Here is a 221,125-nt window from a genome sequence, read left to right as displayed (position 1 = left end):
TATCTGGCTCCACAGGCCAACTGTGAGCTCCTTCAGGGCAGGACTCACACAGGATCTGTCTCTGGCAGTGAAACAATATGGTGGCCAAGAATCCACTTGCTGGAGCGAAATTGCGTGGGTCCAGATACTGGTTATTCTGCTTCCTAGTCACGTGACCATGGTAGGGACCAGGTTGCTGGGAGGACTGAAGTAGGAGAGCGGGACTAGTGAGCCTAGAGTGGTGTCTGAGGCATACACTGGGTGCTCAGTGAATGCCTGCATGCCTCACCCCTGGATGGACTCTGCTGTCAGTCTGCAGGACAAGCTGCATGCACGGTGACACTGGTCATTCCAAGCTGGGAAGATGCCTGTGGTGTGACTGAGTAACCCAGGTTCCTGATGTAGAAGGACGAAGTCGGAGTTCTTAGACAAATTTTTCTCCTTGGTAAGATTGTAGTTGAAATATTTGGACACAATAAAGGAAACTTTTACTTAACCAGGCTAAGGGGGAAGAGTGGAAAAGAGTTCTATTGTTTTTATCTAAACAGTAACAGGCCACTAGCCATTTTAGGTTTCCCTTTTCATTACTAATCTCTTCACATTGAAGATTCATTTTGGGTCTTTTTTTCTCTATATATACAGAACAAAGTAAGGCAAGCTTAAAAATTCTTTATTTGAATCTTAGACAAAGAACAAGTATTGCATTGTAAAGACTTGCTTAAAACCGTGTAAGTCTGTTGTGGTTTCTTTATGCATCGTAAACCAATGCCATACTGCAGGAGAGACTGGTACCTCATCACTCCTCATCTTTAACCTGCTCTTAATGTAGCGTGGATGCAACCTCAGAAGGAAAACCCTGGTCAAAGGCTTGGTGAACACTCTCTCCTCTGGCTCTGATGGCTCCATGGGTGAAGCACGATGGGTCTTGGCCCAACCACACCTGCCAACAGGATGAGAAACAGGGAATTGCTGTCTTAAGGCCAGCAGTACCTGGTAGTTTTCATCTAAAGTTCTCTTTCCCCCTCTTAACCGATGACTGACCTGGCAATTAGGGCTGAGTGTGAGTTGAATGGTCTGATAGACAATGACTGTGAAAGTCAACCTAGCGGTCTCTCTCTGGGGTTTACCCCCCCTCCCGGGGGGGGGGCTAGATGAAGCCTCCTGGTTTAACTAGTGGTCACCAACGGTGCTGGGTGCAAGCAGCAAAACCGTATGCTGTCTGCTGACCTTGGCAAATGATAAACTATGATGTATTTACTTCTCAGTTCCCCAAACTAATAGAATTCTCTTAATGTGCTATACCTCTAATGCTTAAGTCAGAAAACCATTATGTCGAGACCAGGGCCACTATTTGGCAGCCGCTAGCCATGACATGATTCATGCACAGGACCAAATTTCCTGATCAAGATGTTTTTGTCATTCTTTTCATAACCTGACAGATAACACAACCATTAGAACAATCTGCTCAAAGCTCTAGACTTATCTAAAACTCTGTTTTAAGCTTAGTCACTAAAAATATAAGTTAACAGGCTACACTCTGATTTCTATTTTCAGGTAGAAAACGGCTTTTACATGCATAGTTCCATGGGGGCTCGAGCAACATCTGTTTGGGTAGTCCAGTATTCTGTCTTCCTAGAAAATTAAAAATCAACCACAACCCCTAGGGGTGGGTGACACAGAAGTTGTCCCCTCCCAAATGTGACTAGGGGTAGGAATGAAAACTTCTCACATTTACTTTCTTTAGGCTTTATTCTTGTTTTTAAGGTATGAATATAATTAGTGCTCATATTAGCAGCAAAGATCCTAATTTCTCCAAATTAGAATGACTCAGGAGGGACATAAATAACATTCTGGTAAAAATGTGGGGTCCAGAGGTGGTGATAAGCATCTGTCAATTCTAGCATTAAGCAATCTTGGGAGGTTAATGCACATGAAACAGCCAATGGGATGAAAGGCTTCATTCAAACTTCAGTTCCTTGGACTCTGCTGCCCATGGGGGTGCAGTGGACCAGGCTTCGCTGGGTGGAAAAGCGTCCATGAGGTCAGGCTGCAGTGGACGTGGGGTCTGACTGGCTCGTCGGTAAAAAGGGGTGACTTCTCCTAGGTAGCTGAGAGTAGAAGTCGCTTGGGAACTTTTCAGTGTTTGAAAGTCAGATATGGGTTTTTCCTTGTGCTATTTTTCTGCCAAGTTTCACAACCCGAGCTGAGTGAGAGGGCAAGAGCCAGAAAGTAGTGCAAACGTTGCAAGGAGCTGGAGAGGGGTACGGTTTCCATCACCCCAAAGGCCACAGCCACGGCGTCTCATCAGGGTCACTGCTGATGGGGGCTCATGCCCGGGGTCAGAGAGTCAGGCCAGGAAGGCTGGTCGGGACAGTGTCTCTTTAAAAAGGACGGAAACATCAGTTTGAATCCCAAGTTGCTTGTCTGTTTCTAAGTAATGTTTATTCAGAACACTCAAGGATGACTCATAACATTCCTGCTTTCAAATACCTCTGTGTCTACTTCTTGCTCACAAGAAGAGGCAAAGACGTGTCAGCTTGGCGCTGGAGCCTATAGTCCTTTAGGAAAAAGTTCGACGATGCTCTGAGATTTCATAATTACAGTTTGTTTTTTCGTTTTTGTTTTTTCACTTGTGAAAAGATAAACCTCACCCAGTAATGTAATGGAAAGCTTCTAAATGACAAGCATGGCAAACTTTTGATTCAAGATGATCCCTTTACAAATCCCAACTTTGGAAAGAGACCGTTTACACTACCAGGCTGATGGAGCTGTGTGTTCTGCTGGGGGGCTAACCCTGTGCTGGGGGGGCCCGACGCCTGACTCAGTAGTTAATACGAGGAACCATCCGCTGCCATGAAGCCTCCGCACGTGGGGCTTGCAAGCAGGTGGGAGAACTGGTCCCGGCCAGGCCCGCCGCCACTTCCTGGGGGAGGAGGGGTGGGGGGACAAAGGGAAGAGAGTCCCCTACCCCATGGGTGGACTTGCCTCCTCTAGTTTATCTAATTATCCCACAAACTTGCAAAATCCCACTTAATATAAAGTTAATAAATTTAGATGCACAGCCCCCATCATTCCTGGCTGCAATCCCCAAAAGGCGATTTCAACCTAAAACTAAACCCAAACAGCAGCTTAATTTATTTATCAGGCATAGCCACTTTCTCTTGCCCAACACGCCTAACTCATGCGAGCACAGAGGTTACGTCAGAACCGCTGTGGGGCCCAGGAATTCATAAGAGCTTTGACAGTAATTACAAAAGGAGATCACTGCCTCGTGGTTGTCACTCCCTCCCTTCCTGAGACTTCACCCTGAGGAGTGAAACCAGGGGGAGCGTGGGCGCGGCCCCGGGCTGCCGTGGGCGGTCAGGACTCCTTGCTGTTGGCACCTGCATCCCCACCTGCAGGAGAGGCATCCAGGTGGGCTGACGCGACATGACTGCCACGGTTGGTCGGAGCGGTCAGGGAAGCTGGGGTGGAGGGTGAAGGCTGAGCACAGGGCGAGAAGCGGGCGGTTGGCCTGTGGGTGAGGGTCCACGCACGGGAGAGGAAGCACCGTCTGTAAGGCCGTGCCCGCGGCCGCGGTGACAGTGGTGACAGCTCGGGCAGACTAGCAGCTTGGGACGGCCATGTCCCCTTGCCCCCTGGCCAGGGCCACGGCTACGTGCTTGGCTGGTGTGCAAGATGGGAGGAGACACTCCCGAGAGAAGGCTGTCCTGCCACGTTCAGGTCTTGTCCACATGGGCTTGGCGCCCATCAGAGGTGGAGCGGCCCCGGGGAAGGTGGTTCCCGTGTGGACGTCGCCCCGGACAGCAGCCGCAGTGGGGGCTGTAGCAGGCTCATGTGGGGGGCAGAGCGAGGCTTGTTAATGCCGCCAAACCCCAGATTCCTGGGGACCCGGGCAGCAGAGCGCCCCGTCGGCCGCTCGAAGTTACCCGGATCTCCTCGGGGCGCATCCAGCGGAGCTTGGGCACAGAGGTGCCACTGTCCAGAGGTGGAAGCCTGAGTGATTGTTCAGAATTATTTAGAAGCCAGGCCGACCCTTGCGGGCAGGAGGGGGCCGGCCGCAGGACACCCCACGGGACTCACACCCACAGTCCTTCCTCCTCCAACTCAGAGCAGTGGGAGGCCGGAGCGGGGACTGGAAGGGAAGAACACCGACCCAGGCAAGTGGATTAGGGGAAGAAGCTGTGTCTGCAGAACGAGTTCTAGCGAGAAAGTGCGAAGTTGCATAGGAGAACAGGAAGACTCACTTTAGAAACCGAAGGCAGAACACCAGAGAGGAGAAGAAAGTAGTCAAAAGTACAGTAAGATATGAGGGAACACAGTAGGGCTATTTTTTCTTTCTTTCTTTTTTTTTTTCTTTTTTTTTACCATGGGAGGACAAAAAAGTCAATTCCTTCACTGTCTATTCACTGGAGAAACTGAAAATTATTGCTGGATTGTGGAATGCACTCCCTGAACAGGAATCCAAGCTGGCCTGTCTGCAGAGTCTTAAGGAATAAATACCTGCCAATTCTCATGAGAAAAAAAAACTCGTTTGCTTAACATCACCCTGCGTGTTCCTTAGCCGAATTCAGTATCGTCATACTAGTAGAAGGTGTGTCGTGGGTGGGGATTCGCAGTAAAGCTGAAGGATTTGTCCCAGGGTCCTTGCGGACCTGCACCAGACGAGTACAGAGAACATATAAGCACATATGCTAACACTCGGTGGCCTCAGAATAAAAGGTTGCTGTGGCTTCCATTTTAACTCCAGTCACATCAAAACCTGCAGTGTTTGAAACGTGTGTTTTTTTTTTTTTTTTTTTTTTTTTTAAGATTTTTTTTTTATTTATTTATTTGAGAGAGAGAGAATGAGAGACAGAGAGCTCGAGAGGGAAGAGGGCAGAGGGAGAAGCAGACTCCCTGCCGAGCAGGGAGCCCGATGCGGGACTCGATCCCGGGACTCCAGGATCATGACCTGAGCCGAAGGCAGTCGCTTAACCAACTGAGCCACCCAGGCACCCGAAACGTGTGTTAACAGCTGGTTCCTCCTCCCTTGGCCCACGTGGACCCTGCTCTTCCCTGACAGTCTCTCCACCCCACTGCCCTGCGCCGGTGTCCCACACAGTTACGCACGCGCCGGCTCAGGCGGGAGCCACAATTCCCGGGCGAGGACCAACTTTACCCAGTTGGGATTTCTCCCTTTTACCTAAAGCCCTCAACTGTCTTGACCCTTTTGGGGGACGTTTTTGGCTGTTCTGGTTTTGAAATCTGTTTCCAATAAGCACAATATCCAGAATGGATTTGCATTAAATTAATAAAAACTCTAATTACTGGAAACATCAGTGTGCTGTACAGCTATAAATAAAAATCTCTATCAATAAGTGAAATGGCAGAGAAGGGAAGAAGATCTTATTTTAAAGAGGACTATTTAAACACAAAAGAAATATAGGAGGAAAAGCAATTTAGGAAGGTACATAAAAAATTCGACACCAGGCAGCAAGGAGGATGCAGGCAACATTTGCCGTGGGAGAAAGGCCACTGCCCTTGTGTCTGAGCATCAGTGCTTTCCCAGTAGAAGGGCAGACGGTGAAAAACAACTTTTCTTGCTACCCCTGGAACCCTACTGCAAGGCAGCTCTCGGCCTGCCACCAAGAGGGCGGACAGGAACAGGTCTCTCCCCTGCTCTCCAGCGCGGTGGGGGCAGGGTCCCACCGTGTTTTCTGGCGCAGCCTCAGAGGCTATTGTAATGACTCCGGGATGGTGCGGACAACATGGGCTGCTTCCGGGGCTGCTGGCGGGGAGCCGAAGAAGGTGTTGCTTTGATTCCTCTGCTGATCTCGGAGATAAGGGGGAACTGACGAGCTCTTGATGTGGAGGATCCGGGTGTCCATCACCTGACAGTCAATCTGCATCATCACTTCATAATCCTGCCCATTGATCACGTTCTCTGTGGGGAGGGAGACACACAAGGAATAAATATTCACCAGCATGTGCGATTCTACCATAAGCTTCAATCCCAGAGAGACCTAAATAAGCTTTATGGGTGTGAACTGCCAACAGGCTTTCTAGGGAACAGAGGGGCTCCATCAGTCACTAAGCGGAGCCACAGCTGGGATAGGTGCCAGGATGGCCTGTCCTCCTTGATTCCAGCTTCCCAACAACCTTTATCAGCCCGGTAAGGTCTTGGAGCAGTGGCAGAGTTCACCCCAGAGTATCTGTCCACAGATGTCATGTGAAGATTTCCGCGGTGGGTAGAGGGGAGAATACTTAAGCGCCTCTCCCCTTCAACAACGGGAAGGAGTAATTGTCAGAAGAACCAACCTACGGCGTGCACGGTCCCAGGAGACCCTGGCTGAGACCACTTGCCTCCCATTCATCAGCAGTGTTTCTAATTTCAATGAGAGAGTCCCAGTTACGAATTTAAGCCTTGGCCTTAGCAGCATAAAGTACAGTGAAGACCGACAACAAGGTGCAGACGTGACAATGATGTTCTTGCCCAGAGGGAAGTGTGGGATTCCGGAGTTTTTGATTCCGGGTATAAGAGACAAGGACGTTTCTAATTTGGGACTAGAGGCAGTGCTACAGGACTTGCAGGTAAACTAGAGGCGAGTTGCAGAGGGAACGGGAAAACCACATAGGGTTGCACTCACTTACCTGGTCTGGAGGAACCCATCCCAAGTTTAACACACACATGCTCTTACTTCCTAAGAGGATGAACGTGCTTTATTTTAGGGAGAGGGCAAATTATTTCCTGATTTGTAATTCTGGGTAGTCATTTTCCAACTTGTAGTCAATGAAACTTGGGCATAAGACTAAAGAGAATTGTAGGTAGACAGTCCCTCCAAGCCCAGCCGGCCATTCACAGCAGCGCAGTTAGGAGGTGTATGAACGTGGAATAATGCCAGCATCTCTGTCTGCATGTCCTCCGCGAATGCGGAGCTGGCAGTGGGGACCGGGTGAAGGCCTAGTCTTACTGTTGTGTTTATGAAGATGATATACAGCCAACCAGTGACTTTTATAATTAAACATCGGGCTTCTCTAGGACCAAGAATTGAATTTAAAGTAGAATTCTATTTTTTTGTTTTTACTTCAACACTGTGCACGCCAAGTATGATACATCTAGAGGAAGAAAATCCAAAGTTTGACATTTGATCTTCAGATTCCATTGTTATGTTTGGGAAAATTAAGCCATGGAGTGTGTCACAGTTTAGGACTTAACAGAAATCCTCTAATCCAGTGGGTCTTAAATCAGAGTCTAATGCATAGACTTCAGGGAGTCTGTAAGTTCCCTGAAATTGCATGCAGAATTTTATTTGTGTGTTCATTTTTCTGGAGAGGAGCCCCATCGGATTCTCAAAGGTGTCTATGACTTCCCAAAAGCTGAAAACTATTGGATCTAATAAGCTATCAAGTTTAAGTTCCTCGAGCAGATGTTATAGTCTATGTCAAAACCGATGGAAGACATCATTCCTCTACTTCTACTCACTGGCTATCTGCTCTTATTTTTAAAATATTCTTGGTTGATGAGTAATTTCTCATTACAAGTCTTGTAAATCTCTTCTATTATACTTGAAGCTAATTTCCTTCTTTCCCAGCCTTACTAGAGAATGAAGAACAGCTGGTTGCCCCTGCGCAGTAACTAACCCTACTATTCTTTAAGACCATTGCTATGGACACTTCAATTTTATGAGTCCTACAGACATGCAATGAAAATTAAGTCATTTGCTTAGCTTTTTTAAAAAACCAAGGTATAACTGATATAAAATATTATTTGTTTCAGGTGTGCACCCTGATGATTCCACATATTTATATACATTGCAAAATGATTACCACAGTAGGTCTAGTTATCATGTCACCATACAAAGTTAATATTATTGACTGTATTCCCCATGTTGTACATTAAATCCACACGACTTATTTATAACTACAAGCTTGCACTTCTTGATCTCTTTACCATTTTGCTCCCTACTCCAACCCACTTACCCCTCTGGCAATGGGCAATCTGTTCTCTATGAATCTGGGTTTGGTTTGGTTTGATTTTTTAAGAATCCACATATAAGTGGAATCTTGTGGTATATGTCTTTGTATCTGCTTATTTAACTGAGCATAACATCCATTAGGTCCATCCATGTTGTTGCAAAAGGCAAGATTTCTTTCTTTTTTATGGCTGAATACTATTCCACTGTATACACACACGTGCGCGCCACATCTTTATCCATTCATCCATCAATGGACAAGAAGGTTGTTTCCGTATCTTGGCTACTGTAAATAATGCTGCAATGCACACAGGGGTGCATATATCTTTTCAAATTAGTGTTTTCAGTTTCTTTAGATAGATAACCAGTAGTGGAATTGCTGGATCAGAGGGCACTTCTATTTTTAGTTTTTCGAGGAACTTCTATACCCTGTTCCACAGTGGCTGCACCAATTTACATTCCCATATATGAGGGTTTCCCACATCCTCACCAACACCTGTTGTTTCTTGTCATTTTGATAACAGCCATTCTGACAGGTGTGAGGTGGTGTCTCATTGTGTTTTTTTCATTTCTCTCATGATCAGTGATGTTGAGTATCTTTTCAAGTGCCTGTTGGCCATCTGGATGTCTTTGGAAAAATGTCTATTTAGATCCTCTACCATTTTTTTTTTTACATGACTTGGTTATAACATCTTGAGTCAAATTTTAACATCTGAACTGCAGTTTCATTGCTACTAAGATAATGAATAAACGCTCTACTTGATGTTTGTTTTACTGCTCTGCCCATTTTTTAACTGGATTTTTCTGTTATTGAGTTTGAGTTCTTTATATATTTTGGATATGAATACAACTGGATATATGATTTGCAAGTATCTTCCTCCATTGGGTAGGTTGCCTTTTCATTTTGTTGATAGTTTACTGTGCAGAGCTTTTTAGTTTGATGTAGTCCAATTTGCTTATTTTTGCTTTTTCCCTGTTGTCTTTGGAGTCAAATGCAAGAAAACATCACTGAGATGGATGTCACGGAGTTTACCACCTATGTTTTCTTCTGGGAGTTTTATGGTTTCAGGTCTTCAAGTCTTTAATGCACTTTGAGTTAATTTTTCTATATGGTATAAAATAATGGTCCAGTTTCATTCTTCTGTGTGTAGCAGATCTAGGTTTCCCAACACCATTTACTGTCTCTTCTCCCTTGGGTATTCTTGCTTCATTTGTCAAAAATTAATGAACCATATTCGTGAAGGTTTATATCTGGGCTCTTGAATCTGTTCCACTGATCTTTGTGTTTTTGTGCTAGTGCAATACTGTTTTGATTACTATAGCTTTGTGTTCTAGTTTAAAATCAGGGAGCATGATACCTCTGGCTTTGGTCTTTCTCAACATTGCTTTGAGTATCCAGGGTCTTCTGTAGTTCCACATAAATTGTAAAATTACTTGTTCTAGTTCTGTGAAAAATGCTATTGGCATTTTGATAGGAATGGTAGTAAATCTGTAGGATGCTTTGGTTAGTATGGCTATTTAACAATATGAATTCTTCCAATCCATGAGATGACATATCTTTCTGCTTATCTACATCTTCTTCAATTTCTTTCATTAATGGCTTAGAGTTTTCAGTATACAGGTCTTTCACCTCCTTGGTTAAATTTATTCCAAGGTGTTTTATTCTTATTGATGTAACTAATTGGGATTATTTTCTTGATTTCTCTGACAGTTCATTATTCATGTATAGAAACAACAGATTTTTGTATATTGATCTTGTATCCTACAACTTCACTGAATTCATCAATACTAATTCTTTTTTTTTGTGTGGTCTTCAGTGTTTTCTATTTTGTAGTATTATGTCATCTGCAAATAGTGATAGTTCTACTTCTTTCTTTCCAATTTGTATGCCTTTTATTTCCTGCCTAACTGCTGTGGCTAGAACTTTCAATACTATGTTGAATAAAAGTGGTGAGAGTGGGCACCCTTGTCCTGTTCCTTGTCTTAGAGGAAAAGTTTTGGCTCTTTACCATTGAGTATGATGTTAGCTGTGAGTTTGTGATATATGGCCTTTATTATGTGGAGGTGTGCTCTCTTTTTTTTTTTTCCAAAAAATATTTTAGCTCGTGAGTGCAGGGGGAGGGGTCATGGGAGAGGGAGAGAGAGAGAATCCCAAGCAGACTCCATGCTGAGTGCAGAGCCTGACCAGGTGCTCCATCCCACAACCCCGAGATCATGACCCAAGCCAAAATCAAGAGTCAGACACTCAATTGACTGAGCCACCCAGGCGCCCCTTTCTTTTCAGATTTTTATTTAAATTCTAGTTAGTTAACGTATAGTGTAATACTGGTTTCATGAGAATTTAGTGATTCATCACTTACATGTAACACCCAGTGAGGTATGCTCTTTCTATATCTACTTTGTTTAGAGTTTTTGTAAGTGGATGTTTGATTCTGTCCAAGCTTTTACTGCATCTCTTGAGATGATCATATAATTTTTATCTTTCCTTTTTTAATGTGGTGTATCATGTTGATTAATTTGTGATTGTTGAACCATCCTTGCATCCCTGCAATGAATCCCACTTGATTGTAGTATATGATCATTTTAATGTATTGTTCAATTTGCTAATATTTTGTTGAGGATTTTTACATCTATGGTCATCAGGGATATTGTCTTACAATTTTCTTTTCTTGTGGTGTCTTTGTCTGGTTTTGGTATCTGGGTAATGCTGGCCATGTAAAATGAGTTTGAAAGCATTCCTTCCTCTTCAATTTTTTGGAAGAGTTTTGAGAAAGATGGATATTAAATCTTTAAATGTTTCGTAGAATTCACTAGTGAAGCCATCTGGCCCTAGACTTTTGTTTGTTTGGAGGTTTTTGATTACTGATTCAATTTTCATAATTGCTCTACTCAGATTTTCTGTTTCTTTGTAGTTCAGTCTTGGATAATTGTGTTTCTATATATTTATTCATTTCTTCTAGATTGTCCAATTTGTTTGCATATAATTGTTCATAGTATTTTCTTATGATCCTTTGTAATTTCTGTGTAATCAGTTTAACTTTCATTTCTGAAATTATTTATTTGAGCCCTCTCTTGGTAAGTCTAGCTAAAGGTTTGTCTATTTTGTTTATCTTTTCAAAGAACCAGCTCTTAGTTTCACTCATCTTTCCCATTATCTTTTTAGTCTCTATTTCATTTATTTCTACTCTGACCTTTCTTTCCTTCTACTAACTCTGTGCTTTGTTCTTTTTCTAGTTTCTTTAGGTATAAATTGTTTGAGATGTTTCTTGAAATAAGCCTGTACTGTTATGAACTTCCCTCTTTTGCCCATCTCACAGATTTTACGTTTGTTTTCATTTATTTCTAGGTATTTTTTAATTTCACCTTTGACTTCTTCTATGACCCAATAATGTGTTGTTTAATCTCCACATATTTGTAGTTTTTCTAGTATTCTTCTTGTAATTGATTCCTAATATCATACTACTGTGGTCAGAAAAGATGCCTGAAAGGATTTCAACCTTCTGAATTTACTGAGACCTGTTTTGTGGCCTAATATGTGATCTACCATGGAGAAGAATGTTCATTCTGCTGCTTTTGGATGTAATCTTCTGTATACATCTATTAAGTCCATCTGGTCTAGTGTGTCATTTAAGGCTGATGTTTCTTTATTGATTTTCTGTCTTGATGATCTATCCATCAATGTTAAGTATTGCTGTCAATTTCTCTCTTTCAGTTGGTTAACACTTTATGTATTTTGGTCCACCTACATTGGGTGCATATATACTTATAAATGTTATATCTCCTTGCTAGATTGACCCCTTTATCATTATGTATTTCCCTTCTTTGCCTTTTACTATTCTTTAGCCACTCTATGTCTTTTGACTGGAGAATTTATAGTCTGTTTACATTTAAAGTGACTATATTGAGAGGAATGTACTTATTGCCATTTTGTCAACAGTTTTCTTTCTTTCTTTTTTTAAGATTTTATTTATTTGACAGAGAACGAGCCACAGCAAGAGAGGGGACACAAGCAGGGGGAGTGGGAGAGGGAGAAGCAGGCTTCCCGCGGAGCGGGGAGCCCGATGTGGGGCTCGGTCCCAGGACCCTGGGATCATGACCTGAGCCGAAGGCAGACGCTTAACAACTGAGCCACCCAGGCGCCCCTGTCAACTGTTTTCTGGCTGTTTTTGTAGTTTCTCTGTTTCTTTCTTTTTCTTACTTCCCTGTGGTTTGATGACTTTCTTTAGTATTATATGCTTAGATTCCGTTCTCATTTTCTTTTGTGTATTTACTGTAAGTTTTTGTTTTGTGGTTACCATGAGGCTCACATACATTATCCTATGTATGTAACAGTCTACTTTAAGTTGATGGCAACTTAAATTTGAACACTTGCCACAATTCTACATTTTTAACCCCTCCTCCCCACATTCTGTCTCAGATGTCACATTTTACATCTTTTTACGTATTCCTTAACTATTGTAATTTTAGTTGATTTTATTACTTTTGTGTTTTAGCTTCATCCTAGCTTTGTAAGTGAATGAATCCACTATTTTTACTATAGATTTAGCTTTTCTGGTGAGATTTTTACTTTCATAGGTTTTCTTATTAATTACTGCCATTTCTTTTCAGTGTAAAGAAGTTCCTTTAACATTTCTTGAAAGGCTGGTTTAGTAGAGATGAGCTGCTTTAGCTCTTGAAGCTCTCCTTCAATTCTGAACAATAACCTTGCTGGGTAGAGTATTCTTGGTTGGAAGTTCTTTCCTTTCAGCACTTTGAATGTCATGCCACTCACTTCTGGTCTGCAAAGTTCCCACTGAAAAATCTGATAGCCTTATGGGGTTCCCCTTGTACATGACAATTTATTTTTCCCTTGCTGCTTTTAAGGGTCCATCTTTAACTTTTGACATTTTAATTTATAATGTGTCTTGGTGTGGATCTCTTTGGGTTCATCTTTTTTGGAATTCTCTGGGATTCCTGGATCTGGATGGCTGTTTCCCTCCACAGAGTTTTCTGCCCCTCTCTTTCTTCTTCTGGGAACCCTATAAAGTGAATGTAATTCTACTTGATGTCCTTTTGGTCCCTTAAAGTTACTTTCATTTTTAGAAATTCTTTTTTCTTTTGGCTGCTCTGTCTGGGTGAGTTCCCTTGTTTTGTCTTCCAGCTCATTGATCCTTTTAATGTTTTGCCCAGCCTGCTGTTGAACCCCTGTAGTGTATTTTTTAGTTATTTTGTTTTTCAGGTCTGTGGATTTCTGTTTGGTACTTTCTTACATTTTCTTTCTCTTTGTTGAAGTTCTGCGTTCATCCATTCTTCCTCTGAGTTTGGTAATCATCTTCATTGACCATTATTTTAAATTCTTTATCAATAGATTACTTATCTCTGAATCATTAAAGTCTTTTTTTCTGAGGTTTTGTCTTTTTCTTTCATTTGGAACATATTTCTTTGTTCCCTCATTTTACTTGATGCTCTGTGTTTCTATGTATTAGGCGAAGTAGCTACCTCTCTCAGTCTTGAAGGAGTGGCCTGTGTACGTGATAAACCGCCTCATTCAACCTTGCCCTAGCTCTTGATTTTCTCTTGAACCTTTGTGAAGGTCTAAACCACCTGATTAATTCTTGAGATGTACGTGTTGTTGGGAGTGTGCCAAGACCTGTCAGTGCTCTAGGGGGAGGAATCTCATTTAGCACCTGGTTTCAGGCAGTTGGAAGCAAAATCCCTCAGGCCAACAGCTTTTAAAATAGTCAAGTAGATACAGTCCTGTGGGGTTACAACTGTAATCCCTGATGGCCTCCAGACCAGGAGTCTAGAGGTATTGCTGGGGCAACAGCTGTAATAACTGGGGTCCAGATAAATGTATAAGCTCCTTTCTGGGAGGTCTTACAGAGCTGTAGTGAGGCCAAGGGGATGTACAAGGTGGTATCTCCCTGGCTTACATTCCCTAGGAGCACCTCATTAGCCTCGAGATGTGTGGGAAACCTGAAGCCTGTCCCTCAGGCTGAAGCTCCAGGATAGCAGGTCTTTTCCCCAGGAAGACTGAGGTTGTGTTTTCCCCAGGAAGACTGAGGTTGTGTGTTTCAGTCTGCTGTCTGTGCAGTGCTCTAGGGGTGGTGGCCTGCCAAGAACTGTATTCCCAACTGTCACTTCCCATGGAGCTCAGGAACACCAGCCCCCTTGGCCACTAGGGCCAGGCGATCAAGGGGGCATCCCCTGTGTAGACTGTGTGTACCTGCTGGCTTGAACTAGGCAGGGGGAGAGTGTAGGGGGCAGGGCATACTCGCCGGCTTCAGAAAGGCGGCAGGAAAGTGAGCATGCCTGTGGACTTAGGACTGTAGCAGGAGAGGGCCTTGCCTGTGGGAGCGCACCAGCTTGAGGCCGGGAGGAGGAGAATGCTGCAACCACGGCTGGCTTGGCGCTCACCTGCCCTGGCCAGGGAGAGGGGGAGTGCTGCAGCTGCCCGCACTCTCTGGCTTCAGCAAGGCAGGGGGACAGTGCTGAGTCCAAGCTCACCTACCTGTGTACTGGCGGGGGGGGGGGGGAGGGGAGAGGGGGTGCAAAACTGGTATCACCAGTGCCTCTCCTCCAAGGACAGTTTCAGCTGTCCCCTGCCCCTCCAGCTTTTTTTTTTTTTTTTTTAAGATTTATTTATTTGACAGAGACAGCAAGAGAAGGAACACAAACAAGCAGGGAGAGTGGGAGAGGGAGAAGCAGGCTCCCAGGGAGCCGTGTCCCAAAACCCTGGGATCATGATCTGAGCCAAAGGCAGACGCTTAATGACTGAGCCACCCATGAATTTCCTCCTCAGCTAGTCTAAGCGTTTTCAAATGGCTGTTTTTCCCCTGGGCCTTGGGGTGAGTGAGACTGTAAGTGAGTACTTTAAAAGGGGCATCTCCGTTTCTGCAGCACTTTGGGTCTCCTGGACATCAGCCCCGCTCATTTTTTAAGCCAGATGTTCTGGGGGCTTTTTCTTCAGTGCAGATCCCAGGGGTTGGGGTGCCTGATGTGGGGCACCAACCTCTTGGTCCTCTGGGAGAAGCACCAGGCTGGTGAGATCCTTCCCTATTGTCTGTCACTGTGCTGGGGATGGGGTTTTGGTAAGACTGTGTGTCTACCTCTCTCACCCATCTGGATGTGGTCTTTCTTCCTTTGTTGTGGAAAAGCAGTTCATCTAGTTTTCAGAGGGAAATGCTCCTTATGCAGCTGTAGGCTTGGTGGGGCGGGGGAGTGGGGGGCGGGCGGTGTCAGGTGGTGTCAGGATCTTCCTACATTACCACCTTGTGGAAGTCATTTGCTTATCTTTAGAGAATTACATCTGAATGCCTGTAAGTTAGCCAACGTTTCCTATCGAAGTGTTTTCCAAGTACACAGGCGGCTACAGCCCTCTGGAAGAGACAACCTCATGGATTTGGAACCATTTCACTTAGAACATGTGCTGGGCCCAGCTTTCTAGGTGTCACACCAATCATTTGCTTTTGGAACCAGAGTCACTCCGTTTCAGAAAAACGAAAAGGTTGTGTGTGTGTGAGTGCAGGAATGCACACACACGCACACGGGGGCATATATGAGCCGATAATGGAAAACACCTGTATTAGAGACACGCAGCACACATTATTAATTTTTACTGCTTTTCTGGATTAACTTGGAATCCAGATGACAATTTAAGATCAAGACTAGGTGCCCTCATAGAGCCCAAACCACCTGCAAAAGTCATTACAGCCCACATGCCTGAGAGAGAAACAGAGAGCGCGTGCACATGCACGGGGCAGAGGGAGAGGGAGAAGCAGACTCCCTGGCTCAACGGGGGTAGGGGTTGTCTCAATTGATCCCAGGACTCTGGGATCATGACCTGAGCTGAAGGTAGACGCTTAACCGACTGAGCCACCCAGGTGACTCAGACAAGGTGTCATCTAGATGGCCATAAAAATGGGTTGTGTTCTTCACTCCCTTCTGAAGGCAATAACTTCTGGGGCAAGGAAACAAGCAGCATTATCAGAAGAAAACCACCAGAGAGGATGTGAATGCCTTCAGCTGGATTCAGAAAGCCCCTTCTGCGTGACAAGCTGGGTACTTCGGGTGTGAAGTGCCGTCCTGTGGGGAACCCCAAGTTACCCAAACCTCTGAAGAACAGATCAGGGGGCTAGAGCGATGATCTTCCATCCACCTTGTGGGACCTCACTGAAGAGTTCTTGGGGTGTTTCAGGACTGACCCCCTTGGACAGTCAGTGAGACCACCTCACCACTACTGATGAGGTTTGCATTATTTTACTTAAAGGAGGCCAGACTGGCAAATAGCTTATGATAACTCCTGATCCCTCTCCTGGGCTGTGAGGCGTCTGTTCACGGTACACTTCCAGGAGCAGCACAGAGGCTCTGAAACTCCCCTCAAAAGGGCAGGCAGAGCTCCTGTGACCCTTTAACTATAAGGTTTTGAGTGTGGTTAATAACTGACCACCCCTGGAAAGGATAGCATTTTTAACTACTGCCCGTCATTTGTGCCTCAGTGTGAATAAAGAGGACCAGGGCAGGTTCTACTGGAGATGAGAACCGGAAGACTCTGGTGGCTCCGGGAGGCAGGTAAGGACAGGCCTCTGAAGGAGGACGCGGAAGGCGGACTGCTCACCTGCGCCACAGGCCAGGTCTCCACTGCGGACGTGCAGCGCCCTCGTCAAAAGCGCATCAAGGCGCAGGGGCTTTCTGACAGGGGAGAGCGGGGCAAACATCCCACTAGAAGGTTGTGAGAGCCGAGTTATGTGACAGGACTGCTAAGCTGTTTTTGTGTACTTAATGAAGAAAGACCTTGACTGTTTGGGGAAAGTTGACCCAAAAGGAACAGCATGGAGTGAAATGTTAAAGCTCGCTCTCCCTCCTCTATCAGCAAACACGTGGGTACCGCACGAGTGACACAAGGAATCTTCTGTTCTGGGCCTCCTGAAGTAAGCAGGGTGAGATGAAACACTGACTGGAGTCAGGAAAAAGGTGTAAAAAATGAATACTTTAAATTCAAAATGAATCAGGCATATAAAAAGGAAAAGAAACGAAGGGCTTCGAATATGAACATGAAGCTGTGATTCTGAACACTTGGGTAGGGTTGAGGAAGCAGAAGATGCGCCTGGACACAGGAGGTGGAAAAACTCCGGGCAGTGTGGAATTTTGAGCAGCCTGTAAAAGCACAAGAACCACAAGTGGCCTGCCAAGAGGTTCTCAGCTGGGAGGTGGCCAACACACATGCCAGAACCTGGACCCTAAACGGAATTAAAGATCCCAAAACGGACAGAGTATGATCTGAAAAAGTCACAAGACTTCAATGCTTTGCAAAGAAGCATATAGGATAAAACCGATTTCTCCTGGGAATCAGATGCTAATCCTAACAAGAGGTAGTTGGCTCTGCGTCAGCTAGGCTGGGGACAGGTGGTGACAGGCTGTTGGTGTCTGTGCCTGAATCTGGTGGGGGTGTGTGTGTGTGCAGGGGGAGGCATGGAAAGGAGATAAATCACAAGAGAAACCTTCAACCAAGACAAACAAAAGGAAAAATAAGGAAAGCAGCCCGAAAGGGGAGACCTAGTAGTGGAAGGGAACAGAAGGCGGGACTACAACGAACAAGGTGAGTGTCACGGCGTACGGAGGCTTTCCAGAATGTCCCTAAGCTGACTCCACTACACCTGTCAATCTTCTCTCCAGTTCTCAACTTGAGTCTGGTTTTGACCATCCCAACACACCATGCATTGGATCTCCATGGGTATTTTTTCCTCTACTGGGAAAAGTAGCCCCTTCTGCTCTTCTTCACCCAAATTCTCCATCCAGTCAAATTCCATTAATCCTTTAAGGCCCATTTCAAGTCCCACTTCTAAGAAACCTTCCATGAGAGCTCCACCATTGATTTTTTTTCTTTATAACCAATATATAAATGGTCTACTTTATTGCACAATGTCAAAGTACTTACAAAAAGAGCTCTGGCTCCTTTAAGCAAAGTCTGGCATTTCTGAATGTGGGGCAGGGAGCGAGTGGTGCAAGTCGAACTCTCCCTCCTCAGCTGGTTACAGCACTAACAGTCCCACTGCAGATGGGGACACAGTTGTGCTTCTGACTTGAAGAGTCTTTTTGGAGACGTAAGGACCACACGCAGGCACAGAGTTCCTTGCAACCACCATGTCTGCCCTTTGCCAGAAAAAATTAAAAGCAGAGTGTCTCTGAGGGGGCAGATTTGGGGTTGGGAGTGTCCAAAGGCAGGGAGACCAGCAGGGAGGGAGGAATATCATATGTTTCACTGTAAGACACACCAGAATTTGTTAAATATTACTCAGGTGTTATGGACACCGAGCAACTGGGAGTCAGATGAAAAAGAGCTTATCTAATTATTAGAGCTATAGTAATTTCACAAAAAAGGTGTGGGCCTAGAATCCTGCATACAAAAACCATTAACCCTTACAGGGCACATGGAGTGGTGATGATGAAGCGAACTACCAGAATTTACTGGGCAGGGGCCAGGATGCTGGACAATCTGCAAAGCCCAGGCATGGTACCGCATCTCATACTCACATAGGTAAAAACAAAACAAAAAAACCCTGATCGTTACTATATTAATCAAGATAGAACCTCGCCGTTTTACATTTAAATTACTTTTATATAGGTTTTCCTAGTCAGTGTGGCTTCAGAATACATTCTTATAACTATTCCACTCTGCTGGGAATATTGTTTCTTTCTGAACTCAAGAAATCACACCACCTGTGGCAAAAACACCCCTGGTGTCTGGGGCAGCACCAGGCCACACGAGTATCCGTCTGCATTTCTAGCTGTTGCACCCACTGATAGCACGCATCAGTGCCAGCACCTGACTTCTTCACTACCTCTTCTAATACCAGCATTATAATATATAGTGCCTGAACATTATATTTTCATGGATTCAACAAATATTTATTGAATTTCTACCATGTGCCAGGTACTAAGGATCTCGAGTAGTGAACAAAACGGGAAAAGAAATTCCTGTCCTCGTAGAGCTTACTTCTTATAAAATGAGAGAGAAGGTGGAGACAGAAAATAAGCACACAGAATGTGAAACCAGGCTATGGAGGAGAGCAAAGCATGGAAGGTGGTTGGGGAGTGTGGGTGGGTGGGGAGGGGCATGCAGTTTTAGACACGGTGCCGAGGGTGCCTCTCCTAGAGGGTGATCTCAGAGTAAAGACCTCAGGAGGTGAGGGGTGAGCCATGCAGCCATCACGGGGAGAGTCATGTGCGCGTCAGAGATTCTAGAAAGACACTTAGTGGAGAAGAGCAACAAGTGGTAGGAAATAGAGGTGAGGACTGACTGGCAGGAGGAAAAGGGGTTAGAACTACGATTTGGGGAGCTGTTTGCAGACAGAAAACAGACGGCATCCTGGGACCAAATGGTATCACTGTTGAGGAAAGAATGATGGGAACACGTGTGTTAAGGATGAGCATGAAGAGAAAAGGTGGGGTTTGTGGCTTCATCAGATCACTGAGAATACCTCTGAGAACCAAACTCAATTTGTAACCAACCAACCTACCTTCCTTCCCCAGTATTTGAGCACTGATTACAGGCCAGGCACTGTTACAGACTCTTATAAACATTAGATCCCAGTTTCTGTACCCAATTAAACCTAGAGAGCATCTTCTAAAGGAAAATGGACACATGACGGGTCACAAAACTGCCAGTCAACATTTACTGAGTGCTTTAAACTGCGAGGAATTACAGAAGAAAATGGGATTTCTTCCCTTACATAGCTTACTGGACCCGTTGCAAAAGCAGAATTTAAAATATTTAAAATATTTAAAACATTTAAAATATTGGCAGTCCAAGACGGCAGCATAGGAAGATCCTGAACTCAACCTCCTCCCATGGACACATTGCATCTACATCTACATATAGACCAATTCCTCCTAAGGAAGCACTGAGGGCTGACTGAACAACTTCTGCACAGTAAACAACAGAGGGAGCACACAGAGAATGGCAGGAGAGGGAGACATGGTAATGATGGGAACCTCACCCCTGGAGTGGCAACCTATAGCAGGAAGGGATATCGCTGAAGGGCCCTCATGCAGACTTGGCCACCTTGGGGCACAATGAAAAAAGAGCAGTTTAAAGGGCAACTAGACTATAAGTGAAAGAAATCCACTTACTAACCCTACAGTATCTGCCCAAAGGGTAGGAAACTGCTGAACTCTCTCTGGGGTTGGAGAGGCCAAGCAGTGCAATTTTTTATGTCCGCTCCCTGCCACCCATCAAATCATAATAGCTTAGGTGGGAGCAGGGTCAGGCACTCTAACCAACCTGCTAGGGTCACCCTAGTACGCCCTGGGATCACACCAGCTCCAGCTGTCCATCCCCCCAGGGTGATCCCAGCATGGCACCCCCAGGAACATCTGGTCTTACCTGACCTAGCTGCTCTGCCAAGAAGGGCCCCAAAATGGAGCACCCTGAGACCCTCCCCCCCACAGCTCATGCCCACCTCAGCTCCAGCCATCCATCAAGGTGACCCTAACTCAGCAGGCCCAGCAGGCCACCCTCCCCCCAGGCCTGAGCTCACGCCAGCTCCAGCTGTCCTACCAGGGTGGCCTCAGCACAGAGCGCTCTGGGACTCCTTGGCTCATGCCCCCACTAAAGATCTGGTCATCCCACCAAGGTGATCCCAGCATGGAGTGTTCGGGACACCCTAACCCACACCTGCTCCAGCTTTAGCTGGTCTGCCAAAGGGGCTAGGCATACTACACATGGGACACTCCCATATAAGGCCACTCCTTCAAGGCCAGGAGAGACAGCTGATCTGTCTTATGCACAGAAACAAACACAAAGTCAAGCAAAATGAGGAGACAAAGGAATATGTTCCAAATGAAAGGACAAGATAAGATGCCAGGAAAAAAACCCTAATAAAAACAGGGAGTAAGTAACTTACCTGACAAAGAGTTCAAAGTAATGGTTGTAAAGATGGTCACCAAACTTGAAAGAAGAATGGAGGAACAGAGAACTTTAACAAAGAGTTAGAAAATATAAGACAAAACCAATCATAGCTGAAGAACACAATAACTAAAATGAAATACAGGAGAGGGAATCAATAGCAGATTAGATGAGACAGAAGAATGCATCAGCGATCTGGAAGACAGAATAGTGGAAATCACACAACCAGAATTACAACAAAAAAGAACAGTTTAAGGGACCTCTAGGACAACATCAAGCACATGAACACTCCTCTCATAGGGGTCCCACAGGAAGAGAGAGCCAGGGACTGAAGATAATGGCTGAAAACTCCCCTACGGGAAGGAAACATACATCCAGGTCCAGGCAGCAGAGAGTGTCCAGAACAAGATGAACCACGGATCCACACTAAGACGTGGTATAATAAAGTGGCAAAAGTTAAAGAGGAAATCTTAAAGGCAGCAAGAGAAAAACAGATACAAGGAAAACCCCATAACTACCAGCTGATCTTTTAGCAGAAACTCTACAGGCCAGAAGGGAGTGGCAGGATATATTTAAGGCACTGAAAAGGAAAAACTTATAACCAAGAATACTCTAACCAGCAAGCTTATCAGTTAGAATTGAAGGAGAGAGAATTTCCCAGACAAGCAAAAACAAGAGTTCATCACCACTAAACCAGCTTTACAAGAAATGGTAAAGTGTCTTCTCTAAGCAGAAAAGGCCAAAGCTAGAAATAAGAAAATATATGAAAGAAAAATATCTCACTGGTCAAAGCAAATATATAGTAAAGGAAGTGGATCAGCCACTTAAAAAGCTAGCACAAAGGCTAGAAGACAAAAATAGTAAAATCAACTAACTACAATAAGTGGGTAAGGTATACACAAAATAAAAACATGTAAAATATGACATCAAAAACAAAATGTGTGTGCGGGGGAGTAAAAACACAGTGCTTTCTCAACGAGTTCAAACTTAAGTGACTATCAGCTTAAAACAGACTGCTATATATGTATAGGTTGACATATAAGAACCATATGGGAAACACAGCCCCAAAATCTACAATACACACAAAAAAGAAAGGAACCCAAATATAACACTAAAGAAAACAAGCCAGAAGGGAAAAGACCAAGAGAAAAAGAAAGGAACAGAGAAAAACTACAAAAACAACAAAATGGCAATAGTAAGTACTTATTAATAATTACCCTAAATGAAAATTGACTAAATGCTCCAATCTAAAGACAAAAAGTGATTGAATGGATTAAAAAACAAAACAAAACAAAAAACAAACCAAGACCCATCTATATGCTGCCTGCAAGAGACTCACTTCAGATCTAAGGACACACACAGACAGTGAAGGGATAGAAAAAGATACATAATAGGAAAAAAAAAAAAAAGCTGGAGTAGCAATACTCATATCAGATGAAAGAGACTTTAAAACAAAGATTCTAGGGGTGCCTGGGTGGCTCAGTTGTTAAGCATCTGCCTTCAGCTCAGGGCATGTTCCCAGGGTCCTGGAATGGAGCCCTGCGTTGGGCTCCTTGCTCAGAGGGAAGCCTGCTTCTCCCTCTCCCACTCCCCCTGCTTGTGTTCCCTCTCTCACTGTCTCTGTCAAATAAATAAATGAAATCTTTAAAAAACAAAAAGATTCTAACAAAAGACAAAGGGGGTATTATAAAATGATAAAGGAGTCAATCCAAGAAGGATGTAACATTTGTAAGTATTTATGTACCCAACACAAGAGCACCAAAATATATAAAGCAAATATTAACCTAAAAGGAAAAAAGGGACAGTAATACAATAGTAGTAGGGGACTTTATTTTTTAAATTATTTTTTAAAGATTTTATATATTTGTGAGTGAGCATGTGTGAGCAGGGGGAGGGGCAAAAGGGGAGGGAGAGGGATAAGCAGACTCCACGCAGAGCATGGAGCCCAATGTGGGGCTCAGTCTCACCACCCCAAGATCAAAACCTGAACCGAAATCCAGAGTTGGACAGTCAACTGATTGAGCCACCCAGGCACCCCTACTAGGGGACTTTAATACTCCACTACATCAACAGATCATCCAGACAGAAAATCAATAAAAAAAAACATTGGCCTTAAGTGACATATTAGACCAGATGGACTTAATGGATATATATATATATATATATATATATATATATGGAAGGGCACCTGGGTGTCTTAGTTAAGCATCTGACTCTTGATTTTGGCTCAGGTCATGATCTCTGGGTAGTGAGATCAAGTCCCACCTCAGGCTCCCAGCACAGTGTGGAGTCTGTTTGAGATTCTCTCCCTCTGCCCCTCCTTCTGCTCTCTCTCTAAATAATAATCTTTAAAAAAATATATAGAACATTTCATTCAAAAACTTAGGAATACACATTTTCTTTTCTTTTTTTTTTTTAAGAAAACATATTTTCAAGTGCACATGGAACATTCTCCAGGACAGATCACATGTTAGGCCACAAAACAAGTCTCAATAAATTCAAGAAGACTGAAATCCTATCAAGCATGTTTTCTGACCACAATAGTATAAAACTAGAAATCAACTATAATAAGAAAACTGGAAAAAGCACAAATAAGTGGAGACTAAATATGCTACTAAACATCCAATGGGTTAATGAAGAAATCAAAGAGAAAAATTTTGAAAACACCTTGAGACAAATGACAATAGAAACAAAACTTTCCAAAATCTATGAGAAGCAGCAATAGCAGTTCTAAGAGGGAAGTTCACAGACCTACCTCAAGACACAAGAAAAATTCCAAATAAACAATCTAACTTCACACTTAAAGGAACTAGAAAAAGAACAAAGCCCCAAGTTAGAAGGAAGGAAATAATAAAGATTAGAAAGGAAATAAAGGAAGTAGAGATATTTCAAAAAAAATAATGAAAGTAAGCTGTTTTTAAAAAAACCCACAAAATTGATAAACCTCTAGCAAACTCATCAAGAAAAAAAAGCCCAAATAAAATCAGAAATGAAAGAAGTTACAACTGATACGACAGAAATACAGAGAATCATAAGAAACTACTATGAACAAATACACACCAACAAATTGGAAAATCTAGAAAAAATAATTCCTAGCACAAAACCTTCTAAGACTGAATCATGAAGAATTAGAAGATCTGACTAGAACAATTACAAGTAACGAAATTGAATCAACAACTTAAAAACTCCCCCAAAACAAAATCCAGGACAAGACAGCTTCACAGGTGAAGTCTACCAAACATTTAAAGAAGAGCTGGTACCCATCCTTTTCAAATTATTCTAAAATATTGAGGAGGAAGAAACACTTCTAAACTCATTTTGCCCATTCATCTGTTGAAGGGCATCTCGGCTCCTTCCACAGTGCTATATGGTGGCTAACTGAACATAATAAAAAAAAAAAACATTTTACAAGGCCAGCATTACCTTGATACCAAAACCAGACAAAGGCAACATAAAAAAAGGAGTATTACAGGCCAAAATCCCTGATGAACACTGATACAAAAATTCTCAACAAAATATTAGCAAACTGAACCCAATAATACATTAAAATGATCATACACCACAGTCAAGTGGGATTTATTCCAGGGATGCAAGGATGATGCAATATCCACAAATCAATCAGCATGATACACATTAACAAAATGAAAGATAAAAACTGTATCTCAATAGATGCAGAAAAAGCATTTGACAAAATTCAACATCCATTTATGATAAACACTTTCAACAAAGTAGGTATAGAAAGAGCATACCTTAATATAATAAAGTCATATACAATAAACCCACAGCTAACATCATACTCTCAATGGCGAAAAGCTAAAGCTTTTCCTCTAAGATCAGGAACAAGACAGGGATGCCCACTCTCACCACTTTTATTCAACATAGTATTAGAAGTCCTAGCCACAGCAATTAGGCAAGAAAAAGAAATAAAAGTCATCCAAATTGGAAAGAAAGAAGAACTGTCACTATTTGCAGATGACAATGCTACATATAGAAAACCCTAAAGACTCAACTGTGGAAAGAGCCAAGATGTCCATCGACAGATGAATGGATAAAGAAGATGTGGTATATATATACAATGGAATATTATGCAGCCATCAAAAGGAATGAGATCTTGCCATTTGCAACAATGTGGATGGAACTGGAGGGTATTATGTTGAGCGAAGTAAGTCAAACAGAGAAAGACATGTATCATATGACCTCACTGATATGAGGAATTCTTTTTTTTTTTTAAAGATTTTATTTATTTATTTGACAGAGAGAGACACAGCGAGAGAGGGAACACAGCAGGGGGAGTGGGAGAGGGAGAAGCAGGCTTCCCGCGGAGCAGGGAGCCCGATGTGGGGCTCGATCCCAGGACCCTGGGATCATGACCTGAGCCGAAGGCAGACGCTTAACGACTGAGCCACCCAGGCGCCCCGATATGAGGAATTCTTAATCGCAGGAAACAAACTGAGGGTTGCTGGAGTGGGGGGTGGGGTGGGAGGGATGGGGTGACTGGGTGATAGACACTGGGGAGGGTATGTACTCTGGTAAGCACTGTGAATTGTGCAAGACTGTTAAATCTCAGATCTGTACCTCTGAAACAAATAATGCAATATATGTTAAAGAAAAAAAAAAGAAGAAGGTAGCAGGAGGGGAAGAATGAAGCAGGGGAAATCGGAGGGGTAGACGAACCATGAGAGACGATGGACTCTGAAAAACAAACTGAGGGTTCTAGAGGGGAGGGGGGTGGGAGGATGGGTTAGCCTGGTAATGGGTATTGAGGAGGGCACATTCTGCATGGAGCACTGGGTGTTATGCACAATGAATCATGGAACACTACATCTAAAAGTAATGATGTAATGTATGGGGATTAACATAAGAATAAAAAAAAACCACACAAAACACACACACACACACACACAAAAGAAAACCCTAAAGACTCTACCAAAAAAATATTAGAATTAATGGATTCAGCACAGATACAGATACAAAATTAACATACAGAAATTTGTTGCATTCCTAAATACTAATAACAAACTATCAGAAAGAAATTAAGAAAACAATTCCATTTACAATAACATCAAGAAGAATGAAATACCTAGGAATAAATTTAACCAAGGAGGTAAAGCCCTGTACTCTGAAAACCATACAACACTGACTAAAGAAACTGAAGACAACACAAATAAATAAATGGAAAGATATACTGTGCTCACAGACTGGAAGAATTAATAGTTAAAATGTCAAATACTAAGTAAAGCAACCTGCAGATTCAATGCAATCTCCATTAAAATATCAATGGCATTTTTCAGAGAATCACAACAAAGAATCCAGAAGATTTGTACAAAACCATGAAAGACTCCAAATAGTCAAGACAATCTTGAGAAACAACAACAAAGCTGGATGTACCATGCTGCCTGATTTCAAACTATACTACAAAGGTATAGTAATCAAAACAGTATGGTATTGGTACAAAACAAATCAATAGAGAGCCCAGAAATAAATCCATGCATACATGGTCAATCTATGATAAAGAAGCCAAGAATATACAATGGGGGGAAAAGACAGTCTCTTCAATAAATAGTACTGGAAAAACTGGATAGATACATGCAGAAGAATAAAACTGGACTTCTATCTTACACCATACACAAAAATAAATTAAACATGGGTTAAAGACTTGGAATGTAAGGTCTCAAACTGTAAAACTCCTAGAAGAAACCATAGCCAGTAAGCTCTCTGACATGGTCTTAGGAATATTTTTTTCGACCAGTCTTCTCAGACAAGGGCAATAAAAGCTAAAATAAACAGATGGGATTGCATCAAACTAAAAAAAAGCCTTTGCACAGTGAAAGAAACTATTGGCAAAACAAAAAGGCAACCTATTAATGGGAGAAAATATTTTCAAGTCATACACCTGATAAGGGGTTAATATCCAAAATATATAAAGAACTTACACAACTTAATATAAAAAAAATAACCCAATTAAAAAATGGGCAGAGGACTTGAATAGAAATTTTTCCAAACAAGACATACAGATGTCCAACACACACACGAAAAGATGCTCAACATCACTCAGCATCAGGATATGCAAACCGAAACCATAATTAGATATCACCTCCCACTTGTCAGATTGGCTGTTATCAAAAAGATAAAATATCGGGGCGCCAGGGTGGCTCAGTTGGTTAAGTGACTGCCTTCGGCTCAGGTCATGATCCTGGAGTCCCGGGATCGAGTCCCGCATCGGGCTCCCTGCTCGGCAGGGAGTCTGCTTCTCCCTCTGACCTTCCTCCCTCTCATGCTCTCTGTCTCTCATTCTCTCTCTCAAATAAGTAAATAAAATCTTTAAAAAAAAATAATAAAATAAAATATGGGGCACCTGGGTGGCTCAGTCGTTGAGCGTCTGCCTTCGGCTCAGGTCATGGTCCCACATCGGGCTCTCTGTTCAGTGGGAAGCCTGCTTCTCCCTCTCCCACTCTCCCTGCTGTGTTCCCTCTCTCACTGTCTCTCTCTGTCAAATAAATAAATAAAATCTTTAAAAAAAAAAAAAAAAGATAAAACATAACAGTTGTTGGCACGGATATGAAGAAAAGGGAACCTTCATACACTGTTGGAGAGAATGCAAACTGGTGCAGCCACTATGGAAAACAGTATGGAGGTTCCTCAAAAAAGTAAAAATAGAACTATCATATGATTCAGCAACTCCACTTTTGAGTATTTATTTGAAGAAAACAAAAACACCAATCTAAAGAGATAAAAGTACCACTATGTTCACTGTAGCATTATTTACAATAGCCAAGATATGGGAGCAACCTAAGTGTCCATCCATAGATGAATGATAACAAAGATGTGGTATTTATATACAATGATATATTATCCAGCCATAAAAAGGAATGAAATCTTGCCATCTGTAACAACATGGATGGACCTTGAGGGTATTGTGTTTAGTGAAATAAGATAAATACTGTATGATTTCACTTATATGTGGAATCTAAAAAACAAAAAGAAATGAACAAAGAAAACAAAACAAACAGACTATTTCATAGATACTATGAAACTGTTGGTTGTTTCTAACTGTTGGTTAACAGAAGGGAGAGGGATGGGGGTGGTCAGGCAAAACAGGTGAAGGGATTAAGAGGTACAAACTTGCAGTTATATTAAATAAGTTCAGATGTAATGTACAGCATAAGGAATACAGCCAATAATACTGTAATAACTGCAGGTCATTTTGTAATGTATAAAAATATCAAATCACTATGATGTACACCTGAAATTAATAGGATATCGTATGTCAGTTATCTTTCAATAAAAAAATACACTGGTAAAATATCAAACAAGTGAATTTCACCAGAAAGTCCTTTTCTTACTACCAAAACTTAAGTAGCATCCCCAAATCATGTTAGTCCTTTTCCTTCAAAGCACTTGTCATGCTTATAATTAAACACTGGCTTGTTCACTTGTTTGATGAGGTATGTCTTCCCTACTAGATCATCGATTCCGTAAAGTCAGGAAGGCTGTCTGTTTCATGCACCACCACTCATACTCAGAGCTAGTATCGTGCCCCCAGACAATGAAAAATACAGGATATGACCTTAGCGTTAAGAAGGCTGTCCTCTCATACTTGCTAGTTATGTCGTCAGATAATAGTTTGCTTTCTGATCGTTCCATCATTCTTGGCTCCAACCTGAGAAAGTGCCATCCTAGAATGGTTCCAGAAAGGGTGCTAGGAGCAAAGAGTTTCTAACATCCTCAGATACAAAAACAGTCCTGTTAAGACCCTGTCTCTGAAGCACAGCCAAAGTCACTTCTCTTCAACTTCTAGTTTATATACTGAATTCCTCACCAACAATGACTTTTTATTATTATTATTACTGAAATACACTTGAGATACAATAACAATGACTCTTTTAAAGATGACCAGATGAAATTTATCCCTCGGGAAATTTTGTGGCCTAGGCCACAGAGGTCTAAGCTATATATATGGTCAGGTCAAGTTCCTACTTTTTCTCAAGTTCAGCTCTTCTAAGGCTTTTGATAGTCTCCTAGGCTAATTTCAGGAAATCTGCCTCATCTCATAATGTTCGGGGCTAATGGTATTAGATTTGCTTTTCTCTGGACATGCCTACTCTTTCCTGAGAATGCTGCCCACAAATGTGAGTGGCTGCTTCATGAGATCATAAAAGAGTTCTGTTTCACTGATCTCAGACAGCTCTCCTGAAAGGTCATTAAAAAGGATATGATTAACAAAATATTACTCATTTCTTCAGATTGAGTTCCTGAACTACCAAATTTACATCTGATTACATAATTTCAATTATTGCCCCCAAAACTGAAAACAGATGAACTTCAGGTATGCGATCCATTAGAAGACTGGGCTGGGGTTCAATTCATTCTGAAAGCCGAGGGAACTAGTCCTGGTACCTGGAACAACTACGCTACAGGCAGATTAAGGGCTGAACCTCTGCCGTTACTGCTCCTGGGTCAGAAAGCACTTCTCCTCTAAAACACTGTAGCCCTTAAACTGCACTTAAAATCAATGTATGGGAATTACACGTTCTTCAGGGAGCATTAAAATACCTTTCTCTGCAATATTATTCTCTACAATAGTTCTCTGCCCCTTGTGTTGGTCAGATTCAGGTTCTAAAGGGAATCACTAAATATGAATTTTAGAGCATAAAGGAACCTTAAAAGGATAATGAAGCCTGATATTACCAAATGACTCCCAGCCTATTAAAAAGCCTAGCAGGGCGCCTGGGTGGCTCAGTTGGTTAAGCGACTGCCTTCGGCTCAGGTCATGATCCTGGAGTCCCTGGATCGAGTCCCGCATCGGGCTCCCTGCTCAGCACGGAGTCTGCTTCTCCCTCTGACCCTCCTCCCTCTCATGCTCTCTGTCTCTCATTCTCTCTCTCGCAAATAAATAAAATCTTAAAAAAAATAAAATTAAAAAAAATTAAAAGCCTAGCATACTTTTTATTCATCAAATGGAGTCTTATCCTACAGATTTGGATTAAGTAGAGGATTCCTTCCCCCTCAAAAAAAAAGGGGCAGGGGCGCCTGGGTAGCTTAGTCGTTAAGCGTCTGCCTTCAGATCAGGTCATGATCCCAGGGTCCTGGGATCGAGCCCCACATCAGGCTCCCTGCTCCGTGGGAAGCCTGCTTCTCCCCCACTCCCCCTGCTTGTGTTCCCTCTCTCGCTGTCTCTGTCTAAATAAATAAATAAAATCTTTAAAAAAAGGCGGGGGGGGGGCAGGAGTAGAGGTAGGAGGAGTAGAGGTCAAGCTCACAGGTCAGTGTCCAGAACATCATTGCCATTCTGGGTGTTATTTTCTCCACTGAAATGTCAGAAGTTCTCAGTCTGCATTGAACTTGGCTGCTTTTCAATCACATAAGGTTCAGAAAAGCCTAGGCATTTGAGAACACTCACATGTTTACTTCCCTCAGTTACTTACAAGTGGTAGTTCTGAAGGCTTACATTAGTGAAACCAAGGAAACGGGTCTTCATAAAGGTGTCCGGATTTATAAATACTTTTACTGCTTTGTTTAAGCTTTGCAACAAGCAGCCCTGGCTTGCAGGCAAGTTTCATGAATGATAGGTAAGGCCAAATATATGCTGAGAATCTGAGACTGCTCATTCAATCTCGTTCTTAGCTGAAATCTGGGTGTTGAGTCATTTAAGATTTTCCTTCTTCAAAAATTAAAAAAAAAAATTATCTCTTAGACACAGGGGTCTTTGATAACAAGTAGGATTTTAAAAAATCTTAGTGAAGAGACGAATGCAGATACCACTGATAGGAAATACAATCACAGAAAAGTAACTGGTGATTGCCTTATTCAGACCTTCCTGTAAATCACTGATGCTCACTTGGACATTTTCAGTGTTCACTCCACTCTTGCAGATGAAGTAATCAGAACAGAGTCTGGAAAAAATGGAAGGAAGGAGTTTCCTTTTTGCTAGTTTTGGAAACCAGTCTAGAAAAGTTGTCTAACACAGAAGCGAGGAAGGATCTCTACATTATCTAGAGATGTACTGGAGGACGCATGTAAGGTCACCACCAAGAACAATGAGGGCTCTCCTCTGCTGTGAACTGATGTCCCAAACCAAACAACTTAGGAATGCACTGGCTGTTACCCTTCTTCGGATACTCAAAAGAAATGGCTTAGCGACTGTGGAATATTTTTGATCTCCATAACACAAAGTAATTTGGAATATATGACTCTACACATCGAGTGATTTTTCCGTTCACTGAATGCTGACACACTACCACATACGTCCGTCTGCAAGTAGCACCACTTAGGAATCTTAGAACAAATGTACCTTTTCCAAGAATTTATCATGATTTTGAATTATTATGAAGTGACACAGACAAGCCACTGCTTGCTCTGGTTACACTATTATTCTCTGAGCCATACAAAGTAACTTCTCTCTTTGGCAGGGAAGCCATTTTCTCTCTCCCTCCTGCTTCTGTTCTTTTGGAAAATAGCAGCACCCATGTCTACAAAGCTCCAGAATAAATTCTGGTGCTGTGGTTCTGTAGGCAAGAAGCCAAATGTTTTGGAAAATTTAAAGGTGAACTAACCATAAAATGCTCTGATCAATAAATGTCATCCGACTTGCTGAGGAACAAGTAGGAAGAGAGTGAAGGATAAAACCCAGGGGTGAAGTCCAGTGCAGAGAAGTTTCTTACTCTCATTTGGTTTACAAACTGAACTCACAAAATCAAAGAAGGTGTTTGCTTTTTAACAGAAGACCTGCCACACTGAAAATGACAAATACTGAATGAAAAATGGGCATAACTGAATAAATGTCACATTCCAGGGCTCCACTCAGCTGTGAAGATGACAAAGACGCTGGAAACTAAAACCTAAGCGTGCTCCGTCCCCCAAGGCCCTTGTGGAATGTAGGCAACGCATGCTCTGAGAATAGCTTCGAGGGCAAATTCCCAGAGATTCCTAGTTTTAACTAGGATACTCAAATCATAAAGTGATTTTTTATCAAGGATGTCATTTTGATTTTTTGAACTCCAGAGAATTTCTCATGCTCACAAATGGAACAATTCCTAATAGGTGTCACTGATACAGCAAAAACATCATCTCTGTAAAGGATCCACGGTTTTCGCACAGAAGTGTTAACATGAAATGAGGTTCTTCCCCAGGCTCCTCCTCACATTTACTCCTGCCTGGTAAAGGCTTCAGGTGTGGAGGTAGGCTCCCTGTAGCATCTTCTGTCAACACGTGGGTGGGAGACACAGGAAATGTGCTCATAAAAGCAAGAGGCCAAGGGCTCGGTGGACCCAGGGTGATATCAAGGCAGGGGCTGCTTGCAGCCCAGATGTCCAACCAAGTTCCCAATTCCCTGTGACCATTCCGAGAACGAGCATGTATTCTGCACCAAATGATCTCCTAACAGTGTCTATCTTTAAGTAGTTCACAACCAAGCTGGGGGTGGGGGGGGGGAAGGGATGAGAAACACCAATAGCAATTCAGAAAACGGGCTATGAAAAAATTGTAAGACAACATAACCGTGTACCTGTGCATAACAGACGTTAACAAAGGGTGAGTTTGTTAGCAGGGTCCTCTGTGTAGTTGTGTTGCGAAGAAGGATGATTACAATCTCTCCCAGCGCAACGTCACTCACGATCCCGAGATCAACAGTTGCACACTCCTCCGACTGGACCAGCCGGGCGCCCCCACATAAGTGTATTCTGCTCTCTGTGGAGGGAATTTCTACCAGGGAAGTGAACCAGGCTGAGGTACAATGCTAACCGCCGCCCTGAACTCTCTCTGCCCAAACTGCTGGACACGGGCAGACAACCCCCGGCCTGACTTACCACACTTCTTTTTAGGTCTGACAGCCTGTGCGCATGTCCTTAATTCAGAATGGTGGGCCCTTCCTGACCCACGGGTCACTGTTCCTAATTTAGTTCCCTGGCCTCGCGTGGGTGGCCTGGTCTTCTAGTTTGTGTGCCCCTCGGTAACTCTGAGGATGCAGTGGGCACGGTCTTCCTGCAACAGAGGATGCACGAGATGACCCACGAGGCAACACGCTGAGACAGAAAGCCTACATTTTGCACAACCATAAGGAAACCAAACGCACATGTGTGGACAGTCTCCGAAAAAAGAGGAGTCGCAGGAATGCGCACACGCAGTTCATCTCCGGAACAAACTCTGCACGCCCTGTACGCCCAGAGCTGAGCAAAGTACAAAGAAAATGGCATCTCGGCCGTTTTGTGATGGCTACAGCTGCGTGGGACACCGAGATGACACAGCTCCTCGTTTCAGAGGCTCAGAAACCGAAGGCCCAGAGACACCTAAGTTTATGTGATGTTCTGCGACTCCACATTCCCGCTGCTCGGAGACAGTCCACAGGCCAAAGAAGGCCGGTCTAAATCCTAGCCTTAGTAACAGTGCTGGAGGAACTGCGTAATTGTTTAAAAAGTGCACACTACATAAAAAGTGTCCATCGTTAACTGGGTTTGATCTGTAACGGCACTTATCACTTTTTCTTGATTTGGGCCTCGCCAGGCTCCAAACTGAAAAGGCACGGACTGTGGGTCAAAGACCGCTGTCACTTTAAGCTCTGACACCTCTGGGTCATATCGTTCTATGGGGAAAAATTTTACCTTGAAAAAAAAAAAGAAGAAGATCATTTAACCTCTCTGATCGTTCAGTCTCTTAATTTGCTTTCAATTCATCAAATATTTACTGAGTGCCTAGGACGTGACAAGCTTATTCTGTTGTCGAGAAGTGAATAAAACCAACCAAAGCCATTTCTTCACAGCATTTCCATTTTAGTGGGCAGGGCGAGGCAGACGACAAACAAGAGAAATACACAGAATGCTTGAAAATGACGAAGACCAAAAACAAAAGTAAAGCATGGAAGGGGCACAGGAGATGCTGGGGGCTAGACTGGAATTCTGGAAAGAGTGGTCTGAGAAAACTGACCAGAAAAATGATTTTTGGTGAAAAGGTACCTTTTTTGTCAAGAGCTGACAGAACTGAGGGAGTTAGTCCTGCAGGGATGTGGGGAAAGGGCCCCTGAGGCCGAGAGGACAGCCAGTGTGCAGGTCCTGAGTATCTGAGGAACAGCAAGGAGGCCAGTGTGACGGGGCCGAGAGAATGAGGGAGGAGAAGGAGAGATGAAGCCAGAGAGGGAAGCAAGGGACCAGGCTCCTTACAGGTCACACAAGATTTGAGCCTTTACTCTCGTTAAAGGAGACGCAATTGGAGGGTCTGAGCACGAGTGTCATGAATCGACAGTTTTAATGAGAGCGTTTTGACTAGTGTCTTGCTTGTTTATTGCAAAGGGTACGATCACCACTCATCTTTCCAAAGTTCTTAAGGATGAAATGTGCTGATGCTTGTGGAGGACTTCAAGGCCTGGAGGGACAGCAAATGTAACTCACTGTCACCATGTGGCGTCGCTGTGGCACACAGAGAGATGCCAGGCTCTGGAATGGCGGACAGGGGTCTGGAGGCCAGCTCTTCTGACTGGTAGCGAGCAAGTGAGCTTCTATAACTTCAGCAGTAACAGAAGTAATCCTGCCTAACCCGTAGGGTGACCGTGGGAGCTAAACTTGTTCAAGCACCTGACACAGCATGCAAGAACCAGAAGGTGCGGAGCAGAGAAGAGCCTGGGAAGCAGTGCTCCTGGGGTCTAGCCTTGACCCTCCACTGCTTCACGGTCTCGCCTTCTCCATCTCTCCCATGGAGACAGTGGGGGAGTATAAATACCACCAAACACAGAAAGCGGTACCCTGGACTGCAGCTGGGCATCACAAACCCCAAACAACTACACAGTGTAGTCACTACCTATGTTTTTGCACTAACGGCCACTATGTAATCTTAACAGAGCTATGAATATGCTCCATTTAACCTTTATTTTCTAGGCGAGGACTAAAATATCCAACCTAATATGTATCGCACAGCAGCTCTCCATTAATAGACTATCTCGTGGGCGCCTGGGTGGCTCAGCTGGTTGAGCGACTGCCTTCGGCTCAGGTCATGATCCTGGAGTCCCGGGATCGAGTCCTGCGTCGGGCTCCCTGCTCGGCGGGGAGTCTGCTTCTCCCTCTGATCCTCCCCCTCTCATGCTCTCTGTCTCCCATTCTCTCTCTCAGATAAATAAAATCTTTAAAAAAAAAAAAATAGACTATCATAAACAAGGGCTTTTCTCAGATAAATAACGCAGGGCAGATGTTCTCCCAGTGGGAGTTTGTTCATAGGATCAATATGATTCAACTACAGAAGTATTTACTTAGCAGCTGTTACGTGTTGGGCACTGTGCTGGGTGCTGGAGAACAGAGATGAGTAAGCCCTGGCCCCTGATCAAAGCGTCTGCCATGCAGGAGGGGAGGCAGCTATGTAAACAGATAAAACATGGGGCATACGCCCGGTATGGGTGTGTAGATGGTGTGGTGAGAACAAAGAGAAGGGGGCCTTCCCTTGCCTGGGGGGTGAAGAGATGACAAAGAAGGCTTTCTTAAGGAGGTGACACTTAAGCTCAACTCCGAAGGCTTCTTCAGCCTGGTGTGAGGGGGGAGAAATTCTAGAGAGGGACAAGCATCAGTAAATACATGAAGTCATGAGGCAGCGTTCTGTGCAAGGTGTTGCTCAAGTACAAAGCGTGAGACAGAAAGTGGGACCTGGCGCTGGACAGGGGAGAGGGATTTCTGAGTGTCCACAACCTGGATTGCTCGCGTCCAACACTTAGATGGCAGAGGGCAAAAGAGAGTCTGCCCATCTCTCTTCTGCATACGCAGTCATTCCGTGAGGCCCCAGTGCCGCCTCCGTCAGCTCCACGCGGCTCGGTCTCTCTGTGAGAGCAGCCTAGCTGGTATTTACACAGCACGGTGAAATATGAAGAGGGGATCGGACGTCCGGCAAATACTAAGCACCTGACACATCTCAGGCACCGTCTTAGGGCTAGAGGTCAATCACCAAACAAACCTGCCCTCACGGTACTTGTGTACAGTGGAGAAATGAGAGCAAGAACAGAGCTTCCCATAGGGGCAGTGCTGTGGAGAAAGCACAGCGGGACCCTGGAACACATCAGAGCTGAGGACAAGCTTCCCAACCGAGTGCAGTGCATCATCAGATTTCTCTGTAAAGTCAGACTCTGTCTATACTAGAGGGTCAAGTGGAAGGAGGGTAAGGAGAGAAGTCATGTTACTTCTGGGAGGAAACTTCCTGGGAGGGGTCAGCACAATGGGTGCTGGCTCAGGAACAGAGCAGGGAATGTGGAAGCTCGTCGTGACTCTTCCCCTCCCCCCGGGAAAACATGGGTTACCTCAGGAACACGGGTCTAATGCTCTCGGTAGCAGAATGAGCTTATTGCCTGGAAAACAATGCAATTTAGAACATACTAGGGACCATGGAAACATGTTTGTTCTTTCCACAAGATGTGAAAAATACAGAAAAAAAATAAATCACTGACTTAAGAACAAGGGGGAAAAAACAATTAGAAGGGAGCTTAGAAGAAGAGAAACCGCCAAATCATAACTCCTTTGGAAAAAACTTCCAGTTGAACCCACACTCCTGAGAGTTATGGGGCTTTACACAGAGGGTGCTGGCCGTACATTTCCTTTAAAAGGTCTCTGGGAAAGTATGTGGCGCACCAAGCAGAAGCTCTGCCAACAGCACGAGGAAAGGCCTATGGACTGAAGGAGTCTTGGTGGCAAGAGCACACGACACGTGTGTCGCTCTGAAGAACTCACTCCTCCTTCTAGCAGAGCCCCTGCCATCAGCGGGTTTGATCCACCATAAGGAATTTCCTGCTACTTCTCTGGCACTTTCTATTTTTATCCAACTTTATCAGGGGTTGGGTAGTGAAGTAGCTCTGTTAAAGGACCTACTTAGCCACAATAACATCTCTGTGGTCTCTAAAACGTCCTCAGCACAGATGGGTGACAAAAAAGTATGTGCAAAGAAACTTTATGCATATTCCAGAAAACACAAGAACCTGAATGACTGCAATAACAATGGTCTAAAAGAGTACGTGGGCTTTGGGCAGGCTATAGATGGAGACAGGCAAGGGGGCTAGCCAAAATCATCCTCGGTCGCCATGAATGCTTGACATGAATTCCAAAAAATCCATGTGTAGCAGCAGAAAGAGCAGTTTGAATCTCACTGAAAACTCAAAAGTAACTGGACTGCCAGTTCAGGGAAGACTGGCCCCATACATTCCTTATAACTGGTAAACAGCAAGAATAAATGTTTTCCATTTAAGCTCAGAGAGCTATGTCCTCCCTGCGCTAAACAGAGATGACCACAGAGTAACCACGGCGATCCCGCTGTCCTTCTTCAACAAGACGCTTGTGTTCATGAGGGCCGCATTTCTCATGCACAAGTCTCTGAGGCTGAGGCAATAAAATGGACAAAATTGTATGCAAAGAGCTGGACACGATCCTTTTAAAAATGAGGTCTATTATTAAATGGTCAAGAAAAAGCAATGTGGTTTTGGTGGATTACTTGCCTCACCTGTAGTGTCTCCTGTTCTCCTGAAGAATACACAGGCCCAGCCTTTCTTCATGGTTGATGATGATGAGACCATCATCACTTCACATCTGAATGAGTGTGAAAGTTCCTAACTGCTTTCTGCTCATCCATGTTCAATCCAACCTTCAGCTACATGCAAGTCAGTTTGTGCACTGCCAGCAGATTAATCTTTCTCAAACCTCATTTTTACCATGTCCTTGGCCTTCAATGGTCCTTAACTACATTCTGAAAAGTGGGGAATGGATGCCTCTTTATGGCAGTGACGCTGGAGCAGAGAAGTAAAAGCAGCGAAGCAGTGAGCCTTGTGATGATCCAGGTTTCCAGAAAGATGGAAAGGCCCGAGGCATGAATGAGCAGTCAGGCTAAGGAAGAACAAGATAAACTGTGGGCTGGAGTGGAGTTAGCAAGGCACATGGGGTGGTGGTGATCCAGGAAATGAAGTTGGAGAGATGGACAGAGATCAACTGAGCTACGGAGGCCAACGTGAGGACTGCGGACTTTAATTACAGGGGCAACTCATAATGAGTTACAGAGTAACTCAATAAACCTTGTTGAACAAATGAATTATTAAAGTCCATTCAGAACAACTTATTTTGTCAAATTAGGGCTGAAGTTTACAGGATTTAAGAGGAAGAAAAATACTCTTTGGCATGCTGAACATGCTCAAACTGAAATCATCTTTACATACGTTGGCCAAAGTCTCCCATTACTGAAACTGCATAATGTCCATCTTTCTAAGTCAAGGGGAAAAAATGAAGTTACACATAAAAATTTCTAATTGTGTCTCAGGACTTTAACGCTGTCAATAAAGTGAATTAACAGGAAGTACTTACAATTAAGATGCTTATAAATATTATATATATACATATACATATATTTTAGGATGGAGAGAACTTCTTATATATTTTCTGAAAATAAAATTATCACTTGTTGGCATAACGGAATCACATATGGCAGTATTCTAAGCACACACAACTTTTGTATACTTCATGATTGAACAACAGATTCACTGACTATACCAGGCAGCCTCTAACATCACCCTCAGTGGACCCTGCATCCAGTATTCATACCCTTGGTACCATCCTATTGAGTGTGGGCTGTATTTAATGATTTGCTTCTAATGACTAAAATGCGGTAAAAGTTGGTGGGAGATCAAGTCTGTGGTTAGGTTACATAAAAGAGACGGTGGCTTCCATCTGGGGCACTCTCTGCTCATTCTGAGAGGAGCCAGATGCCACGTTGTGAGCTGCCCTATGGAGAGGCTTATACGGCAAGGAACTGCGGGAGGCCTCCTGCCAACAGCTAGTGAGAAAGCGCAGCTCGCAGTCCAACAGCTCCTAAGGAACCGAGTCCTAACAACGATGATGTGAGCTTTCAGAGTGAGATGGCAGCCCCAGCCAGCGGCGTCACTGCGGCCTCACGAAAGACCTGGAGGCAAACGTACCCAGCTAAGCTACCCGGGCTTTGATGCACAGGAGCTGTGAAATAATAATGGTGGTTTTAAGCCACTAAGGTCTTGGGTAATTTGTTACACAGCAATATGTAACTAGTACATTGAGCTACTAATTAGACCAGTTAAACTGCTGACAGTGGCTAAGCCGAAAGACATTTCAAATGCCTGAAATATACATCTAATTACTTTGTAACAGCAAGTTGACCTTAATAATATTTTTTAAACATTGACTAATATGAGAGTTAGTTTGAAAAGGCCAATTTGGAGGGGACAGTAAAAAAAAATCGAAAGGTTATATTAATGAAAAGGTGTGGTCAGAAACTAAGAAACCCAGTTCCAAAGAAGTAGAGCTCTAAGAGCAGAAGTGAATGACTAGTTTCCAATAGCCCTGAGAGAAATCTGGGGATTGTGAGTGAATGAAAAATGAAGGTGTAAAATAACATTGTTTTAAAAAATATGATAGGGGAATATAAAGATACAAAATAAAATATGAATATTGGTTAAGATAACAACATGTACTGGCATTCCAACTTATTAGTGCTTTCTGATTTGGTGCAACTCAACCTCTTCAGGCCTCTGTTTCTTCATACATAAAAGAAGAATAGTAAGAATCCGTATATTTCAGGGCTGTAAGGCACTCAGCACAATGATTGGCTCATGGTAACAAACCAAACAATGTTGATTCCTGCAATAATTATTATTTTCTGTCACAGTCTTAAATTATAATCTAGTTCTGCTTTCAAAGAATTTCAGGTTACTTCACAGCTTGAGACACTTAGAAAGTTTAACAGAAAGTTCAGGAAACCAAAATTTAATCAGAGTTAAGAATAAGGATTGCTCAAGAAAGAAGACAAACCCACAGAATGAGTAAAAAAAATTTGAAAATCATGTATCTGATAAGTGACTGGTATCTAGAATTAAAAAGAACTCTTACCACCCAGTAATAAAAAGACAAAATAACCAAACTGAAAAACGGGCAAATGATCTGATGGGACAGTTCTCCAAAGAGGATATGCAAGTGGCCAATAAACACACACAATAAGATGCTCAGTGTTATCAGCCGCTGGTAAAATGCAAATCAAAATCATAACTGACATACCATTTCACATCTGTAGGGTGGATATACTCAAAGGAAAAGGAAAAAAAAAGTACTGTCGAGAATGTTGAGTAAATGGAACCCTCATACCCAGCTGGTGGGCATGTGAAGCGTGTAGCTCCTGAGGCCAACAGTTCGGCATTTATTCATTTGATTCACCTTCTTCATTACATATGCAGAGTGTGCGGCCACTTCATCACTAAGTTAGCTGAATCAAAACAGGACATTAGCTGCTCAGTGGATACAGAAAGTTGCCAAAATTTTCTACTTTACAATAATTATGAAGAACCTTGTGTTTCATAATGAGAGAAAAGTATTTTTGAAAGAAACATGGTTAACATTCTATTCATTAACATAAATATAATTTAATCCTCAAATGTTAAATCAGATATGCTACGGCTTAATATCTATTTGAGAAATAGATAATTTTTTTTTTTTAAGAGAGGGCGAGAGACAGAGGGCAAGGGGAATGGCCGAGGCAGAGAGAGAGAGAGAATCCTAAGCAGGCTCCACACCCAGCACAGAGCCCGACTTGGGGCTCGATCTCATGACCCTGAAATCATGACCTGAGCTGAAATCAAGAGTTGGAAGCTCAACTGACTGAGCCACCCAGGCGCCCCGAGAAATAGATTATTGAAACTAGGAAACGAACAAGGCTCTCATAAAAATAGAAGCCAAAAATAATGATGACAAATTCAGTGAGCATTTCCCCTGTTGCAACTTGAATGCCTAAACAGTACTGTGTGGGAAAATACCATTGTTTAAAAAACAACAACAAAAAAAACTAAGTGGAAGGTGGAGATTTAATTCTTTGAGTTCATGGAAATTCATCATCAAAAAATAAACTCATGATTTATTGGCCCTTTAAAACATACAAACAAGTAAAAATAATCGTCATTAGCCTTAGAAGTTACAGAATTTTAGAGCCCACAGGAAACTCAAGATCACCTGCCTCAACCATCTCATCAGTTCACAGACGAGGGCACTCAAACTGACCCACTTGCTTACGGGTCACGCATCCAGCTAAGGGCTGAGCAGGGCAAGAACTCAGGGCTTTGACTCTTAAGTGTGGGCTGTTTTCCTGTGCTATGCTGAGGCTCACCCTTTCTGAAGAGGTGACGGTTCCTGTATTTGCAGAGAGCAAATGAGCCTCAAGTAGAGACATTCTTTAGGACCTTATGAACTAACAGTATCAGCTATCACCTAGCCTTCCATTAACTGAGTTTTATCAGATGGTTTAGGAAAATAGGTTGTTAAAAAAACACTTCTTTTAGTAACATTAAAGCCAAATTCATGGTATTTCTCCTTTGATTGTTGTTTCCTTTTCTCAACCCCTACGTTTAACCTTCTCTGACTATTCAAAATGCTGTTTTGGCCACTAATAAGCATCTATCTTCCTATGTTCAGAGAATCTCATATTTTTATGAGGCAGAGCTGACCTCCCACTATATAAGTTTTAGTACCTGTGAGATAATAGGAAATATATATTGGTTTCTGCCCCTGGTTCCTGGCAGAGTTCCTGAAACCTTGGAATTCCCTGGGTGACAGGAGTGTCTTTTGTTCTAATGAGATGACTCTGGGTGGGCTCCTGGATGGGAGCTGGCCACCAGAAAGACCAAGCCCTGATTAGAAGCTTGGAATTTTCGGCCCCACTCCCCATTCTCTGGAGAAGGGGGATGAGCTGAAATGGAGTTAATGATCGATCATGCCTATGCCCTACACGATGAAGCCTCCACAAAAACCCCACTAGTATGGCGGGACCTCAGAACTTCTAAGTTGTTAAATACACACACACATCTGGAGGATGACATACCCCAACTCCAACAGGGACAAAAGTTCCTGCACTTGGGACCCTCCCAGACCTCGCCCTATGTATCTCTTCACCTCGCTGTTCATCTGTATCCTGTATCATATCCTTTAATAGACTGGTCAGTGTAAGTAAGTGCCCTGAGTTCTGTGGGCTGTTCTAGCAAATAAATCAAACCTGAGGACGGGGTCAGGAGAACCCTTGATTTATAACCAATTCAGACAGAAGTTGTGGGTAACTTGGGGACCCGCTACTTGTGATCGGCATCTGAAGTGGGGTGGGAGCAATCTCGGGGAAGAGAGCCCTTCAACTCAGAGATCTGACGCTATCTCCAAGTAGACGGTGTCAGAACTGAGTTAAATTCTAGGACACTGAGATGCTGTCATGGAGAACTGCTTGGTATGGGGAAACCGCCCCCTCCCCCCCAAACACATTTGGTGACCAGAAGTGTTCTGAGTGAGTAGTAAAGGAGAAAAATACAGGAGAGGGGAGGTATAGGTTTTTCTAGTACAGTTTCCAGACTTCCCGGTAACTAGGGTGTGGGCACTACCAATCCGATGCACCAGGCTCCGGACTACAAAGCAGCCTCGGCTATGAAAACCCCTCTGGAGAGGGCGGAGGTCCCGGCGGGAGAAGCATCTAGTGTCGAGAGCCAGCCACGGGGCCGGTCTGGAAGCAGAGTTTGGAATCAGTGTCATCAATGGTGCATGCTCTGTGGGGGGAACGCGGGGCTTTGTTTTTGCCTAACAAACCTCCAAGTCTCACTCTCTGGCTCTCCTAGAAATTCTGCTTAACTTACCAAATTCTGCTTAAATACCCTGTTATTTGACACTAAAGAAGACTGATTGATAAAAGCGGCTAAAGGTTAAAAAAATAAAAAGCTCTATTATATTATGAGCTTACCTAAGGCAGGGGTCTACCTATAATTTTCATATTAAATAGTATCTCAGCTCATAAAACGATATCTAACATTTAGTAGGTTCTTATAAAGATGGAATCGAATTGGCTGTTTACAAAGGTAGTACTTATTAAGTATGTGCTGAATGAGGCTCTGTGGAGTAAGAGAGGGAAGACAGCACTAACAGGGCAGTGCGTTTGCTAGAATGTGTGAGAACAGCACGATGAACTGAACTGAACTCAGCAGAGGGGGCAGGAGATTTTTCATGTTCATAGCCTAGTCCTTCTAATGGAACTTACCAGCTATCTTCGTCTGACTGCAGGCCGGTTTTCCTGGGAAAACACATGGCCACGTCTATACAAATGTTGACAGTAAATTCATTAGTGAGAAGACAGACTGTTTAATTTTCCTACCAAGTGATATGTTTTGTTTTGGAAGTGGAACTCATCTATTGGTCTGGGAAGGCTAGTTCAGGGAAATGACTAACATTTATTTACTGGGAAATGTGGGGAGAAAAAAAGAGGTACGTTTAAGTACCACGGAAAAAGCAACCAAACTCTGAAATCAATGCTTGCTATATGTGGACAGAATGAATTCATAAAACAGTGCTTTAATGAGGTAAATTTATGATGTCAAGGAAGCTAGAGCTTATAGACTCCCAGTTTGTTTCTTTAAGATAGGAAAAAAATCTTTTTGGTTTATCATGGAAAGTCCAGGGAACTAGTGGGTGAGCATGTCTATCTTATAAGAATATAAATATGGCATCTTTTTGTCCACCAGCATCCAAAATATATGCTTAATATTAAAATACTGAGAGATGACCAAAACATAAACACAGTAGCTGTTACTCTGAAGTTATGGCAACATAAACTGGTATTTAATTCTACTGTCTTGACTTCGTCACAAATGTGCTTTGGGGAAGGGCTGAAGACACGTTAGGAGCTAGTGCTGGGGCTGCAGAAAGCGGACCGTGAAGGACTCCTCGGACAGTTCAGTCACAGCTCCCTCAATCTCCTCACCACTTCAGCTGTGAAACGGATACAATTATGTCATGGAGACTTGGTGATGACCACCTGCAATTATCTATGTTAAAGAACCCCAAAATATGCTTCATATACATGGCGGGTGCTCACAAAAAGAGGAACTAAACCTGAATTTGCAACTTAAAACTATTTAGGAATATAGGCAATGGGTGATTAAAAAGCGTTTTGTTTGGGGGGAAAAGAAACAAACCTCCAAAATATTTTAAACTGTGATATATACTGAGTGAATCTTGTAAATGCCTAATTTTCTTTATTTCTACTCTCTCATTCGGACAGTGTAGCTCGTATTTACATACTGTTTTTACTCATAATTTTGTACCATAATTTTTTTTTTAAAGATTTTATTTATTTATTTGAGACAGAGAGAATGAGAGACAGAGAGCATGAGAGAGAGGAGGGTCAGAGGGAGAAGCAGACTCCCTGCCGAGCAGGGAGCCTGATGCGGGACTCGATCCTGGGACTCCAGGATCATGACCTGAGCCGAAGGCAGTCGCTTAACCAACTGAGCCACCCAGGCGCCTGTACCATAATTTTTTACATTATTTAACCCTGGATATTTATCACTTTAAAATGGGGAAATTATATAAGTATCTGTCAATTAGGGTGGTCCCTGCTTCGGAAAACTGTAAGGTATGTGGCACTGCTAATTATTTTGTGTTCTCAAATGTATTATAATTTAGTGCAAAAGTCATACAGTAATCAGTGATGGAGTGAGGGGATCTTCTCACAAAAGACAGAAATGTCTTCTAAGATACGCCTCACCTTTCCCCACATCAAATACTAGGTCATTCTGCTTCAAATATAAAAAATGGTTTTATGTTTTCAAAGAATGTCCTTGGTGGTATAAAAAAAATTACCTTTCAGGTGGCTCAGTCGGTTAAGTGTCTGACTCTTGATTTTGGCTCAGGGTCATGAGATCAAGCCCCACGTCGAGCTGGTTGTGGAGCCTGCCTAAGATTCTCTCTCCCTCTCCTCCTCCCCCGCTCCTCTCTAAAAACCAAACCAAACCAAACCAAAAAACATCACCTTTCACATTTAACTCAAGCGCTCTGCCTGGGGACGTAAAGATCTGGCTTCAGGTCACAGCTCCACCAGCAGTCTGCCTCCCCCAACCTGTTTTCTTACCCGTAGGTAACGTGAGGCTGTGTTAGACTGTCCCTAAGTTCTCTTCCAGCTCTGAGATTCTCTCTGATCTACGAATGTCCTGTTTCCCAGTAAGATTAGCTCTCTGAAGACATAAATCACATCCCAGAGCCCCTCGGAAAGCCGCACATGACTTAGCAGGGTGCCATGTGACAGATACTTGCAAACCTGAGCCACGACTGCATTACCCTATAAAACAAACAGGGAACCGGGTTATCAAAGCTCAGAAAATGGAGCAATGATTGCAAACTAGCCATTATTTAACATTTATAATGGGGTCTTAGTGATCTTACTTTTCAGTCAAGCAAATGCTCTAGGCAGTAAGAAGCTGGGAGAAATGATTAATAGGAGTTTCTCTGTGAAGTAGTCTGTCCTTCTGTCTCCATAGACCACCACAGTGTTCCCGACTTTTAGACGTGCTCTTGGTACACTGCGACAGGCAGCATGGCAAACAGCCTCTGAGATGCCCCCCGACCCCCACCCCCCAGTACTCACACCCTCGTGGAGTCTCCCCTACAACATCCCAGGTGCAGTCTGTGCAGTTTACAGCACGTGGGGGAGGTGACGGCATGTCACTTCTGCAATTAGGTGTAAAAGCCTGGCTTCCGTCTGGTGAGTTCTCTCACTTGCTCACTTTCTTGCCCTCATGGATCGGTTGCTCTGGGGGAAGTAACAGGAAGGGGCCCTCAGGTGAGGAGCTGAAGCCTGCTGCCAACAGTGCGTGAGCCTGAGAACAGATCCTTCGGCCCCAGTCAAATCCTCAGCTCCACCCACAGCCTGGTTACAACCTCATGAGAGACTTGGGGCCGGACCCACCCCGCTAAGCTCCCACATCCCTGAGCCCCAGAAACTGAAGTAATCAATGTTTGTTCAAACTGCTATTTCTCGACTAGATGATTATAACTTTGTCTTTGTAAAAAGTATCACCCCCTCTAATCCATCCTTGCCATCAGGGAAATATTTGAAACATGATTCTACTTGTGCCTCTCCTCTGCCCAAAATCTTTTAGTAGCTCCCTATTACTCACAGGGTAAAATCACAATTCCGCATCATGTCCTACAGGCCTTCGTGAACTGGCCTCTCTGGCTTCCTCTGTACCTCAAGGCACTTTTAATCCCCCAAGTAGGCTAACTAGTTTTCTTGTTCTGATATCCCTATTATACTGTTCCCTCTGTCCAGAATGTTCACACACTTGGCCAATCACATGAATCCTTCAGGATTCAGTTCAAAGATCACTCTGTGTGTGTGGATTTATTTAACTGATTACATTTTTCTCTTGGATACAAACGACAGTGCCTAGCTTGCAGAGAGGCTTTATACATTTAATTCAATCCAACACATCTTGTTGAGCACCTACTGTGTGTCAGGCACTTATATTTTTCTAAGGCACTAGGAATAACAAAAGATATTAAACAAACAGGGTCCCTACCCTTAAAGAGCCTACAGTTCAGCAGGTTAGACAATAAGCTACTGATTATAAATAATATGAATGTTACAAAAATAAGGGAGTTCAGAGTATTCTGGGCAGTGGAGGGGGGAGAGGGGCACCTAACCTATTCTATGGGCTTAGGAAAGCTTTCCCTGAACATTTGAGTAAGGGATTTAAGAAAGACTTTATTAGGAAGATGTTAAATCAGGATAAAAACAGTCCAAAAATCAAAATCAGGAAGCAAAATGGAAGAGACATGGTTTGGTAATGATATATGTGAAAGGAACCATGGACTAGAATTGACAAAAGGCACACTGTAGGGTGGAACTGGAAAAAGCATTTTGATGTCATCACTCAAAATACACTGCATAAAATTTGGAGATACTCCATTATGCTCCATACTCATAGCCCTCCATAAGAGGTGGAAAAACCAGAACCCATCCAGAAGAGAGTGACCACAGAATGGAGGCCACAAGAAGAACAGCTTCTGAAAACTGGAAGGCCGTGGTGTATGAAGGCTCAGAGGATATATAGAGAGTACAAGCAGCTAGAGGTCTGTCATGTGGAAGAAAGATTATATTTATACATAATCCTGTGAGTTTATAGGTAGAATGAGGAAGAGACCAAAAAAGGAACAAGTTACAAATTGCCAGAGCTATTTAAGGCAGGCAGCCTTCATCCGTGGAGGGGACTGTAGCTAAAGTGGCTGGCCAGGGCACCTGGGCGGCTCAGTTGGTTAAACATCCGCCTTTGGCTCACGTCATGATCTCCAGGTCCTGGGATCAAGCCCGGCGTCGGGCTCCCTGCTCAGTAGGGAGTCTGCTTCTCTCTCTCTCCCTTTGCCCCTTCCCACTGCTCGTTCTTTCTCTCAAATAAATAAATAAAATCTTAAAAAAAAAAAAAATAAAGTGGTTGGCCACTGAGTGAAGTGTGGCAGAAGGAAACTGCCACTAGCAGGGAGTTAGTGTGGATGAGTGTACCAAAGCCTCTGAGCCCTGATATTTTATGGCTGGACAACATGAATATTAGTGAGTCTTTCTCTGTCCCAATCTATAGTGTAGTCATACCAAGTGGATCACATTTCCCACACGGTTCTGTCCTGTATAGAAGGTAGAACGAAAACAAAGACATGGGCTTTGGATATCCTCATAGAGGCTAACTGTATGGTCTTCCTAACAACCCCGCTCCTAGCAACAAACTATTTTACAGTTCACATTTGTCTCATTATTAATCTAAATCTTATGTTTAAGGCATGCGATTGTTTCTGTAAAATCTGTAATAAATATGGAAGAAACTATGGATATTTGGTTAAGTTCAAAGGCATTTCTTGCCTGATGTACTCAAGATTCCCAAAGCAAAAGCTCTAACAATCTGTATCCATATTTTCAACTGCAACATTCTAGATTCAGAAAAATACAGTTTCTGAGGACTCTTTCACCTTTACTTGTGAAAACCCAAGAAGAGGAGCAGTCTCCAAGGCGAACAGAATCATAGCGTCCTTGACACGGACGTCCCTGAGATGATGCTGCCCTATCACCCGTTCTCAGCTGTGTCTTAAGTAATGAAAAAATCACCAGCAAGTCCTGAAAGAACCATGTAGCGCTCCACAGAAAGTTAGGATCCCTACTGTTTCCAGCTGGTATCATTGCAGAAGAGAAAACAGAGGAGCTGAGCCTGTGCTTGTCAAGTAGTTCTTCAGAGAAACAGAAACTCAAGATTACGTGAAATGGTTCAATCTTCTGACTCACTACAAGGTCCCTGATTTTCCAGTACAAAGATAAATCCATTCTGAGGAGCTTAATATGTGTAAAATAAAGAAATAATTCAGATTTTGAATAGTTAGTAGGAACTTCAAACCAACTCTGTTGGCTTAAACAGATTCTGATCTCTAGTTTTTATTAGTCGAAAGCTAAACCATCTGTTTGAGTAGAAAAAGATTTTTGCCACAAGGGAGAAAGAGTGAAAGTGATCCCACTGAGAGCTGACGGGACCCGGAAGGTCTTTTAGGTGTAGCGGGCTCGGCAACTGGCTCCTCGGGCGAGGAAGCACTAATATCCTGGAAGATGCAGCGCAACCTGATCCGAAGTAAACCTCTGGAGGCTCATGAAAGTTCCCACAGATTCAAGAGTTTATTAGTAAATCAAATACTAAAAAAGACAAACTACTCCTGAAAAAAATGGACCTGGGCAACCGCCAATAAATCCTCAAAGCAGTATCACTCAACAAGTGCTAAGTCTTGAGGTACAGAAAGGCAGATCCACCATTAATCTCATCTCTTCCATTTCAAAATCCTATCTTCAGACTTACTTTGCAGAAGTGGGTTCAGAAGAGGCCACGCCAAGTGGGGCTAACCGAACAGTCTGGGAGGAGCCAAGAATGGTTACCCTGACAACTTCGCCCAGAGGAAACGAGGGTGGCAAGAAACAGCTCTGGCAAGTACAGCTACTTTACCATCGTGCAATCAGCTTCTACTCCCTCCTTCAGTTACCAGGTGCAATAGATTTTCTGTTTGAAATTTCTCTGGACAGTTTTCCTTTCTCTCCATTCCAGGCCTTTCACAACCTCACCCCATAATTGGTGCAATGCATCCTAGCTCATCTTCCCTAACTTTTGTTCACTGACAGACCTCAGCTGGATTAACGGTCTCTTAACAGAGCTTTCAGAGTGTAATTTTTATGCTGGAGAGCTTAAAGTCACTGCCTTAACTCGTTAATGACCTACATCATATAGCTGCATCCCATGCAGCAAACACCATTTCTCATCCTCTTCAACTCGAGTCCCCTCCTCACTGTCTCCTTCCAGACACTTTACTCAGTCCCAGCTCAGCGCATGACAGAATGCCACAGCAAGCAGCTGCTGCTGATCCGCCCACCCAGTACCCATTCCTTCCGTACTGAGCCAAGTCTGTATTTTTTTCAGATCACAGTGTGCCTAGTAAAAACACTGTATTTCTGAGCCTCCCTTGAAGCTAGGCATATGCATGGGACACAGTTTCTATGTCCCATGAGACATCATCAGCAAAAGTCTGCCAGAAATTTCTGGACAATGTTTGCCTCCCTGATAGATGCCAGGCCTTCGTCCTTTTTTTCTGTCTGAAATACAGATATGAGGGCTTGAGCTGCAGCAGCCACTCTGAGAACATCTGAGAAAGGCCAAGAGAACTGCAGCAACCTTAGTCCTAGCAGCTTATGTTGTTGAGCAAACACCAGCACCTAGATTGGTTCATTGCTGTGGACTCGTCAATATATAAGAAAAAATGGAACAGACCTATAATCACTAAGGAAACTGAAGCAGTCATCAAAAATCTCCCAACAAACAAAAGCCCAGGGCCAGATGGCTTCCAGGGGAATTCTACCAAACATTTAAGGAAGAATTAATACCTATTCTTCTGAAACTTCCAAAAAAACAGAGATGGAAGGAAAACTTCCAAACTCGTTTTATGAGGCCACCATTACCTTGATCCCAAAAGCAGACAAAGACCCCATCAAAAAGGAAAATTACAGACCAATATCCTTGATGAACATGAATGCAAAAATTCTCACCAAAATACTAGCCAATAGGATCCAACTGTATATTAAAAGGATTATTCACCACCACCAGGTGGGATTTATCCCTGGGCTGCAAGGTTGGTTCAACATCTGCAAATCAATCAACGTGATACAATACATTAACAAAGAAAGAACAAGAATCATATGATCCTCTCAATAGATGCAGAAAAAGCATTTGACAAAGTACAGCATCCTTTTTTATTTATTTATTTATTTATTTATTTATTTATTTATTTATTTATTTATTTATTTATCTGAAAGAGAGAATGGGAGACAGAGAGCATGAGAGGGGGAGGATCAGAGGGAGAAGCAGACTCCCTGCCGAGCAGGGAGCCCGATGCGGGACTCGATCCCGGGACTCCAGGATCATGACCCGAGCCGAAGGCAGTTGCTTAACCAACTGAGCCACCCAGGTGCCCCTACAGCATCCTTTCTTGATCAAAACTCTTCAGAGTATAGGGATAGAGGGTACATACCTCAATATCATAAAAGCCATCTATGAAAAACCTACAGCGAATATCATTCTCAATGGGGAAAAACTGAGAGCTTTCCCCCTAAGGTCAGGAACGTGGCAGGGATGTCCACTATCACCACTGCTATTCAACATACTACTAGAAGTCCTAGCCACAGCAATCAGACAACAAAAAGAAATCAAAGGCATCCAAATTGGCAAAGAAGAAGTCAAACTCTCACTCTTTGCAGATGATAAGATACTTTATGTGTAAAACACAAAAGACTCCACTCCAAAACTGCTAGAACTCATACAGGAATTTAGTCAAGTGGCAGGATATAAAATCAATGCACAGAAATCAGTGGCATTCCTATACACCAACAACAAGACAGAAGAAGGAGAAATTAAGGAGTCGATCCCATTTACAACTGCACCCAAAACATAAGATACCTAGGAATAAATCTAACCAAAGAGGCAAAGGATCTGTACTCAGAAAACTATAAAATACTCATGAAAGAAATTGAGGAAGACACAAAGAAATGGAAAAACGTTCCATGCTCATGGAGTGGAAGAACAAATATTGTGAAGATGTCAATGCTACCTAGAGCAATCTACACATTCAATGCAATTCCCATCAAAATACCATCCACTTTTTTCAAAGAAATGGAACAAATAATTCTAAAATTTGTATGGAACCAGAAAAGATCCCGAATAGCCAGAGGAATGTTGAAAAAGAAAAGCAAAGCTGGCGGCATCACAATTCCGGACTTCCAGCTCTATTACAAAGCTGTCATCATCAAGACAGTATGGTACTGGCACAAAAACAGACACATAGATCAATGCAACAGAAGAGAGAGCCCAGAAATGGACCCTCAACTCTCTGGTCAACTAATCTTCAGCAAAGTAGGAAAGAACATCCAATGGAAAAAAGACAGTCTCTTCAACAAATGGTGTTGGGAAAATTGGACAGCCACATGCAGAAGAATGAAACTGGACCATTTCCTTACACCACACACAAAAATGGACTCAAAATGGATGAAAGACCTAAATGTGAGACAGGAGTCCATCAAAATCCTAAAGGAGAACACAGGCAGCAACGTCTTCGACCTCAGCCACAGCAACTTCTTCCTAGAAACATCACCAAAGGCAAGGGAAGCAAGGGCAAAAATGAACTATTGGGACTTCATCAAGATAAAAAGCTTTTGCACAGCAAAAGAAACAATAAACAAACCAAAAGACAACCGACAGAATGGGAGAAGATATTTGCAAATGACATACCAGATAAAAGGCTAGTATCCAAAATCTATAAAGAGCTTCTTAAACTCAACACCCAAAGAACAAATGATCCAATCAAGAAATGGGCAGAAGACAGGAACAGACATTTTTCCAAAGAAGACATCCAAATGGCCAACAGACACATGAAAAAGTGCTCAACATCGCTCAGCATCAGGGAAATCCAAATCAAAACTCCAATGAGATACCACCTCACACCAGTCAGAATGACTAAAATTAACAAGTCAGGAAATGACAGATGTTGGCGGGGATGTCGAGAAAGGGGAACCCTCCTACACTGTTGATGGGAATGCAAACTGGTGCAGCCACTCTGGAAAACAGTATGGAGGTTCCTCAAAAAGTTGAAAATAGAGCTACCATACGATCCAGCAATTGCACTACTGGGTATTTACCCCAAAGATACAAATGTAGGGATCCGAAGGGCTACGTGCACACCGATGTTTATAGCAGCAATGTCCACAATAGCCAAACTGTGGAAAGAGCCAAGATGTCCATCAACAGATGAATGGATAAAGAAGATGTGGTATATATATACAATGGAATATTATGCAGCCATCAAAAGGAATGAGATCTTGCCATTTGCAACGACGTGGATAGAACTGGAGGGTGTTATGCTGAGCGAAGTAAGTCAATCAGAGAAAGACATATATCGTATGACCTCACTGATATGAGGAATTCTTATTCTCAGGAAACAAACAGAGTTGCTGGAGTGGTGGGGGGTGGGAGGGATGGGGTGGCTGGGTGATAGACATTGGGGAGGGTATGTGCTATGGTGAGCGCTGTGAATTGTGCAAGACTGTTGAATCACAGATCTGTACCTCTGAAACAAATAATACAATATATGTTAAAAAAAAAAAAAGATAGCAGGAGGGGAAGAAAGAAGGGGGGAAATCAGAGGGGGAGATGAACCATGAGAGACGATGGACTCTGAAAACAAACTGAGGGTTCTAGCGGGGAAGAGGGTGGGAGGATGGGTTAGCCTGGTGATGGGTATTAAAGAGGGTACATTCTGCATGGAGCACTGGGTGTTATACACAAACAATGAATCATGGAACACTACATCAAAAACTAATGATGTGATGTATGGTGATTAACATAACAAAAAAATTTTTTAAATAAAAAAATATATATAAGAAAAAATGAATCCAATTTATTTAAGACAATGTTTAGTTAAGGTTTTTCTGTTACTTGTAGCTAAATGCAATCCTTACATTAAAAAATATCCTCCTCCTTATCCTCCTCTAAGTTTCCTTTACAGTGCAGTTCAAGTTTTACCTCCCAAGGTACCAAGATCCTAGTATCTACCATAGTCTTCAAATTTTTGATCCGATGTCAGAGGCATTATGATTTATAACTACCCAGTACTTAATTGATTTCTCTTAAAAAATTAATCAGTATGTTGTTTCCGGTTTAGAACTGATCTAAATCATCACTGTTGGTCTAGGTCCGGCTGGTGATTTAACATCACTAGAGAAGGTAAGCTAAAAAGGGATCTAAGAAATTGAGCCAAATTTTACCCACATTGTAAAGATAATGTCATATTCTGTCTCGCACAGGTGACTGTCTTCTCACGAGGAAACTGCCAGTTCAACACAGGGGATCAACATGAAGACCCAGGTCTTCATTAAGATACTATTTATCACAGCTAGTATGGTCAATGTTAACACTCCCCATTATACCTGCCAGCCAGACATAATTCATAGATCTGTGGATATATACTGAAAGAAAAAATCTTTCTTTTTTGTGACTAGTGTCATTTTTCTCCTTTTGTCAGTAGAAATTCTCAGTGTGGAAATTGTACTACTGCTTTCGTAGTGAGTCAAAAGTGAAATATTTAATTATATGTTTTTCAAATATTTAAAACATGGTTGGAAGAGAAGATTCAACTCACTCAACTGTCTAGACACAATTACAGAACACTGAAATGTAAGAAATACAAGGTTGTAAATATATTTTAAGAAAGTAGATAACCTGCAGGCCTTTAAGAAAAAGAGAATTTATAAGATTAGGCACAATTCTCTTACAGACAACCAGCCTGCTTGTGCAGAACATGTCTAAAACAGGACAGTTTCCAAATTTCCAAAATTCCATTTTCTTTGGGATCACAGTTTTATGAAACTAGTGATCATCAAAAGCAGTTGTATCAACATTCTCTTATTATTAAAACCAACACATTTGGTGAGTTGGTTTGCTTCCTGCCCTTCTATTACATCCTCTTCAACTAAAAAGATGTTTCATTGCTAGTAAGTTCTTCTAGATTTTTACATGGAAATGACCTTGAGATTAAATATAAATACAGTGTCGCCTTCTAGTCATTTGTTCATCTACTTGAACCCTTACCAAGGACAGGGTAGAATTAGAATAGTTTTTTCTTTACTACTCAGGTACCACACTAACTTAGGTACATGATACACAGAGAGAAGGGGAACAGTAGAACCAAATCAAAGTGTTGGTCAGATTGCGCATCTGCTAATGGCTGTGTTCATTCCCTGGGAAAGACATCTACAAAGTAGCTACCATTAAAAATAAATCTCTTCTACGGTCTACTTTGTTGAATTACTTATGAAGAAAGAAAGGAAATGAGCAGTTTTACCACAACATAAGTGGAAATAATTTAAAAGCAGGAAATGTTGACTTATAGTACAAGGAAAACTTCCAGAATCCTTTTTTTATAAATAGCAATAGCCTCTAATTTATCATCCACTGCTCTGCCAACCATCTGTAATCATTTTTTAAAAGCTTTTTTTAAAGCATACCAGCATTTCATTTTATTTCAATAATCTTCAGTGTGAAGACTTCTTCAAAGATGGACTTTCTTACAGCTTCACTAACCTGTTTTCAACTGTCACATGAGACAAAGGATATCAAGTATCAAAGAGAATGCAAAATGAAATAAATTACAAAAATTAAATTGGCATAGAAAAGATAGAATGATGTAACTAGCATTTTCTAAATGGCATTAATTTCACACACAAATCCTGTTCCCTTTAGTTTTTTTTTTTTTTTTTAAGATTTTATTTTTGAGAGAGAGAGAGAGTGTACAACCAGGGGAAGCAGCAGGCAGAGGGAGAGGGAGAAGCAGGCTCCCCCCTCAGCAGGGAGCCCCATGCGGGGCTCGATCCCAGGACCCTGGGATTATGACCTGAGCCGAAGGCAGACACTTAACCATCTGAGCCATCCAGGCACCCCCCTTTAGCTATTTCTTGTATAGACTTTTTTCCATAGCTCAAAACCACAAAGTAGAGTCATTATGCGTTATAATTTAAGATCAGATATTGACTTGGGAATCTAATTTACTTTGCCAAAATTGGAAAATCAAATTCTCTTCCCAAATATCCCTATCCAGGGAACTACAGAAACCAACTGCTCAATAAAAATTTGACTTTGTCTTCCACCACCCTCTCCAAAATCCTACAGGCACCACTAAAGTCAGAGAGAGGGATCAAACCCACAACTCATGTTCCTTTCCAAGGTACATGTAACTTTTCAACTCAGAAATGGCAGAAAATATATTTTATTCAACTTTCTTAAATTCTTACCCTGCTCAGGATGAAAAACTTCTATGTTAGAGATATCCTCACAACATCTCTGCCCTTGCAAGAAACAGGTGCCCAAACGTTGGTAAGTGATAGAGTACTGCCTGTCAAATTCATGTAACCCAATAAGCCAAAGAAATCCATCTCTGGAACTTGGGAGAGTTCTATACTTCAATTTTTTTGCATGTGCTTTCTTTTGTAGAACAATTGTTGAAAAGGAGGTTAATAGTTTCAATTCACTCTTTACAATGAATTCCAAATCTCAACCAATATGGTAGAGAGGTAACTAGTAAACAAATTAATTTATATTTGGAAAGATTAGACTAAACTGTACTTGCCAACGGTTTTTAATCATATGAAGAATTAAAATAGTAAAATCTTTCAAGTGACCACAAAGTACTGACCAAATAACATTTACCTCACTTATTCAGCCATTCAACAAACCTGAGTCCATCAAATTCAAAACACAGGAATTGCATTGTATTATGCCGCTCACAAACGAATGTGCACAGCCTTACACCATAAGGAATAAAGTGGTATAAAAATCTATCTTAAATTCTGGAATCCCAAATATTTTTGACACTCACACATCTGTCTTTAATACTGAAATAACAATATAATAATTAATCAGAACATACTTTATATACTTCCTGAAATCCTGGCTGTGTTATGCAGTGGATGTATAAAGCAGTACCAGTTACTCTGCTGGGCTTTAACGTCTACCAGAGCGCCGCATCCTGCGATTTTCCTACACTAGACACTTCTCTAGGTGCTGGGTTGTAAGCAGCAAACATAACGTAGGAAACCAGTTTCCTGTCCTCACAGAGGAGGAGAAGCTGGCTAAGCTGAGCAAGAAGGAGACAAAGGTGGAAAGTGAGACAAGCCACAGTATCAGGAAAGCCTACAAGATGAAGTGTTTCAAAAGAAGGGTATGTCAAAAATATACTTCAGGGGAATGGCTGCAAAGGGGTACGAGGAGACTTTCTGAAGTAATGAAAACATCTGTATCATGATTGAATGGTAGGTTCATAACTGTATACATTTGTCAAAACCCATTAAACGGTACACATAAAATTGTTGATTTTTACTGTGTATTATGTTATTCCTCAGTGACTCTGGTTTCTAAGAAGTGTGTATGTCAGAAAAGACAATTTTTTAGAAGGCAAGAGTTCTAAGATGAAAGGATACTAAAGAGGTGTGCCAAGTGGGTGTAACGTATGGTCTTTGACTCGATTCTGTATCCCTCCCCACAAAAAGCTATAAAGAGCATTTTAGGGGCAAATTGGAAATATGAATATGGACTATATATTAAACTGTAAAGTATCAATGCTAAACTTTTTTTTTTTTTTTTTAAGTGTGGTCATTTTCTTGTGCTTATGTAGGAGAATACCCCTTTTGTAGCAGATGCATATTCAGGTACTTGGGGGTAAAATAAGAATGTCTGCAATCTAGTCTCACAAGGCTCAGAAGAAAGAACATATGAGTGTGGAGGAGAGACCAGGAGATAAGCAGATGAAGGCAGCGAGTACAAGGCACTCTTTTCAAGAGTGTTTCCCTGAAGGACAGTGGAGAAATAGGACGTGGCATTAACAGTCTCCCCACACCAAAGGTAGTATGAAGACGTTCTGTATGTTGAACCGGTAGAGAAGAGGCTGATGGCGCAGGATAGAAAGGGTATCAGTGTAGAAGCAAAGTCTCTGAAACCGTGAGAGGGGCTGGGACACAGGGTCCAAAAGGAAGGAATCACCTTAGGTGATGTGGATGATGATGGTGACAAAGGGGCACGAGTGTCCACGCTGAAAATAGCCAGGCACTATTTAAAGCATTTTTACTCATTTAATTCTCACATCAACTCTAAAATAAAGGTATTACTAATATCTCCTTTTACAGATGAGGAAGCTGAGGTACAGAAAAACTAAATAACTTGCCCAGTATCTAATAAATAGCAAATTGAGCTTCTAGAACCCAACAGGAGAGACTTTTCTCCCAGCACAACAGGGCGGGCAGGGTCTGTGCGCGGCAGAAGGAGCTGCGCTTCCGGCAGCGGAAGATGACGTAGCTCTGACATGAGTACATCTGTTTTCTCAGCGTGGCATTTGGTGAGTTCATCAGCTGAGGGGGTGGGTGGAGGGGATGTTGGGGATTTGAGAAGAGAGGTGAGAAATTCTTGCTTCAGACAGAAGGCAAGTGAAATTACTAGCAATGACTGGCAGTACTGAATGCCCCTCTGGAATTAGTAGTCATAAATTTGCAGTCAATCTACTTGTCCTGACTAGATGGTATTTTCCGGCAATTTTCAGCTGCTTGAGAGCAGGCATAAAGAGGACAGCTGGGTTTAACTAGGGAGGGATTTTTACAGACAACTGAGACCCAAAAAAAAAAGAAGCCAGGGAGTAACTAAGGGGGGATGCAAGAGAGTGGTGAAAGTATGGGGGGGGGGTGGAATCTCGGCTAGATAAGGAGGAATATATGACCATTATGAATGTGATCCATACGGAAAAAGTGGTGGGGTCGGAGGCCTGGAGATTGTGAGGTCAGAGGGTAGTTGGGAGTGTGGGTTTACAGTAAGAGATAAGTAGGAGTGGGATGCTTGGAGAGGGTATTTCAAGAGCAGTGCCATTATTGATGATGAGGAGATCCATGGTATGACCATGTGGATGGGAGGCTGAGGGGTACAGAATAAAAGACAACAGGATTGGGGCGCCTGGATGGCTCAGCCGGTTGAGTGTCCAGCTCTTTATTTTGGCTCAGTTCATGACCTTAGGGTCCTGAGATCGAGCCCCGAGTCTGGCTCCCCACTCAGCAGGGAGTCTGTTTCTCCCTCTGCCCTTCCCCCTGCTTGTGCACGTGCTCTCTCTCTCAAATAAATAATCTTTAAAAAAAAAAAAAGGAAAAAAAGACAATGGGATCAGAAGAGGCCAGGGTGCTGGATGAATCCTCTGTGAATGCTGAAGTTACACAGAGAGATAGAAAAACCAGTGATGGAGAGTCATCAGTGAAGGTGGGACAGAAGACAGTGACAAACCAGAGTAAGGGGAGTAAAGCCTGACATTATATACTTTAAGATGTTGAGGGGGGCTGAAGGGGAAAGATGGCGAGATCATTTGGAAGTTGCAGTGGGGAGCAAGGATATACCCACCCCACCTGTAGGCTCAGAGGCATATAAGGTGAGGAGGCAAAATCAGATTCTAACCCTCAGAGCAAGAAGGTGGAGGGACCGTTCAGAAAGAGACTAAGGATACAGCACAACACTTGGCACGTGGTAGATATTCAACCAGTATTTCTTGCATTTGAATCTTAACTTTTCAAATAGTTTACTATACCCTAAAAAGGAAAAAACTAAATTTATTTATAAAGAAATCAAAACCAGATTAAAAAGGAAATGATCTTCTAATGATTGTATTTTTCAAATCCACGAAAGGCTCATTTTCAAAAATTAGTCCCCTGGCCAAGATCAACAGAGTCAAACAGCATCATATTGTTTTTGGCTTAGTAAATATGGAAAACTCACTGTCATAAAATAAAACCAGGCATTCTCTTGCATAAGAATTCAATATCAGAACAAAATTAAGTGAATTCTGTCTTGTTGAAGCTTAGATAATAGCCTTTCTGAGCATAAGCTGACCAGAACTTAAATCTATCATGGTTCAAGCAGAGAAACCCAGGTCCCTATGAAATAAGAATGATATTTCCTAAACACATTCTTTGGAGTGTAATACAGTACACTTTGGAATATACTGTCCTTCCTGAAGTAGTAGTAGGACTGCTCCGTGAAAGCTTTGGAGGTATGCTCTTACTGAAGAAAGATAAGTTCTTCTCAATGTTACAGTTTTTGCTTTTTTTTAATTTGTTCTAAATGTCTTTGTAAGACTAAGAAAATGTCATAATTCTTTTATGCTTTAGCAAAACAAATGTTTTATTTTCTATCTATAAAGCTGCCTCGGGGCGCCTGGGTGGCTCAGTCTGTTGAGTGTCTGATTCTTTATTTTGGCTCAGGTCAGGATCTCAGGGTCATGAGATTGAGCCCCACATAGGGCTCTGTGCTCAGTGGGGAGGTCTGCTTGAGATTCTCTCTCTCTCTCTCCCTCTGCCCCTCCCCCTGCACATGTATGCACACACACACACTCTCTCTAAAATAAATAAATAAATCTTAAAAAAATAAAACAAGCTGCCTCCTAAGCATTTCTTTTTTTCTTCTTTTAAGAGAGGGAGGGTGGGGAGGGGCAGAGGGAGATGGAGAGAGAGAATCTTAAGCAGGCTCCACACTAGGCGGGGCTCAATCTTATAACCCTGAGATCATGACCTCCTAAGCATTTTTTTTTTTCCTCTTAAGATTTTATTTATTTAATTTAGAGACAGAACTTGAACAGGAGTGGGGCAAAGGGAGAGGATCTCAAGCAGACTCTGCACTGAGCATGGAGGCCAATGTGGAGCTCGACCCCATGATCTCAGGAGATCATGACCTGAGCCGAAACCAAGAGCCAGCCGCTCAACTGACTGAGCCACACACGGGCCCCTAGGACCTCTAAGCATTTTTTTTTTTTTTTTAAAGATTCTATTTATTTGTTTGAGAGAGAGAATGAGATAGAGCATGAGAGAGTCAGAGGGAGAAGCAGACTCCCTGCCGAGCAGGGAGCCCGATGCGGGACTCGATCCTGGGACTCCAGGATCATGACCTGAGCCGAAGGCAGTCGCTTAACCAACTGAGCCACCCAGGCGCCCCCTCTAAGCATTTCTAATAAGCAGTCTGCGCACAGCTCAATGAAATTCTATAGTCCTCTATGGTCTTAAAATGTACAATGAATATCTAATACTTTTTCTCTAAGACTAAATTTTACTGGGATTTATCTAGAATCCCAGGTTTTTGTTTTTGTTTTTAACAATTATATTTGGTTGTTTAACTATGATCATTAATCAGAATGTGGACTGGTTCAACTGCAGGTTAGTCCAAAAGGCTCTTCACCTTTTGGCTTATTCGTAAACTATGAGGTTCTTACTACTAGATAAAAAGTATACTAGTAGTTTCATTATACCAGATAAATGAATTCGGAAGGACAGCCAATCCTCCTAGTGTCATTAGAGCCTAATATGATGTGTCAGAGAAAGCAATCAGTCAACAATATACACTGTGCTCATTTATAGCACGCAGCTGGCACTGGGAGTAAGAGATTCTCTTTTCCATGAAGAACCCAGCTGGAAGTAATCTCTCCTTTACTAAATTTCTTTAGTACTTTGTATATTCCTTATGGGACCTTCTCTTTGGAGTACAGTGATTTCTGGGCTTATTTTTCTTTCTAGATTATAAGCAAGATGCCTTAACATCTTTAGATGGTCTCAAGGTATTACAGCATTATTTGTAATTTATGTAATACCCAGCACTAGTAGGAGAACAAAATGGAATAGTGACACTATCAATACCAAATTCATCAGTATTATGGACTAAATAGCTTGTGATGTTTGGTCTGGGAATCATGTCACTATTTACATAATACAGGTAACTGCTTTGAGTTCCCAAAACCCAACTTTTTTTTTTTTTTTAAGATTTTTTATTTATTTATTTGACAGAGAGAGAGAGAGAGAGATCACAAGTAGGCAGATAGGCAGGCAGAGGGAGAAGCAGGCTCCCTGCTGAGCACAGAGCCCGATGTGGGGCTTGATCCCAGGACCCTGGGATCATGACCTGAGCCGAAGGCAGATGCTTAACCATCTGAGCCACCCAGGCGTCCCCCCAAAACCCAACTTACAAATTCACTCTCAGAACCCAGCAGGGAATTCTTACACTATATGTATAACCAGAAAGGCTACAGTAAGTCTGTAGAGCAGTCAAGATGCTAACCTTTCCAATTTTGTAAATAAGAGAATGCATTTTTTCTCTTAAAAATACAGTAATTTTAAAAGTAACTTTAAATTAAATCTTTTAATTTTTTAAAGTTATTTTTAAAGAGAGTATAGGAATTTAAAAATAATCTTTTGTGAAAAAAGTGGAAAAATGTTTCAAAATTAATGCATGGATATATATCTGACCAACCAAACATTTTAAATGGCTTTTGGTTAATCCAGAGAATACTGATTAAGCAAAGCAAACTTACGTTGTTCATAAATCCAAATTTCTACTTACCATTTATGTTTATTGCTGGTAATACTATTGACATCTTTGGTCTTGAGGTCTTGTTGTGGGTCGTGGCTGGTAGCAGCAGGTGATCCTAAGAATAACAAACAACAACCTGTTATAACAACTGGCTTAGTCTTATAATAGGCCCAAGTCAGAGTTTCTAAGATGCCAACATTTCATTGGGATCATAAACAAAAATGACATTTTTTATTTTAACTTGGCTTAGAGGTAATTAACTACAAATCATCTTACGATTTACTGAGTGTCTATTATTACCAGGTGCTACGTAGTATTCTTGGAATACTCCTCGGTTCTGATAACATACATGTTGCGGTGTACTTTAAAGGGTACTGGCCAAGGAGTCCGAACAGAAGGATTGTAATTCTAGATCTGCCCCTAACAGCTGAATGATCTGGGTCTGTTTCCAACCCTGTAAAATGAGGCGGCTAGACTAGATAATATCACAAGATACTGAAATTATCTATCCAATACAGTCATTTTCACTTTTTTTTTTTTTTTTAGGAGGAGGAACATTTCTGCCCTCCTCCCAATTCTGATCCCAAATTCCTGGTATATAAAATAGACATTCTGTTTGCAGTTTGCAGTCAGGCCAGAGCCTGGATCTTTGTCCGCTTAGCCGCCTCTTCTCCCTTTGAAGCAACCACAGCATTAGATTTTTTTTGGTAAGCAATAAGTATATACTAAAGAAGATGTATAGTTCTTGCCTTTAAAAAGCATATACTTCAATGGAAGAATTAAAAAATTATAAATGCACGTCTAGCATAATTATAAAGTTCCAAACGTAACAATGCCAACATTTGATAATCTGTCAATGACCCGTGGCATCTGAGGCTTCTGGTTTCCAACCACACAAATACTGAAAGTAAGATGAGCCAAGAGGAGGCTGGCTTCAAAAAAAGGGGAGTATGTGTGTTTTGGAAAAGGTATGTATGACTGTAGGTTCCAAAGCAGATTATAAACGACTTACGACTTTGTTATGAACTACTGTTTAAACATCAATAACTCCTTTTTCCTAGCAAAAACAGAGGAACTGTCACAGCAAAAAGAAAAAAGAAAGAAAACAACATACATTAGTGTTTCCACTTAAGGGAGCACGGTTAAACTGAGATAGAACTGAACCTGATACTAACCCCCCTCGCTTCATCACTCATTCAGCAAACTTGCTATAGGGAAGGACTCATTACAAGTAGGATTTAACACAGCTGAAGGTAATAAAAATTCAATGCAACTCAGTTCAAAGGTCAATGTGATTATGAAGTGCAATTATCAGCAAAGTGAAGAAAAAAATCTAGAATGCAATAAACAAATTGAAATGAATATACATCAACAGAACTGAATAGAAAACATTTCCAGTAACTGCTTGTCCTTTGTTTAACTCAAGGCAGCATTTCTGTGAGAACAGATTTTTTTATTTTTGAAGTTGGGGGAAAGATGAGTGAAGTTGTTCTGTTAGAATTCCAGCACTGCAGCACGGGAGATTTTTTTTTTTAAGTGCATTGTTAGACACAAAGATCACACATTTCTCAGTAAGATAACATAATATAGCCAAGAAAAAACAAAATTTGCTGATCTTCATGCCATGAAAATTATAAATAGCTTAATTCCTATAATTAAAATACTGCTTCAGGGTCCCCAAAATTGAATGAGAAAACAAACCAACAAACTTGCAAGCCCCAAATTAAAGCTACTGTAAAAATAAACACACTTAGATTCCATTGGTCATGGGTTAAGGTCAGCCTCAGACTTAAATCCGAGTTTCCTGCTAAAGTCTAGATGCCATACTAAACATTGTTTTCAAGCATGATTTTCTGAACATAATGTCTTCTACTTTCTTTCTTCATTAATTTCAGACAGTTACTTTTGCAGGAGAAAGCCAAAAAACACATTATTATTTATGAAAAAGAAGAATCACATCTTGAATGCATAAAAATTATTACAGTTAACCAGCCTTACCTCTAATTATTAAAGTTTGCAAACTGTGAAGGGTGGGGGGCAGAGAGGAGACCTAGAATTTAAGGTGCTTGTTTGGGGTGCCTGGGTGTCTCGGTAGGTTGTGTCTGCCTTCAGCTTAGGTCACGATCCTGGTATTGAGTCCCGAATTGGGCTTCCCGCTCAGTGTGGAGTCTGCTCCTCCCTCTACCCCTCCCCCGCTGCTCGTGCTTGCTCGCTCTCACATAAATAAATAAATAAATCTTTAAAGTGCTTGTTTAGGGGTGCCTGGGTGGCTCAGTCGTTAAGCGTCTGCCTTCGGCTCAGCTCATGATCTCAGGATCCTGGGATCGAGCCCCACATCAGGCTCCCTGCTCTCCTGGAAGCCTGCTTCTCTCTCACCCACTCCCCCTGCTTATGTTCCCTCTCTCGCTGTGTCTCTCTCTGTCAAATAAATAAATAAAATCTTTAAAGTGCTTGTTTACCACAGAACTGCAAGGAATCAAAGCCGGTATACTAAAAATTCTAATAGTGCTTATCTTATATTTAAAAAAAAATTTATTCACACAAACATCTGGGAGAGTACAGTTGATTCATTTAACATTTACTTCAAATTAAATGCTCCTTGCAGTAACAGTGAATTCTGAATCACTTTTTTCTCCCCAACTGTGTTCATCTCACTCCTTTTTAGCACATCATTAAATTCTATTAGTGATGTTTTCAGAAACAAAGGAGTTTTATTTTGGCACTGTTGCTGAAATCCATGTCACCAATTTTAGGATATCTCCAAATGCACTCCTGAAAAGCCTCTATAGGACTGAAATACCATGGGATATCTTCAGGGAGGAAACTTTGTGGACAGACACTATCATCAACACATTGTTATTTTTATTCCCAGAAGAAGTCAGAGAAACACTGGTGGGAAAACACCAAAACATTTCACTGTGAGAATAAAACAGTTTTCCCCAGTGTTACGCAATATCGTGCATGAGAAAATCTGCCATTTTCATACAATTCTCCTAATTCTTTTCCAAGCACTTTGTTAGAAGAAAACCAAAATATTAGTGCATAATGCAGCATCCAAAATTATGTCTCTTCTCTTTTTAAGAGGGCTAAAGCATTGGAGACTAACCTGTCAAAAGAACAGGACCACATTTTGCTCAGCTGAAGGTTGAAATGGTAATTCACACTAAAATTAAGGTCCTACTAGGTGTTGTCTAATGTTAATTCTATATATCCGTGTAGAGTGGAAACTGACCTCCAACTTAAACTGCTGAGTTTAAATGACCCTTCCCACTCCCCTCTAAAACTTACTGATACCCACAGCACAAATGAACATTCATGACTGTTTTTGGGTTTTTTTCCCCCCAAAAGTACTTTTGCTAATTGTATTTCTTAGGGTAATTGGGGGCGCCTGGGTGGCGCAGTCGGCTAAGCATCCAACCCTTGGTTTCAGCTCAGGTAGTGATCTCAGGCTCATGAGACTGAGCCCCACGATGGGCTCCAAGCTCAGTGCAGAGTCCGCTTGAGATTCTCTCTCCCTCTCTCTCTGCCCTTCTGCTCATGCTCTCTCCCAAATAAATAAATCTTTAAAAAAATATTAGGGAAATTGATAAAAGTGTGAAAAGGAGATTTAATAAAAGTGAATAGTTTTAAAAATTCACTCATTCCAAGACAACCATAAAAGACTGAGAAAAAAATCATACCAGTCTGCATTCAGATTGCTTAAAAAAATATCTTTAAATTCTTAATCTAATTTAGAGTAAGAGTAACTGATACTAGAAATTATGGTTGATGCATTGTGAGTGTAGTTTGTATTGAAAGGCAACATGGAATTCTTCCAGATCTGGACTCAAAGAAAAGGTGTTGGCCCTACATCAAAACTTGGCAAGCAAGTCCACATTTATATAATTAAATGAAATAAATTTAAAATATACATATTATTTTGATGATCTCCTGCTTTAACCAATTTTGTTAATTCACAGATTTTCCAGTAGTCCCTATTATACTAGGTAAGACAGTTTCTCTTGTATTAGGAAACTCTGACCTAAGCTTAGGGCCCCATATCTTTGATAGAAAGGAATGTATTTAATATCTAATGATGTTTCCTGGGGAATGAGGGAAACAGTCTGCAACAGGCTGCACTCTGACAATGAGCAACTTTTATTTGGATCAACATGGGCCTCTATTCGTCAAATTTTGCATGTCAGGCCCATACTAACAACAATGACTTCTTAACATTTCATATTTGGTCCATATCCACTGGATTCCAGAGACAGGCTTGGTTTTTCAATATAAAACCGTTAAAACCAGATCAAAAATAAAAAGCATCTATCCTCATTTCAAAAATAGGTTTGCATTAATTTTTTTCTAATCTATGTTCCTATCCTGGGGAGCTCTCGTTTTCTATCACTTTACCTCATTTATCTCACCAAGTCTCTGGCAAGCTACTGAACTAAGTGAAGAGCATATCAAAGCTTGGAAATAGGACAGCCAAAGCAGCAATGAGAATCAGGCCTTCCACAGCTCTTTATCAAAGTCAAATATTCTGAATTTATGTTGTTTTCTAAGAGCCGTATTAATTGCTGATCAAATGTGTCCAACATGAAAGCAACCGAAAAGCAAAGATAATTAAGAAATTTGAAACCATTAAAATACACAGATACGGGCGCCTGGGTGGCTCAGTTGGTTGGGCGACTGCCTTTGGCTCAGGTCATGATCCTGGAGTCCCGGGATCAAGTCCCGCATCGGGCTCCCTGCTCGGCGGGGAGTCTGCCTCTCCCTCTGACCTTCCCCCCTCTCCTGTGCTCTCTCTCTCTCTCACTCTCTCAAATAAATGAATAAATAAAATCTTTAAAAAAAAATACACAGATACACAGTGACATATCCTAAAAAAAAAATGTAAAGAAAAAAATTAGAGGTAGTAAAACTAAGTAGAATGTAATCATTTTAAAAGTCTATTAAAATGTCTATGATGTAGGGCTTCCCATTATAGTAAGAACATAAGCTAAGTACATTACTCACCCCCAAACTAGAAACAGTTAATATAAATAGCTAATATGAATGCAGTATTTGTGCCACCAACGTACGCAATAAGACTACAGACCAATAAAAGGAAATGTAAAGCTTGCATCAGCACCATTAATACGCATGTCAGCCAGAGGAAGAATAAATCAAAACTATCCGTGCACCACAGATGGCCCAAGAGTGAGCCAAGGTTTACATTTCACAGGAGGAAAATTCTGACACTATGCTCAAACCTGATAAATGCTGCCAAGGTCACCAGAGGAAAGATTAGCTTGAAATCCTAATAAGTACAAACTCATTTTGCTTTAAGATATGGTTCTCATATCAAACTCTGTGGGAGTCTCCAAACCTGCCCAACGGACTGTGACCTCCCCTTTTATGCGCACAAAAATGTATAAGGTTGGACCATATAAAACTGTCATTTTTTTGTGGGTCAAATATCAGTAATTTCATAAAGTTCAACCTAATAGTTATTATATATGCCTCTCTTTTTTAAAAATAATTTTTTAAAATTAAACTTTACACCAAACATGGGGCTCGAACTCACAACCCCTAAATCAAGAGTTGCATGCTCCACTGACTGAGCTAGCCAGGTACCCTGATCTGCATCTCTCTCTCTAAGATTTTATTTATTTGTTTGAGAAAGAGAGAGCACACACGCAAGCGGGAGGAGGAGCAGAGGGAGAGGCAGACTCCCTGCTGAGAGGGGAGCCAGCAGACTAATCCCAGGACCCTGAGATCATGACCTGAGTCAGTCCCTTAACCTACCAAACCCCCAGGCACCCCCTGCTTCTCTTTTTTAAAAGTAGAATTAATTCAGGGTTTCTTGGTCAACATGCTTTCTTGTAAATACTTTCCCAAGGATACGACAGTAGCTTCCAAATCATTCTTTTTTTATAAAGATTTTGTTTATTTATTTATTTGACAGAGAGAGAGACACAGCGAGAGAGGGAACAGAAGCAGGGGGAGAGGGAGACGGAGAAGCAGCTCCCCGCGGAGCAGGGAGCCCAATGTGGGGCTTGATCCCAGGACACTGGGATCATGACCTGAGCCGAAGGCAGACGCTTAACGACTGAGCCACCCAGGTGCCCCTCATTCTTCTCTCTTAATGAGAGCTTGCAGGGAAAGTGTTTCCAAACCAGGTCAGGACTGTTTTCCCTAGAGAAAGCTCTTCGACAAAATGCTGGTTGAACAGGGATCAGCCAGCAAGTCTTTGAGCCTGTACTTCATATTACTCCATTCAATAACTCTAAGCTAATCAAGTTCCAAACTTTGTCAGCTCTAATACAGAGTTTTTCAAAAGCTGGACAGTGTGTGATTTAGGGAAATAAATTAGGACCCCTGAAGCTCGTTCTCAATCATCATTTGCTGAGTGCCAACAGTGTGGCAATCCAAAAAAATGTCTTAAGGAAAAAGATCAAACACTAAATGCATGAAGAGTTTAACCATAGGAGTTTGTCAGACATAATGTTTACAAGATGTTTCGTTTTACAAAATTCACTTTACTCAGGACTACTGGTAGGAAGTGAATTTCCTGAGGCCTGAATTGCATCCTACAGATGGGCTACCAGTGGGGAGGGAGAAGGTGAGTCTACAGCAAACTGAGCCGAGTTTTCTGAGAAAAGAGATTATTAGGAAGCACTTCAAAGAAGTTGTTAAATACAGATATCTAAGAAAATTATTTTACTTTTTGTTGTAAAAAATGGGGAAAATGCTAGGTTGAGACAAAAATTAATTTTTTGAAGTTCTAGGCAGAAACTACAAAAATGGTATAAACTTGTGTAACAGTCTCAAATGATGTGTGTGTGTGTGTGTGTGTGTGTGTGTGTGTGTGTGTAACTACCACAGCAGCAGGGGAAGGGAATGCACGGAGATCTAGAGGATTCCTTCATATCAATGATGCTACAACTTTTTGGAGGGAGAGGAGAAGCAGAATCCTACTTACTTTATATTCCTAAAGTTATCTTTCCTGCATGATTCTGTGTCTGGATATTCCTCCAGTCTCCACTAAAGATACCAATCTTCTCTCCAAAGTAATTTTGATCTTGGTTTCACACAAACAAACAGGAAGGACTATAAAATATCCCTAAAGTACATTTTAGGAAAGACTGGTCTTGACAAGGCAAACAACCAAGTGGGAAAAAACAACTCCCTTAAAGTTTCTTTTAAAGCTCTTATAAATTTAATGATAATCTGCAATAATCTGATTTTTCTACTTTAGTGGACAAATTTTCTCTTGAGATCTTGGGTTAGCAAGATAGCCCAAAACTGGACACCTGGTCCACACTGGAAGCTGAGCTTTAGTTTTATTGCTAGCTACAATCCTCATTAAGGATGGAGGTATGCTATTGTATAGACTTGTTCCAAAGAGTTCAGAAGAGTTCTCTCTTCATATCACAAAAGGTATACTTTCCAGAACCTAGTATGTTCTCTGCATTCTCAGCTTCCATTCAGTTTTAACGTGAATGTTTGATGTATGATGCACTTGTGGGGAAGGAAGGAAAATTCTGTTTTCACTGTTTGGTCAAGTATTGTTTAAGAAAGGATTTCAACTGCTCAAAAGGCACACTAAGGGATCACAGTACTAATTTTAAGTTCTGTAATAATTAGGTTCCCTTCATAAAGTATTTAATCTTACGGCCAAAGGAAACCGAGATCAGAATTGAACATATTGACAGTAGTAGGTCCTTCTGAAACAGAAGTTCTTAACAAAGGGTCCATATCAGAATCATCTACAGGACGTCCTAATGTAAACACCCAGGTTCTCCACCCCCTAAAACCATTCTGAGAAGGTAAGCCTGAGGCGGGCCAAAATCTGGCAGGGATCCCTGGCAATTCTGATGCAGACAGCGTGAGGATGCAGCTTTCACAAGCACTGGCAGCAAGGAGTAGACAGAGACTACGAGAAGCCTGGGCTCCGGAGCTAGACTGCCTGGGTTTGAATTCTGCCTCTGCCACCCCCATTTCTAGCTGTAGGATGTAGAGCAAGTTCCCCGATCTCCCTGTGCCCTGTTTTTCTCATCAGTAAAACAAGGACAGTAATAATACATAGTGCACAGATTGCTTATAAAGATTAAACAAGATAATACTTTAAAGCACTTGGAACAATGAGTGACTGGCAAGTAAAAAGCACTATTTGAAGCATTCAATAAATTTTTTTTTAAAAAGGACCAAAAAGTTTGAGGTCAGAGAAGTCCTTGAGAAAACGTAACAGGTCGCACAACCAGGGACACGGACACTGTTGACCACGTTTCTTCCGTCCCACCTGGTGGCTGAGAGCCACTGTTTACCTGCCAGTGACAGGCACTCACTCCCCATCCAAACTCTGAGCCTAGAAATGAAAGCTCTTTAAACTCTGATCTCTCCTGCTCTGGCGTCTTTCCGCCATGATCGCTCACTATTCCTTTTTACAAACACTACTGCCAACTGTCAGAGATATTCTCCATAAATTCAGCCAAGAGAACAAGATACCCTCACATTTAATTTTCTTTAACGTAAAAGAGAGGGGGAAAATAACTGAAGTACAAGTATTCAACGCTTCTACTCTCTGCTTTTTCTAAGGATTTTTTTTTTAAGTGCTGCTGGATTGCATGCGTGGTAGGGGTAAGGTTACAGATGGAGAGGAGAGTTGGAAGAAGCTAAATTGTAAGCTAAAAGGTATGAGTTATTAACAGGGAAGAAGGGTCTGGAGGCTGGAGAAGTGGAAAGGAGGTGGACAGAGAGGGCTGGCCTGAGCTGTGGCCTTTGCAGGACAACAGAGGTGAGGCAGCGACTCTGCAGGGGTGGGGGGTGGGGCAAGAGGGTACTGGGGCTGTTTTATTTACTATTCCCTGTGCAGTGTTGTCAAGAGACGTCACTAAAGGTCTTACATTACTTATCACGTTTATGAGGTTTTGGAGTTGTATTTCTTTTACTTTTTTAAAAGTAGGCTCAACACCCGCCATGGAAACCAATGTGGGGCTTGAACTCATGATCCTGAGATCAAGACCTGAGCTGATATCAAGAGTCGGACACTTAACCAACCGAGCCACCCAGGCACCCCGATTTGTATTTCTTAGAGATCTGTCATGTCAAAATCAGGGCAAGCTGATTCTTAAAAAAGGGCAAGCTGAGGGTTGCTGGAGGGGAGAGGGGGAGGGGGATGGGGTAACTGGGTGATGGGCAGTAAGGAGGGCACTTGTTATAATGAGCACTGCATGTTATATGCAACTGATGAATCACTGAATTCTCCCTCTGAAACTAGTAATACACTGTATGTTAATTAATTGCATTTAAATTTAAAAAAAGAGTTAACCCTAAAAAAAGGGGGGAGGCAAGCAAAAAAGTCCAGCTCTATTTAAATTACACGGGGTCTTTTCCTCTGTGGAGACTTCATAAGTCTTCTGGCAGAGAAGCTCCTTTAAAAATAAAATGAAATCCTAGTACCAAAACAAAAACAAATCCCAGTGAAACAAAACAAAAATCCAACAAAAAAAGAGTTCTCAAAGGCCTAATTTGTGAAGAATGTGGGCAGCCACTAAGTGTCCAACACATGCCTTTCTCTGCTTTGCCCCACTGTCATGTCTCCCACCCCTCCCAACCCCCAGCCTGGCCCTGTCGCTCAGCATCTGTTGTGGCCCAAAACACAGCCCCCCATCCCTCAACCCAGTCTGCTCTTCTGCCTGTATTTTCCCACCGTACTCCCTCCCCCCAGGGTCACAGCTACTCCTAACATCCCTCTAGGTCTAACTGAGACCAATCTCACTCCTAGAAATGTGCTCCCACCACAAGGTACAGTAATGTTGCTTCCACTTGCCTCTTGGGGTGTGAGCAGGCTGCCATCATAAACCCCAATGTTACAGGGGTCCAGAGGAGATATGGGGAGAGAGGAGGACATTTCAGGGCCTAGATACTATAAGGTACAAAGCAGGAGAGATCAAAGCCAAGTTTTTAATTTGATACTCTTGATATTTAATATCAATAAAGTAAGCCATGGAGTACATTCCTGAGTTTACAAAATCATTTTCATTTTGGTTATGTGACTTTCAAATTAGTTTCCCTAAACCTTTAAGATTTCGCACTTAGTTTTTATAGTACTGGCTGTTGGTTTTGGCTATCCAGCATTTGAATCTCTTGTCTACTGGGGGTTTTTGTGAGGGGAAGATGTCTAACTGCAGGAGCCTAAAGGGGACAGACATAATTTCTCTCCCAGCTCTCTGGCAACCAGGACACTGACATGTGACCTAAGCCTGGCCAATCAGATACTCCCCTAAAATTCAAAGTCTTAGGCAATAGTGAATGAAGACTCGGATTTAGATTCACAGCAGCAATGGGAGCATGCCACTGGCAGCAGGGCTAGTGGCCATGGGGGAGGCCCGTGTCCTAACCCAACTGTCCTAACCCAACTTCTTGAGCTGAAACGATGACTGTGTTCTTGGCTGTGTGGCCTTCTTTGGTTCCCATCTCCAGTATTCGCATGGAGTCTTGTGAACTAAAAACAGCCTTCCATTAAATTCCTTTCCTGTAATGTGAACAGTTTCTGCTTTAACTTAAGTTATGGTAGGTTTCTGTTGTTTTACAGCCAAGAACCATTCCTGGCACAATAATGGAATTCCATTTCTGACATATTTGATATTGCTGGTCAACGTCCGACCTAACATTTCCCCAAAATATCAATTTTAGTTAGATTAATCCCACGGTATTATTTTAGGTAAATAAAGTAGACTGAGTCATAAGTCAATGGATTCTCCCATTTGATCCCTAAAGTAATGAAAATTGGCTCTGTTACCACCACTGTAACTGCAGCTGTCCTTATAAAGACTCTATTCTAATTGTCAAGCCCAGTGCTTTTATCCAGTCCTCACCCTATTTTCTCCCACAGCAGCTGATGCTCTGAGCTCCTCCTCCACCTCTTGGTTCTCATTTTCCCTCAAGTTTTTTCTCTTTTGCTATCTTCTCTTCCACCCACATCACACATAAAATATTGGGGTTTCTCAGAGGCAAATCTTTTTTCTTCTCTTCGCATTTTCATCTAGTTTCATAATTTGAAATATATGTTAGGCTCAAATCTCTCAAACCTTAACTGAAGATCCATATTTACACATGCTTACTAAATATTTCCACTGGAATATTCTATAGATTCTTAAATTATGATTTTTCTTCCTCCTGGGTTTCTGATTTTAATTAACTTCATCAATTTGTATTTAGTTGTCCAAATAGAAACCTAGAATGATTATGGACTCCTCCATTTTTCTTACCTTCAACACTAAATATGCCCCTTTCTTATTCCCAAGTGTAAGTCCATATTAACTCCTCTCATATACGTGTATTCACTCCTTGGTAATTTCATTTAGTCTCAGGGTTTTAAATATTCTCTGCATGCTGATGACTCCCAAATTTATATTTGTAGCCCATCTCACTCCCTTGGCCTTGACTCCTATATCCAACTGCCTACTTAAAACACTCATCTGGATCTCTCAAAGTTAAGATATCCGAAACTGAGCTCTTGAAACAGCTCCCAAATGTGCTTCTCCCACAGTGTTTCCCATCTCTGTGCCACTGTCATTCTTCTCAGACACTCCAGCCAGAGATCCTGGAGTATTCTCATACTCCATATTCAGTCTCTCAGTGAAACCTATTGATTCTGCTTTCCAAATACATCCAGAATTGAACCATCGGTCCAGCCATCACTACTGTCTGTATGATTATAACAGCCTCCTCAATGGTCTGTTAACGGCCCTTTCTTCCTCCAAGTCTAGTCTCATTACAGCAAGCACAACGATCCTGTTGAAATGTATATAGAAATGTTCCAGTGACTTCCAGTCTCAGAGTAAAATTAAAATAACCTCAATGGCTTTTAAGGCTGTGTATGTTTTGACCCAGCTACTTAATTCTCTAAGATCATCTTCCATGGTTCTTTCTCCTATTTATTCTGCTCCTGCTGCCACAGCCTCCTTACTCGTTCCTCACATATACCAAGCATATTCTTGCTTCAGGGCCTTTGTACCTGCTGCTCCCACTGGAATATGAGCACGGAGTCTGCTTGTCCCTCTGCCTCTGCTCCTTTCTCTCTCTCAAATAAATAAAATCTTTAAAAAAATAAAAAGAAAGTTCAGAGCACCCAACTGGAGAATATGCTCATCAGAAACAATAATATGAAAAAAAAAAAAAAAAGCAGTAATAGGAGAAGCACAACTGGAGGAAATCACACTAATTGGAAACCATTTACTCTCTTCATCAGAGTTCAGATGTTAAACAGATGCCCCTAAGAAACAGAAGCCATCATTTTGAGATACTACCCACCACTTACCTTTAGAAACACTCAGAACAATGAGACAAGACTCTAAACTGCTCCATCAAAAAACTGCCACAACTGATGAACTCAGTAAGGTCACAAGCTACAAAATCAAGGTACAGAGATCTGTTGCATTTCTGTACATGAATACTGAAGCAGCAGAAAGAGAAATTAAGAAAACAATCCCATTTACAGCCACACCAAAAATATTAAGATACCTGGAAATAAGCCTAACCAAAGAGCTGAAAGACCTGTACTCTGAAAACTATAAAACCCTGATGAAAGAAACTGAAGAGGACACAGAGAAATGGAAAGACATCCCATGGATCGGAAGAACAAATACTGTTAAAATGTCTATACTACTCAATGCGTCTACACATTTAATGCAATCCCTATCAAAATACCAACACCATTTTTCACAGAACTACAACAGGGGTGTCTGGGTGGCTCCATCGTTAAGCATCTGCCTTCGGCCCAGGTCATAATCCTGGGGTCCTGGGATCAAGGCCAACATCGGGCTCCCTGCTCAGTGAGGAACCTGCTTTTCCCTCTCCCTCTCCTGCTGCTTGTGCTCTCTCTCTCTCAAATAAATTAAATCTTTCAAAATGGATGATTAAAAAAAGAAAAAGAAAAAGAACTAGAACAAATAATCCTAATATTTGTATGGAACCACAAAAGACCCTGAACAGCCAAAGCAATCCTGAAGAAGAAAAGCAAAGCTGGAGGCATCATGATTCCGGACTTGAAGTTTTATTACAAAGCTGCAGTAACCAGAACAGTATGGCACTGGCACAAAAATAGACACAAAGATCAATGAACAGAAAAGAAAACCCAAAAATGAACCTTTAATTATATGGTCAATTAATCTTTGACAAAGCAGGAAAGAATATCCAATGGGGAAAAGACAGTCTCTTCAACAAATGGTTTTGGGAAAACTGGACAGCTACATGCAAAAGAATGAAACCGGACCACCTTCCTATATCATACACGAAAAATAAATTCAAAATGGATTAAAGACCTGAATGTGAGTGAGACCTGAAACCATAAAAATCCTAGAAGAGAACACAGGCAGTAATTTCTTTGACATTGGCTGAAGTAACTTCTTTCTAGATATGTCTCCTGAGTCAAGGGAAACAAAAGCAAAACTAAACTATTGAGACTGTATCAAAATACAATGCCCCAGTAAAGGAAACAATCAGTAAAACTAAAAGGCAACATATGGAATGGGAGAAGATATTTGCAAATGACATGTCCGATAAAGGATTAGTATTCAAAATATATAAAAAACTTAATAAAACCCAACACCCAAAAACTGAATAATCCAATTAAAAACTAGGCAGGACACATGAACAGATACTTCTCCAAAGAAGTCATCCAGATGGCCAACAGACACATGAAAAGATGCTCAACATCACTCATCATCAGGGAAATGCAAATCAAAACTACACCATTTTTCACAGAACTACAACGGGGGTGTCTGGGTGGCTCCATCGTTAAGCATCTGCCTTTGGCCCAGGTCATAGTCCCGGGGTCCTGGGATTGAGTCCCGCATCGGGCTCCCTGCTCCGCGGGAAGCCTGCTTCTCCCTCTCTCACTCCCCCTGCTTGTGTTCCCTCTCTGACTGTGTCTCTCTCTGTCAAATAAATAAATAAAATCTTAAAAAAAAAACTACAATGAGATATTACCTCACACCTGTCAGAATGGCTACAATCAACACCACAAGAAACAACAGGTGTTGGTGAGGATGTGGAGAAAAAGAAACACTTGTGCACTGTTGGTAGGAATGCAAACTGGTGCAGTCCTTGTGGAAAACAATATGGAAGTTCCTCAAAAAGTTAAAAACAGAACTACCTTATGATCCAGCAATTGCACTATTGGGCATTTACCGAAAGAATACAAGAACACTAATTCAAAGGGATACATGAACCCTTATGTTTGTAGCAGCATTATCTACAATAGCCAAGATATGGAAGCAGCCCAAGTGTCCATCGACCGACTGATGAGTGGATAAAGATGTGGTGTATATTTTATTCAGCCATAAAAAAGAATGAAATCTTTCTATTTGCAACAACATGGATGTAACTAGAGAGAATAATGCTAAGCGAAATAAGTCAGTCAAAGAAAGACAAATACCATATGATTTCACTCGTATGTGGCATTTAAGAAAACAAGCAAAGGGAAAAAATGGGAGATATATATCAAGAAACAGACTCACAAGAACAAACTGTGGTTACCAGAGGGGAGGTTGGTGGGGAGGATGGATGCAACAGGTGATGGAGATTAAGGAGTACACTTGTGATAAGCATCGGGTGATGTACAGAAGTGCTGAATCACTATATTGTACACCTGAAACTATTATAACACTGTATGTTAACTACACCAGAATTAAAATTAAACTTAAAAAAAAAAAGAAAAAGAATCTAAGCTGGAGTTCGCTCTCCAGTGTGAGATCTACAAGTGCTGATATGAGTAATTAATGGTGGAGCCAGAGGAAATGAGATGTGTTCGGCCCTGCCCTGGAATGCCAGGTCACACACAAGAGTGTTCTCATTAACAAAGACTCGGAAAAGATGGGAGGCCTGAGGCAAGAATAAGATAATACTCCTTATTTTAGAGGGGCATTTAGGGGGAGGGGGATTTCTTTCTCTAAGTTTTAGATCTTTGCTCTTCAAGAATTTCTTTTTATTAGGAAATGTGGCTACAGATACACTCTTTACACCTATCAGATGGTTGTGAGCTCTAACTTCACAGAAGATCATGGAAAAATCCAGCCACCAACACAGAGCTCAAAAGACATATAGGATGACAATCTAAATAAAATGGCTACTGGAGTATTAGGCTAAATTACAAAGAGGAGTGATAAACTAAAAAGGGAAATAAATGCCTATTAATTAGGAAAACAAATAGGTACTATTAAAAAAAAAAAAAACCCAACCAAAGAAAGTGTCTAGGAAATGAATGCTAGATAACAAAAGGAGGTAAAGATAGTCCCTGACTAACCCTAACCTTCTCTGTTTCAACATTCTCACAATTATTAAGATACTAAACTGCTGCTAAAAGGTTAAATAAATAAAATAACCCAAAGCAGTCTAAAATTTCCCTGAAGTTTTTCTATTTCCCAACTCTTGCCACATCTGTGATACTCAAAAAACATATAAATACAGAATATATATTTAACTAAGAGGCGATGGCTAATAAACTGAAAATCTGGGCCCAACTTCCTTCTCCAACCTTATCCTGTACAATATTCCCTAAATTTTGATAAACTCAAATTATTCCTTTTCTTTCCCACCACATTCTTTCATGGATACTTAACTTTACAGTGAGGTTGCCTGAGTCTGGAATGCCCTTGCTCTTTATTATTCTGTGCTGAGAATACCTATTCACCTTATATAACTCAGTTTACATTTTCGTCTTTGAAGGCTTTATGATCATCTCTCTCCCATCCCTAAAATCTCAGGTTTGGTCAAGTTTTATGTAGGGGATTTTCCTGAAGTTCTGCTATTACATTCAAAAAGTCAACCAAAATATGACAGAAATTATATTGAGCAAAAGCACAGAGTCATGGGGCAGGAAGAACCCTTACAGATCAGGGAGTCTATGCCCTCATTTAAAAAAAACTGAGGCCCAGCTAGGATTTAGACTCAGCTCTGTCAACAACAATTTTATCCCCACATACCAACAATCACCAAATCAAAATAAGTGTTTCTAAAATCACCAAGGAAAAAGACACAGAAATCTTCAAAGTGGAAAATACAATTCACTCATGAAAGGCAGTTTATCCAACTGCTAAAGAGTACTGGAATCTGTCCACTACATGGGTGGGTTTCTGGGATGTCCCTAAATGAAAGGAAGTCAATATCCATCAACAACTTCACAAACATACTTATCTATCAGGTCATATTTATCTATAATATAAAATTTCTGCTCTCTCCCTGTGTACATCTGGTCTTCCTTTTGTGTGTGATCAGGAAGCAGGTGCTACTTTTAACATCACTCTGAATCATATAAGATCAGGATGCTAAATATACTGGGGGGAAAATGGTCATCACAGATAGTCTTTATAGCCTCTAATTTATATGAATGACAGGTATATGAAAGTAAGAACTAGGGATGATAGTAAATGAAGGTAAACAGAAGTAATTTCACATGAACATAGAGAATTGTTTCAATATTATTGATAGGACCCCAAAATGCATTTGCATAAACAATTCTAACATAGGCACATACTAAAGTGTTGAAGTCAAAATAGATATAGGCAGCCTTACCATACATAGTAATCATTCTTACACGTTTTAAGTCATGAGTCATGGAAACTGTCCTATAAATCTCTGAATCTATTATTTATTTCCACAGCTCCCTGGATCCACCTTTTCCTAAAGAGAATCGAGTATCATTAAATGGGATGAATTACATGTATGGCTCTACTATGGGCAGAAAATAAAATAATTGAAGGATATTTTGGCATTAACTCATTAAAAGAAACATCAATCTGTCTCTTATATAAACATATGTTTAAGTTAATTTAAGAGACCAACGCAGCACTACTGTGAATAATACTAAAAATTTCAAATTTATTTTCTAGGCGGAATTTTTTTTAAAGATTTTATTTATTTATTAGAGAGAGAGAGAGAGAGACAGCACAAGCAGGGGAGAGAGGGAGAGACAGACTCCTCACTGAGCAGGGAGCCCGATGTGGGGCTCGATCCCACTGGGATCAGGACCCAAGCCGAAGGCAGATACTTAACCGACTTAAGCCACCCAGGCGCCCCTAGGCAGAATTTTAAAATTTAAGTTCTAGGCAGAACTTTTAAATTAAATCTTTTTGAGTAAATTTAAATGGTTTCTGAAGGAGGAATGTAAGAGTTAAAAGGAATGAGTAATATTTCTTTCTGGCTGGGATAATTCCCATAGCCTTTGCTTTTATCAAAGGTTTCATTTCTCAATTTTCAAATGCCATTTTTAATTTCAATTTTCAAATGCTTAAATTTCCTTAGGGAGCTGAAGATTGTTTTGCAAAACATTATTACAGAACGAGCATGTTCCGTGTAATCCCTAGGTTTATGTCTCAATCTGTGTACTTGCAAAACAAAAAATTAGCACATACTATAGAATTAAGGAGATACTCTTTTTTTTTTTTAAGATTTTTATTTATTTGAGAGAGAGAATGAAAGAGAGAGAGAGTATGAGAGGGGGGAGGGTGAGAGGGAGAAGCAGACTCCCTGCCAAGCAGGGAGCCTGATGTGGGACTCGATCCCAGGGCTCCAGGATCATGACCTGAGCCGAAGGCAGTTGCTTAATGAACTGAGCCACCCAGGCGTCCGAAGGAGATATTCTTTTAATAAGCTACATTTGCTTGTTTTATTTTTTAAGATTTATTTTATTTTATATTAGAGAGAGAGGGAGAAGGAGCATGAGCAGAGGGAGAGAGAATCTCAAGCAGACTCTACACTAAGCACAAACCTGACATGGGGCTTGATCTCACAACCCTGAGATCATGACCTGAGCCTGAACCAAAAGTCAGATATTTAACCGACTGCGCCGCCCAGGTGTCCCTATGTTTGCTTGCTTTAATCAAGCTATTCTGACTTCATTTGTTGTTGCCAATACTCATAATCTTTCTAAAAGTTTAAACATCATCAAGATAAAAAGCTTTTGCACAGCAAAGGAAACAGTCAACAAAACTAAGAGACAACTGACAGAATGGGAGAAGATATCTGCAAATGACATATCAGATAAAGGGCTAGTATCCAAAATCTATAAAGAACTTATCAAACTCAACACCAAAAGAACAAATGATCCAATCAAGAAATGGGCAGAAGACATGAACAGACATTTTTCCAAAGAAGACATCCAAATGGCCAACAGACACATGAAAACGTGCTCAACATCGCTCGGCGTCAGGGAAATCCTAATCAAAACCTCAATGAGATACCACCTCACACCAGTCAGAATGACTAAAATTACCAAGTCAGGAAATGACAGATGTTGGCAAGGATGCGGAGAAAGGGGAACCCTCCTACACTGTTGGTGGGAATGCAAGCTGGTGCAGCCACTCTGGAAAACAGTATGGAGGTTCCTCAAAAAGTTGAAAGTAGAGCTACCCTACGACCCAGCAATTGCACTACTAGGTATCTACCCCAAAGATACAAATGTAGGGATCTGAAAGGGCACCTGCACTCCAGTGTTTATAGCAGCAATGTCCACAACAGCCAAACTATGGAAAGAGCCCAGATGTCCATCGACGAATGAATGGATAAAGAAGATGTGTGTGTGTGTGTGTATGTGTAATGGAATACTACTCAGCCATCAAAAAATGAAATCTTGCCATTTGGAATGATGTGGATGGAACTATAGGGTATTATGCTAAGAATCAGAGAAAGACAATTATCATATGATCTCACTCCTACGTGGAATTTAAGAAACAAAACAGAGGAACATAGGAGAAGAGAGGGAAAATAAAACAAGATGGAATCAGAGAGGGAGACAAACCATAAGAGACTCCTAACCACAGGAAACAAACTGAGGGGTGCTGGAGGGGAATGGGGTAAATAGGTGAGAGGCATTAAGGTGGGCACATGATGTAATGAGCACTGGGTCTTATATACAACTAATGAATCACTGAACTCTACCTCTGAAACAAGTAATACACTATAATGTTAAGTGAATGTAAATAAATTTAAAAAAGAAAAATCTAAAGATATTACATTCATCAGAATCAATGTATTCTTCCTACTAAACTACTTGTACCATCTTTAGACTTCTTATAATAAAATGCAATAACGTGGGGGCGCCTGGGTGGCTCTGTTGGTTAAGCGTCTGCCTTCAGCTCAGGTCGTGATCTCAGGGTCCTGGGATCGAGCCCCGTATCGGGCTCCCTGCTCAGTGGGGAGCCAGCCTCTCCCCTCCCCCTCTGCCTCTCCCCTCCTCCTGCTCGTACTTTCTCTCTCTCTCAAATAAATAAAATCTTTTTAAAAACAAATAAAATGCAATAATGTGGAGTTTAAATGCAAAAGAATTACACTTGACTTACTGCCTTCTTATTGAAAATATTAACCCTCAGCTCATGAGGTTCATAAAAATGACTTTCTAAGAGTTTTTTTTTCATGCCATCTGTTAATTATTCATAAGCAGAGTTGAGTATTACTCTTCCACAGAACAGCAACCATATAGTCCAATTCCTTCAGTTCTGGATGGGTGCCTGATAGAAGTATTGGAGTAAGTTGTGAAATATACAGGTAATGCGTTCTCAGTAATTGTGTGCTTGTCCCACAACATAAATGTAGGGGAAAAAGCAAAGAAAAATATTTACCAATATTAAAGAAGCAGAGGAATAAGGCAGTGGTGTGTTGAGTTCACTATACTTACTCTAAACTGTATAAAATTTATGAAAAATTTTTAAAAAGATTTTAGTTACTTATTTGAGAGAAAGAGAGAGAGACTGAGAGAATGAGTGGGAGGAGGGGCAGAGGGAGACGAAGCAGGGAGCCTGATGCGGGGCTCGATCCCAGGACCCTGGGATCATGACCTGAGCTGAAGGCAGACGCTTAACCGACCCCTCTGAAATAATTTTTATGCAAAATGTTTTAAGTCTTTATATTTATTAGCAAATAAAACTTAATAAAATCTAAAAGAATTCCTTCTTAACTATTTAACAAACTATATTAAATTTCAAGTACTATAAAGAAACTAACTTTTTAAGTACAGAAATCTGGAAGGTAAAGCGTTACGTGCATGAGCATAGAGAATCAGTTCTGAGAAACAATTTTCAGGATTCTTCCCTCTTTGATATACTAGACTTATTTCTCCATAACTCGTGGCTAGAAAAGTAATAAGGAATTACTGGTGTTGTTAATGGGGTGAGAGAGTTGTTTTCAGTGGGGATTCGGCACAGATGTTTGGAATAACTTGCAGCTGTCGCCGGGTGAACAGGCTTAATGAAATTACTGGGAGTATCGAAGGAGAGCCGCCAGGAGTACTTAAAAACATTCATATTATTGTGACATGAAAAAGCCTAATTAGAAGCCAGGAACTGGCCTTTGTTTACTTCTGAATCCGATGTTTAGGGGTCTCACACCTAAGTCTGTTGTCACATATTTCTGGGTACACATCCACATACATGTTCAATTGTAGCACAGTGCCTCACTTATTGACTGTATGTCTTAGAAAAGGGAGAAACAATTTTCCGTAGCTTGACCTAGTTTTGGTTTAGTTCAATTTAATTCAAAATACTTTAGAAATTTACTACAGGCAAAACCCCAGAAGAGTGAATTAAAAAAATCATTATTCTGAAGGAACTTATGGAGAGAGAATATATATAGACATAAAGATAATATAAAGAAACAATATTATGGGAATTCAATGGAATTATGGGGATTTGAGTGTTCAAACGCTGCTCCTTGCGGGACAGCCTGACTTCACCTATAGGTATCTGTAGGCACCAGGGGTACATTATTCTTTCATCCACACAGAAACAGTTTGTCTCAATTTTTATAATAGGATGCCAAACTTACCATCTATTTGGTTTCTAATGCATACAAAGCTGCCCTGAAGTAGCCATACAGACTACTAGTACTCTACGCTTTCCCCAAAAGTCTGGGTAACAGACATGCTATTTAGAAGGCATGCTTACGGGGCATTCTAGCCATCCACTCCTTCAGGCATTCTAAGTTCCAAGATCAAGCTGGAGTCCACAGAGGCTTGGTTCACAAAGTTTTGCCTCTCCCTGAATGGCTTTTACTGAATTGCACATTATGAAATGGATGGCAAACTAATACAAATTTTACTAGAAATCAAAAAGTCCAGACTTAATGAAATACCATGTCCCCATAATAAAGTTCTGTTTCAGATTCAAGGCTCATCCCAATTACCTCAGAAATCTTAGCTCTCGTGCAGTGCTGTCCAACTTTATACATACAGGTAACTTTAAACTTTCTAGGATACAATTAAAAAGTAAAAAGAAACGTGTGGCATTTTAATAATCTACTTTATTTAACCCAGAACAGCCAGAATATTATCATTTAACATGTAATCGATACAAAAATTGAGACATTTTACTTTTTCTTTATACTAAGCCCTCAAACTCTTGTGTGCCTTTTATACCTACAGCCTACCTCAATGACTGGTTACACCCGAAGACTGGTACCTACTGTGCGGAACACAGTGCAGCGCTACGGGATAAACTTCTTTTGGGAAATGGCCCTTTCGGGCTTCCTCCCCAACAAAACACTACAGCTCTTCTGCTTCCCTGCCCTTTATTCTGTAGGTTATCAGGAATAGCAGGCCTAACACCATAACAACTCCACTTAGCAATTCTTTGGTGGTAAAGATTAGGGTGGCGGAGTTGGTCAGTGGGAAATTTTAAATCCATACATTAAGAAAGTGAAAAAACTCTTGTAACATACTTCTCCTGGTCTGTCCCCAAATGCTCTAAGAGCACCATCTTCTAACACAAGAGGCATTGCTGATGGTATAGAATAACTCCTCCTCAGAACGATATGGGATTAGAGCTACTGAGACTCCTGGGTTTTGTTTAGTAAGAATCATTTTTATAACCAAATTACATTTAACATAAACTTAGAGATTTAAAAAAATTTTTCTTTACACAATCTTTAGTTAAGTAAAAATATTACAGGTTTAGAAACATTTCAACTTCTCTTAAATATTGCAGAATAACACACCACTTCATAAGGACATGTTAATTTGTGGAATTCTACTAGTTTGCATGTTTCTAGAAAAACTCTCTTTTAACATAATCTCATTTATTGATAACAGGGAGATAGTGTAGTGCAGTGAAAAGAGCGCTAGCCTGAAATGGAAGATGATTTGGCTTCTAGACTTTGTCACAGGAGTTGTGACACTATGTAACTCTCTGGGTCTGAATTTCTCCATGTGTAAAATTAACAGGGGCGAAAGCACACCTCTCAACCTCAAAAAATTTAAATTGAAAACTATATTCAACAATTTCAAAATGCTTTACACTTTGAAAGCAAGAGTATTTGAAGGAAATGTTATCGTTTCCAACATAAGATTGTAAAACTTTGTAAAAGTGAGCTTAAATAACAAAGCTAAAACAAGTGGCCAAATTGTAAAAGGAACCTAATTCTGATTGTAGGTTCACCTCCTGTTCATCAGCGCCTGCTAGTAAAAATAATGCTTGACATTCTCTATGTGAGAGAATTCATTAAATTTAGCTTACTAGAGAGACATTTTAAATGTGACTGACGGGGCTCACTAAGCTTCACTGATAAAATTCTCCTAACTGACCTTTAGGAACTTGAAGACTTAGCACAATAGGGTGCACGTGGGTGGCTTGGTCGGTTAAGCAACCAACTGACCAGCGACCGACTCTTGATTTTGGCTCAGGTCATGATATCAGGGTCGGGAGATCAAGCCCGTGTTGGGCTCCGTGCTCATCGTGGAGTCTGCTTGTCCTTCTTCCCCCTCTGCCCCTCCTCCTGCTGGTGTGTGCTCTCTCTCAAATAAATAAAATCTTAAAAAAAAAAAAAAGACTTAGCACAATAAAGAAAACAACAGACAAATGTATGGTCATCTAATATAAAGCACCTATTATTGCTGACGAAAAGTCATGAAACTTCTAAATGTGTACTGTTTCCCATGGATAATTTCAGTTCAAGGTGGGCAGATACTCATGCGTTAGCAGTATAGTGTTCCAGTGCAGAGAACAAGGGTGGTCCAGCACCTGTTTCTTAACTGACTGAGTCCTTTGTTTTCTTCAAAAAGATCAGTAATTTCTAAAAAATGCCTTGATGTCAGTGCACAATCGGATCTTTCAGAAATGTTTAAATGTTGAAAAAGGAAGTAGGATTCCCTCCTACTCATAACAAATCATGCAAGCAGGAATAACTCATCTATTCAGTATAAAATAATGTAATTGCTCTCTTGTACATATTTTAAACAGGTAATTAATACGCTTTTCTTGGGGGGGGGAATAAGCACTAAATAATAAAATTATTACAACTATATTGCTAATGCCATATGGAGCCCCAACCCAATAGCAGAGTAAAATCCTAATCTAAATACCTAGACATTCTCCCAGTCATCTAGACACATGTCCTCCTGGCTACCAGATCTCTATTTTCCACACTCTACTTTCCCCAACTCAAATATTCTCACAGGAGACAGAGCCATAAGGATCCTTGAAAAACAGAATGAAAGGGGGTTTATCTATTGCTATCTGAATCTGGGGTATCAAATGAAATTATAATATTGTTAAGATGCTTATCCTCTACAGAAATATGCATAATGAATTTGCGATGATTTAAAAACACTTATGTATTCTTTAAAATAAATGAAACCCACATATACATTTCAGTAATTTTGACCTAGAGGGTTATGGGTAATTTCTTCATTTATTTTTCCGAATTTCTGAGCGTTAAGAGAGTGCTTTTAAACTTTAAAACTGATCACACAGTTATCTATTAATGGTTCAGGCCATTTGGTAAGAATTCTGGAGACACATGAAAACTTCGTAAAAACTATAAAAACTGTTGCCTCTAACAACCCTGGAATTTATAAACAATTCAGTAATTAAAAAAAAAAAACCCCTCTATGCTCCAAAGTTTAAGAACTTTAAAATTAAGCCTCTTCTACATCATTTATATGATTTAAGAAAGGTATTTTCACTCATTTCTAAAAGCCAGATCTACCAATTTCCAAATTTCCAATCAAATTTGAGTTAGTAGCTTTCACAAATTACAAAAGGCATTTAAAACTAAAATTACTTAATCCCCAAGTTTTTAAAACTATTTTTTAAAAATAAAACATCAAAACAATTCTCTCTCAGTTCAGCGGTCTTTTTTAAAAAGAACAAAAGATGGAGCTGTGAGTACTAATAATAGGCAAATAATATATATCAGAAACTATGTTTTTACACCAGCTCTTAAAATAAGTCTATTATTTTAAGAGCTTTTGCAACCATTTGCAAGAAAGGGAAAAATCACAAAGGACCTAATTTTTGCGGAAGGGACTTTATAAAAGCATTCCAGCTCCAATTTAGTTTGATACACTGTTAGGACAGGGGGAAAATGCAAATACCAAACACCCTTAACTACAAAGGACAAGCATATTTTCTTAGTAAAAGGCGTGCCTGGGTGTTAGAGACAATTTGTTTCAATCTGGCATAGGTTTGACAGCTTCAGAGTAAAAGGAACATGCAAAAGGTGATAGTTATATCATGCATGAACAGATATTTTAAACCTCAGAAGATTAACTATGCTTGAAAACTAAGCAAGTTTGGACTTCCCTTACATTGTCCATTACAAACTGTGTGCAATTAAATGCCTGCCAAATTGTGTGAACTGATGTAGGGTTCCTGGCACTTTTGTGATTCAGATAGAACACCTTACAAGGGAAATAAAGAGAACCCTTGAGGGGGAAATGTCAAATACAAACAGAGGTTTTTCAGTTGGGCCATATCTTTTGTTGTTGTTGTTCCTGATGTTTAAAGTCAGATTTGAAAGAGTCTTCTCAGAAGTTCAACGAAAGAATAAACTTGTTTTACCTCGCTATCATTTTTCAGTTTACTTTGAAAATAAAGTTTCACTAAACCAGTTTACAAATCTTTCTAATCTATACAGGTTAGAATAGAAAATATTCATATCCATTTCTGTAAGAACAGGCCCAAGGTGCATTTTCTAGATAAAACTATAAATAAAATTTTAAAAATCAAAGGTGACTGCAACAGAATTTTATGTCTCTAACTCACTTTCCTCATGGAGAAATGTCTTTTCACTCCTTCAGGTGAAACACGTAAGGAAAATGAAAGCAGAAGAAATGCCAGGCATCTAGTATTAGACCCCTCCTGGACAGATACTGTCACCAACCTCAGGAGAACCTAATGGGGATCCCTGCCACCTTAGAAAAACAAAAAACCACCCACCATAAATAATGTGGTACAGTTCAAACTCGGAAATACATCTTGTCTAAAAAACATACAAAAGAAAACATCTCTGCTTTACATTTTAAACAATTCTTGCTGATAAATAGGAAATGTTTTTATTAACAGCATGTGGAGTGAAGTCTGTACACAAAGGTTCACACTGGTTTTCACCCTTGGCAACCAAAACACACTTGAAGAGAAACTACTGAAGAAAAAGTCTCGTTTCAGAAGTGACTTCACTCATTATATGGGGAAAGAAGAGATTATTCATGTTTTGACCTTATCCATAAGCAAGTTCAGAAGGCGACTGCATTTGTAGCAAGAACTATATCCTTACAAAGATACTATTTAAAAAAAGGAAAAAAAGGTAGAATTACAAACAAGTTTTAAAATAGATATTGGACTCTTATATGGTCACCTCGTTTCTGAGGATCTTATGCAGAAAAGAAATTTCAATGGGAAATACATTTTCATCCCTCACAAAAAATAAATTTCGTCCCTCATAATTTTCCCACCAAAAACTCATTTGAGAAATAATTTATTGCATGAAAGTATTACTATAAAATATTTTAAAAGATTAAGGTCATACTTACGTATGCATATAGTTTCAAAAATATTATGAGGATTCTGGGCACAAGCTGTTAGCTGAATGGGAAAAAGAGATGAAGCTATCCATTGCGCACAGAAATAATCTCATTCCTATACATAAAAAGGTATCAAAACTAAGTCCCACTCGTGCTTCTTCCCAATGTGTTTATTACATAACTTCCACACATGGTGCTTCTGAGTGATGAAGATCCTCAAATAATATTAATACTAAAACAAGGTGTTCTGAATAGACATCCTTAGGCTGACTAAAGTATATTTATCATCAGAAAATATAAAATTCTGAACAAAAGCCATGATGGACAAAGGATTCATCACATCCGAAGCAAGAAATTCCCTTTAATGCATGAGGTGACTCAGAGTGCAATAATTCACTTTACCTGCAACTGAAATCTGGAAATGCTGGACTTGAAAAATGTCAACAGTATAGATCATCACTGAAAAGTTAATGGTTTCCTCTCAACCAGGCAGCAAAAGCAGGAGGAAAAAACTCAAAAGTCACATTTTAGAGTCTTTAGATTTAAATAATAATTCATATAATGTGAGACAGAAATTCGAATGAGAGACCATAAGAAATATCTCAAGAGACAAAAGGGGAAGGGAGATGAAATTCAATTGAGGGGGGGAAAAAAGTAAACGTGATACAAAGCTTAAAGGATTTAGCAGGAACTTATGAGATAAATGAATACACAGAAGAAACTCTAAGCTGGGTGAAAGGAAACCGGAAGATGCGGAGATGGTAGAAAGTTGTGCAAGGAAGCAGTTTTCACAGATTCCTCTTCATTCTAAGGGAGGTAGGGCTGTCCATTTCTTTAGAACAATGAAGATCTGTTACTCTTTATATGCTCATTTTTCTTACACAACAGAGCTGAAAAACATCAAGGGTGTAAGTCCAAATGGAAGACAGAAATCCTATACATCTGAAGATTACAGTTCAGATAAGCACACTTAGTACATCATAAAATGTTAAAACCAAGTTTTATTTCAATCTGCCAAACTGGAGACATACAATGACCTAAACACATCCCTTTAAAGCCCTTTTCTTGCAAAAAAACAAATGGTGGTTAAAGGAGCATTTCTGAGGTTTGAACGAAGTAACATATAGCAGAACCTTAGGAAAGGCTTCATTTAACTTTCTTTTAAACTTTAGGTTTTTCTTCGAGTAACCCCTGAAACCATTCAATGTCACCAATGCCATAAAAAAGAAACCTTGGCCAACATTCATCTACAAAACTGCTTTTAAAAATGGCAGTCCTTCTCCTTGGCCAACCCTACCACCTTCTACTAGATGGTTTGTCCCCATCCTCTCAGCAAAAGAAAAAGCAAATAACAGCTACACTAAAAGTATTCAGTGTGAGAATAAAGCTGTATGAAATTGTCACTAAACATAATGCACATTTCCAGTCGCTTCGGCACCTGTCGAGTCATTAATAACCCCTTCTGGCTGCCTAAACAGCTCGGCCACCTCCTGAAGGAGAGAGGGGTGGAGAAAGGTCCTCAGTAGAGGTTGTCAGTGTTGGTGCTGCGAGGGGTTTTGATCTTCTCGATGTTTTTGAGGATTACGTCGTGCAAGGTGGCATACTGGTTCCGAACGTGCAGCAGGATCTGGCGCACACTCAGATACTCGTTTTCGTCTACCTCGGCTACCGTGCGGCGATAATCTTCCACCTGGGGGTACTTCACTATCTTAGACACCAGCTTGGCCCTGGTGTTGTAGTAGGTGGAGAAGCGGCGCAGATAGGAGGCTGCGGTGCTCTCCACGGTCCACAGCTGGTCCACGGTGTCCTCCTGGATGGACACTCCGAAGTTGTTGCCGTCCTCCACCTTCGGGATGAGCAGCTGCACCCACATCCGCACCGTGTTGCATTTCTCTCTCAGCAGCTCGATCTCGGGTTTTACCCGCTCAATCAGCTCCACCAGATGCTGGTTGCTCCGCAGCAGCTGTCCCTCGCCCCCTGGCAGTGCTGGCACTGTGACCGCGGACTGGGCCTGCAGAGGCGACAGGTCCCGCTTGGGCCCGTCCCCCGCGGTGTCGGGCACGGCGCGGGGCTCCAGGGCGGCCACCGAACGGATTCTGGACAGGTCTTGCAGGCGGAGCTCCTGGACCCGACTATCCAGCTCTGACAGCTTCTGAGGGAAGAAGGTGGACACCAGATCCTCGGCCTCCTGCGCGATGCGGGCGCGAAACGAATCCACTTTCCCCTGCACGTCCTGCTCCAGCTTCAGAGGGGAAGCCATGACGTCCAGGGGCGTCGAGCGTTGGGGCGGACACCACCCGGGTTCCCCCCACCGCCGCAGGGCGGCCTTGAGCTTCCGCCGCCCCCACCAACTCCCAACAGCCCACGCCCAGCCACGCCGGAAGTGACGTCCCGGAGTCCCGGCGGCCCGTGCGGGGCGGGGGGGAGGGGGCCGCGCGCGGAGCATGCCCTTCCAGCGACGCCCCAGCCGGGTGGCCCCGCTTCCTGGGTCACGTGGGGGAGGTGGGGGGCGGAGTCTCTGCGGATCCAGTTCCCCGGAGCGGCCCCCGTTTGCCCCACCTCCGGGCCTCTCCGCCGGAAGCCTGCGCAGGATTGATGGCTCCAAAGAACATCGTTAAAACTTAAGCACCGTGAAGACCAAGCAACAAGTCGATGTACTTCACAAAGGAGCCCAAGGAAATCCATGATCCCTGGACTCCGGACACACAAGTCTCTTCTGAAAGGCACCTCGAGGAATGAGCTCTCCAGAGTAAGGCTCACTTCTGGAGAGCCAGAAGCCACACCTTTACTGGTAACTTGAGCGTACCCATGCTTTCCCCTTAAAAGTCAGAAGTGGTTCCCCCTTCACTGTGGTATTTTAATCAAGTGAGTAAAGTTCTGAGCTCTTCTGTGGCTTGCTTCATACAATTTTTAGTTTGAGTTACAAATGTGAAGGTCTAGGACTCTTCTTAAAGCTCATCTTCTTTGGGATAATTAACAATTTGAATCTGGACTGTAAAATGAAAGTATCAAATATCCTGAATTTGAGAATTATATTGTAGTTACAGAGTGAATATCCTTTTTTTAAGTACACACTACAGGATTAAGGGATAAAGTGACATGATATATTTAAACTATTCTCAGATGGTTTGCAAAAATAGTGTGCATGTATAGATGTATAAAGAATGTTAAAGCATGTGGAGAAATGTTAAAAATTGATGAATCTATATAAAGGTATTAGTTGTAACTCTTCTGAAGCTTGAACTTACTTCAAAATAAAAAATGAAAAAAACTGCATTTCCCCTAAAGGCTTCCAGAATCATAAAGACAAATTCTATAACCTCCTAAAATTTCACTCCATTTCTTTATTTTCATTTCCCTGAGATACTTTCCTTTTGTTCTTTGCAACACCACAGTGCATGCCTTTGATTTGTACTTAAATTATTGAAGTTTAGTTCAAAAAAGGATTATTCTAAAGATGCTATAATATAGTTCTGAATGTAACTGTCACCTCAATTGGACTGTAAACTTCAGGACATAGGTCAAGTCTTAATTTGTTGCCATCGCATGTGGGACAAGGCCTGGCATGGATCAGGTGCTCGATACATGTCTGATGAAATGACCTTGAATTAGTAAGACTTTAGCAAACCATAATTTCACAAGATCTAGAACAGAAAAGAAAGTGTCAATAAGACAAACATGTTACAGGTTGGTCTCCCCAGCAAGCAGACAGAGATTGCTTTTAGGAGTGTTAGGGAGTGTTCTTGAGAAAGGACCCACAAAAAGGAAGAGACAGAACAGAGGGAGAAGTTAGGCACTGATGCAGTCTCAGAGCCTCAGCTGACCCCATGGGAAACCAGGAAAGCCCCTTCACAGTTGTCCTGAGTTGGGGACAAGACAATTCCTGAAGAGGGCTATTGCAGGACTTCCAGCAGCTGGAAAATAAATTCTTTAGTTCTGAGGCAGGAACTGGGGAGTGCATCAGAGTTCAAGTACACATGTATCATAGTAAGATACCTATACTAACAAACTAGCAATTTAAGTTGTATTCAAGTCAACTGTGTTCAGCCCTAATTAGGGGCTGAAATTTGTGTTTAGATCACTGCACGTCTTGGAATGTGACAAAGAAGGATGTGGTGGAGGGAATTATATTTTCAAAGATATGTGTTTGGATAAAGGTGCATATGTATTTTGGCTCTACGGGGGTGTGGGGGGGTTACCGGAGAATTACTGGTAAGTTGGATCCTAGGGTATCTGGGAAAGTGGCAGCAACTGAAGCAGGAAAAGTAAGCAAAGACCAGCTCATGGAGGCAGGGCCCTCTTTGCCATCATAAGGAAGTTGGATTTGATAAAAGCCAATGAAGGGATTCAGGCAGGGGGAAAAAAAAACCCCACACAGATGGATGACTTCAGTGGGGAGGTAGATATGACGAAGAGAATAAAGGAAGAGCGCCTGCTGATTTAACCCAAATGGTAAAGAATGCCTCATTCAGAGTGATGGCAATGGGGCCAGAGAGAAGACTCTAGAGAGTTTTAGGAAGTATAATTACAGTACCTGGTGATAGTTTTGGATGTGGAGAGATGAGAAAAGGCAGATTTCAATATTATTTTTTTTTTTTGATTAGAGAAAAAATTTCTATTTATACATTAAACTTCTCCTAAGAGATGACTTGGGTATACGTACATTTGTATACATGCAAATTTACATTCAAGTTATGGGAATTCAGATAGGGTAATCAAACAGAAAAGGAAAATCAAATCTTGAAACATGACCATGGTTTTCCCATATCTTGATTTTCTTCATAACTTTAGCTATGAAAGATTACAAGGAGGTTACTATGGAAATTCTCTTTAATGTGAAAAACATCCTCAATGTTATATATGGTTTATCAAATTGTTACTCTATTTTCAAAGAGAAAATATTTCTAGTTAATGGGGACTTACTTTCTATTTATGACACTAAGGCAGCCATTTATATGAAATTATTTTCTTTCATTGAGAGTAGGATATAAAATCCTTTGGGGCGGCTCAGCTGCTTTTTTTTCTAGTGTGGTGTAAGAATTTTATTTATTCATAATATGTTTCTTGTCCTTGTTAATTAGAGCAGCAGTTGGTAGGAAAATGACAGCTCCTAATTTTTCTTTCCCCACTGACCACCAGCAATCAGCAGTTGTTTTTTTAAATTATTTAATGCACTTGCATGCCTTGATTCGCCCCATGAAATTAACACTGAGTACTAACAGGTGGAGGAAGGCTGGCAACAGCTGTGTAGGGTGTTGTCTTGTTCCGGTTTCTCCCTTCTCACAGTTGGCAGGGTGCAGCATGTACTGATGCCAATAATGACACACCACTTTCACTTTAGGAATACCTACAGATTTGTGGATTGATTTATCCTTTAAATATCCTCCAACTCTGAAACTATGCCCCTGAAGAAAGGATTCTGTGGTCCTATGTATGAGTTCCATTTGTAAAATTATTCGAAGCAACTGTTGTTGTGTCAACTCTTGGATACAAATGTAACTGAGGATACAGATTGGAATTTAATCCTTCAAGATACTTATTTTCAGGCGCCTGGGTGGCTCAGTTGGTTAAGCGACTGCCTTCGGCTCAGGTCATGATCCTGGGGTCCCAGGATCGAGTCCCGCATCCATCGGGCTCCCTGCTCGGCAGGGAGTCTGCTTCTCCCTCTGACCCTCCCCCCTCTCATGCTCTCTGTCTCTCATTCTCTCTCTCAAATAAATAAATAAAATCTTTAAAAAAAAGATTTTATTTATTTATTTGAGAGAGAGAGAAAGCATGAGAAAGCATGACTCCAGGATCATGACCTGAGCCGAAGGCAGTCGCTTAACCAACTGAGCCACCCAGGCGCCCATAAATAAAATCTTAAAAAAAAAAAAAAAATGCTTATTTCCCCACTGATTTCTGTCAATAAGTTAGGAGAAAAATAATCAATGGGGCTAAACCTAGATTAAGATTCTGATGAGTGGTAATATTTATCCCCTTCTGTTTATGAAATTCCTCATCACCAGATTGCAGTGGATCTTAAGTTATCTAAGCCAAAGGGCTTCATTCACAACTTATGATTACCCCCCCCAGTGAGCATAAAAGGCTTAGTTTTACAATGTAGTACTGAGAACCCTGCCAGGGTCACTTTGTAGAGTAGACAAGTATCTCACGTCCCCGTCCTTCATGCTTCCTCTTAGACTGCTGCAGGTAAGGGCACAGAAATAAACAACGTAGAGGCACCTGCTACCCTGCCCTTTGGTCAGTGGTCACTGCCAATTCAGCGTCTCCAGAACCAGTCTCCAGATGGGACCTGTGTACGCCTTTCGTGAAGACAAATGCCGCTAGAGCATGTGGCTAAGGCCATGCAGTTTCCCCACCGTATTCCAACCCCGGCTTTGCTACTTACTAGCCACGGGACCCTGCTCAGTTATTTAACCTCCCCAAGCTTCGTTTTCTTCATCTATAAAATGGACAATATAATAACAGCGATCTTGTGAAAGTTGTTTTGAGGATGACGTTAGTTAATCCATGTAGTTTATTTAGCACTGTGCCTCGAACATGGTAACTGCTCAGTAAATGTTAGCTATTACTGAAGGAGAGTCTCCTCATCAACATTTCAAAATCTCCCTTCACCCTTTGAAATGGAGAACTGTGAATTCTATACAAACAAACCAGATATAATTTTCTTGTTCACTGTCTTGTTATATATCATTGATGAGTCACTATATTACAGAGTTGAATGTAAGTAATTGGAAAAAAAAACCCAAAAACGGCTTGAATCTGAGATCGTCAGTATTTAGAGGCCATATCACAGAGCACAGGTGAAGCAAGCACAAACTTTACTGGCTACCGTGGCTGAAAAGTACATTTCTCAGCTGAAACCCTTCTGGTGACAGTCATGTTTTCATCTAGTTCATATTACTTTATCTTACAAATGACATAATTGGTATAATTTGTTAACAATGATGTCTACTATCAGGGATCTCTAAGATCACTGATTAGCAAAAATCTATTGACCTCTGGATCCTAGATTCTTGACTTTTTAAAATGCTTTGGCCACTGACTTTCTACCAAAGCCACTGATTGCTTCCTTGTTTATAAAATCCCTGTTCTGGATGAACAATGAATCCTCTAGTTCTGCATTTCTCATACTGCAGTCCATCAGTTCCCTGTAATTATTTCTGTGAATTCACTTTGACGATAAAATAATTGATGTAAGCATATTCTGGGGTCATATAACTGCCATGCAATTTGGGGGCCCATAATTATATTTTTTATGATTATGATACCACCAAGTACCATTACTTTAATTGATCAGAGAGAGGGGAGCCTACTAGGTATGGTTATTCTTTTCCCCCTCCTCCCAAAAACCTGTTAAGGCAGAGGTTTTCTTATTGGGTCAAAGAGAAATCTGGAGGGAGAATTAGGTAATCAGAGAGTAGGCAACAGTAAGGAAATGTCTAAGGAAACGAAGAACGTGCATCACGAGAGTCAGCATCACCTTCATTTGTCAGGAGTGACTCTTCCACAAAAACGTTATCCTTTGCATAAATTCATGTTGTTGATTTTATCTTTGTAATTTTATTTATATTTAAGTTACACAATTATTTTGGTTTCTTTAAAGTGTTTTTTTTTTTTTTTTAATTTATTTGGGGGAGAGAGAGTGCTAGCAGGGGGAGGGCACAGGAACAGGGAGGGGGAGAAACAGACTCCCTGCTCAGCAAGGAGCCCATCGCGGGGCTCATTCCCAGGACCCTGAGATCATGACCTGAGCAGAAGGCAGACGCTTAACTGACTGAACCACCCAGGCGCCCATAAATTATTTTGGTTTTTATAGATGTAAATCTACAAGTGTAAGATGTTCTGAAAACTTAGTTCAATGTTTGTATGTGCTTAAACAATGCCTAATAATAATGCTGGGAAATTTCTTCCTTTAAAAGAAATCATTTCCTTTGAAAGTACACTCTTCTAATACCCTGTACAATCAGAGTTATCTCCCTGAAATGCATGTCTGACCATACTTCCATCTTCTACAGGGTAAGGACCAAATTCCTTAAGCACAAGTTCCTTCATGACTGGATCCTGCCATCTTTTATTTCCCAGAATCTAGTCTACATTTCCCAACAGGTTCTCTCTCACATCCTCTGCGTTTATGTCTTCACCACTCTCCGGGTGAAATGCTGCATCGCCTCATCTTCCTCCCACTCTCCACCCTACTCATTCATCCTTCTATAATAAACTCAAGGAGTGTTTATGAAGACACGTTCTTGGGTACCACCTTCTCCTTCCTGGCACAAGTGACGTAGTGTAGTAATATCTCCCTCATAGAGCTGCTGAGGGGATTAAATGAAACAACTTACCTAAAACAGCTAGGACAGTAAATGCTTCATAAATAGCAGTAGCTTTATTTGTAATCTTAGAGTATTCTGCATGTATCTCTTTTATAGTTCCTATCCCAGTGCTGCAATTTTAGACTCACTTTCCTCCACTATAATAAACTTTGGGAAGGCAAGGATTTGGGCTTATTCATTTTTATGCAGTCTTTGGTAGCAGAGGGTCTCGTAATAGGAAGTGTTCAATGCACATTTACTGAATGAATAAATGAATTAGTGAAGCAAAACAGGATACAATTTATCAGACAGGACCTGACTAGCAGAAGAGCAGGGACTCTCGAGCAACTTATCCTTTCCTTTTTGTTCCCCTGGAGAGCTGCTCAACTGTGCTGTAGCACATACAATCCCTTGTGGGGTCTCACAGCAGCCTTCTGGGCTGAACTCTGCGGGGATTTATAGAGGAAAGGCAGGGACCAGATTTCTCTTCCCTACCAACAGCATCGCAGAATCTGACATTCTGCCTCTGACTGTGGTAACAGCCAGAATTCTGGTAGTCACCGTATTGCTTAGTTCTACAAAATCGCCCTCACTTAAATAACCGGCGTTGCTCTGTAGAACAGTCGTGTGCAGTACTGTGTGTTTGTGCAAAGTGAACATACTGGGGAGTGCTCGAGAGGTACACACAAGGAATAAGGGCGATGCTGGCTCTGACTCATGCTCCTACTGTTTACTTATAGCTTCTTAATAGTATGGGATTTGTTTTATTTGGCAAAAATACAAGATTTCAACTGACTGAGAGAGGAAGATGTAAGAAAATGCCCAAGCATAAAACTTCTACAGCTGAATAATAATCTGTAACTCGGTGCTGTATCAGCAGGCTCCCCAGGGGTTGCTGCAAGCTGAAACCACTCCAGAATTAGAAATTTCATGAGCTGCAGACTTTACTGCTAAAAGTAAAGTAGTGGTTAACTAAAGATTTTATTCCTCCATAGACACTTCCATTTATAAATGCTAAATTCACTAGTTGAGGCTAAATTTTTTGGTTAGCATACAAAATATATACAGTGAGTTTTTAATTTCTCTAAATGATCTTCACCAACAGAAATGGTCAAAAGCCAAAATTTAAAAATTTAAAAACACAAGCCAAAGATTTTATATGCTTCAACCTGGGAAAAAAGTACTTTCTCAGTGTTCATTTAAAATTACTCTGTCCTCTTACTCTGATTTTCCCTTTTTTTAAAGAATTTATTTGAGAGAGGGAAAGAGGGTGAGAGCGAGCGCATGCACAAGCAAGGGCAGAGGGAGAGGGAGAGAGAGAATTTCAAGCAAACTTCCTGCTGAGCACAGAGCCCAACGCAGGGCTTGATCTCATCACCCTGAGACCATGACCTGAGCCTAAATCAAGTGTCAGATGCTTAACGGACTAGGCTACCCAGGTGCGCCTCTGATTTTCCTTTATGGCATTTATCACAAACTGACATTGTTCTACATATTTATTTGTACATTAGTATTTGTCCCTAGAACATAAAAGTGAGGGCTTTGTTTTATCACTGGATTCTTTACAGTGAGAACAGTCTGGAATCTAATGGCTACTCATTAAATATTTTGTTGTGTGAATAACAATAAAACTGATTAAATCTCTTGATTAAATAATTCTCTGAGGACAGCTGCATTTGTGGAAGTTTTTTTTAATTATGAAAGTAAAACAATTATTCAAATACAGTCACACTTAGCATGAATAAAAGTTTTAAGGATAATAAAAATTCATTGAAGTTCTGAAGAACGAACGCTTTTATGCTCTAAAGGTATCTCATCCTTATCTTTTCTCCTAAAAAACAACAAAAGAGGCACTACTGGTTTTAAAAAATTTGGATTTGATATTTATCACTACTATTCACCTTCTTAAAATAGAAGTGTTTGTTTCAAAATGAAATTAAGATTCTCATCTTGGTAGATGGAAAGTATGCCTTCCTAGCTTTATATTTTAAACTCAGGTCAACTACACAGAACTACAGTAAAGTCTGAAAAATATCAATAAAAACAACTGAGTCTGGAGTTGTTTTAGTTCTAATAAGTGTTTTGCTTAAGAACACTGTCTTCTGGGGCGCCTGGGTGGCTCAGTCGGTTAAGTGGCTGCCTTTGGCTCAGGTCATGATCCCAGGGTCCTGGGATCGAGCCCCGCATCAGGCTCCCTGCTCCCTCTGCCTGCCTCTCTGCCTACTTGTTCTCTCTCTCTCTGTCAAATAAATAAATAAAACCTTAAAAAAAAAAAAAAAGAACACTGCCTTCTTCCCAATGTAAGCTGAACACAAAATTGGTAAAATAATTCTAAGCAGATAACAGCTTTCAAATAATCAGCAATCATATATGCACAGAAATTAGGTTGACCATTTCTTTTTGTATGATAGAGTATTATAAATACTTAGATATTTTACTAAAAAATAAGCAAGATAAACTTTGTAACTAAAAAGCTGACCCCAAAACCTCAGCCTTAAGTGAAGTTGTTTCATCAAAATAGACTTGAGCTATTTATAATCTGAACTCAAGTTATTTTATCATTAATTTTTTATCTTTTTAATAATCAATGGACTTCTATTATATATAATAATGTAAGGTTAACAGGCTTCATCTAAAAATGAGAAAGAACCACAACTTTGTACAGTAACATTTATTAATAATTACTAAACCTATGCTGATGTAATTGTTTTAAAAATCTATATATGATTGTATTTATATGTTATTAATACTTATAAGAAAACAATAAAGACTGACTTCATGCTACAAAGGAAAATAATGTTTCTTATATCCTCTGGATGAACTCATGACATACCACTCATATGGCTCCTATCTGATATCAATATGGAAAGGTCAGATTAAAGACTACATAGCTTCTTCCCAGTCATTAGCTGATGTCATTACATCCATCAAAATGAATGTGATATAGTCAGTTTGAATAAACACTAAAAAGAGAATAGGTTCTATCCCTTCCCCCATCACATCAGAATCTTGTGAAATGGAAAAACAACAGAAAGAGGGATCAAAGGAAGCCAATCTCTCACATACTTTCCAGGCAGGACAGAGTGGGGAGTCAGACCAGGAGAAGAGGTGGGTGGACAGCCCTGTTTGAAGGTGTGGCTGATCCACAGGAAGGAAGCAGGAAGGGGACAGGAAGCCCTAGGAAGAGGGGGATCTTTCTTCCCTCCTCCTCATGAGGCAGATGTCAGCTGTCTGCCAACCCCCTCCCTCCAGGAATGGCCTTGTCCAGGAATGCCCACCACACATACCCTCTTCTTCTGTCCTGGTCAGACTGTTTCCTCCTTGGCCTGCCTCCCTCTGTCCCTCTAAACCTTTACTTCTGATTTCTATTTCAGGGAATTTGGGACTAAAGTTAAACTACAACAGTGCCACCAACACCAAGTCTTTCAGGAAAAAAAAATACAAAGAAATTAACAAAAACTGTATTAATAAAGTTTTTTAAAAAAGAGCAAGGGCAACTGGGTGGCACAGTTGGTTGAATGTCCAACCCTTGGTTTCAGCTCCGATCATGATCTCAGGCTTGTGAGATCGAGCCCCGCCTCAGGCTTGCACTCAGCTCAGAGTTACCTTGGGTTTCCCTCTCCTCCCTCTGCTCCCTACCCGTGCACACATGCGCGAACACACACACAATCTCTCTCTAAAATAATTCTTAAAAAAAAAAGAGCAGGGCACTTGGGTGACTCTGTCGGTTAAGCCTTTGCCTTCGGCTCAGGTCATGATCCTCCCTTAGCAGGGAGCCTGCTTCTCCCTCTCCTTCTGTCGCTCCCCCTGCTTGTGCTCTCTTTCTGACAAATAAATTTAAAAAAAAGAGCAGAAAAGCTGGTGTCTACTGTTACTCAGTTTTCTGTATGTCATCTAAATCTCTCGTTTCTGAAGACATCATATGAAATGAACACTGAATTAGTATCAATACAGTAGCTCAGGCGGTTAAGTGTGACTCTTGATTTTGACTCAGGTCACAATCTCAGGGTCGTGAGATGCAGCCCTGCACTGGGCTCCGTGCCGGGCGTGGAGCCTGCTTAAGATTCTCTCTCTCGGGGCGCCTGTGTCTCAGTCAGTTAAGCTTCTGCCTTCAGCTCAGGTCATGAGCCCGGAGTCCTGGGATCGAGCCGAGTTGGGCTCCCTGCTCAGCGGGAAGTCTGCTTCTCCCTCTCCCTCTGCTCATGCATGCTCGCTCACTCTCAAATACATAGAACCTTTAAAAAAAAATCTTTTAAAAAAGTTTTCCCCTACCCCCCCCCCTCGTGCTCTTTCTCTCTCTCAAATAAAATAACTAAAATCACTTTTTTAAAAGGCTATTATAAGAGGTTATACTATGAGGGAGATTCTGTTTGGAAAAGCCCTTCCTTTCAAATTTATGATTCCCTTTCCCCCCAAAAGGGACAAAGGGTAAATCTAAACTATCTAAATCAAGCCTTCATAAACCTAGATAATAGACAGTAATGTAAAAGCCACTGTACAATCTTGTAGATTTCATACTTTCCAAATGTGCCAATTTTCTGTTGATGGAAGTTAAGGAAAATAATAGCATCAAAATGAATCTCTATGGGGAGCTGAGGTTGGGAGGGATCATGGATGACTGTGCTACATCTAATGAAAAACAATCTCCCCTTGGCCTATCCATTTATAGGTTCTTCCAACCATAAGCCATATAACCTTCAAAGGTCAAGCCCCTAATGACAGACATATACTGAACACCTACTGTGTGTTAAGTACGGTGCTGGTACTTGGTTTTTCACTTAAACTTATTAACCTAAAAGAAGTAATTATTAATATTACTATATTAGAGATAAGGACATTGAGGCTCTGAAAAGCATTTCCTTATAGTCTTTGAGTTTGTAAGCAGTAGAACAAGGCTGGATGAAATCCACATTCACCTGACTCCAGAGTCCATGCCTCATGATTGCCTACCAGAAAATGCTCTATCAGCCCCCCAGAAGTGACTTTCTCCACTAAACTAAAAAGTAATGACTCATGATTAAGTGGAAAGGCTTTTTTTTTTTCCTACTTCTGAATAAGGCTGCACAATGCTACAGGATGAACTATCTATACCCTGTGCTATTTTTCTACTCTTTAAGCCAATCCTAAAATACGTGTATGTGTATGTATGTGTATATATACATATTCATACATACACAATACACATATTTTTAGAAGACTAATTCTAGGGTCTAATTCTGCATCTCTCTTTTTAAATAAAGGGAAAATACTAGCAGATTAAACAGAAAGTAGCAGACACTTCTAAGACACTGCTTTAATTTTAGTTCCTGTTTCACTTACTCTTCTGTGTATTTCCTACCACTGTGATCTGTATGGGCACATGTCATGTGTTTATTTCATCTGGTCTCCAGAATCTTGGTTTGGCCATAACTTCTGCTACCCATTACACTTTTGCTATAATTATCTACAGTATATGTTATGTTTCCAAAGAGTATAAATAACATTTCATTGGTTAAGTATAAAGACTGGAAATTTGAAGTTGAAGAAGTTCAATCACAGGATACTGTTTTAAGAAGTTCAGCAAAGTGTACAACCTAACAAGTTAAGGATAACACAAAGGAAACTGACAGCCTGGTATAACCTTTTAAACTTGGCTTTGCTTTAGTTCTTCCATCAAAAGCTATTGGATGAAAACACAGCGCTGAGTATCATACAATACTGGATTCCATATACAAAAAAATGAACTTTGATTCATCCCTGCACCATTTACAAAAATTAACTCAAAATGGATCACAGACCTACATATAAAACCTAAAACTATAAAACTTTATAAGAAAACATGAGAAAATCTTTGTGACTCTGGGTTATGTAAAGAATTCTTACAACAAAAACTATCCATAAAAGAAAAAGCTGATAAATTGGACTTCATCAAAATTAAGAATTTCTGCTCTTTGAAAAACACCAATAAGAAACTGAAAAGTCAAGCAACAGACTGAGAGAAAATGTATCCAAATCATGTATCTGATAAGGCACTTGTATCTAGAATATATAAAGAACTTTCAAACCAATTATAAGAAACCAACTCAATTAAAAATGGGCAAAAGATTTGAACAAAGATATTTGGATGGCAAATAAGTACGTGAAAAGATGGTTAAAATTATTAGTCATTAAGGAAATATAAATTAAAACCATGAGGGGCGCCTGCGTGGCTCAGTCATTAAGCATCTGCCTACAGCTCAGGTCATGATCCCAGAGTCCTGGGATTGAGCCCTGCATCAGGCTCCCTGCCTGCTTCTCCCTCTCCCACTCCCCCTCCTAGTGTTCCCTCTCTCGCTGTCTCTGTCAAGTAAGTAAGTAAGTAAAATCTTTTAAAATAAATAAATAGATAAATAAATTAAAACCATGAGATATGACTACACACCTATTAGAATGGCTAAAATTAAAAAGACAGGCCATATCAAGTGTTGACAAGGATGTGGAGGTAGATACTTCAACACTCATACTTCTCAGAACATAAAATGGTACACCACTTTGGAAAGTAGTTTGGCAATTTCTTAAAAAGCAAAACATACACAGGTGCCTAGGTGGCTCAGTCATTAAGCGTCTGCCTTCGGCTCAGGTCATGATCCCAGAATCCTGGGAAGGAGCCCACATCAGGTTCCCTGCTCAGCGGGAAGCCTGCTTCTCCCTCTCCCACTCCCCCTGCTTGTGTTCCCTCTTCGCTGTGTCTCTCTCTGTCAAATAAATAAAATCTTTAAAAAAAAAAAAAAGCAAAACATACACCTACCATATAACCCGGTCATTCTACTCCTAGGTATTTACACAAGAGAAATAAGAGCATATATCCCCACAAAGATTTGTACACAAATATTCTTCGTAGCTTTAGTTGTAGTAGTCCAAAGTGGAAGGTGAATGAATAAACAAATTGTGTTGTATCCCTACAATGGAATACTAAGCAAGAGAGGAATGAACTACTGATGAAGTTACAAGGTGGATGAATCTCAATATAATTAAGCTAGAAGGAAAAAACACATCATGTAGGATTCCTTCATATCAAATCTTTTTTTTAAATGTAAACAAATTTATAGTAACAGATGATCAGTGGTTGCCTAATGAGAGGGGAGAGAGTGAGTGGGGAGAAATTACAAAGTGGCAAGAAGAAACAACTTTTGGGAATGATGGCCATACTGATTATCCTGACTACGGTGATGTTGCCACAGATACGTACATACATCAAAGTTTATAAAATGAGCAGTTAACTACGTATAGTAGCTTATATGTCAATTATACCTCAATAAAACAGTAAAAAAAAAAAAACCTAATCCACCATGGAAAACAGTGTGGAGGTTCCTCAAAAAATTAAAAATAGAACTACCATATGATCGAGCAATCCAATTTTGGGGTATATATTTTAAGGCAATGAAATCACTATCTCAAAGCGATTTCTGCACCCCCATATTCACTGCAGCATTACTCACAATAGCCAAGACCTGGTAACAACCTAAATGTCTACCGATGGATGAATGGATAAAGAAAATGTGGTATGTACATACAATGGAATCTTACTCTGCCACGAAAAAGAGGGGGAAAACAAGGAAGTCCTACCATTTGCAACAACATGGATGGATGGACCTTAAGGGCATTATGCTAAGTGAAATAGGTGGGACAGAGAAAGACAAACACTGTGTGATCTGATTTACAGAGTAGAATGTTACAGAAACAGTATAGAATAGTGGCTGCCAGGGGGTGGGGTCAGTGGGTGAAATGGGAAGATGTCAGTCAAAGGGTACAAGCTTCCAGCTATAAGACGAATAAATACTGAGTATCTAATATACAAGATGGTCACTACAGTTCACAATACTGTATCATATACTTGAAAGTTGCAAAAAGAAATTAAATGTTCTCACTATTTAAAAAAAGGCAATTAATGTGAAGCAATGGATATGTTAACCTTATTGAAGTAATATTTTGCAATATATATGTGCATCCAAACATCATACTGTACACCTTAAACTTCATTATATCTCAGTAAAGATTAGGGGGAACCCTAATCTTCACCTTAAAAAAAATAAACAGCATTGTATGACACAATATTTCACTATTAATCTTAATTACAAACTATGTTAAAGAACAAGTCTTTGCTTCATATAGCAGAAAATTAACTTTTAACCAGCCACATGGTTTTATTCTTATATTAGAGTCTTCCAATTAAGTGGTATAGTTCCGATTGCTAACAAGGCTAACTCCTCAGAAGGCAATAAGGCAGAAATCCAAGGTAAACACTAAATGTTCAAGTATTCCTGAATAGCATAAAATTAAAGTTTTATGCACCCAGGCGCACAACCCCAAGATCATGACCTGAGCCAAAACCAAGAGTTGGACACCCAACTGACTGAGCCACCCAGGTGCCCCTCCAACCTGCTCCTCTTTCATCAAATCCCTTACACCTCCTCCTCACTCAGCTGATGACCTCACAGTGCACTTCAGTGGGAAAACAGAAACGCTCAGAGATGTCTTATCTTTCTGGAACCAAACCTCCTACCTATGAACCTGTCTTGCCTCTACCACAAGAGGAGGAAGATCCCACCTTCTAGCAAAGGGCAATCTTTCTACCTGTGATAGGAATTCCACCTTTTTGTTCCTTGTCAAGGACTTAATCACTTCCCCTATAACACTGCTCTCTTCCTACCTACTGGTTCATTCTTTAAAATTTTACATTGTTATCCTAGGATAAAAAAATAATCCTTTACTCTGTTCCCTTTTTTTTTTAAGATTTTATTTATTTATTTGACAGAGAGAGACACAGCGAGAGAGGGAACACAAGCAGGGGCAGTGGGAGAGGGAGCAGCAGGTTTCCCGCTGAGCAGGGAGCCCAATGCGGGGCTCAGTCCCAGGACCCTGGGATCATGACCTGAGCCATAGGCAGACGCTTAACAACTGAGCCACCCAGGCGCCCCTCTGTTCCCTTTTATAGGCAAATTCTTAAAATTGTTATGCTGTCCTCATTTCCTTACTGCTTAATCCATTGTTAATCTTTCTTTTTTTATTTTTAAAGATTTTATTTATGAGAGAGAGAGAGAGAGAGAGCAGGTGGAGGAGCAGAGGGAGAGGACAAGCAGACTCCGTGCTGAGTGTGAAGCCTGATGTGGGACTCGATCCCAGGACACTGAGATCATGACCTGAGCTGAAACCAAGAGTCAGACGCTTAACTGACTGAGCAACCCAGATGCCCCCATCTTTGATCTAACTTTCACTTCCATCTCATCACTAAAAGGGCTCTTGTCAAGGACAAGACAATGACTTTTATGTTGACACAGCCAGTGGATATTTACCTTCATCTTAACTGACCTCTCAGAATTCAAGTCAACCACTCCTTCCCTCTTAAAAACATCTTTCCTGGCTTTCCTTCTACTTTGCTGGTTGTTCTACTTCAGTTTTGTTTGTTAGTTTAACCTTCTCTAATGGAATCTCTCATTTGGTCCTGGGTCCCCTTCCTCATCTACATTCTCTTCCTAGATGATTCCATCACTGTCATGGACTTAAAAAGCTCTAAACTGTCAATTCCTAAATTCACCTTCTTAGCTCAGACTTCTCTCCCCGGGTCCTCAATTCATAGAGCCAATGTGACATATTCCCTTGAAATATCTCAAAGACATTTCAAACTTAAACGTGTCCAAAAAGAACTTTTAGTATTCATACCAAACATATTACCCTGCTCTATCCCAAAACCCTTCATCTCAGTAAATGGTACCACTATGTACTTAGTTACTCAAGCCAGAAATATGAACATACCGGATACATCTCCAATTCCCACTGAGTCTATCTGCAAAATGTGTTTAGAACCTGTTCATCACACCACTGCCATCATACTGCCTGGACCACTGACAAAGTGTTCTAATTGGTCTCTGTGCTTCTATCATGTCTCCCTCCCTCTAATCCACTGTTGAGACAACAACTAAACTCACCCTACAAACTCTATCGTTCATGTCATTCAGTTACTTACATCCCTTCATTGGCCCTCAGAATAAAACCCAAACTCCTTACCACAGCTCACAAGTTCTTGCATGATCTGGCACTCTATTTATTGTCTCTAATGCAACAGAATATTTCAAATACCATGGTGTCAGTTAAGTTACAGTGTCATTCTAAGACTAATCATGTAGAGTTCAAAGAAAAAGGAGCTGATTATTTTAAACAAAGATGTGATGAATTCTTTAAAAATTAAAATTTGTTACAGCCTTTCATACTAGAAATGAGAAGGCCACTGAAAGATCTTACATGTTGGGCTATGCACATACAATAGCTGAGAAACATAAAATCCTGGAGAGCTGACCTTGCTCAGTGCCTGCTGACGAATCAGTAAGAGAAATCATGGCATTGCTACCTTCCAATCATACAGTAACTTATCAAATTAAAGATTTAGCTGCGAGTACGAAGACAAAGTTAATATTTCCACCACAGAATTGTGCTTTTGTTTTACCAATAAAAGAATCTACACACTTGATGTTTTGTTTATATTCATTTGACAGGAGCTCCCAAGTAATCAGCAACAAAGATCTTTTACGGGAATGGTTGGCAACAAACAAAAGCAGTACTAAAATATTTAGGGTTGAATAACTTTTTTGAATCTCATCATTCATCTCGGAAAAACTATATTGATACGTACATTGATAGGTACACTGATGGTGCGAAAGCAATTCTGTGCCTTACCAACATGATGGGACCCAACTATATTAGAGTTCCTTGTATTATTTATCACCCCTTGTTCAGATACATTCACACCTGCACACAAAGTTTAACTGAAGGATAGCCTTGATAAAACCAATAAAAATTATTAACTTTATTAAATCTTGACCTCTGAGTAGATTTTTTAATATTCTGTGTGACAAAACAGGAAATACACATAAAGCCCTTCTGCTGCATCACAAAGTATAATGGTTGTCTAGAGGAAAATAATTTGTGTAACTGAGTTGTGAGCTGTACCAGCCACTTTTTAATGGAACACCAAGTTTATTTGAAAGAATGTCACATGGACAAACTATAGCTATTTAGATTTGGGTATCTGATAGACATTTACTTGAAAATGAATTAAGGGAAGTGAAGGAAAACAACTGACAATATTTTTGACAATGGTAAAATTTGAACCTTCAAGGAAAAACTAGAATTTTAGAAAACATGCATCTGCTACCATAACCTTAACAGCTTCCTGATACTTAAAGACTTTTCTGGTAAGATCTGTAGTGGTCTTAAAGAATGTGATTTTTTAAATAATGAATAATAAAATGTGTGAGCATTTAAAAGATCTGCATAACTCAGTTAGCCAATATTCTCCAAATGACCAATGTGCGATGTTACAAAATCATGCACGGGTAAAAGATCCAAAGTGCAAGATAAATCAATGGATTTTAATGTATCAGAGTACTAACAGTTCATAGATTTGGCTTCTACACTGCAACTAACCTTTAAGAAGCTATGTCTCGTTGAATGGTATTGTATCAAAGAATATGCACAATTATCTAAAAGGCTTTAAAAAGATTCCCTCCTTATCCAACCACATTATCTGTGTGAGGCCAGGTTTTCTTTACAGATTTCAACCAAAAAGAAATGATTAATGTGGAAGCAGATACAAGAATCCAGCTGGATTCTATTTAGCCATATACTAAAGAGATCCATAATAACATTAAGACCATGCCACTCTTCTCACTAATGTTTCTTTGTGTTTGGAAACTATAAAGGAGTTATGAAACCAAAAAGTTTGAGAAACATTGACCTACATCAATCTAAGGATCCCCACTTTCTTATTACTCAGTTGGGTCTTAAGGCCTGATGGCAAAACAGAAGACTGAAAGGTCAGGGTCAAACATACAGAAAATGAGGGGATAAATATCTGACCAAATAAATGTCTGCCTACATAGCTCTGAGTTGGATTTTCTTCATTTCAAAGTCAAGGGAAAATTGTTTTTTGACTATATATCATTCTCTTTAGTTCACACTGCTTTTACCTCCACCAGAATAGATACTGAAAAGCTGCTAATTCAAAGCACATTTTATAGGGAGAAGACAACCAGTCTCTTTAAGAGACTTCAAAGTAAACATCTGACACCCCCTCCAAGGCAGACTCATTCTTAATAGATTAAGTTATTGAATTCTTATTCAATAACAAATGGAATCAGAAGAGAAATAGCTATAAAACGTAAACTGAATAACAGAGGCCTGTTTATTCTGTAGGATATATTTTAGTTTTATTTTCAAGATTTATTTCTAGGTGTATTGTGATCAAATGTAGATGACTCTAAAATTATTCAAAATACAGGCTATGGAAGATTTAACAATTTAAGTCGAAGAGCTTTTCTTGAATATCTTCCATCTGCAGGAAATAAAATACTAGCATCTTCCCATCCTTCTAGGGAAACCATGGTATACATTATAAATGGGGCCCCATAAATATGGAGCTTATTCAGTCTGCAGCATATTAAATTTTGGAGATTAAAATGACACCACAGTCTGTTTAGCATCCTAAGTGAAAAATAATCTTCTCTATCCATGTACTACTGACATTACTGTTTCAACTTTGAAATACAGAGAAGATCTTCCTGAGTGTATACCTTCTCTCATGCAAAATGGTAACTAGCCTTTGCATTTGAATTCATTACTTTTCAAAGACTGGTGTTCAGATTTACCATGAGACATAGATGGCCCTGATAAAAAGAGTCAAGACGCTGGTCTATCACAAATTCTCTATCACATTATGGTGATGATATAAACTATTTTAGAATATGGTGTCAAATGGATGGATTTGGTATCCAGTTTGCTGGTTTGTTCATTCATTCAACGTTTATTGAATATCTGCAATATGCCTGGCACCTCAGTGGATACCAGGGATAGAATGATGACTACTAAGACAGAGACAGTTCTTGCCCTCAGGATGCTTAAGGCCGGGCAAGGAAACGGACATTAAGCAAAGAATCACATAATTATTTAGTTAGACATACTCTACACTCCTAGTCTCAGCTAATCATCCAACCTGTTGGCTTCCAAAGTGTTTCCCATATTAGGAGTTGGAAAACTCTTCCGAAGCCTACTCGTAATAGGCTCTTCATAGATTAGCATCAATGCCTTAAAATAAATATCACACTACTACTGGCCTTAGGATTTTCAGGAAAAACCAACTAAGTGTCAGTGTTCAGATTTGCGGATGGTGTCAAAGTTAAATCTGAGTCCAAAATGAACAAATCACCGCATTTGGGGGAGGGGAGGAAATGACATGAGTGTTTCAGACCTTAATCCTGAGTCAGATAATAAATCATCATCAACTTTTCCTAACCATAATTGCTTCCTTCATAATTAAGATATGTGACATCATCAAAAAGCTTAAACTGAATTTTGTTTAGACATAAAATGATTTAACAGCCTATTTTGCTAGTTTTCTGACTTTATATGAGGCAAAATATCCAAGACCATCCATGTATAAATTAAATTAGAGGGCGCCTGGGTGGCTCAGATGGTTAAGCGTCTGCCTTCGGCTCAAGTCATGATCCCAGGGTCCGGGGACTGAGTCCCGCATCGGGCTCCCTGCTCTGCGGGGAGCCTGCTTCTCCCTCTGCCTCTCTCTCTCTCTCTGTCTGTCATGAATAAATAAATAAAATCTTAAAAAAAAAAATTAAATTAGAAATAGTTCTATCAACTTTTATTTTTTTAAAACTCTTTGCTATTATTTTTTTTAAAAGATTTTATTTATTTGAGAGAGAGAGCACGAGCAGGAAGAGGAGCAGAAGGGCAGAGAGGAAACTCCCCACTGGGCAGGGAGCCTGATGTGGGGACTCGATCCCAGGACCCAGGGATCATGACCTGAGCCAAAGGCAGATGCTTAACCAACCAAGCCACCCAGGCGCCCCAACTCTTCACCATTATTAAAACACACCTCTTTAAGATTTAGAAGACTTGGGGCGCCTAGGTGGCTCAGTCGTTAAGCGTCTGCCTTCGGCTCAGGTCATGATCCTGGGGTCCTCGGATCGAGTCCCGCATCGGGCTCCTGGCTCAGTGGGGAGTCTGCTCCTGCCTCTCTCTCTCCCCCTAGTCATGCTACCTCTCTCTTTATCTCTGTGTCTCAAATGAATAAATAAAATCTTAAAAAAAAAAAAAGTTTTAGAAGAACTGATGTCTCAAGGAATACTTTAAATATGACCTTATTTTTTAAAAATCTGGTTTTAATTCCATACTCTTTTATTTTTTTGTAGTCCCACTGCAAATAAACAAACAAGAATTGTTCTTCAACTTTCTCCATGCTCTGCTTTAAACAGAAAAACATTAATACAAATGAGGAACGGTGACTAGCTTTTCTTTCAAAACAGCTGTCAAGAATAAAATACATGCTCCTTCTTACATTCAGTATATATAAATTAACCACAGTAGTCTGCAGCTGCCTTATATTTTACCTCTACAGCTCTCCTATCCTGAAAGCACAGACAGACACACACACACACACACACACACACGTGCGCGCGCGCCTTACCTCTCTTTAACTATATCCAAGCTATCCCCCCTTCCCTTCGATGCGAAGTTTACCAAACCCACCACTTAATTTCCTTCACACTGTCTCCTAACTGGCCCTAGTCTGGATTCTGTTCTGAATCTGTTCTACCACAACTGTAATCTCAAATCGCCACTGGCTTCCATGTTTATACAGAACCAATGAGTTTTCCTCATTTCTCATTCTCAGTGAGCTCGGTAATGTCCAGTACTGCTGCTCATCACCTCCTTTTTGAACTCTCCTCCTCAACCTCCATGTTTTAAAAGAAAATAAACAAGTCAATTATTTTCACTTCATCTGTAGTACACTCCTCCAGTTCTCCTTCTCTCTTTCTAATCATTTCCTCTGTTCCCTGCTACAGCTGTTGTTCCTCCTCCACTATTACTTTATGCAGCATGTGGCTGGGTTTCCACAGGGCTTTGTCTTTGATCTTGTTCTCTTTGGAAAATTAACCTGAAGCAACTCAGTATATGTTTTGAACACAGAGATCCATGGAATTAAATTCCAAATTGAATACTTTGAAAGAGAAGGCATTTGGATACAAAAGTTCTAGAAAGGCAATATAGGGAAATGATCATAAACACAGACTCTGGAGCCAGACTTTCTTGGTTAAATTCTGACTCTTTCACTTATGAACTATGTCATATTGGACAGTTAAAAACCTTGCTGTGCCTCAAGTTCCCCACCTGCAACATGAGGATAATAATTGTACTTACCTCATAGGGATATTGTGAGGATTAAAGATTGGCATATTATAAGCACTATAAGAGTGATTATTAAATAAATTGCAAGAACACCAGCTATTAAAAAATCAAACTCATTGATTTATGGGCCCACCTTGTAACTTGACTTTTTGTGATAGTTGTTTTCCAAAACCCTTTAACTGTACTAACTTCACTAGACTGAATTATTTTAGTAACTTCAAAAACAAACACAATACCACAGATTTCTAACAGGACAGTGCTCGCTCGCACTCTCTCCCTCTCTCTCTCTCTCTCTCTCTCTCTCTCACACACACACACACACACACACACACACACGCACACACAGAAGAATACCGTAGATTTCTAGAGCTGGAAGGAAAGTGAAAAGCTACTCCATCACTCTACAGATAAGGAAAAAAAAGACAGAAGAGATAAATGATTTGTCCAAAGTCACACAGCAAATAGTGAGTGGCAGAATCAGGGCTGGAATGCAGGTCTCTAAAGTCTGCATCAACAAATTGTTAAAAAACAATGTCCCCCCTCAGGTCATGATCCCAGGGTCCTGGGATCAAGCCCCGTGTAGGGCTCCCTGCTCAGTGGGAAGCCTGCTTCTCCCTCTCCCACTCCCCCTGCTTGTGTTCCCTCTCTTGCTGTGTATCTCTCTGTCAGATAAATAAATAAAATTTAAAAAAAAATTTTCCCCTCATATATTCATGATGTAAAAAAATATTCTTAGAATGAGGTTGTGCCTTCAGGAAATATTTTTTTCCCTCATTAGAAAATCTGAAATTTGATGAGAAGGCAACTATCAAAACTGTAAGCTATCAATTCCTAAATCCCACCTTTCTTCAGGGTAACTTTAGTCTTTCAGAAATGACTTTATTCTATAGTTAAGACTCCAACCACATCAAAGTAGACTGTGTGTTTTCAAAATTTTCATTGTTATTTGAATTACAAAAGTAATTTTATTTATTTATTTTTAATTTTTTTTTTTTAAGATTTTATTTATTTATTTGAGAGAGAGAATGAGAGACAGAGAGCATGAGAGGGAGGAGGGTCAGAGGGAGAAGCAGACTCCCCGCTGAGCAGGGGAGCCCGACGTGGGACTCGATCCCGGGACTCCAGGATCATGACCTGAGCCAAAGGCAGTCGCTTAACCAACTGAGCCACCCACAAAAGTAATTTTAAACATTGAGAAAAATTTCTTCCTTTGTTTCTGTAAACTCCACCTCTAGTAATTTTTTGAACAGTAGGATATAAAAAATAAGGTTAAAGGGCACACAGCAACAGTGGACTGAACAGCCAACATTTACTTAGGACTTGCTCGGCACAGTAGACTGTGTTGCAGCAGACCTTGTAGAAAGACAAAGCAGAATAAAGAGACTTTATCCCTGCCCAGAAAAAGCATGCAACCTGAAAAGGGAGATTAAAGAGTGCACATGAAAAACACATTATAAAATAAAGACTGCTAAACAGAGCACACAAATAGTGAACAGCTGGAAAATCATCCTGACTCAGATGGATCTGTCCACCATCCTGAGAATTCTGAAGACTTTAAATTTTTTGTGAGTTAGAAGTTCTCTGTCCAGGGCTATTCTATATGCAAGTCTAGTTACAGAGACTACTAAATAATCATTTTTCAAACGTAAAACAAATTGCTTTAGAGTTTGCATGGAAAAGTCTAAATAATAGAAATGTTTATGTTAGCTAGCAATCTGCTATAGAGCCAAGGAACAAATGACTAAATCCCCTAAAACCACACAACAGTAACTCATATTTAACAAGGAGCTTGAGATCAAAAGTTTCTGATCTCGAGGATCTGGCAAGCCAGATACAGAATCCATAACAAAATGCACTTATACATGCACAAAAACCACTCTTCTCTATGAGACATTCTAGGGTACCAATCATTATAAGGGTGTCTATTTTGGCTAATACACACAAAGATTCCCCCCCCACCCCGCGCCAGATTGTTTTAAAAAGAAACCAAAACTTTCAAAGCCTATTTATATTCTATTCCTTGATTGAAATCTTGCAGACCATCAGGTTCTTCTCTAGTATTTTTTTTTTTAAGATTTTATTTATTTATTTGACAGAGAGACACAGCAAGAGAGGGAACACAAGCAGAGGGAGTGGGAGAGTTGGAGAAGCAAGTTTCCTGCCAAGCAGGGAGCCCGATGTGGGGTTCGATCCCAGGGCCCTGGGATCATGACCTGAGCCGAAGGCAGACGCTTTATGACGGAGCCACCCAGGCGCCCCAGGTTCTTCTCTAGTATCATGAAAGTGTAACCTAATAAAGTACTTCATCTATAATCAGGTAATAAACAAAAACTGTGAATTGTTATTCAGTAACTCCAGCAAAACTGCTCAGCAGATTTGGCAAAGAAACATGACTGGCTTTAGAGGAATAGAGTAATAATTATGCTATTTACATATTCTGCAATATATCTAAAATATAGCACTAGAACATAAAGAAAAGAATCACTGTATTAAATTAGAACACCTCAATTATTGCCCTAGCGCTCCTGCTTACACTTCTTTTGTCCTTAGATAAGCCACTTAACCTTTCTTTGCTTCAACTTTTTTCACCTGTAAAACAAGACTAGGAGGGATACCTGGGTGGCTCAGTCAGTTAAGCGTCTGCCTTCAGCTCAGGTCATGATCCTGGGGTCCTGGGACCAAGCCCCGCACTGGGGCTCCCTGCTCAGTGGGGAGTCTGCTTCTCCTTCTCCCTCACCCCTGCGCTCTCTCTCTAATAAATAAATAAGATCTTTAAAAAAAAAAACACAGTACTAGGAGTACTTAATTATATGTATGGAACTAACAAGACTATGCATGGGAAAGAGATCTGTAAACCGTTAACGGTCGTATACACTGAAGGTGTCAGCATGTGTATAAATGAAATGAAAGAGAAAATGGAGAAAGAGAGCGTTACCGATTTAATCATTAAGTGGATACTCAGACAATCTGCTCTATTTTTTATAATGTGTTTCAAGCCTGAGTGAGTTTCAAAGTAAGTTAAAAACATTAGAAAAAGGCCTGCTAAGGGGCACCTGGGTGGCTCAGCTGGTTCAGCGTCTGCCTTCGGCTCAGGTCATGATCCCGGCGTCCTGGGATCGAGCCCCACGTCGGGCTCCCTGCTCAGCAGGAGCCTGCTTCTCCCTCTCCCTCTGCCTGCCACTCTGCCTACTTGTGCTCTCTCTCTATCTCTGTCAAATAAATAAATAAAATCTTTAAAAAGGGGGAAAAAAAGGCCTGCTAAAAGGTTTTTTTTTTTAAGTCTCTTTTCTAAGACTTTTTTTAAATGCAAGTATCTTTCCAAACTCATTTATTCACATTTTTTTTTCCATCTAGAGAAAGAATTTGGCTAAACGACAATGAAAGTGGAGATAAGAAAATGGTCAAACTCCAAGACTGATGTGTATGCTTCAGTTGTGAGGTCCCAAAACAAAAGGAGCTGTATGCTTTTGAAGTAGACTTTATAAAGTGACTATTATCCGTTGATTACTAAGGAAATTCCTCTTGCCTCTGACGATTTTGTATATATACACTAAACAGTAATCCCAAGAAATAAATAATATGCATCAAAAAAATCCCATGCCATTCTTCTAAACATATATTAGGTGTTAATCCAGGCATTACATTTAGAAAATATCATAGTTATTCTGTGAAATTCTTTTTCATGGCCCTCCATGGGAATCCATCTTTGGCAAACATTTTGAACCAAAAACATCACAAAGCAACCTTCCTGCAGTAATTAGAGCTTCTTCTATACTTTGTCCAAGGTTTCGAGTTTCTGGCTCTTGATGCTGGAATCTACAGATACCAGACCCCATCTCTTCTCCAAAAAAAGAAAGCAATGATGTCTAACAATATTCTCCTCCAAAATGTTTCTGCCAAACATTAAAAAATGAGGATGTAAGCACCTCAAAGTTCTACCTAGTGACTGTTAAACATTTCATAGTCAAACTTCCAGCCAGATGATTTCTTCAGCTCTAAAGCTTAGATTCAGAGGCAAGAACAAAGCTGATGCATCTCTGGCTAGTGCAACCATAAGTGGAGAAAGGTCATCTCTAAATTTTCTGTTAAAATTCACACTGCTTATGTTATTCCTTGGATTGGTAAAGTAGATTCACAGTTCTTTAGGCAAAGCAGATGCAAAAATACCCTTTAAATGATTATGAAAAGCAACAAACTTCCATCACTGTGATTTCTCTTAGTGAACCATTACCTAAAATTGTTCTGTTTAATAAACACCGAGTGGCTGGCATTGTGCTGTCAGGGGTGGTAATAAAAAAGCTATGACACTTCCTGCCTTTAAGAGGGTTAGGATATAGACAAGGAGATAAGCCTTTTAGATCAAACAATTAGGGACCAATATAAGAATTTTTTTTTTTTTTTTTTTAAAGCCAGGTTGTAGAGTGTAATAAACAGTTTATGAAGCTCTAAAGGCCCATCACAATCATTTTTTCAGAAGAGTGGCCCCAGGCTGTTCCTTCTGCATAAAGTTGCTGGCTTACAAAGCAAGAGAATACATTTGAAATCAACTCTATTTCCCTGGTCACAAATGAATGGACCATGAATCATGAGCCAGGCTAGCTATGTAAGATTCTACGTAAGAGATGATACATATACACATACATACATATGCACGTGCGTGCGCACACACACACATACACACAATCAGATCCTCTATTTGGGAAGTCTGAATGAGCGATGTGTGAAAAAGACTAACACAGAATCACTGGAGCTGCTGTGGGATCGGGAATGACAACGAGCCACTACTGCAATCTCTATGAGGCCTAGTATACATTCCAGTCTAGGAAGGACAAGCACAGAGGGACTACTTGGCTGCTGAGCCAGTTTCCTATGCTTCTTCAATTCCCATGTATCTTACAATAAGACCCTATTATTTAAGGTTACCCTAAGAATCCATGCCACATATATGATACCGCTAATAAGTTTTTTATGAGACCAAGAAGGGGTAAAATACCCAAATATGGTACTATTATCGAAGAATACATAAAATACTCAAAAAGAGCATGGTATTATATCTTAAATGCATAAAGTACTCAGGAAGAGGGGGAGAAAAACATCTCTTGGGCAGGCATATAGCCAGAGCTCAGGTTTTCCTTATGTGTGTTACATTATGTATGTATCTGAAACAGATGAAAAGACAATGTTAAGTGTCTGACTTTGATTTGAGGGACACGTACTGAAAACAGAAAATATAGAAGAAATACATCATGTTCCAAAAACTAGGCTTCCATCTCAATGGAAAAGGACATCTCAAACAAGAATGAAGATATGGTGAACTGACATTCACAGCCACGTGAATCAAAGAGAGCCTGTTCTTAATGGGAAACTGCCCCCAGAAAGATAAAAATTCCTTTGTTTAGTTATTAGAAGAGAGTGGCATCTAGAATAATATTTCAATGTTTAGTGGAATTATAGACAAGGTAAATATCATTTTCCTGCCTTTTTTCTCAATGTTATCTTTCCTCCCCTCTTTAGAAGCACTTTCTTGTCCTACCTTCCAAAAGCCTTCTTGAGTATTTGTTTCTGTCCCATGCTTTTGAATTCATTTTATTATATTCTTTAATTTACCCCCTCCCTCCCTAAACAGACTATCATATGAAAGCACTGAGAAAAAAAAAAAAAACAAACATTAAACTTAATTGGATTTTTTCTTATTAATGTATCAGTTATACCACATTCAAAGTTACTTAGAAGTTTGAGAAAACATTATTTTCCACCACCCAGGCTCCAAATCATAGTAAAACAAGTCAAAGAAAGGAGAAAAAGACAAAATACCTCTAAGAAAATAAGTTATGAACACCTGGAACTAAATAAAGGGAGTAGAGGGAGTTGCTGTGTTGGAGGCAAAAACTTAAAGCAAAGTCAAAAGAACAGGAAAAGGTTTGACCCTCTGACAGGATTACTGGGATCGTAAGCATTCTTTCCTGCTGGCCTGTAACAGGAAGTCAGTAGTTATCCAAGAGTGAGTCTTGGAGAAAATTATTTCAGCAGCTCAACTGTAATGTGATTAAAGAGTGCGGGAACGTGGGGTGGGTGTGAGGAGGTAGAAGTCTGGGACAGAGAAAGTTTATTAAATAATGGTATACTAAACAGTCAATGGCTACTTCTACTTTTTTTAGATATTAAAATATTTTATTAAATACATATCCACTTACAAAATAAAGCAATACAGCTTGCTTACTGGCTCTGTTATGTCTGGTTTATACTAAGCCGAACCTTAGGGGCTTTAGAACCTCTGTATTTCTTAAATTCCAATGCAATCATATGGTATCAATTATAGTAATTTCTGTCAATGAAATTAAGAACTAAAGTGGGAGAAAAAGCCTGTATCCTTCTGCACAAGAAATGATGCCCCTCATCTTTTTAACGAAAATGTTAGAAGAAGAATATTTTATATTGAAAAATGGAAGTGAAAACCAAGCATGAGGTCATTACTTCTTTCATTTTCATTTTACCAAGAACAAAAAGAACAATCCAGCATTTAAGAACCAAATTCCTGTCCCATGACACAATTTACAGTCATCATGATAAAATTAACTTCCTTAGCCCTGATGTTAAAACAAGAAAAAATGAAACAGGATGTTGTCTCTAACTATTGTTACCTAATGAAGTTCAGGTTCATCCTCACTTTTCCTTGATATAAAACACCAAGATGTGATAAATCAGTAATTAGGAAATAAAAAATCCAAACAGAATGTGCCAGATAGTTCTAACAGTTTTCCACAACATAAGAAAGACTGTTTCTTCTAGAACATCAAAAAGTTGGGGCAGCGGGGAGAAATCAGTAATTTTCCAACAGCGCTTTTTACAGTAAACTGAAGAGAAAGAGCTTTTTACAAACACAAGAAATATAATGTATATATTTAAAATAAAAATACCATTCATCTTCCTTTGTATATATAATCCCTTTAAAGCTAGGATTATTGTTCTCTTCCCTAGAAAAACATTACTAACTAGAGCTTCAACCCGTGGCATGACCACTGATACTTCCAGTATGTACTATATATACTGTTTTGGTAAAATAATAGAGAAATTATCTGGAACCTGAGAAAAAGTACTCACCTATTTGAGTGTTAAAAACACTTTTCTCTGGTAGCTTCCATAAACATACACTTCAACCCATTCATTTTTTAACACCCATCATGTCTCTTCACAGTGCTATGAGATCTCATTTCTAAAGTTTGGTTTTTTCTTTCCACTTTTAACATGACTATCGACACAAGGCAAATACTTAGTTCTCAGCAGCCTTGCTGAAACCCTGTTCTCAGCTGCCCCCTTGCTGCTGGAAATGAACTTCAAGGCTGGCTCAGTACGGAAATATACCAATTATGTCTGAGAGAATAAGCTGAGCACAAGGAATCTTGTGAAAAGGCAGAAATCATGAGATGGCACTGCAAAAGTATTCCAAATCTCCAAGTGTATTTGGTTAACAGCTAAAAATATATGACATGTTTGATTTCTCTAATCTTCAACTGTCAAAGTTCCCTGATCCTAATATTCTGAGCTACTAGATGTATATATATGTTAGGAAAAGAACTGAGTTAACTGAGAATTTCAGATAGTGAGTGCTGACAATAATCAGAGAATGAATTGTTTACAATTAGCATGTGCTTATTCCTAACAGGGCCCCCTCTACATTCTTAAAAAAAAAAAAAAGAAGAAAAGCCTAGGATACAAACCTCCGAGGAATTCTAACTCATTCATGTGTTCCTGGTTTAATACACAGCACTCTAACAGAGATATTCACATGGCAACTCTTTGAAAAATATATTTTCATTTTATAGGAAAAGTAGATGGAATGCAAATAGCTCTTCATCTTGTTTCCATTTAATCTAACATTTGTAATGTTCAAGAGTACTCATACAAACATTTCCTTTTGCATAAACTAACACATGCTTCACCAACTGGAGTAAATGTCTGATGAAGGAGAGAGAAAAGAATAGGAAGTCTTAGGAACATAAATCCAAACATTTCACATTAACATATTAATCAGTCCATGATTCACCTTAATCCCACATCTGGGAAGTCTATTTCTCAATAACCAGACAGGACTAACACCACAAAGCCTAAAAAGAAATTCTATGTTCGTCTTCACAATGCTCAACAGCTCAGAAACAAGCATGTATTCCAGGTTCCACTCGCATAACGTATCTACATGGCCTCCTACCTCACATCTCTTTCCCTCCCACAGCCCAGTGCCCTGTACACAGCAGGTACTCAAAAATACTTTTATTCTTTCAAAGTGAACTTACCCTTCGAAATGACACAACATAGAACGTGTCTCCCCTTCTACGGATGGCCTCAAAGAAGTCTTGATAACTTCTGGGTGATGCGTAATACACTTGCAGCTCACTCCCCGAGTTCCTGCTGAAGGAAGAAAAGGGCAAAGTGTTCTTAAACTAGCAAATTTCGTATCCTCTCAAAAATACTCCTCATTCTAAGGCTATGTCTGAATTATAAGAATTTCTCTCCCACAAAATATTAGTAGCATTTGGCAATAGTTTTTATAATAACAACATTTTGAAAAGCTCAAGGTCAGGATAATTGTAAGATCCAATTCACTAAATAGCTAAAACTCTCTTTTCTGAATGGAAAGCTCTAAAATGTACCACTCAAGTGCACTGCAAAGCATGTAAAAATAATAAAAGTATCAGAAAACAGATTGCTGCATTGGTTGGCATGATTTTAAATTTTCTGGTGACAGAAATTAAGTCTGAGGGAAACTTCTTTTTTACTACTCCATCAAATCTGTGAGGCATGCTTGCCTATAACGCTGTGTGAAAGGTGGGAAGAATTTAGGATTTGAAAATAAACAGACCTGGCTTTCACTTTCTCCTCCACTCCTCAAGTGGGTATTCTTGGGGAACTCAACCTCTGAGCAACCTCAATTGCCTCATCCATAAAATGAGGATAACCATATAAACCTGCAGGATTGTTACTGGGGTCAGAGATGTTATATATGTGAAGTACCAAGCATGGGTCTCCTATTTCCTAGGAGTCACTCAACAAATGTTGGCCATAGATATTAAAAGTACCATGTCAGGGCGCCTGGGTGGCTCAGCTGGTTAAGCATCTGCCTTCGGCTCAGGTCATGATCCCAGAGTCCTGGGATCGAGTCCCACGTTGGGCTCCCTGCTCAGCAGGGAGTCTGCTTCTCCCTCTCCCTTTACCCCTTCCCCCTGTTTGTGCTCTCTCTCTCTCGCTCTCTCAAATAAATAAATCTTAAATTTAAAAAAATACATAAAAAAGTACCATGTCAGTGCCTTCATAAAATTTTAACTAAAATTATAGTACCTCAACCACATCGTATCCCCAAAAGATATACTCAAATGATATTAATATCGTTTTTAATATTTTCAGTCTTTTACTATTTAGCACAATAAGCTAATACCTAAAAGTTAAAGGAGAGTTAAAGAAATAATGTTTTATTTTTCTCCAAAAAGACAACCTATGTTTTCTTTCTTATATGTTCTTCTATGTTTTCAATCAAACTTTAAGAGGAAAAAAAGACTGATCTAAAAGGAAAATTATAAATGAGTCATAAGAATTTTCTTTGAAATAATTCCACTTGCTCACTGTGAGGCCGTTTCTAACCATATTATTTTGAATATACAATCAATTCTTTTTTTTTTTTTAAGTAGGCTCCATGCCCAGGGTGGAGGCCAACGTGGGGCTTGAACTCATGACCCTGAGATCAAGGCCTGAGCTGAGGTCAAGAGTTGGATATTTAACCGACTGAGCCACAGGCACCCCTGAATACACAATCAATTCTTATTATTCATGGTAGTTATGTTCTATAAAGTCAGTGTGAACATTGAATTAGTAAATACTGAAACATCCTAAGGGAAATATAGGGTTAGGTTCCTACAAGCCCCTAGTTACAACCATTTTTGTCAACTGATCAATATATAACTTTGTTTTATGTTTCTGTTTAAAGATACCTCCTCTGACATATACAGTTTATTCATTACCATTGAACCCAAAGTCAACTGCACTATAACTTAATGCCTGAATGAAGCTTATCTAATATGTAGATTTTCCCCATATAGCACAACACAGCCTTCTTGAACAATAGGTAGTCCTTTAGTACTATGCTACAGGGCCATTTCAAACAGTGAAATCACCAACAAAAAGCAGAAAAATGTGAAAAATATGGCACTTAATAGACCTCAAAAAGAAACTTGTTTACAGTATGAGAGCTGAAACAGGAAGGCAGAGTGTTGCCTTCTTAATTAAGCCTCACCCGGGACCATCTAAGCACATTCATGAATGACTATGAAAACATCTTGAGTATTGATTTTGGGGCAGAGGTACATTTTAGTTAGAAGGCAGATTCACAGTTACAGAATACATGAGTAATTCATTTTAAACATTTTTTTTTTTTTAGATTTTTTTTTTTTTTTTAGACAGCGAGCGAGAGAGAAACAGCATGAGAGGGGAGAGGGTCAGAGGGAGAAGCAGGCTCCCCGCTGAGCCGGGAGCCCGATGTGGGACTTGATCCCAGGACCCTGGGATCATGACCTGAGCCGAAGGCAGACGCTTAACCATCTGAGCCACCCAGGCGCCCCATTTTAAACATTTTTTTAAAGACTTTTTGAAAACAATTTTAGGTTCACAGCAAACTTGAGAGGAAGATGCAGATTAAAAACTTTTTTTTTTTTTAAAGATTTTATTTATTTGACAGAGAGAGAGACAGCGAGAGAGGGAACACAAGCAGTGGGAGAGGGAGAAGCAGGCTTCCCGCGGAGCAGGGAGCCCGATGCGGGGCTCGATCCCAGGACCCTGGGATCATGACCTGAGCCGAAGGCAGACGCTTAATGACTGAGCCACCCAGGCGCCCCAGATTAAAAACATTTTTAACTAGTAAAGAAATAATATGCCATCATAATGATGCATCAAAAAATGAATATTTGGGTGCCTGGGTGGCTTTGTTGGTTAAGTGTCTGGCTCTTGATCTCAGCTCAGGTCTTGATCTCAGGGTCGTGAGTTCAAGCCCCACACTGGGCTCCACGCTGGACGTGGAGCTTACTTTAGAAAGTGGGAGGCAGGGCACCTGGGTGGCTCAGTCGGTTAAGCGTACCACTCTTGATTTCAGCTCAAGTCATGATCTCAGGGTTGTGAGATCAAGCCCCACGTTGGGCTCCATGCTGAGCATGGAGCGTGCTTGAAATTCTCTTTCTCCCTCTCCCCACCACCCCCCAATCACACACACTCTCTCTCAAAAAAAAAATTCCATTTAAAAAAGGAAAATATTTTAAATATGCATATAATAAATGAATGAAATATTCTGATCACTAGAGAATTATTAGTTACTATATATATTTGAATTATCTATTTCTACAAGATAATATAGTATTTCAGGATTTTAAACATTCATGATTGCTGACATGCTGCTCACTGCCATTTAATAGTAATTCTCAGTAATAGGATAATGAACAGCTTTCAACTTATACTAGGTCTGTATTCTCAGGGCCTGGTACACTGTCTGACACACAGCTGGTGCTCAGTAAATGTGAAATTATTATTAAATAAATTGTGAACTCTAAGTCTATGGTAGAGGTACAGACAGAATCTGAGACTCTTTACTTCCACTTTATTTTTTTTTAAGATTTTAATTATTTATTTGAGAGAAAGAAAGCGAGAGACAGAGCACGAGTATAGGGGGAGGGGCAGAGGGAAGGGAAAAGCAGACTCCCCTCTGAGCAGGGAGCCTGATGCGGGGCTCAATCCCAGGAGCCTGGGATTATGACCTGAGCTGAAGGCAGACGCTTAATGGACTGAGCCACCCAGGTGCCCCTCTTTACTTCCACTTCAGTGATACGGTCATGAGTATATCACATCATCGTCATTACCGGCTTTTGAACATGCCAAGTACCATGTAAAGTGCTTTAAATGAAGTATGCAATTTAATCATCAACGCTGTGTGGCCAAAGTTTTGTAGATGAGGAAACTTTAAGTGACCTGCTTGAATCCACAGAGCAAGTAAGTGGCAGAAATGATCTGTACTCTGCCAACTCAAAAGCTAGCATCTTAAACCATGACACTACATCGCCTCCCATGATACTGTTCCTTTTAGTTAGATATGTCTGGTCCATACATTTCAACCTTAGGCACAGCACTCCTTCTGGAATCCTTCAAAATCTTAAGTAGCATCAGTATGGCGAAAAATGCATTTTAAGTCAAATAGATCTGAATGGTGATTCTGCCACTTACTGGTTCTATGACTCTGGCTTAGAAAAAATAAGTGACTTGCCCAGTTTTTCTCTATATAAAATAGGGACTGTGATACCTACACTTTAAGTTATTATACAGATTTAAAGAATAAAATGCATGTAAAGCACTCAGCAGGACACCTGGCACAGAGCAGACATTCAAATAACATTCTCTTCCCCTTGGCTCATGAAATAGATGCAAATCGAGGACGAGAGTTATGTGTATTTAAATTGTACAGCAAAATTATGACTGAACAGCATCCTAACTAAATCTGTATTTAAGGAATTTGAGAGTTAACCTTTTGAAATTATCTGGATTTACTCTGACTGCTCAGAAGCAGTATGTTATGTGAACTAACAGTAAAGTCACCGACGAGAACAAGTTTAAGGTAAAAGGGAAATATGCTTTTCAACTTTACTAAAATACTAGGTATTTAAAATTCTGTGGCCAAGAACTTCCACACTTTCTTACCCGATACTAGTGGTTTCTGTGTATTGGACAGCCATGAGCTGAGAATTGGAACCTTGTTCCAGAGCACCCTGGAAGAAAAAAAAAATTTAATGCCATATAATAAAATTATATGAAGATCTTTCTATAGTGACTCACTCTACATTTACATTTACTAAACTCTCATTAAAATATTCATATACTTTTTTTTTTCATGAATATTCTGACATTTTAGGTTCACATAACTAAACACCAACATAGAGATTAGAACTCTTCTAGTTACACTCCGGGCTGAGAGATGTGTCTCAAGATTAAAACATCAAGGCATTTCTCATAAAGTTTAAAAATTCAGCCCAAAAGCTTAGTCCAATTACCACAAGTTTTATGACCAAGTCATACAAATATTATTGAACATGTAACAACTTGTATTTGTCTAAAATAATTATTTTCCCAATGAAAAGTTCCTAAAGTGTGAAAGGTCCATAATGAAATTAGATCCTATTGTTTACTGAATTAAACACAAAGATCTTCATGACAAAATATACCTATGGACTAAGCCGTCATTAAAGAGATCTCACCAATGGGGGTGCCTGGGTGGCTCAGTCGGTTGAGTGTCTGATTCCTGATTTTGGCTCAGGTCATGATCTCAGGGTTGGGAGATGGAGCCCAGTGTTGGGGCTCCCCACTTGGCAGGGAGTCTGCCTGAGATTCTCTCCCTCTGCCCCTCCCCCTGCTTGTGTGCACACTCTCTCTCTCTCAAATCAATCAATCAAATGTTACTTCCTATAAACAACATATAGTTGGGTCTTCCCTTTTAAAAAATCTAGTTTGAGGAACGCCTGGGTGGCTCAGTCAGTTAAGCGACTGCCTTTGGCTCAGGTCCTGATCTCAGGGTCCTGGGATCGAGTCCCGCATTGGGCTCCCTGCTCAGCGGGGAGTCTGCTTCTCCCTCTCCCTCCGCTGCTCCCCCTGCTTGTGCTCTCTGTGTCAAATGAATAAATAAATAAAATCTTTAAAAAAAAAATCTAGTTTGACAATCTCTCCCTTTTAACGGATGTATTTAGCCCATTAAATGCAATTACTAGTACAGCTGGGTTTAAATCCACTATCTTGGTATATATTTTCTATTTATCCTATTTCTTCTTTATTCTTTTCCTGCTTTCTTTTGGTTAAAATACTTATTTTTCAGTATTCCACTTTTATTTCCTGTATTGCTTTTTTAGCTTTACTTCTTTGTGCTAGTTTTTAGTGTTTGTTATAGAGATTATCTGTAAGTTACCACAGCCTACCTTTAAATATTATTTGAACAATATAACTTTATAATTCCATTTACCTCTTGTGTTATGTCTTATATTTTACTTCTACATAAAGCTATAAACCCATAACAAACTGTTACACGTTTTGATTAAAAAAATAATCTTTTAAGGGCGCCTGGGTGGCTCAGTTGGTTAAGCAACTGCCTTCAGCTCAGGTCATGATCCTGGAGTCCCGGGATCGAGCCCCACATCAGGCTCCCTGCTCAGCAGGGAGTCTGCTTCTCCCTCTGACCCTCCTCCCTCTCATGCTCTCTGTCTCTCATTCTCTCTCTTGCAAATAAATAAAATCTTAAAAAAAAAAAAAAATTAAAAAAAATAATCTTTTAAAGACATTTATATACACATACACATATAAAATAAAGATACTTTTTATAAAAAGACCATTTATTTTTACCAGATATTTGCCCATTCTGGTGCTCTTCCTTCCTACCAATCTGGAGTTGTATCTGCTATCATTTCCCTTACTCTAAAAAATTTTTAGCATTTCTTAGAGAGCAGATCTTCCAGAGGAAAATTATCTCAGTTTTTATCTGTCTGAAAATGTCTTGATTTTGCCTTCATTTTGAAAGGTATTTTCAGGAATGTTCCCCTTTACCTTTTCTAGACTCGCAATCTAGAAAGAGGGTAGAATTATGAAATGGGATGAACAAAATCAAGGACATAATGCTAAGAGATCACAGAAATTTCAAAGAAATGGCAATTCATCAAATTTACTGCATATCTTTAACTAGACTATTGGATCCTCTTAAGCATCTGAAAGGAGTGGCTGTGAGGAAAAAGAGGGTTGAAATGAGGAAAGAAGACTAAGCAGAGCAGTTACAATGCTCTATGCTAAGAAAGAGAATCCACGAATTCTTTATATGTTTTGGTATTGACAACAGCATAAGCAGAATGATCCTTCTCCTTCTGACCAAGAACTTCTTTTACTCTTTGCAAATACAGATTCATCCTTCTCATTCCTTTTTCTGTAATAGCTAAGAGCCCCACATTTCTGACCATTACCTAAGTTCATTACAGAAAAATATGCACCCAAGATGGCAGAGAAAAAGATAATACTTCAGTTTAAACTACAGATCACCTCATGTCCAAAGGCTGTGACATTAAAACAAGATTATCTTCTTTGCATTAAAATTCCTTAAAGATTAAAGAACACCAAACACCCCTTACATAGTAAATAAACTATTCATTTACCTAATGGAAAGGAAAAAAATAACATGAAAAAGTTTATCAAAAGATAAGGCAAAAAACTCATTTAGGCCAAGAATTTTCATCTAATTCTTCATAAAGTCCATTATACCTCCTCTGTGGAATTATTTACTGGCAATTACCTGCCCCCTTCTTGCTCTTCCCCCTGTATGGCAAGGGACGGAAGCCTGAAAACTATATTACCCAAAGTTTTTGGCCATCAGGGTTGATATAATTTAGGTACTGCCAATAAGATATGAATGCACCAGGTTCGGAAAGGCAAAGAGAGACAGAGTCCATTTTTCCTCCACCCAGTGGCAGCGATGTGTAGTCTTTGGCAGACGGGAGTTTTTGTGGTACTAGACGCTGCATTCCGATGCCAGTAAGCAGCTATGTTTGGGCTTCTGAGGTAACTGTGACACTGGTACTAACTGCCTGTAGCCTCCAGGGGTACTAACAACCAACGGAACTGCCATAATACACGAACAAAACGTATCAGAGAGGCCCACACTGGATACTCACAGAATCTCAAAGCTTGAGCTCATCTAGACTAACCCTCATTATTTTCTTGATGAAAACAGCCCCATAACGGTTAGAAGTCCATGTTTCTCAATATCCTTTTAGTGTACTTGTGAACATATCACATACTGCTTCCAATTATTTTCCAAATAATCAAATATCTAAGGTGTTTCCATGAGCATATAAACATGCAAACCTGGTGAAATATATTCCATCTAAAAATAAAACCTCCTCTTTAATTCTTACAGCCACTCCATTTCCCTGCTCCTATTAATGGGGATCATCCTAAAATAATTTTCTCTACTTCTTCATTTATTAGTACTTTCTGAAATCCACATCAGTCAAGCTCTGTCATTGCCATTCCAATGAAATATTCATCAAGGTCACTAACAAGTTCTAATAATCAAATCCAATGGTAAATTTCTCAGTCCTCATCTTAATCATTATCTTTTAGCTTTAGTTAACAGTTAATCACATCCCCTTCTTATACAACTTTCTTTGGGTTTTGGGACACTATTATCCTACATTTTTTCCTATCCTATGGGCCAACCACTCCTTTTCCTTCTCAAGTGCTTATTCTTCCTTCTCTTTCGTCCTCTAATGTTAGAGTTGGCCCAGGGCTCAGTTCCATACCTCTTTCCTTTTTACTTTCTCTTGAGCTGATATCATCCCAGACTAAACTTCCAGTCTTGACCTCTCCCCTAAACACCAAAGCTGGATGACTGTCCACTTGACTCTCTCCCTGACTGTTGTAGTCATACTGAACTGAAGAGATATTTAAATCTTTTTTTTTCTATTTAAATCTCCTGATTCGTGCCTCCAACTCTTCCTTCCCTAGTCTCAGTCTCAGTAAATAGCATCACCATTCCTCCAGTAGCTAAGGCACAGAAATTATCATTGATACCTTCTAATTTTATCAGTAATTTCCAACAGCTCTACTTTCAAGATATATTTGGCATTTGAATACTTTCCCCCACCTTCACATCTACCATACTAGTAAGGGCGGCAATGATCTCTCACCTAGCCTACCAAAAGGGCTTCTTAATTGGTTTCCCTACTTCCACTCATGTTCCCTCCAAAGTCTACTCTGTGCAGCAGCAGTTGGAGACATCCTTTAAAAATTCAATGTTAATAGCAGCAATGTCCACAACAGCCAAACTATGGAAAGAGCCCAGATGTCCATCAACAGATGAATGGATAAAGAAGATGTGGTATATTCAGATATATTCAGAACATTCCATCCCAAAGAACAGAATGCACATTCCTCTCTAGTGCCCATGGAACATTCTCCAGAATAGATCTATCCTAGGTCAAAATCAGGTCTCAACCAGTACCAAAAGATTGGGATCATTCCCTGCATATTTTCAGACCACAGTGCTTTGAAACTAGAACTCAATCACAAGAGGAAAGTCAGAAAGACCTCAAATACATGGAGGCTAAAGAGCATCCTACTAAAGAATGAATGGGTCAACCAGGAAATTAAAGAAGAATTTTAAAAATTCATGGAAACAAATGAAAATGAAAACACAACTGTTTAAAATCTTTGGGATGCTGCAAAGGCGGTCCTAAGAGGAAAGTATATAGCAATACAAGCCTTTCTCAAGAAACAAGAAAGGTCTCAAATATACAATCTAACCCTATACCTAAAGGAGCTGGAGAAAGAACAGCAAATAAAGCCTAAACCCAGCAGGAGAAAAGAAATAATAAAGATCACAGCAGAAATCAATGAAAGAGAAACCAAAAGAACAGTAGAACAAATCAACAAAACTAGGAGCTGGTTCTTTGAAAGAATTAATAAGATTGATAAACCCCTGGCCAGACTTAACCAAAAAGAAAAGAGAAAGGACCCAAATAAATAAAATCATGAATGAAAGAGGAGAGATCACAACCAACACCAAAGAAATACAATTACAAGAACATATTATGAGCAACTATATGCCAGCAAATTAGATAATCTGGAAGAAATGGATGCATTGCTAGAGATGTATAAACTACCAAAACTGAACCAGGAAGAAACAGAAAACCTGAACAGACCCATAACCACTAAGAAATTGAAGCAGTAATCAAAAATCTCCCAACAAACAAGAGCCCAGGGCCAGGTGGCTTCCCAGGGGAATTCTACCAAACATTTAAAGAACTAATACCTATTCTTCTGAAACTGTTCCAAAAAATAGAGATGGAAAGAAAACTTCCAAACTCGTTTTATAAGGCCAGCATTACCTTGATCCCAAAATCAAAGACCCCATCAAAAAGGAGAATTACAGACCAATATCTCTGATGAACATGGATGCAAAAATTCTCACCAAAATACTAGCCAATAGGATCCAACTGTACATTAAAAGGATCATTCACCACAACCAAGTGGGATTTACTCCTGGGCTGCAAGGTTGGTTCAACATCTGGAAATCAATCAATGTCATACAATACATTAATAAAAGAAAGAACAAGAACCATATGATCCTCTCAGTAAATGCAGAAAAAGCATTTGACAAAGTACAGCATCCTTTCTTGATTAAAACTCCTCACAGTATAGGGATGGAGGATACAGACCTCAATATCATAAAAGCCATCTATGAAAAACCTACAGCGAATATCATTCTCAATGGGGAAAAACTGAGAGCTTTCCCCCTAAGGTCAGGAACGCGGCATGGATGTCCACTATCACCACTGCTATTCAACATAGTAGTAGAAGTCCTAGCCACAGCAATCAGACAACAAAAAGAAATCAAAGGCAACCGAATCGGCAAAGAAGAAGTCAAACTCTCACTCTTTGCAGATGATATGATACTTTATGTGGAAAACCCCAAAGACTCCACCCCAAAACTGCTAGAACTCATACAGGAATTCAGTCAAGTGGCGGGATATAAAATCAATGCACAGAAATCAGTGGCATTCCTATACACCAACAACAAGACAGAAGAAAGAGAAATTAAGGATTCAATCCCATTTACAATCACACCCAAAACCATAAGATACCTAGGAATAAATCTAACCAAAGAGGCAAAGGATCTGTACTCAGAAAACTATAAAATACTCATGAAAGAAATTGAGGAAGACACAAAGAAATGGAAAAATGTTCCATGCTCATGGAGTGGAAGAACAAATATTGTGAAGATGTCAATGCTACCTAGAGCAATCTACACATTCAATGCAATCCCTATCAAAATACCATCCACTTTTTTCAAAGAAATGGAACAAATAATCCTAAAATTTGTATGGAACCAGAAAAGACCCCGAATGGCCAGAGGAATGTTGAAAAAGAAAAGCAAAGCTGGCGGCATCACAATTCCGGACTTCAAGCTCTATTACAAAGCTGTCATCATCAAGACAGTATGGTACTGGCACAAAAACAGACACATAGATCAATGCAACAGAAGAGAGAGCCCAGAAATGGACCCTCAACTTTATGGTCAACTAATCTTCAACAAAGCAGGAAAGAACATCCAATGGAAAAAAGACAGTCTCTTCAACAAATGGTGTTGGGAAAATTGGACAGCCACATGCAGAAGAATGAAACTGGACCATTTCCTTACACCACACACAAAAACAGACTCAAAATGGATGAAAGACCTAAATGTGAGACAGGAGTCCATCAGAATCCTAAAGGAGAACACAGGCAGCAACGTCTTCGACCTCAGCCACAGCAACTTCTTCCTAGAAACATCGCCAAAGTCAAGGGAAGAAAGGGCAAAAATGAACTATTGGGACTTCATCAAGATAAAAAGCTTCTGCACAGCAAAGGAAACAGTCAACAAAACCAAAAGACAACCGACAGAATGGGAGAAGATATTTGCAAATGACATATCAGATAAAGGGCTAGAATCCAAAATCTATAATGAACTTAACAAACTCAACACCCAAAGAACAAATAATCCAATGAAAAAATGGGCAGAAGACATGAACAGACATTTTTCCAAAGAAGACATCCAAATGGCCAACAGACACATGAAAAAGTGCTCAACATCGCTCAGCAACAGGGAAATCCAAATCAAAACCTCAATGAGATACCACCTCACACCAGTCAGAATGACTAAAATTAACAACTCAGGAAATGACAGATGTTGGCGAGGATGCGGAGAAAGGGGAACCCCCCTACACTGTTGGTGGGAATGCAAGCTGGTGCAGCCACTCTGGAAAACAGTATGGAGGTTCCTCAAAAAGTTAAAAATAGAGCTACCCTACGACCCAGCAATTGCACCACTGGGTATTTACCCCAAAGATACAAATGTAGGGATCCGAAGGGGTATGTGCACCCCAATGTTTATAGCAGCAATGTCCACAATAGCCAAACTATGGAAAGAGCCAAGATGTCCACCAATAGATGAATGGATAAAGAAGATGTGGTATATATATACAATGGAATATTATGCAGCCATCAAAAAAAACAAACAACAACAACAACACAAAATCTTGCCATTTGCTACGACGTGGATGGAAACTAGAGGGTATTATGCTAGGTGAAATAAGCCAATCAGAGAAAGACACGTATCACATGATCTCACTGACATGAGGAATCCTTAATCTCAGGAAACAAACGGAGGGTTGCTGGAGTGGTGGGGGGTGGGAGGGATGGGGTGGCTGGGTGATAAGACCCTGGGGAGGGTATGTGCTATGGTGAGTGCTGTGAATTGTGTAAGACTGTTGAATCACAGACCTGTACCTCTGAAACAAATAATACATTATATGTTTAAAAAAAAAAAAGAAGACAGCAGGAGGGGAAGAATGAAGGGGGGGGGGAGTCGGAGGGGGAGATGAACCATGAGAGACTATGGACTCTGAGAAACAAACTGAGGGTTCTAGAGGGGAGGTGAGTGGGGGGATGGGTTAGCCTGGTGATGGGTATTAAAGAGTGCACGTATTGAATGGAGCACTGGGTGTTATACACAAACAATGAATCATGGAACACTACATCAAAAACTAATGATGTAATGTATGGTGATTAACATGACACAGTAAAATAAAATTTAAAAAAATAAGAAGAAGATGTGGTGTATATATACAATGGAATACTACTCAGCCATCAAAAAAATGGAATCTTGCCATTTGCAATGACGTGGATGGAACTAGAAGGTATTATGCTAAGTGAAATAGGTCAATCAGAGAAAGACATTTATTATATGATCTCACTCATATGTGGAATTTAAGAAACAAAACAGAGGATAGGGGAAGACAGGGAAAAATAAAACAAGATGAAATCAGAGAGAAGGAGACAAACCATAAGAGACTCTTTTTTTTTTTTTTTTAAGATTTTTATTTATTTATTTGAGAGAGAGAGACTGAGAGAGAGAGCACATGAGAGGGGGGAGGGTCGGGAGGGTCAGAGGGAGAAGCAGACTCCCTGCCGAGCAGGGAGTCTGATGCGGGACTCGATCCAGGGACTCCAGGATCATGACCTGAGCCGAAGGCAGTCGCTTAACGAACTGAGCCACCCAGGCGCCCACCATATGAGACTCTTAAGCATAGGAAACAAACTGAGGGTTGCTGGAGGGGAGGGGGGTAAGGAGATGGGGTAACTGAGTGATGGACATTAAGGAGGGCATGTGATGTAACGAGCACTGGGTATTAGATATAACTGATGAATCACTGACCTCTACCTCTGAAACTAATAATACACTATATCTTAATTAACTGAATCTAAATTTAAAAAAAAAGAAAACTACGCCTAGTCACATTACAGTCAATTTGCTGAAAAGAAGAGAAAATCTTGGGGAAAAATCAAGTCACTCCCCGGCTCAAACCTCTCAATGCTTCTCACCATAGCCTATGAGGCTGGATACGAATTAGCCTCTGCTGCCTCCCTCAGGTCATCGTCTACTATTCTACCTTTAGACATTGCAGTCCAGCCTTATACAACTTCTTGATGTTTCTCAATTATGCAGACTGTTTCCTCCTGAGAGGCTTCATATTTGCTGTTCCCCTTTTTCTCCAGATTTTCCCTTGGATCTTTACATCGTTCACTCCTTCATTTTTTGCTATTGCAAAAGCAATGTTCTCACCAAACCGTTTTCTTCTTCCTGAGCACTCGGAAGACTACATTTGCCTAACCTATACTGCAAGAGAGACCATGAAAAGTCACAGAGTTTTAGTCAACTGAACATTGGCTAAAGTCCAGGCTGGATCCCTAAAACGTTCTGCACAATCTTCCAAGCTCTCTCTTCCCCAACATCCAAAGCTAGAGGCAAAGAATTTCAAGTTGTTGGGGCCACAAAGTGGAAAGAACCTGGATTCCTTAGTCACTGCTTGAAGGAAAGCCATCCTAGAGAGCTATATCAGACTTGTATAGGTGAGAAATAAATTTTTATTCCATTAAGCTATTGAGATTTTGAAGCTAGTTTTTACAACACCTAGCATTAATTACCTTGACAATACCTTACTCAAGTGCTCTTTGGAGAAGCCTTCTCTAGAATGGCTATTCAATCTAAAATAGCCACTCATCTCTCAATTTAACGTCTAATCTCCAAGCCCACTTTTTCTTTAGAGAACTCATCTCTAGTTTTGAGTATATTTAAATATTTATTTATTTAATTTTTTCCTTTGTGATGAGAACTTTAAAGATAGACTCTCTTACTAAGTTCCAAATATACAAATACAGTATTATTAACTATAGTCACCATGCTATGTATTGTAGCCTTATAACCTACTTATTTTTTAACTAGAAATTTGTACCTTTTGACCCTCTCTGCCTATTTCACGCACCCCCCTACCCCCCGGCCTCTGTATCTGTTCTCTGCATCAAGAGTTCAGTTTTTGTTTTAGTTGTATTTTTTAAATTGATTCCACATATAAGGGAGATCATATGGTATTTGTCTTTCACTTTACTTGTTTATTGCTTATCTATCCCACCAGAATGTAAGTTCCATGAAGGCAGGGATTTTATCGCACTCACGACTATATTCCCAGGATTTAGAACCATACCTGACTCATTATTACTACCATAGGTAATGTTTGTTGGGAGCTTAGAATGTGCCAGTTCCTAGTCTAAGTGCTTCAAAAGTAATAACGAATATCTGATGGATGATGGAATGACTACAAACGGTGCTTTGTGGTAAACATTAAAATGGAAGCCCAACTGGGCCGCCTGATTGGCTCAGTAGGTAGAGCATGTGACTCTTGATCTCAGGGTTCTAAATTCAAGCCCCACACTGGGTGTAGAGATTACTTAAAAATAAAATCCTTAAAAAAAAAAAAAAAAAAAAAAAAATGGAAGCCCAGCTCAATAGGTTCTGAATTAGAGTTGTCATTAACCTATAGCCAGACCCACATGTCTAAGTTCAAAAATGCTCTCCAGGAAGATGTGCCTCCATTTCTAAGCTGTGCTATGTTTCAAAACCTCCTTTCTGAAAAGCTCTAAGAACAGAGGAGATAAACAGTACCATTTACCACACCATCTGTGCCAAAAACATTTGACACAGATGTCCATGCACAGGAACCCCTGGCTTGAAAGTAAAGCTGGGGGAGAGAGCAGGAAGGAGCACCAGGCCCAAGCGAGAACTACTGGCACTCTAACACCTGGAACGAGGGCTTCAGTGGCAGCGACGGCTGCACCAGAGCCGCAGAAAAGGCAGTGGGAAGTGACTGAAAGTTCAAGTGTCCCAAGTTTTTCATGGACGAAAGCAACCCATCTGAGGGAAGATGGCCAGCCAATATGTCAACCATTGTTCAAAGACACGCAGAAACAAACCTGAAGAATACGGGTTTTCTGCTGATTATTCGTCATTCTTCTTGACTTGGTCCTTTCCACTTCATGCCTATGAACCCATCCTCGAAGTTCATGATTTAACCTATAAAACAGCTTAGTTAATTAAGCATACTTCAGAGAAATAAATGTCTCACCTTTGGTTAAAAATGAATTTAATCACATTCTGTAAGTTCCAAATAGAATCCCTAGTGCCTGATGATTCAATATTCCTTTTTGATTTGAAAAAGCTAAGATACTAATGTTATTTTTAATACAACATGCATTTTTATATAGTAGCCTCCTCAATCATGAGTTCAGATTTTAAAAAAAAGAAAACGTAACTAAATACCTTCCAAATATAAAAACTGAATGCAAAGGTTTTTTTCACAAGAGTACTTCCTGTTTCTGCTCTTGGGCTACATACACACAAACACTGGAGACAATGAAGAGCATTTAGTAAATTACAGGATCCTACTGGCAAATGAATGCATTAAAGCCTTTGAAAATCATGCTCTTTTGGGAGAAGGAAAAGAATGAACTCAATTGCTCAGGGGAAAAAAAAAAAGGAAAGAAATAAATTTCAATGCACTATAACCAAAATTTCCAACACTGCAAATAAAAAAAAAGGACTAGTTCAAATGTAGGTTCCATTTATTATGCTTACTTTTTACAGCAGTTGTGAAGATGTCAGACCATGCTTACTTAACTAGAGTTGATTACTACTTAAAAAAACTGAAGCAATTTTTGAAGTTCAAGAATAGAATCCAAAACCACAGGAAAATATTCAAGGGAAAAGTAAATAAGGAAAGGTAAGGTGTGCCCTAATGGGAAAATATCTCCAGAATCACTTCTCTTCAAACTGTTATCTCCTAACTTGAAGAAAAGGCACCTTCTGCTATGAATGTTACCACTTCTCAAATCTAACATCCTAAATTTTCATATTAGTCTCATTCTGTAGTTTTCAAATAAGGCATATTTAAGTATGCAACCCCAATACTATCATGCAAAATAGACCCATCACCATCTTTATCAGGTTGGTAGGGAAACTGGACAACAACTGATATGCCTATGATCATCCAACAAATAATCAGAGCTTCTCTCAGTCACTTAACTAATCTGAACAAATAGTTTTCTAGGTTCCAAAGCTAAACCCAAGAACCCACTCTGATATTTGTGTAACAATCTACAACACTCACCTGAGAGATTCTGTGGTGTTAATCAGGGGCTGACAAGGAGGTGGAGGAATATAGAGTAATGGTTCTTCACTTAGCACCATGAGGGCCTTGTCATTTGAAACAGAATGATCATATCTGAAAAACATATGCACAAAATCTGTCTCCTTGTGTCTTAAATTCCTTAGTTTGCTACAAGAAAATCATTACTAGTATTAACTTTTTAGGGAAATAAAAATATAGTAAATGGAATATACCGCAAGAGAGAAGCAAATGCAACAGAAAAAGAGGGAAGTATAGACAGAGACCATGTAGCACAAATGTCACTTTCCAATTTTCTGCAGATTGTCATGGTAATTCACATTTATCTAGCCACCATTTATTGAGCAATTACTATGTGCCCCAAACTAAGGAAACGATGCTAACACATGGTCTGTGTCTTCAGTGAGCTCGAGGCATACACAGTGCTGCTGGAACAGAGGTGACACAGTAATGGGGGGATTTGGGGAGAAGGACCCACTGACTGATAGGAAAGACAGTATTATTATGTGAACAGACTAAAGTTTTGTGGTCATTCACAATTCTGTGATAACAAAACTGAAGTTTCCTTAAAACTGTGTGTGGCAGGGGTAAGGAGAAGCATAAAACACTCGGTGAGAGAGAAGTGAAGTGTTGAAAAGGTGAATATAAATTTTAGAATCATGGAAGAATCCAAGTCACTAATAAAACACCAAAGTAATATTAACCAGTTACTCCATTAGCTTCAAAATATACTTTCCTAACCGTCACACTGAATTCATATCCATGGTGTGATGGAGGGAGCAGAACCTAGGCTGAAAATCAGAAGTGGAGCTGGGGGCATTACTGCTATTTAGTCTCTTCAGTCTGCTATTTTAACCTTTCTCATTAAAAAGATCTGTCTTGAATTTCTTTATATTCAATGCTCTAGATTTAGAAAACTAGATATTTAGCTGAAACCCAAGAAGAAAAAATGTAAACACAAAATCAGACATGGCTGAATTCACAGTTTTCATTAATTCATTCAACCTATACCAACTATGCCAGGTACAATTGCTAGGAATCCAACGGGGAGCAAGAAAAATGAAGTCTCTATCCTCAAAGACCTTAAGGAGGAAGATGGACCAAATATGAGAACAAACACATAAAATAAATCCAAATTAAGAAAGAATCTAACTAGAAATAGAAAACCAATGGCAGTCCCTAGATAAAATGGTCTGAGGAGATGGTATTTAAGTCGAGGCCTAAAGGATGAGAAGAAGCCAGTACTACAGAAACTTGGGAAAGAGTGTTCTGGACAGATGCAGGTGGGGAGATGGCCGTCTTCAGGAACTTAAAGAAGACCACTCACCAGCTGAAGAGTTGTGAGCAAGTGAGGGAAGCACAAGACAAGGTTAGAAAGACAGAAACCAGGGGGCGCCTGGGTGGTTCAGCTGGTTAAGCGTCTTACTTCAGCTCAGGTCATGACCTCAGGGTCCTGGGATGGAGCCCCATGTCAGCTCCCTGCTCAATGGGGAATCTGCTTCCCCTCTCCCTTTCCCTCTGCCCTTCTGCCTGCTCGTCCTCTCTGTCTCTCTCTCTCAAATGAAGAAATAAAATCTTTAAAAAAAAAAGAGGCCAGATTATGATAAGGCATTACTTAAGGAGAGAAGTGATATATTTCAGTGTATGCCTGCACCCTGCCATTGTACCAAAAATGGATCCAGTGGAGGCCACAGGGGAAGCTGGGAGACCAGTCAGGAGAGAGCTATAATCCAGGCAAGAGCTGAAGACAGCAGGACTAAGGTGCTGGCAGCGAAGATGGAGAGCATGAACCAGTGCAAAACACTTTTTGGGAAGAATATCAATGGTACTTGTTGAAAGGGAGGAATCAGGGTTTCTGGCTAAGCAACAGGACGAGGAAGACTGTTGTGGAGAAGAGGCTGGAGGATGAACACAAAAAGGCACCTAGAGTTCCGCCATGCATGTGTTAAGTTTAAAATGTTAAAAAAAAAAAAAAAGAAAAAGAAACGTCAAGAAAACTACTGGGATAGAGCAGCCTGGAGACTCAGAAGAGAAGTCTGGATGGGAAACATAAATTTGGGAGTTGTCAGGCTACAGAGATAGGGATGGTGTGCTAAATTACGGATGAGTCACATAAGCAGAAAGATAACTAAAAAGTCCACAGTTCCAGACGATGAGATTTGAATAAAGGAGGAGCCCAGAAAGATGACTGAAACAGAGGCCCGTGAAAAAGAAGGAAACTGAAAAATGTAGCAACACAAAGGAGAATGTTTCAAGGAAGGAGGGATCCACACAGCCAGATGCTGAGGAAAGATCAAGATAAAGACAGAAGTTTCCACTGAAGTTGTCAACACTGAAATAACTGGCCTCCTTGACAAAAATAATTTTGGCAGACTGAAAAACTAACTTTAAGAGAAAAGTTACAGGCTTCTCTGTATGCCACACACCATGGGGAAAAAAGCAACAGCTGAGGATATACACATCATTCTTCCCTGCAAGTTGCACCAGAACATTCTCCATGTCTCCTCCTCTGCCTCTGAGAGTTAAACTGTTTGGAATAACACAGAGATGGTGGTGCACAGGTAGTAACTGCACAGAAATCACCCTAAAATTAAGTGTTGAGAGAAAAGAAAAAAAAAACCTCTCCCTTGTATGGGTAAATTCTAAATGCCTACAAGAGGAGGCTGTTCACTACAACTTAAAAACAACAACAACAACAACAAAAACCAAAGACCTGTCACATGTGCCTTAGTTTAAAAAATCAGGCCTTCATACTTACAAAAATATAAATGCTATTATCCATCAGAGAAATCTAAAATTACTTCTGAAGATATATTTTTGATTTATAATTTTATTTCCACATGATAAACTCTAGTATAATGACTTCTGCATAGCTGTTCTAACTGGCTTTGTTCTATCAGCCAAAAATATTCTTCGGAAAAGGAAAAAAAATCTGATAGGAGAAATACCAGGAAAGGAACTGGGTGGAGCTGAAGGGAAAAGAAAAGGGAGAATCTAAGCCAACATGCAATCTGGAGACAATCAGATCCACACTAATCCTGAGATGGTCGGAGTCCTAAGCTGCTTGCAAACTATTTCATATCAATAGCCACCGCTTGAGCAAATAAATCACTAAAGTAAAGGGCAGTGCTAGGGAGGTAGAGTTAATGAGAATCCCTGGAATAAAGACAGGTTCTGGCTGATGCCTTCTACGAAGGGCAACCATTCCTTCTCTTTTATCCAAGACAGTCCTGGATTTATGCCTGATGTCCTGATGTAATTATTACTTAACACTACCTTCCATTCTTAAGAGTATCCCAGTTTGGTTGACAAATTATATGGTCATCTTATTATAAACTATACATTTCTAAAACTGAAAACATATATGCATTTAATTACTAAATGCTAAGAGAATGCAATGTTATAAATTATGGGATTACACCCTACTCCTTTTTTATTTGAACCAGTTCTCATAATTCTCCTAAAAACTGAAACATAATAAAAAGTAAGCTGCATTAAAAAACAAACAAAGTGTCATGGCTGTGTATAAGTAAACCAACTAAAATGCAATCTTTTATTCAGTATTTATAATGATAAAAGCAAGAATATCAAGTTGGTGGACTGATACCTACTTGCATCTCTCAAGCTGCTCAATAATAATTTTAGATATTTCAAGAGATTTGCATGCAGGCAAGAATCCATAATCCTTTCCATGTTTTACCAATACCAGTAACAAAGCACAGGCAATGGTGACTCTGGGGTGGGGAACGGCGAATGGCTTGCATTTCATACACTACTTTGAAAGCTGATAAATTACAGCCTGAAGGTCATTCAAACATCTAGGTTGAATAGGATGATCAGAGCACTATGCTTTCCATGTTACCTTACTCTACCACAGACAAATAGGTGAAAGCGTCTATTTACTGAGGTTAGTACAAAATAAGTAATATTCTTGTAAAGGTTACCTGAACTATAATTTCAAGTTCTACTTGTTTCAAGTTCAATAATTAGTTCTACTTTTTAACAACCAGCAAATATGTACCCAAAAGGCACATTCACAACTCTCATAAATCCAAAGACTCTCAAATTTAAAATGTAAGTTTTGATGGATCTCATGTGGACAACAGAACTCAAAATTACATGCAGAACATGTAGGGCAAACTTGGACAAATGATGTAGTAAAATGAAAGATACTATTTAACTCTAGCAATATTCAAAGACACCATTAAGTGAGCACTAAGATCAGTATTCAGAAGTATGGCTAATTTTGGCAAGTAAAAAAAAAAGCAAGAAATGTTATATATATTATTACAGTTTCCAATATTATGGCATGCATCACATTGTACTCATTACACTTACTGCCACATAATTCTCTGGATCCTGCGCCACACTTAACATAGTACTTTACCCACTGTAGATTCCTAAAATAATGAATACTAGCATATTTTTTCCAGGAAGGCTAAATGGAGACAAGCCCACAGGACTATGGTGATAATTTCATTCAGTGATACGGCTGTCACAGTAAAAAAAAAAAAAAAAAGATTCCCCTATGGCCCTTGGCCTGTAGAACCTTACAGAGTTACAAGTAAACAAATCTTTAATGATTCTCAAGGGTTATATTGTGCAATACATTGTTGCCACACTGTGAGCTCCCTTTGCTTTGTGAGTTAAGGACCTCACTCCACTTGGTTCTAATAAAAATTCCAAATAACACAGGGAAATGTTTATCAAAAAGTATACAGCTCTGAAAATGTCCACTACAGCCTTCTTCTAGTTTACATAATATAGACCTTGTCTTTTCAAAAAATTTTAAGTCTTTTACTATTGGCAAGCTATACAGAAATTTACCAGGAGAATGATAAACCATAACAAGGGAGGGAGATCCAACAGAGATCACAATAAGTATAAACGATCTGATCAAATGACTGCACAGAGGTTCACCCATATCACTCCACCAGATCATATTCATCCCAAGATGATACTATTACATATACTATATACATGTAACCATATGACAGATAAAAACCTACATTAAAAACATTATGTATAATATAATGTGTGTATATTGTATGTGCCTCCATATCTATCTCAGTACATACAAACTGAGATTTTAAGGTCACATCTCTGTAAGAATTCCAAAATTGGGAAAGGTTTCAAAAGGAAATTTATTCTTAGAACTGATCTTAACAGTAAAATTTACTAAGGGCCTCAATAACTTGTTTGTTCTACAAATTAAAACTGTGCATTAACAAGTTAGATGTAAAGTTATACTATATAATTCCCCACGGCAGTTTCATTAAATCATTTTAACAGACAGAGACATGCCATCTTCTAACCTGTAGCTGTTTTTCTGGATGATACCATCTGACGTATCTTCCACCTCTTTAGCAGAAAATTCTAGAAGATGCCTCCTTTGATTTGCAGGATTCACACTAGGATTCTTTCTCCTGGAATCCTGTTCCAACATGCTGAAAATTTTAAAAAGTGAAACAATAATTGAAATAAAAATATGTCACACATATGCATACTACATTAGCTCTAAAGCAAACCCCAAATTCCTTCATAGGTTCATGCACACAGCATGAACGCTAGGGACAGAAAACAAAACAGCACAATGGCTGTAGTCAAATCCCTCACCTGGCATCCTGTACATATGAAAAACAATTTTGAGAATAATTTTCGTTAAGTCTAAAAGTACCTCATTTTTAAACTGCTTAAACAGGGACCCCTGGGTGGCTCAGTTGGTTTAGCATCTGCCTTTGGCTCAGGTCATGATCTCAGGGTCCTGGAATCAAGCCCCACATCTGGCTCTCGGCAAGGAGTCTGCTTCTCCCTCTCCCCCGACCCTCGCCCCTGCTCGTGCTCTCTCTCAAATAAATAAATAAAATCTTAAAAAAAAAAAACCTGCTAAAATAACATAAGTATTCTATATGCTTTAAAAACTCTACAATTATTATGTTATGTATGTATATAAAGTAGAAATAAATACAACATACATATAAACAAATTTTAAATTCAGATAATAACTGAAATAAGAAGTCCTCTTGGATGGTACAAACTGATGTTTTCAATGAGGGAACACTTCAAATGAAATTGAACTTTTCTCCTTATGGATAGCCAAATGCATTAACCTTTCACAATCCCAGAAGGCAGGCGATCAAATACAGGTAACAAAAAATTATTTTTTTTCCAAAGATTTATCTATTTATTTGAGAGAGCGTGCGCACATACACGTGCATGCAAGCAGGGGGAGGGGCAGAGGGAGAGAGAAAATCTTAAGCAGATTCCCCACTGAGCACGGAGCCCAATGTGGGGCTCCCATCTCATGACCCTGAAATCATGACCTGAGCCAAAATCAAGTCGGATGCTTAACTGACTGAGCCACCCAGGAGCTCCACAAAAAATTATTTTAAAAAATACTTCTTTTTATTTACATGTAAAAGTTTCCTATTTCCTTCTTTCTCCCCATCTTCCCCCATACCTTCATTTATCAACGTGTGTCCTCATGGTGGGCCTAAGTATTTGCGGCAAACAAATATATATATATACACACATATAAAGCAAATACTGCAATAGTTATTTGACACTTTTAACTCACTAATCAGGGGCTTAGAGATTTGGCTCCCCAATAAGATATTTTGTGTGTGTATGCTTTATTTTACAATGCCACACACACAATTTACACTAGTTCTAATCTTGAAATTAAACCCAAAGGGAATTGCCTTAGGGAAACACAAAAGGATACCAAATTCCACTGAGGGATGATGAGGTAGAGGAAAGAAAGGCTAATGAAAGCAGGTCACAATTAAGAACCCTATGGTTCTAACAGGAAGGAGTTCCTCAGAGTAGGGCAGTTTGTCTCCACATCTGGGGAAAGCAGTGTTAGGGAAAACAGGAAGCAGGTACATCTCTCTAGAATCATCTTCTGATCTCTTATTTCCCATTCTCCTCAGTTCTTCCCCCCTCCCCCCCCAAGAATCACTGCTACCTGGTGGTCCATCTACAGTATGCTGTAGCACTTAAGACATCCTGTAAACGCTTCAAAGGTGTACCACCACATTACCAGCCTTGTGGGACATTTTGCTACAACTGAGGATACATTCTGTTACCATTCTGTGTTTCAGACACGTTTGCTTGAGTGATCACAAACAACATGAACCCTGCTGCGGCAAATAAGGGAAAAGGCCTAGTGGAGTCCCTAGCCAAACTTAGGAAAACTTAGCTTGGTGCGTATTTAAGAAAATAGGGGAGACGCAGTAGATAATAATTTTGTAGGGAAGACAAATGGAGAGTGTGATGATAACTGCAGAATTTTTTTCTTTTTGCAACTTACTTCTCTGAAAAAGATTTCACTTCTAAATCTTTCAGGTATGGTGCCAAACATTCTATTTAGGAATGTATAGTGTAAACAAAACAGAGTTAAGAACTTTCTCCTTGGTTTACAGAATCTCTGTTAATTCAACACCTACACTATATTAGTGACACCCCCATGTAATAACATCCCCATTGGTACAAGTACTCCCCCAACCCCTCCAATGACTAAGAGGGGCTCTACCACCCTGACTATGAACAGTGCTTCCCCTTGTTTTAACTAGAAATGTGCTTCTTTATAATTTCCACCCTCTGGTTCTAGTTCTGGGCTTTGTGGCTGTTCAGAAGAAGCCTAAGCAAGCCTCCTTCCAATGTCCAAAGACATCTAATACACCTCCCACCCCCACCCTGCTCCATGGCTCGATTTCTTTGTCCTGAGCTTTTCAATATTTTAAGAACAGTGCAGCTGAGGATGCACTGTTTCTTTCTCAAAGCTATGTTTTTTTCCACACGTTCTTCTCTGAAGCAGTCTCAGTCTTCAGTCTCAGTCACAGTCTTCAGTCTGTCTGGCCTCCCTCCTATCAATATGCCTCTCAGAAGTGGTGTCCAGAACGGGCTACAGTACTTCTCAGGTGGTATGATGAGACAGGATGGAATAGATTAATTCCTTGCCATGTTCTAGATACTACTCTCCCTCTGATGCAGTCTAATATCACAGAGGCTTTGCTGGTAGTTACATCACACATTATTTATATTGGGCCTGGTTTAATCAAAATCCCAACTCCCCTCACACACTGATTTTGAACCATTACCTTCTTTTCCATTCCTCTCCCACTTCCAATTTGAATTTATATAATTGAACGTTTTGATCCCAGCTGAATAATTTACATCAATTCCTTCAAAAATATCACTTTGTCTACCAATCAGTCAAGAACTTCTAGGATCCTAATTAGCAAAAGAAATTCTCCTTCTAAGCAAGGATCACCATGCCATCAACATCCTCAGCTGCACTGTTCTTAAAATATTGAAAAGCTCAGGACAAAGAAATCGAGCCATGGAGCATGCCCTTAGAGAAAGCCTTATAAAAATGTAAGTTTCACCACTTCTAAATTAATTATATCACATAGTCCAAAATTCCCCATCTTGACCACATAGATACTGCAAGACTGTTAAACAGTCTTCTAAGATGCAAATATAGTAAAACAGTAGCTGCCATTTGAGCACCTAAATAAGCCCCTAAATAAGCTTTTAAAAGGAGGCTCCTTTGATAACTGCCAAGCCAAAGTGCTGCTATGGCTTCAGGAAGTAACTTCACTCGTGTTTCCTTGAATCCTACCGTCAACTAGCAATAACACTCTTGATCAGAAAGCACCTTCCTCTCACGGTGATTCTCAAAGTGTGGTACTTGGACCAGCAGCATTAGCATCACCTGACAGCTGGTTAGAAACGCAAATTCTCAGGCCCCACCCCATTCGTACTCACCCAGGAACTCTAGGAATGATGCCCAACAACTCTGTGTTTTAACCAGCCATCCAGGTGACTGTGACACACTCAAATGTTTGAGAACTTCCGTTTTAAATAATCTTGTCTTACATATCTTTCCTATCTCATTCCCTAAAAATTACACATTTTTCACAACGAATCCAACAGAAGTGGACAACCTGGGGAGAAGGACGGTGGGGGGGGGGGGTCAGACAGGAAGTATGTGGAAGGGTATAATCAAAAGTGGACATCTGTATGGTTTATGCATGATTTATAAAGTAAATCTGTTCAGCATTATTAATACTTGGAAGTTTTAAAAGAGCCTTTCTACCAACCATTGTTCTTTGGATGATGTTAATACGACTATGAAGACAGTTCACGACTGAGGGCTGTTCCAAGCAAATACCGAGTTCAACCATCAGTTTAGTTTACTCCATCTGTAGCTGAGATGCACTACAGTCACGCGGCAGCTGCACTTGCTGGAAATCAGTTTTGATGTTGACTGGTTTGGCTCCTAAGTGATCACTATTTTTCACTGCTGCCCACACAGGTAATGACCATCACAGGGTAATGGCAATTTACCTTTAACCTGAGCTACTCCAGTAACTTCTACCCTTTGTTAGCCTCAACTTTATTATCTACTCATTGGCCCAGAATGTATTTTGAAAAATATATTAAGAAATTTTGAAAAGAGGGGCGCCTGGGTGGCTCAGTCATTAAATGTCTGCCTTCAGCTCAGGTCATGATCCCAGGGTGCTGGGATCAAGCCCCACATCAGGCTCCCTGCTCCGTGGGAAGCCTGCTTCTCCTTCTCCCACTCCCCCTGCTTGTGTTCCCTCTCTCGCTGTCTCTATCAAATAAGTAATAAATAAAAAATCTTTAAAAAAAAAAAAGAAATTTTGAAAAGAATCTGTTAAAGTTTTTCACTTATTTGTTTTTGGTTGTTGTTGTCATTTGGCCTCCATTCCTTGTAGATTTTTTTTAAAGTCTTAAAATGAAATCTCTCTTAAGCTAAATTACAGACAAACCGACTGTCCAATTCAGCTCAAAAAAAAAAAAAAAACAACCACAAACTATAAATGCTTAAACCCTATGAAATGACCTACAGAAACTAATTTTAACCATTTGAGTAACTGCAGAATTATATTTCCCTTGTTTTTATTAATATTTGAAAGACATGAAAGAGCTTTATTTCACCACCAGAATTTAAGACTGTCTTAGGTACAAGTATGACACCACAAATATTAACAAGGGATCTGACAGTAGCCAAATGTACGAAAGAGGAGGAGAAAATCGTGGATGTGAACTTTTAGATTCTTGGCATGACCCTTTTTGTTAATTTTGGAAGAATTAGATTTCTTTTTTTTTTTTTTTTAATTTTATTTATTTATTTGACAGAGTTAGCGAGAGCGGGAACACAAGCGGGAAGAGTGGGAAAGGGAGAAACAGGCTTCCCGCAGAGCAGGGAGCCCGACGTGGGGCTCGATCCCAGGACCCTGGGATCATGACCTGAGCCGAAGGAAGATGCTTAACGACTGAGCCACCCAGGCGCCCCAAGAATTAGATTTCTAATAATACAAAGAGATGGCTCAGAGTCACAGGAAGGGTGAGTGTAGTAAGGGCAATGACTGTTTATAGTTCACAACATTAATAAAACAGTCTAATCAAACTCTTCATGATTAGCTTAAATTAGGTTCTATTCTGTATTTTTAAATAAACTAATAAATATTAAGAAAATGAAAGTCCCCACATCTCTGTGATCAGAAACATGTTATTCCACAAGAGTGACAAGAGTTTTAAGCCACAAAATAATCATTATACCAGTAAACCTTGCTCATGTCATGGGCCAACAGGCCTGAAAGCACAGATTGATAAAAACACAAATAATTTCGATTTCCCCAAAAGTCTGGAAAAAGTATCATAAGAATTGTTACTTTACTTTTTCATTTACAAAAATTCTAAAAGCCAACAACTGTTTTAGATTATCTGTGAAGCCACTTAATTGTTAAGAAATGATCTCAAATAACCAATTTTCATACCAAGTGGCTGAACAAAAAACAGCACATTTCCAAATCCATTCTACCCTTTGTAAACCTGCTTTCTTACAGTACGTACAAGCAGATCAATTTTAAATTCAAGCCATCTCAGCAGGTAAGAATCCTACTGGTTTTCACCTCCCAAAGAAACCCACATGCTGCTGCTGTTGATCGGAGAACCACCCATGAAAACCTGAAATCACTTGAAGCTGAAAAGAGCATGGAGTTCTTCCAGCTTTAATGCAGGATGGCGAGAAGAGCACAAAATTTGGAGTCAAGAGATCAGGGTGCAAGGTGTGGCTCTGAGACTCCCCACTTGAGGAGACTTTCTCTTGAGCCTCCAACTCCTCACGTGTACAAGAGGAAAAATAACAAATATTTCACAGTTTTCCAAAGATTCAAGTGAAACGACAGATGTGAACATACTTCTATAAATCAAAAAGTGCTACGTGTCCCAAGGATGACACCAAGCAACTGGTGGCACAGCTCGCCAGGTTCTGCCCTTTCTAAACACAGCAACTGGAGTGACTGTTTTAAAATCTGGGTCAGATTATGATGTCACTTCTCTGTTCAGACCTTCAGACAGCTCCCCATTTCTACCGTGCAAAAGCCCCGAACCTTAAAATGACCAAGGCCCCACTAAACTTAACCCATCCATCTTGCCTCTCTGGCCTCATCACCGACTACTCTCCCCCTTGCTTACTTCAGTCCAGTCACCCTGACCTCCTTGCTTTTCCTTGAACATGCAAGGCATGCCTCCACCCTAGGGCCCTTGCACTGGCTGTTTCCTCTGCCAGGAATGCTCTTCCCCCACATATCTATATGGTTGGCCCTCTCTTTAAGACTTGGTGCAAATGTCTACTTTACAATGATCACTATAAAACTACAGTTCCAACAACCACCCTCACACTTGTAAAACCACTCACTCTACTATAGTTTACCCCCTTTGTTCAAAGAAACTACAATTCTATCATTATATTTGCTTATTATGTTTACTGTCGGTCTGTCCTCACTAGAATATAAGTTAAGGAGTACAGGGACCTCTGTTTTGTTCTAGGACAATGCCTAGTTCAGAGAAGATATTCCCTCACCCTTTTTTTTTTTTTTAAATAACAAACAGATGAAATGTATGTACCATTCTGCCTCATGTCAAGAGAAAAATCCAGATCTTCATTTTAGGGACACTAACTCACAACTCAAGAATGGCAGGTGGTGAACTCATTATTACACCATCTCCAGATCCAGGAACAGGAAATTATGTTAATTTTCCTGCAACCGAGGCTAAAGACAAAAAGTTCCCCAAGGGAGTTCTCCAAATCTTAAAGAAGTTTTTTCTGTTTATTGAATGGTTCACAGATGATTTTTGCAGGCTAGTAGTAACTGGGGGTAATTTACTAGAAACAGAAATGTGACTGAATAAAGAAATAAATCTTTAAATCAAGATTTTAAAAACCTTCTAAATAGCAGTTCTCAGAACCAGGGATTACCAGACCCTGAGAAGAAACATGTACTTTACAGTGGCAGTTTGCTAAGTGAGCCAACATGAGCAAGAAAACAGCATGAGATCCTTTCACTCATTCAATGAACAATTATAAAGTAAGCACTCTTCTAATAGGTGATGCTCATTCTTGGAACCCCGCCACTAAACTAAGAGGAAAGCCAAGCAGCTTGTGGAGAGGCCTAAATGAAGAACGGAGAACTCTGGCCCACAGCCCTGGCAGTCTCAGCTGAAGCCAGCACCAACTTGCTGACCATGATGCGTGAGCCATCTTGAAAGTGGTCCACAAACCCAAGCCACCCCAATTAACACTCCATGGGAGCAAAGAGCTGTCTCTACTGAGCCCTGTCCAAATCATAGAGCTTTAGCAAAGTAAAGTTGTCTTAAGCCTTTCAGTTTTAGGATGATTTGTTACACAGCAATAAATAACTAATACACTATACTTAATTGCTGAAGTCAGTGACTCAATGTTTAATATAAAGTTTGTGTGTAAATAACTCTGGTATCTTCTCACTTGAGAAAGGCATCCTCTGATCATTCTAAATGTCAAAAAGATGCCTGCAAATTTGAGTACAATCACTTTTCTGTTATATTTACATCAATCTAGTCAACTTATGAGTATATTTTCTCCTCCTTTCACAGCCAATCCTAAGCTTTCAAGGGATGGGTAAAGTTACTGGATCGAGTCCTAACTCCTCTATCTATAAATACCAACTTCTTTTTCCCCTGCCTGAGTGGCTCTATTAGTGATTAAGACAAAGGCTCCAAAGGCAGACTCTGAATCCTAGCTCTGCAACATAATTAGCTGTGATTTCAGTCTCTTTATCTGTAAAACAGAGATAATAACACCTTCCCTCAGAGTTCTGGGAGAATTAATTTACAGCTCATTTGCTTGGTACAAGGTATTTGATAAAAAATAGCTTAACACGACAAATACAAAAACCACTACCTTTACCAACCAAGCACGGATGATATCAACATACAGCCAACCTAGATTATTCTAGAACTAATTCTCTTCTTTTTCATTCATCTTCTTTTCTCCCAACAGTCTTTATTTCCAACTATCTCGCATTTTCAAATTCACAACAATAACAACAAAACCCATATAGGAAGGAAAAATGAAAGCAAGTAATGCTGCTTTACTGAGAAGGGCTGAGAGAGAAAGCCATATAAGGCATATGGACTCTCTATGATTCCCTAATTCTAGCTCCTCAGAGCTCATGGACTGTGATAAACTGACTGTGGACAGAATATATTAATGCCAGTTTTTGTTCAGAACACACAGACAACATGAAGTCTAAACGTACACCACACACTCATGGTTCATGCATGCTACACTGGCTGTAACTGAGTTAAAAACAATCTGTACAGGGGCACCTGGGTGGCTCAGTCATTAAGCTTCTGCTTTCGGCTCCGGTCATGATCCCAAGGGTCCTGGGATTGAGCCACACATCGGGCTCCCTGCTCCGCGGGAAGCCTGCTTCTCCCTCTCCCACTCCCCCCGCTTGTGTTCCCTCTCTCGCTCTCTCTCTCTCAAATAAATAAATAAAATCTTTTTAAAAGAAAACAAACCAAAAAAACCACCAATCTGTATAATGGCCCTTAAAATACTTACGTTTCAAATGCTTCCTGAAATGAGAAAACAGCTCAAATCTGGAGAAAATAGGGCATTAATGTCAAACTGCCTAGAAGCTTAAAGGATATATGATAATTACACATATATTCTCTTAAAATCAAAAGTTTCAATTATCCTACACTACCTTAATATTAGGCTAGACCTTCCCTTAACTACAAGTAAAGTTGTGTATTCCTTTATCATTTATGTTTTGATCAACTTATATAGCAGGATTCTACCTGAATATAGTAAGTACTGGAAATGGCGGTCGACAAAGCTGCTTCAGACACACCATACGTGTTGACTAAGATTTGGGGCCTGAAGAAAACATCAAAGTACCCAACTTCAACTTTGACAGTTTTCTCATCTGCCCTGGTTTCTCAGTGACCCCCTCTCAAAAGATAGAAAGCAGCAGAAGTTACATTACCTCCTTTTATCTTGAAAGTGCCATAATGACTTACTCAAGGTAAAGAAGCAACTGGCAAAGGATGTAGGTTTCTGATTTCAAATGCCCTTCCCCTTATTGTAACAACTCAAGTCTGGGACAAAAGGTAGCCAAGCAATGAATGCTAAGGCCACTGGTACTCTTTATAAACCTCCCAATATACAACTCACATGAAGTCCAAAACTAAAGAATATCATCAACAGATTTTTCCACGCCCTCAAAACTCAGCTCTGCACTTGACAGATTCTAAGCCATTTTTTAAAACAAAGGATGAAATCTACAGAGGCTGGAAGAAAAGAGAACCAATTACTCTGCACGGATACTTTTTTGAAGAACATGAATAAATGAGACGATTTGGGGAGCAGACTACCCTTAGCTCTACTACCTCTCTGCAAGCCCAGATTCAGTAACACCTGCTATTTAGATGTATTGTATTTCTTCAGTTTATGTGTCACTTTGATAAATGTGGAAAGTACTTTTAGCCAAGAACTTGAATTAGCTTTCATTTTAAAATCTGGCTGAACAAAACCATGTATACTTGGTGGTTTGAATTCTGACATTTAAGTTATATAGTAACTTTTAACCTACAGCCAATAATGATTTCATACAGCAAAATGTGCTCAGCAATTGAACAGGAACTAGAGCCAGATTTGGGGACAGGCTCATCTCAGGATAAGAAGCTAGAGTTTTTCCTGTAAAAACTATGAAAAGCTGACAAACTTAGAGAATGCTAGAATAAAGATATTTTATTTCTAACCAGTTCCAGACAACTCAAATTCAATGCCATATTTTCTGTGGTCAGCTTTTCCTTAACACAGTCTCATAAGCAAACCACAGAGTAGCTGGCCCTTAAATAGTATGATTTACCCTTCTTCATCCAAGTCTAATGTCTCAGACTATAAAGATTCCATTCTAGTGAGGGGACAGCACCTAACCCGGAACAAACAAGGAAAAAGCACTGTCAATTTCAAACACCTGTTATTTTTTAAGACCTAGCATACTCAAAACCTCCTTAGATACTGCTTTGTATTTTCAGAATAGGAGGATGATGACAGTGACTTTTAAAATAGAAAGGGGAAAACATAACAAAGGAATCTATGAACTGCAGTCCTATGTGCCAGGAAGAAGTTCCCCTCACAAGGTTATGCTGTGGCTCTTATTCAGTACAGAGGTCCATACATTTCCTCAATTACATAAGACAAACCTTTGAGTATAGAGGTGTCTGTCTAGAGATTTAATAAAACTTCTCATGTATACATTATCTTCTAATCCAATGGATAAATGCTCTTACAATTTCCACAGAGGCCAAGGTAAAGAAGGAAGGGAGGAAGGGAAGAAGGGAGGAAGGGAGGAAGGGAGGAAGGGAGGAAGGGAGGGAGGGAGGAAGGAAGGAAGGAAGGAAGGAAGGAAGGAAGGAAGGAAGGAAGGAAGGAAGGAAGGAAGGAAGGAAGGAAGGAAGGAAACACTACACAGTTTTCAACTCTAGACATACTTCAGAATCACCGGGGGGAAACATTTTGTTTAAAAACAACTGAATTAGGGGCGCCTGGGTAGCTCAGTCGTTAAGCGTCTGCCTTCGGCTCAGGTCATGATCCCAGAGTCCTGGGATCAAGCCCAACATGGGGCTCCCCACTCAGCAGGAAGCCTGCTTCTCCCTCTCCCTCTGCTTGTATTCCCTCTCTCGCTGTGTCTCTCTCTGTCAAATAAATAAAATCTTTTAAAAAATAAAAAATAAAAACAACTGAATTAGACCCATCCTACCAGATTCCACAGGTTTTGGGCAGGGCTCCTCCCTTTGAAGATTTCCTAGTGATTATTAATATACAGCCATGTTCGAGAACCACTATGAGAAAATGTAACAAAAAATCATCCAACCTTTTTTTTTCATCCAAACTTTTAAGGAGGCAAGGAAAATTTGCAAAACCTCAAACTTCTGCAGTGAAAACATTACTCAACAGTCCACCAAACTCGGAACAATAAACGACAGACTGCAAGTAGGGTTTAGACCAATGTTCCTCCAACTAGCTCTTAACCATCCGGTTTTATAAAGACGGAAGTATTTTTAACACAATTTATCACTGGCTAAACTTTATGTTGCCAATAGAACCTTTGGGAAACTCTTTTCTTCCATCAAGATTAATCTATTTTCCCTTTTTCTTCCCTTATTTCCCCCGCTTTTCTTAAATTAATTCTACTTCCCTCCACCAAGAAATATTTTTACAAATGTCTAAAAGGAACACTGCTCATTCCCTTGACCATACCCTATTTCCTGGATATCTGTACAAGTGTGAAATTTACATCAATCCTGAAGGTATGGGGGAGAGTTAAACTTCCCTAATGTCAAAATGATCTTAAGGTACAAACTTAAAATAACAACAAAACAGAAACACATCAGCACAGAGTAGCAATGAAAACCATGCCTCTGGTATGACCAACATCAAGTATGTGAACACTGCTTTAAGAAAGCAGGAACCCAAGAGGAGGAAATTCTAAAAATTAAGCCCCCTCCCTACAGTGAAAATATCTCTTCCTCCACCTCATAAAATTTAAACTTGATAACCACTTATACTGTGTCCGATCCAATTCCAACATCCCTAGAAGACTAAGTATATGAAAAATGAGTAGAAGAAACTACGTTACAAGGCAGAAAGTAGTAGTAATGAGATAAAGAGAATAGGTTATGAAAATTAAGGTATCTTAAAAAACATAAAACTAGAAAAAAAATAGGAAAATGTAATCAGTCATAAGAGGCCCAGGAAGTGAAGACTTTTTTTTGCCTTATGTATTGTTTTTTTAAGGCAACAACAAGGGTAGACAGGGATAAATAACTTCTTCTCCATCTCTGTATCATACTTTGATTAGTGTCGTGCATCCTACACCTCCCATGGAACCTATCTCTCCTCACAAATCTTTAATTTCATTCTCCCAGGTGAAACCTTTCTTATAATCACCATCTCCACTTACCTCCTCTTCCCAGTATGACACTCACAACACACACCACGTTACTAGGTACTCACTAGAACGATACCGCGCAATGGTCACTGTTTGGGGTCTTCTCCTCCGCGGGGAACATGATGCCCTGTAGGGACTGGCCACAGCCTACCCTCTCAGCCCTACTGCTTTCCACTCCCCATCAGATAGTCTATGCTCATCCACATTCCAGCAGTCCCTCATTCATCTGTTCAGTCACTCAACCACATCCAACAAAGATTTGTTAAGTAGCTCCACTATGTCAAGCATGATCTAAGAGTCAAGTGAGCTCTAGCCATCTCTGACTGCTTCTTAACTGCAGGTAAAAAGCCATCCTCCCTAACTCTGCCTGGAATGCCCATCTCTCCTTGTCAGCCTGACAAAATCCTTCTTGGTAATTCAGTGCAGCATTTTTGTGTGTGTGTGTCTGCCACGTACTGTACATATAATGCTAAATGCTGAGGATATAATAAAAAAATGGACTGCGGCAGAGCTTCTCAAAAAAAAAAAAAGAAAAAGAAAACAACACAAGAGCTATAGCAGTAAAGACAGACCAGCAAATAACTGGCCAGTGTGACAAGTTCTATGATATGTAAACAGGATGATTTGGGAGCACCATGCAGAAATACTTAGCCTGGCCTACATGTGAGTTAAACTTGCCCAATGTGACTTTTGAATTTTGTAGTAACAGTTCCCTTGCTTTCCTTTATAGCTTTCACACATATGTACACACATTCATATGGTACAGTTCTTTTGGTCTGAACTTGATATAAATGTAATCATACTGTAAATACTCTTCTGCAATTTGCTTTTTCCATGTAACATGATACTTCCTACAAGGTCTGATAAATAGTATTTTTAATATCATTCAGTAATAATTTCATTATGATTTCTTCTTTGATCTATGAGTTATTTAGAACTGTGCTTTTTAAGTTTTAGTAGAAGTTCTTATCTTTTTGTTATTGATTTCTAGTTTAATTACACTGACAGTGAATGTAGTCTACATGTTAGTCTGAAATCTGTTGACATTTCCTTTATGATCTAGCACAGATCAGTTGAAAAACTCTATGTGTTGATAAATGTAGTGTTTATCTAAATGGCCATTAGATCAGGTTTCATAATGGTAACATTCAGATCTTCTTCAGCCTTGCAGATTTTGTCAGTGTGCTCTATCAAGAGAGGTACACTCACATTTCCCACCATGGCAGTGGAATGCCAGCTTCCCCTGTAGTTCTTCTAATGATTGTTTCCAAGGTCTATTATTAGCTTTATACTAATTTAGAATTATATATCTTCCTGGTAAACTAACTTTTTAATCAACAGGTAAGTAATTATGTCTAATAATGCTTTCTCCTTAAAGTATACATGTCTGATATTAATAAAACAACTCCAGCTTGCTTTTCGCTATTTGCTTTTTCTATCCATTGACTTTCAACTGTGACTTTCTGTAGCTTGACACTTTCAGGTGTTTCTCCTGTAAAAGGCATAAAGTCGAATTCTGCCTCCCTACCAACCCCCAGTCTGACAATCTTTGCCTTCTAAATGCAGAGTTCAGTCCACTTCCACATATTGTGATTATGGATAATATTCTAGATTCATTTCTATTATCACAGTTTGTGCTTTCATATTCTCGTAGTCTCTTTCCCTCTTTTCATGCCTTCTTTTGGGTTGTTCTGTCCATCTCAGTGATATTTCTTCCACTAGATTTCGAAATGATACACTCCAATTATATTTTGTTAGGGGTTAACCCAAAACTTTAAAATGCTAATGTAACTTAACAAGTCTAAATAATCAATATTTTTATCTACTTCCTAAACAAGAATAAGAACTTTGAATGTTTTCACTTCCATCACACCCTTCCCAATTTATCAGGTATTACTGTACAGAAAATACTTCCACCTTCATTTGTTCTAACCTTACAAACTAGACACTGTTAATGTTTTAGATCATCAACTTTTTTAAAAAAAGCTTCATCTACAACTATTATTTTTGTTTTTGTTGGCCATTCATATCTGCATCTCAAACCCTCCTTTGAAGTTATTTTCCTTCTTCCTGAATACCTTGACACTTTTTAAGATCACAGCCTATTTATTTTATACATTATCCCCTCTGTGTGGATTTATCTGGTATTTTTTTCATTATAAAAGTTAGGTTATTCATTTTTGGCTAGAATATCACATAAGTGATATCGTATCCTTTTCAGTGCTTCTCATCAGGAGGTACAAGATATCAGAATGTTTCCTGACGAATACTACTTTGATTACTCGGCGATGGTACTGTGACCTCCTCTCTTAAATCTGTTTTCCATCTTGTCTCTCTGTTACACTCTGTATTTCTTCAGCCCCATTTTCCCATTCACGATTTCTTTCTTCACATACACCTATTTTGTTGTTTTAACCTGAGCATTGTTTTTCTAATTTTAACTTATCACATTTCTAGATTTTTTTCAAAATGTCTGGTTCATTTCTGATAGTCTTTTGTTCCTTTGTCATTCTTTAATGCCCTCTTCTATTTCACATGTTTATTTTACACCTTGGTATCTGTTGATTCAAATATCTGTAGTCTTCAGAGTATGATTCTGTAGTTTGTTATTTCCTCCCAACTCTTGTTCATGGTGGCTTGTTTCTTAGTGTGATTAATGATTTTGAGGGAGGTGATGTTTGCTCATGTTCAGTTGGAACTGATCTGCAGCAGTTTTTCAGGATGGATGTTTTTAGCACTTTCCTCTGAGAAGAGTTTGCATTTGTTTCTGCCAGGAGCCTAGCAGTACCAACAGAGGGCCACTTAAACTAAATTTTTGGTTGGGTTTTTTGAGGAGTCACAACAGTAGTATAAATTCAGGCTCAAACCTACATGAGTTAAGGCTTGTGATGATGAGTTCTCAGGGAGACTTTTTCTTTATTTCCATCCTACTCAAAGCCAATACCAAGACTGGTACTTATCAATACTCTCCCTATGTAGTTTGACAACCTACTTTTTCCCCCTCTTTTTAGCAACTGAAAATGTCATTCTTTGGAAGTTCCAGCTTTATTTGGGTTTGGGAAGGGGGGATGGGGCTCATTTGTGACTTCCTACCTTGTTCAGGACCCCAGAGATTTCTTGTCACCAGACTCTAGGCTAACGGATCAGGAAACAGCATCACTTCCAAAGCTAGCTTATAATGGATTCATGTTATATTTATATTTCTGGCCTCTAAGAAGTCCTTACTGTCTTCAGTTCAGCCATTACATAAAAGAGTTTTGATGTGGGATGCCTGGGTGGCTCAGTCAGTTAAGCGTCTGCCTTCGGCTCAGGTCATGATCCCAGAGTCCTGGGATCAAGTCCCACATCAGGCTCCTTGCTCAGCAAGGGGCCTGCTTCTCCCTCCGCCTGCCTCTGTCTCTCTGATAAATAAAATCTAAAAAAAAAAAAAAATTAAGGAAAAAAAAAAGTTTTGATGTGTTTTTTAATCCAGCATTTTTTGGTGTATAGAACTGCAAAGAGGTTCTCCATACCTCTAGCCCACCATATTGCCAAAAACAGAAGTCCTTAAGGTTTCTTGGACAATGGTAGGAAAAAACCCACTTTATGATACGTATAGTAGAGAAGGTAGAGTTTTCAATAATTTTTAAAAGAGACCTTGGTTAAATTTCCAGTTCTTTAATTATAAAATAGGACTAATAATCATAGAATCAACCCTAATACTGAACAGTAAGAAGAGGGTTTCCTACCAAATCACATTTGTCCAGTTTAGCCATTCCCTGCTGCCCAGAGTTACTATTTTTATAGACCACCCAGAGTGGGCCAGCTCTTTGAATCTTGTGCCAGAAAAAGCTAGATGCTGTCTTTACCATCCACATACCATCAATAAGGTCAGAAAAATTAACCCTTTTAAGTCTGTTTGATTTATTTTCTTTTTCTGTGTGATGACTATTCAGTAACCTAAAACTCTTCAAACTAGTCAGTGTTGCTGCACAAAACTCTCTTACCTTAGAGGTAAGATGTATTTATATTTCATCACAAGTGCCTTCAGGAAATGTTTCTTAAGGCATACCTATAGGCAGCAAACTTGTGTGTTAGACAGTTTTTCACTTGGACCCATACCAATATGGCACAGAAGTTCAATTCTACACTGAACATCTGAAACAACACTAACAACTTTATTATGGTAATGTGATCTGTTCTGAAAGAGTTGAGTTTCCTAAATTTAAAATGCTTTGGAAATCTCTCATTAAAATGTCTGCTTGTCTGGCCAGACTTAGTTTTGTGGTACTTGAGAAAAGTTCAGTTAGAACTCACAATCTGTTTTTTTCTATACCAATTAAAACACAATAATGCTTGCTTAAGGTTTATAGATATACACAGCCATGGGTGTGGAAGTTATTCAATAAATACATTCCAGGTGGTATTAATAAGGTTCAACTGGGGAGTTTCTGCTCCTCTGGCAGATTCCCAGCCCTAAGAAGATCTTCAGTCTTGCAGTGAAGAGGCTGCGAAGGATGGGGTCAATCAAGAATGTTTCTGAAGAACATACGTGATGGCACATCTCCACTGCCAACATTTGGTTCAGGGGCAGGTTTCAGTCTTTCAGACCACTGTTGCTCTCTCAGCTTTGATATTTCACCATTCATGCCAAATTTTGTTGAGAAGAAATAGTTCCTGGTTTTTATGAGCTCCATAGCCAGTTTCTTTTCTGTTTCCTTCTTGGTGTCTGGAGATATTCCAACCTGTTAAGATACTTTGATATTTCTTCACTCCTTCCAGCTCTTTGTTGCTTTTCTTCAATCTAAGCCTTTTAACATGTTTTTAAAAATCTGCACACTTCCTAAATCTTCCCACTACTTCTTCACTTTCTGTTCCTCAAGCCTTCACAAAGAGACAGACACAGATCTCCTCTGGCTGTTGCTCAGGACTTTCAAATATTTAAGCTTTCTCCCATTCTTCATTCTGCTGTTTGTACTATTCATCTAATTTTTTGGACACAAAACTTTTGTGATAAAATAGGACCAAAGTCTCCTTCCAAAATGAATCAACACATCAGCTCATAGAAATGAGATCCATCCCCACACACCCCCTCTACCCTCAGTAGCTGTAAACATCATTAATTCCTTTAAAAATTGTCTTTTTTTCCCCCAAATCTCTATTTACGTATGAGGGCTTCCACAACAATGTGTATCCCTAACCCCATCCTCACTTCCTACAGCACAACCCCATCTTCTTTACTGTCCACCGAACACTACTGCATAAAGCCTCTGAGACTGCCATTATCAGAGTTAAATGAAAAAATAATTTTAATACGAAGAATATGGGTAAAATACCAACAAGTAATAAAAAAATTCTTTTTAATAATTTAAATGCTTGCTCCAGGTATCTCTTCTACATATTCTGTGTAACATGTCTAATACAGTATAAACTTTCAAAAATAGGTCAACTCAGAAATATGACCTCTCTCCACTGAATCATTTTAGTAAAAAGTATATGGGTGTCTGAGGCTCCATGATGGGATAGCAAATGCTCTAGACAGTTGTGCTAATACCAAATGATAATGAAAGTTGAATACAAGATCTACATTTTACTTTAAGCGACTGCCTTCGGCTCAGGTCATGATCCTGGAGTCCCGGGATCGAGTCCCGCATAGGGCTCCCTGCTCGGCAGGGAGTCTGCTTCTCCCTCTGACCCTCCTCCCTCTCATGCTCTCTGTCTCTCATTCTCTCTGTCTCAAATAAATAAAATCTTAAAAAAAAAAAAAAAAAGAAACTATGTAGAAATAAAATAGGAATGACCTAGCTTGACCATCAAACATGTGAAAAAGATATGGGGATTTTAGTTAATAATACATCTCTTCAAAATAGCTACCACAATCTTAGGCTGCATGAAAAAATGAGCTGTTGGGAAGTGAGGATTTCACTAGTCTACACAGGTCAGAAGACAGTATCTAAGGAAATGTGTTGGCTCTGGACATCACCTTGCAAAATGAACACTGATAAGAGTGTCAACCACAAAGCCTGGAACACAGAGCAGCTCCAAGATTACCATCAAGCTGCTAGTTGCCAAATTCAATGTTCTCACCTCAGGTTTCTGCCCCCACAAGCCTCTTTTTGAAACTCTTTCACTCTTGGCTTCAGAAAACCACATTCTTCTGGTTCTGTCCCTAACACTACTCACTCTGAGTTTCTTTTCCTGAGTTTGTCATGCTGGTTTCCCCAGATTCTCATTACTCTTCTTCCCCTACTTGTTCTCCTTGGATAATCTCACCTACTCCACTACCATCTGTCTGTCTATATATCACGGTAATTCCCAATTATCTAGTCAGTATCACAAACTTCCCATACTAATAAAAACCATTATCCTCCATCATAAAATGATTCATCTTCCTATGTCCTGCCTTAAATAAGAGCATCACTATTCTGTCCCTCAAGATAGAAATTTGGAATTATCTTTAGCTTCTCTCTTTTCTTCTTCATGTCCCAATCTGTATCAGTCACCAAACCCCAGAGTCTATACGTCAGAGGTGCACCCTGAGATAGCCTGTCCTTTTCATCACCACAGTCCAAATCCAGACTCGCACATATCACCTCAAATACACCAACAGCCTCCCGGTGCTGTCTCTGCCAATAGCATCTGCTCAGTCGGTCCATTCTCGCTACCCCCCTCAGTCACCTTCCTAACACCAAAACTGATTATGCTACCCTCTGCCTCATGGTGTACAGTAGCAGACTAGGCTCTTCAGTATCTGGCCCCCACCGTATACCTGTAGCCCCATCTCCCTCATACACATTCCCACATGTACAAGATATACATGAATTTTTCACTTTTTCCTGAAAACGTCAAGCCATTTCCTAATTGTGCCTTTTAACTACTGTGGTCCCTCTACTTGGCATCTCTTTCCATACTCTCCAACTGACAAACTGCTATCACACTTCAAGATTCAGCTTCCTCTATGGGGATTTCCCTTACCACTCTCATTCATCAAAACATGTTCTGAACATCTTTCAATATGACATGAACCTTCTCAAGGAATTCTTACTCTCATTTATATTTTTTTAGTAATTTGTTCATATTGCTATTATTATATACATCACATTATACTCAAATCATCCTTTAACTTGTCTGTCTTCTCAGCTAGACCAGGAGATCTTTGAAGGTATGGCCCCAGTCTAATTACTCTTTGACTCCCCAGCACCTAGGATGCTGATTTCATTCATTTATCAAATGTGCCACAGTGAGTGGGAGTCTGAAAAAGAGGGTCTCTAGGGTCCCTCTGAATTCTAGTATTCTATGACTCTAACCTATGACTCTAGTATTCTACGACTCTAACCTAAAAGCGGTGTTTCTCAAGTCATGATTAGCTAGAAACCTGTACCAAAATCAACTAGAACACTATAAAATATTTAGATTCTTGATTCCCATTCCAAACCTACTAAGTCAGAAACCGCTAATTACCGCTCTAGCTGCTTCCTTTCCGGCTAGGGAGGAAGCCACCCAAGTGTCTTATAATCACTGAAGCTGCTCAAGCATCACAGTACTGAGGCAGGTAGGTAACGTATTATTATAAAGGTTTAACCATTTTAAAGGTAAGGAACTGAAGCACAGAGGTTAAGTAACTTGCCTAAGACCACAAAGTTACCAAGTGGAGGAGCTACCATTTGAACTTGGGCAGTTTGATTTCAAGGCCCACCACTGATCTGTTTGGTAACTGAAGGCTTTCTTCATTAAACATCATGATTTTTCTGCCAGACCTAGATGAAGAACAAGGAAGAGGAACCAATCTTTCTTTTTCCCCTCTTCTTATGTAATTATTACGTCTGAAAAGAACAAAACAAATCTGTTTTTCTCTAGCTTACAACTAGAGCTGAAAAGAATGAGAACTGAGAGTTTTAGCATTAGTACCTGAACAGACGGCTCTCTGCTTACCTCATGGGTCCATAGCTGAGTACTATAAATGCCAGGACCACCATCACACAGATAGCTCTTCGCTTCGGATTAGGAACTTTAAGCCTCTGGTTCTAAAAGAAATAACCATGTTAAATACAGTTAAACTACGTATCAATCTCACAAAAAGCAGCATCTAAGATAAGCGCACCCCTCTTCACCAATTTAATAGTTAAAAAAAAACGAAACTCAAAGGTGAGGAAACAGTACTTTTCACAAGACTAGAGCAGAGCCTTCTAGGTTCCCTGCTGTAGCAGAGAGAGAAAAGGAAAGGCGCGGGAGAAGAGAAACACAAGGGCCACTCCCTTGCAGTTTCTTCTGCACCCAAAAGGAAAGAATTCAACAATTTAACATTTTTATGGGTCGTCAAAGAATTTTAAAATACATCTGTAGTTTATTTCCCTGTCTCTTCAATCTCTTAACATGATGGAACAGTCCCATGTGCTCAGGGCAAGACAGAACAGTGGAAGAAGCCCATGCATTAGGCACAGGCATCCCTTTGGTTCAGGACGGTGCAGTGGGAAATCCTGAGACAGCAGGTTTCATGAACAGAATTAAGGAGAACATTGACCTTATCGGGACCAGAATAGCAACAAAATGCAAAAAACATAATAGTGGTCAGGTGGACAGAGAAAAGTCTTTAAAATTTTTTATTTTGTGTTTCCTTTTTTTTGAGACAGAGAGTGAGAGAGCATGAGGGGAGGGGCAGAGGGAGACAATCTCAAGTGGACTTCCCACTGAGCATGGAGCCTGACTCAGGCTCGATCCCAGGACCCTGAGATCATAACCTGAGCCGAAATCGAGTCAGATGCTCAACCAACTGAGCCACCCAAATGCCCCTGTATTTTCTTTTTTAAAAGGAAAGACCTGGTGAGACTGTTTAGGGTCCTCAAGGGGATTCATTTAGTCAGAAAAGAGAGCGAGCAAGCTACCAAGGAAACACACAGCTTTTGAATGAAGACTGGGAGGTACAACTCACAAGCTCCTCTTTCCAATGCTTTACTCTGACTGCAAATGCTTTAGGGTTTATTGTGCCCTCTTTTTTTCTTCCTTTTTTTTTTTTAAGATTTTTATTTATTTATTTGAGAGAGAGAGAGCATGAGAGAGAGAGAGAGCATGAGAGGGGGGAGGGTCAGAGGGAGTAGCAGACTCCCCGCTGAGCAGGGAGCCCGATGTGGGACTCCATCCCAGGACTCTGGGACCATGACCTGAGCCGAAGGCAGACGCCTAACCGACTGAGCTACCCAGGCGCCCTATGCCCTCTTTTTTTCTAGTACTATTGTTTTACACAATTTCCAATTGGTTTCCCAGGAAAAAAGAATACTTGAACCCATCTCACTGGGGTGTATCACTAGCACTCACCTCTGACACGACTTCATCCAGCTGTCGCTTCAGTGATCCATTCTCTTTCTTTAGCTTCTCATTCTCCGAAAGCGCAGCCTTTAACCTGGCCTCTAAGCCAAGCATATATTCTTTCTTCTTCTTGCGGGACTGACAAGCAGACTCTCGATTTTTTATCATACGTTGCTGTCTCCTTAGCACGGCAATCTAGGAAAAGTTATAACAAATCAGAAATATTCTGATTTTAGAATCAGATCAGAATATACTGATTTTTACCATCATTTTTAAACTAAACTGTTCAAAACACAGGTTACTGGTTGCTTTAAAACAGGTTTTAAAAAATATTACTCAGGGGTGCCTGGGTAGCTCAGTCGTTAAGTGTCTGCCTTCGGCTCAGGTCATGGTCCCGGGGTCCTGGGATCGAGCCCCGCATCGGGCTCCTTCCTCAGTGGGAAGCCTGCTTCTCCCTCTCCCACTCCCCCTGCTTGTGTTCCCTCTCTCGCTGTGTCTCTCTCTGTCAAATAAATAAAATCTTAAAAAATATATATATATATTACTCAAATTAAGCAAGCTGAAATCAAATTATTAAAAATGGCCCTCTACACATTCTGCATGGAGCCCTGGGTGTTATGCATAAACAATGAATCATGGAACACTACATCAAAAACCAATGATGTAATGTATGGTGATTAACATAACAATTAAAAATATTTTTTTAAAAAAATGGCCCTCTAAAACCTAAATGTTGAATGATTTCTTCTGGTGTTTTCTAAGGCTTCTTTACTGATCTTCCAATCTTCCCTTTAGAAACTCCCTCAGGAAAAAAAAAAAAAACTCTCTCAGAAAGTGCCCTTACATATCCATATATGTACATATCCATACACCTCACTCTATGTCTCAGGCCCTGAATTGACTATTTTCCAGAACCACGTATCCAGCTACTTATAAGGCCATTTCTACTTGCAAAGTTACCACCACTTCAAATTCCATATGTACAAACTGAACTCATCATCTCCCTCTACCTAGATTTGTTTATCCTACCCATCTTCTATCAGTGGTAAGTAACTCTCAAGATATCTAGGAAGAAGTCACTATTAACTTATTTCTTCCTTCATTCTCCATATTTATTCCCCTCTCTCAACCTCTGGTTCACTCACTCAATGTGCACTGAGGATATGCTAATGACCAAGTTTCTTCCAGTGACAGTGTGTCTCAGTTATTCCCATCTATTCCTGCCGTCACCCTCCCAAGGTAGGCACTCATTAACTCATCCCCAGACTACTACAATAATCTCCTAAATATTTTCACTGGTCTCCAATCTCTTCCTACCTACCATTTATAAGATAACTCACCTGGGAGAAATTGTTTATCTTGCTACTCTATTGCAAAAACAAGCTATTCATGCATCCTCGCTGGCCACCTTTGCTTTCAAAGCCTTCCCATAATGTGACCATCCCTCTAAACAACCACACCTTCTGCCCTAACCCGACAACTATTCAATCCACAGCCAGATTCTTACCATTTAAGGCTACTCTAATATCTCCACATGTGCCTAAAGTCATTCCTTTAGTCACAGTGTTTACTCCAATTTCGAACGCGTTCTCCTCCACTAACTTAATTCTAAGGACCTTCTACATTCTGATTATGCTAAACCATCTTCCCTCAATGTCTTATTCTCTTATAATTTGGAAAATACACCTGAACACTTAATGGTCTCAACTGTTTCATGACTATTAACTCTCTCTCTCAACCTAAATGTTATACCTTGGAAGCCAAAACCATGTAATAACTACATTTTGGTTTCCTACCCTCAATTATCTACCATAATCAAAACTTAACTGAGCAAAATTATTTTTGTCATTTTCCTAAACAAGTCATGGAACCTATCTGTTATAGCATTAGTCTAATTTATTTGAGGCAGAGGGTGAGGTAGCAAAATTAAGTCCATAAAAAGCACCAAATAATATTAAGTTGATTAATTTAAGTACACAGATGACTGAATTACTGACCTTTTATGTTTTTAAAAAATAAACATTCCACTCTGTGGTATTCAATAATTCTTACTGAGACTAGTAAATAGAATTAAATCATTTAATATTGATTTTTTAGGGGCGCCTGGGTGGCTCAGTTGGTTAAGCGACTGCCTTCGGCTCAGGTCATGATCCTGGAGTCTCGGGATCAAGCCCCGCATCGGGCTCCCTGCTCAGCAGGGAGTCTGCTTCTCCCTCTGACCCTCCCCCCTCTCATGCTCTCTCTATCTCATTCTCTCTCTCAAAAAAATAAATAAAATCTTTAAAAATATTCATTTCTTTAAAAATAACAACACAATTCTAACCCCATACTACATTTCCTCAAAAGAGCCAAAGCCAATCTCTCTGCAGTAAATACTGTCAACAAACTTTCAATCAGAACCTACCAGGAAAAAAAGCCACATGAGATGTCAAAAGAGGGTGTTTTTCTCTTTTTTTCCCTTTAACTGAAACGTCTTAAGATTGCTAACTTATAGGGCGCCTGGGTGGCTCAGTCGTTAAGCGTCTGCCTTCGGCTCAGGTCATGGTCCCAGGGTCCTGGGATCAAGTCCCACATCGGGCTCCCCGCTCCGTGGGGAGCCTGCTTCTCCCTCTCCCACTGCCCCTGCTTGTGTTCCCTCTCTCGCTGTGTCTCTCTCTGTCAAATAAAGGAATAAAATCTTTAAAAAAAAAAAAAAAGATTGCTAACTTATAGAACCGTCATGTGTAAAATTTCCCTATGGAGTAACTATCCCACTCTTCAGTAATGCCACACACCAGGAGTGGCAAAGCCATGATGGATGGATCATTCGCCACATCAAACTATTCTCTGGACAATGCCACTTTGTTCAGTCTACTGTTCTTCTTAGTGTTCTTCATGGTTCCTGAGAACGTCAATGTCCATAATTAATACTTAACACCAGAGTGCTGAAGTACACAGAACACTGAACAAGCACAGGAAAGAGAAGGTTCCCAGATGGAAGAGTTTATACTAAAGTTAGATAAAAGGCAACCTTACAAAGGCTAATTAACCTATGGAATTTAGGGAGGCTTACAGATGGAACACCATTTAATAAATTTCAAACAAGGATTAGGAATTTCTATAAACAATAAAAGCACCTGCATATTACAAAGCATTTAAGTTTCAAAGGCTGTCAGTGCACATGCCTCATGCAAAAAAAAATGAAAACCACCTGTGGCCATCCATTTCTTCCCATGGAAAAAGATACTATAGTTCTGAAAATAAATATTCAATACTACCAATAAACACAAAGGATAGAGAATAAAAATAAATGAAACCCACAGGAATCACCAAACACAAGAGTTTCAGCTTTACAGCTCAGCAAGCTATCTTCAGCTATCTGAATATATAATATTTAAGTTATTCTGTATTTCCTAGACAAAAAAAATTATGATTTTCAGACTACACACACACACACACACACACACACCCATGGTGCTTGTTATTTTGGTGGGGGGTATATTTTACAAGAAAAAAAAAATTAGACTGTCATTACTGCTTTGTAAACGGATTTTTGCATACAATGTGTTATGATCATCTTTGACATGCAATGAGAATGGCAGCATAGTATTTCAATTATTTTGATGTTCTATATTTAATCTCCTCTTGATTCTTTAAAATAAGCCTCATCATTTGATCCACTGTTAGAGGGAGAAGTGCCACAGCTGGAACTCAGGTCAGCTGACTCTAAGCCCAACACACACAACCCCAGCACACAACAGCACATACTGTTGTTAATACCAAATGGAAGTCCTGAATCCCAGCATGGAACTCTAACCTCCGTGGACTCTGTGCTTACTTTCATTATGCACTTGGTCAAAAGGAAGGCTTATGGAAACGCTTGTATCTAGAAGCGTAATCTCCTCTAGCAGTCTGAAAACATAAAATCAATAGTCTGGCTCATTAATCAATTGACATTTCTCTCTTACGGGCATATCAGATGATTTAACATGACTAAAATGAGTGAACAGCCGGTCAGTCCCTGCTTCTGATCATCCTGCCTTCAGACAACTCTCCCTTCAAGCATTGTGCCTTGGAAAAAGAAAAAAGAAAAACTTCACAGCTGTAAAATATTCTCGCCCTTCAGTGCCATTATACTGTAATATGGTGTTGCATTATTAAACATTTGTCTGACTGTAAAAAAGACGTGTAAAAAGACAACTTTCACAAATGAGTAAGTACTTTTTGAAGGCTCAACCAATTTGAGTCAAAATTCCATGTGTGCTTGCATTTTGTTTTTTACTTTTAAAAGTTATCAATCAATAAACACTGTATTATGTTCTTCTTATAAATAAAATAGACTATTTAGACCCCTGATTCTGTGATGTTGCTAGGAAATGAGCTTCAAAGTCCTATATGACTATAAATCAAAGATACTAAAATAGGGTATTTTAATGCTAAGAAATACATTCCAACATCTCACATGAACTCAAACCAGATCAAGTACTGATACCTAATCAGTAGGGGGAGTGGGAGAGGGAGAAGCAGGCCTCCCGCTGAGCAGGGAGCCCAATGTGGGGCTTGATCACTGAATCACTGGTTTACTACATATCATTCTCAGTTCTAAGTCTTATTTCACTGAATCTCTAAATTAATATACAAACTGTTATTAACTTCTTCGTATCAGACAAACCAATTTTTCCATTACACACAAAAAGCTGTGTCTATTTGAAATTGATTTAAAAGCCAAAGAAGTAAATTCTCTTACACATTTCCAATTTACACAACATATATTATTGCATATCATAGTAAATATATTTACAAATACACTCTAAAAAATGTGTACAGTTAAAATCATTAGCAAATTTAATGTGTGGCAATCTTATTTCAAATATTCAAATAAATTATTTTAGTTTGATTTCTACTATGAATCTTAAGAATACTCCTTTTTGGGGGGCACTGGGCTGACTCAGTCAGTGGAGCAAGCAACTCTTGATCTCAGGGTTTTGAGTTTGAGCCCCATGTTGGGTGTAGAGATTACTTAAAACTAAAAAAATCATTAAAAAAAAATACTCCCTTTTTCTCAGAAAATTGTTTAAAACAGAAAAGGGGAGGGGCGCCTGGATGGCTCAGTCATTAAGCATCTGCCTTCGGCTCAGGTCATGATCCCAGGGTCCTGGGATCGAGCCCCACATCGGGGGGGTCCCTGCTCAGCAGGAGGCCTGCTTCTCCCTCTCCCACTCCCCCTGCTTGTGTTCCCTCTCTCGCTGTCTCTCTCTGTCAAATAAATAAATAAAATCTTTTAAAAAGGGGGGGGATCTCCACTTATACTACCTGTACTCTTCTCAAATCTCGTAACAGAAAGCCAAAATTTTATTTTATTCTTTCTATTAAGTTGTGTGGGGGTGTGTTTGTTATACCCAGTTCCTAGTCATCAAAAATTAAATAAAGAAGCTTCATTACTGGCAACCTGAGCCATTTAATTGGCAGAGTCAAGGAAATAATCTTCACCTTATTCCTTACTTAAAAAGTATCTCCTTTTTTTTTTAAATGAAGAATGACTTTGGGCATGCAGTGTGATTTCCCAAGTAAGAAAGAATAATAGACAAAATCCCTACTAGACTGTAGGTCCAGGCTGCCTTATCCAACCTCATGTTCTGAGTGAAGAGAAACAACCCGTAGAGAGGCAAAGGCAGGAGTATCCACCAGATGCTCTTACGAAAGCCACACTGTGGGGCACTAGCCTCCTTAAGAATGGAGAAAGTCGGCCGCTGCCCCCAGCCCACATAGGATAATGGTGACAGCTGAGGTACTGAATATTGGTAAAAAACTCTATGAGGATAAAACAAAAGAAGTCTATGAATTGCCAGATAGTCCAGGAAAAGTCCTCCTGCAGTCCAAGGATCAGATAACAGCAGGAAATGCAGCCAGAAAGAATCACCTGGAAGGAAAAGCTGCAATCTCAAATAAAACTACCAGTTGTATTTTTCAGTTGTTAAAGGAAGCAGGTATCAAAACTGCTTTCACCAGAAAATGTGGGGAGACAGCTTTCATTGCACCTAAGTGTGAAATGATTCCAACTGAATGGGTTTGTAGAAGAATAGCAACTGGTTCTTTTCTCAAAAGGAATCCTGGTGTCAAGGAGAGATATAAGTTTTACCCACCTAAAGTGGAGCTGTTTTTCAAGGACAATGCCAATAACGATCCACAGTGGTCTGAGGAACAGCTAATTGCTGCAAAATTTTGCTTTGCTGGACTTGTTATAGGCCAGACTGAAGTGGACATCATGAGTCATGCTACACAGGCTATTTCTGAAATACTGGAGAAATCCTGCTTGCCCCAGAACTGTATGCCAGTTGATACAAAGATTGAATTTGGTGGTGATGTAACCACCAAAGAAATTGTTCTTGCTGATGTTATGGATAATGATTCCTGGAGACTCTGGTCATCAGGATATCGAAGCCAAGAGAAAGATAAACAGTCCTATCGTGACCTCAAGGAAGTAACTCCCGAAGGGCTCCAGATGGTGAAGAAAAATTTTGGGTGGGTTGCAGAAAGAGTGGAGCTCGAGTCAGGATCTCAGTATCTCAGGATCATGGAGTTGAACCCCGCATCGGGCTCTCCGCTCACCGCAAAGTCTGCTTGGGATTCTTTCTTCCTCCCTTTGCCCCTCCCTCTGCTTGCATGCTCTTTCTCTAAATAAATTAATAAATAAAACCTTTTTTTAAAAAAAAGGAAAATAAAAGTGAGAAGGTGCAGTTAAAAAAAAAAGAAGAGTGGAGAAAGTCCTATGCACAGGGATCATCAAAGGACCCTCAGAGCAGTTTCCTGTGCCTTCAGTTAGTGATTCCTCTGCTTCCTATGTCCCTAGAAATACTTGGTGTAGATACTTAAGAGTAATAGTAATTTAGGGGTTCCTGGGTGGCTGAGTCAGTTAAGCATCTGACTCTGGATCTTGGCTCAGGTCTTGATCACATGGGTGTGGAGCCTACTTAAAAAAAAAAAAAGGTAATAGCAATTTAAGTCATTAGAAGACAATACAACACTGGAAGTTGGGTGTCCTTAATTCTTATTTCAGCATAGCAATCAATTAACTGAAAGATCTTAGAAGGGTCATTTCTTCTCCCGGGGCCTATTTACACAGTAATACAGGGAGTTAGACCAGAATGGTGTTTTTGAAACTATTATAAACCCAAATATCAAGTAGTATGATAAATTCAGTGGCTCACAAGAGCCTTACAAAAACTGACAGAAAAGCACAGGGTAGAATAAAAGAAAACAGAATACTTTCTATGCAGGGAGAGCTTACTGTTTCACTAGACTGTGTGTGATAAGAAAGATGTAAAACACATTTCTTACTGTGGATTGTGGGCAAAAACTTGAGACCCATTCCATTAATCCTCTGAAGGTCTCATTCCCTCCAAAACCAAAATGGTCCTAGTACTGATGCTAAACAAGTATTCTGGTTTGCCACAGGTCCTAGTAATGACTACTGCGTTCACGAGATACGGATGAGATTAACTTTGCTGTAAATTTTACTTGAGATCACCAAATCGGTCGTATAAGCTCGGCCCTTATACTTCGTCTCTGAAGACTTAAAACCAACGGCTGAAATTTTTAAAAATTAAAAGAATACATTTGTAGAGGGAGAGAAAAGGGAGAAGCGAATTTCAAGACGTAGGCAATTTGACGTGTGCACTGCAGCAGGGCTGCCGTGAAAGTGAAGCCCTGTTAACGGAGCGCAGAGTAGTGAAAGAAGCACTGGACCAAGACAAGGCCTAGGCCTGAATCCCAGCTCAACTGGAGCAGGTCAGATGACTGAGGTGAGGATTACACAACTCATGGACCTGAGGGTCTCTGTAAACTATCATGTACCACACACAGGTAAATGTCAGTAAAAAGAGAGACCCTGCAGCTATGAACAAACTGAGTGAGGAGGCAAAAATTCTTAACTCCATCACCAATGTGCCCCACAGCTGCTCAGATCAACTGTGCAACTAAAGCAATATTGAAATTGCCCACATTCCAGCTTCTATTTTCACAGATTTGAAATTTTAAAAATGACTTAAAAAACAAAAACAAAAACAGACAAAATCTGGAAGTCACATTTAATCGCTGCAGAAGCAGAAAAACAGCCTAAGAATAAAAAGCTAATTCACACTCCTCCGAGATCCCTCAGGCTGCTCCTTACCCTGTATGTATCAGGGCTCTCGTTCACCTCAAAGGGCTGTCAGGTTTAAAGTGAGTATCTGTGAGTCACGCACTTAGACAAGTGTGGCACTCACCACTTCATCAATATTAGCCATCTCAGCAATATGGCCTTGGCTAAAACGCCTAACCAACTGACTCCTTTCACGGTGAAATGGGAATATCACCCACTCCACAAGCGTTTTGTGAGAATCAAATAGAAGTATGTAAAAATACGTGATTTATAATCCAGTATGAATGTGAAGTACTTATTAAAACTATATCGGGGGGCACTTGGGTGGCTCAGTTGGTTAAATGGCTGGCTCTTGATTTCAGCTCAGGTCATGATGTCAGGGTCCTGGGACTGAGCCCTGCGTCGGGCTCCACACTCAGTGGGGAGTCTGCTTGAGGATTCTCTCTCTTTCCCTCTGCCTCTGCCCCCTGCTCACACGCTCTCTCCCTCTCTCTAAAATAAATAAATATATCTTAAAAAAAAAAAACAACCATATTAGAAAAGAGCCAAATTCTTCTAAAGCATCAAAAAGACAAAGACTGTGAAAATGTTCCAGATTAAAAGAAGCTAAAGAGACAAGACAACTAACTGCAGTATCTGGCCCTAGACTGGGTCCTGTATTGGAAGGGAAAAAATTCGATAAAGGATATTACTAGGTCAACCGACAAAACTGTAATACTGACAGTGGATTAAAGTATTTTACAAATGAAATTTATAAAGTTGGTAACTGTACTGTGGGTATGTAGGAGAATATCCCTGTTCTGAAAAAATACACACTGAAATATTAGTAAAGGACTATAAGGTATGTAACTTACTCTAAAATAGTTTGGGGGGGGGAATGGAGTCTGTGTGTGGAGAGACAGAAAGAAAGAACTAATAAAGCAAATGGGGTAAAATGATAACAGGTTAATGGGTGAAGGTACATGGGTGTTCTCTAGAGGACTTTTGTTTCTTCAACTTTTAAATATCTGACATTATTACCACATACAAAGTCTAATGCACATGTACACAAACACACACACACACACACACTTGCAGGGCTGCAGTGCACATACAACACCAGGGAATTACAAGAAAGACACACAGATACTTTTCTCTGGAACTCGTAATAGCAAAGGGAGATAAGAGCCACAGAAAATATTAACCATAACACTTTTAATCCCTGAATATCATTCTTTAACCAGTCAAAAGTTCTCTTCTATTAATAATTAATATTCTTTCACATATTTTAAAATAGTAATCCTTCAGAGGGCATACCCCTTCAAGAATATATAGCCATTGATACTTGCATTGAAACACCTGCCATTCTCTTTTGTGAATTATCTGTTCACATATTTTGTCCATTTGGTGTTGGGTTAACTTGCATTTTTCTCACTGATTTGTAAATACTCTCTATATTAAAAAGGGTTTCAAAAAGACTATGAAAACTTATACATGAATGTTCAAAGCAGTATTATTCATAATAGCCAAAAAGTGGAAACCACCCAAATCTCCATTAACTGATAAATGGATAATCCAAAATACCACCTAGCCAAACAATGGAAAATTATTTGGCAATAAAAAGGAAAAAGTACTGATACATGTTATGATTTGAATGGACCTTGAAAAACATTATGGTAAGCAAAAGAAGTCATACACAAAAGGCCACACTGTGTATAATTCTATTGACATGAGATGTCCAGGATAGGCAATTCCAAAAAACAGCAAGCAGATTAGTGGCTGCCAGGGGATGGGGAGAAGATCAGAATAGGAACGACTGCTAATGTGTACGGAGCTTCTTTTTAGGGTGATGAGAACATTCTGGAATTAGCAGTGATGGCAGCACAACTCTGTGAGTATACTGAAAACCACTAAATTTTATATTTATAAGGGTGTACTTTATGAGGTGTGAATTTTATCTCAACAAGCTATTAAAAAAAATTACATAAGAAGCTACAGACTCTCTCTCCAGACAAATGCACATACCCAGTGTTATAAACAATTATGCAAGGAAAGGGGTGACGTGAGGAAAAGGGGAACTATTTGTGGAGACACTGTCCACAGACTCCTCCGAGAAGCCCCGTGACTGGCATGCTCACACTCTCAAAGTGGAAGGATGAATTAGAACTACTAGATGGCGGGCCATTTGACAATACTTATCAATATTGAAAAACTACCTACACCTTCTGTGTCTCTCTCCTTTCAGTTCTAGGAATTTCTCCTACAGATATACTTGCACATAAACAAAATTAAATAAGTACCAAGTTATTTGATGGAGGAATGCTTACAAAGAAAAAAAACTGGAAAAATCTTAATTATGACACCCTTACGAAACAGACTACCATGCAGCTATTAAAGGAATAAGAGGGGCGCCTGGGTGGCTCAATCGTTAAGCATCTGCCTTCGGCTCAGGTCATGATCCCAAGGTCCTGGGATCCAGCCCCGCACCGGGCTCCCTGCTCCACGGGAAGCCTGCTTCTCCCTGTCCCACTCCCCCTGCTTGTGTTCCCTCTCTTATTGTGTCTCCCTCTCTCTCTGTCAAATGAATGAATAAAATCTTTAAAAATAAATAAATAAATAGATAGACAGATAAATAAATAAATAAATAAATAAATAAATAAATAAATAAATAAAGGAATAAAATTTTTTATGTACTGCTATGGAGAGTTCCCTAAGATACACCAAAGGAGAAAAGCAAGGTGCAGGACAGAATGGACATGTTCTTTACCATTTCTGTAGAACAGGTAAATGGGTAAAACTATAAACACTAATATATTAAGGAACGGTCTCAGGGAAGATACACAAAAAACGAGTAACAATGACTGCTTCTGGGCAAGGGGACCGAGTGGCTATAAAGTATCCGGGGCATGGAAGGACTGTCTCCAGGGACAGGTGGCAGGAAGGGAAATCAGCATTCCTTTAAAAATAATTATTTATTAACCTTATCAAGATGCCAAACTGAGGGGCACCTGGGTGGCTCAGTCGTTAAGCGTCTACCTTCGGCTCAGGTCATGATCCCAGGGTCCTGGGATCAAGCCCCGCATCGGGCTCCCTGCTCCGCAGGAAGCCTGCTTCTCCCTCTCCCACTCCCCCTGCTTGTGTTCCCTCTCTGGCGGTCTTTCTCTCTGTCAAATAAATAAAACCTTTAAAAAATAATAAAAAATTTTAAAAAAGATGCCAAACTGAAAATAACAGAACAAAGAATGCTCCAGTTGCTGGGACATAAATCTAACCTAATACAATACAACCGGGGGCCGGGGGGGGGGGGCGAGAATAAAACCACCTTCCGTTCACTTCCCTTTCCAAAGCTACTGTAACCACAAATGACATTACTTGCCAAAGTCCTTATTCAAGATAAATTGTTTTTTTTAAAGAAACTACAAGTGTTTGAACAAAGCACATTTTTCTTTGATTTGCAGAGTCCCTGGTAGCAGCAAAGCCAGAAAAGTAATCAGCACAGAAGCAATATTTTACTAAAATCTGGATAGCTTTTCAGGTCTCCAAATCCTTCCTGGTGAATTTGTTCTGATGGATTCCTCTATTTTAAAGCCTAAAGAAATATCATGATCTCAATGTCTTTGTTGTTAAAGAGTTTAGTCACTAAAAAGTATCTATTCATTATTTATCTTCTTAGATCTAGGCTGGCCACATTATTTAAGGATGGATATGCAGCTCACACTTGGACCTAACAGAGGACTTATTCTTGGGCGTTACAGATAAAATAAGCAGCTTAAGTGTCATTAGAAATAATGTGTTTTGTTTTGTTTTGTTTCCGAAATAGAACGTAGGCACTCTCCATTTTTCTAAGAGTTTCTCCGCATTGCTTTGCACTGTAAACGAATTATTTTAGATGCATGTTTTTCTTGAAAGATACTTCTCTAGGGGTCTCTTGGGAGTCCTGCTACTCTACGTCTTCCTGGGCATGCCAAGAATACAAGGCCCTAACCACTCTTTACCCAGGCCCTTTCTCAGGGCTGTGTTTCCAGCAAAAAACCTTGAGAGATGAGGTAATGTCTTCCTCTGGACAATGAGGAAACTTGCTCACTGCGTGCTGTAAAAGTGCTAGACTCCCAAAGCTCAGCCTTCCTGCATTGCCATAAAGGAACACTGTGCACTGGCCTCGTTTGGGCCCAGATCACATCACCTCCACGCTCACAGTACTAACAATACCTGAAATCTTGAACCTAATTGTATAACGCTCTCTCCAGAGAAAAGAAATAACAAAGTTCCAGTTCGGTATGCCAGAGGAATCCCCTTCACACTTTTTTTTTTTTAAAGATTTTATTTATTTATTTGAGACAGAGAGAATGAGAGAGAGAGAGCACATGAGAGGGGGGAGGGTCAGAGGGAGAAGCAGGCTCCCTGCCGAGCAGGGAGCCCGATGCGGGACTCGATCCCGGGACTCCAGGATCATGACCTGAGCCGAAAGCAGTCACTTAACCAACTGAACCACCCAGGCGCCCCACACTATTTCTAACACCTGCAGGCAGGTGGAAAGGGATATCCCCTGGCACCCAGCTTCTCATGATGGCTTTAGTGACCAGGACAGAGACTCCCAAAGGCTAGGGACCGGGCTGGGAGGGATCAAGGTCTCCAAGTAAAGAATTAGAAAGAGTGCAAGAATAAAGGGTTTATAAGATGCTTAATGGGGTGAATGGGCTAAGAGGAAGGCCTGAGGCCTCCTGTCAGGAGAGCCTGTACCCTTGATCAGCCTCCCATTTGATATTTCTCATTCTGACCTAGCTCCTTATCATTTTCTTTCCATTGTCACTGCCTACTGACTTCCATTAAGGGTTTTTGCTCCACCTGGGTCCACTGCGGAGGTCGCAGAATATAATTTCACCACTTTTTTTTCCTGGTCTTTTATCCCAAACAAAATAACCATAACAATATTAACTCCACAGCCCTAAAACTGGGGCCATAATGTTTCATGAACTTTATGGAATTATAATGGGTACAGAGTAGTAGTTACAGCTTTCAAGTCCTTGGTTTGATGTCTGGCAACATTCAATAGCCCTTTAAAGAAAGATAAGCACCCTCTCCTATGAAGGCAACTTTGCAGTTCCAACATTGCCTTTTACTAAGAAACTGCGTAAGAGAATTTCTACACTGAAATGAGAGACCATGTTCATTTTTTCCATCACGATCAGAGCCAAAAACCAACCATATTTCTTGAAAACTTAGGTGGGGTTTCCAAGAGTTAAACAGAACAGATTTACCAGCAAAAGGCAGGAAGAGTGAGATTATAATTTGAACCAGGCAAACTGTTTCATAACAGAAAATGTGGCACTTAATGCAGTTTGCAGAATATGGTATGCAAAAAACGTTACTTAGGGCAGTAGCGGGCCTCTAGAGAGTGAAACTAGCCAAATTCTAAAAGAACAAAAAAGGTAGGAAAAAAGAAGCCATGTCAGCATTATAAAGCCACAAAAGACTGATACGCTTTCTTTTGCTGAATTACAGCTTTTTCACCAGGCTTTTGGTTTAAAAGCACAAAAAGCACATAATGAAAAATTTTTCTTTTTGGCCATTTTGAATCAGAAATTTATACTACTTCAAATTTATCATAATTTAATAGGACTTCAGTCTAACAAACACATGCACTATTAAGGTCAACCAAGTTACTAACACAGGAGACTATACCAGCAGATCAAAGTTTCCTGCAGCTCCTTCTGGAACAAATTTACTTTGGGTTCCTGAGCGGCTTGGCCAGCTGATAGGACAGACTGATGTTTCTTTACTTGAAATAAACATTAAGTCAAAATTTCTACCAGAAAACTCATACGAAAAGGCCTGGCTCACTTCCTGATGCGCTGGCCAAGGAAAAATAAGCACAAAACCTCAATGCAGTTTGACTAGAAAATTTATTCTAATCACCTTTAGGTCTCTTGCACTAGACACACAGTACATGAAATCTTTCTTCTATAATACTGTCAACTCTAAATTCTGGAAAGCAGTAACAATGCTAGCCAATAAATATTGCTAAAAAAAAAATACCTCTTGGTCCTCTACTTATGCATCTCACATATCCCCCAGTTCAGTGTTGACTGAGACTTCATCGGTAAATTATTCACCAAATTTACAGGGCACTCTTAAGGATGCAAGAGCACAGGGGTGCCTGGGTGGCTCAGTTGTTAAGCGTCTGCCTTCGGCTCAGGTCATGATCCCAGGGTCCTGGGATTGAGCCCCACGTCGGGCTCCCTGCTCCGCGGGAAGCCTGCTTCTCCCTCTCCCACTCCCCCTGCTTGTGTTCCCTCTCTTGCTGTGTCTCTCTCTGTCAAATAAATAAGTAAAATCTTAAAAAAAAAAAAAAAAAAGTATGGATGCAAGAGCAGAACAAACATGGTCTTTCACACCAAAGAAGTTATAGTGAATGTCTGACTAGCTGGTCAAAAAATAATTAATTGAAATGTTTAGATATTACAAAATGGGTCAGCAGAATACAATGATGAGTGCCAACATTAAGATGCTCATTATTCAGATATTAGCCTAGAAGAAAAAAGAAAAAGGCTTCCTCCTGCTTTTTGTTTTTTAAGATTTTATTTATTTGTCAGACAGAGAGAGAGACAGAGCACAAGCAGGGGGAGTGGGAAGCAGAGGGAGAAGCAGGCTCCCCGCTGAGCAGGGAGCCTGATGCAGGACTCGATCCCAGAACCCTGGGATCATGACCTGAGCCGAAGGCAGATGCTTAACCAACTGAGCAACCAGGCGTCCCCTTCTTCCTGTTTTTAAAGAACTTTAGGATGAGAAGAAACCTTTCTATAGTGTACCTGCACCTTTTCTAGCTGAGCCCTCTGGAATAACCCAGAACAATCATTCTGTTTTCCACACATCAACCTTCGTGTCCTGGAATCAGCTCCCAGACCTATGTTCAGTGTTCTCTTCTTCAGTTTAAAGAGTCATTCCAACCCTTAAACCATTCCTCTACCTAGGACATAGTTTCAAGACATCTTCCCTATCCTTGCCACACACCTCTGGACTGTCCCACGATCAGATATTAGAAGGCCAAGAATACAGACTAACACTATGCAAATAATTTAACAACTGTGACATACTGTTGATCTATATTTTTTTAAGTTCTAATTAGTCTTTACCTTTTTTCATGTCTAAGATATTTCATAATAAATAGTTTAAATGTCCTAACATGATATAAAGACAACTTTGAGGGGCACCTGGGTGGCTCAGTCAGCCGAGCGCTCGACTCTGGATTTCGGCTTGGGTCATGATCTCAGGGTGGTGGGACTGAGCCCCACATCAGGCTCCGTGGTTGGTGGGGAGTCTGCTTGATATTCTCTCTCTCCCTCTCTCTCTGCCCCTATCCCATAAAAAAGATGACTTTGAATATTTTCTATTGCTAGTTCCGTTTGGGAGTATCACAGAAGAAACATTCCAATTCATAATTTAAAGAGAATTAAAAGGAAATTTTAAAGGATCATTTTAAAAATACTCTCATCATTCTTAGCTGTCTCAGTCTCCTATGAAACACATTCCCTTTCTTTTACTGGCTGTATAACTTTTTAATTGAAAACAGCACAGGATATTTTTGGACTTTTGTTGTTACTTACTTATTGTGGAAATTTTCCCACACACCAAAAGGAGAGAAAGATTACCAACAATTTTGATGATTATCAACATTTTGCCGATCTTGTTTCCTCCATCCTGTGCTCCTCGCCCCCTGCCCCAGAGTATTTTAAGAAAATTCCAGCATCATATCATTTCATCTTCAACTGAAACACTTACTGTGTATTAGTGCCTATTACGCCATAACCACTGTGCTTAACCTTCTCTAGTGCTCAAAATAAATGAACATTAACAGTCAAGGCTAATCCTGTACTATCCATGTCTATTCTCGTTCGACTCTAATTTTCTTCAATGTCTGGATAAACACTGTTTTCAAAACCTATATAAACTATGAGAATTACTGTAGATCTTCAAAGTTCTACTTTCATCAGATAATATTCCTTTGTTATGGGTCTTTAAAATATTGCTGATTGAAATTACTTAGTTGTGTTCATTCAACAGTGGAACAATTTCACTACTGGGCTACTAACATGCTGGTTAATAAATTATGGTACATCAGATAATACTGCAATAACCTTAATAACTCACAAAATTTTGAAAGTATTTTGCACTACCTAAAGAAAAGGTAGAGGAGCAACATTAACAACCCATAATATCTACTTTTATTTTAAAGAAAACACATACGGGTTTGCCTTCCCAGTAACAATTTAAGAGAATCCACTGTCAAAATGATTATTTGACTTTAATTTCATTAAACTTTAGGCCCATAATATTCAATTACTACTTAATACATAACATGAGATATTTCTGTATCACTTTTAAAGAAAGCAAAAATTAGCTGGCAAATGCTATAATTGGCTTTAAGGAAGACAGGTCTTAGGAAACTTTCTGTGATTTATAAATTATTAAAAAAACAAAAACAAAAACAAAAACCCTAAGACATGCTAGAAAATCTGAGGATTTGCAAAGATGGGAATAGCAACTAATCATTAAGAGAGAGAACTCCTAACAGTAGCAAGTCATCATTATGCAGTGGTGAAAACCCTTCAATAAGTCAAGAGAGAAGGTAAATATAAACCCTGACAAAAAAATAGTCTACAGACTCTTATCTGGGAATTGCCAAAAACATTTCAATCAGGAGACATGGAAGAGTCTTGGAAAATACTACCGTCTGACTGGGTTGGGGGAGGGCCTTGAAGAATGTGAGAAGAGGGTTTGAAAGAAGGAGTTACAGAGGAAAGTATGTGTACATCCCTTTTCATCAAACAACTTCAGACTTTTTACAACCTTTTCGCTTAGATTCTAACATAATAATTTGCCAAGGCAATATAACAAACTTTAAAAAGCAAAAACAAGGCAACAAAAACAAAACGGTGTGCTTTGGCTTTGTTGTTTTTTTAAATCAGGTATGATAAAGCACGAAGTTTCAACACTTACATCCGAGCCCACGCTTCTCATGGTACTTTGCAGAACAGGTTTAGTCACTGAGAGTTTTCCATTCACTGGGCTGTTTGCCACAGGGGCCGGTACCACATTCACCATGTGATTAGGTAGCTGTGTGGCTCCCCCCGTGACAGCAAGGACTGGGGCAGAAGAGGGCAGAACTCCAGGAGCCTGAAGTTGTACAACGGCAGGCTGAGAAAGCATGACGGTCGGACCTGCAGTGGAGGAAAATGGGAAGGAGTCAGAGTGTGCATAACCATTGTGGCAAAGGACGGTGTTAAAATTTAGGTCTCTTCCGCAGATACAATAGGAGGAGGACACTGAGGGGATTTAAAACCACCAATTAAAACATAATCAACAGCAGCGCACACGCACAGTGATTTTTGTTGTTTTGCTTTGAATGAAACCAACTAAATTTGCTCCCTATGAAGTTATCAAGAACAATGTATTTCCACACCTTTTTCTCAGCTGTATCCAAGTCAAACTTGCTAAGTTATACATAGATTTCTCTATTAACCACTGAAATTTATGAGTGCTAAAAAGTATTTTTCATATTATAAATATGAATCTTTTATACTGAACACTGAGAGCCACGTATTTTAAATTAATAGGATTTAGAAATACAGCACCAAAAATATATAAACGGAGATTCAGTAACTCAGTATGTGGAAGGACAGGGGCTACAAATATCAAAAATGTTAAAACTTGCAGCAACATTTCCCACCAAGATATGGATGCAATCCAAGTATCCATTAATTGATGAATGGATGAAGAACATGTGGTGTATATATGCAATGGAATATTATTCAGCCACAAAAAATAATGAGATCTTGCCATTTGCAAAAACATGGATAGATCTAGAGAGCATTATGCTAAGTGAAATAAGTCAAAGAAAGACAAATACCGTATGATTTCACTCATATGTGGAATTTAAGAAACAAAACAAACGAACAGAGAAAAGAGACAACAACAAAAACAGACTCCGGGGCACCTGGGTGGCTCAGTCAATTAAGCGTCAGACTCTCAATTTCAGCTCGAGTCGTGATCTCAGGGCCATGAGAATGAGCCCTGTGTCAGGCTCCAAGCTGGGCATGGGGCCTGCTCGAGATTCTCTCTCTCCCTCTCCCTCTGCCGCCCCAGCCCCACTGCCCTGTCATACTCTGTCTCTAAAAAAAAACAGAAACAAAAATTAAAAAACAAACAGACTCTTAAATAAAGAGAACTGGTGGTTGCCATCAGGGAGGTGGGTGGGGGATGGGTGAAACAAAGGGGACAAAGAGTACACTTACTGTGATGAGCACTGAGTCATGTACAGAATTGTTCAGTCATTACACTGTACACCTGAAACTAATAACACTGTATGCTACTATTAAAAATATACATGGGGCGCCTGGGTGGCTCAGTTGGTTAAGCGACTGCCTTCAGCTCAGGTCATGATCCCAGGGTCCTGGGATCGAGTCCCGCATCGGGCTCCCGGCTCAGCGGGGAGCCTGCTTCTCCCTCTGACCCTCTCCCCTCTCATGCTGTTTCTCTCCTGCTCACTCTCTAATAAATAAATAAATAATCTTTAAAAAAAAAATACATATTTTTATAAAATTGTTCACAATATCCTTGTTAAAAAAAAACGTTGAGGGGCGCCTGGGTGGCTCAGTCGGTTAAGCGACTGCCTTTGGCTCAGGTCATGATCCTGGAGTCCCGGGATCAAGTCCCGCATCGGGCTCCCTGCTTGGCAGGGAGTCTGCTTCTCCCTCTGACCCTCCCCCCTCTCATGAGCTCTCTCTCTCTCTCATTCTGTCTCAAATAAATAAATAAAATCTTTAAAAAAACAAACAAACAAAAAAAAACGTTAAAACCATTTGAGATGAGTTCACAGTGAACAAGCACAGGAAACCAATCTGTAACTTAAAATAGTCTGTAGATAATACCAACTCCCCCTACACACACAAAATAGCTTCCAAATCTTTTCTTAATCTTCACATTTAACATTATTTTTTAAATTATGCTAATCTGAGGAGACTTAGTATCATTAACCTAAAGAAGACTCCCGTAACTCATAACTCTGCTCTATTAGAAATCTCACTTGCCTGCTGAATGCTTCCTTTCAGATCTGGCCAATTTTATAAGGTGCTGAAAGCCTCCCCCAATACCCACAGCTGCTTGAGCCTATCTAGCAAAAGAAAAGCACTACAGTAACCAGCAACTAATATTACATAAATATTTATAATTCTTCTTCAAGGAAAAAAAAAAGCATTATACTTCCAGCCAGTGTAACATGACCCACGTAAAATTCAGTTTGGTATTTCAAAGAATCAAGAAAAACTAAAAATCTAAATAATACTTCAGAACACCTGTTTAAGAACACCTATCTTAGCTTAAAAAAAAATCACTTAAAATCAAAGTCTTTGTTTCAGATGGCCTCAAAAAGCACACTAAAACTAGAATTTAGTTAATAGCATTTTATCCCAGATAAACTAATAACTTAGCAAGAAAGATCTAAAAGTAATTTCACAGATTTGTAATATGTACAATTTACTTGGACAAAAATGATCTCCAAACATTTTTATCTCCTTTTCCCTTGGAAAAACTTCTTTTATGAAATAAAAACATTTAAATGAGGAAATGACTCATAAGCAGATATAAATATGCTTAGGCCAAATATACAAATAAAAATACAAATAAAATAAAAAGCTCATGACCAAGTGTCAGGTTTTTTAATAACACTTATTAAGAAATTACAGTCTGGGGGGGGGTGCCTGGGTGGCTCAGTTCATTAAGCGTCCAACTCTTGGTTTTGGCCCAGGTCATGATCTCAGGGTCATGAGACTGAGACCCATGTAGGGCACCAAGCTCAGCAGGGAGTCTGCTTGAGATTCTCCCACGCTCTGCTCCTCCCCCTGCTCGCTTGCACACACGTGCACACTCTCAAATAAACAATATCTTAAAAAAAAAAAAGAAAGAAAATACAATCTGGTACTATGAGAAGACGTACTCCTTATCATGTAAAACTTAAACCAAGTGCTCCCACCCTGAACAGAATTACTTTTCTTTAATATCAAAAAGTATCATGGTCACCCAAGATGATCATGGCTGTCCTTTCAGTTGCAGGATTGAGAAAATACATGATGAGAAAAGGCTATTAAGAACTTAGTAACAGGGGCACCTGGGTGGCTCAGTCAGTTGGGCACCCGACTCTTGATCTCAGCTCAGGTCTTGATCTCAGACTCATGAGTTCAAGCCCCACACTGGGCTCCACACCGGGCATGAAGCCGACTTAAAACAACAACAACAAAACTTAGTAACAATTTAAAATAAATCCGTAGTTTATTAATCTGAACTATAGCCACGAAAATTTGAAAAACAGGGGTATAAAACAAATTATTCCGTCTACAGAAAATACCTGCCAGATATACGGGTTTGCAGATGCCTTGCAAAATATGCCACAGGCCACTACTCCCACCACCCATACCCTGGGGTCCACATCTGTAGGGTGGGAACCACTGAGTTAAACCAATACTTTGAGAAGAGCATTATTGGAAGCAGTGTTCCACATCTTCTCAGTCTAAAAATTACAATAAAGGGACGCCTGAGTGGCTCAGTCGTTAAGCGTCTGCCTTCGGCTCAGGTCATGATCCCAGGGTCCTGGGATCGAGCCCCCCATCGGGCTCCAGCCCCGCATCGGGCTCCCTGCTCGGCGGGAAGCCTGCTTCTCCCTCTCCCACTCCCCCTGCTTGTGTTCCTGCTCTCGCTGTGTCTCTCTCTGTCAAATAAATAATCTTAAAAAAAAAAAAAAGAATGATTTAAAAAAAAATTTATAATAAAAAGATTCCAGAACGAAACACTGTTTGGTGAACTTTGGGATTATTCCAAAGAGCAGAGGAGATGGTAAATGTAAAGAATTAAACATTTCAAAGAAAGGATCACACTTCTAGCTGCAGTTAACACATGCCAATGGCTTTGTGGTATTTCTTAAAACTAATTTAGAAAAATAACCCAAGTCTGTACCGTCCATTGCCTAGTTATCACCATCTCCTTGCTGAGAGAACTGCCTCATGGAGGAAAGGAGAGGGTGCAACACAGAGGCAGGATCTGTGTACCTAATGCGGCTCCCAGTCCTACCAGGCCACTGCTGCCTCCTGTTTTCTATAATGAACATCCCATGGTGCCCAACTATCCTCATATTACCTAGCATCCAAATCAAGAATCCTCTAAATATTCTAGGCATGTCTGGGTTCAAGACAGAATGGGGAGAAACTTCTATTACAACGTGTTCAAGAAAACGAAAAACTCTCATGGTGACTTGCTAAACAATGACCTGCTAGATGCTCATGGATCACAGAATGCAATGCAAAGGACTGTTTTGGGCCTTAAGTAGTTAGCAGCTGAACATAGTAACTAGTGTCCCTAGTGTGAAGACAGTCAAAAAGGACAACCATAAGACTGTTTATCCATTTCAGCATGCTCAAAATCCTCCCTGACATTACATACAAATTCCCCTTAATGGAACCACTGGAACATGGCTAGATTCAATGCTAAATACTTCTGACTACGTATGACTCACCGATTGTGACAGGTATTCTTCCTTTTCAATTTTCTTCAAGGATTTCAAACTATGTATCAAACATTTATTGAATGCCTACTTTGTCCAAAATAATATAGCTGTGTGACTTGGGGTAAATGATTCCTCTGTGTCTTAATTTTCTCATCTATAAAATGAAGATAATAATAGTACCCATCTTCACAGAGCCAATGTAATGATTAAATAAGATAATGCACTTAAACACAACAGTGTCTACCACACAGTAAGAACTTTAATGTTAGCTATTATATATTATTATTATTAATTTCCATTTCTTTTTTTTTTTTTTAAAGATTTTATTTATCTATTTGAGACAGAGAGAATGAGAGAGAGAGCACATGAGGGGGGGGGAGGGTCAGAGGGAGAAGCAGACTCCCTGCCGAGCAGGGAGCCCGATGCGGGACTCGATCCAGGGACTCCAGGATCATGACCTGAGCCGAAGGCAGTCACTTAACCAAGTGAACCACCCAGGCGCCCTATTAATTTCCATTTCTATATAACAGCTTCCATAAGGGCACTGCATATATTATTAATTCATTAGTTCTCATAGTCACTGTTATTTGTTTATGTAAATATGTTAACTCCCCAATTAGAATTCTGGAGATCAAAGAGCACATCTCCCCATTCCTTTAGAGGCAATCTAGTATCATGACTAATTAAACAGACTCTGAGCCAGACCACTGGGCTCCAGTTCTGCCTCTACTTCTCAGGAGCAGAATGACCTGGGGTAAGTTATGTTACCTCTATCCTCCATTTCAATGATTCTGCACTATTATCTACCCAACAAGCCCAAGATGTCGTAGGATATGTTCCTCTCTATCCTTCATCCCCCTTCCAAACCATCCAATAACCAAGCCTATGATTCTGCATGTTTTAACCTCTGCACCCTCTATCCTGGCTCTCCATTTTCACGGACATACCAGGCTTTCATCATCTCTCACTTGCACTCCTCCTAACAGTCTTAATGGATGTATAGGACTTGGTTAGAGAAGTTGTTTCAGGCAGACAGAATGGTCTGAGCCAAGAAACTAGGAAAAACGAGAGAATTCAAGGGACAGAGGTCAGACTGGTTGGGCTAGAAGAGGAAGTTGGGTTTATAAAAAGGAGTGATTATAATGTAAAGTTAGAAAACTAAACTGGAGCCAAACCACGGTGGGCTTTACTTCCAAGTTTGAGAATTTGAACTTAATCCTGTAAAAATTACTTCTTCTTTTTTAATGGTAAAAATATTTACTATTGATACTTACATTAATTATAAAATGCCTCTCCTATATTTCCCCTCTACCTCTTTATTTCAAATAAATGGAAAACATACACTTAAATCTGTATGTTACAACAACACCAACTCTCTGGACTGTACTACACAAGTGCCTTATATTAGCAAACATAAATACTATCTTCAGATAATGGGCAGGCACTGACATTCTGAATAATGTATGATTCAGGTTTCTGAACCTGATAAACTGCTCAGAAAAGAATGGTTTGTCTTCTATCAATTGAACATGGTCTGCTAGGAGCAAATTCTTAGGAATACCCCTTGCTTCACACACTAGTCATATTAATGTATGGCTTTTGCTTTTTATACTTGTGTTTTAAGAGCTTATGGAAACCATAATGAGGTTCTTCACAAGTTTAAATTCTTAACTTTTGGGAAGACATAGACCCTGTTGAGATCCTGATGAAAATAAGTTTTGGAGACTAACCCTAGAAAAACCACATATACAATAAATCTTACATTTTATTTCAAGTTCATGAACACTTAACATCCCTTCACAGACCACAAGAACACCCCTTCTACAGGACTGCTATTTTTCACATGAAAAAGGCAGCAGTTCTGACCCTGTACTGAATGGGCAGATATTTCAGGTTTGTCTAGGGTTTTGGTAGACTTTGATGGATTTTCACTGAATTGTTCAGTCCCCCACCTAGCTCTTCTCTTCATCAATGTCATATTGTCCATGACCTTGGAATAAAACAAAACTAACAGAGTAAAACTAGAAATCAAAAATTTTTTTTAAGATTTTTTATTTATTTATTTGACATAGAGAGAGAGAGAGAACAATTAGGCAGAGAGGCACGCAGAGGGAGAGGGAGAAGCAGGCTCCCCGCTGAGCAGGGAGCCCGATGTGGGACTCGATCCCAGGACCCTGGGATCATGACCTGAGCTGAAGGCAGCCGCTTAACCGGCTGAGCCCACCCAGGCGCCCTAGAAATCAAATTTATGACGTTGCTCTCATTAAAACTTGATCTTCTTGCTCCAAAGAAATGAATTAACAATCTAGAGCTGGAAACAGCCATAAAAGAAACATTTGTTTACAATCCATACACCATTGAGACCTAGTCTCAAATCCAGGGAAAGAACGTTGAACAGGTTTTCCATTACTCCTGTGTACACGTATCAGTATGAGAATGACAGATAATCTGCCTAAGACATCTTCATATGCAAATGATTCCTGTGTCTGCACACTCCCAAACCCTCAAACATGTTCTTTCAATACTACAGTTCGTGCAGAATCAAGTATGTGAGGCCATCTGGTGGATAAAATATAGAAACACACACATTCTTAACTATGTGAAGACAAGAGTTGAGATCTCTTCCTAATGCCCTCACTCAAGATCATGTTTACTAAAGCATGCTGCTTCTGCAGAGAGAAAGAGCCTGATCCTATTGCCGAAACTCACCTATTAGACCTGTGATGTTATTTACATACTGACCTCTCCTTAAAAAGAAGAGTTCATGAAAAAAACAAACGAACAACAAAAAAAAAAACCCCAAGAGTTCATGGACACAAAAACCTCAGGATAGGGCGCCTGGGTGGCTCAGCTGGTTAAGCGACTGCCTTCAGCTCAGGTCATGATCCTGGAGTCCCGGGATCGAGTCCCGCATCGGGCTCCCTGCTCGGCAGGGAGTCTGCTTCTCCCTCTGACCCTCCCCTCTCTCATGTACTCCCTCTCTCTCATTCTCTCTCTCAAATAAAAATAAATAAAATCTTTAAAAAAAAAAAAAAATCTCAGGATAGAATGGTACCAAGAAAGTTCCTGGATTTTCTTCATTACAAGTGGTTATATAAAACCACAAGCCTGACAGACAGGTGTTTTCATAATTAAAACTGTAAGAAAAAAGAAGTATCAGATATAATTAATCTCGAGAGCCATCTACCTTGTTAGGACGGGAACCGCATGTTAGTCATCTCTGCGACATCCTCAAAACCAAGGACAATTCCTGGCACACAGCATGTGCTCAGAAATTATAACCTGAGCTAAAACAAATGACATGAGGCAAGCCTTAGTGCCCATCAATTAAACATACGCAGCCTCGAATGCCACTCAGGTACCTTTAGCGGGTGCAGGATGTATGCTGATAATCGGCTGCTGCTTTGCCAACGGCATAAGGGTGGGTAGTGTCTGAATAATGATGGTTTTCGCTGGAACGCCAGAATTTGTCTGAGTCTTGGGTGCTGCTGGAAGCAATAATGGCTTGGGCTGAACTGAAGGTTTTGAATTCATCTGAATTTTTTTCTTTGGAGTCAGTCCATTTTCTGGAGAAAATCCAAACAAACCACAAATCAATGTGAAAGCAATTCCTAGAAAACGGATTCTATTATACACTTTTTCTACACATTATCTTTACCTCTGAGTAACTATCCTTACCTGGAGTTTAAGCATAGCTATCTATACCTTAATGGACTAAAAAAAAAAAGTCCTTAATCTGAGGTCTACCCCCCTTTTTTGAGGTATAATTGACATATTATATTGATTTCAGGGGTACAACATGATTTGGTATTTGTATCACAAAAGGATTACCACAAGAAGTCTAGTTAACATCTGCTACCACACACAGTTAAAGAGCTCTTTTTCCTTGTGATGAAACTTATAAGATCTAATCTCTTAGCAACTGTCAAATATACAACACAGTATTACTAACTATAGTCACCATGCTGTACATCACGTCCCCATGACTTATTTTAGAAGTCAAATGAGATCTTCCTTTCTGACCACACTGATGGTCAAAATGATGGTTTTCACTGGAATGACTATACTGCAGCTTTGGGAAGGAGATATATGAACTGGTAAAGGAGAACAGCTAAAAATCACTGAATAAGGCCTGAAGATTAAGAGGTAATAAATGTCACACCCAAATGTCCCTCACATTCAATATTTTTAACTGAATCTTTGAATTCTCTCCTGAAGATGATGAGGCCTCCATCTACTTTAAAACATTTTTCACCTGTAAAGACAAGACAACCAAGGAAGACAGGTCCACTATTTTAAGAACAAAAAGCCAGCTTAATAAACATGCACTTAATCCAGTATTTTCTTTTTAAAAATGGAACCTAAGTTCAGTCCAACTTAGAACAGAAGTTAGGAGCTGGGAGTCATACCAGTTTTGCTCCTAGGACCAATGATGGGCTTATCTTCTTTCAGTGCCTCTACTGAGGAGGGACTATGAGAGCTTTCACCATATAAGGAAAGGGGAGACATCTGGGAAGCAGACGACAAATCCAACTCCTCCTGTAGCAAAATAAAATACAAACAAATTCATGGAGAAGAATATAATTCTTGAACAGAAAATGGCTTAGAGAGGCAAGATCCATACATAAACGAACATTCTAGGACAACTTCAAGGCAAAGGTATGATATATTAGAAACTTTATGTACTAAGTACTAAGAGACTATGGATAAAGTAACATTATCCATCAATACAAGAGGAAAAATAATTCAAATTGCAGAGGACATCTATGTCATCCTCTTGTATTAAAGATGGGAATCACTGATCTGTTCCTACATTTCCTCCCACACACTTGATATTTACTTGGTTCCTAGCCATACAAACATTTGGTATAAGACTATGGTTAAAATGCCAATATCCTTTCCCCCAATCTCTTATTCAGTAGTCTTATAAGAAACTCAAAACATGGGCGCCTGGGTGGCTCAGTCGTTAAGCGTCTGCCTTCAGCTCAGGTCATGATCCCAGGGTCCTGGGATCGAGTCCCACATCGGGCTCCCTGCTCAGCGGGAAGCCTGCTTCTCCCTCTCCCACTCCCCCTGCTTGTGTTCCTGTTCTCGCTGTCTCTCTCTGTCATATAAATAAATAAAATCTTTAAAAAAAAAAAAAAAGAAAAAGAAACTCAAAACAAATAATTCTTACTATTTTTCTTTTTCATTTATTAATGCTGCCTTTGTCCCAAATGTTTTGAAAGAAAGACAAACACTGAAAGGAACAGGGCTATTTTCTTTTATTTAATGGGTGACTTGTTAATACAGAGATGTATAAAGATAACATTTTCCCAGTCTTTTAACATTCAGTGGATCTGTCTCATTTCGTTGCCATAAGGAAACTTAACATAGGATAAAAGTAGCACTTCTATTCTGAGAGGAAAATTAAAGATTTTATTTATTTGAGAGAGCATGAGCTAGGGGAGGGGCAGAGAGAGAGAGGGAGAAGCAGACTCCCCACTGAGTAGAAAGCTGGATGCGGATGCGGAGCTCAATACCAGGACCCTGAGATCATGATCTGAGCTGAAGGCAGACACTTAACCGACTGAGCCACCCAGGTGCCCCACAAAGGCAATTTTTTTTTGGATCAGATAAGAAAAAAGAATCAAAATGACCTGGAGAGAATATGGTCACTCCCAGTCATGCTGGTAAGAATGACAACTGCTTCATTCATTCATCCTCAACACCTACTCAGCACGTAGCCATAAGCTGGGCTCTGTGAACCTTAGAGAGTATTTCAGATGATATTTGGAATAAACCAGAGAGTACAAGATAATAACACAGGAAGATATGATTCTCTTCATGGCCTAAGATGCTTAAAAGGTATTTCATAACATTCAGCAAGTACCCCTTACAAAAGTCCTAGAAAACAAGGATTAGAGGGATACTTTCTTAACATTAAAAAAAAAAAAAAAGCTATGTATAATTGCATAGCCAATGTCATACTTAATGGTGAAATACTAAATGCAGTACCATTTAAGTCAGGATAAGAAACATAACTGCTTTTTCTATAATTCTAGCAAACATAATTATACTAGAAAATGAAATAAAAGGAATAAATATTAAAATAGAAGAGACAGAAGAAGTACCTTTGTAAGGTGACATGCTGTCTACTTAGAACACATATAAAAACCAATAAAAAAACATTTCACTATGAAAATATTGTATGAATAATCATTTAAAAAAATAATAAAAAAGATCTCACCCACAAGAGCTGTAACAGTTATAAAATACCTAGGAGTTAATTTTCTAAGGAATGTACAGAGCCTATATAAAGAAATTTCAAAACTTAATTTAGTTACATAAAAGGTAACTTGACTACACAAAGAGACATAAGATATTCTTTCACAGAATGATTATAAAGGTGATACAACTTGGGAAACTGGCTCACTTAGAGAAAATTAAAACTAGATCCCTAACTAACATCACATAGTAAGGTAGACTCTAAAGGTATTAAGAAGGGATGCCTGGGTGGCTCAGTCAGTTAGGCGTCTGCCTTCAGCTCACGTCATGATCCCAGGTTCCTAGGATCAAGCCCCATGTTGGGCTCTCTGCTCAGAGGGGAGCCTGTTTCTCCTTCTCCCCCTCCCTCTGCCTGGCGTTCTGCCTGCTCTCGCTCTCTGTGTCAAATAAATAAATAAAATCTTCAAAAAAAAAATAAAAAATTGAATTTTTTTTAAAAAGGTATTAAGAAATTTTGGGGCCCCTGGGTGGCTCAGTCAGTCAAGCCTCTGCCTTCAGCTCAGGTCATGATCCCAGCATCCTGGGATTGAGGCCCACATCGGGCTCCCTACTCAGCAGGGAGTCTGCTTCTCCCTCTGCCCCTCACCCCACTCTCTCACTCTGAGTCTCAAATAAATAAATAAAATTTTTAAAAAATAATAAATAAAGGTATTAAGAAATCTAAATGTGAAAGGTAAATCATGTAGTTAATAGAAAAAAATATTGGAGAATATCTTTGCGGCCTACAAGCAGAGAAAGACTTCTTTTAAAAAACTTCAAAAAATAAACCAAAAAGGCAAATGGAAAAAAAGATTAATCTGAGTATTCAAAATTAGAAATTTCTACTCAATAAAGACTGCAAAGCTAATAGGTAATAGAAAGTAAAAAGATATATGTAATGTCTAAACCCAACGAAGTTACTATCTCAAATATAGAAGAAATTCTTGCAAGTGAGTAAGAAAAAGACAACTCAATAGAAAAACTGGCAAAAGACAGGAATAAACAATTTATAAAAGAAAAAATATCCAAATCCAAAAGGCCATGTAAAGAAATGTTGATTACATGTAATGTTTGATTACATGTAAAGGCCATGTAATCAAAGAAATATGAATTAAAACAAAACAAACAATAAAAAATTTACACCATCTGGCAAAAATCAGAAAGCCAGGCAATGCTGAGCATTAGCAGTGAAGAAAAGCTACAAGGATCCTCCAGCACTTTTGCTGGGACTGCAGACTACCACAGGTGTCCAGAGAGCAAGATGGCAGCACTTGTCAAATGAAATATCTGCACTCTACCTCTCAGCAATTCCACTCCTGGGCGTACATCCCGAAGGAATCCTCACATGGACCCATAAAAGGTCATTTTGACAATGCTCACTGTGATGGAGGTAAAATAGAGTGAACATATCCGTGAAGTGTTGTGCAGTTAGATGCAATACCAAACAATATGAATTGATCTTAAAAACATTGTGTTGAGGGGCGCCTGGGTGGCTCAGTTGGTTAAGCGACTGCCTTCGGCTCAGGTCATGATCCTGGAGTCCCGGGATCGAGTCCCGCATCGGGCTCCCTGCTCGGCAGGGAGTCTGCTTCTCCCTCTGATCCTCCTCCCTCTCATGCTCTCTGTCTCTCATTCTCTGTCTCTCAAATAAATAAATAAAATCTTAAAACAAAACAAAACAAAAAAAAACATTGTGTTGATTTTTAAAAGAAATACAAAGAAATCTAACATAATAACATCATTTACATAAACTATTTAAGTCAGTGAGAACAAGATGAACTTTTTGTACTGGAACCATTCTTTTGATAGTCATCTGGGAAAAGAGAAATTTAGATTTGGTCTCACATCATACACCAGGATAATTTCAAATGGATCAGAGATCTAAATTAAAAATAAAACCTTATAGGGGCACCTGGGTGGCTCAGTTAGTTGAGCGTCCAACTCTTGATTTTGACTCAGGTCAGGAGCATTGGGCTCCAAGCTCAACAGGGAGTCTGCTTGAGATTCTCTCCCTCCCCTTCTCCCTTTGCCCCACCCTCCATCCCCTTCAGTGTGCTAATAAATACATCTTTAAAAATAAATAAAAATAAAACCTTATAAAAATATGTATTAACAGTCACTGAGAAAATATTTCTTGCTCATGAATGGACATAGAGGGCATCAGGCTAAGTGAAATCAGTCGGACTGAGAAAGACAAAGACCATAGGAGTTCACTCATTTGTAGTATCTAAGAAACAAATGAATAAACAAACAAGCAAACAAAAATATTCCTTGCTGAATAATTTGACCCTAAAGCCACTAGAAGGGACAGAGCAAGACAGCATCGATGCAGAGAGGTAGGCTGGTAGAGTGTCAAGAGTCCAAACTGAGTTAGGTAGGGAGAGTGTTCACATGGGGATGGGCAGAACACTCCAGCATTGGGAGTCAGAACAGGGTGATAAGGGCATCAAAATTGGGTCAGCCTGATTTATCAAAAAGCCCAATGAAGACATATTAAAAGAACACAGAAGTCTGTGTGAAGGAAGTTGCACTGTCCAAATCCAGGGCAACATAAGAATCAGAATAATTACAATAATGGATTACAACCTGTTGAATAAAATAAGAAACCGTAAGCCCATACTGATATAAAGAAATAAACAGATAAACTTAAGCTTTGCTGAGAAACTGGACTTTTTTTTTACATCATTTTAAAGTACTGCCTCACAAAATATTTATAGCAAAGACAGAAAGAACAACTTCACAGTGGAAAAGCCTGGCAGACATTACCTTAACTAAGTGAACAAAGTGAACTTCATCAGTAATGACAAATTGAAATTGTGTGCCATCTCATCAAAAGTAAATGAAACAGACACAGCATCACCTCGGTGATATTCCTGCCATGGATACAAAACCTGAATCTAATCCCTAGGACACATCAGACAAACCCAACTGGGTTTGGGAACATTCTACATAATAACTAGTCTTTAATCTCCACCAGTGACAAGGTCATGAAAGCTGAGGAAGAATAAATCATTTCACCTGGAGGAAATGAAAGAGAAAAGCCAACCAAATATGATGCTGGATTCTACACCAGATTCTGTTGCTCATCTAAGGGGTATCTCTCAGACAACTGGCACAAGCTATGTGGGAGTTGAAGACTAGATGAAGGTAATGTATCAATGTTTATTTCCTGATTTTAGTGATTGCATTGTGGCTACAGAGGGCAATCCTTGCTTGTAGAAACTAAGACAGTGAGGTATTTGGGGGTGATAAACATCAGGTTGGCAATTTACTCTCCAATGGTTCAGGGAAAAAAAGTTATTTGAAATGTCCTTGTAACATTTCTTTAAGTCTGAGATTATTCCAAACAAAAAGTTGATACAAACAAGAATAAAAATACTATAACCTCTGAGGGGTAAAAACCCTCTTCTGAATGACCAAAAAAAAAAGGCAATAGAAGATTGGTAATTTGGCTATGGAAAAAAGTATGCCTGGAGAAAATAAACACCAGACATAAAGCATCAAGACAAATGACAAATTGGGGAAAAAACACTTGTTAACTTACTTTACAAACTGAGGGCTAATAATCCTAATATGTAATAAAACAACCTAAACATTTGAGGAGAAAAAGACCAACACAATCCAATAGAAAAGTGAACCAAAATTTGAATGGATAGTTCATTTAAAAAGAAATACAAATAGGCCTTATACACATGAGATATTTGAAAAGATGTTCAACCACACTTAGAATAAAACAAATAGAGAACAAAGCACGCGTGGAGCAACAGTGGGAATACCGGCCCCTCACGCGCTGCTGGTCAGACCGCACGACAGCACAACCCTACGGAGGGGAACCTGGCTATAATCCACAACATTACAAATGTATTCACCCTGATCTCCACAATCTCACTTCTAGGATTATATCCCAAAGACATCCTGGCAAAAATATAATGTGACTTGTGTAACATGTTATTCACTACAGCCTTATTTGAGACTGGAAAGGACTGAGAATACAAAGGTTCGTCAATAAGGAAATCACTGAAGAAAGCATGATATATCCACACAATGGATATATCATGGAACAGCATGCAGCCATAAAAAGGAATGAGAAAGATCCTATATCCTGAAACTGGACTTACCTCCAAGATATACCACTAAGTTAAATAAGCAAAGTGCAGAACAAGGTATAGAGTATGCTACCTTTTGTGTGAGGATGGATGGGAAGGAAAGGATAGAAATCAGGCTTCTGTAAATATACCTTGTTATATACTTTTGGGTCGCTCAGTCGGTTAAGTGTCCACCTTCGGCTCAGGTCATGATCCCCGGGTCCTGGGATCGAGCCCCGCATCGGGCTCCCTGCTCAGCAGGGAGTCTGCATCTCCCTCTGCCCCTCCCCAGCTCGTGCTCTCTCTCTCTCTCTCTCACACACACACACACACACACACACACAAATAAATTTTTAAAAAAAATTTTTTAAAGATTTAACAAATTTTTTAAATTAAATCATTTGGAGAAATTGTGGGACCACAAAGAACCTCCAATGGCAGCAATCAGAGAAAAGCTTCACAGAGGAAGTTGTTTTTGAACTGGGACTAAAAGAGGATGATTAGGAGTTTTACAAGAGAAGAAAAAAAACAGGGCTATTCTAGGCAGAAGAGCATGTACAAAAATCTACAAGTGTGAAAGCAGAGATCTCGCTGCTCTCATTCACTGCCAGGCTTTGAACAGCGTCTGGCACAGTTGCTGAGGAGTACAGAGTGTGGGAGCTCTGAGGTGGGATCCCACAGGGTTCGAAGGGGAAAGTGAAAGTAGCAAGGGAGAATGCGCCAGGAAGGTAAGCAGGAGCCGGGTCGTGAAGGGCCTAGTACTCCGGAAGTTTGCATTTCATCTTGAATTTCATCCTGGGAAGTCATTATAAGGTTTAAGCAAAAGACTGACATGATCAAATTTATCATTCTGAAAGATTTCTCTTTGAAGATTCCTCTGCTAAGAAAAGTTGGGGGAGTCAGGAGGCAGAGAGGCCAGTTAAAATCCTATTGACTTAATCCCACAGAGATGATGATGATGGCCTGGCAGAGGCAAAGAAGATGAATCACAGAGACATTAACTAGATTGAACTGTCCGGATTTCATAGTTGACTAGATGCTGAGTCGGCCAGAATGAAGATACCTCAATTTACAGCAGATATAATGTACTGAAATATTAATTTGAATTTTTCTCCTTAAATTTTCCCTTCCCCCATTCAAAAAAGTACCTAAATACTTTAGTATTTCCTTTTCCCATGCTCAGAGCTTTTGTCTGGATGGAGAACAGAAGCATTTTTAAGAAGTTACCAGATTTTTATAAAAACCTTAGCCCATTCAAAGGTAGTACTTAGCCCTCCTGATTTAAGGAATCCATTCTAGGTTCTATGGCCAAGGAGTTACAAATCAAACCATCTTAGAGTCCTCCCTGTCCTCAAAGAATGTATATTCTGACAGGCAGGAGAGAGGACAGCAGGGAGAAAAGACAGTAAGCCAATAAACAAAAAATACTGGTTACTGGTAAAGTGCGAAGAAACCACTGAAACAATGAAATCATAAAGGCAAGAACACCGGGGAAGGAGGGCAAAACCAGAGACGAAGAACTTGCTAGCTCTCCCAAGGCCCTTCCTGGAAACTCAGGTTCCTCGGGATTAAATGAGATCATAAGGTTCACATTAGCATTTCATAAATGATAAGTGCATCCTCCATATGCATATTTCCCAGATAGCATTATGACCAAAATCACAGTAGAAGACTGGCTACTTACAGGAACATGCTGAGTTGAAGAGTAAGAGTCCACTGACTGAGGAGAGGAGACTGAACAACTTGAGGAGGCTGGAGAAAGTGGCTGAGGTTCTGCCTTAACATCTTTAACTGAAAAACATGGAATAAAAATTTTCCCATTGGACACTATCATCTCAAAATAAAATGAATAAGAAAGAGGGTAAAATCTACTCTTAAAATTCAATCATATTGAAGCTAAGGTCACCAAAATGCATCATCAAATGAAAATTCAAGATGCAGAAAACAGTGTATCTAGTATGCTACCGTTTGTGCAATACATTATACATGTGTATATGTATATATCTTCTCCCATCTGCGCTAATTCTCTGAAAGGATAAACATAACAAATTGGTGACTGTGGCTGTCTCTGGGGAGAATGTGCTGGCTAAGGAACAACAGCTGAAGGAGACATTTTTCTACCCTATAGACTTTTTGTAATTTTTTAATATTATACCATATGCAAAAAAATTATAGATTCCTCCAAAAATAACTTTTAAAAACATAAGAAATCAGAAATGATTATTTTGGAAAACATTTTTTACAATACCATTAAAACTCACAAAAATGTTCCTACCTTTTGCTAAACTTCATTTATAAAAATTTATTGAGCAACTACAGCCCAATGTTTTCCAAAATTAGCTGCAAAATATCCACCATCCCTCATAATCTATAACGTGATCTTACCCTTCCCCATCAAGAAGTAGCATCTATTCCCCTCCGTTTGAATCAGGGTGGGCTTAAGACTCCTTCAATCAACAGAGTATGGAAGTAATGCTACATGAATTCCAAGGCTGGGTTACATTAGGTAATGCAGTCTCCACTCTGTGTGCTGGAACACTCACACCTGAGCCTCTGAAGTCTGACTACCATGAGACCACCAAGCTGAAAGGAAGCCAAGCCACATAGAAAGGCCATGTGTAGGTGCTCTAGCCGACAGTCCTAGCCATCAAGCCACTCGGGCCAGGCAAGAGATAGGTGAGTGAAGAAATCTTAAGGTAATGCTAGCCCCCAACTTTCAAGCTCCTCCAGCTTCCCATCTTCCCAGTTGAGGTCTGGGCATCACAAAATAGGGATAAACCATTCTTTGGTGTACCCTGTCCAAATTCCTGACTCACAATTCTGGGAGCATAATAAAATGGTTGTTTTTTAAGCCACTGAGTTTGTTACATGACAATAGTAACCAGAACACTGGCCTTGGGTAGCCCATATTCTATGAGGGAAGACAGGCATTAAGCAAGACAAATAAATACATAAAATGGGGGACTGGGACATGCAAGGGTGGGGAGGACTGCAATTTGGGTGGGAGAAAGTGCTGGTGACTTACCCACTGCCCCTCATCTCTTAAATCTACCTCCTATATATAGCCTGTGATGCACATTATTAAGACATGTCCCAGCTGGCTCCCTTTTAGGTCCTATCAATGGGGGATACTGGAAGGATGCTGAAGTGAAGAGAGGGGACAAAGGGGTTTCTTCCTCCCATCAGCTTCATCCCACAAGTGACAGTTGGCTCCAGGGCCCAACTTCTCTCAGCACATCCAAAACCTACTTCATCAGAGCCCCTTAAAGATACTAGCATCAGCCAGGTGGTGCCCCCTCCACAGAAATATGTATATCAAATGCAAGGGACCCCTACACCAACTTCCTAAGTTCTGATAACCCCACGCTTTCTTTGATTCCCTAAGTTCTGTCTGGTTCTCAGGTTAACCTCTTATAAAGATATATGGAATTCAAAATCAGGATTTCTGTTATGAATTCTTTATCATTATGTGACTAAAACATAACTATGAAATTCTTTACATCCACTTGGGCAAGAAACTTACGTGTGCACTGCCATATCAAAAGTAGAGTATCTACCCCTGGGATTTTTTAACCCATCAAAGTAGCCCAATAACCCCACCTAATTTTGATGATTACCAAACTGCAAAATAAAATGCATCTGTTTAAAATTTTTACCAATGAAATACATCATTACCTGTACAGAGCTGGTTGTTGATGTCCCAAATGCCTGTTTCCCAAGGCATCAAATCCAAGTCAAAATCAAGATTATCAAAATTGTTTTCCTGTAGGTTTCAAATCAGCAAAAGGATATTAGAAGAATAAAATATACAGATCTAGAAATCAAACTATCAGACATAACTTGCCATAAATAATTGCTATTACCCAACTTAGTTAAAATAATTTTCTAAGTCAATCAGTTCATCTTGAGAATACATCTTGCATGGCCTAAAGATAAACCAACTCAGTTATCTGAAACACAGCAGGAACAATTAGGGAGGTAATGGATTCAACATCTAAAAGATTCAGTTGGTGTCATTCTTTTCCATGGGAATCGACCTTTACAAGAGTCACAAAACATGTCTTTTGTCATAAGGGAGATCCAGCAAAGTAAACTTTCCCACTGCCATTAATGAAAACAAGTCAAAGCAAATGCCCACTTACAACATCATCTCTATATAGCAATGGAAAGAATATAGATTTTAGCCAAAAGACATGCAAGAATTGAAACTATTATAAATGGTTATCTAAGAAAGAGGAGATCCATAGAAGGATGGGTAATTTTCTTCTTTTTCTACTATACTGTACTGTACAAATTTTCAAATTTCTAAAATAAAATTTCTAATTTTTTTTTAATCCTAGAAGATAAAACTAAGTTTCTCAAACAGAAGTCAACACACTTCTTAGAGGAACTCTTAGTTTCTTCATTTAAATGACATTTTTTTTCACTTAAATATAAGCATATTCTGGGTCATCTGAATAGTCGTCTTATACTATATACATAAATAAAGTACAGCCACACATGAGTTTGAGATCAAGACAGTCCTATTATCTTAAGTGTCCAGGGTTATGGAGACAAGAACAGAGGTATACAATATATACATAGTACCACAAAAGCATTCAGTATTAACTTCATATGATGGATAATAAAACAGCAACAGTCGAGAAAATAAGCCCCAGGCCAAAAGTAAAGATTGGTCTCTTAATTATTAACAACCATTTGGTAATAATTTCTAAAGTATTATTTCAAAATGTCTCTTTTGTGGTTTATTTTTATTGAGAACAAAAGGAAAGAAGGAAACAGTTTGATCCCACAGCCCCTAACTAAGTAAATATTGGTGCAAGTTAGAGAAAGAGAATGTGTGGACATTCACGTGAAAAAAAAAAAATACCACTGAAACCATGAAAGAACCCCTTTTTAAATCAACCCCCTTTGCTTTTTTCTCTTACTTGAATCTACACATCAAGAAATTAAGCAGCCTTGTACCTTCAGCAACCAAAAATATCCTTCAACTTCCTTAGCCTAAGTAAACTAAACAATGAAGCCTGCTGGAGTGCTAGCAATACTTTTTAACATGCACAACAGTGGACATGACCTACTCCAGGATGCTTCTTACTCAGTATTCAGCCAAAACGGTCAAATACCTTTTACAGCATAAGAATTTTATCTGTACGGAAACTTAACAGGCTTATTTTATGTAAAGTGAAACGTATCTGTGCTTCTATATTCTGGCTCTTCTATGACTTCTCATGGGAAACTACTAACGTGTGGAAGAGCATGACACAATTTTAAAGCTGGCAAGGGCCCTCAGACACCATTTAGTCCAATCCCTTAACTTTATACTAGAAAAACTAAGGAACTGAAAGACTGAGTGCCTTGTGTAAGGTAAGAATGTTAATTATAAAATGAGGATCATATATTTCCCTGAACCTTTCAGACTAACTACAGTATGGTAACTTGGTAGTTTAAGTCGTAGAGATTATAAATGAATATCAGTTGCTTAGGCAACCTCCCAATATTTAAAGCTAATCTGGGGCACCTGGGTGGCTCAGTCAACTAAGCATGTGCCTTCAGCTCTGGTCATGATCCCGGGGTCCTAGGATCGAGCCCCACACTGGGCTCCCTGCTCAGCGGGGAGCCTGCTTCTCCCTCTCCTCCCCGCTCATGCTCTATCTCTCTCTCTCTCTCTCAAATAAATAAATAAAATCTTAAAAAAAAAAAAAGCCAATTTAATCAATAGATCGCATTCTCAAACATCTCATAAGGTAAACAAAAACTATCAAAATTTCATGTACTGATTAAAAAAGTATATCACGTATTCTTACTCTCTTCTATTGATGCATAGTAAAACAACTGCTAAATTATTCTTTGAGAAATGTCTGAGAAACTCACTAAGCATTACATATTTTTGTACTCAGGTTAATAAGGGCTTAAAAAATAAATAACAAATATCCAATCTGATTGATGTACATATAAAATCACTGTTCGCTTGAATTACTCCCCAAGTGAAACAGCACCTCATCCATTAAAGAGTAAGACAAAATAAAAGAGTTCTATAGGCCAATGTACTATGTACTAAAACAAAAAAGACAAAGATATTTTTGAGGCCTCAAAGTGCTATAATAATAGCTTATACACAGACTTCTAACCATTCACAGGCAAAAAGTAAGGACATGTCTAAGTTTCAGAGCTTTCTATACTAAGGATATGTAACTTTTAAAAAGGAAGTTAGTAAGTTCTGCTTGACTGGATCCATGACTCACATACACCCTTTAACATCATCATTTCCCTTATGCAGCAAAGTATCTATAAAAGCCCAAAAAGTAGGCAGTTAAGTGACTTTTCCAAAGTCACCCAACTCTTGGTCAAAGGTAAACTTAGAATACCGGTCTTCTCCCACCAAGACCAATGCAGTTTCTACAATCCTAAATTTACTGAGTCAAAAATGGCTGCTAACTTTCACACTTAATACTAAAAATTATTTAAACTGAAATCACTAGCCTAAACCTGTTATCCTGAAACCATCTTGCAATAATTAGAAGATTAAATATCACATTATTCAGTAATTCTCCCCTAGTAAATACTTACATAAGTTTCCTTTGCTGCATCCAATTGCAGGTCATCAGTGTCTGTGAAATAGCCAAGTTCAGCAAACAGTGTAGAATCTTGGCACAAAAGGGTAGAGATTTAAAAAAGAAGAAGAAGAAGAACAGAGATTAATTGTCAATTCAATATTTCAACAGGAGAACAAGCACTGTACCCCTAAGCCAGCTCTATAAGGGGTTCTCATTAGCCATTACTATTACTGATAAACTCCAGCAGTGTGAATGACAATCAATTCAAAGCTATTTCTAATTCATGTATTGTTTTCCACATAATTTTTATCTTGTGATCTAAATCCTTACACCAGGGATTAACAAACAAGTTTTATGTCAGGTCACATTGGACTAAATGATAGTGACTTTTACTAACAGGAATTCTGAGGCTACATCTGGGCTCAACATGAAAATGTACCATGATTAGAAAGGGGAACCCTGGAGTGCCTGGGTGGCTCAGTCGGTTAAGCGTCTGCCTTCGGCTCAGATCATGATCCCGGAGTCCTGGGATCGAGCCCCGCATCGGGCTCCCCGCTCAGTGGGGTGGCTGCTTCTCACCTTGGCCCTCCCTCCTCTCATGCTCTCTCTGACTCACTCTCCCTCAAATAAATAAAATCTTTTAAAAAGGGGGGGGAATCCTCTTACACTGTTGGTGGGGATGCAAACTGGTACAGCCACTCTAGAGCTACCCTATGACCCAGCAATTGCACTACTAGGTATTTACCCAAAGGATACAAACATAGTGATCAGAAGGGACACATGCACCCCAATGTTTATAGCAGCAATGTCCACAATAGCCAAACTAGGAAAGAGCCCAGATGTCCATCGACAAATGAATGGATAAAGAAGACGTGGTGTACATATACAATGGAATATTACTCAGCCATCAAAAAGAATGAAATCTTGCCAGTTGCAACGACATAAATGGAACTAGACGGTATTACACTAAGCAAAATAAGTCAGTCAGAGAAAGACAAATACCATACGATTTCACTCCTATGTGGAATTTAAGAAACAAAACAGATGAACATAGGGGAAGGGAAGGAAAAATAAAATAAGATGAAAATTGAGAGGGAGGCAAATCATAAGAGGCACTGAACTCTAGGAAGCAAACTGAGGGTTGCTGGAGGGGACGTGGGTGAGGGGAAGGGATCACTGGATGATGGGCATTAAGGAAGGCACCTGATGTAATGAGCCCTGGGTGTTATATGCAACTGATGAATCACTAAATTCTACCTCTGAAACTGAGGAAAGAAAGAAAGAAAAAGAAAAGAAAAGAAAAGAAAGAAGAAAGAGAGAGAGAGAAAGGAAGGAAGGAAGGGAGGGAGAGAAGGAGGGGAAGGAAAATGTACCATGGCTGATCAGCAGTAATGATAGAAGAGGAATATGGCAGCCCATGAACCTCGTATTTGCCATCCAAGCCTCAGTTAAGGGTACAACCAACTTTCTATGAAAACAATAAAGGCCTCGCTTACCTAAACCATTAAATTTATTTCAGCAAATCTAACTAATTCCAATTTCCAGATAATATTTCATTATAGGGGCGCCTGGGTGGCTCAGTCGTTAAGCGTCTGCCTTCGGCTCAGGTCATGATCCCAGGGTCCTGGGATCGAGCCCCGCATCGGGGTCCCTGCTCCGCGGGAAGCCTGCTTCCCCCTCTCCCACGCCCCCTGCTTGTGTTCCCTCTCTCACTACGTCTCTGTCAAATAAATAAACAAAATCTTAAAAAAAAAAAAAAAAAAAGGATTTCATTATAAACCAAGAAGTTTATGGACACAGAAAATACTCTTTAATAAACGAGGTTGAAACTTCCTATAGAGATAGGTCAAGATGCTGAAAAGGCCAAAGGCAGCTGATTACCATACAACTTGTGAAGTGTCCATTTTCTCTAACATGTTCAGAATCTCAAGAACTTGAAAGAGTTTTTCCAAATCTAAGTTTGCTTTTGTACTCCCCAGTATCATGCCACTGAAACTGCTCTGCTCATTTCCTCGTGTAACATACAGGAGTTACACCACCAATCTATCATAACTCAGCCAGTGACAGAATCATTTCACCAACCTACAACAAAATAATACCTAGCAAAGGGGCGCCAGGGTGGCTCAGTTGTTAAGCGTCTGCCTTCGGCTCAGGTCATGATACCAGGACCCTGGGATCAAGTCCCATGTCAGGCTCCCTGCTCTGCGGGAAGCCTGCTTTCCCCTCTCCCACTCCCCCCTGCTTGTGTTCCCTCTCTCACTGTGTCTCTAGATGATAAATAAAATCTTTAAAATAATAATAATACCTAGCAAAAAATTTTGTGTAGTAGTAATGGAAGGTTATTCACACAACTCTCACAAAAGGATGACCGAAAACTCGGACGCAGAGCCAAAAACACGTAAGCAAGTAACTATGGCTACATGCCCCACACAGAGGCTGAAACCCTTGAAAGAGTTCTCTCTACTGTTGCCTCTCATTTCTCCTCTCCCATTCTTTCTGGAGCCTGTTTTCACCAAGCTCCTCTCCCACACACACAAATAGTTATTAATGTCACCAACGACCTCTACGTTGCTAAATTCAATGGTAGATTCAAGGTCCTCGTCTTACTTGACCTATCAGCAGCACTGGATGGAGTTGATCCTTTCTTTTTTTTTCTTTTTTAGATTTTATTTATTTATTCATGAGAGACAGAGAGAGAAAGAGGCAGAGGGAAAAGCAGGCTCCCAAGGAGCAGGGAGCCCGATGTGGGACTCGATCCCAGGACCCTGAGATCATGACCTGAGCCGAAGGCAGACGCTTAACCATCTGAGCCACCCAGGCACCCGGAGTTGATCCTTTCATATTAATTGAAACATGTGCTTCACTTGGCTTCCAAATTACCACACTCACCTGATTTTCCTTCCACCTCACTGCTGACCCTATCTTGCTGGTTCCTCCTCATCTCCCGGCATGAAATAGTCCCTGCGATCAGCATAAACTTTCTATCTACTCTACTCCCTTTGTGATCTCAGCTGAGTTCATGGCTTTAATAGCATCTATATGCCAAGAATTCCCAAATACACATCTGCAGCCCGTACCTCAAGATGCACGTACATACTGAGTACATCTCTTAAGACACCTCCTCTTGGAGGTCTCAGACGTAGCACATCCCAAACTGAGCTCCTGATCGCCCCCAGCACACCCCCTACTGCTCTGTCCTCATATCAGTTAATCACAATTCAATTCTCCCAGTAGCTCAAGCCAAAAACCCTGGCTGGAGTCACTGTTTACTTCTCTTCACTCTCCATATTCAAACTACCAGCAAATCCCATCAGTTCTGTCTTCAAACTATATATCCACATAATCTGGTTTTTACCTTTCCTTCCCATCTTTCCTTTTCTTCCTTACATTTCCCATGACTGAGATGTCAGCTTCCGAGGAAGCAGGGCAATGAGGATATGGGGCTCTGTGTCATCATCTGTAGCAATGTGCCTGGTATCCAAGGAAATGGGATGGCGCGGGAGAGAGGGGGCTGTCCAGTGTCAGTGGCAGCACGCCCAGGCTGCCAAGGAAATGGGGCAGGAGGGAGAACAAAGTGGCAGATGGAAGAGGCAGCCTGAATGTTTATGAGAATGATGACAGTGAACAAATGGCTTAATCAATTGAGCAAATAATGAAATACATCTAAAATACCTGGAGCCAGGTTTCTCACTGTCCAAGAAAGTATGCAAAAACATGGAAAGGAAAGAGCGTAAGAGAAACCTAAGATGTTGGACTGGCATTGGAAGTATTGGTATGAGCCCATTTCTAAAAAATATATGCACACAGAAGAGTTATAGATGTTTGTATACATGTGTATATCTATACACACACATACATGCCCTAGTTTTGTGGGCTGAAAGGTCCTAGAACAGTGATATCCCAGTAGCAATGAAAATACTCTGTGGTCAAATCCTGGATAATAACTGCCATCCTCCACTAAATGAAAGTCCATTAAAGAGCTCTTTGGAGAAATGGCTGATTCCAGAGCTGAAGCAGGGAAAGCGCAGGACAAGAATGGAAAATCTTGTTGTGACAGAAAATAAGGAAATTCCCTGAGAATGATTGGAATATGTCAAAAGAAAAAAAAAGAGCTGATATGAATGGATTCCCACTGGTCAAACTGGGGAAAATCTGGGCATCGAAATAAAATGGGAGTACCAAATTTTAACCCACTGAATCAAATAGGAGTCAGTGGGTCCATAATGAAATAAATACACACATACACACACATTACAGAGAAAGCTCTTTCTTACAGTACAATGTCAATTAATAAATGCATACAGAATGACAGCAGAGATAATCACCATTTGGCATTAGAGTGGTAGTTGATATAGGCAGGAACTATCAGTGGAGGCTAGGGCTGGTGGGTGAAGGTTTAACAAGGAACAGGATATTGGTGTGATGTCAGATTATCTCCCCCAAAACAGCAATCAAAGACAAAAGGGGAAATAGTGACTTTACAGTGGTGAAACCTGGCAGCTACCAACTGGAGCATGTGATCAAGATGAACCTCACCTTGGGACAGATCAACATAGTGTTGTGATTCTCTGAGAAGAGCACAGTGTGATATCTCTGGCATTCCAGCCACGGATGCATGGCCTGATTCTGGTCATGAGAAAACCGTGGGCAGACCCAGATTTAGGGTCATCTTGGAGACTAAAAGACCTGTATTCTTTAAGACTGTCAAGGGCACAAGAGACAGAAAAAGACTAAGAAACCATTCCGGACTGAAGGACATTAAGGAGACCTGACAAGTAAAAGTGATGTGTGTTTGCAGGGAGGATTCTGGTCGAGAAAAGAAAAGGAGCCATTATTAAGACAGATGGCAGGGTGCCTGGGTGGCTCAGTCGTTAAGCGTCTGCCTTCGGCTCAGGTCATAATCCCAGGGTCCTGGGATCAAGCCCCGAATCGGGCTCCCTGTTCGGTGGGAAGCCTGCTTCTCTCTCTCCCACTTACCCTGCTTGTGTTCTCTCTCTTGCTGTCTCTGTCAAATAAATAAATAAAACCTTAAAAAAAACAAAAGAAGAAGATAGCAAGAGGGGAAGAATGAAGGGGGGGAAATCGGAGGGGGAGACGAAGCATGAGAGACGATGGACTCTGAAAAAAAAACTGAGGGTTCTAGAGGGGAGGGGGGTGGGAGGATGGGTTAGCCTGGTGATGGGTATTAAAGAGGGCACATTCTGCATGGAGCACTGGGTGTTATACGCAAATAATGAATCATGGAACACTACATCAAAAACTAATGATGTAATGGTGATTAACATAATAATTAAAAAAAAAAAGACAGATGGCAAAATCTGAATGGCAGCTGCGAGACGGATGGTAACATGTCAATGTTTATTTCCTGACTGGAAGGAGTAACATGGTAGTAATACAGGAGTATCCTTGCTTTGCAAGGAGGGGATACACACTGTAGTATTTAAAGACAATGGGTCAACACATCTCTCTCTAATGAAAAAGAAATGAGGTAAGTGCAATAAAATTTAACAGGGAAACTGTATGAAGGGCATGCAACTATTCTTACTTTTCTTTAGTTTTGAAACTATTTCAAAATTTAAACATCTAAATAAAAATATGTGTGGGGGGGTGCCTGGATGGCTCAGTGGTTAAGCGTCTACCTTCAGCTCAGGTCATGATGCCAGGGTCCTGGGATCGAGCCCCGCATCGGGCTCTCTGATCACTGGGGAGCCTACTTCTCCCTCTCCCTCTGCCGGCCGCTCTGCCTACTTGTGCTCTCTCTCTCTCTCAAATAAATAAAATCTTTAGAAATAAATAAATAAATAAACGTCCAGCTCTTGATTTCAGCTCAGATTGTGATCTCAGGGTGGTGAGGTCGAGCCCCTCATCGAGCCCCACGTCAGGCTCCACACATAGCGTGGAGTCTGCTTGTCCCTCTCCCTCCCCCAGCCTTGCACTCGTGAGCATGCTCTTGCTCTCTCTCAAATCAATAAGTAAAATCTTTAAAAAAAAAAAAATAGCCTCCAAAATCTTTCTGGTAACTTGAAATTTTAATGTTTACTAAGATAAGTTAAATGATGGATATTTGTTGACTACCTAGATCATTTCCAAATAAAATAAAATACTGAAACATTAATTACTGAACATAGGTTTATCCACTTTTCACTCAGTGGGGAGTCTGCTGGGAGATTCTCTCTCCTCCCTCTGCCCCTCTCCACTCACACGCGCGCTCTCTCTCTCTCTCTCTCAAAAAATAAAATAAAATAAAAATCTATGTGTGTATACATTTGTATATGTGGATGTATTTGTATATATCCATAATCCAACCATCCCCATTACCTCCACTGCCACTACTGCAATTCACTCAGATCACTACATTAGCCTCCAAATGTTCTCTCTGCTTCTGCCCTTGCCCGCCCTTCAGTCTATTTTCAACAGAGCAGCTAAAGTGAGACTGTAAAAACACAGGATATTATTGGGAATCAGGATTTTCACAGAAAAGAAATGTAACCCAGCAGGGAATGCTTTGTCCAGTCGGGCACCCCTGGACTCCCTGTACATAAGTTCTCCCAATAAACCTATATCTCAGAAAGAAAAAAAATATATAAGTATATAATGCAAGAAGATGAGAAAGAACTCTGTCGTACTGGCTTTGACCTGTAGGTATTAGTATGAATTCACGCTGTTTAAAAATACCTATTTCCTTGTTCTCGGGAGGTACCTGATGAAATGTTTAGGAGTTTCATATTATCTGTAGCCTACTTTCAGGTGATGAAAGAGGAGGGAAGTATGGGTAATACTGAATGTGACAGAATGTTAACAGTTGGTAAATCTAGACGGGGGAATATAGGGTATCACTGTAGTGATCTTTTAATTTTCTGTGGTTTTTAAACAAAAACCTCTCTGTGGTTTAAAAACAACTGAAAGTAGGTTAATAAATGTATATCTACCAAAAATCCCCAAAGCATCCATAAGAAAGTGGTGGTGCTGGTAACCTCTAAAGTATCTCTAAAATCTATTGCCTATTCCAACATCCTCTTCACCAATCTCACATAACCAATATTTAGATGTCCCTTTGCAGTAGTAAACTATGGTAGCTATTATTTTTAACTTGCTCAGCAAGCTTTCCCACCTGACCTTGACCTGACCATTTATTTATTCATTTACTTCTTGTCAGTTTAGTAAGATGAGAAATGGCCACCAGGTTTAACAAAATGGAAATAAGGGGTGACCTCAGAGCAGCTTTGGTGGAGTGGTGGAGCCTGGCTGTGGTGAGACAATAAGGAGAAACTGTAGTCAGTGAACATGGTTTGTTATTTTTTTTCCTTAAGAATTCTGCTGTAGGGGCGCCTGGGTGGCTCAGTCGTTAAGCGTCTGCCTTCGGCTCAGGTCATGATCCCAGGGTCCTGGGATCGAGCCCCGCATCAGGCTCCCTGCTCGGCGGGAAGCCTGCTTCTCCCTCTCCCACTCCCCCTGCTTGTGTTCCCTCTCTTGCTGTATCTCTCTCTGTCAAATAAATAAAATCTTTAAAAAAATTTTTTTTTAAATTTAAAAAATTAAAAAAAAAAAGAATTCTGCTGTAAAGAGAAACACAGTAGCAGCTAGAGGAGATGTAACATCTAAAGAGGGTCTGGAGGGTTTTTTCTTTACTCTGAATAGGAGCAACAACTACACGTTTATTGACCAGTAGAGATGACCTAGTATAGAGGGAAATGATGATATACAGGGAACAGAAGGAAGAAGTCTCGAGCAACACTCTTGACTCAAGAGGAGGGATCTACAGCACGTGTGGCTCCAGCGAGAAACCATTTGTTCCCAACAAGAGAAGAGGAGGTAAATATGCTGGTAGGTGAGTAGATGAGGTCATGGGAGACTGTGGAAGTTCTCTTCTGATTCAAAGGAAGGGGGAGGAGGTGACAGAGGTTTGAAGAGAGAAGAAATTTCATAAAAACAACCACTGAAGTGGGAGAATGAGAGACCAGGCAAATATGATCTGCCAGGCCACACCTCAAGGTCTGTTTCAGGTTACTATCATAAATCAGTTAGATTTAACCAAGCTTATGGTTCATCCAAGAGAGAACTACAAAACATAGAAACAAGGTGCTGAGACTGTGAGCGAGGGAAGTTATAATGAGTGCCCATGGAACTGAACTGGGTAAGGGGGAAGTGATGACACAGAGGAAATGGGGAGCAGTGAAAACATGGCAGGGTCCCAGCAGGACCACAGGGACTGATGGAACGCAAAAGAGAGTGAGCTGGTAAGACAGGAGGTGGTGGGCCGAGTGGGGGCTGTTGAAACGGAGACTGTTACCAGCACTGACAAGGTTTCAGCTTATGATCACGGGAGGAAATGGCTGAGACAGGGTGGAAGGCCAGATCACTGGTGGAGAGGAGGCCAAGGAAATGAGAGGTCAGGATATTTAAAGTACTTCTGAGTATCTGAAATCATCCAAGGAAGGAATGTTGGAGAAAAGTGACAGACATAACAGGAATGGGTAGAGCACAGCATGTTGTGACAATGTGAAATTCAAACTGGATGTTTCTTAAGGAGGATGAAAGGAGAATGAGCTGAACGTAGCAGTGAAAAACAAGAAAGTTGACTATCCCACCTTTAGAGGCCCAAATGGCAAAAAAGATTTGAGAATCAAAATGGCCGCCATTCACCAAGCCTGCAGAGAAAGCAGCAGCCACGAGAGTCAGGCTGCGGTCAGTGCCAGAAGGCCAACTTTTACAGAAGAGACTGAGGATATAAAAGAAACCGGAGGGGCGCCTGGGTGGCTCAGTCAGTTAAGCGTCTGCCTTCAGCTCAGGTCATGATCCCAAGGTCCTGGGACCAAGCCTCCCATTGGGCTCCCTGCTCACTGGGGAGCCTGCTTCTCCCTCTCCCTCTGCCTGTCGCTCTGCCTACTTGTGCGCTCTTTCTGTCAAATAAATAAAATCCTAAAACAAACAAACAAAAAACCCAACAAGGTGGGGTGCCTGGGTGGCTCAGTCAGTTGGGCAACTGACTCTTGATTTTGGTCATAATCTCCGGGTCATGAGATTGAGTCCCATGACTCTGGGCTCAGTGGGGAGTCTGCTGAAGATTCTCTCTCTCCCCCCGCCCCCACTCACGCACGTGCACACACACGCTCTCTCTCAAATAAACAAATCTAAAAAACAACAACAAGCTACCACACACACTTATTAGAATGGCTAAAATCCAAACACTGGCAACATCAAATGCTGGTGAGGATATGGAGCAACAAGAAAGAACATTCATTCATTGCTAATGGGAAAGCAAAACAGTACAGCCATTTTGGAAAACAGTTTGGAACTTCCTTTCAAAACTAAATATGCTCTTACCATATGATGCAGCAATTATGCTTCTTGCTATTTACCCAAATGATCTGAAAACATGTCCACACAAAAAGCTGCAAATGAACATAGCAGCTTTATATATAACTGCCAATATTTTAAGGCAACCAAAATATCCTTTGATATGTAAATGGATAAACAAACTGTGCTATGGACTGAATTGTGTCCCCCCAAATTTATATGTTGAAGCCATACCCCCCAGTGTGACTGTAGCCAGAGACAGGGTGGTCTTTAGGAGGTAATCAAGATTAAATGACAATTTAAGAGCGGGGCCCTAATCTGATAGGACCGTGGCCTTACAGGCAGAGGGAGAGAGAGAGCCTTCCCCACCCCCTCCTCCTCTCCACCTCTCTCTCCCTTCACTCTTCTCCCTCTCTCTTTCCTCTCCTGCCTCTGCCTTGTGAAGACACAATGAAAAGGCAGCCATCCACAAGTCAGGAAGAGAGCCTTCACCAGAACTTGACCATGCTGGCACCTGATCTCAGACTTCCAGCCTTCAGAACTGTCAGAAAGTAAATTTCTGTTGTTTAAACCACCCAGTCTATGGTATTTTGTTATGGCAGGCTGAGCGACCAATACACTGTAGTACATCCATACAATGGAATATTAGTGCTTTAAAAAAAAAAAAAAAGAGCTACCAAGCCATGAAAAATCGTAGACAGATCTTAAATTCATGTTGTTAAGTGGAAAAAGCTACCTACTGAACAATTCCAACTACATGACATTCTGAAAAAGGCAAAACTAGATAGATAGTGAAAAGATCAGTGGTTGCTTAGGGCCCAGGAGGAGAGAGGGAGAGATGACTAGGTGCAGCACAGGGGATTTTTTAGATACATGAAACTATTCTGTCGGATACTGTACATACATGATATTAGATATTCGTCAAAACCCACAAAATGTACAACACAGAAGGAATCTTAAACTATGGATTTTAGTTAATCATACTGGATCAATACTGGCTCATCAACTGTAACAAATTCACTACATTAATGCAAGATGTTACCAATATGGAAAGTGGCGGGGGGGGGGTGTAAATAGAATTCTATGTACTATCTGCTCAATTATTCTGTAAATCTAAAGCTTTACTAAAAAGAAAGCCTATTAAATATTAAAAATAATTATGTGAAATCCAGGGGGCGCCTGGCTGGCTCAGTCAGTACAGCATGCGACTCTTGGATCTCAGGGTTGTGAGTTCGAGCCCCACGTTGTGTGTGTAGAGATTACTTAAAAATAACTAAAAAATCTTAAAACAAAATAAAATAAAGTAATTATGTGAAATTCAGATTTCAGTGTCCATAAACAAAGCTGTATGGGAACACAGCCACACTCATTTACATGTTCAGTTTACGTTGCCTATGGGCCTATGGCTGCTTCTGCACTCTAACAGCAGAGTTGAGTAGTTGCAACAGAGACCACAGGACCACATAGCCTAAAATACTTACTATCTGGACCTTCACAGAAAATGTTTGTAGACCACAGCTCTAAATTTCATTACCCAAGTTAAAGGGAAAAAGCACATCCCACCATAGGCTGTTCTGAGCTAATCACTTTATTTAATTACTCAAAGTTGTTAGAATGACAAGTACTAATTACATAATCTGAATTTTTAAATATCACTGGCCACCTTCTAATATTAAAAAAAAAATTTAAATAAATCAGTGAAGTCTTTGGATACTCAAAATGGCAACTCCCAGAAAAAGAAGCCATATTCTACTGAAAAACAGTAGCAAAAAAGTAGCGTTTCACTTTAGCGCCTGCAAAATCTATCCTGCTTACTGAACACCTAACGAGTCAGAATTAAAGTGAACTAAGAGAAGATTGTTAACAGTTTGAAAAGAGAAGCCTGGAAAACAATAGGAAATGGGCACGTTCAGGGAGGGGCAGGGCAGGATACCTGAGTTAAGTCAGTGAAACAACTACAAAGAACCTAATGCTCTGTTAAAGAACATTAGGACTACGCCTCAATTTATCAGATTAATCAGGAAAATGCAGCCTGAGTATCAGAAGACAAAATAATGCTTTGAGGAAGTGCCCCACAGTTGCAGTTTACGAAATATCATGAAAATGTAACAGTTGACTAGCTGAGAAAAAACCGTAACTACCTGACACTCTAAAGTAGATTTATTAATAACTGGGAGGGGGTGGATCTTGGGAAGAATCAATCTACAGAAATAATTAAGGAAAGCATTATAGGGGCACCTGGGTGGCTCAGTTGGTTAAGTGACGGCCTTCGGCTCAGGTCATGATCCTGGAGTCCTGGGATCGAGTCCCACATCGGGCTCCCTGTTCGGTGGGGAGCCTGCTTCTCCCTCTGACCCTCCTCCCCCCTCTCATGCTCTCTCTCTCTCTCTCCTTCTCTCTCTCAAATAAATAAATAAAATCTTTTAAAAAAAGAAAAGAAAAGAAAAGCATTATAGAATAAATGACTAAGAGCAGAGGCTCTGGAGGTAGACAAACCTGGTTCTGATCCCCCTTGTGCCACTCACTAGCTAGAAGATTGAACATTCACTCTCCCTCAGCCTCAGTTTTCTCATCTGTAAATTAACAATAACTCCTAGTGATGTTGGAAGATTAAGAAGATAATGCATGTAAAAGCTTGCAGGACACCTGACACAAATGAAGTGCTCGGTAAATGGTAATTACTATTACCACTACATTTGGCTCAGGATAACATACTTGAAATTGACAGTCTACAGTTTTTCCAGCAACAGCTAGGAAATCCACCAAGGGCTGAAATAAATGTCTCCTGTCATAATTTTAGAGAAGTTCTGTCCTTGAAAAGTCAAATGAGAACTTCAGTTCAGTAAACGGAATTGAGATTGCACTTTGCTACTCAGAATGATGGTCCAAGGGGGAAAGATGAGCATCAGTCTGGGTTCCTCCCCCGCCCCCAATTCCAAAGTGGGTGAATGGCGTAGGCTCAACTACAGGGCCCACTCGACCTATGCAATCCCAAATTCTCACTGAAGCCCAAGACCAGCATTAGTATTAGTCCCGCAACAAAGAGAAAAATAAAAGGTTCCTCTAAACACCTAGATGACGAAGTTTCCCCACTCTGATTCCCACTGCATTCCATTCCACTCTTCCTGACCACAAAACCAAACAAAAATATACGAAGCAAAAAAAAAAAAAAAAAAAAAAATTAGAGCTGTTTCTGGAGGGCAGTCAGGATTACAACAGTTTTTAAGAGTTAGGGCTAGGTAGTCAGGGGCCCAAGGTCAGGTGCTTTGGTTCTCTGCCAAGATGGACATCAGCCTAGATCAACAGTGGCAGCTGCGACACGAAGATCTCTGTATACACTCCCATTCTCTCACACAAACACGGACAGACACACTCCACGGCAATCACCGCCCACATCCCACACTGAGAAAACAGCTTACAGCCTTTTGGGTGGTCACAGCCATCCTGCCCTCTACTTCTTACCGACGCCCTTTTCACCCCCACACAATGATCACCTAGTACTTTCCCAGCGGAAACGCTGAAAAACGGTAATAATTCCAGTCACGCAACATTTTACGCTCGCTGTTGCCAGCGCAGAAACCGACCGGCTCGGCTAGACTCTTCCAGGGAGGACCGCGGACGGAAGCGACAGGCTGGCCCCGGCTCCCGGAGCAGAGTTCGCCCACACCAGTCTCCGCAAGTGCGCGAAGGAGCAAGAACCGCCGGCCGGCGCCGGCACGTTCTCAGCTGCCACTCACCCCAGTCCTCATCGGCTCGGTGAGAGAGGCCCGGGCTAAGAGGGGACTCCATGGTGCCGGCAACGCCAGCCGGCGCCCGCAAGCCCCACGCTCCGGCGGCCTGGAACTCGGCGACTAAGAGCCCGGACGGCGGCGGCAGGAGGACAAAATACCCCCCACCGCCCCGCGGACGGTGGCCGAGTGAAGACAAAGTGCTTCCGCTGCCCGGGGAACTTGCGCAAATCAGCCAAGAGGAGCGTCGGAGACGAGTTCGTTTAAACAAGTCGGCGAGTAACTATTTCCCTGTGGGACTTTTCGGCACTTTCTGTCCCGCTGCTTTAAGGGAAAAAAAGAAAAGAAACACACATAAACACTACTTTGGCTAAGTAAAATGTACTGATAATATTTTTAAAAAAGGAAAAAGGAAAGAAAAAAGTAAAAGCCCTCTCCGAACCTACTGGCTTGTTCCCTGAACATCTTTAATACACAGCGTAACTATCTCAGAACAAAATCAGAGACCAATAAAGTAAATTCGATTTAATTTGCAGAATCACTTGCTATCAATGTAAAAACCTTCCGCAGACACAAGTGTGGGAAAGAAAAACTCAACTATTGTTCCACGTTCGTTAGACCCACGTCTTCGCAGGCACGTGCCTGAGGTAAACACCAGCACTGCGAATCGTACTTCTAGAAAGCCTACTCTTCCTTAAACGAATTTAAACAAGGCAGATACAAAAAATGAACTCCCCGTGCTGAAACGTATCTCCTACGTAATGCGTTTCTAAATCGTAGCACTTCGTAGTGGAAATCCCGGCGAGCTTACCCTATACAAACCTACAATAAATCCCCAATCTTTTTATTGCTAAAATGTAAGATTCCGTTTTGCTTAGAAGAAATTCACATCATGGGGCGCCTGGGTGGCTCAGTCGGTTAAGCGACTGCCTTCGGCTCAGGTCATGATCCCGGGGTCCTGGGATCGAGCCCCGCATCGGGCTCCCTGCTCGGCGGGGAGTCTGCTTCTCCCTCTGACCCTCCTCCCTCTCGTGCTCTCTGTCTCTCATTCTCTCTCGCAAATAAATAAATAAAATCTTTAAAAAAATAAATAAAAATAAAAATAAAAAAAAGAAGAAATTCACATCACGAACTCCAACTGAAAATCTGAACTGAGTCTGACAGAACAGTTTCGAGACCGCTGCTTAACAGAATTTCTTTTCACGGCATTTCAGCGGCGAGGGTGTCAAATCCCCTAAGAACACGTATCCCTTTAGGACCAAGGGGAATCTTTCCCAAGGTTACTAAACCAAACGAAAGCTTCCCAGAATCCACCCAACTCCTCGTGGCTGGAGGGTTGCTGCAGATTGCGTAATCCGCAGTGTTCAGTACAGCTCTGGACCCCAAACCAGAAGAAAAAACAAAACAAAACACGACATGATTGCTTTTGTCATCAGATAACTAACCGGTTTTCATGTACGGCGAAATATATATCACCTCTATTCGTATTCAACTGCAAATTCAAAACTGACAAACTCAAATAAAACCAGCAAGTCTTCTATTCCGCATCCACGAGATACTTTTTCTTTTAATCACCATGACTGAACTCTTGCCAGTTTTTATTTTTTTAATTTTTGGAATTTTAATTTTTATCCCCAAAGTGCAGATAATGAAAAGACATTTGCATACCTATCACCAAAGATGAACAAATATTAACATTTCCCATTTTTGTTTCAGATTTTTCATAATATAAGAAATTAAACATTACAGGTAAAACCGAAGTCTGCTTTTCCCTCTGCTTCATTTCCCTCCCTCCACATAGACTTCTATTACATACATCTAGTGTTGCGTTTTTAAATTTACATAAACATGTCATACTCGTTCTCCAAATCACTTTTTTTTTTCAAATCACTTTTTTTCTTATTCAACATTACTTTTTGAGGATCTACTCATGCTTTAACTGTTACATGGTATTTACTTGAAAATACATATATATATATTTACATATATATCTTACAATTTCTTATTTCCCTACTAATGGACATTTGGATTATTTCAAATTTTTACTGTTAATAGCCTTGTATGAGTCTCTGTGCATATAAGCAAGAATGTCTTTAAGATCTATACTGGGTCATAGAGTAGGAATGTTAAATTTGCCAAATTATACCATTTTACATCCTTGCTAGCAGTGATGAGTTCTTTGCTCCACATTCTCACCAACACTAGATTTGGTCACTTTTACATTTTTTGCCCCTGTGAAGGGTATGACCATAATTTACATTTCCCTGACAATTAAAGAGATGGTGCATCTTTTCGTGTTTATTAAACCTTACTTACTCTTCTGTGAATTGCCTATTCTTACAAAATTTGCCATTGCGGGCGCCTGGGTGGCTCAGATGGTTAAGCATCTGCCTTCGGCTCAGGTCATGATCCCAGGGTCCTGGGATCGAGTCCCACATCGGGCTCCCTGCTCCTTGGGAGCCTGCTTCTCCCTCTGCCTCTCTCTCTCTCTGTCTCTCATGAATAAATAAATAAAAATCTTTAAAAAAAAAAAAAAAAGAAAAAGAATTCCGTATGGAGTTACATATTAAAAAAAAAAAAATTTTGCCATTGCATTTTCTTTCTCTCAATGACACCTACATCTTTAGCTAGCCTACTCTATTCATTTAACAGATATATATGTTGCAAATACCTTCTCCCAAATTGCAATTGTCTTTTGTTTATGGGGTTTTGTCTTTTAGGTTTTAATTTCAATGTAGTCAAATTTACCAATCTCCTGTTTATGATCTGTGCTATTTGTAACTTGCTTAAGAAATCCTTCCCTCTCCTGAGGTCATAGAGATTTTCTTTTTTATTTTCCTTCCATATTTTTATAGAGTTGCTTTTCACATTCTTCCCCCCACTAATCTGGTTATTGCTGGGGTGTAGTAACACTATTGATTTTTATACAGCAATCTTGTATCCAAAAACCTTGCTGAATTCTGTGACTGTAATATTTTGTCTGAATTCTCTAGGATTTTCTACGTAGAAAAACTTGCATGCAAACACTAACATTTTAAAATTTATTTTAACATTGTAACCTTTTTAAAATTAACCTTTAATGTGGAAAATTTCAAACAAACACAAAAGAGAAGCTAATCAATCCTCTTGTCTTAGCACCCGACTTCAACAATTTGCCATTCTTGTTTTATCTACCCACTCTCCCACAACAATTTTATTTTTTGTTTTGGTTTGTTTTTTTTCCCCTGGAGTGTTTTTAAAAAAAATTTTTTTTAAAGATTTTATTTATTTACTTATCGAGAGAGAGAGAGAGAGAGAGCATAAGTAGGGGGAGGGGCAGAGGGAGAGGGAGAATCTCCAGCACACACTGCACTGAGGGTGGAGCCTGACGCAGGGTTGGATCCCATGACCCTGAGATCATGACCTGAGCTGAAATCAAGAGTCAGACACTTAACGGACTGAGCCACCTAGGTACCCCATCCTTTGTTTTAAAGCAAATCCCAGATATCATGTTATTTCAATACTTCAATATGTATCCTGACAAAGCTTTTTTCAATTTAAAAAAAAAAAACTTAACTACAAGGGGCGCCTGGGTGGCTAGTTGGTTAGGTGACTGCCTTCGGCTCAGGTCATGATCCTGGAGTCCCGGGATCGAGTCCCGCATCGGGCTCCCTGCTCGGCAGGGAGTCTGCTTCTCCCTCTGACCCTCCTTCCTCTCATGCTGTCTCTCATTCTAAAAAAAAAAAAAAAAAAAAAAAACTTAACTACAATACTATTATGATACCCACCAACAATAATTCCTTAATATCAGCTAATACCCATTCCACATTCAATTTTCTCCCCAAAATGCCTTTCTACAGTTGGTTTGCTCAAATCAGGATCATCGGGTTGCATTTGGTTCATGGGACAGTCCCCTCTTCCACTTGTCACCCCATGCTGTTTGTTAAAGAATCTGTCGTTTGTCCTGTAGAATTTCCCACTTTGTGATTCTGCTGTTTGTGTCTTCATGGTGACTTGTTCCTGTAAACTGCCAGTTAAATGTAAACTTGATTAGATGGTTTTTGTTTCATTTGTTTTTGCAGGAATACTTCTTAGGAACTTCTTTGCATCATACAAGGAGGCACATAATTTCTAAATACCCCACTTTTACAGATGTCGAGATTTATCAGTGAATTCTGTTTTTTTCCTAAGGCTTAAACCTTTTCCCCTTCTTATTTTATTGCAATAGCCAGGACCTCTAGTACCACACTGAAGGTAGATGCATGAGTATACATCTTTTAACTTGTTCCCAACTTTGAAAGTTTTAAAAAGTTACTATTGATAAGGTTTTCCTGTAGTTTTTTAATGCAAGGAAAATTTCATTTTTCATCAAGAAATTTGCTGTGGTTATTATAGTTTTTATGCACACTCTGGTCATATACTCCTTCCATTCTAGTTACTGTGCTTTTTTTTTTAATGATAAATGTCAAATGTTAATGAATCTTCTTTAATTTATTCATTTGCTTTCAACTTAAACTCTTGGAAGAGAAATGAAACTGGAGAGAGAGTTTTGCCTAGAGACATAAAGGAGGGCCTTGCCTAGACCCACGCTTCAGAGGACTCTACTCTGGCATCTGGCAGTGTCTCTTCCCACAGGGTGAGAATCCATGGTGCCAAGGGGATATGCCCAACCAGAAGACATGCTTCTTCTAGACATGCTTCTCGTGCCCAAATAGCTCCACGCCTGCTTCTAAAGCTTGCTCGGGCCTCCTACTTCCTAAGGGTGAACTGTGCCAATGCTGTATGCCAGGAGCATAGACTAAGCTTAGAAATGCGAGGTGGGAAGTTCACGTATACATATGCACCAGGCGTAAGAACAAACCCAGGGGTGAGGAAAGGGGCCAACTCTGTAGGTTGCTCTGTAGGTTGGGGGCCAACTCTCCCTGCATTGCCATGTTTTGTCAGGGAACTCCATAAAGTCAGAGAATTTTAAACTCAAACCTTGTCTCCCAGGTCTTTATGAAAGGTATTTTTATCAAGAAAAGAGAATAACACATTTTATTTAATAGTTTGGTAGCTTGATTTATAAATTTCAAACACTAAGACAAATAGTATCTGGGCCTCAATTTGCACTCACAGAATTCTGCAAGTGTTGGTGGGGTACCTGACCAGTGAATTTATAACTTGGTTAAAAATTGCATTTCATCAGTGCTATTATATTTTACAATCTAACATTTGCAGTATGACATCTTCTCTATCACCCTAAACAGTGAACTCAAACACTAGAATACAGAATTAAAAGCTCAGATTTTGGAATAAGCCAAATCTTGATTCTAATCTAGGTTCAACCATTTGCTAGCAATATAACGTTGATGAAGTGACTTAATCTTTCTACGCCTCAGTTTCACCTGTAAAATGGGAATCTATCTCATAGGATTTGGGGGAGTATTAAATTATATAGTACACATTAAATGCTTAGCATAGTGACTAGCACATGGTAAATTCTCAATAAATTGCAGCTATTTTAAGGAAGAGTGTTGAATGTTGCTGGTTAGTTTCCGTACCTGCATCATATCACTAAAATCCCCACAACCACCCGGATTGGATACAATTATTATCTCCCTTTTATACAAGGAATTGAGGCTTAGGCAAATGACCTTTAAAACAACCCTATTGGGGCGCCTGGGTGGCTCAGTTGGTTAAGCGACTGCCTTCGGCTCAGGTCATGATCCTGGAGTCCCGGGATCGAGTCCCGCATCGGGCTCCCTGCTCAGCAGGGAGTCTGCTTCTCCCTCTGACCCTCCCCACTCTCATGCTCTCTCTCTCTATCTCATTCTCTCTCTCAAATAAATAAATAAAATCTTTAAAAAAAATAAAAATAAAAATAAAAAATAAAACAACCCTATTAGGAGGGCAGAGCGATAGAACATATATTAATCCCACTTCATGAAGGAGAAACCTGACCCTCAACTTTTAAAAGACCTGGGCAGCTAGAGACAGGGGGAGCCAGAATGATCAGATTCCAGTCTGACTTCTACTTCAGTACTATTTTAACTGCACGTGAAACACCACCTATGAAATAAAGTTCATATCGCTATTTTGGACAAATGTGTAAAAACTACATGTTGTAAGTTGATGTTCTTAAATATTAAAAAGGGTTCCACCTGTTAGTTTCTTCTTGAGAATAAAGGCATAACGGATTTTCTATTTACCATTTCTATTTACTATTTACCAAGAAAAACATTAATGGACTTTAAATTGGTAATTTTTGCTTAGTGGATGTTTCACAAAATTTCAAAATTTACATAAAGACAAGTCAATCTCCCCAAACTCATTTTCCACTGGCAAATACCAATTATCTTTCAAAAAAGGTATCTTATCAGGGCGCCTGGGTGGCTTAGTCAGTTAAGCATCTGCCTTTGGCTCAGGTCATGATCCCAGGGTCCTAGGATGGAGCCCACTCGGGGCTCCCTGCTCAGTGAAGTCTGCTTCTCCCTCTCCCTCTGCCCCACCCCCCCAGCTCGTGTGTGCTCTCTAATAAAATCTTGAAAAAAAGAAAAAAGTATCTTGTCTCTCTCTCTCAGCTAGAATATAATTTGCAAGATGGGTTTTGGGGCACCCGGGTGGCTTAGTCAACGAAGCGTCTGCCTTTGGCTTGGGTTGTGATCCCAGGGTCCTGGGATCAAGTCCTGCATTGGGCTTCCTGCTCCTCAGGGAGGCTGCTTCTCCATCTGCATCTGTCTCTCATGAATAAATAAAATCTTGAAAAAAGAGAGGGGTTTTATCTAGTTTGTTCACTGTGTCACCTAGAATTGTGCACATAATAGGTGCTCAGTTAATATTTACTGAATTGACAATTGCAAATTCAGATAAAATCTATGTAATTTTCTCTGCGCTAGATGCTACAGTGTGATAGATAGCCATACAAAACTCTCTACTCAACTTTTTTTTTTTTTAATTTTATTTATTTGAGAGAGAGAGCACAAAAAGGGGGGAGGGTGAGAGGGAGAAGCAGACTCCCCGCTGATCAGGGAGCCCGATGCGGGACTCGATCCCGGTACTCCGGGATCATGACCTGAGCCGAAGGCAGTCGCTCAACCAACTGAGCCACCCAGGCACCCTCTACTTAGCTTTTTACCTACAAAAGGCACAATTCATTTGGTTCAGCCTGATTGTTTTCAAAGAGCTTTCTAGAGTATATTATGCAGCAAAGTGAACAGATAGTACAAAAGCTTAGATAGATATGGAGAATTTTTTCTCATAAGAAAAATTATTTTATGAAAGTTACCAAAGATCCTATGTTAAGATGTTCTCAAGAATCGCCTATAACACTCCCAACATTTCAAAAATTAAACTAGGTTAGGGGCGCCTGGGTGGCTCAGTTGGTTAATCTCAGGTCATGATCTTAGGGTCATGAGATCCATCTGGGCATTGGGCTCTGTGCTGGGCATGGAGCCTGCTTAGGAGTCTTTCTCCCTCTCCCCCCGCTCAATAAATTGCAGCTCCCCACTGGCTCCCGCACGCTCTCTCTGTAAAAATAAATAAATAAATAAAATTAAACTAGGTACTTTTAAGAGATCCATTTTCACTTTTTCCATTTAAACCTATTCCCATTTTGGTGTTTATATACATACATGTAAATATGCAAAGTGTCTTAAGAACATGGACTATATTTCTCTTTATTAGCTAATTCCGATTTCATGTAAATGTTCAAATATCTAATTAGGTCCAATTCTAATTATTAGTAATGAGTAAAATAAACTCCAGTTTCGAGAGATCATGTTAAAAAGTTAATCTGGACACAGTACCTTTTCCAGTACTCTAACCTATCAGGCTAAAAAAGTAATTAATATGTAGTTATTCCACATGTATTTTCCTCATCATTAGAAACACACCTAACATTAATACATTTCTTTAAGCAGATTACTTCAAAACGTATCTTAAACATACTTTTCTAAAAATTTACTTAATTGGGATTCCTAAAGAGTAACAGGAAAAGCTTAGTCAATGTTTTACTAATAGCCTTTCCTTCTA

General features: G+C 40.2%; 3 protein-coding genes across 7 annotated transcripts; 1 reads left to right on the top strand and 2 right to left on the bottom strand.

Annotated features, from left to right (window-relative positions):
* Nucleotides 1-633: 633 nt before the first annotated feature.
* Nucleotides 634-213,313, bottom strand: ATF6 (activating transcription factor 6). Of its 5 annotated transcripts, XM_064593814.1 has the most exons (17): nucleotides 213,143-213,313; nucleotides 200,122-200,198; nucleotides 197,230-197,317; nucleotides 195,239-195,345; nucleotides 187,633-187,762; nucleotides 186,586-186,789; nucleotides 178,669-178,889; nucleotides 161,583-161,768; nucleotides 160,203-160,294; nucleotides 140,289-140,420; nucleotides 134,956-135,069; nucleotides 133,763-133,862; nucleotides 123,086-123,153; nucleotides 118,654-118,768; nucleotides 61,106-61,190; nucleotides 27,176-27,307; nucleotides 5,775-5,905 (listed from the first exon to the last, which is right to left on the bottom strand). In XM_064593814.1, exons 1-16 carry the CDS (start codon nucleotides 213,192-213,194, stop codon nucleotides 27,216-27,218), a joined length of 1,863 nt encoding a protein of 620 aa, XP_064449884.1. In that variant the 5' UTR covers nucleotides 213,195-213,313; the 3' UTR covers nucleotides 5,775-5,905; nucleotides 27,176-27,215. The 5 variants fall into 5 exon arrangements, with proteins under 5 accessions (XP_045732739.1, XP_064449882.1, XP_064449886.1 ...); XM_045876783.3 differs by lacking the exon at nucleotides 27,176-27,307 and having other exon boundaries at nucleotides 634-5,905; nucleotides 118,654-118,765; nucleotides 213,143-213,310; XM_064593812.1 differs by lacking the exon at nucleotides 27,176-27,307 and having other exon boundaries at nucleotides 634-5,905; nucleotides 213,143-213,303.
* On the bottom strand, nucleotides 88,172-91,623 carry LOC123845888 (proteasome activator complex subunit 3-like). Its single transcript, XM_064593811.1, has 2 exons — nucleotides 90,325-91,623; nucleotides 88,172-89,826 (listed from the first exon to the last, which is right to left on the bottom strand). Exon 2 carries the CDS (start codon nucleotides 89,278-89,280, stop codon nucleotides 88,354-88,356), a length of 927 nt encoding a protein of 308 aa, XP_064449881.1. The 5' UTR covers nucleotides 89,281-89,826; nucleotides 90,325-91,623; the 3' UTR covers nucleotides 88,172-88,353.
* LOC123847147 (bifunctional phosphoribosylaminoimidazole carboxylase/phosphoribosylaminoimidazole succinocarboxamide synthetase-like) lies at nucleotides 167,303-169,063 on the top strand. Its single transcript, XM_045879245.1, has 2 exons — nucleotides 167,303-168,113; nucleotides 168,940-169,063. Exons 1-2 carry the CDS (start codon nucleotides 167,326-167,328, stop codon nucleotides 169,061-169,063), a joined length of 912 nt encoding a protein of 303 aa, XP_045735201.1. The 5' UTR covers nucleotides 167,303-167,325.
* Nucleotides 213,314-221,125: the final 7,812 nt, after the last annotated feature.

This window comes from Mirounga angustirostris, unplaced genomic scaffold (genome assembly GCF_029215605.1).
Source record: "Mirounga angustirostris isolate CCGP_5_RB_7025 unplaced genomic scaffold, mMirAng1.0.hap1 SCAF_6, whole genome shotgun sequence".
NCBI classification, from domain to species: Eukaryota; Metazoa; Chordata; class Mammalia; order Carnivora; family Phocidae; genus Mirounga; species Mirounga angustirostris.
Note: the sequence above shows the minus strand (reverse complement) of the source record. Positions and strands in the feature narration are given on the sequence as shown.

What these genes read in the sequence shown, in the direction of transcription:
- LOC123847147 (XM_045879245.1), top strand. Translation starts at nt 167,326, where the DNA reads ATGGTGACAGCTGAGGTACTGAATATTGGTAAAAAACTCTATGAGGAT. An exon ending in GAGCTCGAGTCAGGATCTCA is followed by an intron (nt 168,114 to 168,939) that starts GTATCTCAGGAT and finishes AATCCTCTGAAG; the next exon opens with GTCTCATTCCCTCCAAAACC.
- LOC123845888 (XM_064593811.1), bottom strand. Translation starts at nt 89,280, where the DNA reads ATGCTCCGCGCGCGGCCCCCTCCCCCCCGCCCCGCACGGGCCGCCGGG.
- ATF6 (XM_064593812.1), bottom strand. Translation starts at nt 213,194, where the DNA reads ATGGAGTCCCCTCTTAGCCCGGGCCTCTCTCACCGAGCCGATGAGGAC. An exon ending in ATGTTGTGTCATTTCGAAGG is followed by an intron (nt 61,191 to 118,653) that starts GTAAGTTCACTT and finishes TGTTATTCTTAG; the next exon opens with GATCACCTGCTGCTACCAGC. An exon ending in ACCAGCAATAAACATAAATG is followed by an intron (nt 5,906 to 61,105) that starts GTAAGTAGAAAT and finishes CCCTCCCCACAG; the next exon opens with AGAACGTGATCAATGGGCAG.